The following is a 288358-nucleotide window of genomic DNA, read 5'->3' on the forward strand; positions in this document are numbered from 1 at the left end:
TGCAATTCCTCCACCTTTGGCTGCTACTCGGTTGTGATTGGTAACAAGATAACCCATCGGAACTGCTATCTGCCAGTCAGGATCACTATTCTCATTGGCCCATGTCTCAGTGAGAAAGACCAAATCGGGACTTTCCACTTGAATCATGCATTCGAGCTGGGATTTGTGCTTTACTATAGATCTAGTGTTAAGTAAGATGCACATTAAAGGCGTTCTACTAACCTGTGCATCATCAGCAGGAATGGAGTTTAATGGGGATGTGGTCCATTCACATCGGCTGCATTTAGTAATCGAAACGCCCTGTGAATTACCTATTAGATTGTGCGGAGCACATGCTGAAGGGTTAAGACTGAGTAGTTGTTCTCTTGTACATATGTGCCTAGTGATTTGCACAGAAATTCTGGCCCTAGGCATGGCCCGGCCCGGCTCCTGCACTGGGCTGGTCTAATTGAGTGGCGGCCTGCCCTGTGCACTACACAAAACATAGCTGCATGTGACATTGTAGATCCCGTTGGGTCTGCTGAAGTTGGAGGGGCCTTCAGTATCTGGTGCTGACAAGTGAGCTTCCTCATGACTTTGGTGTAGTGCTGATCATAATCTGAGGATGAGAACTTACCCACAGCCATAAGGAAATTGTTAACCCCCTACCTACAGAGTTATTCTGCTGCAGCATAACTGTCCCTATTGGCCTGGCAGAGGTGAAGAGGAGTGAGAACTGAAGCTGTGGGTGCACTGCGACGTGGCCGCCATTTTTAACTTTTTTCCCCCCAGCTGAAATGTTCCTAATAATCCTACCAGGACTGTGCCTGACCTCAAGATGGCGTCTGGAATTCATTCGTTCCATGGTCTCCCCCCCCAATCTGATAATCTCTAAGTACTCCTGATCTCCATCCTGACAGCGGAGTCCAAACACTATGTCCGACGCCCCGCGGAACTGCCCTGTTCCGCTATTGAGCAGATCTGCCTTGGTTCATCCCCTGACCGTCACCTACCCAGCCGGACTTTGGGCACAGTTTTTCTCTCCATCTCCCTGTCTCGCCCACCCCCCCATCGTATTTAGGTAACTCTGCTTTTTTCCTTGTCTCCTATCTATCTATCTGTTCCCATTTAGCACTCTTTCTTTGTCCTACTTCCTTTACTCCTAACACCTCTCACCTGAATCTTTCTCCTTGCCTGCTACACTGCCTAGCCCCCTGTTCTTTTGTGCCCTTTTACTAACTACTCCTTCTCCCCTTGTTGGGGAAAGATCCAATATTTATACTCTTGAGGATCAGTGAACCCTCTGAGAGACTTCACAGCGCCTAGGGAGCCACTCACAGTGGAGGTATGGTATGGCACCCCATGCCAAAGCACTCCCTCTCCCCTTTTTGGAGAAGGATCCAGTATGTAGGCCTTGGAGTCTCAGAGACCCCTCTGAGAGAGTCCACTGTGTATAGGGAGCCTCTCGCAACAGAGATGGGGAAATGATAACACTTTCCCTGGGATCACAGCTTACTGGACTTTGAACGCAGCTCTGACTCGTCTACCGGTTTGTGTCCCCATCACCCCCCCACTCCTCTTTCCATGCTGTGTCTCTCACCCTCCCCTCCTCTTCCCTCCTCCATTATCTGTCTACCTCCTGCTCTTACCCCCTCCTCCCCTGAATCTCTCCCCTGGCCTGCTTTTACCCTTACGTATATGTCCTTTTTGTTTGTCTCGACCTTACTTGTCACTATGTTGCCAGGCTCTAATACCTGTGTAACCTTTGTAACAATGTAACCTGCAATTATGGTCTGATAATCATGTAAAGCACTCTGATACCTCCAGGTCTAGCCAGCGCTATATAAAACATTTAAAATAAATAAAATAAAAATAAATGATGACCTCCATTATAGAAATGTTGAGCAGGAAACAGTTTGTGTCATCCATGTCAAAATGGCATTTAGTACCCATTCAAATTCTCTATCAGGGTTATTTTGGCTTAGACAATGCAGAACTCGGGTCGTGTTGGGCAAACCTGATATACACACAGAGGGGAAACTGACCATCACGCTGTAAAGCGCCTAGGGTTAGCTAGACAAAATTAAGAAAAAGACCAGCCGGCCCCCTATATGTTTCACACATGTAATAAAATCTGTTTAAATATAGAGGGGAAACTGAGCACCACTCTGTAAAGTGTCCAGGGCTTGTTAAATAAAATCGAGAAATAGGCCAGCCGGCTTATAATATGTTCTTACCGGTTGGGTAAAATTCTTGAAAATATAAGGGGAAAACTGGTTACCATAGCGAGTTTTCGAAAATGATATTCGTAGCCCTACCATCTACACACTACAAGAAACAGTTATGATAACCAGATAGTGGTAGTTGATCACTATAACTATACAACACAAAAAAACTTACAAAGGAATAAGGTACTGTTGACTATGTATAGCAAGTACCCTAATATACCCTTCTCAGGTGCACTGTTAGACCATCATGCCAAGGTAGAACCTTGGAGTTAGATAAAATATACAAGAAATGTTATAATAGGCAATCACTACCATGAGTGTCTAAGGCATAACATGTAATTACTACCATGAGTATCTAAGATTTCACCTTTTGCATGTTATTTTAGATGCCGAACACCTAATGGAGAGAAAATTTTTTATGGTTCTATAAATTACACTTATTGAACTTGGAGGATAGAAAACGAGAGACTCTACATTCAATACATCATACTACCTCTGATACTGTAAGTAACAACTAATTGGGTGCTTAATATTCCCCTGTATATGTGCAGATCTGGGACTAAAGTGAATTATATACTTTTAGATCCCGGTGACTCAGATGGGAATACTATTAAAATCTACACGCCAGAGAAAAGACTGATATATCAAGTCAACAATATAAGGAATTGAATGAAGGAACATATTCCCTGATTTTGTAAGTGCTAGATAACTTTATAAACTCTGAGTATATCACCTGTATACAGACATGGGAAACTAATGTACATATCTGCTACCCTATAGGTGTTCAGATTGACAAATTTTGGTGAAAATAGACGCAAGGTGCATGGTTGACAGCTCAATCACCTGTAGAGGTATGCGAAAATGCTTTATTTTAAGAAGAAAATAGTCTAGAAATGGGACATGAGATGTATGAGTCAATGACCTTAAGAGTATACAATTATGAGACACGAAGGAGCATTGGGTGGTTATTTTCCCACTGTGCAATATTGAATCCCTATTGGGTGCTGTAGGACATCTCTGGTTAAAAAGGAGTCACAACTATTAGCATTTTCCCTATAAGCATTTGGAGTTGAGTTTTTGAAGCTAATCTCCTCCCTGTTTTAGCCTCATACTCGAGTACTATGAAAAGTTAATGTTCACAAACATTGCACTGGTGACGTTGTTTAATGCTTTCCAAGTGTATGAAGTGAGATGTAACAAAACTGAATTATGTCCGATATAATTATGAACAGGGGTCACCTGACATAGCGTTGACTCCAGATATAGAATAACCAATGTGTATTTGTATTAGGCTTAATGCAAATTACCATTTTTTATGCTTAAATGTAACCTTTTTATGATGTACATAAGGTTTGTGTGTCATTTTATGTTGTATGTAAAAATATTTTTCTATTTTGTAACTTTGTGTTTTATGTATAATTGCTTCTAGCCCTGAAGAAGTCACAGTGGTGACGAAACGCGTTGGCTGCTAGCAATATCTTGAACACCATGATTATCTTTGAATAAAAAGCTTTACTACATACCTGTCAAGATCTGGACTTCACTTCATTTTGGAAAGCGTTCTAGTTTTATTTATGTTAACATTATTGCATTACTGAGCAAAAAGTACAATGTATATATAATCTGCCTGGTGCGGGTTCTCTTGCTATTATTATTTTGGCTTAGAGCCTAATATAAAACTAGCTGCCACTTACACATGATTACACTGAGACATCGAACACTTAAAAAAAAATCACAAAAGAAGAGTGAAGATACATATTAAAAAGAGGAGGCAGCAGAATGTATATCTAAATGACCCACATATATAGCCTGCTAATCTTAGATGTAAAAGAACCAAGTTTGACATAAAACTATTTTACAAAAATTGCAAGAACTATCATGTCATAATGCCTTCAGCACCTAAGGCTTGGACATGCACTCCAAAGAAGAGCAACGATTCCCTGTGTCAGCAGGGACAGACACTACCAGACGCACAGGCCTGGATACTTGCCCAACATCACTAAAACAGCAAGTTCCGTTCAAAAATCCTAAGGAGTAATCTCTATTCCATTATGTGATCAAAAGAAAAAATGAGCCTGTGACCAAATATGGAAGCAATCCAGAAAACTAGCAAAGTCACTTACCTAATACAATGAGATGCGTCAAATTGGGTTGACCCATGTACTTGGCCAACAACATTAAATGATGTGGCCTACAAACATGCCCTCTCTGAGAATCGATAATGGTTGATTAGTAGCAGAAAATATCTTAACTCTGGTTGATTGATGACGGAAGTTGTGCTTGTGAACTGGAAAATACACGGATACAAACACAGTGGCAGAGGCTTTTATCCCTTGAGGGCTTTGCTTTTAGTTGAGGTCTGCCATGCTGTGGAGCAGTAACTAGTTCATGGCTGTGAAGACCAAATGTCACATTTCTATATCTTGAACAGCTGCCACTTGAAGCAATGCAGTAAAGAAATATGGAAAACACTGAAGGCAACATTTAGTTCCTCATTACGATGGCGGTTGGTTGGTCGGACCAACATATTTTCGGGAGGAGGCAATCTGATAATGAGTCGCCAGTCCCATCCGGCCTATTACGATCAGACCACCACCAGGCGGTTGGAAAGTACCTTTTTCTCCAACTTGTGCTGTGGCCCAGGAAAAGGGTCGCAGCACAAGCCAGAGTGGAAAAGTCACTTTGTGCACATTCATGCACCGTGTTCCAGGCACCATGTGGATGCATGTATGCATGAGGCCCCCAAAGTCAGTTTCCATCTGCCTTTTCATGGTGGTGGGGCTGCAATAAAAAGGCAGTCAGAAAGGGGCATTCTAATTCCTAGGATGGTGCCTGCACAGGCACTGCCTCCATAGTAGGGGTAGGATTCCGACCACTACCCAAATGGATCTTGGATCCTGGCGGAGGCAGCAATCTTTCCATCGACCATTGCACTCCAACTGCGGGTATTGTATTCTGGCGGTCAGATCGATGGCCTAGATCTTGGGTGCACTGCCACCGATGGCCTGCGGTGGCAGTCCGCCATCCAGCATGATGAGATCCTTAGATATGACAGGATGACTTTACTATTTAGCAAATGTGTTTAATACATCCCCTGGCACATATATATATATATATATATATATATATATATATATATATATATATATATATATATACATATACATATATATATATATATATATATATATATATATATATATATATATATATATATTCATTGCTGGCTATTCATTAATGGTACATCTACTATTAAAGAAGCCTAACCTAGACCCACAAGAACTGGGTAATTACAGACCCATTTCAAGAATTCCGTTTGCCTCTAAAGTTCTAGAGAAACTAATGAATAGACAGTTGTCTCAATTCCTCAGGGAGGCGAATGCCTGAGATCACTCACAATTTGGCTTCCGAGAAGGGCATGGAACCGAATCAGCCCTGTTGATGGCTACTGAGGAACTTAGGAGTGTACTGGATGCGGGAGGAAAGGCCGCCTTGATTTTATTGGATCTCTTGGCGGCCTTTGATACGGTAAATCTTGACAGTCTCCTCACCCGTCCTACAGAAGCTGGAGTGCACAAGTCGGCTTGAACTTTGTTGGCCTCTTACTTGTGCAACAGGACGTTCACGGTACAGCTGGGAGAGGTGAAATCTAAATCTTTCACCTCTCCATGTGGTGTACCCCAGGGGTCCTCACTAACTCCCACTTAGTTTAACCTGTACGTGGCACCCCTGGCGGAAATAATAAGGGACTGCAGCTTCCTGACAGTCTCCTACACAGATGACACCCAAATTGTGGTGTCAATTGCTAACAATGTCAAAGAAATGGTTGACAGGTTTAAAAACTGCATGGAACAGATCAACAAATGGATGCAGGTCAATTGCCTAAAACTAAATGGGGATAAAAGTGTAGTCATGCTGTTGGGGACAGACAAGCAAATCTGGTCCCAGGACTGGTGGCCTGATAGCCTTGGCAGTCGCCCTTCCCCAGTTAATAAGGTAAAAGCCTGGGAATTCTCCTGGACAATAAATTGTCATAGGGGGCACAGACAAACAAATTAGCTTCATCCATTTGGTACATTCTGAAAATGATCAGGAAACTCCTGCCGTTCATTCCCCATGAGACCTGTAAAACAGTGGTAACAACGCTGGCCTTATCGAGGCTGGACTATGGAAACGCTCTATATGCTGGGCTCCAGGTCTAGCATCTGGCAAAACTACAGCACCTGCAAAACGCAGCAGCCAGGCTGGTGCTGAACATTCCCAGGTATGAGCCAATAGCACACAGACTGAGATCCCTCCACTGGCTCCCAATAGGAAAAAGAATGAAATGTAAATCCTTGTGTCTGGAATACAAAGTCCTCCATGGGATGGGTTCGCAGGTTTTGAAAACTCACCTGAAATGGTATAAGCCGCCCAGGACCTTGAGATCCAGTCATATAAAACTGATTCAGGGGGGGGAGGAGCTTTTTGCTGCATGCATCTAAGGCATGGAATCTGCTCCCATCGACAAATAAAAACAGCCCCTCGCTGCTTTCATTTAGAAAAGAGATAAAAACCTGGCTGTTCACCGCCGGCTAGAAATGTAAAACTTGGCAGCTACTTGGTCTCTTGCTTCTACCCAGCCCCAAGACGCCCATGGGCAATCACACGCTTTATAAATCTACAAATCAAATCAAATCAAATCAAATTAAAGGACTGTTTTTCATAGGTCCTGGCTTGCCCTCCCCGACTGTTGATGATATATACAGGCCTCTTTCAGTGGTGGCTGCTATTATTGCGGAGTTTTGGGGTGTGGAGTAAAGGGGGAATACAACCAAAAACTAAACACACTATCAAAAATAAATAAAATAACACTTACCTGCCACTCCGAAGGCCGCAACCTCCCTTCGCTCCTCCGATGCAGGACTCCGTCTGCACAGGCTCCTACATTAAAAATCCCAGCGCTCACTCTTGGAATACTATTGGACTGAGCAGTTTCGTTTGCCACTCAGACAGTGCATTGGAGACTAGGGTGTTTTGCCAACCTGGCTTTGCAAGATAAGCAGGTTGTAGAAATTTAAGTGTGCATGTGTGCTTGGCTGGCCTAGGACTGCCGACCAAACACACGTGCACTTCAAAGTGCTCACCACTCCTCCCCCTGCCATGCCTGTCCAACAGGATTGCCTGGCCCCACCCCTGCTGACGACTTGTGTCCTCAGATGTTTAGGGAAACATAAAATGCTTTTATTATCATGTTATTTTTCCTCTTTTATCAAGGAGGCCGCGCTCCTGGCCATTATGAAGGAGCCCCCCTGCTTCAGACCTCTTTGTGAATAAGTTGTGACAGTGACAGGTGCTGCTGTTATATTTTCCTTGAGAAGTTTTTTTCGTCAGTGAAGGGGGGGATGTGTGCTGTTTTTAGTGTTGAGCTGATTGGAAAAGTGTGACTGTAACAAAATTGCACATCTTGTAGGAACTAATTAGAAATACTTTCACAGCGGGCCTCTGTCGCTCGTTGTTACTGTAGGAGTGCATCACTTGATTTGCAGTTAATTCTGAGTGTTGACAAGCGCGAATTCCATTCTTGCCAGGAAACATTTGAATTCCCAGGTTTTTCGGTGAGATTATTATTCCACACGACGCAAAGTCGCCATTTGGAACTACGAATCGATGGTTAACTTGATCCGACACCCCAGTTTTCATCCTTGAAGCGCCAATCACTAGTGAAAGTAAATTAAAACCTCACCCCAGGCATTTTGCCTTCTTGTCCAGAAAGAGCCAACAGAAGTTTGATGATGCCCAGAGGAACACAAACTGTGAGTAGTATTTCTTCATGGTCCTAGTATTTCACTGATTTTTTCAACTCGTATTTTTCCAGTGTATGGGTGGGTGTTGCATAATTTCCACGTGCAGGACTCATGCTAGTTACACCCAAGACATTTATGGGGTTAATCTTTTCCTGGTAATTTTGTATGTGTTTTTTCTCTAATGGATTCATTTTGGCACCAATGTGACATTTTATTTTCCAGCACCGAGGCATTGGTGCGTGATGATTACAGAGCAGGTGAAAATTCCTCATTTGCCTTCTTAACTTAAATTATGCCATAAGAATAATGATAATAACTGCAAATTGTGTGTCTTATACAGTGTTTTGGAGCACATGAAGACCCCCGCTTTGAAGTTGTATAGTCCTATAAATTAGGGCCACCTACCAGTATTCAGTTCAATGGGTTGAGTTTGACCTGCAGCAGGCGTATTACCCACTGGCCAGTCGTGCAGCTGCCCAAATCATGTGCGATTGGTTGCGGTTGATAAAATCGGTTGTGGTCAGCACAATTTCACTCAGCCCTCTGTTTGGACTAAGTGCTAGCTGAATCAGCAACATTGCTCCTATCTGAGCTGTAGAATTGAGGGCACTGAAATATTCATATAGATTAATCCAACAGATGGAGACTTCTTAATGGATGTGTTAAATGCACATTTCCGTTTTAATATTATATGCGACTAGAAATGGATATTTCTTGAAATATACAAGCACTGCTTCTTTGGCCCTACAGCACATTCCAAGGCGTCAAAAAATATAAACTCCATGGCATGGTATCAGTTTTCATATAATCTGGAATTATGCCTTGGGCATCTGTTGCAAAAATATCAGGTGCAAAACCCAATAATTTCTTTTGAACCCGAGGGTGCTCTATTTTAGTTGATGTATGAGCACAGAAAGTAGAGAAATCTATCTTTAAGTTCCTTATAAATACTTACCAGCCGCAGTACAAATATTGTAGCAAAAGGTCAGTTTTACAGACAGATCTGAGAAAGTGAGGTCATGCAATAAAATAAAAGTAGGTAAATAGGCTGCCAACACAAGTAGAAGTCAAAATAGATGTATGTTTGTTGGTTTGTACAATACATAGCAAGAGAGAAGAAATATTCACATGAAGCTGAAATTGTTTAAGGATTAAACAACTAGCAAACATACACACTAAGATTTTGACAGCTGGCATTGGAGACAGCTTCATGAATATTACCTAAAAGATTGCATGTAGTAGTAGGGTCATGTGAGGCAAATCTGACAAGGCACTGTGAAACTTCCAATACCAGCAAAAGGCAACATCCTTATTTTCAGGCTTGTGTAGGCTGCAAGAACAATCCTTGAAAGCTACCATGTCCATCCTGCTGGTTTGTAGGTGCAGTTGCCTATGAACTAAACTTGCTTCACAAAAAAAGTTCAGTCAGTAGTATATGGGTTTTCTAATTTCCGTGTATTCCCATATTAGGGAGATCAAAGTCAAAAAGTGTACATCGGCAATCAAATATATTGCTGAATTTAAGGGGTCATTGACTCATTTCTGCATTTACTTTGGGCTAGTGAGAGGCACACGAGCCTACCCTCTGAGCTTTGTGGCTGCTCATTGTTTGGTGCCAGATCACTATACTACACTACACAATTACCATATCATGTTCTGAGATGCTTGTTGTGGAGATTCCTGCAACAAGGCTAAGTTACACTACAATACGTCAATGAATGGATACAGTGGCATGGTGCCCTCTTTTCAACCAATCGTAATTGAACTGCTTGATGGAAAGTTAAAAAAGTCTCTCCACAAGGAGATATGAATGCAGGACATAGGCAGAGTGGGTACTAGCATGGGAGCAGAAGAACATGGTATCACGTTGGAGACTACTGTAATGGAGTTGTGGAAAGTGGTGTCAGCATGAGATTGATGGGATAAAAAAGTTGGGGAGTGGGTATCAGCATGAAGGTAGACTGAGCATGATGAGCACATTAACAAACCTTCGATTGTTCCCCCTACTTTTTTCCTTTAAATAAAACTCTGCTTAACTCCCATCCCCTCTCTCCAAGTATAACCTACTATTGGTCCTGGCCCTCTCAGAAGGCTCACCCAAACATTTTGCCTTTAGTCCCTCCCTTTGCTGAACATGTTTTTGTTGGCCTTTAGGACTTTCTGCCTTTTACTGCTGCCAACCAGTGCTAAAGTGCATGTGCTTTCTTGATGAAATTGGAATAAAATTAATTGTCACTTATAAGTCCCAGTAAAAAGTATGATCCATACCCAGGGCCTCTAATTTAAAAACAACTAGTGGGCATTCAGCGCTCATTGTGCCACACATTAAAGTAGCCTTTTAAAAAATGTCTCAGGCCTGATACTGCAACCTATAGTGGAGTTTTAAACTGGTATTTCGACCTGACAAAATAAACCTTTTACGAGGGCTAACCCTTTCTCTTTTGATACATATAAGTCACCCGTAAGGTAGGCCCTTAAGGATCATAGGAAAGGATGCATTGTATTTAAATATAGGACATTTTTGCTTACATTTTAAATGTTGTTGCAGTGAAAAACTATGTTGTTGCAGTCAAAAACTATCTTTCCACTGACTAACATTGGATTACCATATTACAATTAATAAGTAATACCTTTATATTGGGAGAAGGTAGAAATATAGGGCCAGATGTACAACAGTTTTTAGGATGCGCAAATGGGTCTTAGAACCATTTGTGCAGGCTAAAAACCTTGGGCCCATGAACAAAACCTATTTTTCTAGTGGCTAAGCAATTGGCCACTCGCAAAATAGCTTTTGCGACTCGCTATTAGGCCTTCCATTCCTAATAGCGACTCATGAGGCATGTCTCCCAACACACACTATTTCAACCAATCGTAATTGAACTGCTTGATGGAAAGTTAAAAAAGTCTCTCCACAAGGAGATATGAATGCAGGACATAGGCAGAGTGGGTACTAGCATGGGAGCAGAAGAACATGGTATCACGTTGGAGACTACTGTAATGGAGTTGTGGAAAGTGGTGTCAGCATGAGATTGATGGGATAAAAAATTTGGGGAGTGGGTATCAGCATGAAGGTAGACTGAGCATGATGAGCACATTAACAAACCTTCGATTGTTCCCCCTACTTTTTTCCTTTAAATAAAACTCTGCTTAACTCCCATCCCCTCTCTCCAAGTATAACCTACTATTGGTCCTGGCCCTCTCAGAAGGCTCACCCAAACATTTTGCCTTTAGTCCCTCCCTTTGCTGAACATGTTTTTGTTGGCCTTTAGGACTTTCTGCCTTTTACTGCTGCCAACCAGTGCTAAAGTGCATGTGCTTTCTTGATGAAATTGGAATAAAATTAATTGTCACTTATAAGTCCCAGTAAAAAGTATGATCCATACCCAGGGCCTCTAATTTAAAAACAACTAGTGGGCATTCAGCGCTCATTGTGCCACACATTAAAGTAGCCTTTTAAAAAATGTCTCAGGCCTGATACTGCAACCTATAGTGGAGTTTTAAACTGGTATTTCGACCTGACAAAATAAACCTTTTACGAGGGCTAACCCTTTCTCTTTTGATACATATAAGTCACCCGTAAGGTAGGCCCTTAAGGATCATAGGAAAGGATGCATTGTATTTAAATATAGGACATTTTTGCTTACATTTTAAATGTTGTTGCAGTGAAAAACTATGTTGTTGCAGTCAAAAACTATCTTTCCACTGACTAACATTGGATTACCATATTACAATTAATAAGTAATACCTTTATATTGGGAGAAGGTAGAAATATAGGGCCAGATGTACAACAGTTTTTAGGATGCGCAAATGGGTCTTAGAACCATTTGTGCAAGCTAAAAACCTTGGGCCCATGAACAAAACCTATTTTTCTAGTGGCTAAGCAATTAGCCACTCGCAAAATAGCTTTTGCGACTCGCTATTAGGCCTTCCATTCCTAATAGCGACTCATGAGGCATGTCTCCCAACACACACTATTTGCCAGACTACATGACACAGGCATACAAGGAACAGCCCTGGACTGGATCAGATCAGTTCTCACTGGAAGAAGTCAAATGATCAGACTCCCACCCTTCCTCTCCTACCCCATGAAAATCACCTGCGGAGTCCCACAGGGTTAATCCCTGAGCCCCACTCTCTTCAACATCTACATGGCCCCCGTCACAGCCATCGTCCAACAACACGGTCTCAACATTGTATCCTACGCCGACGACACCCAGCTCATCCTCTACCTCACTAAAGAACCCACCACTGCCAAACTCAACTTCCAGAAAGGAAAGCAAGACGTCGCTGTCTGGATGACCAACAGCTGCCTGAAGCTCAACGCCGAGAAGACATAGGTCCTCATCCTTGGTGCAACCCCTTCTGCATGGGACAGCCCACCTACTGCCCTCAGAAGCCCACCTACCCCCTCAGACAATGCCAAGAAGCTCAGAATCGTACTCGACTCATCACTCATCATTCCGAGGACCGGTTTCTTGCATTTCAGCCATCTTCAGCCAGAAGCTTGTTACCGGTACAGGGAAGGCATGGCTTGGCAGTTCGGGCTTGACTGTTCCCATGAGGCACAGGGTCAGACTGATTTGCATATGGCCATGTCTGAACTGGGGTGGCAGAGTGGGCTAAAGAACGGTGATGGAATAAACCCAGATCTGTTGACTGGGTGTGAGTGTTTGATTGGTTCAGATGCTCCGCCCATCACCACCCCCTTTTGTATCACTGGGACAAAGTCACAAGTACAGTCTGACCTTGATGGAGTCTGGGCAAGGTGCAGGCACAAGGTTAGACCCACTGAGAATTATATCTTGTCGTCCATGATGCAAGGCTTTGTGTCACTTGGTGTCGGTTAAGATCAGTAGCTGCGCAGTGCTGGGATGTCAAGTCCTAACTGCTGCATCGAGTTGCATTATGCTGCATCAGTTCCAATCAGGAACTGCGAGGGCTACAATGGAAGAGCCTGCATTGAGTTGCATCACGCTGTTGGTTCCAATCAGGGGCTGTGAGGGCTGCGATTCAAGGTCCTGCATTGAGTTGTGTTGCAATGCGTCGGTTCCAATGAAGCTGTCAATCCTGAGCTAGCAGGTGCTGCAATGCAAATCCTACGTTGCGTTGTGTTGCACTACGTCATTTTGGATGGAACCCACAATTTGGCAGGGGGGAGTACACACTGATGCCAAGCAAGGGTCCAAAACCTCTTGAGGCACCTCGTAGGCACCAGGACTGATGCCAGACAAAAGTAACAAAGATGTATACTTATATGTGAGGTAATGTAAGAGTGTTACCACCTGAGTCTGGATTGCTTTTTTCTAATGTAAACTTTAAAAAAAATGTCTGCTCTAGGTACAGTCTGATCAAGTTTTACTTAATGAATATGTTTTGAGAGCCCTTTTTTTCCTCTTAGACTGGATAATTTCAGAAATTTTGATTTATATTATGCACAACACAATTTTAAAATAATATCTTAGGTATCCAAAGTGCTTTCTGTTGCAGCCTGAGACCTCATAGCACCAAAAATAAACGTGATTGTTCAGCACTGTGCCCACACGGATTCTATTCTATGACCCTGTGGTTACACACACTGACATATACAATGTTTGTCTTTAAAACATAAAGAGTGCCTATCCTACCAAACTCACTTGCATTTATTTTTCATCTAAAGTGAAAGGGCAACAGAATATTTTGATCTTTTTAGCCTTGCCTATAAGACCACCCACAGTCATTGATCTCTTCTGTTGTACCCAGAGTCACACTTCCCACACTATTTTTTAATGAACTTGAACTACTTTGAACGAGGTAGGACGAGAGCTCTCCCTCTTCGTCCTTCGAATAGCACCAACTGGAGAGCTCTGTATCTGAATGGAAGCATAAAACTTTACACAAAGTCTCTGTATATAGTTGTTCTGTGTAATCCTGGACGCCCTACAGAACTAGAGAGATAAAGTAAAAGTATAAAGGCTTAATCATCGGACTTGTTTCCCTATGAATCAAATGTTTTCAGCCATTCCTCACGTGGACCCCAATAATCTATGTTGTTATCTCTAGTGTTATAATATCTCTGTAATTTAACTCTATCCAGCTTCATCGTATATTTAATGGAGATCACCCAATATAAAAAAGTTATATTTTATCCACTTTTTGCAAATCTCACTTCTTCCAAGTAAAACCAAATATAAACATAACTTATTTTCCCATCTGGAAAAAGATTTATAATCAGAACATAAGTCAAAAAAGACTAAAACTGTGCTTACCTGGATACTCAAAACCAAAAATATTTTCCATACCTCTTTTTATCTCCTCCCAAAAGTGCCAAAACTTAGGACAAGTTAAAAACATATGAACATCATCCGCTTCAACTAGAGGGCACTTAGGGCATTTAGGCGCTGGACCCTTGGAGAATTTTGAGAGCTTTACAGGAGACCAATACACCCTGTGGACACAAAAAAATATGATTTCTCCTTAAATTTGTGGGTTGTACCGTAGCATAAGGAAAATCACAAGATACTTGCCATATATCTTCAAGATGACATCCAGGCAAGCTCTCTCCCCACAGCTCTGTAGGCAGTTTACATTTTCCTTCCTCTAGGTCCAGCATTAACCAGTAGTCAATTTTTCTCCATAACATTTTATCTAGTTCATTGTAGAATCCCACTTCGGTCCCAATATTTTGATGCCAACTTTTTATTTGCCAATACTTGAATTTATAAAGTCTGTTATTTGTAATTAAATCCAACTCACCCCAAGATAACAGAGACCCTTCCGATATTATCTGCTCGCAACGGAGAATACCTGCATCGATCAGAGGACTTGACAAGGAGTCTCTTGTCCACCCTGGAGATCCTGGAGTGTTTCAAATAGGGGTAGGAGCACTAAAGTACTTAATCTTCAAAGTTTTCGTAACCTTGGCTCAAATTCCAGCACAACCCCTCAATATTTTCAAGCGAACTTTAAAATAAAATCTTGGTCTCCATATTTATATAAAAAGCCTTGACTCCCATTCTCAACATCTAGGAGCATCTCTTTAAACATTCCGCCCACTTCCGAACCATCTGGAATATCTGTAACCATTTTCCCTGCCCTCAGACCACAAGCTTTTTGCATACAAAACTAAATTACGTAGACGTAGCCCCCCTTGTTTCTTTTCCTGCGTAACTTCTTCCATGAAATTCTAGTCGCTTTTGAGGCCCATACAAAGGTGTTCAATTTCGACTGGAGAGCTCTCAGGCTAATTTCATTAAATACTAAGGGAATGTTCTGTAATATAAAAATTAATTTTGGCAGCAGCATAATTTTTATTAGATTCACTCTGCCAATCAGGGTCAAAGGTAGGTAAGAGCAACTCATTAAAGAATTGTTTTTTTCTTTCGTAATCTTTTGAAGATTCAGCTCTGCAGTCTTATCTATATTTTGAGTAATCAGGATTCCTAAGTACCTTATCACTTTTTTTACTGGACAAACACAGATATCATGGTTCCATGCCATACACTCAGTTTTTGTGGCATGTATTTCATACCCTAAAATACTTCCAAACTTCTTTGCCTCTTCATATATCAGTGGTATTGCAGCACTCAAATCAGAAGTATAGACCATTAAATACTCTGCATATAACACTACCATATTTTGCCAATCTTTAAACTTAAAAAGGCTGTATCCCTGGATTTTGTTGTTTCTTATCCGCAGAGGCTCAATATATACATCAAAAAGTATCGGGGATAAGGGGCATCCCTGCCTAGTGCCCCTATGAATTCTCACAGGGCCAGAGAGGTTACCATTCACTAGAATTTTTGCTATAGGAGCTCGATATATAAGAGAGACTGACCTTTGAAAATTATTACCTAGATTACATTCTTTCAATATGAATTCTAAATAGGCCCAGTTTACTCTATTGAATGCTTTTGTAGAATCTATTGTGATTATAGCTAACAGAGTTTTATATACCGTGGCTATATCAATTGCCCCTATCAAATTATATGTGAGCTCTCTTATTCCTCTTCCTATAATATAACCTGTCTGAGCCTTATCAGAAAGTAATCTGACACCCCATTCAACCTCTCTGCCAATATTTTTGCGAAGATCTTATAATCAATATTGAGCAGAGAGATGGGCCGATATGAATCACAGGATCTTGGTGATTTCTAAGATTTTTGAATCAATGAGACTGTTGCTTCATTCCACGACAGTGGAATGTCTCTTCCTTCTTCAAATATATGGGCAAATAGTAACTTCAAAACCGGAGTCAATACGCTCCTCAGCACTTTATACAATTCCATAGGTAACCCATCTGGGCCTGTGGATTTCCCAGATTTACTTTTACTAATGGCTCCCTCAATCTCATTTATGGAGATCAAGATATCCATATTATGTGATTTATCATCAGTTATCTTTGTAATCTGGGTCTGCCCCTGACACCTCCTTTCTTTCTTCTTCTTGGACATTTAAGTCTTCATGATACATTTCCTTAAAATGCGACTGAAAGGCCTTTTCAATTTCATCTATGGACTTAAGTGTTTCCCCCGGAAGCTCAGAATGCAGTTTATTAATAGTACCTTTAGCCAAATCTTGCTTGGTCTTCCAATCCAGGAGCTTCCCGCAACTCTCTCCATACTCAAAGTGGGCTATTTTACTAGCTTGCCATTTATTTTAACCTTTAGTCAAGAACAGCTTCTAGATCTGATTTTAGGGATTCTAATCTCGCTAGGGTGTTTGCATCTGGGGAATTGCTATGACGTGAGATGAGGTGATTTTCTATTTCTTGTATTTCTTTTTCTATTCCCTCAACTTCTTCTTGATATTTTTTATATCTAACAAGTTGCAAAGAGGTTGTTAGGCCCCTGAGAAAGGCTTTGTACGCATCCCAAACAATATGTATTGAGGTTGTTCCTAAATTAGTTTGGAAAAAGGCTTCTGCTTCAGATACTAATTTCTTAATTATATCTTCGTCTAGAAGAATGGCACGCTCCATAGTCCATCTTCTAAAAATCGGTCTAGTTGGTATTCTGATAGTTAGATGGTACTGCAGAATGATCAGAGAGATGCTCCCCTACATGCTTAACTTCTTGGACCCACTTCTTTAAAGTTGTACTTAGAAGAAAATAGTCTATTCTAGACTTATGTTTATAATTTTTATTATGGAAAGTATAACCCCTTTTTTTGCCCATCCTTGTCCTCCATACATCATACCAGGCAAGCTGTTCATAGTATTCTTAATCAAGGCAGACATCTTATGGTTCAAGACCGCTCTGCTACTCTGGGAATTATCCAGAACCTGATCCAAAACCACATTAAAATCTCCAGCCAATATTAAAGGGTCTGTATAATTCAATAATTCAGATAATGGATTTTTAAAACGTTCTATATCAACAATAGTTGGGCCATAATATCCTGCCACTGTAAACTTCAATAAATGACATTTTACCCTTGCTATGACCCATCTTCCCATTGTGTCTACTGTGCTGGCCTCAAGAGCGATAGCTGATTTTTTAATGATTATGGCGATCCCTTTTGTTTAGATTTTGTTGTGTGGTGCAGATAACATCTTGTATCCATTTTCTAGATTTACATACAGATTTTAATTCATCCTCTGACAAATGAGTCTCTTGTAAAACATAAAGAGTACCTGTCCTACCAAGTTCCCTTGCATTTATTTTTCATCTAAAGTAAAAGGGCAACAGAATATTTCGATCTTTTTAGCCTTGCCAATAGCCCACCCACAGTCATTGATCTCTCCTTGGTTGTACTCGGGTTCACACTTTCAACACTTTTTTAATGGACTTGAACCGCTTTGAATGAGGTAGAAAGAGAGCTCTCAAGTGAGAGAGCTGGCTGGGCCCTCTGGGCATGAGCAGTACTGAGTTAATTTACTGATAATGTTTGTTGCTGAGAAGAGTTGTGTTGTCGGGGCGAGAAGGGAAATTACAGAAAAATGCTGTTTGTTACAGAATTGTTTAAACAACAGACATTCTCCCCAAATAACAGATAGTCTGTGTAAATAACACACAGGTGGTCACCCTACTCTACTCCAGTTTCCTTCTCACCTCCATAGCTTCTGTTTTCTAATGCATTCCTTCCCTATCTTTGTCTCATTCTACCTCTTCCTGTCTTACTCATATCTACCTCATAACCACACTTTTGCAGTCCTGCTACATCCAACATTTTCTCTGTTATCTTCACGTCCTTTTTAAATGTTCACTCCCACTGTTGTCTCTTATTCTCTAACTACCATCATTAATGTATTTCCCAGCACACCAACCTCTCATTTTCTAATCTCTGTATCGCTCTATTTTTCCTTGACTTATTTGCACTGCCACAACTTTAATTCGGGTCTCTCAGAGGTTTCCTCTTACTGCCAACTGCATCACTCACAGCCTCTCACATTATTTTGGAACTTTACCATGCTCAACTACAATACTCTCAGTTCCCCTCTCAACTCTACTCTCATTCTCATCACTGTGTCCACTCCACTGCCCTTTCATTTGCTGGTCCTAAAATCTTTCCGCTTAACCCCATGCAATCTTCATCCAAACCTTTGACCACTGATTCCTGCTATCTCTTCAGTTTCCCTCTTTCTACATTTCTAATTTTCTCATCTCTTTATCTGTCCCTCTAGCCTATCAACATCAACTGCACCATGCCATCTCTAACTCTGCCTACCCCATCTCGATTTGTCCTCTCATCTCCTCATCTATTTGGCACTGGATAGCTGATTCCCTTTCCTGACCTCACTCTCATGATCTTCAATCTCCATCTCATGGTCTCCTTAATTTTTTCAACTTTACTCTTACTCAGTCTATACTTTCTGCTCCTCTGTTTCCATTTCCTGTCCAGTGGCTCAGGCAAGCTACATAAATATGCAAAGTGAAAAGGTTACAGGCCATAGAAGGCACTGTGTTCTCGGGGAAGAAATCATCCATGGCCACTGACTATCTCTGGGACACAGTGCTCTAGAACATAGCTTTGTCACACTCTATATAAACTCCCTTCCAGTTAAGCCACACACTTAATGCCTTATTGTGAGTATCAAGGTATCAGGCCCAGTATATCCCCTCGAATTTCCAATGCGCGGCCATAGGTAACTCCTCGGGTGGAAAATTGCTAAGCCTGGGTGGGGGTCACGTAGCTGCGCTACAATGAACACTGTGAAGTTGCAAAAAAGCTCCACTGCGCTACGTGGAGCTCTGTGAGCAGACGGAGTTGCTTGTCCCACCCGTTCGCATGACATTTCTGCTGTACGTCAACGTGGATTGCATGTTCAGTGGAAATATTGCACAAACTGCACCACGCTGTCCAAATAGGCCACAGACAACTTGTTTTTTACTCTGTTTAGGATAATGGAGACTACTTTTCCATCCTATTCAATCTTTGCACTCCCCTGTATCTTCTCCCCTCTTCATCGTTCCAAAGAAGAATGTTGAGTTGCGTGTATGTGTTGACTATCGAGCAATAAACAAGGTGACAGTTAAAAACTGATACCCTCTTCCATTGATCCCTGTCTTATTGGACCAAGTTTGTAGTTCCACGATCTATATAAAACTTGACCTGCGAGGTGCTTATCATCTTATCCGCGTAATGGAGGAAGACGAATGGAATGCGGTGTTCTGGGCCAAATACAGGCTCTTTGAATACCCAGTGATGCCTTTTGGTCTGTGTAACACCCCTGCAGCCTTCCAATTTTTTTTATAAACAAAGTGCTGCAGGAATTCCTTGACATCTGTGTCATCATATACATAGATGACATTTGAATGTATTCCTCTTCCCCAGAAGAACACATTGGTCATGTTCGACTTCTTGGCATATGTCATCTACCCTAATGGTATAGCAATGGATAATTTTAATGTACATCGTAGCACCAAGTTCAGTGAAAGAAGTACAACAGTTTCTCGGATTCGCCAATTTTTGTCTGCGTTTTATTCCTTAATTTTCAAACATTGTGTCTCCCATCACATGTTTGTTGAACAAGGGGATACCTTTTCTTTGGGATTCGCAGGAGGAAAGGGCATTTCAGCAACTGAAAAAGACCTTCACAGAAGCCCACCTCCTTCGCTCCCAGATCCTTCACTACCATTTTTTGTTGAGGCTGATGCCTCTCAAATTGCAGAAGGAGATGTCCTCTCCCAGCGAGACCTGGAGTCTGGGTGCTTCCATCCTGTTGCATATATTTTTCAAAATGTTTACTACCGGCAGAACAACGGTGGCCGAGAGGGATCTCCTTGCTATTAAGGTAGCCCTTCAAGAATGGCACCACCACCTGCTGGGAGCACGACATACTATAACAATACATACTGACCATCTCAATCCACAATTTTTTCAAAACATTAAGGCCTTAACACCTCGCCAACTCCGCTGATTTAACAAATTCGATTTTGTTATTACTTACCAGCCAGGGATTACACAACAGAAAGCAGACACGTTGTCACGTTTAGGTTTCTCCTTGTCTGACCAACATCAGGAAGAGGCAAAGCCTAATATACTTACAGAACGGATAATATCAATATGTTTAACACTCGAATTTCATAAAAAACTCACACAAATGAAGGCTATTACTCCATATCCCCCTGATGAGGTGGAACGTAAGGATTTACTCTATCACAATGAACAATTATACATCCCTACCCAAGAATTGCAAGAAATGGTACATTGGAACCATGATTCAGTTCTTGTAGGACGCATGGGAGAAAAGCAAACCCTAGAGCTATGGAAACGCTGGTTTTGGTGGCCTACGCTGTCACAGGATGTTAAAAACTATATCCAGAACTCTCCCACATATATCTAAGCTAAAACATAGCATAGAGCACCATCTGATCTTTTTCACCCGTTACCTATTCCACCACCCCTCTGGCATACCATCAGCATGGCTTTTATAACAAATCTTCCCCTTGCTCATGGTCACAAGTCATTTGGGTGGAAGTGAATTATATGACCAAGATGGCACATTTTGTACCATTAACCCCTTCGCTGCTAGGCTTTTTCCCCCTCCTGTGCTAAGGCCTTTTTTGGTGTTTTGGGGTAGTGCGCGCTTAGGCCCTTGTAACTTTTTGACCACATAAGGGATCCGCGCCAAATTTGCGTCCTTTTCTTCCAACATCATGGGGATTCTAAAGGCGCCCAGGGTTTGTGGATTCCCTTGGAGGGGTCCCAGAAATTAACCAAAATATAGTGTTTTTTTTGTTTTTTTCAGAAAAATGGGAAAAACGGGCTGCAAATGAAAGCCTCTGGCTTTTTCCCTGAATATGGTATCAAAAAAGGGTTTGTGGGGCTGAATTCTCCATTTTCTCAGCTTTTAGGGAATGACAGTGTTTTGTCAGAGAACCGAAATTTTTCACTCAGTTTTGGCATTTTTCTGGGACATAGCCTATTTTTGCTATTTTTAGAGCTTTCCACCTCCTTCCAGTTAATGGTAGAAATGAGTTTGAAAGCAATAATGGATCCTGGAAAGCTTTACATTTCCGAAAAATAGACAAAATTCTGAATTCAGAAAGGGGTCATTTGTCTAAATCCATGAAGGGTTCGTTATAGAAACTAACAGTTAGATATTGGAATATTTGAAAATTTGTTGAAAACAACGGCCTTTTGTCTCAACGTTTTCACCTATAACTTTCTCTAATTTTGACAGCTCTTGGAAAGCAATATACCGTTACATCCGTTAGACCTTCCTGGTTGTGGGGATATATGGGACTTGTAGTTTCACCAAGAACCCGACGAACCCAGATCCAAAAACTGAGCAGCAACTTGCAATGTTTTTTTTTCATTTACTGGGTATAGTGCACTTTGTCTTGGAAAATGTACACATGGAATAATCTGCATGAAAGACACCTATGTATGTATGAATTGGGTACAAATTATAGAGTTCAGAAACAGTATATAATTGCACATTTTCAAAGTTGGGAATACTCATACTAGCATGAGAATTATTGGTCATTTTTCATAAAGTTTTTTTTTCTACACAATATCTTTCATTCAAAGGGAGAAATGCAAGAAAGCTCAATTGGTAATAACAGTTGATTTACAAATCTGAATTACCCCAAGTGTCCCGATAAAAACGGTACCTCACTTGTGTGGGTCGGCCTTGTGCCTGCGACAGGAAACGGCGCAAAATGCAACGTGGTCACACCTAAATTTTGCAGTTACAAATTGACCCTTTTTTGGCAAAGTGCCTACCTGTAGTTTTTGCACCCTAGTTCTTCCGGCACCTAGGGAAACCTAGCAAACCTATACATTTTTGAAAAGTAGACACCCAGGGGAATTCAGGATGGGATGACTCGACTGCCTACCACCAGGTTTTGTTACCCAGAATCCCTTGCAAAGCTCAGATTTTGAAAAAAAAAACACATTTTCCTCACATTTCTGTGGTGGAAAGTTCTGGAATCTGCGTGGATCAACAAATTTCCACCCACCCAGCGTGCCCCCAGGTCTCCTGAAAAAAATGGTACCTCACTTGTGTGGGTCGGCCTTGTGCCTACCACGGGAAACGGCACAAAATGCAACGTGGTCGCTCCTCAATTTCCCAGTGAAATCTTAAGCTCTTTGGACAAAGAGACTACCTTTTGTTTTTGAGCCGTAGCTCAACCAGCACCTAGGGAAACCTAGCAAACCTATACATTTTTGAAAACTAGACACCCAGGGCAATTCAGGATGGGGTGACTCGTCTGCCTACCCCCAGGTTTTGTTACCCAGAATCCCTTGCAAACATAAATATTTGACCAAAAAAACACATTTTCCTCACATTTCTGTGGTGGAAAGTTCTGGAATCTGCGTGGATCAACAAATTTGCACCCACCCAGCGTGCCCCTAGGTCTCCCGAAAAAAATGGTACCTCACTTGCGTGGGTAGGCATAGTGGCTGCGACATGAAACCGCGCAAAACGCAGCATGGTCGCATCTCAATTTCCCAGTGAAATTTAGCACGATTCGGACAAAAAGACTACCTTTTGTTTTTGCGCCGTAGCTCTGCCAGCACCTAGGGAAACCTAGCAACCCTATACATTTTTGAAAACTAGACAACCAGGGCAATTCAGGATGGGGTGACTCGTCTGCCTACCCCCAGGTTTTGTTACCCAGAATCCCTTTCAAACAAAAGAATTTGACCAAAAAAACACATTTTCCTCACATTTCTGTGGGGGAAAGTTCTGGAATCTGCGTGGATCAACAAATTTCTACCCACCCAGCGTGCCCCCAGGTCTCCCGAAAAAAATGGTACCCCACTTGCGTGGGTAGGCATAGTGGCTGCGACATGAAACAGCGCAAAACGCAGCATGGTCGCACCTCAATTTCCCAGTGAAATTTAGCACGATTCAGACAAAAAGACTACCTTTTGTTTTTGCGCCGTAGCTCTGCCAGCACCTAGGGAAACCTAGCAAACCTATACATTTCTGAAAACTAGACACCCAGGGCAATTCAGGATGGGGTGACTCGTCTGCCTACCCCCAGGTTTTGTCACCCAGAATCCCTTTCAAACAAAACAATTTAACCAAAAAAACACATTTTCCTCACATTTCTGTGGTGGAAAGTTCTGGAATCTGCGTGGATCAACAAATTTCCATCCACCCAGTGTGCCCCCAGGTCTCCCGAAAAAAATGGTACCTCACTTGCGTGGGTAGGCATAGTGGCTGCGACATGAAACAGCGCAAAACGCAGCATGGTCGCACCTCAATTTCCCAGTGAAATTTTGCACGATTCGGACAAAAAGACTACCTTTTGTTTTTGCGCCGTAGCTCTGCCAGCACCTAGGGAAACCTAGCAAACCTATACATTTCTGAAAACTAGACACCCAGGGCAATTCAGGATGGGGTGACTCGTCTGCCTACCCCCAGGTTTTGTTACCCAGAATCCCTTTCAAACAAAAAAATTTGACCAAAAAACCACATTTTCCTCACATTTCTGTGGGGGAAAGTTCTGGAATCTGCGTGGATCAACAAATTTCCATCCACCCAGTGTGCCCCCAGGTCTCCCGAAAAAAATGGTACCTCACTTGCGTGGGTAGGCATAGTGGCTGCAACATGAAACAGCGCAAAACGCAGCATGGTCGCACCTCAATTTCCCAGTGAAATTTTGCACGATTCGGACAAAAAGACTACCTTTTGTTTTTGCGCCGTAGCTCTGCCAGCACCTAGGGAAACCTAGCAAACCTATACATTTCTGAAAACTAGACACCCAGGGCAATTCAGGATGGGGTGACTCGTCTGCCTACCCCCAGGTTTTGTTACCCAGAATCCCTTTCAAACAAAAGAATTTGACCAAAAAACCACATTTTCCTCACATTTCTGTGGGGGAAAGTTCTGGAATCTGCGTGGATCAACAAATTTCCATCCACCCAGTGTGCCCCCAGGTCTCCCGAAAAAAATGGTACCTCACTTGCGTGGGTAGGCATAGTGGCTGCAACATGAAACAGCGCAAAACGCAGCATGGTCGCACCTCAATTTCCCAGTGAAATTTTGCACGATTCGGACAAAAAGACTACCTTTTGTTTTTGCGCCGTAGCTCTGCCAGCACCTAGGGAAACCTAGCAAACCTATACATTTCTGAAAACTAGACACCCAGGGCAATTCAGGATGGGGTGACTCGTCTGCCTACCCCCAGGTTTTGTTACCCAGAATCCCTTTCAAACAAAAAAATTTGACCAAAAAACCACATTTTCCTCACATTTCTGTGGGGGAAAGTTCTGGAATCTGCGTGGATCAACAAATTTCCATCCACCCAGTGTGCCCCCAGGTCTCCCGAAAAAAATGGTACCTCACTTGCGTGGGTAGGCATAGTGGCTGCAACATGAAACAGCGCAAAACGCAGCATGGTCGCACGTCAATTTCCCAGTGAAATTTTGCACGATTCGGACAAAAAGACTACCTTTTGTTTTTGCGCCGTAGCTCTGCCAGCACCTAGGGAAACCTAGCAAACCTATACATTTCTGAAAACTAGACACCCAGGGCAATTCAGGATGGGGTGACTCGTCTGCCTACCCCCAGGTTTTGTTACCCAGAATCCCTTTCAAACAAAAAAATTTGACCAAAAAAACACATTTTCCTCACATTTCTGTGGTGGAAAGTTCTGGAATCTGCGTGGATCAACAAATTTCCACCCACCCAGCGTGCCCCCAGGTCTCCCGAAAAAAATGGTACCTCACTTGCGTGGGTAGGCATAGTGGCTGCGACATGAAACCGCGCAAAACGCAGCATGGTCGCACCTCAATTTCCCAGTGAAATTTAGCACGATTCGGACAAAAAGACTACCTTTTGTTTTTACGCCATAGCTCTGCCAGCACCTAGGGAAAACTAGCAAACCTATACATTTCTGAAAACTAGACACCCAGGGCAATTCAGGATAGGGTGACTCGTCTGCCTACCCCCAGGTTTTGTTACCCAGAATCCCTTACAAACATAAAAATTTGACCAAAAAAACACATTTTCCTCACATTTCTGTGGTGGAAAGTTCTGGAATCTGCGTGGATCAACAAATTTCCACCCACCCAGCGTGCCCCCAGGTCTCCCGAAAAAAATGATACCTCACTTGCGTGGGTAGGCATAGTGGCTGCGACATGAAACAGCGCAAAACGCAGCATGGTCGCACCTCAATTTCCCAGTGAAATTTTGCACAATTCTGACAAAAAGACTACCTTTTGTTTTTGCGCCGTAGCTCTGCCAGCACCTAGGGAAAACTAGCAAACCTATACATTTCTGAAAACTAGACACCCAGGGCAATTCAGGATGGGGTGACTCGTCTGCCTACCCCCAGGTTTTGTTACCCAGAATCCCTTACAAACATAAAAATGTGACCAAAAAAACACATTTTCCTCACATTTCTGTGGTGGAAAGTTCTGGAATCTGCGTGGATCAACAAATTTCCACCCACCCAGCGTGCCCCCAGGTCTCCCGAAAAAAATGGTACCTCACTTGCGTGGGTAGGCATAGTGGCTGCGACATGAAACAGCGCAAAACGCAGCATGGTCGCACCTCAATTTCCCAGTGAAATTTTGCACTATTCGGACAAAAAGACTACCTTTTGTTTTTGCGCCGTAGCTCTGCCAGCACCTAAGGAAACCTAGCAAACCTATACATTTTTGAAAACTAGACACCCAGGGCAATTCAGGATGGGGTGACTCGTCTGCCTACCCCCAGGTTTTGTTACCCAGAATCCCTTGAAAACATAAATATTTGTCCAAAAAAACACATTTTCCTCACATTTCTGTGGTGGAAAGTTCTGGAATCTGCGTGGATCAACAAATTTCCACTCACCCAGCGTGCCCCCAGGTCTCCCGAAAAAAATGGTACCTCACTTGCGTGGGTAGGCATAGTGGCTGCGACATAAAACAGCGCAAAACGCAGCATGGTCGCACCTCAATTTCCCAGTGAAATTTAGCACGATTCGGACAAAAAGACTATCTTTTGTTTTTGCGCCGTAGCTCTGCCAGCACCTAGGGAAAACTAGCAAACCTATACATTTCTGAAAACTAGACACCCAGGGCAATTCAGGATGGGGTGACTCGTCTGCCTACCCCCAGGTTTTGTTACCCAGAATCCCTTACAAACATAAAAATGTGACCAAAAAAACACATTTTCCTCACATTTCTGTGGTGGAAAGTTCTGGAATCTGCGTGGATCAACAAATTTCCACCCACCCAGCGTGCCCCCAGGTCTCCCGAAAAAAACGGTACCTCACTTGCGTGGGTAGACATAGTGGCTGAAACAGGAAACGGTTCAAATCGTACCGTGGTGAATTTACATTACCTTATTGCAAAACTACCTTGATTTTGGGGGGGGGGATCTGAATTTGTGGCCCGGGGCTCGGTGGTATTCTTTGCAAAGTAGCAAACCTAAACAGTTCTGAAAACTAGACACCCGGGGGAGTCCAGGGAGGTATGGCATGCATGGGTCCCCCAATGTTTTCCTACCCAGAACTCTCTGCAAACCTTAAAATTAGGTAAAAATTGCACTTTTCCAAACTTTTTGGCGTGGGATCGCCGTGCCGGCAAAAAAGTCGTACCACCCTGCGTTCCCCTTGTTCTCCCGAGTAAAAGGATACCTCACTTGTGTGGGTGCCCCAAAGCAGAACACCCCAAAAATGAATTTTGAAAAAAGTAGTTTTTACTCATATTTACGTTTTACAAATTAAGCACCCCAGCCTAAGTCACTTGCCTTTGGCCCACCCACACAAGTGAGGTATCATTTTACTCGGGAGAACAAGGGAAACGCTGGGTGGTAGGACATTTGTTCCGGCAGCGAGATCCCACCCAAAAAAGTATGGAAAAGTTGGTTTTTGGACCAAAATTTCAGGTTTGCAGGGGTTTCTGGGTAGGAAAACATTGGGGGACCCACGCATGCCATACCACCCTGGACTCCCCCGGGTGTCTAGTTCTCAGAACTGTTTGGGTTTGGTAGTTTCCAAAGATGCCTGCCAAGCCCCGGGCCAAAAGCTCAGGTGACCCCCTCAAAAAATAAGATTATTTGGCTAAAGGTAATGTTTTCGTCTCCACAGTATGAATTGGGCCTTTTCCTAAAGCAGCCGCTATGCCTACCCACGCAAGTGAGGTACCATTTTTATCGGGAGACCTTGGGGAACGCTGGGTGGGAGGTAATTTGTGTGAGCCCAGTGATGCCACGCTTTCCCACACTAAAACGTGTGAAAAAAAAAGATTTTTTCCAAGCAAAAAATGAGGTTTGCAAGGGATTCTGGGTAAAGGAACGTTGGAGGATCCACGCAAGCCATACCTCCTTGGAAGCCCCCGGGTGTCTACTTTTCAGAAATGTGTGGGTTTGGTAGGTTTCCCTAGATGGCTGTCTCGCACGGGGCCAAAAACCCGGGTAACCCCTCTTGCAAAAGCTGGTGGACATGAATTCTCCAGCTTTTGCAAGAGGGGTTACCTGGGTTTCTGGCCCCGTGCGAGACAGCCATCTAGGGAAACCTACCAAACCCACACATTTCTGAAAAGTAGACACCCGGGGGAGTCCAGGGAGGTATGGCATGCGTGGGTCCCCCAATGTTTTCCTACCCAAAACTCCTTGAAAGCATAAAAATGTGACCAAAAAAACACATTTTCCTCACATTTCTGTGGTGGAAAGTTCTGGAATCTGCGTGGATCAACAAATTTCCACCCACCCAGCGTGCCCCCAGGTCTCCCGAAAAAAACGGTACCTCACTTGCGTGGGTAGACATAGTGGCTGCAACAGGAAACGGTTCAAATCGTACGGTGGTGAATTTACATTACCTTATTGCAAAACTACCTTGATTTTGGGGGGGGGGGATCTGAATTTGTGGCCCGGGGCTCGGTGGTATTCTTTGCAAAGTAGCAAACCCAAACAGTTCTGAAAACTAGACACCCGGGGGAGTCCAGGGAGGTATGGCATGCATGGGTCCCCCAATGTTTTCGTACCCAGAACTCTCTGCAAACCTTAAAATTAGGTAAAAATTGCACTTTTCCAAACTTTTTGGCGTGGGATCGCCGTGCCGGCAAAAAAGTCGTACCACCCTGCGTTCCCCTTGTTCTCCCGAGTAAAAGGATACCTCACTTGTGTGGGTGCCCCAAAGTAGAACACCCCAAAAATGAATTTTGAAAAAGGTAGTTTTTACTCATATTTACGTTTTACAAATTAAGCACCCCAGCCTAAGTCACTTGCCTTTGGCCCACCCACACAAGTGAGGTATCATTTTACTCGGGAGAACAAGGGAAACGCTGGGTGGTAGGACATTTGTTCCGGCAGCGAGATCCCACCCAAAAAAGTATGGAAAAGTTGGTTTTTGGACCAAAATTTCAGGTTTGCAGGGGTTTCTGGGTAGGAAAACATTGGGGGACCCACGCATGCCATACCACCCTGGACTCCCCCGGGTGTCTAGTTCTCAGAACTGTTTGGGTTTGGTAGTTTCCAAAGATGCCTGCCAAGCCCCGGGCCAAAAGCTCAGGTGACCCCCTCAAAAAATAAGATTATTTGGCTAAAGGTAATGTTTTTGTCTCCACAGTATGAATTGGGCCTTTTCCTAAAGCAGCCGCTATGCCTACCCACGCAAGTGAGGTACCATTTTTATCGGGAGACCTTGGGGAACGCTGGGTGGGAGGTAATTTGTGTGAGCCCAGTGATGCCACGCTTTCCCACACTAAAACGTGTGAAAAAAAATGATTATTTCCAAGCAAAAAATGAGGTTTGCAAGGGATTCTGGGTAAAGGAACGTTGGAGGATCCACGCAAGCCATACCTCCTTGGAAGCCCCCGGGTGTCTACTTTTCAGAAATGTGTGGGTTTGGTAGGTTTCCCTAGATGGCTGTCTCGCACGGGGCCAAAAACCCGGGTAACCCCTCTTGCAAAAGCTGGTGGACATGAATTCTCCAGCTTTTGCAAGAGGGGTTACCTGGGTTTCTGGCCCCGTGCGAGACAGCCATCTAGGGAAACCTACCAAACCCACACATTTCTGAAAAGTAGACACCCGGGGGAGTCCAGGGAGGTATGGCATGCGTGGGTCCCCCAATGTTTTCCTACCCAGAACTCCTTGCAAACCTTAATTAGGTAAAAATAGCACTTTTACAAAAATTTTGCCGTGGGATCGCCGTGCCGGCAAAAATGTCCTACCACCCAGCGTTCCCCTTGTTCTCCCGAGTAAAAGGGTACCTCACCTTAACAGAGTTACTCAAAAGACAAACAATCAAGCACGGCTATCTATTCCTCAAAGACACACACATACAGGTTGGATTTGGCACGAGGGCGAGTGATGGTTCAGTATATAAAATTTTATTAACAAGATATTTCAAAAAAATGAAATGCTCTGTCAATAAATAAATGCATAAAAACCGAACTAGTGACTCGCAACTCGTGAGCTGTAAAGCCACGACAAGGCACCAACCGTTTTACAGGCCATTCACGCACCTTTCATACCTGATACAAACAAGACCACTGACACCATCTGGAATAAAAGCAACACATTACAACAATCACAATAAGGGACAAGGTACACCCTAATGCAGAAAGAGAAAAAAAACAATTATTACTGCACACCCATCTAATCCGCAAGCACACACACATACTGGTTGGATTTGGCACGAGGGTGAGTGATGATTCAGTACATACAATTGTATACGCAAGTAATTTCACAAAAATGAAATACACTGTGTATAATTGCAAGTATGATAAACTGAACCACTGACTCACAGCTCGTGAGCTGTAAAGCCACGTCAAGGCACCAACCTCTTTACAGGCCATTCATACACCTTTCGTACGTGTGACACATTCAAAACATTCACACCGCCAGCCGCGGACCCATCACATTTCAACACTCACACCAGCAAACAGCGCCATTCAAGGGCCCATCACTTTCACACGCCCACATTTCTGACACTGGAACTACACAAATTGATGGACTGCGTGGAGTGTCACTCAACAAGCAGTGTGTGCAGTGACCAACAGAAAGTAACTACTCACACACCGCCAGCCGAGCGCCAGTCCACCCACACCACCAGCCAAGCACCAGACCATGCACACCGCCAGCCAAACACTCAGCGCACACCACCAGCCAAGCGCCTCTCCACGCACACCGCCAGCCAAGCACCACTCCGTGCACAGACAGCTAAACACCGCTCCACGCACACCCTCCAGCCAAGTACCACTCCGCAAACACCACCAGCCAAGCGCCACTCCACACACACTGCCAGCCAAGCACCATTCCACACACACTGCCAGCAAAGCACCATTCCACACACACTGCCAGCCAAGCACCACTCCACACACACCGCCAGCCAAGCAGCACTCCACACACACCGCCAGCCAAGCACCACTCCACACACACCGCCAGCCAAGCACCACTCCACACACACCGCCAGCCAAGCACCACTCCACACACACCGCCAGCCAAGCACCAGTCCACACACACCGCCAGCCAAGCACCACTCCACGAACACCACCAGCCAAGCGCCACTCCACACACACCGCCAGCAAAGCACCACTCCGTGCACAGACAGCCAAGCACCACTCCACACACACCGCCAGCCAAGCACCACTCCACACACACCGCCAGCCAAGCACCACTCCACACACACCGCCAGCCAAGCGCAACTCCACACACACCGCCAGCCAAGCACCAGCCGGCACACACCACAAACACATTTAGAATTCTTTTTTTGAAAATGACACTAAACAAATGGAAATACCTACAAATCAGGTAACACAAATTCTTAAAATAAAAACTTTGCACTAATGCCAATCCTTGAAACAAACTAAAAATGTTTTACAGAATGCAGACCAAGCAATTCACTTTACAGCTCAATCAAACTCCCAATAGTTCTTTTGCGTGTGGTACGATTTAAAACAAGCTGTCATACACAATGCAGGCTTAGAAGGACAGTCAGGACAGTATATACGAGACTCCTTCCGCACGCCTCTTCGCCAACAGACTCTGCATCTTCTAGTCGGAAAGTCTCTAGCAGTAGTGGAAGGAATAGATTCAGGAAAGTGGCGATCTTGCAATCTAGCCACTTCCTCCACCACTCCAAATCTAGGAACACTTGCCTGCTGCACAAGTACAAGGCTGCCTATTATAGACTCCTGAAACTTAAGAAAAGTCATCTTCGTCCCAGAACAAGACTTCTGGTACACAACGAAAGCATTAAATGATGCCAAGTGGAACAGATGGATAGCCAACTTCTTGTACCAAACGTAAGCCTTTCGAAGAGCAGCATAAGGTTCCAACCTCTGATCTACTCTGTCAACACCACCCATGAACTTATTGTAAGCTAGAATGCACACAGGTTTGCGCACTTCAGCACCCTGACCCCAAACAGGCACAGGTACAGTACTTTCATCGTGGATAGTAGTCAGCATGTACACATCTCTCTTGTCTGAATACTTCACAGCTAAAAGCTCCCCACATCGCAATGCCGTAGACTGTCCCCGCACAAGCCTTTTGCAAACAAGTTCCTTTGGGAAACCTTTACGGTTACTGCGCATTGTGCCACAAGCAACAGTGCCCACTTTGGCCAACTCCTTGAACAACTGCACACCAGTGTAGAAGTTATCTACATATAAATGATGGCCTTTGTTAAATAATCCTCTACCTAGTTCCCACACAATTTTCTCAGTTACTCCAAAAGTAGAAGGACAACCGGGAGGGTTAATGCGGGACTCCTTACCAGTGTACACCCTGAAATTGTAGACATATCCAGTCTCACTGTCACACAGCATATACAGTTTGATTCCATAGCGTGACCTCTTACTAGGAATGTATTGCCTAAAAACCAAGCGGCCCTTGAACAACACCAAAGACTCATCCACTGCAATTTCTTTACCAGGGACAAAAATCTCAGAAAAACGATCAACAAAGTGATCAAGGACAGGCCGAATTTTAAACAAACGGTCACAATCAGGGTGATCGCGTGACAACGCTAAACTATTATCAGCAAAATGCATCATCCGAAGAAGAAGCGTATACCGATCACGACTTATGACTGCTGGAAATACAGCTGTTACCATCAAGGGACTAGTGGACCAATATGAAGTAATTGATGACTTCCTTATCAAGCCCATCAAAAAAGTTAATCCCAGAAACTTCTTCATCTCTTCAACATTGGTGGGAGTCCACCGGATTGCTCTACAATAGGGCTTAAGGCTGGCACTGTTGGCCCTCAAATATTGTTCTGCATATAAATTGGTTTGCTCAACAATCTTTTGCAAAAACACATCGTCAAAAAACAACTGAAAAAAATTAATTGGCAGAAAATTCTCTGTATTCACTCTACACCCAGGAACACCAGTGAACTCTGGCAATGCCGGCTGCACCAAGCCAGGGGGAACCCAGAGGCCATCCCTATCAACGGGGGGAGCAGCCACCCCAGCCTGCAGCACCGAAACATCTTGCTGCTGTTCTCCAACGGGAAGCCTAACAGCCACAGATACTTCTGGCTGCACAACACCAACAGAAGACGTAGCATCCCCAGAGGGCTCTTCCTGCACTACACCAACGGGAAGCCCAGCAGCCTGAGATGCTTCTTGCTGCACTACACCACCGGGAAACCCAGCAGGCCCAGATGCCTCTTGCCGCTCTACACCAATGGGAAGCCTAACAGCCCCAGATGCCTCTTGCTGCACTACACGAGCAGGAAGACGAAAAGCACCAGATGCCCCTTTGCGCACCACAGCAATGTGAAGCCTTTTGGGTGCAGGCTCCAGCCCACATGCCTCTTGCCGACGTAAAAAGAAAGGAAACCTTGCGGCCCTAGGCAGCAGCACAGGTGCCTCTTGGCCCACTACCGGCAACACAATGTCCTCCTGTACCATAGGCCCTTCATCAGCACTAGAAGAAGAGTCATCATCCGATGATGATGATTCCATGCAAAGAGAAAACTCACTGCCTGAATCTTCTGCCACTTCCTGGGAGTCCGAATCGGACTCAGACTCTGAACCATGGTCCGAGGAAGACTCAAAAAGCAAACCAAGAACCTGCTGAGCAGTAATCCTGCGACTAGCCATTATCCTTACAAAGCAAGAAGACTGCACACACAAGTGAACAACAACCTACACTGTGCAAAGTAAGAAGTAAACAAGGTAAGGCTTTCACTAAAAGATAAATACAATCCAAAACAATTTCACTCTTACAAAATATAGCTACACTCACCAGCACCTACTCTGTTGAGACACAGCGAAAAGAAATGAAATCCCACTAGAAAGAAAAAAAGAAATGACATTAGAAAACAAAGTGCACATCAAACACTAATCCTGAAAAAAAAAACACAGAGCCACACAAACTGCTAGAGGTACAACCTTTTTCAAAAAGACAAACATCAAGGAGAAGTAGTACAAAATACATTCACTTACCAAGCACAAGCAACTACACAAGCTGCAAACAGACACGCAACCTACAACAATCCAAACAGCAAAAGCCTGGAACAAGACAAAAATAGAGAAGAAAAAAAAATTACTACCACATTTCACAAACAATATAACAATTAAAAAAACAACACACAAATTTGCCCCCCAAATTAAAATTCGGCCAGATGGGCCATCAATTAGGGCTTAGACCAAATGAGATTAGATGAGTTTTAACATCAAGACACTGGATAATTTTTTGAATTTTTGTAAAGTGCCTGACCACTTTGGTGCCAGTCAGTCTTTTGCTACTACCAGTACCCATATCACACAGGGGCAGTAAGGACATTCATACACCTTTTGTACGTGTGACACATACAAAACATTCACACCGCCAGCCGCCCATCACTTTCACACGCCCACATATCTGACATAGCAACTACAGAAAATGATGGACTGCGTAGAGTGTCACTCAACTAGCAGTGTGTGTAGTGACCAACAGAAAGTAACTACTCACACACCGCCAGCAGAGTTCCAGTCCACCCACACCACCATCCAAGCACCAGACCATGCACACCGCCAGCCAAACCCCACTCAGCGCACACCGACAGCCAAGTACCACTCCACGCACACCATCCAGCCAAGTACCACTCCCCACACACCGCCAGCCAAACACCACTCCCCACACACCGCCAGCCAAACACCACTCCACACACACCGCCAGCCAAGCAGCACTCCGTGCACAGACAGCAAAGTAGCACTCCAGCACACCACCAGCCAAGCGCCACTCCACACACACTGCCAGCCAAGCAGCACTCCGTGCACAGACAGCAAAGTAGCACTCCACGCACACCACCAGCCAAGCGCCACTCCACACACACCGCCAGCCAAGCAGCACTCCGTGCACAGACAGCAAAGTAGCACTCCACGCACGCCACCAGCCAAGCGCCACTCAACACACACCTCCAGCCAAGCAGCACTCCACGCACACCACCAGCCAAGCGCCACTCAACACACACCTCCAGCCAAGCAGCACTCCGTGCACAGACAGCAAAGTAGCACTCCACGCACACCACCAGCCAAGCGCCACTCCACACACACCGCCAGCCAAGCAGCACTCCGTGCACAGACAGCAAAGTAGCACTCCACGCACACCACCAGCCAAGCGCCACTCCACACACACCGCCAGCCAAGCAGCACTCCACACACACCGCCAGCCAAGCAGCACTCTGTGCAGACAGCAAAGTAGCACTCCACGCACACCACCAGCCAAGCGCCACTCCACACACACCGCCAGCCAAGCAGCACTCCGTGCACAGACAGCAAAGTAGCACTCCACGCACACCACCAGCCAAGCGCCACTCCACACACACCGCCAGCCAAGCAGCACTCCGTGCACAGACAGCAAAGTAGCACTCCACGCACACTAACAGCCAAGCGCCACTCCACACACACCGCCAGCAAAGCACCACTCCGTGCACAGACAGCAAAGTAGCACTCCACGCACACCACCTGCCAAGCGCCACTCCACAAGCACCACCAGCCAAGCAGCACTCCGTGCACAGACAGCAAAGTAGCACTCCACGCACACCACCAGCCAAGCGCCACTCCACACACACCACCAGCCAAGCAGCACTCCGTGCACAGACAGCAAAGTAGCACTCCACGCACACCACCAGCCAAGCGCCACTCCACACACACCGCCAGCCAAGCACCACTCCGTGCACAGACAGCCAAGTACCACTCTACACACACCACCAGCCAAGCGCCACTCCACAAACACCGCCAGCCAAGCACCACTCTGTGCATAGATAGCCAAGTACCCCTCCACGCACACCGCCAGCCAAACACCACTCAGCGCACACCGACAGCCAAGTACCACTCCACACACACCGCCAGCCAAGCACCGCTCCACGCACGCCATCCAGCCAAGTACCACTCCCCACACACACCACCAGCAAACATGCCCAAGGGGTCGCTTCCTAAAAACTTTGTGTTAGTGGGCATTTTCCGCCCCCCCTGGGGGCAAAACGGCAAAAAAAACAGGCCGATTTGCCCCCAGGGTGGACAGAAAAACAAAAACACAATCATGTCCACCTGGAAGCGACCCTTACCCAAGGGGTCGCTTCCCAAAACAAACACATTGCCCCAACAAAAATCCCTGGTTCTAGTGGGTAATTTCTGCCCCCCCTGGGGGCAAAACGGCCGAAAAACGGGCCGATTTCCCCCCAGGGGGGGCAGAAAAACGAAAACATACTCAGACCCCACCTGGAAGCGACCCTTGCCCAAGGGGTCGCTTCCTAAAAACTAAAATTACATCCCTGGTGTCTAGTGGGCATTTTCTGTCCCCCCTGGGGGCAAAACGGCAAAAAAAAACGGGCCGATTTGCCCCCAGGGGGGACAGAAAAACGTAAACAAAATAAATGGCCGCCATCTTTGTACAAATCTATATCCCTGGTGCTAGTGGGGAATTTCTGCCCCCCCTGGGGGCAAAACGGCCGAAAAAACGGGCCGATTTCCCCCCAGGGGGGGCAGAAAAACGAAAACATATTGCCAGCCAGCCTGGAAGTGACCCTTGCCCAAGGGGTCACTTCCTAAAAACTAAAAGTATATCCCTGGTGTCTAGTGGGGGCATTTCCGCCGCACAATCGCGACGCTGTGCGCGATCGTGAGGCAGAAATGCCCTGCAAAGAGACATCAGGGGAAAGGAAAATCTCTTTCCTCTCCCCTGATGCCTCTTCGCTGCCCCAAACCCCCGCCGGAGTCCCAAAACCTACCTTCTTCTGAAGCGCGCAGGAAGCAAATGGCTTCCCGAGCGCTGGGAATCCCTGATGATGTCAGCGCGCGCTGTGCGCGCTGACGTCATCAGGGATTACCATGGGGGGGGGCGGGGGCGGCAGCGGAAGCTCTTCCACTGCCGCCCCCAGCAAAACAATGACGATCGGAGAGCCTCGGGGGGAGCGCCAGCGCTTCCCCCGAGGGTGGGGCTGATGACGAGCTGGCCTTGTCATCCGCGCAGGACAGGTAAGCGCGATGACGAGCCCAGCTCGTCATTAGCCCCGAAGGGGTTAAAAGACATTCCCACTGCCAAAACATTAGTCACCCTATTCATACAACATATTGTACGACTCCATGGGCTACCTTCCGCAATTATCTCCGATCAGGGACCCAGTTTGTATCACACTTCTACAGGGGTTTGTGCTCTTCCTTGGGAGTGTACATTCGGTTATCCTTTGCATATTGACCCCAAACCGATGGACAAACAGAACACACAAACCAATTCTTAGAACAGATTCTGCTGTGCCTTCTTGCCACTTGGTCTTCTGACTGGGATAAGGCTTTGCCACTGTTTGAGTTTGTGTACAACGATAGTGCACATACAGAGAAGGGTGTTTTTACATTTTACTGTCTGTTCGGTAATCATTCCAGGATGCTTCCTGTCTTAAACCCCACCATAGCAGATTAACTCCCTTCAGTTCAGGTACACCACACAAGGTTGAACAGTATCCAACGCCTAGTTCAACAACACATAACACACTATCAGAAGCAAGTCAAGAAGCCTGCCCCCAATTATCAGGTGGGGGACCAGGTATGGTTAGCTACAACTAATCTCCATCTAGATGGCCAAAAGAAGTTAAACCCACGTTTTCGCTGCCACTTCACCATAAAAAAATATTGTTAAACCCTTAGTGATTAGTGCATTTGCCCATCAAAGGGGGTTCACTTGAGACTGAAAGATTGTGAATAAGATGTGGGAAGAAGCAAACATCATTTGAAGCAAGTTATTATTAGTAATCCCAAAAATGCAGTTTACTAAATTAGGAATAGGATAGGAGTGGACTGGGAATGTTGGTTTTGGAAATGTTGAATAGGATAGGACAGTCCGCGATATATATGTGTCGTGTATTTTTATTTTGCTATAAAAAATTTCATAGGGGGTAGTGTATCTGGCATCTAAGAAATGTGTAATCTGCTTTTTCTAGCCATACCAACTATCAGTGCTGGGGCCAGCAGTGACAGTGCCAGCCAGTCTGCAGATACGGCAGCAGAAGGGGTTTAGCTAACGGCAGTAGCGGGAGGTGGTAAGCCATATTTATATATTTATAATTATAAGCATACCATAAAGGTGTAATCTTGTTGACTTGTGAACACGGCAGTAGTTGAAGTTGAGCTTAGCAGAGAATGTTTCATGAATAGGACCTTTACTTATGGGTTGATGGAAAAGGGAAGGATGGAAGGGGAAATATGATTGATGAAATGTAATATATATGACTGAAAGAGAAGGATGAGTGGGTGAAATTGCCGGATGCATAAATAGTACTATTTGTGGCTGATAGCTAGGATGCATGGGTAGGTGAAGGATGGGTGAAAGGTATACAGGTAGGAAGCTTGCATGGGTGGATAAAAGTGTATGTGTGAATGGATGCCTGCCTGGGTGGGCGAATGGAATCCTGTGGTGGTTTAATTTGATTGAAATAAATTTAGAGTGGGTGGGTAAATGTCAAATGACAAATGTATGTAGTTGAAAGGTTTGTACTTGAGATTATGAGACTAGAGTGAGACAGAGAGCCATGTTTTGAACTTTGGATGGACGGCTATATAGATGGATCGGTAGGGTCAATGGTGAAGAATGGATTCAGAGAATGTAAAACTTAAATGATAGTGAGTAGCAAAGCCAGGGGTGAAGAATAAAAAACAAAATACTCGAAGAACAATGCAGTTATCAATAGAAAAATCCTTGAGAAGGTGAATAAGGGACTAGTGTGCTCCTCTGTAGTGGTGTTCCTGTCACCTTTACTTGCCTGGAATGGCTTTTTCAAGGTTTTTTTCCTCAAAGGGTTGAGTAGGTGGTATTTCAGGCTCCCCCCTGGACAATCACCTCCCTCCATACCCATGGCATAATTTTCTATGTGTTTTGCTGAGAGCATTGTTTACAATTTGTCTTTTTTATTTCTTGGTATTTAGATACTCCTGCTGCTCCAAAAACACCAAGCAGGCCGGAGATTGCAGCCTGGGCCCGGCAGCGTAAAATAGAAGTTTGAGCGCCGCGTCATGCGAAGGCTGGCAGATATTGAAGCCAGGCAGGAACAGATGGACAGGCATCTCCAGATGCTCCTAACCCACCATTAGTGTTCTCTTCAGCCCCTTATTTAATTTATTGTGGACATTTGTGGGACACTACTTGAAAATTGGGTGGGGTTAGTTAGAGGGGTGGGCCAGTTGTGGGTTTGGTTTAGATTTGTTCAGAGAATAAACTTTTCATACTTTAAATTTTATGATTATGAATGGTTTAAAAGAAAATTGGTGGGGATATTGATTGTTTTGCTTTGCACTGCTGCCTTTGCCGTAGCCAGTTTTAAAAATCTGCTGATAGTGTAAACAAAATAGTGATGCTGTATTCTCCCTTGTCCTACTACTCTCCCCCCCTTAGTCTCTGCAGTCTACTCTGCTGCTATACATTATTATTAACCTCTAAGGACTTGAAGGGGGTGGGGGTGAATTACCATAATTGTCATTCAGCAATGATCAATCAACTACAGTTTACTTCTCTTACCTTATCTAGATAAGCTAGGGCTCCAAGGTTTCCCAAGGTGCCATCATGGTTTTGGTAGGAATAGCTGTATGCATTGATAGCATTTCTTTTGATATTGAAGGCAAACTCATCAGAACTAAAGCAAGGTCCCACTCCTAGGCAAACTAGAACTGTTGGGTAAGGACTCGGAGAGTGGGACCTATTCATCAAAAGAGAAGTTAACTAATTGAAATTTAAAAAAACTAATTTATTGATGTTATTATATGCAACCTTGATGACAGTCACCAAAGACTAGCCTAATGGAACAGACTCCGTCTCAGACACAAGAAGAGAGTATGATAAGCAATGAAAAATTTAATAAATCACAACAATTTTGAGTTAATACGAACTGTACGAAGTGGACAAGCTTAACCTTAGACGCAAATGAATATGGTGCCTGAATGATGATGCTGGCAGTTAGATGTTCCTCTGAAAATAAATATCATACACTGTGCTGGGTGGATAATATATTGTATATGCCACTGTGGGCTATCTGAGCTTAAGAATAAGATCCTCCTCACCCTGAAATGAGTTGTGTTGCTTTCACCACATCCTCCCCATCAAGTGTGTGAATTAATGATGTAAATTGTTAAGTCACACCTCAATAAATCACACAGCCTGGGGGAAGAGGGTTAGGGCTTTGATGAATGGTTGGAAAGGGTGATTTGAGGGAAAGGTTTGACAAAGACATACACAACACATGGACAACACTCATCTTCACAGCCGCCCATCATAAATCTGTTAGGGGAGGAAAAGGAAATGCATGCATGATGATGTGTGGTACTAGACTAGTACAGGGCAGTATAATAATTATGCAATTGTCTGTCTACCCCTAAGGAGACCCAAGTTGCATACATTATATTTATGTTCTGTTGTACCGGGCTTAGAAAATAACAAATACAATTAAAATATCTGTAGGAGTAAAATAAGCAAACATAAACAACACACACAGTTGTAAGGATTGATGAGAAAAAAAGATACTGTATTAATTGGGAGTTACATCTAAGCATTCCTATTGAACTGTCCGCCCTTCAATCTTGGGTGACCGGCGGATGCGGTTTGATCTGGAAAGTATGATTTGTTTTCCAGTGTGGCACAGGGTAAAGGGCCTGTGGATGGAAAAACAAAAATGATTTTGAAAAATCAAGGAAAAAGCAAAAAGTTAAACTGCATATGGAGTGGAACAAGAAGACTTCTAGAGGCAGCATGGCTAAATCAGACTCTTTTTCTGGCAGTTACCTCCAACAACAGGCCACCCTACCCAAACTCCACTGAGCACCGGATTTGAGCCAGACAGTACTGAGCACACACACATAGTATACACACAACAACATAGCATTCTCCAAATTAAATAATAATTTAAAAATCAATGCACCAATGTCAGTCACACCACACTCACCACCCACCACCACTACACCGACATGAAGGTCTGGTCTGTTGTGTTGTTTACCGTTAGGCCACTTCAAAGTCATCATCATTTTCTAATCAGTTAGTTTCAATGAATTTGAAAACTTCCATCTTCTTCTGGTGACATTTCTCTAAGTAGTCACGCTCACGCCCTGAGTTATTTCATCAATCATCTCTGATCCTCCTGAGTCCTAGCCTGACTCTGACTGTGAGTATGATGTCCAACTTCGAGTCCGTACCAGCAGTGTCCGACTCCTGAGTGAGTCCTTCAGACTCGTCCACTCCCAACGCCAAATGCAATGGATCGGGCTGTAGTGGTACAATTTAGTTATTGAACAACAAGAAGGGAAAGATTGACTTGAGTCACTTAGGCCCGATTCCGATGTTGTTCGGAAGGCCTCTGAATCAGATTTGGCTGTACCATATCTGAAACGTTTACGAACGAATCGCACACAGGTCCAAATGACCAAGTATGGTGTGAAGTTCGCATATGTGCCAACTGAATTGTTTCCGGGATCCAAACCTGTCTGTACGACTCATACGCAGACAAAACGTGCCACGCAATGGCCGGATTCCGAACGAGTGAGTACGATGCGCGATTTGGACAGCCGTTTCGCCTCGGTCTCTGTGAGATGAAATGGATGTTGGAAGTGTACTTTGGGGGCCGTAGCATGCCCCCTTCACCCTGGGCCTTCCGAATCTGTCACAGGGGTGCCCATGGGTCCCCCGATCCAAGCATGCACAGTGTGGCGGTCACCATGGGGTGCCCCCTACAGGGTGTACGCTTTTCCCCACTCACCATTTTTTTTGCTATGGAAGCCTGTGTACACATCTGTATTAAAGCTCCCATAGAGTTCAATGGAAGTCCGACTGAATCGAGTCCATATGCTTATGGATGCATCACACTCGCTCGCTCGGACTCCCGGATCACGTTCATCCGGAAAGTCCTCCGGATCCGAGCCGTAAGGAGGGTTTTTCGGACAGGATCAGAATCGGGCCCTTTGTAGAATAGACCTTCACAACAAACAACAATCACTCAGCGTGCAATGCATGCCATCATTTACCTGTTTTTCTGGGGTACTCCCTCTAGGTTAGGAAAGGATAGATATATAGTCCAGTCCCAGGGTTGGAGGCAGGCACACATTTGTTTGAATTCCCCATCCAACGTCTGGCTTGAGGGAAATGGATTTTGGGCGAGTCAGGAGTAGACTTTACTTCTTTACTGACTGCACACAGTTGCAACTCCGATCCGGTAATAAAATGAGTATGATGGCGGGGATGGATTTGTGAACCAGAAAGACAGTGACACAAAAAAATAATAAAGTGAATAATGTTCCTTAGCTATATCTTTTTTTTGGGGGGGCGTCAAGGAAAGAAAGAAAGTAACTGGAAAATAAAAGAGCCGCGTTGTCAGGGAAGTAGAGCTCATCTTTAAACTCTGGTTGTTCACCCAGAAGTAGGTCACCTAACACACTACTTCCATGACCTGAGTTGTCGTCTCATCATCAAGTTCCTGCTGTGCTACTTCAGGTATGATGTAATCAGGTGGTATAAAGTGCTGATTCATTTTTATCATAGTTAACCTCTCCACATCGTTGGGTGAGAGACTGGTCCTTCTCACTGTCAGAACGGCACCAGCAGCACTAAAAACAAACTCAGCAGAGGCACTTGCTACGGGGCAAGTCAGATAGTTTATTGTCAACCAGCTGAGTACTAGCCATTGGCGCCTTTTCCCATAACAATACAGCAATGAGTTTTGATCAAAGTAGATCTCTGTTGGGTCATCCAGATAGCCTGGACCATCCACTCAATGGTCATGGGTACTCCGCTTTTCTCCGCCTCTTTTTCCTTTGCCTCAGCACTGGACTTAAGCTCTCTGTGTAGAAACCATTCCTTTGCCGATTTTGGGGCTTATGCTCCTGTTCTTGTTGTTGTTGTTCTTGGTATTGTTTGTGGTTTTGGCTACTGTGAACCAACCACACTGCCCTCAGGCTCTGAAGTTGAACTTGAAGCCGGCTGCCCTGCAGTACTTGTTGTTGCCTAGAGGAGTGGACCTCTAATTCCCGGCCATTCTTTTTCAAGCTTGCTGGCTTGCACAGCTATCTAAGTTTTATAGCTGGCAACATCCCCATCTGAAAAAGGAATGAAAGTGTGCAGTAATGGTTTCTACTGTGGATCACGAATTGTGGTACAAATGTAATGATTAGATGACCCAATGCCTCTTTGCACCCTTGTATTTCCAGATAAGCAAAGGGTTAAGCTTTCCACCAACTCATATGTTTCTGTTTCTTCCTCCACACCTGTGTGCATTGATGACACCGCCTTTAATTGTTCCTGCAGCATGTGCAACAATGGGATAGCTTGGCCCACGGTGCAGTCCTCCTTGGTGACTTCACGTGTGAAGACTTCGAAAGTAAGCAGCATCTCCAACAGGCATTTAACTAGGCCCCATTGGTCCATTTCAATGATCATACCTTTCACAGAAGCATCCACTCTTGCATGACATTTTCATTGATTGGTCTGTACTGCTCAAACAGACGTTCAAGCATGTAATAAGTTGAGTTCCAAGGTGTTGTCATCTCCTGGATGAGTGCTTAAACTGGCATCCTATTATCACGTGGAATGATCCACAGATGTTTCCAGGCTTTAAAAAAATGGCAGAAATGTGTGCAGAATCTTCTGCAGGTGGTCAGTAATTTGCTGACTTGGTTTTCATTTTTCAGACAGTCTCAAACAATGATGTTAAGGCAGTGTGCCAAACACAGGACCCTGAAATAGCCACCATCGGCCATGGCCTTAACTATATTACTGCCATTGCCCCTGGCAATAAAACCAATGTTAAGCTCTCTTGGTCACAGCCATTCAAAGACCTTGTTGTCAAAGTCTTCCAAAATGTTTGCAGCAGTATGAGATTTCTACATGGCAAATATGGCTACAGTTGCATGTTTCTGAGCGGCATTACAAATCTCACCAGTTTCAACACCTGCAGAGATCTTTTCTCTAACCCCCACAAAAGAGATCCAGTGTGCAATGATGCACGTGTAATCAGTGGCTTGGCAATTGGTCCATATGTCTGTTGTTAGGTAGATAGTGTGAACAGCACTCTGCTGCAAAGTTTGTCCAAGCGATTCCAGCATGTCGTGATGTTGTTAAGGAACAGCAACTCTGGTGAAATAGGACTGGTAAGGAACATTTCATTTCAGGTAGATGGCTGCCACAAATTCAAAAAATCCACCCCTTCCACAAAAGAAAAAGGGAGGAGGTCCAGCGCTAACTTTTTAGCCAGCTTCGCATTGTTGGGTGGTTGCATTTGAACTACCTCTCTGACCTAAACAAGCAGAGAATGGTAGCCTGGATCTTTTTCTTTTCTGGTGCCATTCGACACCAAATGTTAGGCTCAATGCGTGTTTTTTCATTGCGGTACTCTCCTGCCTTGGTCCCGAATATACATGGTTACAACGCAAGCCGTTTCAATGCATGCTCTTACAACGCAGTTTTTACAATGCAAGTACCATTACATTGCATGTTTTTACAACGCATGCCATTACAACGCAAAATTATGTTAATGCATTAAATAAACCATTACAATGTATACTAGTAAAGCGCACATTCCTTTTTTTTTTAATTGTGTAATAAACCCCTGGGACAGGATGCAGGGGAAATATCGGTTTTGGGTGGGGTAGTGTACTAAAACACGGACAGTTAAAACTTGTACTAAGGGGCTCATTAGGATAGTAGGCTACGGCACAACCGCGGTGCTGGCTGTGGTGGAAAATGACAGAGGTAGCCAATAGAGACTCACTGCTGTGTGGAATGATGTCCGGTCCGCTGTACAATTCACGATGCCCCAAACAGCCCAACACACCTCAGCGGAGAATCCACCCACCCAGATGCGGCGGACGTACGACAGCGGAGCGCAAAACCAGACTCCCAGACCCCGCCACCCCGTTCGGACTGCAATGGTTCCAGCTCTTCAAGCCTTTCTGCTGCAGTACCTCATCCACAACCAGCAAATAATGCACCGTTGCGGACAACGCGCAGGTACCCAAATACACAACTCCGCACACAGCCACAACACACAACTCCTGTGCAGACATACGGTTCCCGTCCACATCAGACACTCTGGTGGGGACAGGAACATATCCCCCAGTCTACCCACACATGTCCTACCTGTCAGAAACTCTCTGCATCCAGGTCACCCATCAACCACAAAATCACTGCACTTTCCTGGTCAAAACCTGCGCACAATGTAGTAGGTAGGGCCTGCGCCAGGCATGGGCAGTCCACAAAGAATTACAGGGCTCCACCTCCACCTTTCAAACACTATGCTTCCCACACTCATTTGGGAACATGCTGTGTGCTCCTCCTGTGCCCCCCATGCACAATTAATCTGCCAGGTGTAGCCATACCTTGAACATCACACACCAATGGACAAGGGAGCTTGTCTTGGAAGTTGGGGGTGAAGAGGAACACCCTGCACAAAAGCTGACGGGCTGGACAACCCTCTTCCTCACATCTACCTTCCACTCATGTGAAGCAAACTGAGTATAATTTCAAAATGAAGACTCACACTCCATATGAACAGCCACTGAACTGTTCACACTGCCTGTCAAGTCACTCACTAACACCTTCACTGACACACAGCCACATACTCATACCATAGGTCAGCAGCAATGGAGGACAATAAATGGGCAAGCCAAAAGTGAAGTGGACAGTGCTGGAAAGCCATGGAGCAAGCCACAAAGCATGTGTACATCAAATGCAAGAGAAGGAACATATCACACCACTCTTAGGCCATCAAATCAGACATGGGTGGCCCTGTGAGCGGAATTGAACTAAAGTGACCTCCGTGCAACAACTCATGGAGACATCAAGGCAAGCCATGCATAGGCACCAGAATAATAAGAAGTGTCTGAAGTCAAACAGTGATAAGCCACACATCTGTGTCAACTTACTTGACACCCAGAGACAGTGTGTGTGCCATCTGTTGGAGACACCCAGAGCCTGCAACTTGTGTGCAATGACCCTCCATATGGCCTTAAGCTGGTGGACTTTAAACTTACTTGACATGTGCATGCCATCTGCACGACACTCATGGCTCATTGTCACACTCCCTGTCTGTCAAATACAATTAGGACCTTCACACATGCCTGTCACCTACACACCACACACCTGCAACACTCAACACCTGTGTGAAAGACACAGAATGGTGGAAATTATGTCCTGTGAGTTCACTGACAACCAATGACACTCCCTGTGGTGTATCCACAAACATCAAACTCACACTCACGGATCCCTGAACCAATGCAGACACAAAACCAATAGCCAAACACAAATCTCACAAATAACATACACAGCAGTCCAACAAGCCCACACATGGGCAGCCAAACAGTGGAAAAGCAATGTGACCCTAGACAGAACAGGAGTACACAACATTGTCACTTAGGGCCAATGTACAGGCACCATACCTCAACACAAACAAGAAGTGCATCCTCAAAAATTAATCATGAACACTAACGTGAATCAATGGGACAATCAGCTAACACAGACAGAGACACCACACCATTCATCAAGTGAACAAGGTGCCATATTGTACCTCAAGCATGCATATGCACAATCCTGACAAGTGACAGGTCAAAAATAGGAGGGCAAACCACCAATTTGCACTCAAAACAAGCCCAATAATAAGAATCCACCTTGCTGCATGTGACAGACACACATGTAAGGCACACCACACCTGCAACACACATCTGAATGTATCACACAGCAACAATTACTCACGCACAATGTCATGCAAATAGAACATCACACACACACATGGCAGCTGCCAGTAATAAAAAGCCAAAACAGGCCAATCACTGCATACATCCACAACAAAAACACAACAGATGCACATACCAATCCATCACATAGCAAACTCAGCTAGACATCAGGGGGATGCACAACAAGCAAGTACAAGGCAACATACACTGACAACACTGCATGCACAACAAGCAGTGTGTGCACACCAACCACATAATTAGCCCACATATCTGAGTGCCATACCATGTACTCCCACAACACAAATCACCACAGCACACAGAGAACATCACAATCAGGAAGGGTAGCAGTACCTCAGCAAACACACATACAGCTTACCTATCGCCCACAGGTGCACAACTCAGGGACACCCAGGTGCAAACAACATGGCCAGAGGACTGTGCTGCCTAAACATATGCACTGCACACGAGTAACCATGACTGCAAACCAGTATATGAAAATAACACAAAACTAATTGGGAAACTGTCCTGAGTAGCACGTTGGTCCTGTAAACATATCAGCATCACAAAGCATAGTGTAACAAATGAAGTGGTGGGGAGGCTCACACACTGGCAAGCCAAGTTAGAAGACATGAGATTGAAGTAGTGTGTACATCAGTAGTGGACAGTTGAGGAGTGCACTGTACACAAACACAAAGAGGAATCACCCAGAATGTGTAGGCATTAGTAGCACCTATAGGAATGGCATGACTCCACATACTACATACCATACTGGAGCCAAAAATGGGTCTGGTGACAGCAATGCATGAGCAAACCCACAAATAATGTCAGTGTGGCAGAGCAGGTCTGCACAGTGAGCATAAACAGTAACAAGACACATGGCTGATCAACAAAACACAACACAGACTTGGCAGTTACACACTCTGCATACTTACAACTGGCAGCAACAACAAGTAGGTGTCACGCAGGAGTGCAAGGACAATACCACACACTGCACAGTGCACAACCTGCAACTCCTACATTTGCCCACAATCTCAAGCACATGCAAGACAATTGAAACAAACAGGCACATATTACCTAGATTATACATGTGTTCAGTTGGCATTGCAGGAGCACACTCATATCAACACAACTGACAATGTCAGCCCAATCACACGGTATGACCACTCAAGTGCACACATTCAAATGTACTCATGTGACTAGGAAGACAGGCCATCACAAGATGAACACGCATAAACACTGCTGTACACACATCAAGAAAGAATACACAGATATGATGGACCCTGGCCCGCAAGTAATCCTGTGGATAGAAGTCACCTCTGTGTGGTATTGCATCATTACATGACATGTGTACAATTTAGCAAACTTGACCATATGATGAGTATGATAACAGTAGATCATCACAAACACCCATCATTGCACCGTCAAGCCTCAGAGTCAAGAAGAACAAAAGTGCCTTTCACCACTGGCAAACTCTGAAAAAGTAAAACAAGCAATTGGTAATGTTAAAGTGGCATACAGAGCATTTGTCCCAAGCAACGATCCCCATACAGAAAACACTTTTATTTAGCAAGGACACTGACAAAGCAGACAACAGGAGTAACTGTCTTTATCACATATCACTGATATAGGCATCACAAGTAGACAACAGTAACGCCAGTGGCCAGTCCATAGTTTAAAGGAGGTATATGTGTGCCTGTGAATCTGCACAGGAAATTGGAATCCAAAGTGACAAACAACAAGGCCAGTGGGCAGTCCATGGTTCAAAGGAGGAACATGTGTGCATGAGAACCTGCACAGGGATTGGGTGACACCATACACTGCCATGGGAAGCAACACATCTAGGGGGATAACAACGGGCAGTCTAGGCACCGCTGTGGGAGAGATAGGTTTTGGAGGTGGACTTTTTCTCTGACTTGGCTGTCAGTTGAACTTGGAGGTAGCTGATTGTCGAGCCAGTTGGAGGACTGGACCTGGTAGAGATAGGATCAGCTGAGGTGGAGGCATCAGTGGCTTTGGAAGTCGGAGGGCTTCTTTGACCGGGTCATGTGGTGGCACATTGAGGCGGAGACATGCTGCCATGTGACACCATGTGTGAGGGTGAATGTGGAGGGCTGCCTCTCCACTTCTTGGGGATTCTATAGCCAAGAACTTTCTTGATAGGAGTGTGAAGTGGGGCAGGCACAACAGGCACACTCTCCACCAAAGGTGCATCAGGTGCAGGTGGTGGCCCTCCCTCTGGGGATCTGCTGGATCTGGCGGTACGCTTGGCCTGGCCTTGCCTTTTCCCCTCCATCCTCTGTTGACCAGGTGAACCCCCCACAGTGCCCACCTGTCCCAGCTTCACAGGGGTATGGGTGGGAGTTGAGGTTTGGGGGATTGTGGCTGCGCTCCTGGCTGCTTGCAGTGCTGCTATTGTGTGCTGCTTGTGGAATACTTGGAGTCTTAGGGCTGAGGTGTGTGGTCACTCCCATCAGATGTTGCCACTGGCAGGGGGGTTGCCGAAGGGACTGGAGCCAGACTCTGAGCCTGTGACAGCTGAATGGCTGCCGTCACTGTGGAGGACAAGGACAGGACAGTTCTGTGTAGACCACCCACGTCAGAATGAATCCCCTCCAGGAAAGCAACTACCTATGCCAGCTTCTTGTCATGATCCAGGAATGCATTTAGGAGACTAGTCTGACCCACACACAGATGGCGCAAAGTGTCCACAGCCTCAACACTGAGGGCAGAAGGGGAGACAGGGGCAGGGGCAGCGGTGCCTGGGGGAAGGACACTCTTCCCTTCTTACTGCTGCGGGCACGTGCAACACTAATGGAAGTAGCCGGGAGGGTGTGCACTGGACGATGTGTGGTAGAAGAAGAGGCAGATTTCCCACTCCCTGTGCCCACCAACATTGAGGAGTCACTGCTGGCATCAGATGACGTTGAGGTTGGTGTTTCTGGGCATGATTCTTCAAGGGCACTCCTGTCCCTCTACGGCGGCCTGGTCACATCAGTGTCAGTGAGCTCATGTGTAGCAGTCATACCAGAATCTTCACCACTGGTGTCCGTCCCCTGTGCTTCTGTGCCTGCAGTTGATGCTGCAAGAAACAGAGACGTAGGTTCAGTTTAGTGCCATATTAACAAACATCATATGCAAGCAAAGCACAAAACAAAATAATGCTACCCCCATGTTGCACACCCCCTTTCCAGTCTGCATGTGCAACATTAATGCAACAATCTAAAGATGCATGGTAACATTCATACTTGGCTATAATGACCCATGTCATGTTCACACAGCCAAATAGCTTGCCCTTGCCTCCAGGTAACCTGACATACAGATTCCTGGAAGCATACCTACGTGCCTGTAGGTGAAAAAGATCACAGTCACATATGGAGTAACTTTAAGGGGACAACACAGATACAGACTAACAAATGTCCTTTTGTAATGGCCATAAGCTCCTTCTATCCACCTTGTTGTGCTTTGAACCACAACTACAGTTGCACATTGGTGTCAGATTTGTAGTTATCACAATTTCGAGGTCAGGGATAGCACACATCGACGAAAGCACACTAAGATGAGGCACCCTGCCGTTTACTGCCGAGTGATGTCTGTGATTTCCCTAATGCAGCCGATGCCATAAGGCCACATCTCAGAATGCAATGTCAAGGGCCATTACATTAAAGACATGAGAAAGTACAAGTTGCGTAAATGCATGACAGCTGCACTCAACACAGAGGCCACTTACAAGCCATTGCATCACACTAGAAACATCACAGAGCTCCGCACTGGCTCAGGGTTGGGATTCATGCAGTCACACACACCCAAAGTCACACTTCGCAGAATACTCATCCCCAACGGGCTGCTGATGGGCCCTCAAACATCCATCCAGCTCTGGCTGTGTCACTGTCAAGATGCGGGTCATTAGTTGTGTTATACTCCTGCGCACAAACCTGCCAGTCTGAGGAAGCAGCCCCAGCGTCATCTCTGCCACGTTTTTGCTCAGCCGGCAGATGTCATCCCATCTCTTGTGACAGTGTGTGTGCTGTCATTTGGAGACACCCAAAGCCCGCAACTTGCGTGCAATGGCCCTCCATACAGCCTTACGCTGGTGGACTTTAAGCTGCAGGCATGGGAGACAAGAGGAGGACATTTCAGAAACACTAATTTATGTACCACTGTGAATCAGTACAGGAGCATGCACAAGCTTAGCACAGCTATTCAGATATGTTTAGCAGAGGCCATACAGCATGTTATGTAGTACATAAGCATACGACAATTGTACCTAAATGCATGCAGGTATGAGGATGTACCTGGCCATCTCATGCACATGCAGAATGCCAGCACAGAAAGCAATGTGAACAAGGCCCACATCTGCAATGCAGTTTGTGAATGTAAATGATGTGTTCGGGGCAGACTAACCCTGGGCGTAGTGGGGCTATGCAAAGCTTCGCATTTGGTTGGAAGAGGTTGGTGCAAAGAAGAAGATGGAGCCCCGGGATGCCGCATAATAGGTAAGTGCTTTTCTTTACTTTTGAACCTATTTAAAATCTAAATTAGGGGTGTAGAAGAGGGCGGGAGGGAGGCGGGCAACTTCGCTCCGTCCACGGGTGTGCGTAGTGTTGCCTACTATGCCTACTTTGCGAATCGCGTAGTAGGCAACACTACGTGCACTCCGTGGGCGGAGCGAAGCACTACGCCCAGGGTTAGGGCAGACTCACTGTGTCCAACACTGCTCACCCCTCAATGTCCTTGGCCTGTTAATGGCTACCTGTGTCATGGAGATCACATTTAGGGACATGATCTTACATTCTCACACCCTTCTCACAAGGTCTGTTTTGTGCAATCCACAGGCCTAAGATGTCTCATTGAGGAATAGGGTAGCAGACAACACATATGTCTCACTCTGTCCATTCAGTGATAGGTCCCTGTCAAATTGGGCATTAACTGTGCAGGCTAAGAGGGTTCACACTGAGGTTAAACGTGGGCCATCAGAACAGTCACATGCTGTACAATATGAGAGGGCAAACAGTGCCTACACATGCGAGTCAGTACACATAATGAAACAAATGGAAGGGGGATGTATCAGAAGTGCAACAATCTGCTGTGTCATATGGGAATTTCCACTAATACTGTCACCTTCAGGCATTTCACTCTTCTGCATAATGGTCACAGATCCATGGTGGCAATGCAAAGTAAAACACACTTCCATCAGTACCCTCTGGACCAAAAGTCTTTGTAATGTCACAAATGAGCATGTGAAAACCGCATGGACTCAAACATCCATTAGCACAGGCAATGTCTGTTCTGACTTCCACTTTCTAAACCAGCCATTTCACTGAATGGCTGCAAAAACACTGCATGTCCCTCCCATCCTGGAATGCAGCCCGGGATATGTATAAATTAGGCTATAAACCCCATTTACCTGAAGTCAGCATGCTAGGCAGTGTATTACACAAAGCCACAGTCTCAGGCACATACTGCAGCAGATCAACTTCATGTGTGCAATCCCTGCACTCTAACTTCCACTCAGAAAAACTTACCATGACATCAGGAGCACCATATAGCCTCCCATACTGTGACGCACCTCGTCCACCAGGACCTCCAGCTCCTCTGTGGTGAAGGGACGGGTCCTGATGTTCTAAATTCTCACCATCACTGGGTCCAGGAGACAGCAGCAGTTGGTGGCGAAGATTGTCAGTCAGCAGTGTCTGGAAGCAGTGGAAATGTGTGGCTCTCTCCCACACATATATAGCCCCCCGGGGTTGTTTCAGTGGTACCAACGACCGGCCCGCGGTAACAGAGCACGCCTACTGTGATTTTCAAAAGTGCATTTGTCTACCGCGATTGCGGTTCCCATTGGCTGTATGGGCATGGGCATTGGCGATGTCACAGCGTGATGCCCGGCGGTCACTACCGTGAATTGGCATATTTCAATTGGTGCCAATGACCATGATTGCGGTGGCGGTGCACGCCTGCGGCACCTATGCACACATCATGCTGTAGCAATGGCAATGGCCAGTTCTCAATGTTGAACAGTATGCACTTACTATGAATCATGCCACCAGATAGTTACATTTAAAGCTAGTGTGATATTTAACTCGCTGATGACTACACATGCCATATCAGTGCACAGGATTACATGCATTGGCATGCACTGCCTCACATGTCACTTATGATATTGTTGTGCATGTACACAGATCTGTAGTGTGATGGGCTCTCAAATATGTACATGTGTAAATGTGTGAGATGGCTAAGCAATACACATTAATGAAGGTCTGACTTCATAATGTGCCTATTTCACTGTGTAGATTTCTGAACTCCCCTCTCTGTGGCCGCAGAAATCAGACATATCTTCCTGAACCTAGCCCATTTGTCCCTGGGTTTGTTCATATGCCCCAAGGACTATGGCGAGGTTGGCCAGGGCTTCGGCCCCAGTGTCCTGTTGAATTTGTTGCTCAGTTGCCCCCCACCTGCCCAGCTGTCCCAGACCGGTGGCATTACTACTCGATGCACCCACTGACTCTCCCTGCCCTCCTCAGATTGTGGGGTGGTGTGGGTATCCTCTGAGGCAGGGAGTGTTGTGGGCAGCACTGGTGGTGGTGGTGGAAGCCGCACAGGTCATTGCAGCAGGGGTCAGCGCAGTTGTTGTTGCTGAGGTGGTGGTGTTGGGGACAGTGGGGGTCTAAGACATGGTGCGCCCCGGCAGTCCTGATGGGCAAGGTTGAGGGTCCGCATCCAAGGAATTTAGGGAGTCTGCATCAGAGAGTCCATGTTCCGTGAGGGTAGAATGGCTCTGCAAGTTGGAGTTGTCATCTGAAGCAGGCAATTCTTGGTCACCTGTTGGATAGAGATAAAAATGGTCATTAAAGTTCACCCCACAAGCTTGGTGTTGGATGTTTAGATGTTACACGTTATACACCACACAGTTTAAATTGAGATCACTTTGTATGGCGTACTGAGCATCAAGACATGATGTGGAGGCACATATATTACTTGTCCATGGTGTGACATGTCAATAGAGATCATGTTCCACATACAGATTGTGTGATTACAAGGACATGTCGTCATCTAACGACTAGCAGCACAACTTTATGTGAGGCGTCTTTGTTGGTTACTCTGCATGGAAGACGTTTATTCTGAGCACGTACTAGTCATTGTTATCTCATGCATCCCTCTGTCATGTCATGTGCTTTGCTTTCTTTTTACAACTGACCATGCTTGATTTGTTTTCATATGGGCCTTGATGCTCTGCCTCCATGCCTCTTACAGATAGCATTCACTGCTGTGCATGATTGTGCCCTGAATTTCTTCAACATGTGATTTTTTTAGTCAAACTTTAATTTCTGTGATGGTTACATATGCTTAGCAGTCTGCACACTGGAAATGGCTATTGGATCTATGCCACATTGGGATGTGATGGCTGGTGTGGTCATATGGCTCCATGCTTTTTGAGAGGAATGGCAGGGTGCATGCACTGTCTACCTATCGGTTCTGCGGTACAATTGAGGGGAATTGCTGACATATGTTTCTGGGGATGGGGGAGTGCTCCTTCCTGCTGAGCTGTGGGACAAGGGGGCCTGCTGGGAGTAATAGTGCTGGCTTCCCACCCACAAACACCCTTCCCTGTTAAGATGGCTACCTACCAGTTAGGTGAAGGTGAGCAATGCAATGGCTGCAACATGCTTCTGGGTGGGGGGAATGCTCCATCCTGCTGAGCTGTGGGACAAGGGGACCTGGTGGGATTTGTAGTGCTGGCTGCCTATCCACCCCCCTCCCTGTTGAGATGGCTGCTTCCCTGTAAAGTGGAGCAGAGGAAGGGAATTGGCTACACATGGCTCTTGGATGGGGGAGTGTTCCATCCTGCTCAGGGGTGGGACAGGACAGCATAAGATGGCTACTTACCTGTAAGATTGAAGAGTGACATACAATGGTTGCCACATGGTTGTGGGTGAGGGGTGGAGTGTACCATCCGGCTCAGCTTTGGGACAGGGAGGCCTGGTTGGAGTTGTAGTGCTGGCTGCCTATCCACATACCCCCTCCCTGATGAGATGGCTGCCTCCCTGTGAAGTAGAGCAGAGGAATGGAATAGGCTACACATGGCTCTTGGATGGGGGAGTGGTCCATCCTACTCAGGGGTGAGACAGGAGAGCATAAGATGGCTACCTACCTGTAAGTTTACAGAGAGAAATACAATGGCTACCACATGGTTGTGGGCGGGGGTGGAGTGGACCAACCAGCTCAGCTTGGGAACAGGGGAGCCTGGAGGAAGTTGTAGTGCTGGCTGCCTACTCACACCCCCCTCCCTATTGAGATGGGTGCCTCCCTGTGAAGTAGAGCAGAGGAATGGAATAGGCTACACATGGCTCTTGGATGGGGGAGTGGTCCATCCTACTCAGGGGTGAGACAGGAGAGCATAAGATGGCTACCTACCTGTAAGTTTACAGAGAGAAATACAATGGCTACCACATGGTTGTGGGCGGGGGTGGAGTGGACCAACCAGCTCAGCTTGGGAACAGGGGAGCCTGGAGGAAGTTGTAGTGCTGGCTGCCTACTCACACCCCCCTCCCTATTGAGATGGGTGCCTCCCTGTGAAGTGGAGCAGAGGATGGGAATAGGCTACACATGGGTCTTGGATGGGGGAGTGGTCCATCCTGCTCAGGGGTGGGACATGAGAGCATACGATGGCTACCTACCTGTAAGTTTGAAGAGTGAAATACAATGGCTGCCACATGGTTGTGGGTGGGGGTAGAGTGTACCATCCAGCTCAGCTTTGGAACAGGGGGGCCTGGTGGAAGTTGTAGTACTGACTGCCTATCCACAGACACCACTCCCTTTTAAGATGACTACGTACCTGTTAGGTGAAGGTGAGCAATGCAATGTCTGTCACATGCTTCTGGGTGGGGGGGAGTGCTCCACCCTGCTGAGCTGTGGTGGGACAAGGGGGGCTGGTGGGAGTAGTAGTGCTGGCTTCTCACCCACAAACACCCTTCCCTGTTAGGATGGCCACCTACCTGTTAGGTGAAGTTCAGCAGTGCAATGGCTGCCATATGCTTCTGGGTGGGGGGAGTGTACCTTCCCTGTTAGGATGGCTACCTACCTGTGAGTCTGAAGAGTGAAATACAATGTCTGCCACATGGTTTTGGGTATGTGGAGTGTTTCCTCCTGCTCAGCTGTGGGACAAGGGTCCCTGGTGGGAGTTGTAGTGCTGGCTGCCTAACCACAGACACCCCTGGCTGGCTCCTTGTGGAGCAGAGGTAGGGAATGGTTACACATGGCTCTTGGGTGGGGTACTGTTCCATCCGGATCAGCTTTGGGACAGGGGGGCCTGGTGGGAGCTGTAGTGCTGGCTGCCTGTACACATGCCCCCATGGTATGTTGCTAGCTACCTTTGGGGTAAATCAGAGGGAGTGAATGTTTTATACAATGAAAATATATTTTTCAAATTTTTATAAAAAAAGAAAAGAAAAGAATTAACAATATAATTTTTGAGCAAATATTTCAAATAAATACACACCATTTCAATTTTTGCAACATATTTTCAAAAGGATGACGACCCCAAAACATGCACATTAACACATTTTATTTTAGGAAAATATCTACCTTTAATTATTTAAAATATGAAACATAATAAAATGCCAATAACACAAAACTAATCAAAATCCAAACACATAATCCACCATTTTAAACTTCATGAAAACGAAAGACCTACAACACTTTTAATGAAATCACCTTGACCCGCAGGTCGCCAAAATGGCAGGCATAATATATATATAAAAAATAACGAACATTTTGTAAATCTGAAAAATTTATGACAGCTTTACACAGCATTAAACAGACGACAACCAAATGTACACAAACCATATTTTGTTTTCAATTGAAGTACACCACAAAAAAAATATTTTTAAGCAGCCGTCCACCATTTTAAACACAGTGGTTAACTGACTGAGAGACACACCACACGCTTTTTGACTGCCAGACAATTATAGACATCAAACAGTGCCATCTACCATTCCAAGTAAGTGAAACCTATATTAAATGTAAAATTTTAGCAAAATAATCCAAGCAAAAATTTTATTACATATACCATTTTAAAAATCTTACAGCTTTTGTCAAAAAATTGTCAGCATTGCATAAAGCACAATAGAAAACACAGTCACAGAAAAAATATATAATGTAAGTAAACATAACTTTATATATTTAAATATTTATTGTTTTTAAGTAAAACAAACATTTATTAACATTAAAAAAGAGTACAATATTGTAAAATTTTCAACTAATATTACTACTCCAACAAGTGCTTGCCTCAGAGAAATTAACATATAGTTTTGAGTGCAAAACTATTATTCCAACTCTGACAAATGCTTACCTCTGGAAAAACAATGGATAGTGGTGGGAGCAATATTACTATTCATACTCCAATGGGGGTTTGCATCAAGGAAACTGCTAGATAGTGGTAATATTAAAATTACTATTCCTATTCCAAAGGGTGCACGCCTCAGGGAAAGTGCTGGATAGTGGTGGAGATAAAAATACTATTCCTACTCCAATGAGTGCTTAACTCAGGAAAAATGCTGGATAGTGGTGGGTGCATAATTACTATTGCTAGTCTGAAGGGTGCTTGCCTCAGGGAAAGTGCTGGATATTGGTGGGATTAAAATTATTATTCCTACTCCAAAGGGTGCTTACCTCAGGGAAAGTGCTGGATAGAGGTGGGGTTAACATTACTATTCCTACTCCAAAGGGTGCTTAACTCAGGGAAAGTGCTGGATAGTAATGGGGATAAAATTAACATTCCTACTCTGACGTATGCTTGCCTCAGGGAAAATGCTGGATAGTTGTTGGGGAAAAATTACTATTCCTACTCCAACCTGTCTTTACCTCAGCGAAAGTGTTGGATAGTGGTTGTGTTAAAATTACTATTCCAACTCTTAAGAGTGCCTGCCTCAGGGAAAGTAATGGATGGTGGTGGGGTTACATTTACTATTCCTACTCCAAGGGGTGCTTGCCTCAGGGAAAATAATGGATGGTGGTGGGGTTAAAATTACTATTCCTACTCCAAAGGGTGCTTGCCTCCGAAAAAGTACAGGATAGAGGTGGGGATACAATTACAATTCCTACTCCAAAGCGTGCATACCTCATGGAAAGTGATAGATAGTGATGGAGGCACAATTACTATTCCTACTCCAAAGGGTGCTTACCTCAGGGAGAGTGCTGGATAGTGGTGGGGTTCAAATTACTATTCCTACTTAGAAGGGTGCTTGCCTGAGGGAAAGTGCTGCATAGTGGTGGGGTTAAAATTACTATTCTAGGAATATATATATATAATATAAGGAGTGGCGCTTGCAGAGTGGTGGAAGAAGGGGGCATAGCCTCTGACCACCTCTCAACAATTCAACTTAATAGGTCTTACCAGGTCTTAGGTCCTGGTAGGACCTACCATAGGAGGGCTACCATAGGAGTGCTTGTTGGCCCCTAAGGCCCCTCATCAGCCAAGGGTTCGTCATCCCCCAACCAGGACTGCATCAGGAGGAGTGTTTGCAGGGCTGTGGAGCTAGGGGGTGGGGCCTCCTGTAAGTTGCCGACTTTTTCTTTTTTTTTCTTTTTTAGGAAGGGGGGCTTCATGGGCCTGGGCCTAGTCATTTCTTTTTTTTAATCAGAAGGGGGGCAAGCGGCCTAGTTGAAGTGTTGGCAGCCAATCAGAGCAGTGAATTTCCCTGCATGAGCTCTCTGTGTTTGCAAAGGCTCTGCAGCCAGAGATATCTCTTTAGTTTTAAATTTACATTTCTCAAAAACGACATCAAATAGGCAAAATGCACTCCCTTGAATCAACATCTACTTCCCTCCCAAATGTGGTGTAAGTCCGTTCAGCGGTTCATGCTTAATCTGTTATAGCCAAGTCCCAAATTTTTTTATCTATGGAAACTAGGTCCTAACTAGTAAGTAGGTAGTTATAGTTAGGACCTTGTTGCTATTCAAAAAGCGTGTTTTTCTTTTCCCAATAACTTTGGCGCCGGTTGACGAACCTTCGCAAAATTGTCAAAACTAGTGGGGCGCTCCGGTCCGCTCCTATCCTAAAAGTTTCAGGGTGATTCGGCAAGCGGGGGCCGAGAAAAAAGGGGGTCCCAAAACGTGTTTTCTCCATGTTAATTCCCATAGGAATCTTTAGACACAGCTACAGCCCGAACTGCTGAACGGAATTACACCAAATTTGGCAAAAAGGTAGCCCTTGGTTCAGAAACAAATCTTTTTGTTAAATGGTGTAAATCCATTCAATAGTTCCTGAGAAATAAAAAAAAAGAGGTAAAAAATGCATTTTCCATAGGAAACTTTAGATACGGCTACAGCTCAAACTGCTGAACAGAATTATACCAAATGAAGGCATAAAGGTAGCCCTTGCCCCAGAAAGAACTCTTTTTCTTAAGTGGTGTAAATGCGTTCAGTAGTTGCTGGGAAAATTTAAAAAAAAGTTTCGATATATATAGGGGCGCGGTGGATCCGCACACCCTGCCGATCATGAGCTGCATTCTAATTGGCTGTCAACACTCCACACCAGGAAGTGTTGGCAGCCATCTTGTGCCTTGGTAACCGAGGCACAAGAAAACAGAAAAAAAGGTGTAAAACAAGAAAAGGGGGCAGGTAGAAACACCCTGACTCCCTAGGCCTGCTCAGGGGGTCCCACAAGGATCCCAGGGCCCAAAAAAGCATTTGTTTTAAAAATACAAATCGGCATCCACCCAAGAAACAACAAAAAAAGAAGCGCGGGCTTCCGCGCCTCGTTAATATTTAGCCCCCGGGTGGGCCAGGTCCCGGGGCAGTAAAACAAAAAGTGTGGGTGTGTCCCAATCCCCCCACACTGCCCCGGGGACCGCCACCTCCCCGATTGAATTGCAGGAAGATAATTGAGTGAGGCACGCAGGCCCCCGCAGCCCCGGGGACCGCCACCCTCTGGGGCTTCTTTTTTAATCTATGGGGGCCTCCAAAAGTCCCGGGGACCGCCACCCCGGGGCCTCTAATAAAATAAAATGGTATGGGGGCTTGAGCCCCCCCATATGCCCCCATACGACCCCAGAGCCCTGAAAACCACCACCCCCGGGGCTATTTAGATGTTGGGAGGAGTGCTTCGCGGCCCCCTCCTGGAGCCAGTGATGGGCCTGGGGTCTGCCACACCCCAGGGCCGGCTCCTGCAGTGTACCGTGGTGCCCAATCCAGGACACTGCAGTTTGATATGGCCACCCTGCCATAGCAAACTTGGTTTGGGTTTTGGAAGAGAGAGCAGGAAACCTGCTCTCTCTTCCAAAATCCAAACTAGATTGCTTTTCCTCACGGGAGCTGCATGTTAGCAGCTCCCCATGTGGAAAAGCAATGCCGGCTCCCGCGGGACCCAGGTAGCCGGCAGGTACCATGGCGGAATTGGGGCTCCCCCATGCTCCCCAATGAGGTGGCCATGCTCGGGGGGATGGGGTCCCCAGGGCCGAAATTGGCCACGGGAGGGGGCCCATGCCTCCTCCTTCCCGTTAATATATATACATTATTTTTATGGGGGTCAGGCCCTGGGGAAAAGGGTCCCCAGGGCCCAAAATAAGTAAAAAGAAGGGGGGCCACACAGCCCCCTTCCAAAAAAAGATTTTTTAAAAATCTCTGAATTGTGCCCCCTCCCAGCAGCACTCTGCAAACGGGCCCCCTGTCACACTGTAAGATGGGGAAGTAATTCCCCTTGAATACTGGGGGTCCCTGGGGGCCAACTAGCTCACCAGGTACCTCCAGTATGTGCCAGGGAGCTGTGTTGCAGAGAGGTGTTCAGAGGTCATGTCCCTTTTTACACCTCTCTGCACCACAGCTCTGTGGCGCTACTGGAGATACCTGCTGGGCTAGTTGGACCCCGGGGACCCTCAGGATTCAAGGGGACTTAATCTCCCAACTTAAAACGCACCACAGAGCGCGTTTGCATAGTGGTGAAGGGAGGGGGCAGGGCCTGATGTAACATGTGTTTGGAAAATTGATTCCCCTTCAATTCTGAAGGCCCCTGGGGGCCAACTAGTCCATCAGGTACCTCCAAAAAGCCCCAGAGGCCTACGTTCCAGAGAGGTGTTCCAGGCCATGCCCCTTTTTACACCTCTCTGCAAAGCAGCTCTGTGGCCCTTACAGGAGGTACCTGGTGGGCTAGTTGGACCCTAGGGACCCTCAGGATTCAAGGGGACTTAATCTCCCAACTTAAAACGCACCATGGGCGTGTTTGCACAGTGGTAAAGGGAGGGGGCTGGGCCTAAGGTGACATGTGTGCAAACAAGCTCTGTGGTGTATTTTAAGTTGGGGAATCAATGCCCCTTCAATCCTGAGGGCCCCTGGGGGCCACCTAGCCCACCAGGTTCCTCCAGTAACTGCCAGAGGCCTGCCGACGCACATTTTTGCACCTCTCTGCAATGCTGCTCTGTGGCTCTTACTGGAGGTACCTGGTGGGCTAGTTGGACCCCAGGGACCCTCAGGATTCAAGGGGACTTAATCCCCTGTAACGGGGTGACACCGCATGCCAAACAGGACTTGGGTGACAGGGTCCTAACGGGCGACTAATATTACCCCCTCCCTTTCTTCTCGTCATTTCAGACCGAATTACTCTCTGCAAAATCGCCTATCGGAGTTTCGGAGGAGGAAGGGATGTCCTGGCCCTTTAACTGGGAGACACATGAGGAGTGGGCGGGGCCGTCCGTCGGAAGTAAGCGAAGAGACGGGGTGCTTGTTCACCGGGAGAGTTGGAAGTTGGAGAGGCGAGTCGGAAGAGGAGCGAAGTGAGAACGGGAGAGGAAGATCAGAGGAAGAGAGGAGAAGAAGGGTAGCCGTACCACCGACGGAGATAAAGCCAGGAGGCCACCGTCCCCACGAGCTGCCCAGCCACACACCCGGGGGAGGTGTGTGGCTTGCGCAGGTATGGAGCAGGATTGCGGGCTGGGTTGGGAAAAAGGGAGGGTCGACCGAGTGAGCTAGTTTCCCCCGTCCCGGTGTACCCTTCTCCTGAGCATTTATACCCTTCACTGAATGGACACCCCAAGTGTTGCACACCGGTGACTTCCTTACTCCTTTTCCCTTCACTATGCTCATACCCGGACACCTCCTGACAGTTTCCTTCTATGTTTTTCCTTGTTACCCGAGAGGCACCACGTACGTAGACAACCCCTGACCCCGGGGGAACCCCGAGGGATTCCGAAGGACCGAGACTGCCAAACCGAAGATCCGCCGGACTAGTCGGAGCAGATCCCCGCGCCGGGTGGCGCACTCAAGGAAAACTTGCACTGACTATCTGTACGCTGCAATAAAGCCTTCTCTAACGCGAACACGTCTCCTTTCCATTCCTTCTTCCCCCATCACATCCATCAACTTAAAACGCACCACGGAGCACGTTTGAACAGTGGTGAAGGGAGGGGGCAGGGCCTGAGGTAACATGTGTGCAAACAAGCCCTGTGGCGCATTTTAAGTTGGAAAACTAATTCCCCTTCAATTCTGAGGGCCCCTGGAGGCCAACTAGCCCATCAGGTACCTCCAAGAAGCGCCAGAGGCCTGCAATGCAGAGAGGTGGTCCAGGCCACGCCCCTTTTTACACCTCTCTGCAATGCAGCTCTGTGGCGCTTACTGGAGGTACCTGGTGGGCTAGTTGGACCCCAGATACCCTCAGGATTGAAGGAGAATTAGTTTCCCAACTTAAAACGCGCCACAGGGCTTGTTTGCACACATGTTACCTCAGGCCCCGCCCCTTCCCTTCACCACTGTGCAAACGTGCTCGTGATTCATGGCGCATTGTAAGTTGGGGGATTAATCCCCCAACTTACAATGCGCCATGGGGCGCGTTTGCACAGTGGTAAAGGGAGGGGGCGGGGCCTAAGGTGACATATATGCAAACACGCCCTGTGACGCATTTTAATTTGGGCAGTTAATTCCCCTTCAATCCTGAGGGCTCCTAGGGGCCAACCAGCTCACCAGGTACCTCCAGTATGTGCCAGGCAGCTGTGCTGCAGAGTGGTGTTCAGAGGCCACGCCCCTTTTTACACCTCTCTGCAACACAGCTCTGTGGCACTTACTGGAGATACCTGGTTGGCTAGTTGGACCCCAGGGACACTCAGGATTCAAGGGGACTTAATCCCCCAACTTAAAACACACCACGGAGCGCGTTTGCATAGTGGTGAAGGGAGGGGCGGGCCTGAGGTAACATGTGTGCAAACAAGCCGTGTGGAGCGTTTTAAGTTGGGGAATTGATTCCCCTTCAATTCTGTCGGCCCCAGGGGGCCAACTAGCCCATCAGGTACCTCCAAAAAGCGCCAAAGTCCTGCGTTGCAGAGAGGTGGTCCAGGCCATGCTCCTTTCTACGTCAGGAACATCAAAGCTCATCAGCAATACTGACATGAACATCTAAGATGGACACCAGTTACAGGAAATTGATGACCCCACTTAAATCTGTCCTGAGGAAGGTGTAACCATATCTACGGGATAAACACCGAAACGCGTCGGCGCACTGTGCATTAGAGAATCCAAGTAAAGCCTAGAGGGTACCAGCTATATGTCATATCAGGAACTTTGGTGCTCATTCATTAATCATTTAAAGGCTTGTGGATCCAATCAATTTGTAGAAATATCATTCGAACTATCTGTTTACAGGGGGTTTTTGTTCGTAGTAATGAATTTTGTTATTAAATGTATCTATTAGATTAGGGTGCTTTTTTATGTGTTGCATTCATTAAGTTTGTATGTATTTTATTTAAATGTATGAGATGTCCTTACATTGTATGTTTTCAGAATACTTGTCTTTTCTGAAATTTTAATAAAGAATGATCAGAGTGTATTTTAATAAAAGAGTGTAAACGTTACATTTTAGTTTTTGGCCTGATTCCAAAGAGGACATGCATGGATGAAATGGGAGTTAAGTGATAATACCATATAGATTGTTATTTATGAGCTAGTCCAGGGATATACCTCAGACTTACATGCTCCTTTTTACACCTCTCTGCAATGCAGCTCTATGGCGCTTACTGGAGGTACCTGGTGGGCTAGTTGGACCCCAGGGACCCTCAGGATTCAAGGGGACTTAATCCCCCAACTTAAAATGCACCACGGAGCGCGTTTGCACAGTGGTGAAGGGAGGGGGCGGGGCCTGAGGTAACATGTGTGCAAACAACCCCTGTGGCACGTTTTAAGTTGGGGAAATAATTCCTCTTCAATTCTGAGGGCCCTTGGGGGCCAACTAGCCCATCAGGTACCTCCAAAAAGTGCCAGAAGCCTGCGTTGCAGTGAGGTGGTCCAGGGCACGCCCCTTCTTATACCTCTCTGCAATGCAGCTCTGTGGTGCTTAATGGAGGTACCTGGTGGGCTAGTTGGATCCCGGGGACGCTCAGGATTCAAGTGGATGTAATCCCCCAACTTAAAACGCGCTACGGGGCACGTTTGCACAGTGGTGAAGGGAGGGGGCGGGGCCTTTCTGCGCCTCTGACTTAGAGGTTGTTTTATATCACCTGCCCTATTATGTACTAGGGCCTTACAGAGGAGGTCATGCTAATCACAGGGGTACCCCAACACATAGTGTTCCCTAGTTTTTTTTAATTTTATTTTATTTTTAGTGTTTTATAGAGCGCGAACTTGACCCGTGAGGGTATCAGATCGCTTTACACGATATACAGTGGAGTACAAACAACTTTCAGGTGCAGAAATGTACATACAAAAACTGTACAAGGGGTGTAGGGAACATAGGGATACTGGTGATACACAATACGATTGCAATCATATTTAAAGTCGGCAAAAAATAGGAATAAAATAATAAAACAATAAAAGTAAAAATAAGGGACCCGAAAGTTCTCTGCGGGGAGAGTTGGTGGTCTGAGGGAGAGCACTAGTCTTCGAAACATCAGATTTGTGGTCAGGCTTGGCAGGCATTAGATGAGGAATGTACCCATGAGGAAGGCTTTGGCCTCCTTCTTGAAGAGTGCAAGAGAGGGGATTCTTCTGATGGTGGGTGGGAAGGAGTTCCATATTCTAGGAACTGTCCCGGTGAATGCCCTATTATAGGTTCTTTTTTTCTGGAAGAAGGCGGGTGGGAGTAAGAGGTTTCTGGCGGACCGGGAGTTCCTGCTTCCTCCAGATACCACTAGTTTTTGTGCCAGATAAGCAGGGGAGTTTGAGTAAAGAGCCTTGTGTGTGATGCATGCCAGTTTCAGCTGAATTCTGGCCTCTAAGGGGAGCCAGTTCAGTGCTGTATTATAAGGGTCTTTTAGCATAGCACTGGCTCTAGGCCTGGTTAGTCAGAGTCAGTTACCACCAGTACAGATCTGAAAAAGTTGAGGGCACAGGATGATTTTGCAACAAGGCCTCTCTTTCTACTTCTCTGTTCGTTCTTTCTGCACGTCTTGCTTCTTCCTGCACTTTTCTTCGTCTTTGAGGACTTCTGTTGCTTCTTTCTGCATTTCTTTTGCTTCTTTCTGTGCGTTTTTTCTTCTTTCTTCACATGTCCTACCTCTGCAGGCATAGTTAGAAACTAGCATTTAAAAGACCTTTGAAATGCACTTAAAAACCATAGGTTTCAGGCACATTATAGTTAGAAATTAGCATTTTAAAAACCTTGAAATTCACTGAAAAAACCATAGGGTTCAGGCACGTTATAGTTAGAAATTAGCATTTAAAAAACCATAGAAATTTTCTGAAAAAATCATAGGTTTCAGGGGTGTTATAGTTAGTTGGACATTTCACTCATACCAAACCATATAAATGCCCCCGTTATTGTTAGTTCAGCTAACAATAACTCACGCGCCCGCAATGCACTGCTGATGACGTCACATATTACATCACTCATGACATGGTCAGTGACATCACTGATGACATCTCAAATTACCCATTTTGTGGTCTCTGAGGTATGCCAACACAGCTTTGTTGACTTTCTTCTGTGATTTTTTAATCTGAGGACAATATTGTTTGGACCATTTCCACATTTGTCTTTGGGATACAATGGAAAATACAAAAACAGTTTTAAGCAAAAGTAACATCAATTCTCCAAAGGTGAATTAGCATTTGCAAACCTACCCCAGTCAATATGCCTAGGTCATTTCCACCACAGTGCACAATGACGAGGTCAGAGTATTGTAGATGTAAATAGGTTTTAACCAAAGGCAACAATTGGTGCCACTTCAATCCTCTATGTCCAAACCATTTAATGTCCACATTTTGTGAACCGAGGTCTAAGTCAATACGTCTCTGTTCTGCATACCTCTTGCACCAGAAAATATAGCTCTGTTCTACGATCCACACTAGCACTTTGAAGGTATGGGTGGAAGGTATGGAAAGATGTCTGTAGCTCATGCAGTTCCTTCGTAGAATAAGAGATATGTTTAAAGATGGGGAACTAGTTTTTTTTCACATACAAGACGGTACTTGATTGGGAGATGAAAAGGATTGTTTTTTAAAAGTAGGGTGCACATTCGTTTTGTGGAAAAGCATCTTTGTGTTTGGTTGAGAAAAAGCAGTTTGAACGTGGAATATATATTATAGTATAAAATTTGCTCAACTCAACTACAACTTCTACTTCCATTTGGAATGCAGTGTTCGAACTTAAAACAATCGTGAACTTTTAACCTGCAGGTGCCGTTAAATGTTCGAGAAAATGTTGCAAAAAAATATCGTTAGGTTTAAAAAAATTGCTGAACTGTTAACCACCACGTGTTGTAGAATGTTCTAGAAAGTGTGTTGATAGAATACGTTGCATTTTGACTTCTATGTGTACTTGAACATTAAAAAAACTGTTTATATAGAAAATTAGGAAAACAGTAATAGAGAGATGTTTTGCAACCTAAAAGAATCAAGGTACTATTCTTATTTGTTCTTTATATGTATTTATGTGTGGAGGAGCAAAATTATAGAAAGAAGAGCAGCAGTAAGAGGAAGAAGCAGGGAGTGGGGGACGGGGAGATGGGTACAATGACATACGTGTACAGTGAAGTACAGCACAAGAATAGATAAACAATGGCCAAAATGAATCACACCAACAAGGAGCATAAGTTACACAACCCGGCAACATCAAAGCGCTGAACGAGTATACAAGTGAAAACCATGTTGCATTCATATAGGATGTCTACAAAGGCCGGTCGTGGTTGTTGTGGGTGGGTGCGACTGTGGTCATCATGGACGAGATGACCAGCACGTGGCACATGGGCGGGTTCATTGTGTGTTACATTGCCAAACAGCTGCTCCTCCTTGCCTTTAGCCTCCATACAATTTTACGGTGCCCTGTTGTTTCCCGTGCACTCATACGGCACAGCATTGTAATGCGTATTTTGGCATGTCATGCGGCATTTGAACTACACCGTGAGAGTGCCGTTTGGTGGTGGTGGATGCCTCTTTACAACATTGTCTGCTGCGGCTCTTGTGGCAGGCTACATCAGAACACAGAGACACAATTACCGCACTTCGTGCACATGGACATGTGGGAAACACCCCGTTTCCTTTGTCGGATAGGCACACCCCTGCGCTGACTTGTGTAGGCCGGACCAGCACACGTGTGTTGTGCTTGCAGGAGGATGCATGCGTAGCTACATGTCCAGGATCACTGCTAACGCTGAGGTGACATGGTAATGTCTGCTGAAGACAGCACATTGTGATGTTGCAGGGCATTTGCTTATTATGCTAACACAATGACCACACAGACACACTTGCTCAGATGCGGGTTTGGGGGGGCGTTGGTAGTCCTGGGGTTGTTGCGGTGAGTCTTATGGCCCTCATGGGTATCCCTGTATCGTGGTCAATGACTCTATGGCACCTGTGGGTGTTCTGGTGTGTCTCTTTGCTGTGTTTTCTTCCATGCTGCAAGTAGTCGTCCTGCTTAACACTAATAGAAAGCACGGGCAAAATTCTTGGTTGTAACGTGGGTTATCGCCGGAATTAATTTTGCATTGTAGTTGTGAAAGTTGCGATGTCATTTGTTCGTGTGTAGAACTATATACGGACTGGGTAGTGTATCCCGTCAAGATCTAGCATCTGACGCACTATTCCTAATCAATATAAATACAATGAGATTTCTTCATTGAATTTGTGTGTACACTATAAGTGCAGGGACTACCTCAGTGCAATTCAATACAGGATTTTAGTATTTAGAATATATCGCAAAGGTGCACCTTGTGTCTTTTTGCACGGGAATGGCTACTCTGCATTTCATTATTAGCACTTTAATGCAACAAAAGTTGAGATAAATCTAATACAGTATTTAGAAGTTGGTGCAAATTGGAGAGATTAATCGAATTCCCCCAATAAGTGCTGTAAAATTTAACACCATGGTGGATACCAGCAAATAACAGTAAAAAGAACAAGAAAGAGTCACACAGCAGTTAAGAAAAAAATCAAAAAGGTTTATAATTTCTTTTGTCAAACTTTATTTTTTTATAAAGTTATATGAACCATAAACTATTCTCAAATTTTATTTTTTATTAATATATATATAAAAAATAAAGCAATTAATAACATTCAACAAATATAATAGATAACAACAATGTGGAAGATTCCTTTGTAGACCATGGATGGTAACGACAGAGCTTGGAAAATAAAGCAAAAAATAAGGACGTGTGTAATGTGCATATGAAAGGACTGAGAGAGAAAAAAAGAGAAGGAAAAACAACCCAGAGAGAAAAAGGGAAGGAAGGAAAGAAAGTGATTGAGAAAGGGATAAGGCAGAGAGAAATAGAAGGAAAGGAATGAAGAGAGTGAGAGAGCGAGAGAGAGAGAGAGGGAAGTGAGAGAGTGAGAGAGAGAGAGAGAGAGACTGTCGCCTATGTGCATCGATTAGTAAATAATTACATGGTGATATCGGACTGCACGTGCATGTCAAAACCCTGTCAATCTCAGATGTGTTGCAGAGTCCTGAGTCCTGAATGGCGGACACCACATCACATTGTGCGCACATCTTACAGATGTCCTTGAATCCTGAATGGCGGAGACCACATCAGCTTCTTCGCGGATCTGATAGATGTTGCTGAGTCGTGTATGATGGAGACCACTTGAACTTCTGTGCGGCCTGTCATATATCACACATGTCACTGAGTCGTGAGTTGTCAATGGCGGAGAGCACCATAGGGTTTGGTGCAGCTGAGTTTGTGGAACTCAAGTTAGTGGCACTTGGTGGTAGGCTCCTGATGGCCACATGAGTTTGGGGTGGCAGTAACTCTATGCATATGAAGATGGTAGGCTGCTGACGGACATATAGTTGAGGGTGTGACTAACCTTATGTGAAAGTTTTTGTGGAGTCTTTATGGTTGAGACCTGTGGACCGTTCGCCAGCTAGTCAGCACCGGCAATAAAGAACGCTCCCTCTCCCCACATTAGGAGGTAACGTACCCTTTTTCCACATTACCAACAAACCCCCAACAACCTTCTTGGGCCCAGAAGTATCCCTGCGCGGTTGAACAAAGAAGAATCTTAGTCATGTATAGATTCACATATAAAAAACATTATTTAAAGAAAAGAACAACAAATAAGTCTGAAGGGAGTCTGGTGCTGTGGTCGCTGCCACGAAGTTGGGGTCACTGCTGTTCAGGACTCAGGACACAGTTAGATAAGTGGGATTTGTTTGTGATAAATAGGGTTAGTGGTACCAGAAGCATTGAGAATATAGGAGCTTCTGATGATGTTTCATGTGGACGGGTCTTACTGGGAGCAATGTGTCTTGTGTACTGGACTGTGTCATGTGGAATCAGGACTGTATCTGAATTGTGAGGACTGCTGACCGTAGTGTAGGTCAGAGGTAGTGATGAGGAAGGGTCTACAGCCTTGTGCATACGTTGGTGGTCCCACCGGCCTGGATAGTGCAGGTTCAGTGGCACCACTTGTGGGCAAACTTCAATCTGTAAATACTCCTCACCAGTCGTAGGGAGTGAGGTGGTGTGGTTGCTGACACGAAAATGGGGTCACTGCTGTTCAGGAATCAGGACACAGCTAGACATGTGGGATTTGTTTGTGTTAAATAGGGTTAGTGGTACCAGAAGCATTGAGAGTGTAGGAGCCTATGATGATGTTTGATGTGGAAGGGTCGCACTAAGAGCAATGTGTTTTGCATACTGGACTGTGTCATGTGCAATCAGGACTGCATCTGAATTGTGAGGACTGCTGACCATTGTGTAGGTCAGAGGTAGCGATGAGGAAGGGCCTACAGCCTTGTGCATACGTTAGTGGGGTCACCGGCCTGCGAAGTGCAGGTTCAGTGGCACCACTTGTCGGCAGACTTCAAACTGTAAATACTACTTACTTATTGAAGGGAGTGAGGTGCTGTGGTTGCTGCCACGAATTTGGGGTCGCTGCCATTTAGGACTCAGTTACACATGTGGGATCGGCTAGTGTTCCAGAGAGGAAACATCCTTTACAACGAAACTTTTACAACGCAGTGCTTTTACAACGCAGGTTTTACAACGAAAACCATAACAACGCATTGTGCAGGGGGGCACTCTAGGATAGGGAATAGATTTAATTTACTATCCAACACCTTCCCTACTATCCACGGGGACTGGAGTTGGAATAGTATATTAAACTATTCACTATCCAGCACCCCAAAGAGCTATGCGTTATAAAGGTTTGCGTTGTAAAAATTGCGTTGTAACAGCATGCGTGGTAAAAGCATGCGTTGTAACGTCATACATCCGTTACACAGGGATAGTGGGACTACATATCGCCGGCCTTGCATATGGAAATATGCCTCACTGATCGAAGGGAGTCTGGTGCTGTGGCCGCTACCACGGACTTGGGGTCACTGCCATTCAGGACTCAGGACAAAGATACACATGTGGGATCGGCTTGTGTTGAACAGAGTTAGTGGCAGCACGTGTCGCCAGCCTTCCATATGGCAATATGCCTCACTGATTGAAGGGAGTCTGTAGTTGTCTCAAGGAGTTGGGGGTCACTGTTATTCAGGACTCAGGACACAGTTACACATGTGGGATCGGCTTGTGTTAAAGACGGTTAGCGGCACCATGTGTTGACGGTCTTTCAATGTACAGGTCAGAGGTAGCGGCGAGCAAGGGCCCATAGCCATGTGCATACATTGGTGGCCCCACCGGCCTGCGTAGTACAGGTTCAGTGGCAGCACGTGTTGCTGGCCTGCCATATGCAAATATCCTTCGCTGATTAAAGGGAGTCTGGTGCTGTGGTTGCTGCCACGAAGTTGGGGTCGCTGCCATTCAGGACTCAGGAACCAGTTACACATGTGGGATCAGCGTGCATTGAACAGGGTTAGTTGGCACCACGTGTCGCCGGTCTTCCACAGTGCAGGCCAGAGGCAGCGGTAAGCAAAGGTCCACAGGCAGGTGACGCTGACTTGAGCTGCACAGATTGGGAGCATTTGGTCTTCTTAACCCATTATAGCCTCCTACAAAATTTGCATCTCTACTAATCTTGGATTGTGAACCATGTAACCCCAGTTTAGGGTGCAGGCAGTGGTCAGGATGGGCGCACAGCCACGTGGCGTTGACTTGGGTTGCACAGTTCGTGGCACCTGGAGTACTGGGCATGTACGCACACTGCAATGATACGTGGTCTCGGAGGTCTGGAGTGGGAGCAATGTCTTGACTTGATAAGGCCAAAAGGAGATGACTTATGGTACAGTGAGTTAGTAGCACCTGAAGCACACAGCGTGTGAGCATCCTACGATGAGTGGTGGTCTTGGTGGGCCACAGTGGGAGCAACGTGTGTTGCAAACTGGACTGCGTCATCTGCAATCGCCACTGCATCTGAATTGTGAGCCCTGCTATCCGCAGTGTAGCTAACAGGCAGTAGTTAGCATAAACATCGAGGAAAGCTTTTTGTCACTTATTCTTGATAAAATCCGGGGACATAGAGTACAGTTCTCTGTGCAATTAATAAATCAAGGCTGAATTCAAGTTGTGAACCCTGCTGTTCACAGTGCAGATCGAAGGCAGTAGTTAGCATAGACATCAAAGAATGCATTTTGTCACTTCTTCTTGACAAAATTCAAGGACATAGAGTAAAATTCTCTCTGCATTTAATAAATCAAAGCTGAATTCAATGCTGTCGGCAGTGTAGATCCAAAGCTGAATTCAAGTTGTGAACCCTGCTGTCTGCAGTGCAGATCGAAGGCAGTAGTTATTATAGACTTCGAGGAATGCTTTTTGTCACTTCTTCTTCACAAAAACCGAGGACATAGAGTACAATTCTCTTTGCAATTAATAAATTAAGGCATGAATACAATGCTGTCTGCAGTGTAGATCGAATGCAGTAGTTAGCATAGACATTGAGGAATGTTTTTTGTTACTTCTTCTTGACAAAATCTGAGGACATAGAGTACAGTTCTCTGTGCAATTAATAAATCAAGGCTGAATTCAAGTTGTGAACCCTGCTGTCTGCAGTGGAGATCGAAGACAGTAGTTAGCATAGACATTGAGGAATGCTTTTTTGTGACTTCTTGACAAAATCTGTGGATATAGAGTACAGTTCTCTGTGTAATTAATAATTCAAGGCTGAATTCAAGTTGTGAACCCTGCTGTCCGCAGTGTAGATCGAATGCAGTAGTAGGTACAGACATAAGTCTGCAGTGTTGTGGCCCTGGGTTCGCAGGGGGCTTCTGTGGAGGAGGCCCGCGGTCATGGCGGCAGCCACATACCAGGGTAAGGGCCGCTGCTCTGACAGACTCGTTTGTCTTTGCACAAGTGAACCGAGCCAGGGCGTGGCCTATTTATTTATACTCTTACGCTGGAGTTGCGTACGTTGGACCAGCCCACTCCGCTTCAGCTTCAAGGGGGGGACAACACAGCTACATGACCAAGATCTTACCCACTGTCTGAGGTAATATGGTTGCATCCACTCTGCAGTACACTACACGTATCAATACTATATCTCCACATGGAGAGGTTTGTGCTTTGCATAGTGAGGTCTGTGCAGCACGTCACCGGTACACTTGGGATTGTGTGAATTATTATTGTTGATGGGTGACTTGCCTCCTTCACACATAGGGGTCCATGTCGGGCGGTACTGGCGGGGTGGAAAACTGCCTTTTTCCACCCGCGAGCAGCGGGAAAAACGTCCACCATATTAGTATAGCAAAACAAAGGTCAATTCCCGCCGCCGCGGAGCGACACGCACTGCCATCAAAGTGAGCCCGCTACCGCGGCATTGGGAGTCAATAGAGACTCACCGCCATGCGGAATGACGTCCGCCCCGCTCCACAAATTAGGATGACCCAAACAAGCAGACGCACCGCAGCGGAGACACCGCACAACCAGAGACAGCAGAAACTCGACAGCGGAGCTCGATAGCAGAGACCCGGTCCACACCACCCGGTCACGACCACCATGGACCCAGCTCTATATGTGTTTCCGGTGCTGTACCTGCTACACCACTATCATCAAATGGGCCGCCGCGGATGCCGCCGCAGGTACGCAACTACACAAAAACAACACACAACACACAGGCTGACACAGGGCCCAATTCCACTACAGACATCCTGCTGTGGGTCACAACACATCCACAAGGGCATCCACACATGACCCACCTGCCACCAAATCACCCCACTGCAGCCGGAACACACATCGACCATGAACTTGCAGCAACATCCCGGTCCCGGTCACGTCACCCCAGCGGTCAACACATGCGCACAATGCAGAAGGCAGGTCCACTCAAAGGCATGGGCAGGGCACAAAGACCAGACCACCCCCAACCTCACATCAACACACCCCATCAAGTCACAGGCCAGGTGCCCATCCTGGGCACCCCCATGCACAGCAACAAGCAACAAGCACACCAACAAGCAAGCACAATCCACCCCCAAACAAAGAACCAGGGAGACAGCCACTGCAGGAGTGGCTGACAAGGAACACACAACACCAGTGCCACACACACTGAAGGCTGCCAATACTTGCCAGCACATACACACACAAACAAACACACACCCTGGGTGTAGCCACAAACAGAACACGCACATAGGGATGCCTGAACAGATGCCTGCACATAAACAACACACAAACACCACAGGAACACACACAGAACCCCATCAGAAACATAAATACCCTGTCAGCCAAACTGGGGAAAGGCAATGGGAGCACACACACAACAGGAGTGCACAACCTCATCACTCAGGAACCAAACACACACAACATACCACAAATCACACAAGAAGTACACCAGCACAGAACTTCACTGCCACTTCAAACCAACCACAGATGCACATGAAATAAAAAATTAACAAACACCACAGGACATCAGGGGATGCACATCAGGCAGTGCCAAGGCCACATACATACAGTACTGTATGCACAACAAGCAATGTGTGCACAACAAGCACAACAGTCACACACAGACATGACTGACACAACATCAACACACACAACACAAATCAATACAGCACAAACACAAAGGCACACCCAGGAAGTGAAGCTATACCACAGCCAAAACACATACATCCAACACAACAACAACAGATGCACCCCTAAGGAAAACAAGAGCACAACCATCCTGACCAGAGCACTGGGCAGCACACACAGCTGAAGTGCACATGAGCAATCCTCACTGACTAATAGCACAAGAACATCACACATAAACCATTGGGGCAATGTCCAGAGTATAACATCACTCTTGGCCCAAGAACTGCACCACAAAGCACAGTCTCACAAATGAAGTGATGAGGAGGCACACACACATTTAAACCAAGGGGACAGCGGACATCAAAATAAACTGACCTGTATGTCAGTAGTAAACATGTAAGGGGTGTACCATACACAAATTGAGTGAGTGCAGAACCACAATGCGTAAGTATAAGTGGCACACATAGGGGATGGCATTACACCACACACCCCATGCCATACAGAAGGATTAAAGGCACCATGTGCCTGCAATGCATGAGAAACACAAACACAATGGCAGTGTGGAGCAGCAGGGCTACACAGTCTACACAAACACTCCCAAGACACATTGATGATCAAACAAACACAACATTGATGTGCAAGTCACACACTTTGCACACTCATAAGTGAGTGAAACAACAAGAAGGAGTCAGACAGAACAGCATGGACACACCCACACACTGAACAGTGCACAACAGACAACTCACACATGTGCATACAACCATATCCACAGGGCAGGACAATCCAAACAACAGGCACACGACTCCTGGGTGACACCTGTGTGTCTAGCACAATCCAGGGGCAGACACACATCCACACCCACTACAAAGTCACACCCTTCACACTGCACACCTCTCGACTACCCAAGAGCACACATCTCATGTAGGCCATGGGACCAGGACTAAGAGCCAACAAAAGATGACCATACACATATACAGCTGGGTAAACAAAAAGGAATAACACACATACATCATGACATTGCCCAGCCTGCATGTAAACCTGTGCACACGATCACACCCTGTGCTGGCAGTGCCCCCCAACCTGACATGGCAACAATGTAGCCAACAATAGCAAACCACTAAAAAGAGAACTGCATAACAGGCAAAAGAGCCATCACAGATAACACTAGTATCACTGTCTGAATGGACTGAAGACACTGTCAACCCTGTTTAAAAATGCAATGCGGGCAAAGAACTTGTCAATGTTGAAGTGACACATGGAGCATGGTGCACAGGCAACCAAATTCACACACCAAAAGAACTTTAATCAGCAAGGACACTGACAAAACACACCACAGGAGTAACTGTCTTTATTCACATGTTGCACAGATATGACAGTAGGACAACAGAAGACAAGAGAAAGGCACAAAATGCTGATCATATGCAAGATAATCTGCACAGGCTAACTACAAACAGGAAGTCCGGTGGCCATGGGAGAGTCCAACACAGCAGAGCAACAGGGCCAGTGCCCATGGCACAGGGAAGAGTCCAACACAGCAGAGCAACAGGGCCAGTGTCCAGTTCAGGGTGCACATCAAGTACATGAGAGGCTGCACAGGGAAGAGCCCAACACAGCAGAGAAACAGAGCCAGTGTCCATGGCACAGGGGAGAGCCCAACACAGCAGAGCAACAGGGCCAGCATCCATGGCACAGGGGGGAGCCTAACAAAGCAGAGCAACAGTGCCAGTGTCCATGACACAGGGGAGGGTCCAACACAGCAGAGCAACAGGGCCAGTGTCCATGGCACAGGGGAGAGCCCAACACAGCAGAGCAACAGGGCCAGTATCCATGGCACAGGGGAGAGTCCAACACAGCAGAGCAACAGGGCCAGTGTCCATGGCACAGGGGAGAGCCCAAAACAGCAGAGCAACAGGGCCAGTTTCCATGGCACAGGGGAGAGCCCAACACAGCAGAGCAACATGGCCAGTGTCCATGGCACAGGGGAGAGTCCAACACAGCAGAGCAACAGGGCCAGTGTCCAGTTCAGGGTGCACATGAAGTACATGAGTGGTTGCACAGGCAAGGGGAGAGCAGCAGTGAACGACAAGGCCAGTGACCAGGGAGAAGTGCAGAGTCAGGACATGAGGAGCTGCACAGTGAGTGTGTATGACTGCACCCTTCCATTGCCAGCAACACACCCAGGTGGCAAACAATGGTCAGGACTAGCCCACCTGTGTGAGAGACCGGTGTAAAAGGAGGACTGCCCCTCACATTTGGCTATCAGGTGGACTGGGAGCTGGCTGTGTGTGGGAGACAGCAGGCCCACTTGACTGGGGAGACAGAGGGTCAGGTGATGTGGGGCTATCAGTGGCTTGGCAAGCTGGAGGGCTGTTTGTACCAGGTGGTGTAGTGGCACGTGGAGGTGGAGCCATGCAGACCTGTGACACAGTATGTGTGGGAGAGGTTTGAGGGGTGCCCTTCCACTTTTTGGGAATTTGAAATGGCTTCCCTGTACAGGGGTTAATGGGAACTGGTGATGACACAACAGGTAAACACACCAACTGTCCCGCATCTGATGCAGACACTGGCACTCCCTCTGGTGACGTGCTGGATCCTGCGGAACGCTTTGTCTGGCTATGCCTCTGGACCACCTTCCCCTGTTTGCCAGGTGTCCCCCCTACAGTGCCGTCCTTTGCCAGCCTTGCCATACAACACTTCCTCAGTGGGCATAGACACTGCACGCCTAGCTCTGCGTGAAGTTTTAGGGACAGTAGAGTCCTTTGCTGGTGATGCCTCTGAGGCATGGGAGCCAGATGTCTGCCTCATTGCTTTTTCGGCCTTGCTCTTCCTTGATGGGCTCTTGTCTTTGCATTCTGGTGTGGCTCTGCTCTTCTGTGGGGATGGTGTCTGTGGGTGGGCATGCTTGGGTTGTGTCTGCTGGGTGCTTCTTGTGCTATATTGTGACTGTGACGCATGGGAACCGTGGTCACAATCATCCAATTATGGCCACTGACTGGGGGGCGGACAAAGACACCTGATCAGGAATGGGAGTATGTGCTTGTTGAAGGGCAGACGTCACTGCGGATGACAAAGCCTGGACTGTACGGTATAGCTCACCCACGTCAGAGTGTATGCCCTCCATGTAGGAAACCACCTGGTCTAATTCTTTGTCATGGTCATTGAAGGCATTGAGCAGGGCTGTCTGGCCCACACAAAGCTGGCTCAGGAGCTCTACAGACTCAGCACTGAGGGCAGCAGGAGGGACAGGTGCAGGCTCAGCTGTGCCAGGTGTGAATGTAACACGTCCCCTCTTACTGACACTGACACGGGCAGCACCAGAGGAAGTGGATGGGAGGCTGGGCACTGGCCGCTGTGTGGTACACGATGATGCAGAGTCCCCATTCCCTGTGTCTGCACAAAACATGGATGCATCACCGCTGGCATCAGATGATGTTGTACTCTATGTCTCAGGCATAGATTCCTCCTGCATACTCCGGTCCCCCTCAGATGCGCTGGTGAGCTGTGTCACTGGCATCCGGTGCAGCTATAGTGCTACTCTCGCCACCACTGGATTCTGGCTCCTGTTCCTCCGTGTCCACTGGCGATTCTGCATGAGAGAGATGCAGGGTTGTGTTAGTGTCATCAGCAGGACTAAGCAATCCAATCAATGCAGTACAGGAGATGCCCAAATCTACATGGTGACCACCACACCCTGCAATGACATTGCAGCAACACACTATATAGACCACAACAGTGCCTGTAACCCAGAATCGCTGCCATTACTGAGCCATGTTGAGGCCACACAGCACAATACCCTGCCCGTGCATGAAGTGCAACAGACACACAACTTGCTGTGCCCAAACTTAGGGACATGATGTGGGGGCTACAATTATGACCACTGACAGACCTTGAGGGAACAGAAGGGGACAGCACATACACCCATGAGGACATGACATTCTACAATGGCAAGTAGGCCATACCAAGCACCATGTGGTACTCTGGGGCATCTTGTTGTCAGATGTGAGGGTCTGAATGATCATGGTGCATGCAAAGTAGGCAAACATGAAGTCATTCTCAGATAGTGGACACTGCTGGTCACCCCTAAAAGATTCCCTACACTATCCCAATGCTGAATGACCATGTAGATCCTAAAACATCTGGCTATGGGAAAGCACAGCAGGGAGGATCACCTTTGTGAGGCCACTTTGGACCAATGCATGACACTGGCACCCATCCCAGCAGCCACTCACATGACACAGCACAGCACCACCCCACGAACATCACATGGCCCACCGCTTCCACAGGCTATGTAAACATGCATCCGCTCCCAGTCAAAGTCACCCTCCCCAAATACTCACCCCTGCCTTGCTATGATGCTCCTTCAGACGTGCATCCAGCTCAAAACGAGTCACTGCCAATATGCAGCCCATCAGTGGTGTCATGTTGCGTCATACCAAATGCCCAGTGCTTGGTAGCAGCCCCAATGTCATCTCTGCCACGTTCTTTGCCAGCCGGCTTATGTGTCCCACCTCTTGTGGCAGTGGGTGCGTCATGGGTTGGATACTCCCAGGGCTCGCACCTTTGCTGCAATGGCTCTCCACATGGCCTTACGCTTGTGTACCATGAGCTGCAGGTATGGGAGAAAAGAAGGGGAAATGATCAGTGACACAGTGTCATGTACCAACATCTATCAGTACAGAAGCAAGACACAGACTCATTACCAATTGTAATCTCCATCCATCCCACACTGGGGAACACCTCACAAGGGCACCCTGCATGGGCCAAACAGATGTGATTGTATGCATTCATGAGGGCGTACAGGGTCCCTCATGAACTCACACACATGCAGGATGACTGCAATGAATCCCCTCAGTGGCTCAACACATCTCTTGTCCCATGCATGTCTGGCCACTACATACATCACATATCTACCTGTGTCTGTGTGTAGAGTCACTGTGTGCATGGCTGGACAGCATTCAATGAGCATGTCCTGTGAACATATGTGTTTGTAATGTGTATGGCCTCAGGGCACATGGACTCACCAACAACATATCCATCTACACATGTGTGATCGTGTGCAATTATACAGGCCTGAGATGGTGCACATCTTCATTTTGGTGTGAGTGAATAAGAGGAAGGCCCCAGTAAGTGCAGTGATGTGATCTCGTCTTGGTCTGCAGGCACTGGGCACAGTCTCTAGGTTCACACTGAGTCGGACAACAGGCGCACACAGAAACAATCACCCAAGCAAGTACTGTCCTGGCACCTGCATGTCCAACATCCTGTGGCTCTGTATGGCTGACAATGTAACACACTCCACTCAGACATACAACTGCAGGCAGGTTAAACCATGACATTGGGACACACGCACTCCCTTGTCCTGGAGACAGCATGTTTGTTAGTGTATGACACAACCCCACACCCTCAGGCATTTACTGCAGCAGCACAACTACATGTCTGTCCCCCCTGCCCTACATTTCCCTCTATGATGACTTATCACTACATTGGGGCCACCATACAGCCTTGGGTACTGTGCCAGCACCTTGTCCACAAGGACCTGTAGCTCCTTGCTTGTGAAAGGACTGGCACGGATCTTTTCTGTCCTTGCCATCCCTGTTGACATGGAACACCTGTGGTGGAAGTGAGTGGTGAGGGGTCGCAGGCAGCAGTCTCTTGAGGCAGCAGCAGGAGAGGGTCCCAGGCAGCAGTCTCTTGAGGCAGCAGCAGGAGAGGGTCCCAGGCAGCAGTCTCTTGAGGCAGCAGCAGGAAAGTGTCCCAGGCAGCATTCTCTGCGAGCAGTGGAAATGTGAGACTCACTCCCACTGATTTATAGCCCCCTGGGGTCATTTCTTAGGTGCCAGGCTGCAACAATTGGTTGTCCAGGTCTGCTTCTTTCAAAAGCATCCAATGACCGCCTCTGTGGTGGCGGAGCACGCCTTCCGCGATGTTCAAAACTGCATCATGGCATCGCAATCATCGCTCCCATTGGCTCGAGGGCATGCTCCATGGTGGTGATGCACCGCAGGGGCCCGGGGTGTGCTACCGCGATGATGCATCTTTCAAAAGCATCCAATGACCGCCTCCGCGGTGGTGGAGCACGCCTTCCGCGATTTTCAAAACTGCATCATGCCACCGCAATCATTGCTCCCATTGGCTTTAGGCAATGCCCGTTGCCAGGCGGTAACTGCCGGGATTTGGGTGGCGGAGCATGCCCACCGCCATCTACCGATGTCTACATGCCAATGGCTACCGCACTTGTGAAGGGGGTGGTGCTGGTGTCACACCGCCATGGCCAGGCGGTAGCTTCTGTGATTTGGGTGGCGGAGCATGCCCAGCGCCATCTACCCATGTCTCTATGCCAATGGCTACCGCACTTGTGAAGGGGGTGGTGCTGGTGTCACACCGCCGTGGGCAGGCGGTAGCTACCGCGATTTGGGTGGCAGAGCATGCCCACCGCCATCTACCCATGTCTTCATGCCAATGGCTACCGCACTTGTGAAGGGGGTGGTGCTGGTGTCACACCGCTGTGGACAGGCGGTAGCTACTGGGATTTGGTTGGCGGAGCATGCCTACTGCCATCTACCCATGTCTCCATGCCAATGGCTATTGCACTTGTGAAGGGGGTGGTGCTGGTGTCACACCGCCATGGACAGGGGGTAGCTACCGCGATTTGGGTGGTGGAGCATGCCCACCGCCATCTACCCATGTCTCCATGCCAATGGCTACCACACTTGTAAAAGGGGGTGGTGCTGGTGTCACACTGCCTTGGCCAGGCGGTAGCTACCGCGATTTGGGTGGGTGTGACAGGTACAGCAGATGAGCATGAGACAGTCATGTTCTATTTACACACATTGTTGGATGTTACGCTACAAGGTGTGCACTTGTGAAATATGGGGCTCATTATGTGTGCATTCACATTGAACTATGTGTTGTTTGCGGCACTTGTGTATGGTAAATGGAGAGGTGTGCCCTCTGTGTGTCTCAAATGTCCACCCATGGAACCGGGTGTGCCACGCATTTCTCATGGCAGTCTTTGTTTTTCCATGACATCCTTAACGGGATGTGCTGTGGCCATCTCATGATGGTTGTCCTTGACATTTACATCTCATACGTCACCTGACACTGCTGGAGGACATGGAGGATGTTGCGATCATTCGCAAATTCCGCCTCGACAGACCGACCCTGAAGACCCTTTGTGATCTGTTGGAGCCCCACCTGCAGCCTCGTAGCCACTACCCAACAGCATTCACACCAACGTACAAAGTAATGGCAGCCCTCCATTTTTTTGCAACTGGTTCCTTCCAGGAGACTGTGGCCAGCACTGCCGGTATGTCGCAACCCATGTTCAATCTAGTGCTGAGGGATGTTCCTGCAGCCATGATGATATATAAGGATAGATACATACATTTCCCCAGGGGCACAGAATTGGACGGTGTAAAGGTTGACTTCTATCCCCTTTGGCACATCCTGAAGTACTGGGTTTTTCAGAACCGGTACTGAACCGGTAACCCAGCGGTGCCAGGGACAACACCCTAAGACTTCGGGTCCTTCCTGTTTTAGACTACAGAAACACAGAGTCTTCTAGGTGAAGTCAAGGATCGAATTCATTGGCTGCAACCAAGTAACAGGTATCCTAGAAGTACAACACGGTGTATATTCTCAGGAGACTGCTCAATCTTACAAAGCCAGCCTTCTCTTTTTATACAAAATATTATGCTTCAGGCAAACATTCTTTACATTACAGTTGACCATTCACATATTTTCACCACAAAGAAAAAGCAGAGTCATGATGACAAGCCCATATTTCAGTTTGTCCAGCCCACAATAAATTACCCGGCAAGGCCCAGTATTTCCATCAGATATCGACAGATCACCAATAAAAACGGGCACCTCCTCTTTGTAAAGCAAGTCATTAATTAGGAAACAGGGACAGGTGTGTGCAAGATTAGGCGTGGCTTGTGTGCGATGAAAGGCTTATGGCATGTTGTGCCTTGATACTATCTCGTTCGGCCACTGGGAGAGGAACTGACCGAACAGGTTTGGCCTGGGGCAGTGAAGTCAGCTTGCCCAGGTCGCAGAGAAGTCAGGAAAGGTGTACGTGTCCTTCAAGACCGTGTTTGGCTTTAATCATTGGCCTATGTGAGGGCAACTCACAAAATGGCTGCCGTACACAAAATGGAACCCGAGGGTTCAGGACGAAAACTACGATTTCAGGGTGAAATCTTCACTCGAATATGACGAAAATGCTTGTGCATAGTGTACTAACCATTCTCGGTCTTCTGATATCAAAAATCGTCATGGTACGATGATGTTTATAACACGGGTCCAGAATTTTCAGTACTACAGACCCTCCTTGCCCTTACATAGGCAATAACCTATACTCATGCTAATCTGAGTCCAGGTCTATATTCCTAAAGTCATTGATATGTTGCTGTAGCATCATCCTATTACTTAGCTCGTCCCTCGATACAGGCTTCCTTATACACGATGTAGCACAGAGGCCACATATAGCAGGAGCACACTGTACGCACAGACAGAACAGGAAAAGGATGGCTAAGACCATCCCAATGATCATCAGAATTTTCCATCCCCAGCCGGATACCAATTCCCAGAACCATCCCATTAACGACCAATCTCCTTTACCTACATGAATAGATTCGGAAATCGTATGCAGTTTGGAGATGGCCTGGTACACTGTTAGAGCGTTATCTGGAATGAAAACACAGCAACTCGATTGGATCACCCTACATACCCCACCTCGGTCTGCAAGTATGACGTCTAACGCGACCCTGTTCTGAAGGGTCATAAGACGATCCGACTGGAGCTCAGCAGTCAAGTTACTAAGGGCACCGGCAATTTCAACCACGGTGGACTCAACCACACTTGTCAATTGCCTTATGTTCCTGTTGTTAACCATGGGTCCCCAGAACGGCAGAAAACCCCTCACGAAGTATCCAAATTCTTGTTCTGCAGTGTCCTCTTCACTGAAGACACCTCTAACTATCCTTGTCTTATGGTAATCTGCCGCTGCTGTATAGGTGGGAGGCAACAGGAACGAAACAAAGCACGTGCCCGAAAAGTCAGGGGGCAACCATGTATAGGCTCTATCATGGCAGATGAAATAGGTACCCTTAGCTGCTAAGAACGAAGGGGAAGTCTGAGAAGCAAAAACATATGTCTCAGTGCAGGTGCTTTTCCCTAACTGAGCTCTGGGATTCTTGCCAGTACCTTGCAGACATTGGTGACCCTGATGGGGTACAATCCAAATCGGGGAAGATCTCTCAGCTGCTGTTTCTCACTCAGAGTAACTCCATATCCGGTCACGTTCCATCCTATATATACTAGTGTCTCTTCTCTCGGTATAGTCTCATAGGAAATATCTTCCTTAATCAAGTCTACTATACCCTTAACTAGAGCACTATTCTTAGGAGTGTCTGTCACAGAACATAGGGGGTAGGTCTCATGTGCGTAAATGAACATTGTTCTCTATGCCCACACAGAACCATTGTGGCTGAAAGGCAGGACCAGATAAGGGATACCTTTATCCGTTGTGTGAGGCATAAGACCACACACCCAACAGTTAGTTGTGTTCATTACTAGTTGGTGTTGGTGCAAAAGCTGAACGAAGGAGTTATTAATAAACTCTAATCTCCTAGCGGATTCATGTTTAGGAAAAGGGTGGAAAGAATGCGAGGAAACAGTAGGAGGAGGTATGGGCGATGTAGTGGGTGCAAATGTCACTCGAAAAGAGAATAAAACATATCCTATAAAAAGTTGAGGGGGAGGTTGCCATTTGTTTGGACAATAATAACTCTGGTACCACCATGATAGAGGCTTTCAATGTTATCTGCCGTCAGGTCAATCTAGACCTGACGGTAAAGATAAAGCCTAACAGGCTCAGGGGCCCCAAATGGTTTGACTCAAATTGTTCCAAGGCTCACTCAATCCTCCTAAAGGCCCTAAAAAATAAACCTAGAGATAAAGAGCAGATAGCATCACTGAGGAAACAATACAGTTATGCTATCAGGGTGAGGAAATCTGAGATTAAAAAGGAGGCCTGGAATGATTTATTATTGCCTGATATACAGAGAGACAGCGCCAAATTCTGGGCAATAATAAACCACCCATACTTCGTGGGACTAGAGAATCAGAGAGCAGATTGCATTATACCAGACGAACAGTGGGTGACACATTTCAGTAACATCTATAGCTGTCCTGATACCACTCCAGACTGTGAGATGCCATTCACACAAGCAGTAACTACCATCTCTCCTTTTAATTTAGAGGAGGTGAAAAAAGCAATTAATGACACACTCTATAAAAAGGCACTGGGGCCCGATGAGGTTCCCGCAGATTTTTTTAAGAGTGCCCCTGAACTAAGTGCCAAGATTATCACAAACATTTTTAATACTACAATGGATCTCATCTTTCCTACTAGTTGGGCCAAGTCCACGATAGTACCGATCTTTAAAAAAGGACAGAGGACAAACCCGGCCTGTTATAGGCCAATCTCTCTCATTGATTCCAGTGTTAAAATCTTGGGAAGAGTCCTTTTAGGAAGACTGACTCAGCTTTTAGAAGGGAAGGGTGTCCTATCAAACGCACAATACGGTTTTAGAGCCAAAAGAGGAACCTTAGACCAGTGCCTAAACCTAGAATTGATCATAAATAAATACGCAATCGCCAAGGGGGGTTCTCTGTACATGGCCTTTATGGACCTCTCCTCAGCCTTTGACCTGGTCAACAGGGCTAAGCTGTGGAGGGTCCTTTTGACCATGGGCATTGACCCCCCTTTGGTTGGATACCTGGCTGAGTTACATAGGTACCTCATGACCTCGGTCAGAGTGACTAGGGAAGGGAGATGCACTTGCCACTTTAAGTCAGAGAGGGGGGTTAGGCAAGGGTGTATCCTTGCCCCCCTCCTTTTTACTCTTTACATAAACGATCTCGAGGTAGTCTTGGCAGCATCCCACACCGATATCCCGCGTGCAGGTGAGACAAAGATACCTGTCCTCCTGTACGCGGACGATGCAGTCCTTTTGGCACGCTCCGGAGTGGCACTTAATAAACTCCTTTCATCTTTTGGGGACTTCATGTCCTTGTTGGACATGAAAACCAACACAGAGAAATCTCACGTAATGATTGCAGGAGCTGCAGGCAGGAAAAGAAAGTCGAAAACATTTTTTTGTGCTGGGAAAGAGGTCAGGAGAGTTCCATCTTTTCCATATTTAGGGGTGACCTTCGATGAAAAGGGCACTTGGGGCCCCCAGCATTCCGTCAAAAGCAACGCTGTTGCAAGAGCGGCAGCAGGGTTGCTTGGCTTTGCTAAAAAACTGGGAGCCCGCCCCATGGAAAACATTATAAAGGTCTATAAAGCAAAATGTTTGTCTGTTGCCCAGTACGGTTCTGTTATTTGGGGGTACACTAATCATGACAAAATCCAGAAAGTAGAAAACAAATTTTTGAGAACCCTGCTTTCTGTCCCCCAATCGACTTCCACCTATGCAATACATACAGAGCTAGGATTGGGCTATATAACTGACATTCTAAAACTAGCCCCAGTTATTGGATGGATGAAAACTTGGCTTAACCAGGAGCTTACATTAAATCACATCATCTTAAAAGATTGTTTAGCCCTGGACAGAGCCCAAAACATCCCGTGGGTAAAATATGTACAAACGCAGCTAATTTTAGCCGGCCGACCGGAGCTTTTCTCATCTCCAGATTTGATAAAGCAGGAAGATCTTAAAATAGTAAAAAATACCCTGACAAATTTATATGTTATGGAGAGGGAAGCCATAGAGCTAAAAAAAACCATGGTTAGGAAACACTGTTTGTTGACATCTGTCCCAGGAATGGAACCATACCTTTTCCTGGTAACTAAACCATATCATCGTTTCCTTCTAACGAGATTCCGTTTTGATTTGATCCACTTCATTCTGGGCAATTTTAAAATATGGAATAGACCCGATAATGCTGAACCGTGTGATTGTGATCACCTTTCCACCCAGGACACGATTCACTTTACCATGTTCTGCGGCCATTATACTGAGATTAGAAAAAGATATTTGCTTCCAATTTTGCGCAATCTAGCTTTTACTCAGGTAAAACCAGCCTTGATGTTCCTGCAACTCCTTCCCAATGTAAGAGTAGCTTTTCATGTTGCTAGTTTTTTAGTTGCAGGAGCACGCATAAATAAGCACCGCACAAGAACTAGGCACCTTATTCCTGAATATTGATTTCCCTTTTTTATTTTACTGATTTTAAATGCTTATATTCTTAACATTTTCGTATAACTCATTTTGTACATTGTGATTTTAGAGTTTCTAAATATTGATTGTCTGTTAAAATTATGTATTAACTCGTGTTCTGATGAAATGTTGCTATGTAATAATGCTCGTTCTTTTATGATTTTTAATAATCGAATAAAGATAATTGACTGACTGATATCCTATAAAAAACATCATTAAGCTGAACAACATGAAAATACATAATATCAGAATTTCACAATAAAAGTATACAAGTTATACAATACCATTTAAAATTGGAGATACATTAAGTAAATACCATGGTTCAATAAAATGTCATCATAAAAGTGTGCATTATATACAGTACACATAAAAAGGCTAAGGCCAAACAACCGTATATGCATGTAACCTCACATGACTGCACTATTATATATGATAGAATACAATTTAAAACCAATACCAAAGCCCATCAGAACATCCTACCCGAGAACCGACTGGCTGTTAGGCGGGGTGGGGCGGGGCTTCATCCTCCTCATACGTGTCAGCCATGCACTACCCAAATATTTACCTACCCCGCATACCATAGCAGTGGAGGACGTGTCAGTACAAAGAACTCGTAGGGCCATTTTGTGGCATCTGAGACCCAGCCCCATACATAATGGTTTTAACCAAACCTTCCTGGCAACTTTATATGCGGGGCAAGCAAAGAGGAAGTGCGCCACAGACTCATTCGGGGCAGCACAGCCGGGGCAGGGGTTCGGTGGACCACCAGCGTTGGTCCACCCCGAGGTGAAATCATGCACCGGGAGGGTCCCAAACCTGAGTTTTAAATAAAGTGCTCTATCCAGAGGCTTTGATATAAGGTTAAGGAAAGGTTCCAATATTCTTGACCATTTAAACTCTAGGAACCGCTCCGTGAAGAAGCCCCCTGCGCCACTACGTATTGCCTCTGCCTGAACCCAATCCCAGTACAGTTTCTTAATCACTAGTTTAGGGGGTGGCATTTGGCTCGCCCATGCATCACTCAGGCCCAGTTGCACAACCAACTGCCTCAAGTTGCTCAACCACCTGATGTTATTACTGGTATTGAGCAAAATAAGTTCGTCTAAAACAGCAGCATAGTTAGTGAGCTCACTAGTCCTACTCAGCCGGACCCAAAATAGTAATGGGCGCAGCCGCACTAAGTCTTTAAAGGAGCGTATGCCCAAATCTAGCCGTAAGGGGATTAGCGGGGTAGAGACTGGGAGAGCCACCTGATCCCTCAAAAACGTATTTTCGGCTAAGACTAACTCCGAGACATTCTCGAACCCCCACAGCTCGGAGCCATATTGGGCGGCCGGTAGAATCTGTCCCTCATAGATTGCCAGAGCCGGTGCCACAGGTTTACTCACCGACTCCCGATGTTCTCTCAAGGTCACCCCTGACACTCTTTTGTGGCTGAGTAACATTTTGGCCAGGTGATCCTTCCAATTCATCCGACTATTTGCCCGAACCCCCAAATAGTCGAAGGAATCTACCAGCTCCAGAGGTGCCCCGTTGAGCTTGAAATTATTCCTGAATCTTTTGGAGGGTGAGAGGGCCATAAGCTTAGTTTTGGAGGTGTTAATGGTAAGTCCTCTATCAGTACAAAAGGTGCTAAAACGGTGCAAGAGCTTTTGGAGGCCCACGGGGGTTTTAAAGATCAGTATGGTATCATCTGCGAAGAGTAGAGTGGGCATTTTTTCCCCCGCCAGGGTTGGCGCGTCTACCTCCTCCTCTCTCAGATGGTCCACCACACCGTTCACAAAGAGAGAGAAGAGGGTCGGCGCCATTACGCAACCCTGGCGGACTCCACTCCTCACGGGCACCCTGTCTGTCAGTTGCCCCTGGGTGCCCCATCTAATCCTCGCGTAATTCCCCTCGTGGAGCCTTACAATAAAACCCAAAAGAGGTCCGGGAAGGCCCATCTTCTCTAGCGTGTCCCACAGCCTTGCTCGGGGGACCCGGTCAAATGCCGTCTTGAGATCTATGAAAGCCAGGTACAGACTACCCTTATTGATGGTCACAGACTTCCAATAGATGGCAAAAAAGCGAAAGACCTGGTCCATCGTGCCTACCTTTTGACGGAATCCTGCTTGGAAATGGGAGAGGACATGTTCCTCTTCCATCCAGATTCCTACCCTCGAGATGATGACCCTGCCAACCACCTTCTGAATCACGTCTATCAGACTGATGGGTCTGTAATTGGCAGGGTCATCTCTGGCCCCCTTTTTGAACACCGTGACCACCTCTGCCCCCTTCCATGAGTCTGGCACGCGTTGTCCCTTGGCAATCAGATTCATTATAAGGGCAATAAGTTTGGCCCAAGCTGTAGGGTCTTCTAACAGAAGATCCCCTGGGATCCCATCCGGGCCAGCGCCTTCCTCGGGGTCAGATGTCTAATTGCCAATACTAGCTCAGAGGATGAAAATGGATCCTCAAACACTAGTGGGAGTTGATCCCTTCTAACTGGGACTGGCGGGGGACCAGAGCGATCTTCAGCTCCACCGTACAGTGCAGAAAAGTGGGAGAACCATTGTTGACTTGTTATGTGAGTAGCTAGTGGTTGTGCGCTCTGCTGCCTAGCTTTATTAATGAGCTCCCAAAACAACATTGCATTCCTCTTACTCACTGCAGAATTAAGGTCCTGCCAATATTGTTCTTCCCATTCTCGTTCGGCCAGTGCCATTACCCTTGCATAGTCCTTCCTAGCCGCTCTAACTAGTGAGGGATCTTTTTTAAGTAGGGCAGCTGTTAGCTCTTTCCTTTTGACCCTGCACTGGACCGTATACCAGGGGTTGCTGGCTTTGGGAGGTGTGTTATTTACTCTTCCACTTTTACCCTTGGATAGGAAATATTGGCCCACTTCCTCTATTGTGTTTTTATATGGTATAGCAAAAGCGAAAGGTGACTCCTGGGCACTTCTCCTTCCCAGTTCCAGAGCCGCCAATTCCGCGGTCAGATCTGCCACATGTGTCTTGATAATCACAAGTTGATCTTCCTGCAATTGGGCCTTGTCCCATTTCAACCTTCGATTACCATTATAAGGGACTACCTCGTTGGTTATCCTCAAGGGAGCGCTCTCCACACATCCCTTTGGGTTGCCCCACCTTAGCTTAGTACAAAGGGGGTTGTGGTCACTGTCCTGTGTAGATACCACCTCCATATCTACCAGGTCCCTCCACAATTTAACGTCCAATAAGATATAATCGATTCTTGACGGACCAGTAAGCCTATTAAAAGTCATCGCTCCAGCACGGTCAGACATAGTCCTACCGTTTAGTGCTCTTAGGTTGTGTTCCCTAGTGAGGGCATTGATTTGTATTGCCCTTGCTGACCATTTTCTGATTGGGGCTAATGACAAGGCTGGGATAGACCAGCTAGAATCTTCCTCCTCGATACCCAAGGGATCATCCCCACTAAGGGGTTCGAATGTACAATTGAAATCCCCACCCACTATGATTTTAGAGGATGGGGGGCAGTTGGCTAGTGCCAGGTCTAGACTCGTTAGTGTGGATGAGGCTGTGTCCCCCGGCGCCCCTCTGGAGTAGACATTAAATAAATCGAACCTACTCCCCTCCGTTTGTCCCCTAAATGACAGATGTAGGATATCCCTACATGGTGAATCATGGCTAACAACATCCCAATTCAAATCAATTTTAATCCAGGCCAGTAAGCCTCCCGCTGGTCTACCCTTCCCACAGCTTACAGCGGGTGAGAAGAAGGTTGTATAGCCAGATTTATGTAATGGGAGCAGACTCCAAGTCTCTTGGAACAGACATACATCGAACTTCCAAATAAATGTGTGCCATTCTGGTAAAGCCATCTTCCTTTTTAACCCCGCCACATTCCAAGATAACAGGTGGACGACCCTATAACCTATGGAGGTCGCATCAGGGGCCCCCTTGTTCCCACTCCTCCCCCGAGCAATGGGCTTTGAACTGGTCTCCACATAGTTAATTAGATTTAGGGATAGAATGGAACCCGGGCTCAATACCTCTGTAGTAGCTGTAATTACACTACTATCCGTGGAGTTGGCTAGTATGTGGCCCACTAACCCATTGTCATAACAACTGGCCTCTGTTGAAACCACTTGAACTATGCCCTCTAGGCTGGCGTCACATGATCGACCACCCTTGCGCAGCCTCAACTGTGATCTTCAATCGCAGTCTTCCATACCTGATAACACAGAAAACCTGTTCCCTGACTCCAGAGGTGTAAAAGGTCTCAAGTGGTCCATTCTCCTAATGGCGTTTCTATTATATCTCGGGGGTACCGTGTTCCACCCAAATGGATCGACCACATGTGCAGGGTTTTGTCCATGAGGTGCGTGCCTAGTACTATATAGTAGTTCTAGCAGAAGAAGGAGATAGGCCCAAGGGACCAAGGGTAAGCCGGCCGATTATAGTTCAAACAAAAAAGATTTGCCTACCCTTAATATATTTAGTTTTTGCAGTTACTGAAAGCAGAAATGATAAACACGTTTCTTCTGTTTACCATGAAAATGTAATTGTCAATCCATTCATTATTTTCATTTGAAAATAATGAATGGATTGACAATTAAATTTTCATTTCTGCTTTCAGTAACTGCAAAAACTAAATATTTTAAGGGTAGGCAAATGTTTTTTGTTAGTACTATATAGTGGCAGAGGGTTTGTGTGGGTAGGGATCAACCCACTTGTGAAGGTTGGGGGAAACACCAGGGATCTAGTGTAAAAGTATGTCAGGGCCCGAGGGATAATGCAGTTGTCGCCACTTCCCATGGGCCAATTTAATATGTAGTCCACTGCACGCGGGTCTCTGAAATTAACTACCACCAGATCGCCCTCAATGTCTTTGCATCTACTACCCAGCCAAGTGAGTCGCCTAACGTGCACTATCTCACCCTCAATGTTATATGTGATGGGTCTATATGTACCCAGCCAGTGCATGATTTTATTCTTCAGCTGGGCAAACCCTTCCCTCTTGTTGTCTGGTAACGGTGGAACCCCCGTCAGAACAACCACAAAAGGCACAGCTTGTGGGGGTAGTTCCACTTGTGGCCCTTTGTTCACTAGGGCTCTACTGTATCTAGTACTTCCCCGTTCCTCCCGCGTGTTCCCTGTGAGGCCCATTACCGAACCCCTTGGCAGTTCACTAACCGGAGCTCCAACCGGCATGTTTACATGCTTTTGTAGCTGTGGCCTTTGTTGAATAGAGACGGCCCTACTAGAGGGCTATGGAATGGCTTTAGTAAGATGGGATGGAGCTTTAGGGACATTAGTAGAAGGTAACATAACCGAGGTTGCGGGCGGAGCAGCCGCACACACCTGGGCCTTAGATGAAATAACCTTAATACTTATGGCGGTCTCTAAGATCGTAAGTCTAATCTCCACCCTTTTTAAACTCTCAATGATGGGCAAAAGGAGAGATCTAATTAGGTGTTCCAAGTTCCCCTGTGGAATTGTGGGGATTAATACATTCAGTAAGGGCTCCACAAGGGCAGAGTCAGACTCAATGATGTTGGTATCCATGACAGGTGGTGCAGCTACTGGGGCAGTGGCGGGGTTGGGAGACTTTCTGGCACCTCCACTAGTGCCAAGACAGGTTTAGTAACGGGCTTTATAGATTTACCAAAATCAGAATGGCTAGTTTTAGTTTTGAGCAGCCCTCCCCCCATCTTCCGTCTTCTTTTACTAGGGGGTGGGCCATAGGTCTTTACCAGTAGTGGTTGCTTGGGATTCTTCTTTATCGGCTTAGCACGGGTGGGGGTCTGGGTAATTAGGTCAACAGCCATACAACTAGAACTGGGGAGGGGGGAGGCACTTACAACCTGATCAGTAGGAACACAGGGAATGGGGGTACAGTCCCGCAACAGGAATGGGACACTATCCGGTAATGATAAATCTTCATTATTACTTGTGCATCCTCCCTCCTGGGCAACGAAATGGGGTGTGGGGTCGGCAAGAGACCTATTTTTCAAACTTTCAACAGAGCGTCGACGCTCTGCCCTGCGCTCTGCCAAAGAGTTTTCCCTTTCACCATCAGCCGGTACCCTAGTGAGATATTTGTCAAGTGTCCCGTTTCTAGACCCCCCCGGCTTTCCAGTGGTGCCATCCTCAGGAATCAGAGCCATGTCTATCAGTTGTATCAGGGACCACAGTTGGAACGGTACGCTACGGGGGTAAGAGGGTAGGCCCAGCCCAGCCTCCTCTGGCCTACGAGGGCCTCAGAGGGGCCCGCCCTTTGCCCGGGCTTCGCCCCGGGCGCTCCTGCGCGCTACCGCGCAGCGGTCTTGCTAATTGTTTAAGTAGAGCTAGGGCGGGGGCGTGGCCGGCAGGGAGAGCGGCCCAGGTGTTGCGGGCTAATCGAGCAGGGACTCCTGGGAAATTGAGTCCCTGCTACACTGCTCGCAGCCCTGCCGGTGCGATGATGCTTCCCCCGGCGATTCACTATCCAGCAGCCCCTTCCAAAGTACCACAATGCCGTCCCTCCCGCAGACACAGGAGACGAAGCGGGACCCGCGCAGCGGATCCGGCGAGGCGTTGGTATGCACCCAGGCACACGAGAAGCAGTCCAGCAGCAAGACACAGCCCGCCCAGCGCCCACAAGGCGTGTCACCAGCGAAAGGTATCCCACTAGCAAGGGGAATTGCGGCCAATTTAAATTCAGGGCGGGGGTGTGGCCAGCAGGGAGAGCGGCCCAGGTGTTGCCGGCTAATCGAGCAGGGACTCCTGGGAAATTGAGTCCCTGCTACACTGCTCGCAGCCCTGCCGGTGCGATGATGCTTCCCCCGGCGATACACTATCCAGCAGCCCCTTCCAAAGTACCACGATGCCGTCCCTCCCGCAGACACAGGAGACGAAGCGGGACCCGCGCAGTGGGTCCGGCGAGGCGTTGGTATGCACCCAGGCACACGAGAAGCAGTCCAGCAGCAAGACACAGCCCGCCCAGCGTCCACAAGGCGTGTCACCAGCGAAAGGTATCATAATATCAAAAAACGTTTCTTGGTCATCATTCTGCAAATTGTAGTCTTAAAGTTCATTTGTTTGGCAGGTCTCTCCATCTCGAAAAACTCCATCCTCTCTAAAATGCTGCTCGCGATGGTAGGGTGTTCTATGCTAAGGAATGCTTCTGTCAGCCCAGGGCAACTCCCTTAGACCAACCAGAACTGTCGACCTAACGTCTTCAGCTGCACCCCAAAGACTTGGGCAACCGCGACCCTACAGCGGAACCCGGATGGTGGTTCGAAAAACAAAAATAAAAAGTTTCTCAGATGAGAGAGCTGCACTTTCAAAAATAGCAAAGAAAAGGAAAATGTATTTGTCCATAGTTCTCGGCCTCAGATTGTAGCGTTGCTTCCCAGATACTGTCTGATCTTGAAACAGGAGTTCAGGCTCTGTAGTGTCCAATCGATTTGATGGTGGCACAGCTTCTTGCAAGAGATTGTCACTTTCTTGTTCGGAAATTGTTCCTTTTATGCGTGCATCACTGAAAGGCAGAAAACGAGGCACAGTCTCAGTCTCAGAGTCAACAACACCCTCCTGGACCCACCGGTCGTACGGTAGAGGCAAAGGCACCCTCTCGCAGTGTACGCCGTGGATCCAGTGCTTCTTCCCTTCCACTCAAACGGCTGATCTCGTTGAGAGAAGAACTAGGTGAGGGCCGGTCCACCGGGGCTGGTCATTCTTTGTTTGCTGGAAATTCTTGACCAGCACCCAGGATCCAGGATCGATCAGATGTCCTGGAGCTTCAGAGACCTGAGGCAGAGTATCGTGAACCTGTTGGTGTAAAACACGCAATTTAGCCGTCAATTCGTACAAATAGTCAAGCAGTACAGGGTGTTTGACCTCACTGAATTTTTTCGGCCTTGGCACTCCCCATATGTGGGCCGGACGGCCAAACACGATTTCATACAGACTAAGTCCCACTCGCGAATGCACAGTCATTCTTGTTGATAGGAGTGCCAAAGGCAGAGCGTCATGCCATTTAAGACCAGAGCTTGCTTGAATCTTGGCCAATTTCAGTTTTAATGTGCCATTGTAGCACTCTACTAGTCCAGCTGATTGGGGGTGATTTGCAGCGTGGAATTTCTGCTGGATACCTAGCCCTTCACATACTTTCTTCATCACTTGTCCTACAAATTCACTCCCATTGTCACTCCAGACCATTCTCGGCATTCCGAACCTAGGGAAAAATTCTTTGACAAGGGCTTTAGCTGTGGATAAGGCAGTGTTGTCCTTTAAGGGATACGCTTCTACCCATCTTGAAAAGGCACAAACAACAACGACTACGTATTTCAGATTGTTGCACCTTTCCATGTGGATGAAATCTAGCTGCAAAACCTCGAACGGATACGTTGGAGGCGCAAAATGACCAGCTGGAGTTGGGGTTCCCCTACCAGGATTGTATTTCAGACACACCATACAATTTTTGACCACTTTCTCTGCACACTTGGGAATTCCAGCGTTTTGCCATACTGGAGCCAACAACTTACAAATCCCTTTCACACTAATGTGAGCCATTCCATGAGCCATTGTAACAACTGCAGGCACATACGCATCGGGTAACAACCATCTCTGATGCTCTGACAATTCAACCCAACAACCATTCACATCCAATTTCCCCTTATTCTCTCTCCATGTACTCAACTATTTCTCTGTAGCTTCAGCTTGAATAGACTTTACACTCTCTATCGTGTCTTCACACATTCCAACGTCACCAATCCAACTTGCAGGGCCTGCAACATACATTCGACTCATCACATCCCTCGCTGTTTCTTTTGCGACCTCGTCAGCAAATTCATTTCCACGACCAACATCATCAGTCACCTTCTTGTGTGCACTGCATTTCACAATCGCGACTTGCAACGGCAAAGTAAGTGACTCGAGGAGCTCATTCACCAATTGACCATGCTGAATCTTAGTTCCATGCGAAGTCAGGAACCCACGTTCTTTCCACAATCGTCCAAAACTGTGAGCCACACCAAATGCATACTGGCTGTCGGTATATATGGTCACTTTCATTCCTTTCGACAACACACACGCTCGTGTAAGTGCAATCAATTCTGCTGCTTGAGCTGAATTATGTGGGATACGTGCAGCTTCAACAATCGTATGCAAAGTCGTAACAGCATATGCCGCAGTCGTATCTCCATTCGGAAGCATGAACCATCCACCCATAAGGTACCATCACACTTTGAAAGAGGAGTGTCACTAAGATCTATTCTCCCTTTCGTTTCTTCTTCTGTTCTGAGAAAACAATCATGCTGTTCAGAAGTATCTAACTCTGTTTCAATCGGCAACAACGTAGCTGGGTTAAGCGTGTTGCATCTTTTTATGTGCACATGACTCGCTAACAGTGTCAACTCATAACCTGACAACCGAGCACTAGTTAAGTGCTGTGTCTTGGTTCTGTTTAACAACGTGTCCACTGCATGTGGAACCATCACAATCAATGTATTATTCATCACTAAACCAGCAGACTGCCGAATAGAAACAGCTGCTGCCGTTGTCGCTCTCAAGCAACTTGGCAACGCTTTAGCTACCGGGTCTAAAGTCGACGAAAAATACGCACAAGACGCTGCCTGTTTCCGAACAACTGTGTCAACACTGATAATGCACAACCTTCTTTCTCATGAACATACAATGTAAAGGGCTTACTGTAGTCGGGGGTACCCAACAGAGGAGCCGAACATAATGCATTGCGCAATTCGGAAAAACTTTTCTGACACTCTTCAGACCATGGAAGGGGATTCGGTGTATCTTTGCAAGTTAATGCCACCAAAGGTTTGGCCAACAAAGAAAAATTCGGTATCCATTGTCTGCAGTATGATGTAATACCCAAGAAAGCACGCACTTCTCTCTGTGTCTTTGGCACACTCAATTTTGCAATTGCCTGAATTCTTTCTGGGGTCAGTTTCCTCCCCACCTTCGATAAGAGATGACCTAAGTAAGTCACTTCTTGTCGACAATATTGCAATTTGGAAAGCGACACTTTGTGATGTAAATCAGACAAATGACGCAACAATGACAACGTGGCTCCTTTACAGATTTCTTCAGCATCTGCAGCAACAAGCAAATCATCAACGTACTGAACAAAGGTAGCGCCCTCAGGAAAAACAATTGTGTCAAGCTGTGCTTTTAAAGCCTGACTATATATCGATGGACTTTCACAGTAGCCCTGGGGAGCGCGTTTGAAGCGGAAGCTTCGACCTCCTAAACTGAAGCTGAAAATATCCCTACTCTCTTCGGCAATCGGGATGCTGAAGAAAGCATTCTTCAAGTCAATCACCGAGAACCAAGTCGCAGAAGCTGGAATCATAGTTAATAGGGCAGTGATATCAGGAACAACTGGAAATTGTGGCACAACGATTTTATTCACCTCTCTAAGATCAATCACAAATCTGTAAACAGGTGGCTGAGAAGGATCGGTACGCTTCAAAACAGGCAAAACAGGACTATTGCAAACATTGCCTCTTGTCTCTTCAATTACATCCTTTTCAATCAAGTCATAAATGATCGCTAGCAACGCTTTCTCACCTTCACTAGAAATCTTATATTGGGGAATTCGTGGCATTTTAACATTGGCTTTCTATGTCACAACATATGGTGGTATTTCCAAAAGACCCACATCATTAGGACCAGTAGCCCAAAGAGTATCAGGAAGAAATGACAATTCTGTTGGAAGTTTGTCCTTTGACAAATACATTGGAGAAACCACTTTCTTACCCAGTGTAAGTTGTACTCCCGAAGGAGAACAATACAAAGTCGCATACAATCTTTTCAACAGATCTAATCCTAACAAATTTTCACCACAACCTGTTGTCAGAATAAGGGGTGCTTCGAATTCGCAAGGTCCAACAGAAAGGGACATAGGACTAGAAATCGGGTTTCTAACCGGGGCGCCAGAAAAACCTACTGAAACATTTATTTCGCCAGACAAAGTGCGCCAGGGAGTTTAGAGTGCATAATAGAACTCTTTGTAGCACCAGTATCCAACAGAAAAGGTTCTGACACACCTGATGTAATCACCTCAACATAAGGTCCACTCTGATCTACTGGAACTGAAACAACTCCCTCTCTTTGTCTATGGCTGTCCTAGCAATCATTTCCTTCCATATGCTCATCTTCTGCATAGTAGTCATCAGCATAGTACTGAGCTGTCCTACTAGACGCATTATTCTGCTGATCAAACCTATTCATTGAATTTTGAGGCGGAAAGGAACGTGCGTTCTGGGGGAAATTTCCACGTCCTCTACCTCTAGGTGCTTGTGAAATACCTCGACCTCTTGCACCAGAAGCACCATTCACACGCTGTAATAAGGCAGGACAGCTACTTTTAAAATGGCCCTCCTCTTTGCAATATTTTAACAGGACAAGGGAAACCCAAAAGGATTAGAGCTAGGGTCCTTGGGCAGTAAGCTATTGTACAGAACAGAGGACCCTAGTGATTAAGGATCAAGCGAATAATAGACATATACTGAATAGTATATATGACCTCTGTCCAGCCGGACAGGTATTTATTTTTCAATTTTTCTGTTATATTTATGAATATAGCACTTATACAAAAGTGGGCACAGCCTGTGACCCACAGAGGACAAGACAAAACAGGTGACAAAACAATTATGTAAAAACGCACAAAAGCGGTCTGTACTATTATTCACTTTTACAGACTAGGATTCATTCATAGCAACCCATTGTTTTACACAATTCGTAAGTTCAAACAAACATATGGTGCAGTAGAGTCGACGACGTTTCGATGCAGTTAGAGAATACATGCATCATCATCAGGACAAAAAGTAATATGTCGTGTTTGTCTTTAGAGTTATTTTTCAAGTTACATTACCCCTATGGCAATTTACATAACGTTGAAACCACATTTAGAAAGGGAGAAAAGATGGGGGAAAAAACATAAACAAAAGAATATTCATTAAAACTTGACTAGGCATGTATACATTTTCAATTCAAAGAACCTACAGTGGAATTCTTAGTGCTGTGGTGAGGTAGTGCGGAGTAATGACTGGTTGTGGCACATGCTTGTGACCATACAACAAAGAGACCGTGACAGTGTCCAGTGTATTCCGGGATTTGAAAAAGCGGCGCAGTGAAAATAAAAGTGTAAGTTTCAACTTCGGCGCGTTAAGTTCTGGTGCATGCAAATAGCAGCGTATTTAAATGTTTCCTGACGGACTGCGCAGTGAGGATGGCAAGTGTTTTTAACATGCAGCGCAGTGTATTGAACTAAATTCAGGGTTAACGATAGGCGGTGAAGGTGACCATTTGAATCCCCATTGGAGTCAGAGTATCTATAGAAAGGGGGGGCGGTCTATAGTTTCTTAATTTACCTCATGGAAGCATAATTTCGTTATTGCAATCCAGGGGGAATCAATACAGAAATGCATCTGTGGAGAATCGTAAAATACCCGTTAGGTTAAGTCCGCGTTAAAGGCGCGAGTAGTGCGCAAGGAAAGCAAACCTGCATACTCACAACAGCATCGCCCATAAGAGGAATAATGCGGGAAACTACGGGTGAGAAATACTGAAATTAGTCGAAGATATTACGGGCAGAGAGGGGCGGCTGATTACCAATCCGGAACTTACTTAGAATGGTGGATTGATGCTCGTTCTAGCGGCGGTCCAATAATCCATAATAAAAATCCTAGGGAGGAAAGGGGTGTACATGAGCTAGACGGTCGGGGCCAGCCTTGGCTGGAATGTGGAGATTGCTGGAGCGATACTCACAATTCAGTTGTGCATGATAGCCGGGCGGTGGGGTTCTGGCGGTGATCGCTGCCGGGAAAAGGGAGGAAACTGGTAGTTATAGTCAAGGAAGGACTTGACGCGGAAGTGCAGTGGCTAAGGCGGCCATCTTACAGTGGTGAATGTGAAACAACCCAAGTGTGGTGGAGTGCTCAGTGAACTATTCAGGGGATATCATAATCTACAATCTGTGAACTGGGGTAATCCATCAATAAGGCGTTTATTGCGAGATGTTTCGTAGCAGTGGGGTTCTGTTGATGGTCACAGCTGGGCAGGGGGAGGCGACCTACATAGTTAGAGAGGCATTAAAACGCGGAAGTACAATGGCAGCGGCGGCCATCTTAGAGCGATCAATTGTGAAACAACCTAAGTGAAGTGAAGTGCTCAGTGACCAATTCAGGGCATTTCATAATATACATTCTAGAAGTAGAACATATTTAAACAAATAACTGTTCATTAGGGAAACTGCACAGAATTGCTTCATAGCATACGGAGGAATTGCTACTACAAACAGGACTATTTTGCAGAAGCCAAAACACTGAGCCAAAAATTGAGACAGCGAGGCTACCCACGCAAACTGGTACGCCGCTCATTAAAAAGAGCATGGTACTGTCCCAGGGAGATACTACTAGAACCCCGCATTAAAAAAAACCAGGAAAGAATTACCTGTGTGACCACATTCTCGCCCTCATCTAATGCTATCAAAAAAAGTGTTCTAAAACATTGGCCAGTTCTAAATGCCGGTATTCTTAACCTGGAACGACCATTGTTTGCTTTCAAGAGGGCTAAAAACATAAAAGATCACCTGGTTTGTGCTTCACTCCCTCAATCTGATACAAGAAATACTATAAATGATATGTGGAATTTACCTACCTTGAAGGGGCATGCCAAATGTGGTCAATGTGTCTCTTGTGACTCAACTATAGAAGGCAAAACTTTCTCCTATGGTACAATCAAATATGAGAGACATCACTTTACAAACTGCAATTCACATAATGTAGTGTATGCAATTCTATGTCCATGTATGATGATATATATAGGACAGACCAGCCAGAAGATCAAGCTGCGGATGGGACAACATAGAAGCCGAATCCGATGTCAAACTGCAAATGCACCATTGGTAGAACACTTTATGGACAAAGGGCACTCAGAGAATGACTTTACGTGGACTGTAATCACACAGGTCAAGGCCCCTCCAAGAGGAGCAGACATTTCGCAAATTTTAAACAAAGAAGAGTTGCATTGGATTCTGAGAACAGACAGTATACGAAAGGGACTCAACAGAGTTGAGGATTGGACCTCCCTGCTATGAAGCAATTCTGTGCAGTTTCCCTAATGAACAGTTATTTGTTTAAATATGTTCTACTTCTAGAATGTATATTATGAAATGCCCTGAATTGGTCACTGAGCACTTCACTTCACTTAGGTTGTTTCACAATTGATCGCTCTAAGATGGCCGCCGCTGCCATTGTACTTCCGCGTTTTAATGCCTCTCTAACTATGTAGGTCGCCTCCCCCTGCCCAGCTGTGACCATCAACAGAACCCCACTGCTACGAAACATCTCGCAATAAACGCCTTATTGATGGATTACCCCAGTTCACAGATTGTAGATTATGATATCCCCTGAATAGTTCACTGAGCACTCCACCACACTTGGGTTGTTTCACATTCACCACTGTAAGATGGCCGCCTTAGCCACTGCACTTCCGCGTCAAGTCCTTCCTTGACTATAACTACCAGTTTCCTCCCTTTTCCCGGCAGCGATCACCGCCAGAACCCCACCGCCCGGCTATCATGCACAACTGAATTGTGAGTATCGCTCCAGCAATCTCCACATTCCAGCCAAGGCTGGCCCCGACCGTCTAGCTCATGTACACCCCTTTCCTCCCTAGGATTTTTATTATGGATTATTGGACCGCCGCTAGAACGAGCATCAATCCACCATTCTAAGTAAGTTCCGGATTGGTAATCAGCCGCCCCTCTCTGCCCGTAATATCTTCGACTAATTTCAGTATTTCTCACCCGTAGTTTCCCGCATTATTCCTCTTATGGGCGATGCTGTTGTGAGTATGCAGGTTTGCTTTCCTTGCGCACTACTCGCGCCTTTAACGCGGACTTAACCTAACGGGTATTTTACGATTCTCCACAGATGCATTTCTGTATTGATTCCCCCTGGATTGCAATAACGAAATTATGCTTCCATGAGGTAAATTAAGAAACTATAGACCGCCCCCCCTTTCTATAGATACTCTGACTCCAATGGGGATTCAAATGGTCACCTTCACCGCCTATCGTTAACCCTGAATTTAGTTCAATTCACTGCGCTGCATGTTAAAAACACTTGCCATCCTCACTGCGCAGTCCGTCAGGAAACATTTAAATACGCTGCTATTTGCATGCACCAGAACTTAACGCGCCGAAGTTGAAACTTACACTTTTATTTTCACTGCGCCGCTTTTTCAAATCCCGGAATACACTGGACACTGTCACGGTCTCTTTGTTGTATGGTCACAAGCATGTGCCACAACCAGTCATTACTCCGCACTACCTCACCACAGCACTAAGAATTCCACTGTAGGTTCTTTGAATTGAAAATGTATACATGCCTAGTCAAGTTTTAATGAATATTCTTTTGTTTATGTTTTTTCCCCCATCTTTTCTCCCTTTCTAAATGTGGTTTCAACGTTATGTAAATTGCCATAGGGGTAATGTAACTTGAAAAATAACTCTAAAGACAAACACGACATATTACTTTTTGTCCTGATGATGATGCATGTATTCTCTAACTGCATCGAAACGTCGTCGACTCTACTGCACCATATGTTTGTTTGAACTTACGAATTGTGTAAAACAATGGGTTGCTATGAATGAATCCTAGTCTGTAAAAGTGAATAATAGTACAGACCGCTTTTGTGCGTTTTTACATAATTGTTTTGTCACCTGTTTTGTCTTGTCCTCTGTGGGTCACAGGCTGTGCCCACTTTTGTATAAGTGCTATATTCATAAATATAACAGAAAAATTGAAAAATAAATACCTGTCCGGCTGGACAGAGGTCATATATACTATTCAGTATATGTCTATTATTCGCTTGATCCTTACTCCTCTTTGCAATATGCACACTGATTAGGGCCTACAGGAAAACGTTGTTGAGGATACTCGGTCCTTTGCGTGTCTCTCTGAAACTGCTGAGGCTGTTGATAGTTACTCTGACCACAAAGAGGTGGGTACGCCTGCTGTAAAAGAACTTTTGTTTTTAACTCTTTCGTTTTCTTGTCTGCTCTATCTTTCTCATCTTTATCTCGATTTTCATAATACTGTGAAGTAGCCAATATCTGTGCTGAAGAGGAAACGGCCCACGAACGTTCTGAATCTTTTCATTTCTTACACAACTCGGGAATCAAATTGTGCACGAACTTGTCAACGAACAACCGTTGACCACCTTCCGTACTCATATCTTGACCACTGTGGTCGATAAACGTTTCTTCAAACCTGGTGAAGAAATCAGACACTGTTTCATCTTTCTTCTGCTTACACGCAGACAACTTGTCCCAATTCACTCGTATCGCAGGCATTAAAGTCTTCATGTAAGTAATTATCCTACCAGGGAGTTCTGCTACTAAAGGCTCAGGTTTAGCGCCACCAACTTGTCGGTCATTTGCAGCACTAATATTAGCCCATGAGTCACCTAACTCTTGATCATGATCCGCATGACGAATCTTTCCCCATAAAGGCTGTGGAACAACATTTCCAAACAACATGTCTATGTCGGCTAAATTCATAATGCAAGAGCCTGCAGTCTGTGACAATTCCTCGTAATATCCTGCAGGATTTTTACGGAGATCAGGTAAAGTCTGCTTAAGGGCCAATACTTCAGCTCGCTTCCATGGAACATGTACCCAAACACCCTGAAAATGTGCTGGCACAGTTGGGGGGTTATTATTTGCACCAGCAGGTATTTCTTCCTTCCATACCGGGGGAACCTCTCTCATGGGATATTGTTGCGCCTTCCTTCTAACAGAGGAATCATGCTCAAACAATGACCGAGAAACACCCTCACTCCTAAACGACAATAATGTCGCAACTGCTTTTTCAACATCAGAACCCACAATTGTGCCTTTACCAAACTCAAACCGTATATGACATAACTCAGGTGGATTGGGCTCCAAATCATTCTCCTCTAAATCCTTACAAAGGAAAGTACACATTTTATCAAAAACGTACCTCTGCTTTGGTGCTTCCCACTGATGGAAGACATCCATAACAGACTCTAGCTCATATCTTGTTGGGTCAGTAACCCATTTATGTGCCAAATAATCCAATGTTTCCCGTTCTCTAGAGTCGGGCAGTTGACTGCGCAACTGTTTGCGTGTTGAGACAGGGGTCATGCTTATTGCCCCAAATAGAGGATACAGAAGGTTAGCGACAGTGTCAGTCATTCTCTGTCGAACGGAAGAGAAGTCGACGAGAGGACAGGAGGAAAAACAGGGTGAGGTAGGGTAGATGCAGATGCAGACGCAGAGGCGGTATCAGGAAGAATACCAGAAAGGGTAGTCGATACAGTAGGCAAGATCGTAGGAAGTACAGATAGAGCAGGTAGCAAAGTCGGCGGCCCTTGAGGAGGCTGCGCCATAGGAGTAGGAGCCAACTGAAGGGGAGCTGGCGGCTATGGAAGAACTGGAGGCACAACAACCGGAGGTTGCACAACTAAAGGCTGTGGAGGTGCGGTAGCACTCTGCGCATAGGGGGGTGGCGAACTCAATAAGTGTGACATTAGGGGGTCTTTTTCAAGGTCTTTTGCTGCATCTTGCTGAAGAGGCGGCAAAACAGGGTAACATTTATCGATAATCATTTTACGTTGCCTGTGCAACTGCTCATTCATCTGTTCTTCTTCGTTATCTTTAAACTGCATGGCAGCTTGCATTATCGAGATACCCTTTTCTCTTTTATTCTTTTTAGCTAATTTATTTTCTTTCTGTTTGGCTTCCTTTCGCCATAGGCGGAAAGAGTCAAACATCGCCGGCCGGGCTTTCTTCTTAAAAAGTTTAACTTCTAGATTATCTAGGATTTCCGTGTCAAAGCTACCATATTGGGGCCATTTTAAAACACCATCCTTTCTGGTGTATTTAATCCATACTTCATTATATGTGATGGGGCCTAATCCATGTTTCACCTAAAGTTTATAAGTTGGAGTTCCAATCGGAGGAACCGGACACGAGTCCTCCAATTGGGAATCCCTATCACAACCAAGACAAAACAAATTTCCAAGTCTGCGAAGACCAGGCATCTTCGCTCTCTAGTCTAGCTTCAAACTTCAAGGGATTATCGATTACGATAGTCTCGTGAATACACGAGTCCCTCGGCTTTGGCACTTGCAAGTTCCAAATCAAAGATCCCTAGGGGATACCCAAAACTAAGAACCAACTAAGGACTGGGAGACGCTCCACTTATACTTAACTGAGGTATCGATGACTTCACCAGAAGACTCGTCTATCGTTTCGCTCTACCAAATCATCAAGGGTCCAAAACAGGGCGATAGTCAGGGCAGCAGTCCTTCGTAGCCGTCGGGAAGCGGGGAACCTCGCAGCAAAGACTTTCGGACCACGTCGACATGCAGGGGTCGATGAAGTGGCGGCCTTCCTCCAGAATTTTCACACGAAGCTCCTCACGAACCTCTGGCTTGGACTGGTACCGCTGAAATCGCCCTACGTTGGGTGCCAACTGAAGTACTGGGTTTTTCAGAACCGGTACTGAACCGGTAACCCAGCGGTGCCAGGGACAACACCCTAAGACTTCGGGTCCTTCCTGTTTCAGACTACAGAAACACAGAGTCTTCTAGGTGAAGTCAAGGATCGAATTTATTGGCTGCAACCAAGTAACAGGTATCCTAGAAGTACAACACGGTGTATATTCTCAGGAGACTGCTCAATCTTACAAAGCCAGCCTTCTCTTTTTATACAAAATATTATGCTTCAGGCAAACATTCTTTACATTACAGTTGACCATTCACATATTTTCACCACAAAGAAAAAGCAGAGTCATGATGACAAGCCCATATTTCAGTTTGTCCAGCCCACAATAAATTACCCGGCAAGGCCCAGTATTTCCATCAGATATCGACAGACCCCCAATAAAAACGGGCACCTCCTCTTTGTAAAGCAAGTCATAAAGTAGGAACCAGGGACAGGTGTGTGCAAGATTAGGCGTGGTTTGTGTGCGATGAAAGGCTTATGGCATGTTGTGCCTTGATACTATCTCGTTCGGGCACTGGGAGAGGAACTGACCGAACAGGTTTGGCCTGGGGCAGTGGAGTCAGCTTGCCCAGGTCGCAGAGAAGTCAGGAAAGGTGTACGTGTCCTTCAAGACCGTGTTTGACTTTATTCATTGGCCTATGTGTGGGCAACTCACAAAATGGCTGCCGTACACCAAAATGGAACACGAGGGTTCAGGACGAAAACTACGATTTCAGGGTGAAATCGTCACTCGAATATGACGAAAATGCTTGTGCATAGTGTACTAACCATTCTCGGTCTTCTGATATCAAAAATCGTCATGGTACGATGATGTTTATAACACGGGTCCAGAATTTTCAGTACTACATACCCATGTTGTGGGTGCCATCAATTGCACCCATGTTGGTCTGGTGCCACCACAGGCGAGTGAGCACATTTTTAGGAATCGAAAACATTATCACTCTATCAATGTGCAGGTGGTGTGCCTTGTGGACATGACCATATCGCATGTGTGTGCAAGATTTCCCCGGCTCAGCCCATGACTCGTACATCCTGAGGAACAGCATTGTGCCCCGGATGATGGTAAATCTGCTTCCAGAGCGTGCTTCGATTATGGGTGAGTATGCCTAGTGACATGGTGTGCTGTGTGTGTGACCTGCTGCCCTCTGCCTGTGCAAAATTGCAATGTGTGTTTGTCATTCCTGGTGACTCTGTATATCCCAGCTGGCTATGGCTGCTAAGCCCACTACGGAATTCCAGGACCCCGGCTGACATTAGGTACAATGAGGCCCATGGCCGGACCCGTCGTGTCATTGAACGGACTTTTAACATTTATTTGTACTTACTTGTATTATTTGTACTTACCAGCCTCCACTCCCCCTGATACTCCTGTGAGACTCTCAGGATGCAGTATGGCAAGCACCTTCCCCTCCCATGGTGTGAATATTTTCTGTGGGATGGGAGGGCCACTGCCAGTCCGGTTTGCCAGCTCCCAGTTCTTGCTCTTCCTCTCTTTGACAACCCTCTTCAGATCATGCCACCGCTTCATGATCTCCTTCTTGGATCGTGGGGTAGTCCGTACTGCATTGACCCTTTGTACTATCCTTTCCCACATTTGGGTCCTTGTGGCTAATGGTGTTTGTTGGACCAGGCTACCAAAGAGTTGTGGTTCCACTCTCACTATCTCATTTACCATGACTGTCAACTCACTCTCTGTGAATTTGGGCATGTTATGTGATGCCATGGTGTTTGGTGTTTGAAGTGTTTGTAAAAGTAAATGTAAATTTGTGGGTGCAGGGTTGTAGGTGGTGGGTGTGGTGATTTTGTGCGAGATGTGTTATGTGATTGTTGGTGCTAGTGTGATGGTGGTGGTAGAGGTGGGGGTGGTGGGTGTTCTGTGTTGTCTTGCCTCTCCTGTCAGGTCTGGTGTGTGCCCTTCGCTCCTGGAGTGTTGCAAAGGTTTGTGGTCAGTGAAGGGGCTGGTTTTATACTCAGCTCTGTGGGTGTGTCATAATGTGGTATTGCTGTCAGGTGTGTTGTGGGAGTTGTCCCGGGATTTGTATGTTTTTGTTTGGCATTTAGAGATTTATTTCATTTGGAAGTGTTTTGTGTATTTGGGGGGCATGGCTAAATTTTTTGTGTGTACTGTTTGCCTTTGTTGTGATGTTTTTGCATAGTCCGCCATGTTTTATGAGGATTGTCCGCAGCGGTGGCCATGCTGCAGCTCTCCTATTGGCTCTCCCATTCACTGTTGTGGTCGGAAACAGCGGTTTGTACTGCGGGACCATCGGGTCTATACTAATTTCCCGTGTGGTGTCTCCGCTTTGCTTGCGGCAGGTTGTAGCTTTTCCTCTGCGTTTCCGACCGCCGCGGTCGGTTTTTGGAAGTCACCGCCCACGTAGGGCGGTTTTTGTTGGCCCGCTACCTCCACGGTCGGTCTTTTTGGGCAGTTGTTCCTAATATGGCCGCCGGTTTCTCCGCGGTCTCGATGGGCGGTTGTTTCCTGCCTCCATGGCGGTCGGGGTGGTTTTCCGCCCGCCATCCTAATGTGGCCCTTAGTTGGTTGCCACATCTCCCAACATTCAGCTATTGTGTGGTTGAGGGGATATGGTATTTTGGGAAGGCCCGTTGTCCTGTTTTGCGCTACCTCGGTGGTAGTAGCGTGGGAGTGGTCCGGGAGGGAGGTTCTGGTGGTGGTGGCACTGGGTGTTGTGGCCTTGTTGAGTGTCGGAGCTGCATGATTAGTTCCTCTTTCATGTGTTGGTCTTTAGATGTGGGTGTGAGTTGGGTGTAATTCACGCAGTAGATTGTTGAAGTCCTTACATCAGTTAAAGGTTGATGTTAATTTGTTACTGGTAAGTGTGGCTATCGTCTGTTTTTAGGTAGCATTGCAGATTTGGCTGGTTGTTGAAAATATGGGGAAGTGGTGTTTTCGTGTTTTTTTGCATATGAATGCCAAATTTGTATATCATTAGCGTTAGTTGTGGCTCTGATTTGTGGTGATGTTGCTGGTGGAACGTATCGATGGAAAAGTGGTGAGATTTGCAGTTTTTACCAGGTTGAGAATAGGATGATAATTAAAAAAGACAGAAAAAAAGATATGCTTAATGAACATTATAATAAGAAATTAGCATTTAAAAAACTTTTGAAATTCACTCAAAAACCATAGGTTTTACAGATGTTATAGTTAGGAATTAGCATTTAAAAAACCTTAGAAATTCACTAAAAAAAACATAGATTTCAGGGACATTATAGTTATTTGAACATTTGACTCATATAAAACCAGAGAAATTCACCTGTTATAGTTAGTTGAGCTAACTATAACTCGCGTGCTCGCAATGCACTGGTGATGACGTCACATATTACATTACTCATGACATGGTCAGTGACCTAACTGATGACATCACTGATGACATCTCAAATGACGTCACTGATGACATCAGCCACGTGAAAATCTGATGCATATAATGATGCCCTAATATAAACTTTGGTACACGCACTCTGAAATACAGACTACTATTTTTGAAACCATACACACAACAATGCCAGATACTACATACCACCCACTATTTCCTAGGTCTATACATACATCCAGTCACTTATGCATGCAGTTACTCATCAATACAGTACTATAATATGCACTCATATACCTATACATACAGTAACACTCTGCCACTCATCCATAGAGTTAGTCACACACCTAGTCAGTCATGCAAAGAATCAATTACATATCAATTTACTCATGTATACAGTTATACACACCAACACCGTTATTTATACACACACCACATCACCTATTTATGCAGATACTAACAGATACTTACTGTCTTATATAATCACTGATACAAGCAGACACTCATTTATACACACACTCTTCAAATAACTTAAATGCCACGTATAGTCATTTAAATATTCCAACACTCACATATACTGCCTTAAAACATATGTAGATACTCAGACATATACCACTGAGACATTCATTCACTCACCAACACACCCATACACATACTGACTCACCCATACAGCCCATCCCAGATGCACTTTTGAATCCATACAACCATTGAATCACCCACTCAGACATCTATGCACAGTCACATATATGTATATATATATATATTGCACCAAACTCCTTCCTCACGGACCGAGTAGAGGCCACACAGGAGAATGACAGAGAAACACTTTATTTTCGGCAAATGCATTTCGGCCTAGCGGCCTTCCTCAGTGCCAAGCAATGTTTCAGGAGGTTTACACAGTCACAGTCATTTAAAAGTCCTACTGCGTTGTAATAGGACAGCGGCAGGTCCGCCCCCACCAGGTGTGTTTGTTCACTACTCTGAGTTTTCAAATTGGAAGTGAACTACTGGTCCCAGAATGCTGTAGACTTTCAGGTGACAGATGCTGGGGGCTGTAATAACACCAAAGTGACCTTGCTGCGTGCTGAATAAATAAAGGTGCTGTTAAAACCAATATCCTGCTGCGATGTGAGTCGTGTGTTTCCCCGGTTCCCCAGACCACGCCAACCTCCTTGCACCGAAACCCATCCAATGGGGGCAGGTATGGCCGTGCATCCCGCCCAGTATGAAGTGGAATCACTTTGCAACCGTCTTCTCTTCATCCGGTAAGTAGAGGTGGGCCCCAACTTTTTCAATACCTTGAAAGACGCCACACAGCTGCCGAGGCAGCAGCCAGAACAGTGGGGGCCAACTTGCAGCGTGGGGGCCTCTGAAACGCGTCACTGGCCGACGCGTAAAACATTGCACCACGGAATGACTGTGTCTGTGTAAACCTCCTGAAACATTGTTTGGCACTGAGGAAGGCCGTCAGGCCAAAATGCATTTGCTGAAAATAATGTGTTTCTCCGTCATTCCTCTGTGTGGCCTAGGGTACAATTCAACAATATGTGCAAAACTAGCAATATGTAAACATGCATTGTAAATCCTGCGGATCCAAACAAGTCCCCATTAAGATAACGGGATGGAGATCTAATAAAACAGTGCAAGGGTTAAATGTATATAATCAATCAGCTATCAATAATCAGTACAGAAATGTTCTCAGAGTGCTGAAATCATATCTGTTCCAGATCCTCTCACAATCTGAAACAAAAATGAAAAATGCTAATGCTAGTATACCTACACAACAAATCTATCCTATGACCAAAGAAGTAGTGATAAATTTAAAGAAATATAATTGCCAAAAACGAAAGCGTACAAATATAAATGAATGTGATGTTAAAATCATATCATACATTAAATGTATTAAAACTTTTTTTCTTTTTTATGGTTCTTAATATTAGCAGTTGCACAAAAATCTTACGAAAGACTATATACATGTAACAGGTAACTGATTCTTCCTGGCTCAATAATACATTCCATAAGAAATCAATATACTTTGTCTAATCTTCACTGGTACAAAATGTGCATTAAATAGGACTCACCCTGGGAGTTGACCAAAGTCCCCTGTTGTTATGGTAGACAGGTGTACATATCTTCAGTTACATTGAGACCCCCGGTACCTTAGTGTCTAATAGTAAGATGTACCGGGTCTCCAGTCTCCGCAATTTAGTCTCCTTGTCACCTCCACGTCTACTGGCTTTGATGGAATCAATGACATAATATTTTAAGCTGGTGTTATCGCTATGATGTTGCTCACGGAAATGCCATGCCACCGGGTATGTATTGTCCTGGTTGGTGATTGCTCTTAGATGTTGGAGTATGCGTTTATGCACCGCTAACTTAGTACTCCCAACATATCTCAGGGAACAGGGGCATTGTAAAACATATATGGCAAATTCCGTTTTGCATGTCAAGACCTGGGTGACAGGGTGCTCACGTCCACTGAAGCCATCCCTAAATGACTTCCTGTTGATCCCGTGTGTGCAGGATTTGCAGGTTTTGCACCTGAAGAAGCTGCTATTGCTATGCAGCCAAGTAGTTCTCTCCAAGGTTTCGGGGCAGGCATCAACCAACTTGTCTCTAAGCGAGGGTGCCCTGCTGAATGTTAAAGAAGCTCTCTTGGGTAGGGTAGGTCCTATTATAGGATCATTCATCAAGATAGGCCAATTTTTGTTGATTATATTAAAAATTGCCTTGTGTTGTTTGCTATAACCTGTAATGATTCTAAAGATCTTACTATCACCGGTTTTAGATTTACTTTCCTTGTTCAACACAATGTCCAAGGACTCGATGTCCTGGCCATAGTTGGCTAGAAGATCCTGTCTGTTAAGTCCCATAGATCTAACTCGGGCTGTCTCAATTCATTTTTCAGAGTAACCTTGTTGTAAAAATATAGTTTTACTGGCTAGTTGGGCTGCCTCTAAATCAAAAGAATTGCTGCAAATCCTTCTCAGGCGCAGCATTTCCCCACACGGGGTACTGGCAATCAGGTGGGACGGATGGGCACTGCTGGCATGGAGGATACTGTTGCCAGCAGTGCTCTTATGATAGAGTTTGGTCTCAAGTTTGCTAACCCTGACATATACCTCAGTGTCAAGAAAGGTGATAGATTCTTGAATAAGAGTGGCTGTGAATGTTAGGTTAAGATCGTTGATGTTGATCTCCCTGATGACATTTTTTGCTTCTAATTCACTGCCTCTCCAGATAACAAACAAGTCATTGATAAATCGAAACCAACCAATCACATTGGCTTCAAAGACCTCACTATGGGGCTCATTACGATCGCGGACGGACTTGCGTCCGTCCGCGACCCCTGAATAGGAGGGAACCTCCGCATGGCCTGCGGAGTTCCCTCTTGTGAAATTAGGAAGTGACCGCCACCCTGGCGGGCACATCCTCTATTTTTACCATTGCGGCGGGTGCAGCTTCAAGCTGCACCCGCCGCAATGGTAAAAATGCATACATTGCATTTGTATGCAGAAAGTGGCTGGCACCGTGCGGTGCCTGCCGATTTCTGCATACAAATACAGGGGGGTACCATAGGTACCCCCATGTGTACCCCCCACCCCCCCTTCACCCAGGGGTCCCGCAACGGGCCCCCGCAGTGAAGTCCCACATGCTTTTCCACGGCGGAAAACCCGCCGCGGAAAAGCATTTTTTTGGACACATCCTAATATGGCTGGCGGTGTCTGGGAGACACCGCCACCATATTAGAGCTTTTCTGCCGCGGTTGGAAGCCGACCGCGGTGGAAAAGCGGCGGACTTAAACCAGGACCCACCAGCCATCCTAATGTGGCGGGGGGGTCTTTGGTGGGTCCGCAGAGGTTTTCCCGCATCCTCCGGGCCGCTGTGTCCTGTGGTTCTCTGCACCGTGAAAAAAGGAGAAGCTGAATTTTATATTTCACCGCGTTGCCCTTGACGCGCACACAGGACCCTTTCAGAAAAGAAGGTCAAGGCGACATGGGAACTTTCTTTGAAATTAGCCGAGGCATCGGATTTTTTCCTTGACCCACCATCGAAACCCCAAGGTAAAAGGACGCTGTGATTTTATCTACGCCCTGAACATTTATATCTAATGCATTGAGGTCGATTGGCGAAAGAAAGGGACTGAAAGAAAATACCTTTCAACTGCGGCATAATTTCCTTTTCGCCAGCGCCAAGTACAGTAGCTTGCTGCACCATGGGACTGGTAGACCCTCGATAAATTTTGCGAGCCTAACAAACTTTTTGCAGGTGGGCCAACCACCACTTGGGAAGGAGGAGCCAGCCATAAAAGAACAGTAAAAGGACAACATGCTGTGTGAGAAAAGCATTTGAAAAAGGCAACACACCGAAACCGGTCATGCTAGCCTCAAGAATAAAACTACTTTTGAAAAACCCTGCTGTGTCCTGTGGTTCTCTGCACCGTGAAAGGAGGAGAAGCTGAAATTTATATCAGTGATGTCATGAGTGATGTCACTGACCATGTCATGAGTGATGTAATATGTGACGTCATCAGCAGTGCATTGCACGCGCAAGTTATAGTGAGTCCAACTAACTATAACGTGGGAATTTCAATGGTTTTATGCCAGTAACATTTCCAGCTAACTATAACTGGTGTAAAACCTATAGTTTTTTCAGTGAATTTAATAGGTTTTTAAATGCTAATTCCTAACTATAACTGGTGTGAAACCTATGGTTTTTTCAGTGAATTTCAATGGTTTTTTAATAGCAAATCTCTATAGGTATCAGGCCCCACATGCATCAATCTAGGATTTTGCATTTCTTAAATAGCGAAAATTAAGGAATCGCTATTTAGGAAATGCAAAATCCTATGCATCAAGAAATCCAAAAAGTTTTTAGGATTTCTTAATTTTCGGAAATTGCAATTCCTTAATTGCGAATCGCAATTAAGGAATGGCATTACATTGATTCCTATAGGCCCATAGGAATCAATGCCGTTTTGCATTTTTTTTTGCACTCGCAATTTGTTGATGCATTGCAAGGGTGCAGAGGGGGGTCCAAAGGACCCCCCCCCTGCACCCCTGAAATGTATTTTCAAGTGCATGTTTCACACACACATGTCCTAAGGACATGTGTGTCTGTAACAGGCAAGTTTAAAAAATGCATTTTTTTGCTTTTTTAAAAATTTTCTCAAACTAACACGAGGGTCAACCTCGTGTTAATTTGCACTTCCAATTTCAAAATTCGCAATTTAAAAAAAAATGATGCATTGCATTTAAGGAATCGCACAAATGCGATTCCTTAATTGCATTTGCATTTTTAAGAAATGCAAAAAATAGCGAATGTTTGATGCATCCCAAAAACGTATTTAGGAAGTGCAAACGGCCGAATTTACTGATTCGCATCGTTTGCACTTCCTAAATAGGTTGATGCATGTGGGGGCAGAAGTAATATTTTTTATAACGAATTTTATATTGTATAATTATGTAATTTTTTTTTTTTTTTGCCCTGGGGCGCTCCCGGGGCGCGTACCGGTGAACGCACGGGTAAGCGCAATGTTACGGCGCGCCCCGGGGCGCGTACCGGGGAGCGTCCCGTTAGCGCTATTGCCGCGAATGAAAACAACATCGTGACGTTTGGCGTAAGCGTGACGTATCGCGTAGCCACGTGATACGTCTTATGGCGCGTCGCGTAAGCGCGACGTATCGCGTTGCCGCGCAATGTGTCTTATGACGCGCTTCGTAAACGCACCCGGAAGCGCTCCGCGGCGCGGCCCGGTGCGCATAGCGTAAGCGCGCTGGAGCGCGTAACGTAAGCGCACCGGTTCATGTGTCGGGTCATGTGACCTGAAAATAACACTTTTCATTGGTTCTCATCATTTTTTTTCTCCAAATGATGAAAGCCCCCTCCTTTTTTCCTCATTCTAACTTTCTTCATTGAGAGAGCAAGAGCTATTTTTGATCACTGCAATGGCATCACTTGTAGCTGCAGCTGGTGCACCCCCACCACCACCACCACCACCAAGAAAAGAAGGTCCACCACCACAGTTCCTTGGAGGAGAAGAAGAAGAAGAGGAAGAAGAGGAGGAGGAGCAACAATCAAGGCACTTCCTGCGTGAAGAACCAAGGCAAAGGCACGTTAAAGTGCTCTATATTTGGCAATTCTTTTCCATCCCTGAAGGCCAAAAAAAGGTGAACGCCCCCAAAGTCACCTGTCTAATTTGTGGCTCAGTCCTCTCCAGGGGCAATCCCCTAAAGAAATATTCATTTGGTAATTTTACCATGATCCGCCACATGGAGAGGTTTCATCCCAATAACTTAGTCCACTCTGAAGTACAGGAACTTCAGAACAATCCACCCCCTGTGGCCAGCACCTCCTCTACTGAAAACTCACTTTCTGGTCCTGAAGCACGCCAAATGGTGCCAAATATACAACCAAAATTTGGCACCATAAAACATGTTTGCATTTTCTGTGGCAAAACATTATGTTATGGTGAACTTAGTGTCACCTTAATAAATAATGCTGTGGACAACCACCAATGCAACAAGAAAAGGAAGCACTAATTCTTTTCTTTTTTTTGCTCCTGTTGAGCCATTTCCACTTCCCTGTTTTTTGTTTGTTCCCTTGAAAAACACAAAAAAAATATAAAATTGTTCAAAAAAAAAATATTCAGTAAAATAATAAAAAAATATAAAACAACAAAAACAATAAAAAAAGTTATTTTCAGAACTACCTTACATTTATAAAGTTAAACCTATATTTTTAAAGGATCTCTGTCAATTTTTTGTCCTTAGGGTACGCGTACCGGGGGCGCCCCCCCCCCCAAAAAGAAAAAAAAAATTAATGAAGCAGTTAGCATGAGGGAAGGACACAAACAGAGTTATGTTAAGAGAAAAAGAGCTACAAGATGACCACAGAGGGATTGTTTATTACATAGTAAAAAATAGAGAAGGTGTAATTAAATGAAAGTGAGAAAAGTAAAATGACTAAAAGAGTGAAAGAAAGGAAGCAAGAGGAAGAACACTAAAGTAGAGATAGTGTGAGACTGTGATTGGCTGTTAAAAGAAAAAGAAAGGACAGTAAAAAATGGAGAATGAAGGGTAGTGGCTGAACCACGATAAATGAAGAACGATGAGGGAAACTGAGAAAAGACCAGGTAGTATAAGTAAAGAGGGGTGAAAGAGGGAGAAAAAATGAATTAGGATAACACATGGGGAGTGACAAAAAGAGAGGACAAAGAGAGTAAAGGAAACAGTACCTGAATGGGCTTGAGTAAAACAGCAAAAAAAGATAAGTAATGCAGTGTGTGTGACTTATAGGGAGTCAGTGGGTGTAGGTCGCGGTGTGGGTGTGTAAGGTGTGTCTGTGGGTGTGGCTGTGTGGGGTGTTTCGGTGTGGGTGGAGGTGAGGGTGTGTGAAATATGTGTGAGGAGTGTATGAGTGTGGGGTGTATATGTGTGCGATGTATGTGTGTGTATGGAATGTGTGTGTGTTTGAGGAGTGTGTGTGGGAGGATTTTTTATGTGTATGAGGTGTGTGTGTGGTGTGTGTGGGGTGTATGTTACAGGTGTGTGTATGTGTTGGAAGGGGGATGAGGTGTATGTGTAGGAGTAAGGTAAATAATTAAGAAAAAGAGAATGAGTGAAGAAGCAAAGGAAGGGAACAGAGTGTAAGTGAAGTAAAGAAAAGGGATTGAAAGAAGTTGAATATGAGATGGGAAATCAGAAAAGGGGAGTAAACATGTAGAATAAGAATAAGTGAGGGAAGCAGAGTAAAGACACAGGAGTGTGGTAGATTGAGAAAATGTTAGTGAGCTTAAAGCAAAGGGTGATGACAAACTACATTTTTTTAGTCATGCTTACCATATAATAAATATAACTTTAATTAATTTTTTTAACTACACTTTGTATCTGTGAAAGAGAGAAGAAAAAATAAGTTATAATTAGTAAAATATGTATTTTAAATTAAAAGATACAAAAGAAGAGGTTAAAAATCATAACGCTCTATTTAGAAATAAAGTTAGAGTGAAGAACACAGAAAGGGAAATAAACTAAGGGAGAAGGAGAAAAAGAGAGAAAAAGAAATAGAAAAAGAGGAAATTATAAAGAGTAAGACATAGAGATTCCCTGACAATAAGAGAGAGAAGAACAGAGAAATGAACTGAAGGTAAGAAAGAAACTAAAACAATGTGAGTTAGCAAAACTAAATCAGGAAACAGAAGTAAGTAAAAAGATAATGACTGAGACAGAAAACAGTCTAATTAAGGATGCATTTAGAAGAATGAGGAATAGAAGATAACTGAGAGTAAGTGAAGAACAGTCATAGAGTGAAAGGATGAAGGGAGACAGGATAATATACAACGATTGAGGGAAATGGACTGAGGAAGTTTTAAGGTAGACACACTAAGACAAAAACTGAGTGAGGTGGAGTACAATGAGTGAGAAAAGAAAATGAGTAAGTGAGCAAAAAGAAGGAAAGAGAGGAGAAAACGACTAAAACAGTGGTACTGAGAGAAAATAATTTGGTGATGAAAGTAAAGAGAAGGACATTGAAAGAAAGGAAATGAGGGATAGTAATGGAACCAGAGTAAAAGAAATGGGATGAAGAACGATGAGAGAGGAGCAGTGAAGTTGTTGTAAAAGAAGTGATAGAAGGTAGATAAACACAAGTGAAAATAACACAAGTAGAGTGAGGCACTGAGGACATAGAAGTAGTGAACGAAAAATAGAGAGAAGAGGTCAAAAGTAAGGAGCAAACAAAGATAAGCTAGGGAGAGTGGGTGATTTATAGTGATAGAGTGCAATAATACTGCTGAGTGAGTAAACAGGAATTACTAAAAGAGCAAAGGAGGAAAATACGGAAAAGAGAAGTAAAGCAGAGAGACTGAAAGCTGAAAAGTTATGTAAGGGAGAGACGGGATACACACAGTTGAAATGAGAATGAGGGGTTGTCAAAGAAGTGGAGTAAGGGAACGGGTGTTACAGAGAGTGAGAGAAAGACATTATAAATGAGTAAAAAGAGCTGAAAGAGGATGGAAAAAGGAAAGTAAGTGTCACAGAATGGGAATACAATTTAATTTACACAATCCAAAGTATAAAATAACTTGTACAACATGTTACATAGTTTATTTTTGCTGTTCTCAGAATATATTGAATTTCACTTAAAACAGTGAGTTCAAATTACTCATCATATGACAGCGGGGAAAAAAAACACAATCTAAAAGATTGTGTTTTAAAAAAAAACTTAAATACTGACAAATGACAAATGTACGCTAAAGTTAGATTGACTTACTTTTCCTTGAGGCCAAATACTGTATCATGGTGGTCCTTTTCTCGTTGGAAAGTTCTTTGCTGTTCACTTAAAAATCAATTTTATCGACTTTCTTTAAGAAAAGCTCCAAGAACATCTGAAATATTTTCAATATTTTCATATACTCCTTTTTTTCAGTCATGACTCTTTACTCATTCCTGCACCTTTCCATTTGGCCAAATAGTGTCAGATGTATGAGTATATGTTCAAATTAATTCTAAGGCACTCTGAAATGACCTTTTTCCCGATGTTCTGAAAGAAAGGCTCTACAACATTTTCACAATATTTAAGTATTTGTAAAACCATCTCTGACTCACTCATGTTCATCATTTTGTATAATACTAACATCACTTACTATGACATCCACTTACAGTACCTATATGACAAGTCAATTTTTTATATTGCCTGGATCACTTTTACTCAGAATATATTTTTAAACAGGAAAATAACCTTTATTACCTGCTCCCGTCTTCATTAGCCAATTACTTTTACCTAAATTTTGGCTGTAAAAACACTAGGTATGAATTTATAATGCCAAAAGGCAAATGTTGTTTGAAAGTCAAATGAGTGTCGTTACATTGGGTCCAACCTTTAGAAGTTTTTAAATAGCATGTGTAATGCCCTGATGTTGTAGAAGGACCATCATGAAAAATAATAGCTGCAGTTGCAAAGGTTCTTCCTGATAGCGATAACTGAGAAGCCACAACATTTTTAATAGAACTTGTCAATTTAATTCCATCAGGTCTACATCGTTGGAACATTAAAATGATATACCGCTATATGTATCAACAAACCATTTTGCATTTCCTAAATAGCGAATTTTAAGGAATCGCTATTTAGGAAATGCAAAACGGTATGTATGTACAAAATCGCTTTCCAATAGCGATTCCTTAGCATTCCTAATTTGAGATTAGCAAATTGTCATTCGCAAATTACCCCTTCATTTCCATGGGCCAGGAGGCCCATAGGAATGAAAGTGCAATTTGCAATTAGCAATTTGCTGATCGCAAATTAGGGATTTTTCCAAGGGTGCAGGGGTGTCTCAAGAACACCCTGCTGCACCCCTGAAAAAGACATTTGGGGGCATATGGCGCACATACATGCCCTAAGGGCATGTATGGGCGTCATATGGCACCTTTGGTTTTTTCCAAAAAAGCTTTTTGATAAGAATTCGCAAATTACCACCAACTAGAAGTTGGTGGTAATTTGCTAATCCTTAATGGCATTTTTTCCATAATATTTGTTTGATACATTGCATTTAAGGAATCGCAAAATTTGCAATTCCTTAAGTGCAATCGCAAAATAAGGATTAGCAAATTTTGCTAATCCTTATTTTGCATCAAACTTGTTTGATACATTCCATTTGTCTATTTAGCATTCGCAAAGGCCGAAATTCGCAGAATTTCGGCCTTTCCGAATGCTAAATAGCTTGATACATATAGCGGTTAGTGACCATAATTTTGTAGAAATAATGTGGACAGCATTGTAGACTTACATTGGGTACCCACCACAATGTGATCCGCTGCTTTAACTAGATTATTAAAAGACACTGATTTGCAGTCTGGTAAAGTCAAATATATAAATCTTTCAGAGTCTATTCTAGTACTACTTGATGACGCACAGTTATCACAGTCATGTTGCCATTGATAAGAAAGGTTAAAAAGATTTTTTATATCTACTCCTTCATCTTCCAATACATCAAACATATACATTAAAAATTCCTGACAATCCTGCTGAATTATCTGTGAAAATTGATTTTGACCTGAACATATGTCTACAAGATTCCTAATTTCTGAAACACTTTCTATTTTTCCTCTATCACTACTACATTTCTCTAACACAGAATTCAATAAACAGCACAATGTTTGTTCCCGATTTTCGACAATCTGTTTTTGTAAATTTTGAAGAAAAAAAACAACATTAACTACTACATTAGCATAGCAGTTGACACCAGAACTGTTTTCAAACTGAAATCCAACAACATCCTCAACAGAATCCTTTTTCCTTCTGCTTACAATTACAGTTTCATCTACTTTTTGTCTTTTTGCTACTACCTCACTGCAATTACTCTCATTTCTTCTTTTTCGGCCTACCACACGTTTTTCAATCAGAGGATATTGAGGCAAATGTGGAGCATACTCTCTTCTTAACCTATTGTATTCTTTAACACAATCTAGATCAGCACAAATCTTTGTTTCATCACACTCAATCAAGTACAATCCTGATAAAGTTCTGACTCGTGATAAAGCCACATATGCCATACCCTCTTTAAACACAGAACTTCCAATGTTCACCAAAGCACTATCTACACCTAAACCTTGAGATTTATGAATTGTCACTGCATATGCCAAACAAAAAATGTTTTCGGCGAACATATAAGTCTTTCACGAGCAAAAATCTAGCTGAACAACGACAAATTTGTTCTATTTCATCAATGCCATCAAATTTAATTTTTATAATTTCAATTCCATCTCTATTTTTGTAATTCACAAAACCAACAACATGACCCATTGCTCCATTTACCAGACCTCTTTCAACATTTAAATTCGTTCGCAAAATGACACGACAATTCAAACACACATTCAGAGTCTTTTCAAAACCAGCAGTTTTAGATATACTCTTCTCTAATGAATCCAATTTTTATTTCAAATTTTCAGACAAAACAATTGTTGCTCCCATATGCTCTATTTTATCTCTAGCTTCCAGTTTCACTATCTCTTCATTTTCTAAATTTAACATTTTGTTGTTGAACATGAAACATTCTTTCAGAGCTTGCATCAAACATATGGCAGATTTCCTCTCATTAATTTTCTTAAAAATATTCTCTGGAAGAATGTTTTCATTTGGGTACAAATTTGAAATTAACAGTCCATGTAAAGCTTCTTTCCCTTGCTGACTTATTTTTCCTACTCTTATGTCTTATAAAATATTTTTATAATCTTCATCCTTTGCCTGCCGCATATCTTGAAGCAGTTCTGCATATTTGAAGTTTAACCATATATTAACGTTTCCAATGCTTCCTAGGCACTTCCTGGTATCTTCATGCATGAGCATTTTGAACACAGGTTGTCCTTTCACTGGAGTCAACTGCAGAAGATCTCCAAAACATCATAGTCTGTTCTAAGAATTTCTTGCATTCTCAAATGCACAAAAGCAAGCATTATATTTGACACCATGCTTACTTCATCAATGATAAGAAGTTTCATTTTCTTCAGGACTCTCGAAACTCCGGAACACGCATCTCCAGATAGCTTGTGATATTGCAATTTGTTATCATGCTCCACTGGCAACATCAATAAACGATGTAAAGTAATCCCTTTAATATTATGTGCTGCCAGCCCAGTTGGAGCGGTAACAACACAAGACAGCGGTGATTCAGTCCTTTTCTGCAGATAAGATGCAATTGCTTTAATCAGAAAACTTTTTCCAGTTCCCGCTTCTTCACTCACGTACAGTCGGACAGGCTTAAATGATGTACAAGAGCACTCTTTCTTCTCATGACTCAATCTATGTTCAACCTGTTCTGTGACTTCGTCATATATCAGTTTCTGCTCAACGTTTAATTGTTTCACCAAATCTTCTAAATTAATTACATCCTCGTGAGCTTGCTCCATAGCTCTTTCCACCTCATCCATGGCAGTGGCAGCTTCATTTTGGATAATTGGTCCTCCTAGTGGATCCTGACTCAATGAAGCATAACTCTGACTGCCTTGAGAACTGTATCTCGCAATCTCTGCAGCAATTTTTGCTTCTTGCTCTATTTCTTCATTCAACATTTGCAGATAATTTGGAAAAACAGGACATTCTATGGTATCCTTCGTAGCATTAAAAGAGTCTTCATAACAGAGAAAATCTCCAAGTAGTTCCTCTTCTTCTCGCCATGGTTTAAAGAGTTGCAAAAGAGCCAAAAAGTAAAATTCTCTTTTGTCTGGATTTTCACAACTCAATTTTCGATGATTAATCACTAGACATCCTTCACATCCAATGACAGCATATATTCCATTGATATCTTCTCTGATGTTCCTCTTATAAATATAGCTTTGATGAACTTCATAGAGACAAACGTTATCAAGATGAGGACTTCTATTTGGATAGTATGTATCCAAAATTTTTGTCTTCAAAATATCTGTACTTTCTGGTTCTTTCTCCGCCAATTACTCTATCTCTTGTACAGATTTCAAAACTCGATTTCGTGTTGTAGCAAGACCTAGACTCACCGAAATGATGGTTCTAGATTTGGCATAGAGACTTGCTGACGACAATCGATCAGAACATTCATATGCTCCAATTTCTCGATGCGAAAACATCTTCAGACTGTAACTGTATAATTTCTTGCTTAGACTCTTTTCATGTGAAATGTCCTCCCACATTTCCTTCAGCTCTGTCTTTTCTTTTTTTGTGATGTAAGAGGTCACATATCGAGCCACAGCAATAGAGTTGTCAGCAACGGACTGAATATCCATGTTAGCATTCCACATGGACAAAATCACTGGGTTGTAGTCGTTGATGTACTTGGACTCTTCGTTTCTTTTTAAATTGTATGTATTTTTTGGTGATTTCCTCGTCACAGTATGTCGCAGAGAAGACATCAAATTATTTACTCTTCCTTTAGAAATCACTTGTCGTGGAAAGCCGAAACGACATTTTGTGTAGAACTTGTCCTTGTTTCTGAATTTTCGACGACAATACTTCCCACAACGATGCGATTGAAAGCGTAAAACTTGTTGCCTTAAACTGTTTTCCTCTGTAGTTTTCGGAATGTTGAATACTCTTCAATGAAGCTCATCACTGTCTCATCCGAATCTGTTCCAAATTTGGGTGCATCTTTGATCCATAACAACATATGTATGTGAGGAGCACCTCTCGCTTGATACTCCTTTCTCCAAAAGAAATCCAAAACCTCTCCAAGGGGAGGATTTTTTTTTGTTGGTAATAAAAGACATCATAGCTTCAAATCTATGATTGAAATATCTGCATACATTCACTGGATCCAAAGAACACAGTTCTCCAGGTGTTTTGAATTCTATATTTTGTATATTTGCATTTGCCTCTCGTAGAAATTGAAGTAAGTCGTCCCATGCATACTCGGCACAGCTAAGAGTGAGGAACCATGTAGGAGTTCCTAAGTTTCTTAGCATACATTTCAATTCCCCATGACGATGGTACCAATACTCGTTTGTACCATGCTGACATGCCATGAGATTGATTAGATGAGATTCTAAAATATTATCTTGCAGATTCACTTTCTCCATAAAGTCCCTCGCTGAAACATTTTGCAGATGTGCTCCACTTTTCAGTATATGGTTTACTGCATAAGAAAGCCCAGACAAGTCACTTTCATACAGTAGATGAAACAAATAGGGAATGCATTGACGAAACCTTGGATCTTCAGCATATAATCTTACAGTTCGATATTCAGATGCAGGAATTTGAAGTGGTCGATCGTCATATCGTCCACCTCGACCTGTTGGAAATAGCTGTGGAAAACAACGAGCTTCCAAACTTTGTTCCCATACACTAATGGGACTTCCTTTTGGTGCTTTCATTTGAAACAATTCAATTGCATTCCCCATTACTTCTTTGGAATGCAAAGGATGAACAGTATAATGTTCATATATTTCTTCACTTCTAGACACATCAACTTTTTCAATTTGGCCGCCTGAACAATCACTGTCTTCATCTGCAGCTGTTTCCTCTGCTGCAACACATACATCTTTGTAATACTCATTGTTTTTGACTAAATACAAAGTTGCCTTTTTGACTTTCCTATCATCCACTAAATCTTGCCAGATTTTTTTACTCTTTGTCGGAACCCCATTAACTAGAATAACTAAAGGTTCCTCTTCTACTTTTTCTATACCAATTGTATCAATATTTTTTTTTAAATCTAGGGGCAAATAAACAACTCTTCCCTTTAATCCTCTCTGCAAATCTGTAGGAGGCAATTTCCCTATCTTAGGCTCCATGCGAACAATTAACTGAAAAGGATGGACACATTGAATCAAAATAGACTCATATGTATTTAAATCCATCAATTCACGGGGAATGTCTATCAACTCCAGATTATTATGAACAGCTCTAGCAGGCATTCTGTTTTGATTTAATTTATCATAACAATATTTACAAATACGCTGATCAGAACTCAAATCAAAACAATTCTCCACCCACAAAAAGGTTGCAAAATCTTTCCACTCATAATTATTAATCTTTTCACTTTTTACATATAAATCAACTAATCTAGTTTGATGCTTATAATGACTTCGTCGACAACACACACAAGTAAAATTCGGCCTTTCACTTGATTTCACCTTAAACCTGGTAATTTCCTGCTCAAACTTTTCTGTATTTGAAATCTGTACATTGTCTTCCACATTACCTTGAATTGCTGTGTCAATTTCTACACTGTCCTCTTTTTCACGAAAATAACAAATCTCAATTTCTTCACAAATCTTCTTCACATCTAATTCAGTTCCATGCAAAAGAGCACTGTTTAATTGTTTAAGCTTAAGTGTGGGACTTTTTGCATAATACAACATTCTCACTAATTTCCTCATTTTGGTATGATGCACTGCTAACATCATAAAATGATGAAAAACACTCTGACAGACTTTTCTAGAAAGACAAGCCAGTGAATGCCCTTGCAAACCTGTGTTTTCTCTCACTCTGCAAGGATCTAAGTCTTGCAACAACTTCACTTTCTGCTTTAGACTTTTCTTACTATATGTACGTAAGAAATTACAAAACAAATCAATTGATTCCTGTCGCACACTACAAAAACTACTACACTTCCAAGTGTACACTGGACCCTTAGTACGTCTCCCTAAAACTTCATAAGTTAACACCTCTTCTGGTTCTCTAGGCACAAGTTTCTCTTTTTCAATCGGACAACCGTCTTTCACTTCATACGCTCGACCACAGGTGTCAACTGCATGCACTAAACCATTATCCTGGAAGTAACTCTCCTCATTAAAAAATGGCTCACAACTTGAACTGTGCATCCATTCTCCCGAAAAAACTGCACTGCACTCTTAGACACAAGCCTCACCACCTACGCTCCCCAGGAAAGCCCAAACATGTACCTTTTTGCGCCATATTTAAAAAGTGACGCATGTAGGTAGATGCGTCTCTTTTTAAACCTCTGTGCCACATTATAGTCAAAAATGTAAAAGCCATTCATTTTCCCCAAAATCGTTTTTGACATCACATTTAGGAAACACAGCACAGGTCCTATCTACAAGCATTCCATGTCATTACTGAAACCTCACTATTTTACAAAATACAATACCTCTATGCAAACAAACTCAATATGCTTCCTACACTGAGTTAACAGAGGTAACATCATTGTAGAGAGTCAAATTTATTTCTTTAAACATGCACACATTCTTTATTCCTTTTAACAAATGTAAAAGCCATTCAATTGTCCCAAAATCGTTTTTGACATCACATTTAAGAAACACAGCACAGGTCTTATGTACAAGCATTCCATGTCACTACTCAAACTTCACAATTTTACAAAATACAATTCCTCTATGCAGTAAAAACTTTTTACCAAGCATTATCAAAAAGCATGACACAAAGCAACATTAAAAAAACACAATTTGCTTCCAAATCTTCTTCATAGAGTATACAAGTCTCTATGTATATTAAATGAATCATAACTCACTTTTACAAATGCTCTAGGAGATTCACAACAGTGTCAGATACACACACCAATATTTCTTTAGCATAGCAAAAGGTATGTTCTCCAGCCACTGGAACCATTAATGGCACAGAAAACCTCTAATTGTACACACATATTCCTCATGGTAACCAATCAAAACTCTTCCCTCTCTATTTTCAAATCAACACCCTTCCCCCCCTCAGCCCTTTCTACCTGTTACCATAGCAACTCCCTCCTCACAGAGCTCCCAGGGTTAAACGTTTATTCTACAATGTTGCAAATCAAATGAGCAAGGGTGTTTGACCACTCAATACACCAGCTTATCTGGTGCAATGTTTCTTTAAATAACTTTTTTTTAACCATTCAAATTACTTCTTACACCGAACACAACCATGCACCCTATCTTTCAGTTTTCAACTATCTCAATCTACCAATCATTGCTTGTGATTCAAAAGCACTGAAACTCCACAGGTTTTTTTTTGCAAACTCCTACTGTTCCAACTGCCATTTCATTTCTACACTTCATCTGACTGCACCAGAACCTCCTCTCACCATGTATTCTGTCTGGATTATTGGACATAGCTATATCCACTGGGCTCAAAGGTATGCAGCTACCAGAAATTTTCACAACCTTGACTTACCAAATGTGAACATTAAATGGATTGGCCAGTGAGGATTGAGATGTCACCAATTGATACCATTGGTGAAAACCTTTTTGCATTTGCCACACCCTGACCTTTTAATTGTGCACTGTGGAGGAAATGACTTGGGCACTTTGACTGGGGTAGGTCTGGAAATGCTTTTAAAGGACACCTTTGATCAATTGATGGCACTTTTTCCTCAAACTGCCTTGGTATATTCCAATATATGCCAAACACAGAAATGGAAGTGGTCCAATCAATTTTGTCCACAATTTGAGAAAGCAAGGAAACATGTGAATAAATCTGTTTCTGCTTACATGAGAGACTATGGAATGGGTTTAATATACAATAATAACTTGCGTTACAACATGCAAGATATCTACAGAGGAGATGGTGTGCACTTTTCAGATGAGGGGAATAGAACATTCCTCCTGAATTTAAGACTGTGCATTGGTACCTACTTGTAGGTACCTAAATCAGCCACAGAACCCAAAAGCCCTTTTCAGGGCTACCCTATCTCTGATCACTCCAAATGATTATCTTTTTCTAACTTTTTTCACTATTTTTCACCATAGTACGCTCCCCGGTACGCTTCCCGGTGCGCGTACCGGGCGCTCCCCCCGCGAAAAAAAAAAAAAATTTTTTTTGCCTATTTGGGCCTCCTAAGACCCCCTCAGAAAACCTAGAGGGTCAAGGAGTGCCTACGATGCCCCCTTATACCCATTCCCAACGTTGTTTGTCCTCCATTTTCTGTCTTAAATCTACCGAAAACAAAATGGAGGACTGCCGTAGCACTGCCGGTACGCCTACCGTGAAGCGCTCAAAAAAAATGTTACAAGTTAATTTACATAAAAACCACTGGAGACACTTTCACCAAATATAGAATAGCTCATACTACATACCAATCCCTACCATTTTCCCAAATTCGATGGAATTCCATTGAGCCATTTAGCCTTTAGACCTCTCTAAATACCCTGAGGTAAATTACTTCACAAAAACACATCTGAAGTGTTAGAATTGACAACCAATTAAAATGTTACTTTCATTTTCTACTTTTTTTACCTGACATTTGATTGGTTATGTACATGAATATATATATAAAGAAAGAGGGGGAAACACAGCCATTTTGACTACTACTTCCTGGTGTACATTTCAAATGGATTTTCACTAATAACTTCAACTTCTTTTTAAAGGTAAGTTGTTATTTTGAAAACTGAAGTATATTGTGCACTTTAAGTTAATATGGAAAACATTTTCTGATAGTTATATACTATCCCTCTGTAATAGTTATAGATTTAGATAGACTTCTCTGTTATAGTTATAAATGGATTTAGGCGTGTCTTGTATAATTATGAATTTACTTAGGTTTCATCACATACACTTTTTTATATTTCTACTTCCAGTCTGATACCATACACTGCCCAAAGATAAATTCCCTGTTAAAAACTACCTATCTAAACTTAAACCCAACAGTGCCCTATCTCTACTGATATATATTTTTTTATGCAAATTTCAGCCAAAATGGAAGGAGAACAAAAAGTTTCATTTGAAATTGTCCTTGAAAAGAACAATGAAGAAAACATTGAACCAAATGACATTGAATTCATGGACGAATCACGAGACCATGAACTTCTACAATGTGTAGAATCTGTGGATTTCCTCCTTCAAAATGAGGACATTTCGGACAGTCAAATGTTAGACGTTATATTTAATTTGGAAAATGAATCTCAAAAATAAATTTATATTTAATAATTCGAAAATTGTTTGAGACATTATTCATTTTTATATGTAATTCTTAAACTAGTACCAAATTGATTATAATGTAAAGTCAGACTTATAGTAAACTGTGCAACTTTTTTCTGTTACATAGTAATTTTGCTCATAGATACTTCCTTTCTCCCACTATATTATCTCCAATGTGTATTTGACATCTCTTTTTCATCTCCTGCCTCCATGTTCTTTCTGCTTTCCTGACAGACTATGGTATGGATTCCATATACCACAATAACTTCTATAACAACATGCAAATTATCTACAGAGGAGACAGTGTACATTAAATTTAAGACTCAACATTGGTACCTACATTTTGGTACTTAAAACACCCAAACAACACAACAACTCTATGCAGAGCTACCCTACCTCTAATCACTTTGAATTATTATTTTCCTGTTTCACTCTGTTTTCCCCGTAGTATGCTCCCCATGTGTGGGGGGGGAGGTGTGTGTGGGGGCTGTGCGGGGTGTGTCTGTGAGGTGTGTATGTGTGTGTGTGTGTGTCTGGGGGGATGAGGTGTATAGGTGTGTGGGGTATGTGGGTGTGGCTGGGGATGTAGGTGTGTAAGGTGTGTGTGTGGGTGTGGGGTGTGTGGGGTGTTTTAGGTGTAGGTGGGAGTGTGGGTGTGTGAGGTGTGTGTGGGGTGTGTGTGGGTGTGGGGGGTATGTGTGTAGAATGTGTCTGTGTGTGTGGTGGGAGGTGTGTGTGTGGGATGTGTGAGGTGTGTCTGTGAGGTATCTGTGTGTGCGTGTGTGTGTTGGGGGGGTGAGGTGTGTGTGTGAGTGTGGGTGTGTGGGATGTGGGTGTGGGTGTGGATGTGTAAGGTGTCGGTGTGGGGGTGTGGGGTGTTTCGGTGTGGGTGTGGCTGGGGATGTGGGTGTGTAAAGTGTGGGTGTGGGTGTGTGGGGTGTTTGGGTGTAGGTGGGAGTGTGGGTGTGTGAGGTGTGTGCGGGGTGTGTGTGGGTGTGGGGGGTATGTGTGTAGAATGTGTATGTATGTGTGGGGTGTGTGGATGTGTCTGTGAGGTGTGTGTGTGTGTGTGGGGGGAGGTGTGTGTGTGGGATGTGTGGGGTGTGTCTGTGAGGTATCTGTGTGTGCGTGTGTGTGTGTGTGTATTGGGGGGGTGAGGTGTGTGTGAGTGTGGGTGTGTGGGATGTGGGTGTGGGTGTGGATGTGTAAGGTGTCGGTGTGGGGGTGTGGGGTGTTTCGGTGTGGGTGTGGCTGAGGATGTGGGTGTGTAAGGTGTGTGTGTGGGTGTGGGTGTGTGGGGTGTTTGGGTGTAGGTGGGAGTGTGGGTGTGTGAGGTGTGTGTGGGGTGTGTGTGGGTGTGGGGGGTATGTGTGTAGAATGTGTATGTATGTGTAGGATGTGTGGATGTGTCTGTGAGGTGTGTGTGTGTGTGGGGGGGAGGTGTGTGTGTGGGATGTGTGGGGTGTGTCTGTGAGGTATCTGTGTGTGCGTGTGTGTGTAGGGGGGGTGAGGTGTGTGTGTGAGTGTGAGTGTGTGGGATGTGGGTGTGGGTGTGGATGTGTAAGGTGTCGGTGTGGGGGTGTGGGGTGTTTCGGTGTGGGTGGAGGTGTGCATGTGTGAGGTGTGTGTGGGGAGTGTGTGGGTGTGGGGTTGTGGGGTTGTGTGCATGTGGGTGTGTGTGGGACGTACTTGTAGGTACCTAAAACAGCCACAGAACCCAAAAGCTCTTTTCAGAGCTACCCTACCTGTAATCACTCAAAATGATTATTTTACACTATTATTTTCACTATTTTTCACCAAAGTACGCTCCCCGGTACGCTCCCCGGTGCCCGTACCGGGCGCTCTCCCCGTGAAAATCGAAAAAAAATTAAATATTTTTTTTGTCCCGCGGGACCCTTTTATGGCCCCCACATCAAACCTAGGGGGTTCAGGGGGGGGTGTACTCTGCCCCCTTTTGGTCATTTCCCCCTTTTGTTTTTAGCCACCTCTTGTGTCTCGGTCCTACCGAGACACAAGATGGCGGCCGCTCCAGACTGTTTTGAATGTTTACAGACACCTGAGAGCCAATCTGCTTCCCGTGCGCAAGTCGCGTGGCGTGCCCGGAGCGCTCCCCGGTGCGCGTACCGGGGCGCTGCCATAGATATATACTTTTTTTGGACCTAAATTACTCAAAATCCTCTGGAGCACATATCTTGAGACATAGCAAAGGCACATCGGGCTACCAGTCCCTACAATTTTGCCAAGTTTGGTGAAAATCCATTCAACCGTTCGAGCTAAAAGTGCGACCGACCGCCCTATGGAAATTAACATGGGGAAAACACGTTTTGGGAACCCCCTTTTATCTCGGCCCCCACTTGACGAATCCCCCCCAAACTTTCAGAGAAGGAGCGGAGCGCCGCGAGGCAAAGTTGCTGAAAAATTCAGGCCGATTCCTCAACCGACGCCAAAGTTATTCCAAATAGAATGTTGCGATTTCCCTATGGAAATCAATCATAACTATAACTACCTACTGGCGACCGCCAGTAGGTAATATATATATATATATATATATATATTCACGCTCCAAGGTTGTCCACCTTATGAGTAGCACACGAGCAGCAGCTTTATTTATGTGTAGGTGAGGACGGGGATCCGCTCGTAGAAGGTGGACAACCTTGGAGCGTGAATATATTACCTACTGGCGGTCGCCAGTAGGTATATATAGTTAGGATTTTTTCTCTATGGGTTTTTTGAAAATTCTATGTCTAATAACTTTGGCGTTTGTGGACGGAATTGGCTGAAATTTTCAGGAAAATGGCACATTTTGTTTCTGAGCAGCCCTTGAAAATTTGGGGGGGGTTCGTCAAGGGGGGGCCGAGAAAAAAGGGGGGTCCCAAAACGTGTTTTTAACATTGAGTTTTCCATAGGGCGGTTGGCCTCACTTTTAGCCCGAACGGCTGAATGGATTTGCACGAAACTTGGCAAAATTGTAGGGACTGGTAGCCCGATGTGCCTTTTGTAGGTCTCAATATATGTGCTCCAGTGGATTTTGAGAAATTAACGTTTAAAAAAAGATATATATCTGTAACAGCGGACCGGGCAGCGTCCCAGGACGCGTACTTTTCGCGCAACGGAGCTTTGTGAAGCGAAGCTGATTGGTTCTCTGGCGTCTGTCAACATTCCAAAAAGTCCGTAGCGGCCGCCATCTTGTCTCTCGGTAGGATCGAGAGACAAGAGGAGGCCAAAACAAAGGGGGAAATAACCATAAGGGGGCATAGTAGATCCGCGCTGACCCCCTAGGTTTGATGTGGAGGTTTTAAAAGGGCCCCGCGGGGCAAAAAAATAATAATAATAATAATCGAACGGCTGAATGGATTTGCACGAATCTTGGCAAAATATTAGGGACTGGTAGCCCGATGTGCCTTTGCTAGGTCTCAATATATGTGCTCCAGTGGATTTTGAGAAATTAACGTTCAAAAAAAGATATATATCTGTAACAGCGCTCCGCTTCGCGTAACGGAGGTTTGCGAAGCTGATTGGTTATTCTGTCACTGGGCTATAGTTGGGCTACATCTGGCTGATATTTGGGCTACATTTGTTTTTTTGTGTGTCTGGCGGCCATTTTTGGGCTACATTGGGCTACATTGGGCTTCATTGGGCTACATTGGGCTACATTTGGGCTCCAACATATATATAGGCCAATGTAGCCCAATATATATTTTTCAAAGTTAATTTTCGTAAAAACCACTGGAGCATATATCTTGAGACATAGCAAAGGCACATCGGGCTACCAGTCACTACAATTTTGCCAAGTTTCGTGGAAATCCATTCAGCCGTTCGAGCTAAAAGTGAGTCCAACCGCCCTATGGAAATGAAGGAAATGAATGGGTAATTTGTAATTAGCAAATAGCTAATCGCAAACTAGGAATGGTAAAGAATCGCTATTTATTCCTTAAAGTTCGCTATTTAGGAAATGCAAAAAACTTTAATGATACATATGGCGGTTCATCTCTAACAAGATAAGAAGCATAGGGATACATTTATGATGACTGGCGCATCACCAGGGATGTGTTAGTCATTCTGTGCCGCTGTTCCGTCACCTATGGTGTGCTGCATTTACAATGCGGCGCATCATGGGGCAAAAACAGCACAGATGCGTGATGTATCTGTGCCGTAAAGGTGGCGCATTGCTGGAGTTGTATCGCAAGTGTGATGAAGCTCCAGCAAGGGTCGGGGGTGCCCCTGTCGCAGGGTTTCTGTTCTCACACAGAACTGTGGACAGAGGATTGGAACCTCGGCGAATTAGGGTGTCCCAAAACTCACGTTAGTAATCAAAAACCCCTTAGCAAGCTAGGTACAGTGTCACATTGGATATAACAAACTCTCAATGTTTAGACAATCCAGAATATGAACTTATAGTACCTCAGGATACGTGGAACTCATGAACAGTCGGTCGTTATATATTTCTTAGAAACCAGAACATGGAGTTAAGAAGAACACATGTGTATTTGAAATGTTTATGTACTAATGCCGTCTTCTCAGGCGTAGTATCTTAGATAATACAAGTACACATATTATCAGTAGCAAAATTACCAGCATAGTTACTAGTACATAAAAAGCGAATGGTGATAGTATGTTAACATGCTGTAAATGAATAAGAGTTAGCAACACTTATAAGCAGCCGCGGGCCGTGGAGGGAGTTACGGTGAGGCAGGGAGGCGGGGAGGGGGAGAAGCAGGGTGGAGAATACAAGTACACATATTATCAGTAGCAAAATTACCAGCATAGTTACTAGTACATAAAAAGCGAATGGTGACAGTATGTTAACATGCTGTAAATGAATAAGAGTTAGCAACACTTATAAGCAGCCGCGGGCCGTGGAGGGAGTTACGGTGGGGCAGGGAGGCGGGGAGGGGGAGGGGCAGGGTAGAGAGGGCTCCACCCTGCTTCTCCCCCTCCCCGCCTCCCTGCCTCACCGTAACTCCCTCCATGGCCCGCAGCTGCTTATATCTCACCCTCCCTAATACACATATTATATTATTTGCTAAGAAGGTCTCTTTGTGTTGGTTTAGGGCGTGCCCATACTTTAGTGTCTTAGATTTGAAGGAATCACATCAGCATACACCAGCTCTCTCTTCATGTGAACCGCATCAACTGTTGTGTATGTGTGTTCGGCAAAGCAATATAAAACCCGCCTCATGCCCAGAATTGGCAGAAGTTGCACTTATGTTATGAGTATGAAGTCGTGGAGATCAGACCTCATAACAATTCTGTATCGTGTTGTTCTTGAAACTTTAGCACTCGCTGTACAGATATAGTTTAACAAGCAAAGCAGATAGTAGAGCAATAACATATTATTCTCATGTAAACCACGATGAACTACTAGGTGGAAAGCTAAAGCAACAACTAAGTGTCGTGTGCAGAAGTTGCAAAAAAGGAAAAATGGTGTTTAAACCGGTAATGAGCCCATGCTAACTTAACACGGTGTAAAGATATCCAGGACCTAGATGACACCTCCCCATGATCCGGAAACGAACTGAATAAGATAATAGAAGTGCCATCTCATGAGAGCAGATTGCAAGTTTATATGTGGACGGTCCGCAAGGTAAAGCATTAAAAACTAGGAAAATTTAATGCTAAAGAAAAATAAAACAGGCAAGTACTTTATCGAGTCATAAGCCAATAGACAAGGTAAATAATAAAAACTTGACAAATAAGTCAATGAATTGTCAATGAAATGCTAGTACTCAGCATATCAAACATGAAAAAGGTCTATGACATAACTGTGTATGCAAAATAAGCTGCAACAGCCTCCAATAGGAAGTCACCGTCTTCATCCGAAAACAGTTCAGCCATCCAATTTAAAAGCGGAAAAGAACATACGTGCTCTCCCAGCACCGGATCCTCTATCACCATCAGAGGACAGCTCGGTGGGTTTTCAAGAAAGCTCTGTTCCAAGAAAGACTGTGCTGCCGCCAGTAAATTCCAGGGACCAAGTAGTCCATGCATCAACGCCACAGCCATAATCCTTTCGCCAGGACAAACCAACTCGTGAGTAATGATAGGAGTCATCAGCTGATTAAAGTCGACGTCAGGAGAAACCGGTCCGCAGAGACACAAATCAATGGCCCAATCGAAATCACAGGTCAGGCAGTGAAATACAGGCTGGACACAGGTGAAGTAGGAGAATCGAAAAGATAATCCATATGCCGTGCTTAATATCGCCAACGGCATTGTGCCATAATATTCTAGCATGCGATTGCGGAACAGTGTCAGCAGCTGCAGGGTGGGAGGTTGCATAGGAGGGACATCCATATTTAAAAATGTAAAAAAGCACAAGAGCGTCCGCTGGTAATGCAAGTAAAAATGCCAATCCACGAAGCAGAGTGGAGAAAATAGAATGAAAGAAAGGAGGGATGACTCCAAAGATTTTCTCAAATGAAGTCACGAGACCACTGGTAACAACTTTAAAAAAGTGCGCCAGGGCCTTTGTGGAGAATGCGTTAAAGATAGTCCGAACCATCTTGCTGAAATTGAAAGGCAAATCTGAATTGAAAAGGGTCTGCACCTCTGTACGGGTGTTCGCTATGTGAAGCACGAAAGTTTCACGGGCCGAACTCAAGGCCACCTCTCTCTGAGACAAAAGAGCTCTTATTCTTGCCATGCCGTTGAAATGTGCTCCCAAGGTTGGTATTTGTGGCCAGATTGAAAACTCCCTATGTTCATGTGTGGGAGGAAATAGAACATTTCTGCAGCAAATAACCCGTTCACTTACTGTTACGATAAAAGGAATACTTTTAATTAACTCAGAACAATCTTCATTATTGAGCATCAAATAACTACCATTTTCCAACAACTTGAACGTGGGGATGATAGCAGGAACTGGCGTGCCTTGCAACACGCAAGCCATATTTGGTCGGTGTTTGTTGCATGAACCGTGTAACTGTATGTGCCTACACATTAGTGAATGATCTGGCGTCTCAGTGCATTCCTCTCCATTCAGATAAACTTCTTGATCATCTTTGAAACATCTGTATGTGTATGGAAGCGACCAGACCTCATGAAGAAAAGCACTACCTAAAGGTTCATAACGACCTATTGGTATATATTTCATACAATTTGAAAACTTATATAAAGCAAAAGGCAGCGTTATTAAACCGTGGATAAGGCACGTTGCCAAAAAACCCGCAATCCTCTGCTGATGATGTCACTGAGCATGTCATGAATGATGTAATATGTGACATCATCAGCAGTGGATTACGGGTAATAGTATCTCTAGTTTACTCCCCTATAGCTGTCTTTCTTTTAACATAAGTGTCTGTTTCCTTCCCTTATACTTACTGTTTTTGGTTCGCTTCCGGTTCGCGTACCGGCGAGCGAACTAGGAAGCAAACTAAGAGAAATAGAGGTTGGCACAGTTCCAAATATTGTACCAATTTTTTAATAACGGGGAGGTAGTTCTGAAAAGAACTTTTTTTTATTGTTTTTGTTGTTTTATATTTTTTTTATTATTTTTCAGAACATTTTTTTACTTTTTTTGAATTTTTCTGAACAGTTTTATATTTTTTGGGGTTTTTCTTGGAGGGGGCAATGAAAACGATTCATTGTAAAGGGCTCAATAGGAGCAACAAAACAAAAAAAAAGTATTTATTATTTTGGGCGTTTCGTACAAACTTGCATATGATAGTCAATAGCTCTGTTGATCAGAGTGATGCTTCTTTCTCCGTAGCCAATGAATCCATCGCAAAATACGCAGATGTGTTTTACTTCACCAAATCTCATTTGTATATTTGGCACCATCTCCCTGCCCTCTGGTCCCGTTACTTCTGGTACAACAGATCTTCTGGCCATAATAGGGAGATTATCTAGGTCGTTCCGAAACTGTGCAGCACTGTAGTTGTTAGGATGCCACCTAGTCATATGGCGATGCATTGTGTAGTTTCCGAAACTGTATTTTTTCTCGGTTCCTCTGGACAGTCTATCTTGACATATAAGGCAAGTTACGTATCTTGCATTTACTTTTTTCTGACCTTTGGGAATTTAAAAAAATTGCCAAATGAAGTTTTCTTTCCGGTGAGACGTCCTGGGTTCCTCAGGCAAAAACTGCCTCTCTTCTTGCTCTTCCTCGTCTTCCTCTTCTTCCTCTTCTTGCTGAATTATAACTTGAGCAGGTGGTCCACTCTTCCTTGGATGTGGTGGAGGTGGTGGGGAAGCACCAGCTGAAGCTACTAAAGAAGCCATTGCTCAGTGATCACAAAGGGTCTTTCTCTCACAATGATGAAAGTCAGAGTGAGGAAAGAAGGAGGGATTTTCATCATTTGGGAAAAACAAGAGTTCTCAACCAATGAAAAGTGTTCATTTTAGATTATATGACCTATTCTTACATCATTAGGAAACCAAAAGTGAAATGAACCAATGAAAAGTGTTATTACCAAGTCACATGACTTGCTGTGTTTACGTTAAGCGCTTTGCAGGGCCTCCCGGTTTGCTTCCAGAAACCTGCGCTTTGCGACTCGCTTCGCGTACCAGTTCGCTAACGTAGCACGTCATATGACGTATCACGCGACAACGTGAAACGTCATGCGGACGGGAGGCGTCACGATGTTGTTTTCTAACGCGGCACTTGCGGTAAAGAAACGTTTACCGGCTCGCGGTCTATTTCGCGGCATCAAGGTCAGCTAACGGGAAGCTTCCCGATTCGCGAAGCGGGAACGAAGAAAAAAAATATTTTAAAAAAAAATTATTCATAAACATATAAAATATATTTTTGGATTTAAAGAAGAATACATTTTACAGCTACAGATATTAGCTGTTAAAAAACCAATGAAATTCACTGAAAAAACCATAGGTTATAGACCATATATAGTTAGGAATTAGCATTTACAAAACCTTGAAAATTCACTGAAAAAACCATAGGTTATAGACCATATATAGTTAGGAATTAGCATTTAGAAAACCTTATTTTACTCACACAAAACCATTGAAATTCCATATATAGTTAGTTGCACTAACTATATATCGCGCACCCGCAATCCACTGCTGATGATGTCACATATTACATCATTCATGACATGGTCAGTGACATCACTGATGACATCACTGATGACATCTCAAATGACATCACTGATGACATCACTGATGACATCTCAAATGACATCACTGATGACATCATGACACACCAATACCAGTTACTACATACGCACTCACTGATTCCTACGTCTACACACACATTCACTCATTCACCCATACAATGACTCATACATACAGTCACTTATTATTACAACACTATCATATGCACTCATACACCTATGCAGACAGTCACACACTGCCACTCATCCATGGAGTTACTCACACACCAAGTCAGTCCTGTAAAGAATCAATCACACTTCCATTTCTTCATCTACACAGTTAAACACAGAACACCATACTTCAGTGACATCACTGATGACATCACTAATGACATCTGAAATGACATCACTGATGACATCTCAAATGACATCACTGATGACATCATGACACACCAATACCAGTTACTACATACGCACTCACTGATTCGTACTTCTACACACACATTCACTCATTCACCCATACAATTACTCATACATACAGTCAGTTATTATTAGAACACTATCATATGCACTCATACACCTAGTCAGTCCTGTGAAGAATCAATCACACTTCGATTTCCTCATCTATAGTTAAACACAGAACACCATACTTTTCACACATATAATAACACATACTTACTCTCTTATACAATCACTGATACAAGTACACATTGATATGCACAGAGTCACACACCTCCCAGCCAGCCACACACACACTCAGTATTCCATACATCCAGTCATTCTTCAATATGTAAAACGTATTTAAACTTTACAAAAACACACAGACACTAGATGATGTCATCAGTGATGTCATTTGAGATGTCATCAGTGATGTCATCAGTGATGTCACTGACCATGTCATGAATGATGTAATATGTGACATCATCAGCAGTGGATTGCGGGTGCGCGATATATAGTTAGTGCAACTAACTATATATGGAATTTCAATGGTTTTGTGTGAGTAAAATAAGGTTTTCTAAATGCTAATTCCTAACTATATATGGTCTATAACCTATGGTTTTTTCAGTGAATTTTCAAGGTTTTGTAAATGCTAATTCCTAACTATATATGGTCTATAACCTATGGTTTTTTCAGTGAATATATATATATATATATATATATATATATATATATATATATATATATATATATATATATATTCACTAAAAAAACATAGGTTTCAGGCCTTATATGGTTAGGAATTAGCTTTTAAAAAACCTTTGAAATTCACTCAAAAAACTATATGTTTTAGGGGTGTTATAGTTAGCTGGACATTTCACTCATACAAAACCATTGAAATTGGTCCTATATAGTTAGTTGTACTAACTATATTTCGTGCACCCGCAATCCACTGCTGATGATGTCACATATTAGATCATTCATGACATGGTCAGTGACATCACTGATGACATCTCAAATGACATCACTGATGACATCACTGATGACATCATCCATTGAATGTGGTTTGCTTCGTTATTTAAATATGCATTATATATATAGCAATTTGCATTGAAGAATAAGTGGATATATATATATAAATAAATATTTGGATGGAGGATTTATTAGCAGTGTAATTGACTGTTTACTTGACCAATTTATAATGTCTCACTAAATATAGTGGATAGTGACTAAACTGTGTGAATATCTGTATCACTTTGTCAGTTGTTGTGTAAACTGATTCTACAGTTGGTTACTAGCTATGTGAAAGTCTATATTAGTTATTGATTAGTTAACTGAGTATTTGTATGGGAGTGTGAAAGTGTGTGTGGTTCGGTGGGAGGTGTGTGACTGTCCAAAGATGTGTGAATAGTTGATTCAGTAGATATATGAAGTTAAAACTACATGTTCTAACAGTTTGGGTGAGTGAATCTCTTTATGGGTGTGGTGATGAGCAAATATATTTCTAATATGTGACATCATCAGCAGTGGATTGCGGGTGCGCGAAATATAGTTAGTACAACTAACTATATAGGAGCAATTTCAATGGTTTTGTATGAGTGACATGTCCGGCTAACTATAACACCCCTAAAACTTATAGTTTTTTGAGTGAATTTCAAAGGTTTTTTAAAAGCTAATTCCTAACTATATAAGGCCAGAAACCTATGGTTTTTTCAGTGAATTTCAAGGGTTTTTTAAATGCTAATTCTTAACTATATAAGGCCTGAAACCTATGTTTTTTTCAGTGAATTTGCAAGGTTTTTTAATGCTAATTCCTAACTATATAAGGCCTGAAACCTATGGCTTTTTCAGTGAATTTGCAAGGTTTTTTGAAATGCTAATTCCTAACTATATAAGGCCTAAAACCTATGGTTTTTTCAGTGAATTTGCAAGGTTTTTTAAATGCTAATTCCTAACTATGGGGCCGATTAGGATGGCGGACGGACCTGCGCCCGTCCGCCACCCCAGAGGTGGAGGGACCGTCTGCAGGGGCAGCGGCGGTCCCTCCGTGCAAATTTGACCGCCACCCTGGCGGTCACATCCTGTATGTTTAACATTGCGGCGGGTGCTGCTTGAAGCAGCACCCGCCGCAATGTTAAAACTGCATGTTTTACATTTACATGTACAAAGCGGCAGGTACCGCGTGGTGCCTGCCGCTTTGTGCATGTAAATGTTGGGGGGTACCATAGGTACCCCCCATGTGCAACCCCCACCCCCTGACACCCTGGGGGCCCGCAACGGGCCCCCAAACACCAATGTCCACATGCTTTTCCATGGCGGAAAAGCCGCAGCGGAAAAGCATGTGTCCGTGCACATCCTAATTTGGCTGACGGTGTCTTGCAGACACCGTCACCAAATAGTCCTACACACCCCGCGGATCAGCGGCGGACGGACCAGCCGTCCGCCGCTGGTCCCACCATAATCCCACCGCCATCCTAATCTGGCGGTGGGTGTTGTCTGTGGCCGCGGCGGTTAATCCGCATCCTCCAGGCCGGCGGTGGCTTCCGCCGGCCCGGGGTACGCGGATTAACCGCCACCCTAATCGGCCCCAAAATAAGGCCTGAAACCTATGGTTTTTAAAGTGAATTTGCAAGGTTTTTTAAATGCTAATTCCTAACTATATAAGGCCTGAAACCTATGGTTTTTTCATTGAATTTAGAAGGTTTTTTAAATGACAATTTTTAAATGTATTAATTGTTATTTTTTATACTGATTTACTACATTTTTGCAGGCAGGTGTTCAGAGGGCACGCCCCCTTTTTACAACGTTCTGCAGGGCAACCCCAGGCGCGTTTACAGAGGAGGAACCAATTCCCCTTGCATACTGGTGGTCCCTGGGGGGCAACTAGCCCACCAGGAGCCTCCAGTATAAGCCAGGGAGCTGTATTACAGAGAGGTGTAATGAGGCCACACCCTTTTTTACATCTCTCTGCAACGCAGCCCCCGGGCGTTTTTGCAGAGGGGGAACTAATTCCCCTTGCATACTGCGGGTCCCTGGGGCCAACTAGCCCACCTGGAACCTGCAGTATGCGCCAGGGGGCTGCATTGCAGAGAGGTGTAATGATGCCGCACCCTTTTTTACACCTCTCTGCAGCGCAACCCCTGGCGTGTTTGCAGAATAGGAACTAATTCCCCTTGCATACTGGGGGTCCCTGGGGGCCAAGTAGCCCACCAGGAGCCTCCAGTATGCGCCAAGGGGCTGCGTTGCTTTGCCCCGGGGGCGGCGGTCCCCGGGGCAGTGTGGGGGGATTGTGGACACACCAGGTTTAAAAAAAAAATGTGGGCCTTTTTTGTCCTTGTGGGACTACCTGGGCAGGCCTAGGGGGTCAGGGTGTATCTACCCTGCCCCCTTTTTGTGTTCTTCACGTTAGTTTTTCTGCTTTCTTGTGCCTCGGTCTATCTACACGCACACATATACACATATATATATGCATATATATGCATTTATATATATGCATGTGTATATATATATATATATATATATATATATCCACAACCAAGAATCGCTCCTACTGGAGTGCTGGGCCCCGAGAAAGGTGGCGCAAATACCGGCGAAGCAATCCGGTTGATTGAATCAGTTTCCAAAAAAGACACACAGTTCGTGTTTGCGCTCTCAGGAAAAAGGCGAAGGAACCCAATGGTAGAATCTGCAGTTTTAATCACACAACGCGTTTCAGCTAAAGAGCCTTGTTCACGTGTTCACGTGTAACCCAGCATGGTCACAATCGGCAGTTAAGTAAAGTTACAAGGTTTGAAACAACATACATCAAAATAAAAGTAGGTCTCTCTTTTTGTCCCACTGCCAAGTTTAATTTCACTGATACTAGAATAGATGTCTTTAAGTTTGTGCGAAAATTAAAACTAAAAAAGTGGCACTAATTAAGAGATTAGGTCAAAATAACAGCACTGTGACCAATACTAGATCCAATACCTCAAATCTAATCATAGGAGACATTGATACACTCATAGCAATATCTGACCTGAGTGACAATACCAACAGCACAGACGATCGCATGGTTACCACCACGCAATGCTTGGACGGCATGAATTTAACTCAAGATGCTCCTGCCAAAACACACTTCAGGGCTAAATCGACATTCATGCCCATACTCCCACATGATAGCATTGACACATTTCATGATTGCATTATCAAGGGGCTGGTTGATCTAAGAAAGAAGAACACCCGAGGATACAATAGGCACAATAACAATCTTTCCTTTACTCAAAGAAAAGCATTAAAAACTTTACATGATGATAACAATATAGTCATACGCCCTGCTGATAAGGGCGGTAATATTGTTATACTTGATCGAGAGGCCTATATCAGTGAGGGTTTAAAACAACTCCAAGACACTGATTTCTATATACCTATCAACATTGAGGTTTATAATCAGAGTATCACAGACATTTGGGACAAACTACAGATGTGGAAAGATAAGGGGCTCCTTGTGTGGGAGGAGTATTGTTATTTGAAGAGAGACTTTCCAAGGCTCCCTATCCTATACTTATTACCGAAACTCCACAAACATGCCACCAACCCTCCGGGACGTCCCATAATCTCATCCATTGGCAGTATCAGTGAAACCATTTCTAAGTATGTGGATCACTTTCTTCGAGATTATGTCATAACACTTCCCAGCTACATCAGAGACACTAAGGATTTTTTGTGTCATATTGAAACAACCAATTGGGACCCTGATTTCATTTTCATTGTCTTAGATGTACACTCACTGTATACCATAATTAATCATCAACATGGGTTACAGGCATGTGATCATTTCTTGAGTTTCAGACCTTTGTGTTATCGAGAACATTCCAAAATGATAATGGAGATGATGCAGTTTTGTCTGACTAACAATATTTTTTCCTTCAATGGCGCCCTCTACAGGCAAACGAATGGTACTGCTATGGGTTCTTGCTTTGCTCCGAGCTTTGCTAATCTGTTCATGGGATATTGGGAGCATGAAATCCGTAGCAGTAGCACCTTGGCGCAGGATTTTGAGAAGGTCATCATGTGGCTTCGCTACATTGATGACCTCTTCATTATATGGAAAGGCACCACAAGTGAGGCGGAGAACTTTATTGCCAAACTCAATTGTAATAAGTATAACATCAATTTGTCTGGCAATATCAGTGGTACACATACTGAGTTTTTGGGTGTGAGATTGGACATCAAAGATCTCAAGATTTGTACCTCTCTGCACCGCAAAGCCACGGCAGGCAATAGTATTCTCCATGCCCTCAGCGGCCATCCAGACGCTCTGAAATGGAGCATTCCTTATGGTGAGCTGCTGAGGGCCAAGAGAAACTGCAATACCGCGGATTCCTACTTGAGAGAGCAAGACAACATAGTTACTAGATTCAAGAGCAGGGGATATCCTAGTTGGGTACTCAAAAAAGCCATCGAGAGAATACAGGGTATTGAGAGATCACAAACCTTAGAGAACCATCGGGGTATAGATACTGAAGCAAATGAAGAGGCTACCAGAATCATACTGACCTTTAATTCTGAGACAGACAAAGTCAAAAAGATCTTGACTAAAAATTGGGATATTTTAAAAACAGATTCTATCCTAGGCAGTGGCATGCCAGAGAGACCCTCCATTACCTACAAAAGGAATAGAAACATACGTGATCTAGTGGTCAAAAATGACATCAGCTTATATCCCACAATCTCACAACATGGTTTGGTGGGCTTCTACCCCTGTGGTCACTGTAAGGCCTGTAAATGCAGTAAATTCAGGGGGTCAGTTGAATATGGCGGTGTTTCCAAAAAACTTACACAATTTCTAACATGTAGTACAACATTTGTTGTCTACGCCATTGAATGCACCTGTAAACTCTGGTACATTGGCAGCACTAGCTGTGCAGCCAAAAAAAGAATCCTCGAACATATGAGGGCCATCACCAACAGGGACCCCAAGTACCCTGTCGCCCGACATTTCGAACAACAACATTTTTCCAATACTGCAGATTTGAATTTCTTCATATTGGATCATGTTCCCAGACATCCCAGGGGTGGTGACAGGGTACTCAATTTGAGACAAAGAGAATCTCGGCTCATTATTGAGTATCAAACTAGATTCCCGGGGGGTCTCAACATGGACGAGGAATTGGCCAGTCATCTGAGAGAGTAACTAGACCACCAGCTAGATTCACTGTAAGCTTATAACTAATTGCTTTGAACTTTCTGATGCTTCTTCTGTACATGTATTGTATGTTGCACATTCATTGATTTTAAACCACTTTTTTTTTATGTCTCATTTTATTCCACAGGAGGAAAGGAAGGGGCCCATCACTGAATTTTCACTCACACGGGCGTACCTACCCTTTGTACTCTGGAATTCACCGCTCTCCACCTAGTCACTATTTTTCATCGGCTTGTAAGGTTTGAGATTTTAAAACAATCATACTACAGTACGGGACAGACTCCTTGCCTTAGCATTTTGCATATACACTTTGCTGTGTAAATCTACAGTAGACATTGATATTAGGATATTACTCATTTCATTATGGAATAGTTTAGACTGTGGTGATTACGAGTGACAGCAGTGCAATACCTTGTCAGCTATGTTAAGGGCGCCACAATAATGTGATTTCGCTCACAAATTGATTCACGTTTAGATCTAGGGTGATATGTGTATTTAACATATATTTATAATTTCCGTATATGGAGCGATAATCCAACCTCCACAAATAGGACCCGCTGTATTCAACAATGTGGGAGTGTAAAACAGTACTTTGCCTGGACTGGCAACAGCAGACTAAAGGGTTGCATTTCATGTATATAGTGCTTACAATTTCCTCTTTATTTTTACATCATTGCTTAAATGTATTTTACATCAATTTATGTTTGCTTCAAGATTTTGAATCATGTTGGAGGCTTTATTCACTAGTACACGATGTCTGCATATATTTCGCGCACTAGTCCTACTTTAGTTTTGATAAAACTTGCAAAATTCATCTACTTGCCAACGGTGGACTGTAGTTCTAAGAGGTACATTTATTACAATATGTACATTGCTGACAACTTTTTCCAATGCACAAATGTATTTTACATGAATTTAATGTATTTCACAATTTGGAATCATGTTTTAGGCAGCATTTACCTCTCTAAGATGGCAGCCAAACTCTGTGCACTAGTCCTACTTTTATTTTATTTTGATGTATGTTGTTTCAAACCTTGTAACTTTACTTAAATGCCGATTGTGACCATGCTGGGTTACACGTGAACAAGGCTCTTTAGCTGAAACGCGTTGTGTGATTAAAACTGCAGATTCTACCATTGGGTTCCTTCGCCTTTTTCCTGAGAGCGCAAACACGAACTGTGTGTCTTTTTTGGAAACTGATTCAATCAACCGGATTGCTTCGCCGGTATTTGCGCCACCTTTCTCGGGGCCCAGCACTCCAGTAGGAGCGATTCTTGGTTGTGGATATATATATATATATATATATATATATATATATTCACTGAAAAAACCATAGGTTATAGGCCATATATAGTTAGGAATTAGCATTTAAAAAACCTTATTTTACTCACACAAAACCATTGAAATTCCATATATAGTTAGTTGCACTAACTATATATCGCGCACCCGCAATCCACTGCTGATCATGTCACATATTACATCATTCATGACATGGTCAGTGACATCACTGATGACATCACTGATGACATCTCAAATGACATCACTGATGACATCTCACATGACATCACTGATGACATCATCTAGTGTCTGTGTGTTTTTGTAAAGTTTAAATATGTTTTACATATTGAAGAATGAGTGGATGTATAAGTGTCTGGATGAAGGATTTAGTAGGTGCGTGACTGACTGTATGAGTGAGTGATTAAATGTGTCTCACTGAATGCATGGGTTAGTGACTAAACTGTCTTAATTTGTGCATCATTATGTCTGTTGTTCTGTAAACTGCTGCATGTGTTGATCATTAGCTATACGAGAGGCTATATGTGTTATTAATTGGTTGCCCAAGTATTTCTATGGGAGATTGAGTTTGTGTAGGGGTGGCTGGAAGGTGTGTGACTCTATGCATAGATGTGTGAGCAGTTTATTCACTAGGTGTATGAGTTCAAGAGTGCATGTGGAAACAGCTACATGGGCAGTTGACTGTGTGCATGAGTGTATTGATGAGTGAATGGATATCTCAATGCTACATGTCATAGTAAGTACATATGTAAAACACAGTACATGTGAGAGTTGGCATATATAAATAACTGTGCATGAGAGCCACTGAATGAGTGAGTAGTTGTATCGATCATTGTGAACTTGTATCAGGGATTGTATAAGAGAGTAAATATGTGTTAGTATATGTTTCAATAAGTAAGGTGTGTTTAACTGTATAGTTGAAGAAATGGAGGTGAGATTGTTTCTTTGCATGACTGACTGGGTGTGTGAGTAACTCCATGGATGAGTGGCAGTGTGTGAGTGTCTGTATACACTGAGTGTATCTAAGGTTATATTAGAGTCTGAAGAGGTTTATCGTATTAGCACAAGAATGATGTCAAATGAGATGTCATCAGTGATGTCATCAGTGATGTCATTTGAGATGTCATCAGTGATGTCATCAGTGATGTCACTGACCATGTCATGAATGATGTAATATGTGACATGATCAGCAGTGGATTGCGGGTGCGCGATATATAGTTAGTGCAACTAACTATATATGGAATTTCAATGGTTTTGTGTGAGTAAAATAAGGTTTTTTAAATGCTAATTCCTAACTATATATGGTCTATAAGCTATGGTTTTTTCAGTGAATTTTCAAGGTTTTGTAAATGCTAATTCCTAACTATATATGGTCTATAACCTATGGTTTTTTCAGTGAATTTCAATGGTTTTTTAATAGCAAATATCATAAGCTGTCGAATGTCAAGTACGTGGTAAGTGAAAACATTTTCGTGTTTATGCACACTGATCTGCTTTGAATGGTGCCCCCCCCCCTCATTTCTATTAGGAGTACTCTCTCTTTGCAGATAGTGAAAGGTAGTTAACGCAGGCCTTTGCCCCCATTGTAATCCGTCGTGCCTGCTTCTCTCTCCATTTGATTGATTGTTATCCAAGTATTTACTGTTTTAGAATTAGTTCTCTTTGGTTCATTCTCTATTTACAAACAAACACAGAGTCGCAATACTCTGTTTAGTCTTTGCAGATAACGAAAAATCGTGTAAAAAAAAAAGAAAAGGAATCGAGCAAAATCAGTAGGCCACTAATGGGATCTCTTTTTGACCTCGCTAAAATAGAAACATTAGGAACAACCCCTCATGACAAATACAAAACTAGTGAGATGAACTGAACTCCACACAATGATGGCTGCAAAACAGCTCGGCTCCGCCACCCACCCCGCCCAAAATAACGATAAAGAACGGCTGCCATGATTGGTTGCGGAATGACCACGACGGAGCTACGAAATTGTGCTGCTCTCATGCTAACCCCAGCTTCAGTCTGAAACATCCAGAAACACTGTAGACTACCAATTCGATCAGTTCCGGTAGCGCCCCAATGTAACCCGGTAGAGAAGAACTAGCCCTCCCCTCTTTGACTGATGGTTCTTGTTGCCTGTCCCTTCTGTTGTCATTTAACAGAACTATTTAGCCTGCTGAAAGGGGTTGTGTTCCGACCGCTGGTTGGTGGAGACATTTTGACTATATTCTGTACCTGCGTTGTCGCGTAATGCGTCATATGACGCGCCGCGTTAGCGCATCCGGAAGTCATCCGGGGCGCGCAGCGCGTAACGTAAGCATAACAAGTCATGTGACTTGTTAATAAAACTTTTCATTGGTTCATTTTACTTTTCTTATTGTAATGATGAAAGGCTTGGTCATATGACCTAAAAATTACGCTTTTCATTACTTCCGAACATTATTTTTTCTTAAATATATGTTATAATGTTCCAGGCTAATGTACTTTCCCGGAAATTTTACAACTGTCCTGCAAGTAAAATATATTCTTTTTTCGAGAAAAAGAGCGTTTCTTCGTCCCATGACGGAGCCGTTGAGCAAAAGAGGGTCGACCTGCTGTCTTAGTCGCCGATACGCCTGAATATGAGATTCTTATCGATCACTTTATGTTGCAGGAATAGAAAACACAACAGCCCTTGACCATTTATCTTTACTGCGTTCCTTCGTATTATACCTTTTACCCTTCATGTAATTGGTCTGCTTTATTTCACTTGCCTTTTAATGATTCTAAAACAGTCACTATTATTAAAAACTTTACCAATGTATATACTACTACCATGTTTTCTTTTAAAAACCTTTATTGTGAAAATTTCATTATACAAATACGAGCCTATAACCACGTGGGCCTGCCACAGAGCAAACTGTAATCGTATATGATGAATAGACATTTACACTGTAGAGGAACGTAACGGGCGGGCCATTAGGTTGCAAGAACTAAGGTGTCTAACAGTTACGGAATCGGTGGACGTACATTTTATAATTAAAATACGACAGGGCCAGTTACAATAAAATTATCTAGATATACATTTGCGGGCAAGTACCATGGGTGACGTTAATTCGAACTTTCAACAGTACAGTAATCAATAACACATCAGAACTTAATATCAATAGGGATGTCGAAATATTCAATCAATTCTCGTCCCCGCCCGCCATGTGCTTCAAAACTGCATACGTATCTCGTGATTTCAAGGTTCTACAACCAGTACACAACAAGGAGTTACGAGTCCCATTTATTCCGGCGCCATTTTGGGCGAGGACGGGCAGGTCCAGGATATAGTCAAAATGTCTCTACCAACCATCGACTATGATGATGTTCATATGCTGTATTTATTAGAGTAACACTCATTTGTCCACATGAAATTAATTTGCCACAATCTAAACATGTCATTTTAATCTTTCCAAAGTTCTTCTAAATATTTGGGACCGTTTCCCTTGCCTCTGAAGCTCTCAGTGCCACTTCTTTGATGAATGTACTAGCAGGTCAGGGGTTCTCCTCCAAATCTCTCTTTTATGCAGCACTATAATTAATTGGTGCCACCTCTCCATATGACGATGCATGGTATAGTTACCACAACTATATTTGTTGTTCGGTTCCTCTGGAGAGTTCATCGTGGCAGATGAAGCGTGTAACGTACCGGGCATTTACCTTTTTTTGCATGTACAGGAAAGGAAAAAAAAATCGAGCGTCCGAGTTCTAAGGTGTCCCAGGGCCATTTTAGTGGACCAGGCCCAAATCCAAAGAACAGGCCGCCATTTTGAGAGTCCTCTTGCAGCCGCCTGTCGCTGTAGCATCAAGAGCAGCCGAAACTCAGCTGAATGGCAACTGAAACGGTAAAGGGGCGCCCCACTACAGCAGACGAGCCTCCACCTAGGAAGGCCCATTCACGCCGGCTCCCCCCCCTTCGGGCACCCCACGCCGTTATTCGGAGCAGTATTGTAGGATGGCCACACCAGTGCGGCAACTTGCTAGACATCACCTCGGTGGTAACCGAATCTCAACGCCTTGTGGTGTCTCCTATTCAGAAAACATTGTTATGCTGCCTTCGACCTATTCGCCGCAAGTGCGCACACAACTCAACTGCATAGCTTGCTAGACACCACCTCGGTGCCATCCGGATCTTGGAATGTCAGCACCTTTTGGTGTCTTCTCTTCAGAAAATATTGTTGCGCTGCCTTTGGCCCCATTCGCACATCGGTCCGCTACTGACGCCATCTCACAGGCTAATGGGGCGCCCCACGCCGAGTTTCAGCATTGTAGAATAACCACACCAGTACAGCAACTTGCTAGACATCACCTCGGTGCCATCCGGATCTCGGCGCCCCACTGCAGATGAAGTGCCTCTCAACTATGAAACCACCACGGTGACATCCGGATCTTGGCGCGTTGTGCTGCCTTCGGCCTATTCGCACATCGGTCCGCTACTGACGCCATCTCACAGGCTAATGGGGCGACCCACGCCGAGTTTCAGCATTGTAGGATGACCACACCAGTACAGCAACTTGCTAGACATCACCTCGGTGCCATCCGGATCTCGGCGCCCCACTGCAGATGAAGTGCCTCTCAACTATGAAACCACCACGGTGACATCCGGATCTTGGCGCGTTGTGCTGCCTTCGGCCTATTCGCACATCGGTCCGCTACTGACGCCATCTCACAGGCTAATGGGGCGACCCACGCCGAGTTTCAGCATTGTAGGATGACCACACCAACTTGCTAGACATCACCTCAGTGCCATCCGAATCTTGGCATCTCAACGCCTAGTGGTATCTTCCATACAAAAAATATTGTTACGCTGCCTTTGGCCCCATTCGCACATCAGTCCGCAACTTAGACATCACCTCGGTGCCATCCGGATCTTGGCATCTCAGCGCCTTGTGGTGTCAGTCAGAAAATATTGTTGCGCTGCCTTTGGCCCCATTCGCACATCGGTCCGCTACTGACGCCATCTCACAGGCCAACGGGGCGCCCCACGCCGACTTTCAACATTGTAGGATGGCCACAGAAGTGCGACAACTTACTAGACACCACCTCGGTGCCATCCGGATCTTGGCGCGTTGTGCTGCCTTCGGCCTATTCGCACATCGGTCCGCTACTGACGCAAACTCACAGGCCAACGGGGCGCCCCACGCCGACTTTCAGCATTGTAGGATGGCCACACCAGTGCTGCAACTTGCTGGACACCACCTCGGTGCCATCCGGATCTTGGCGCGTTGTATTGCCTTCGGCCTATTCGCACATCGGTCCGCTACTGACGCCGCCTCACGTGCCAACGTATTTTCTCCGCATTTTATACCCTATGCCGCATAACAGGTCATGTGACTTGTTTATAAAACTTTTCATTGGTTCATTTTACTTTTGGTTTCCTAATGATGGAAGGCTTGATCATATGACCTAAAAACAACACTTTTCATTGGATGAAAACTTTTTTTTCCCCCCAAACGATGAAAGCCCCACCTTGTTTCTGGATGTTTCAGACTAAACTGGCGTCAGCATGAGAGCACCACCATCTCGTAGCTCCGTCGTGGTCATTCCGCGAGCAATCATGGCAGCCGCTCCCCACCAGAAGCCTGCAGGAGTCGGGGCCCCCAAAACTTTTGATGAATTCTCAAGGCGGAGGGGACGCTTTCGAGAATGGGGTCCAAGACCTAGCAGACAAGCGTCCGATTTCCAAGGTGTCCCAGGGCCATTTCAGTGGACCACGCCCAAAAAGGAAAGAGCCTGCCACCATTTTGAGAGTCCTGTGGCAGCCGCCTATCGCTGCACCGCAAGAGTGGGCGCAACTCAGCTGAATGGCGGATTTTGACACAGTGGACCAAAAGCGGACGGAATGGCAACTGAAACGGTAAAGGGGCGCCCCACTAAAACAGATGAGACTCCACCTGGAGAGGCCCGTTCACGCCGACTCCCCCGGGGCGCCCCACGCCGTTATTCGGAGCAGCATTGTAGGATACCAAAACCAGTGCGGCAACTTACTGGACATCACCTTGGTGCCATCGTTCTGCTGCCTTGGAACTATTCGCACAACAGTTTGCTACTGATGACCCACCCCCCGCGACGCCCCACGCCGTTATTTGCTGGGTGGCAACTTACTAGACATCACTTTCGTGTCATCTAGATTTCGGCGCGTTCTGCTGCCTTGGAACTATTCGCACAACAGTTTGCTACTGATGACCCACCCCCCGCGACGCCCCACGCCGGAAATCTGGACGTTGTGCTGCGTTGGGACTATTCGCACAGCCGACCGCTACTTCGTTGTTTTTCCCTAAAAATGTTTATATGTTATTACTATTTTTGTTTTCTTGTATATATTTATAAATTATTAAAGTTTTATAATCTTACTACTTTGTCGGAGTGCTATATATTTTTAATGTGACACATAATTGTAAAAACTTTGATGTACAAAGAGTCATCCCTGGAATCTTCCGCTTCACGCTCGGTCCCCTCCCCAATCACAATACAGGATGGTTTTCAGATAATAGCAACGCTTCTGCTGTGACGGATCTCATCGAGTGTGGGCCTTGATCTACTATAACTCCTTTGAAGAGGGGTGATTCTTTACAGCTGTGGCCATAAACTACATCTGCAGGGCTAGCTGATAGCCTAGGACCGGCCTGGACAATCGGACACAGAGGAAAAGGAGTGTCAGAGGGTGCGGTAGTGAATAGGGCGAAAGGGAGGTGTCGGGCGGGCACAGGGTGTGATTCTCAGGGAAGAGCAGCGCAGATGGGGGGAGTTTTATTACCCATGCATAAGACAGAGAGCGGGGGTGACCACTGCCTGGGTGAGATGCTTGCGAGGGTGGGGAGCCATGCTAAGGATCGACAGCGTGCACAGAGTGGGTCTGGTCAAGGCATCTAAAATGGCTGCCGTGCACGACAAAAGTGTGGCATTTGAAAAAAGACAAGATGGCGCACACAATGTTTTTCAACAATTCCTGATTTCCTTCGAATCGAACGTTAACAGACGTTGGGGCATATTACCAAAGTTAAGCGATATTTATCCCTAACGATGCATTGCAAAGATTTTTTTACCGTCAGAAATTATCGCAGATAAACCTTGCTATTATCAAGGTTTATCGCAAATACGATAAAAAACGACCGCAATGCATTAATATCGCTGAAAACTCAGCGATATTCATGCATTACCGAGCTAATGCTCTTAGCCATGTTATCTACCTCCCATTGGATAACATGGCTAAGAACTGCTCAGGGCAGCTGTTACTTTTTGGAGATATTCGCGCTTATCTCGAATATTTCCAAAAGTTGATAATAGGAGATAGCGATGTTAGCGACTGTTTCCAGTCGCTAACATCTTGGCATGCCCACTTTGCATGTCATTAGTGATAAATATCACTCACATGCAAAGTGGGACCCAAGATGGTCGCTATCTCCTACTAGCCGTCGCTAACTGGTGTTAGCAACAGCTAGGTAATACAGATATAATTTTATCTCCGCGAAGCGGAGCGCTGTTACAGATATATATCTTGTTTTTGAACGTTAATTTCTCAAAATGCACTGAAGCACATATATTGAGACATAGCAAAGGCACATCGGGCTACCAGTCCCTAGGAGATAGCGATGTTAGCGACTGTTTCCAGTCGCTAACATCTTGGCATGCCCACTTTGCATGTCATTAGTGATAAATATCACTCACATGCAAAGTGGGACCCAAGATGGTCGCTATCTCCTACTAGCCGTCGCTAACTGGTGTTAGCAACAGCTAGGTAATACAGATATAATTTTATCTCCGCGAAGCGGAGCGCTGTTACAGATATATATCTTGTTTTTGAACGTTAATTTCTCAAAATGCACTGAAGCACATATATTGAGACATAGCAAAGGCACATCGGGCTACCAGTCCCTAATATTTTACCAAGTTTCGTGCAAATCCATTCAGCCGTTCGATTATTATTATTATTTATTTTTTTGGCCCCGCGGGGCCCTTTTAAAACCTCCACATCAAACCTAGGGGGTCAGCGAGGATCTACTATGCCCCCTTATGGTCATTTGCCCCTTCGCTTTGGCCTCCTCTTGTCTCTCGATCCTACCGAGAGACAAGATGGCGGCCGCTACGTACTGTTTGGAATGTTTACAGACACCGGGGAGCCAATCAGCTTCGCTTCGCAAAGCTCCGTAACGCGAAAAGTACGCGAAGCGGTGCGCTGTTACAGATATATATCTTTTTTTGAACGTTAATTTCTCAAAATCCACTGAAGCACATATATTGAGACCTAGCAAAGGCACATCGGGCTACCAGTCCCTACAATTTTGCCAAGTTTCGTGCAAATCCATTCAGCCGTTCGATTATTATTATTATTTTTTTTTTTGCCCCGCGGGGCCCTTTTAAAACCTCCACATCAAACCTAGGGGGTCAGCGAGGATCTACTATGCCCCCTTATAGTTATTTCCCCCTTTGTTTTGACCTCCTCTTGTCTCTCGATCCTACCGAGAGACAAGATGGCGGCCGCTACGGACTGTTTAGAATGTTGACAGACGCCGGAGAACCAATCAGCTTCGCTTCACAAAGCTCCGTTGCGCGAAAAGTCCGCGTCCTGGGCCGCTGCCCAGTCCGCTGTTACAGATATATATCTTTTTTTAAACGTTAATTTCTCAAAATCCACTGGAGCACATATATTGAGACCTACAAAAGGCACATCGGGCCACCAGTCCCTACAATTTTGCCAAGTTTCGTGCAAATCCATTCAGCCGTTCGGGCTAAAAGTGAGGCCAACCGCCCTATGGAAATTAACATGGGAAAAACGCGTTTTGGGACCCCCCTTTTTTCTCGGCCCCCACTGGACGAACCCCCCCCAAATTTTCAAGGGCTGCTCAGAAACAAAATGTGCCATTTTCCTGAAAATTTCAGCCAATTCCGTCCACAAACGCCAAAGTTATTAGACATAGAATTTTCAAAAAACCCATAGAGAAAAAATCCTAACTATATATACCTACTGGCGACCGCCAGTAGGTAATACATACATATTTAAAAATATATAACCTGCATATCTATATAAATACAAATATAAATGCATGCATACATATACATGTATGCATACATATGCATGTTATTTACATGAACGTTTGAAAAACACTATTAAAAGCAAAGCTAAAAAGCCACCTCATTACAAACAGAATTGCTTTAACTTAAACGAGGGAGAGATCTATTGCATTTTCAATGCTTGTTTACTTTGGTTCCATCAAGAAGGCATTCATATGTGTCACACATTTGCCATTAATTCTGAATGTTAGCACTCTAGTTGCTCATTATATCACTGTAGTAAAGCTACTGCTCACCAGGGAAGTCTGCTGCTGGTATTCAAAGTGCATGTTTCAGTCTGCATGTCAGAATTTTTTTTATGAAATTGAAGAGGATTTGAGAAGTCACTCAAAATGTGCCCTAATTTTTCTTTCTGAAGCACTAATCATACTTTCTATGGCAAAATGAACCCCCTCAATTTGTTCCTTTTTAAATTAAATGTTTTCAGACTTACCACTTTATTCCAATCAAGATGGCTTCTGGTGTGCCATACTTTTGTCATAAGTAAGACTGTTAGCACTCTAGTTGTTCTTTAGAACACTCTGGGACATTCTGTCATTGGGCTATACTTGGGCAACATCTGGGTGCTATTTGGGCTACATTTGTTTATTTATTTATTTATTTTTAAAATTTCTAGAGCGCGCAAATACCTTGCGGTGTCTCGGCGCTAGTGTGTACAGATTACATGGTTGTGAGAAGATGTTACTGGTTAAAAAGCCATGTCTTGAGATGTTTTCGAAAGGAAAACAGCGAGGTGTGTTCCTTGATCTGAGAAGGAATCTGATTCCACAGTTTGGATGCAGCCACTACAAATCGTCTGTCTCCCCAAGTAACCTTTTTTGTTGGGGGAATTTGGAGCTGTTGGGCTGTGGATGAGCGCAGAGTTCGACTGGGTTTGTAAATTTTGAAGGCGTTTTTGAAGAAGTCGGGGCCATTATTGTTCAAGGCCTTGTAGGTGATACACATGGCCTTGAACTTTATCCTGCTTCTTATGGGTAGCCAGTGAAGCTCTCTGATTATAGGAGAGATAGAGGCGTATTTTGGTATCCCCAGGAGGACCCTTGCAGCAGCATTTTGAACAAGCTGTAGCTTATTCACCACTTGTTCCTGTGCATTGAGTAGTAAGCCATTGCAGTAATCCACCTTGGATAAAACCAGGGAGGACATCAGAGTTTTGCCAGCAGTGGGAGGAAGAAACGGGAGCAGTTTCTTCACCATTCTCAAGGTGAAAAAAGAGGCCGAGACCACGGCGTTAGCATGGCCAAGGAACGTCAGCTTACTATCGAATAGCACGCCCAGGTTTTTCACCTTGGTAACTGGCAGTGGAGGCGTACCCAATTCAGAAGGCCACCAGACCGGAGACCAAGACGGAGTTAGTTCGCCAAAAACCAATACCTCCGTCTTGTCGGAATTTAGCTTTAAACAGTTCCGATTCATCCATGTACTGATTGCCTTCATGCCTGCCTGAAAATTGGCTGCCACAGCTTCTCCGTTTTTATGTATCTCCAGGATCAGCTGTGTGTCATCGGCGTACGATGTAAGCCCTATGCCGAATGACTTTATTACCCTCGCCAAGTCCGACACATAAATGTTGAAAAGTGTCGGACTTAGCGAGGAGCCCTGGGGGACACCGCATGGAAGAGAGAAGTCGGGGGAGCTAAAGTTTCCCATCTTCACGGATTGTATCCTGTTGGCCAAGAAGGAGGCAAGCGTTGCTCTGGCCCTGCCCTGGATGCCAAGGGCGGCGACACGGTCGATCAAAATAGTGTGATCGACCGTGTCGAAGGCGGCGGATAGATCCAGTAGTATTAGAATAGCGGTGCCACCCCTGTCCATGATAGTCCTGACCTCCTCAGCTGCTTTAATCAGGGCCGTCTCCGTCCCATGACCCTTCCGGAACCCGAACTGCGTGTTGTCCAGCAGGTCATTCTGGTCAATAAAGGTCGACAGCTGTTGATTCATCGCCTTTTCAATAATTTTGGAAGGGTAAGGGAGGGAGGCAATTGGACGATAGTTTTTGGGCTCTAAGGGGTTTAGTGAGGGTTTTTTCAAGAGGGGTGTTACAGTAGACTTTTTCCAAATTTCGGGAAATATGCCTGTCTGAAATACGGCTCTGCAGATGTTAGTAAGTACTGGGGCTATTACGTCAGGTACTGATTTAATGATGCGTGGGGGGCAGGGGTCCAAAGGGGATCCTGACTTTACCATATGTATAAGGTCTGTCATGGATGCCGGTGGTGTGAAGGCCTCTAGAGTTGGTTTAAGTGGGCAGCGGGGAGTCTCCCGATAGACTGTATTAGTCATTGATGTTGTGGTAAATTCATTGAAGATGTCATTGACCTTGGCCTGAAAGAAGTCTGCCACCTTGTTGCAAAATGATTGAGATGGTGCAACAGAGGGTGGGGCAGGGGGATTGGCTAGGTCTTTTACCACCTGGTACAGCTGTTTGTTTGAATTAAGAGCGTTTGTTATTTGTGTGCTGTGGAAGGCACATTTCGCCGCAGTAATCATCTTTCTATAGCTAATCAATGCGTTCTTGTATGTCTCTTTGTCAAGATCCGCGTATTTCCTACGCCATCGCCGCTCCAAGTTTCTGCAGCGTTGCCTCTCGAGCCGTAATGACTCCGAGAACCAGGCCGCCGAAGGTTTGGTGCGGTTAGGCTTTGTTTCTCTTTGAGGGGCTAGGTGGTCTAATGCCTTGAATAGCCAGCATTGATAGTTTAGGGAGGCTTCCTGGGGGTCGGGCCTATCCTCGGGTATCGAGGATTCCAAGATGTTATGCAAAGTAGTAACGTCAATGTTTTTCCAGTCCCGACACGGGATTGACGGACAGGTGCTAGTGTGGTTGTTTCTATGAGGTTTAGCTAAGATTGTGAATTTGACAGCTAAATGATCTGTCCAGGTAAGAGGGAGCACTGTGGAAACAGTAATGTAGGGGTTATTAGTAAATAAGGCATCCAGAGTGTGTCCTGCTTGATGAGTGGCTGAACTGACCTGCTGTTCTAGACCAGCAGCCAAAAAGTCTGAAATCAGCGTGTGCGATTCCTTGTCTTTCTCATTCTCCAAATGGAAGTTAAAATCTCCCAAAATAGTGTAGTCTTGATTGGCAGCTACTGGTTCTAGGAGCGGGTTGAGGGATTTTAGGAAGAGTGTGCGTGATGTTGGTGGTCGGTAAAGGAGGATTCCCTTAAAAGTTTGTATGGGAGAAAGAGAAATAGAAAAGGCGAGGGCTTCTGCACAATTATAATCAAGTGGTTCGGTTTTTGTTGGGAGCTTAATCCGATGTATGATCGCGAGCCCTCCCCCTCTCTTCCCTGACGATCTATCTAACCTTGTTACTTGATAACCGGCTGGGGTGGCGATGTTAAAATCTGGGCCAGAGGCGGGGTCTGCCCAGGTCTCGGTGATAAACATGATGTCAGCATTTTGACTGGTTATTAGATCAGCAACGTCGTTCCTATGTTTAATAAGAGATCGTGCATTTATCAAAATGCAGTTTATATCAGAAGCGCTATGATCCCCTGGGCAAGCAACCGCGGGGAGCTGGGAAATGGATGGTGTGATAGTAAAGTCGCAATTTGGGCAGACGGCGTGTGGAAAATTGTACAGTGAGCAAAAGTCGAAATGGGGGCAGTCCCTATCCTGCGTGCTGTTTCCTATAGTCAGAAGCTGAGACCTGGAGTAAATGAATACCTTAGATGTCTGTTGGGCAGAGGGAGTGGCACACTGCACGGACCCAGCGCGGACTGGCGCAGACTGGCACCCCTTTGGCACGGCTTCGGCGCGGAGACGGCGCTCCCGCTGCGCTCTACCGCTGCGCTTCCGGCCGGCCATTTTAAATCCTGAGCCCCGCCCCCAGCTGAGACACTAGCTCCCTTGTGATTGGCGAGCCAGCGCTGAGGCGCGATGGAGCTGACCCTGCCCTCCACACAAACGGCACAGAGCCGCGATGGAACGGGGCTAAGGGTGGGCACAATAATGCAATACAAGGTGAGTTCAGCGAGTGGTTTAAAAAATACAATTATCAAATCAATTGCATGGGTGACATAACGTTTTCTTAAAAGCTAGTGCATTCACGCGTTTTACAATGGCCGATCACAAACAGAGGAGGATCCCCTCGCAATCTGTAGTAGCACAACAGACCAGACAGAGCGCTGCCACTGGGCTCTTTTGTCTCTGGTGGCCATCTTGGGAGACTGCATGTCAGATTTTTTTTATGAAATAGAAGAGGATTTGAGAAGTCACTCAAAATGTGCCCTCATTTTTCTTTCTGCAGCACTAATCATACTTTTTATGGCAAATATACCCCCTCTTTTTGTTCCTTTTTAAATTAAATGTTTTAAGAGTTACCACTTCATTCCAATCAAGATGGCTTCTGGTGTGCCATACATTTGTCATAAGTAAGACTGTTAGCGCTCTAGTTGTTCTTTAGAACACTCTGGGACATTCTGTCATTGGGCTATACTTGGGCTACATCTGGGTGCTATTTGGGCTACATTTGGGCTCTTTTGTCTCTGGTGGCCATCTTGGGAGACTGCATGTCAGAATGTTTTAATGAAATAGAAGAGGATTTGAGAAGTCACTCAAAATGTGCCCTCATTTTTCTTTCTGCAGCACTAATCATACTTTTTATGGCAAATATACCCCCTCTTTTTGTTCCTTTTTAAATTAAATGTTTTAAGAGTTACCACTTCATTCCAATCAAGATGGCTTCTGGTGTGCCATACATTTGTCATAAGTAAGACTGTTAGCGCTCTAGTTGTTCTTTAGAACACTCTGGGACATTCTGTCATTGGGCTATACTTGGGCTACATCTGGGTGATATTTGGGCTACATTTGGGCTCTTTTGTCTCTGGTGGCCATCTTGGGAGACTGCATGTCAGAATTTTTTAATGAAATACAAGAGGATTTGAGAAGTCACTCAAAATTTTTAAATTAAATGTTTTAAAAGTTAACACTTTATTCCAATCAAGATGGCGTCAGGTGTGCCATACCTTTGTAATAAGTAGGGCTGTTAGCACTCTAGTTGTTCTTTAGAATACTCCAGGAGGCTGCAGTAGAACACAAAGGAATCAACTGACAGTCTCTGTCCTTGTTGGATGTACATGTTTTACTGAGAATGTCAGACTTCATTCTCACATGACTGAGAAAGATAATGTGAATTTACAGAAAATATGCTTTCAGTTTTGCCTTCCAAACCACTGTGGGAAAAGCATGAGATAATAGTTTTCTTTCAAACATGATTCATGATATTCCAGCAGAAGGCTTTTTCACATGGTAAAATCACCTTAGAACACACCACAATTCCTAAAATGAGTATGGTACCATCAACAAATGATTTATAATGTAACTAAAGTCCTAAAACCTTCTATTAACTGCAATGCTTTTTAATGAGGTGCTATCATGTATATTGGTCCCAAGATGGCTGCCAACACTTCTTGGATGAAGTGCTGACAGCCAATCAGATCTCACAATGAGATGTGTGGTTAGGCTCCGCCCAGATATATATATTTTTTTCAAGTTAATTTTCGTAAAAACCACTGGAGCAATTTTCACCAAATGTAGCAAGGGCACTTCTGCGTACCAGTCCCTACAATTTTGCAAAGTTTGGTGTAACTCCATTCAGCGGTTCGGGCTGTAGCCTTGTCAGACCGTCCTATGGAAATTAACATGGGGAAAACACGTTTTGGGACCCCCCATTTTTCTCGGCCCCCACTTCACGAATCCCCCCGAAACTTGCAGGGAAGGAGCGGAGCAGAGCTGGCCAAAATTGTTGATAATTACACACAAATTCCTCCACTGGCGCAAAAGTTATTCGCAATAGAATGTTGCGGATTTCCTATGGTAGCTAGGTCCTAACTATATATACCTACTGGCTATCGCCAGTAGGTAATATATATATATATATATGTGTGTGTGTGTGTATGTGTGTATTTATATATGTGTATATATATTTATATGTGTGGGGTATGTGTATATATAAGATAGTCTTACCTTTGTCTCACTTCTCCCTCAGGCTTCGACTAGAGCATTCTATACATTCTAGTATGGCCCAAAACAGTACCCTTGAGTGCTACCACTAGTTCATTGGGAGTATTGCCAAGCTTATATCACATTACTACATTTATACTTAGGGCCTGATTGCAAGTTTGGCGGTGACACGTGTGGTCCGTCCTGCCACCGCACCGCCAAACCCGTGGTCAGGCTGCCTGCTAGATTAAAAGTATTTACCGTGTCTGGCAGACTTTTATTTCCTTTTTTTATTCAGCCGGGGCATAAGGTGTTCAAAATATAGAAACCCAATTACCAGTGCACATTTCGGCAAAATTATATATCATAAATTGGAATATTGGGATTAAATGTTGTTACAGATGGACATTATTAAACTGCGTTGTTCTAAACATGGATAAAGTGCATCATGCATGCAATAGCATCTACTCGCCCAGCTTACAATTCACTAAAAAAACTGAAATCTTTGTTTCTCAAAATAAAATATATTGGAAGTTTCTACAAAGTGCAGCCGTGCCTAAAATACGCATACTACTCATTTCGAGACAAGCTTGCAAAATTAATTACTAGTAGACATTAATTACATAATGTTATTTCAGAAAGAAACAGATATTTGTGCAAGCACTATTATTCTGTACATTGATAAAGTGCATCATGGCAGACTCCACTCTCTGGCTTACAATAAAAACTTTCAACAAATTGCAAACCTGCCTGAAATATACAAACTACTAGTTCCAAGACTGACGATATTAAAAGATGGTATAGCAGCATCTATGAAATAAAAGAAATATTTTATACAGTACCTAGCACCAGATAAACCGATACCCCCTGACCGCAAGCCGCGCAGAACCAAAATATGCCTTAGAATAATATTTCGGAATAATCAGCTTAGGTGAATTATTTTTACGGTGAGTCTCCTAGAGGAAAAAAAATTGTGGAGAAAAAGAACTTAACCACCTGATCAAAACCACATACTTTCGCTTATTGGATATTCCATTAACATCACATGATATTATTTGAGCTAGACTGCTCTTATTTGGGCCCTCTTTAAAAAAAAAACATGTCTCAAAGTTACATTTGCCCCTATGCTTCTGCTCATTTTTACTAGATGTGCCCCTCCGCCCAAAATGCCCCCACCACACAAGACACCTTGCGACCCAAAAAAGTTGATTTCAAGTGAGGGAAGACTAGCCCACAATAACTTTCTCACCGTGTTACACGCCCTCACTAGGTGCCATGGTGGTACACCTTGGGTGAACACACAACCCCTCATCCATACTGTTAATATGTTCATTATGACAAGCTATTTACACTTCCATCTTAACATTTCATAGCTACATGCTTAGCTGGAGATCTTTTGCAGCAACTCCTGGGCTTCATCTAAGTTGGCAAAAAATTAAAACTGTTCTTTAGCCACTGCCAGTACCCTTAATTTAGACTGTTGAGCAATTGCTGCCTGAGTGCCCCGTTCTTTAACCAAGTATAGGAACTTAACAAATGCCTTCCTATGCACGCTGAGGCCATGTCATTATATATAAGTTATATATCATAAATTGGAATATTGGGATTAAATGTTGTTACAGATGGACATTATTAAACTGCGTTGTTCCAAACATGGATAAAGTGCATCATGCATGCAAGTGCATCTACTCGCCCGGCTTACAATTCACTAAAAAAACAGAAATATTTGTTTCTCAAAATAAAATATATTGAACGTTTCTACAAAGCGCAGGCGTGCCTAAAATACGCATACTACTCATTTCGAGACAAGCTTGCAAAATTAATTACCAGTAGACATTAATTTAGGAATATACATAATAAATTACAAAAAGTTATTTCAGAAAGAACCAGATATTTGTACAAGCACTATTATTCTGTAAATTGATAAAGTGCATCATGGCAGACTCCACTCTCTGGCTTACAATAAAAACCTTCAACTAAGTGCAAACCTGCCTGAAATATACAAACTACTAGTTCCAAGACTGACCGTGCTAAAAGATGGTATAGCAGCATCTATGAAATAAAAGAAATATTGTATACAGTACATAGCACAAAGTGATCCCCAGTGAAAGTGAAACCATGACACAATAATTTACCTAATAACTCTTCATTCCAGATGCTACACAATACACAACAGTACAATTTACAGAATCTTACGCTGTAGCGTTTTCTATCCCCTACATTAACTGCCATGAAGCAACACATGTTTTAATACCCATATTTGCAAACGCCTCCTCAAACTTCTTTGTTAGAATCATTTTATTATGCCACTCTTGACATGTTGGTACTCTAGATGTCTTCCAATTCTGCAAAATCATGGATAGAGCTACTAAAGAGGCGATCACAATAAATATTTCACCCCGTTTAGCCAATTGCATATTCTGTCTTAAAAAGCCGAAGAGCCCCACACCTGCCTGCGGTTCAATCTTACTCTGCAATCCTTAGGGCGATCCTAAGCGTAGGGCGACAAATACCTTTTCCCAAAACTGTACAACTATTGGGCAGGTAAAAAATATTGTCAAGTCACCCATCCCCTGATGCTGGCAATGAAAACAACAATCCTCCCTTTCTGGAAACATTCTATGGAGATCTTTAGGATCTTTTGTATGCAAACCAGTGCGACAAAAAAAGACATCCTATTAAAATGTGGTGTTCTTAAGGCCTTATTACTCAATTGCGAAATTGACTGCCACCTGACCTGAGAAAAAGTGCATTGTGTTAACGAAGTATTCTTATCTAAGAAACCTTGTACAGGTTGGCACTCTCCTTGTTCTTCAGTAATCTGTATCAATTACCAACTCTGCATAGCTTTTCCCTAAACAAAGTAGACACTACTGAAGACAAGACTATATTTGATTGAAGACAACATTTTTTCAATAGGTGCGAAATGTGCTGGAACTCAAAGGAAAAAAGCTTGCATCGATCATGGCACCTAGCTTGAAGGTCTTGCTAAGTATAACATTTCCCCCTGACCAAGAAATGTCCCAATTTTTCAAACCCATTTACTTTACTGAATCTTAAATAACTGTTTGGTAATTAGGCCCAGAACTTTACATTCATTAAGCTGCAAATATTCGTTCCCTGCAGACAAAGTACTAGAAGAATAGAATGCTTAAAGCCTCACACAATTTTCCAGCTCTGTTTTATATCTGTTTTTCTGGAAGTTTGGCCGTCTTAATAATTTTAAGAAGCTGGGATCCGGCATCCTGCACCACTTTTTGCTAAACAAAAACAAACCAGAGACCCCTTTGCATCTATTGATCAAACTAATGTATCTATAAGAGAGGCTTCATATTATGTGCGTAACGGGGGCAATGCCAATCCACCCTGACTTATATCAAGTTGAAGCACTGAGAGTTTAATGCAAAATAACAGTTGATGGACGTAATGCAGAACAATGTCATACATTCACCCCAGTAAAGCTTGTTTCCGGTCCAGGGAAGGCATGGCTTGGCAGTTCGGGCTGGTCTGTTCCCATGAGGCACAGGGTCAGACTGATTTGCATATGGCCATGTCTGAACTGGGGTCGCAGAGTGGGCTAAAGAACGGTGATGGATTAAACCCAGATCTGTTGACTGGGTGTGAGTGTTTGATTGGTTCAGATGCTCCGTCCATCACCACGCCCTTTTGTACCACTTTGTTCGCCATAAGTTGGCAGGGTATGCTCAGACATGAGTCCCTTGCTCACTTTGCCACTGGATTTAAGCAAGCCGGGCTGAAGACAGCTGAAATGCCAGAAACCGGTCCTCGGAAGCTTGTTTCCGGTCCAGGGAAGGCATGGCTTGGCAGTTCTGGCTGGACTGTTCCCATGAGGCACAGGGTCAGACTGATTTGCATATAGCCATGTCTGAACTGGGGTGGCAGAGTGGGCTAAAGAACGGTGATGGATTAAACCCAGATCTGTTGACTGGGTGTGAGTGTTTGATTGGTTCAGATGCTCCGTCCATCACCACCCCCTTTTGTAGCACTAAGAGATTAACCCTCGAGACCTTCTTGTTTCAAATAAAACATCAAAAGATTACCTCTAATTCTTTAAAATAGGTCATACTGTTTTTTATTGAATAGTAGTGAAAAGAAATATCAACAAGGGTAAAATGGACAATTTCATAAGATATATTTGCCCTGTTTGTATAAGAGGAAGAAGTGTCCATCTGTCCAATAAGTCATCAATCTTCTTTATCATCACCACATCATTTAGATAGTAAAGCTTTCCATAGCGATTAGTAACATATATTCCCAAATAACAAATCGGTTTGGAAGAAGAAGGCTGCTGCTGAAGATTAAGAGGAATAATGCTAAGAGGGGTATTAAGTAAAAGCAATTCTGTTTTATTTTGGTTAATTTTATATCCCCCAATGAATTGGAATTGCTCTAACTCACCCAATATTTTTCTAATATTTTGTTGTTGTGATTTTAGGCATGGAATTATGCCATCTGCGAATAATTTTAATTTAGACATTGCTACTACAGGTGCCCCAATATTAAGATTTGCCATAATCCTCAGGGGTTCAATAAAAAAGGTAAATTAAACGGGAGACAAGGGACAACCCTGCCAAGTTACCCTATTTATATTGACCGTCCCTGCTAATTTAAAATTAGAGTCACCTTTGCCTGAGCCCCTTGATATAGATTACGAAGCATAATTTGAGAAGGAAAGTCAAACCTCGCAAGGCCATAAAAATGGGCATCCAAATTTACCATATCAAATGCTTTCTCTGTATACACCATCATTATAAGTGTGGGAGTCTAATTCAATAAAAACATCTAATGCATGAAGTAGTAAACCAGTTTTAGATTACATCAGTCTCCAGCACAAACCCGATCTGATCCTTGTGAATTACCACATGGTCTGCCAGAGTAATAAGATTTGTCCAAATTTTCATTTAAAATTTGTAATCGGTGGAGGAGCTACGCTACGATCCAAGATGGCTGCTTAAGCTCCCGGCTCCGTTGACCTCCACCGGCAGCTCGCATATCCTGTCATTTATCCTTTACCTACGCCGGACTCCCGTGTGTATGAAGCTCGCCTGATACCGGTGGTGCAATCCCGGACTCCCTAACATACTGGGTGGCGGAGTTATGTCGTGTTCCATTTTCGGCCTACTCCAGGGCTGAAGCCGGGACCTCGATTTCTAGCCCATCCGGGCTGGAATTGATCAACAGCGGCTGTGGAACCAGTGTTTCGTCCGGTCTTCCGTGCTCGGATCTTTTTCTACATCTCCGATCTGCAATCCAGTTACCAGCTGGCACTGAGGACTCGGTCTTGTGACACAGGGTGTGCATCGTGCGCCGCGGTCGGGGGCCGCTCGCCCGGAGACCCTGCTGGAGACGGCGGTGTTGAAGGGTGGGCCCCCGCGGTCGGCGAAGGTGTCGTGATCACCAGCTGAGGGAGCGCCTGCTGTTGCCATCGGCTTCGTGTGTGCCTGGAGCCTCGGAAGTGAGTCTGGGGCTCGAGTCCTGCTTCGTCTCTTTGGGGGGGGAGATGGAGAGGACAGATGGCGCACCATCGTTGAAGTCCGTGATGGCCGCCATTAGGGCGCTCCACTCCCAATTCACAGTCACGTATGACCGAATGTCAGAAACGCTGGGAAATATCTGCTTGCGACCGGACGATGATGCTGCGACACACGATCAGCATTCCGTGGTTCCAGTGGAAGATTTGGCCTACTGTTCTGAGGTTCCCGCGCGGCAGCCTGACTCAGCTCACGTCGATGATTCTGGCCTCGTGAATGTTGCACCTAAGACCGTAGTTAGCTTTCCCGGTATGACTCCTGCTCGGTGAAACATCGTTGCCGAAGGTTTTGATCGCCAAGAACAGCTCTTTGGTGACCGTCGGAGAGGTCTGCTTATCTCCTTCATCTTTCCCCGTTGGTCCTGTGGATGCCGCCATCTTGTATCCTGTCCTCGGTCCGATTCAGCTGCTTCGAACTGCTATGAACGTTTCGATTACCACATGAATACTGTGGCTTGGGTGGCATGGGTTTTCATAAAGAATCGAACTGGTCAGGGCTGACTTCATCTTGTATCCTGCCCTAGATCCGATGCCACTGCTTTGTACTATCTGGGACGCTTCGCTTTCTGCGAGATTGCTGGCTTTGGCGACGTAGATTATCGTGAAGAACCGAACTGTCATGGTTGTCTTTGACTTTTGGGGTTAGCTACGCTTTGTGATCTATGCCGGGATTGTACTGTGTATCTCACTGGGAGTCGGGTGGTTTTGGTGGAGGTCCTCCCTATATTGGTGCTTAATACTTGCTTTTCATAATGGACACTATGTTTTGGGGAGGTCGCTAATGGCGGGGGGTATAGGTGGCCGGGAGTATGTTTGTTCTTCTCCTCCTCCGCTTTCTTTATTTCCCTTCTTTGGGGTGTTCAGGGGCGACAGGCACGCTGTTAGTGGGGTAGGCCGTAGCCATTACAGGGGTGCAGGGTGGCGGGTGTTGGGGGGGTTTGTTATTTTAGTTTGTTTTGTTCTATGGTCCCCTTTCTTTCTTTCCTCTTTCTTTGGGTAGGGTTTTTCCTTCCTTACAGTAGGGTTGGCTGTCTCTCCTTATCTTTTTTTCTTTCTCTGTTTGGCGTCTATACTTGGCTATACCTTAGTGTCTCCGGAGGGTGGGTTTTCGGGAGGGTGTGCTCGCTAATCGCTTGCTATTACATTGTCTTTTATTCCTCGTCAGCCTCGGCGGGCATAGTGTGCCCAAGGTTCATATTGCTCATCACCTGGACTTGTTTGCACTGCGGGGTACCTCCCCCCCATCTCTTCTTAACTTCATGTTATGGTGTGACACCACCGATAGTACAGCCACTTCTGCTTCTTTATAACTTTAAAATTAAACCTTTGATATCCTGCTGCGTTGAGGCATATACAATCACATGCTGTATCTGTATTGTCGATATTATCTAGTCGTATATACGTGCATGACTCCTGATCTGATTCCTGTGTTTGCGGCCGGCCTCTGTGGTTGTAGGCCTGCGCTTGTCATACTTTGATTAACTCAATAAAGGTTTTAAAAAAAATAAATAAAAAAATAATAATAATTGTAATCGGTATTCAATAAGCTAGTTGGCCTGTATGAGTATACATCCCTGGGGTTCATTCCCTTCTTTACAAAACTAGCAATTGTTGATTCCTTAAAAATTGATGGGACCTCTCACCCTTCCGTTATAAAGTTGAAAAGCTCCTTTAAAAAAGGCATCAGCTCAGTAGAAAATGCTTTAAAAACTCTGATTGAAGTCCATTGTTGACGCAGGCCTTCACACAAGGCATTGAGGCCGGGGCCTGCTGGATTTCTAATGTTATTAAATCTGCTGCTAATCCCTCTACCAGCATGCTGGTCAATTGTGGTATATTAATAGACTGAATTTAATGTATACTTTCATTTGAGGCCACATATTTGGTAGCATACAAATTATTATAATGTAATAGGAAGACTTTAGATACCTTGTTCTTTTCAGAGACCCAAACCCCTGTCCCTGTTGTCTGCAGCTCGGTGAGCAATAAGGCCTCCAGTTTAACCCTAGTTGACTAGGGAATATCCGTGAATTATTGATTTCCTCTAAAATGAAAAAATCCCATAGCTCAGGCTTAGCTTCAGCCAGCTGTATATCGGCTAATACTTGTGACCCCGAGGAACAAGTCTTTTTCTGCAAAGCAGTATCAGCTGCAGATTGGCGCTCAGCTAAGCATTTCACGCATTTTCTAGATTGTGTAGACGTAAATGGCACCATCCAACCCTGCATTGTTGTCATAAAAGCGCCCCAACCTGGTACACTTGTTAACCACTCCTGATTGGAAAGAAGGAGGAGATCCATCTAACACCTAGACTTCTCCCTTTTCCTTGCCTCAATTCAATTTCAGTACCAACCTGTGAGTGATCTGAAAATTAATTAGCCCAAATTTCTGACCCAACACATTTAAGAGAAAGGGAAATAAGAAAATAATCTATACGAGAAGCTGGCTGAAAACGACAAGTATACTGTGAGAGTCCCAGATGATCAGTTTGCCATTACAATCAATTGATATCCTGCTTCATCACATCTAACACCCTGTTAGTACCCAGCTTCAACTGTTTTTTTTTAATAAATATCCCATATTAAGTCCTGGATAAAATCCCCTCCATGATAATAGATCCCACTGCTCCCATTGTCATATCATTAATCTGAATAATTACATATTCCGCAATCGGGGCATATTAGTTCACAAAGTTGAGAGGGTTGCCATTAACTCTAACTGTAACCCAGCACATTTTGCCATTGGGATCGCTACATACTTGGAAAAACTCCCAATCCACACTTTGCCCCAGATAAATTGCTACCCCCTTACCGCAAAGAGCACAGAAGCAAAAATACACCATAGAATAATATTTAGGAATAAACAGCTTAGGTGAATTATTTTTAAGGTGAGTCTCTTGGAGGAAAAACAGTTGTAGGGAAAAATAAATTAACCACCTGATCAAAACCACATACTTTCGCTTATTGGACATTAGATTAACATCACATGATATTATTTGAGCTAGACTGCTCTTATTTGGGCCCTCTTTTTTAAAAAAAACATGTCTCAAAGTTACATTCGTGTCTATGCTTCTGCTCATTTTTACTAGATGTGCCCCTCCATCCAAAATGCCCCCACCACACAAGACACCTTGGGACCCAAAAAAGTTGATTCCAAGTGAGAGGAGACTAGCCCACAATACCTCTCTCACCGTGTTAGACGCCCTCCCTAGGTGCCATGGTGGTGTACCTTGGTGAACACGCAACCCCTCATCCCCACTGTTAATATGTTCATTATGACAAGCTATTTACACTTCCATCTTAACATTTCATAGCTATATGCTTAGCTGGAGATCTTTTGCAGCAACTCCTGGGCTTCATCTAAGTTGGCAAACATTTGAAACTGTCCTTTAGCCAGTACCCTTAATTTAGACTGTTGAGCAATTGCTGCCTGAGTGCCCTGTTCTTGAACCAAGTATAACAACTTAACAAAGTCCTTCCTATGGCATGCTGCCTCCATGTCAGATAAACTATGACAGCAAGGCACTTCATCTGTTGATAATTGTTTCTACTGATTTGGCTCTGGTCAAAATTTGTTCTTTCATAAGAAAGTCAGAAAAATTCACCATGATCATACATGGCAGTTTTGAGTTTGGAAATGGCTGAACAGGGACCCTATGGGCCCCTGTGATTCTCAGAACTCCTGAATATTCTTTTAAAACATTCTTCTTGATAAATGTATTGAACCATTGAAGGACCTGCAACATTTCACATTCTCCATGATATCCAACCAGGCGTAGGCTGGAGCAGAGTGAATGATTTTCCAACTCGTCTATTTTATTTTCTAGTGAAGAATTTTCCTTCATTACTATGTTGACTTGTTCCTGCATGACATTGACCTGATCCTCTAGCTGCCAGATTCCTGATTCTTCCTCCTGCATTCTTACAGGAAAACTGCTGACTGCTACTTCAATTTTAGATAGTTGTTGGTTCAAAGATGCTATTTCAAGTGCTTGTGCTGCTTTTAATTTTCAAATTGTATCCAGAATAAGGATCAGTGTTGTCTTTATATCCCCCTGTACGATAGCCTTCTTTCCTTGCTGCTGATTTAGGAGATGTACCTCCTGGGATCTGTCTGATTCCAGGACCTGAGGCAGGGACTGGTTTTGCTGCCTCTTGTCTAAAAAAGCTGCAAATGACAGCAACTGTGCTGGTAAGAAGATCAAAGTTGAACATATGTGGAATGCTGCCTATCACTGTCCTGCAACTGTGCTGTTTGCTTTGAACTCTGGACAGGAGCCTGTGTATTTGTAGGAAGCCCCTGAAGCGGCGTTCCTTTTCCATTTGTAAAAAGCATGTACTTTTTTGTCTTGCCTTGGCTCGGGCTAGTACTTGCATTATTACTATCCACCTGAGGAAGTTTGCTTTTGGTGTAATTCACCTTTTTAATTTCCTCCTTTTCTTTGTCTCTGCTGCTCAGCTGTTCTCTATGCACATACTTGGTGTTTCCTCGTGTGTGTGGGGGAAGCCACCACCAGGACCCCTTCTACTGCTTACAACTCTTGTGGGGCACTATCCAGGGCAGCCGCAGCGAACCCAGCTTCTTTTCCTATTGCCAGAAGTCCTCCTCTGAACTCAGAGGGCTTGACGCCAGCAATGACCCTTGGTGTGGCTTCAAACTGAGCTCTGATCCTGATGCTTTAGATGCTGTTTTCATGTGGGCTTTCCGTGTTTTTAGTTTTTAGGACCGGTGCAGCATGCAGATTGCCCATCAAATTGGCCATTTTTAAATGCTTCCCTAATGTCAATGTCAATAAAACTTTATTTGGCTTGTTAAAACCATAAAAGTGTGCACTTTACATTTTATAAAACTTTTTAAAAGCACATGACATAATACAATATTAAAAACAATAGCAGCTCATGGACATTACACACAGATAACCCAACTCCTTTAGGTACCAAACAGATTTCTTCCTAAAAATTGTTAAGATCAAAACAGATTCAACATATATACAATCCTTCTAAAATACATACATTGCTTAGTATTCACCCTTAAAAGTACACTCTCATTTTATACTAAGTGAACTGCTGCACCTGTTACAATATCGACTGGAGAAACACCCTCATTTTGCTCATAAATTTCCCCAAAGCACAGGCTATATCTAACGTTGTCATTTCCACTAGCAAACTAGCAGCTTGCATCCTATTCCTAATTCTATATTTTTTGAATATCGGAAATAAAATCTCTTTTCGTATATCTAAAACCGACCTACAGTCTAATAAAATATGTACGATATCAAAGGGGGTACCTAACATACAAGTATATTTACCATCACTATTTATCATGGAATTTTTAACCATATTATTTACGTAGCAGGGGTTTATTCCCATTCTCACTTTTAATACCTCACAACTTAGATGATAGTTCGGTAACCTACTGCGTCATATGGGCCACCAACGTTTTCCTCAAGAGATACTCACGGTCACCTATACGGGACCTATCGGCTCCCAGGGACCTTAGTTCTTTTTTACCTATTATTGCATGGCCTAGCTGCGGGCATAACTTTAGACCCAGCATTCCATACACTTCTCTTAAAGAGGCTCTTGATTCTTTTGCCCAGGACAGCTCACTAATGGCAATTTCACCTCTACACCACTGGGAGATTTTTTGAATCTCCTCTGACACTAGGTGCTGCCAAAAACGTATTAGGGTCATACTGGCGGTTACTGCCCAAGAGGTGAATTCCAACTCTATTCTAGCTGCTTGTACCATTGATGATTTTGGCAACGAGAACAGGCTTTTCAGGATAATTCCCTCCTCTGTTTTCCAACATTTTTTCCCACTTAGAGTAAGTACCTCTGCCCCATAAAGAAATTGTGCAGGGACTATTGCTAAGTAGGCCTTTATTAACGGCCCATCTAACATTTCGCCACAGACGCTGTTGAATTTTTTGAGACCCTTCTGAGTAGCCGTTGCCCTCATTTTTAAAGCTTCCAGATGGGTAGACCATTTCAGATTGCTCGTAAACCGTATTCCCAGGTATCTATACTCTATTACTCTCTCTAATAGGACTGTACCTAGACACCAAGGGTACCTAGTCTTGCTTCTATCAAAACCTAATATTTTGGACTACTTCATGTTCACTACTAGTTTTTAATTTAAGCAGTATTCATTAAATACATGTATTTCCTCTGGAGACCTATCTCTGTTTGGTCCATGATCACCAGGTCATCCGCATATAGCAGGCAAGATATGTGGTTACCTCCTAATTTTGGGCTAGCCCCTCTGACCTCTCCTAGTTTCAGTGGTAGATCGGCTATAAACAGAGAGAAAAGCAAGGGGGCTAGTACGCACCCATGCCTCAAGCCATTTCCCATCTGGATCCTCCCAGACAATCCTCCCTCCTCATCCAGGATTACCTGGGCCCAATTTTCTGAATGTAGGGCCTGTATCAGGGCTAGCAGATCATCATATATTTTGTAACCTACCAAGGTTGACCACAGCTGCTCCCTGCCCACAAGGTCAAATACCGCGTGGAAGTCCACAAAGCACCAAAATAGGTTACCCCTCTGCTCTATCGACTTTCGCGTGACCGCCCAGAGAGCGTAGCAGTGGTCAACCATTGAGTGCCCTTCTTTAAATCCCCCCTGTTCAGGGGGTACTATCAAATTATCTTCTGCCCATTTTTTCAGTAGCCCTAGGATTACTTTGGGGAATACTTTTTCTCCAATATCCAGGAGATTTATTAGGTGATAATCTTTAGGGAAGTTTACATCACCTTTTTTATGTATCGGTCTTATAATAGCCCCTTTCCAACTATCTGGCATAATTCCTGTATCTAAGATTGTCAGAAACAACTTTGGGAGGAATTTTGCCCACCACTCTGGGTTAGTTTTTATAATGACTGCAGGTAGATTATCTAGGCCAGCCGCACGCGTTAAATTTAATCCTGCTATTATGGTCTTAATATGGTCTGTGGAGAAGTGCCCTTTTACTTATTCCATGACTCTTAGCCAGCTGGTTGATGGTTTTCCCCCCCTCCTTGGCCATTGGCCATAAATTTCCTCCAGATAGGTTACCCACTTATCCTCTGAAACTGAGCATTGCATAGTCCCTGCCCCTTTCTCCGTACATTCCTGTATCATTTTCCAGAAGCCTTTCACATTTATTTATTCTATTGCTTTAAAGGATTTTTTTTTCTCTAATAGTTGCCTTATAATTTATTCCCAAGTGTCTTAAGTTCTATTGAAACCACATCATTGTAACTATGCCTAAGACATCTTTCGAGTTGCCTAATAGCGGCCTTTACTTTCCGCCACTCTTCATCAAACCATGGTTTATTATTCAAATTTAATTTAGTTTTACTTACTAAACCCTGGTTTCCCCGTTTGATTTTTATCCACAGGCATTCTACAAGTTGCTTTATTATATCCTCATCCCAGGATATATCCTCCCCTGATGGTACATTTTCTAAATCAACTATTATCTGGAATGCACTCAATTGCTTTATATATTCTTCGCTAATCCGGGTTGTAAGACGCTTAGGATATTCAATATCTACTTGTAGCACTTTCTGTCTCGGCGGGACCCTGTTTACCTGCAATTCCATCCATAGTTGGAAGTGATCACTGCCATCTACCATAAGTATTTCAAAGTGTTGTATTAAGTGGAAACACCATGCCTGCGCAAAAATATAGTCTATAGGGCACATTTGCTGTCCTATTTTAAAGGTGTGCCTTGCGGGCCAATCCGTTTCTTTCCTACCATTTTCACAGACCAACCCCATTGCTCCCAGCAGCTGGCCGAGCTCCACGTCTTGTTTTGAAATGTCACTACTGGTAAACATTGCAAACTCTTTATTGTACGCTTTTATCAAATCGCTAAGCCAGGCATACGTTTTTGGGGGATTTAGTCTATGATTAAAATCACCCAATATTAGGACCACATCTCTTGAGTAGGTTTCATATATATCCTTTAAATCTTTTTTTAGGTGTTCCAACCCCGCCTTATACTCTTTTTCCCCCTTTCTGTATATAAACATTAATAATGCATAGGCCTCCCTCGCCTACACTGTTATTTAGTGTCAGCACTCTGCTACCTAATGCCCAGTTACACTTTAAATCAAGAAGACGTATATCACTCACTATCCTTGTGGAGACCAACGTCATCTGTCCATCTGATGCCCTACCTACTTGTTTTTTTCTTGCAGGTTTTACATGGTGAGTAAAACCATCAGTGACTGGGGTTTCGTCGCACAGCCAGGTCTCATGTAAGCATAGAATATCGGTTTTCCCCAGGATATTTTTAAGGCATTCTTGAAACCGTATTCTTTTGTACCCATTGACATCACAGGACAGGAAGGATAGGCTGCACGAAGACCTACGTTCCTAGTCAATGTTACTCAGGTTCCCCTCTTCCTCACAGTCTATATAAGCTAGTTCTCTCTACCTATTTCCAACCAGGATATCTTCCTCCCCCACCTTAGCTTTTTAGGGATTATGGTGATTTCCAGGGCTTCATTATTACCCCGTCCCACGGTGATCATTTTTATTTGATATTCTCCCAGCCCCGCATGATTTCTGAGGAACGGTTTCCCTTGAATATCCATTATCACATCCTCTCTCTTTAGTAATCTAATTCCTTCCCTTAGCATTTCAGCTTCAGCTTTTTCCATTGTGACTTTTATTAGTGCTGAGTGGAGAAGGACCTTTGTTATTTCTTCCCCTTTGGTATTACTCAAAAATACCACTTCTTTTAAATCATCTGTACTAACATATTTTAGGCTGGGACATTTTGCAAATGACAAGAGGAGCTGTGAGCGATTTTGGAGGCTTCAATTTCTTAGCTCCTTTCCCCCCTTTCCCTGTCCGATAGGTTCCACAAATAGCCAGGTATCCACAGTTCTGTTTGTCTGTAGACTATTTAGACTATCATCCATCCTTTCATCCCTTCAGTCCATATTAACTTCTACTCTACCCCTATTTCTACTCCTACAGTCTTTCCACAGGGTTGGGGTACTGGGCCCTGCCCCCATAGATGTCTCTGTCCCCCATTCAGATGCATCCTCCTCCTTTCCCCAGGGTACTTCCTCAAGGGGATTTTCACACTCTTTACCAGGTTTTCCCTGATTCCCTCCTACTTTGATCTTCAATTCTATGGGAACTTGCTCCTATGTCTGCAAAGGTTAGCTTTCTTGTTTCTAGCAACCCTACCTTGTCTTTGGGCCTTGGCTCAGGGTTTACCTCCTTCCCCTTCTCCTGTTGTTTTGCTATCTGACTTGTGCATGAGGCCTTTTTCCCCTTCCTCCTCTTCGGGAAACACCTCCTTTCGCCATACCTTTTTATAATCATAGGGCATCGGCGAAATATATACTGTTGGATCATCCTCTTTGGGTCTGCTCACCCTTGTCTCTTCTTCCACCTCATCTGCATTATTCACTACTGGTCTTGCTAAGGCAGGCATTTGACCTTTAATCTGCGTCACCTCCCCAGTTATGCTCTTAAACTGGTTACTTTGTGTCTTTAAGATTTCATTATTTAAAACTGACACCTGTAGTATGCCCTGCAAAGTTTTCTGGAGCATCAACATAACCTCGAGCATTGATAAACTCGAAGAGCCCGTCACCTCCAGACTATGCAGGCCTGATATATCCGTATGGACGGCGTTGACATTTACCCGCCTTTCTTTCACATTGGGGCTAAGATCTACCAAGTTTTCCTCCCACATGGGTTTACTCTGGTTTTCACTCTGAATTTCACTTTCTTCTTCCTCCACCTCTACTTCAATGCCCTGAATAGTTAAAGACTGAAATAACTGAGGGGAGGAGGACAAGTGTGGTTCTGTTTGAATCTCGGCGATGTCAAAGTTCGTCTGATTCAGGATTTCCACGTTTATTACTTAGTCCTCTGTTATTTGTGGAGGCTCCACCACAATTATCTCCCTTTCAGGTGTCTCTTTCACTTTAAAGTGCTTGCCCAAAAAGTCTTTAATAGATTTTGAGAATGCCGCTCTGCCTTTTGCGCTTGCTGTCTTAGAGGTCAACAGCACCTTCTGTTGGATTGTCCCTGAGGGCGGTGTAGACCCCATCACAGTAGTTTTATTTCCAGTAGGTGTTGCCGTCACATTTATTACATTACTCAAGTCTTTAGGTAATTCCATTAGATCTTCCGCCCCTTGGCTTCTATTTCCTGATTTCTTGGAATTCTTCGGGGCTTTACGTGGTATATTTTTCTCCAGGGCCATTTTTTTTTAATCCCCCATAGTAGCCAAAATTACAGGCGGGTTTCTCCTTGGCTTTCTTTTGGATTCCCACAGATCCTAGGAGCGTTACAATCCCCTATATCAAATATACTTCATACAATTTATTAGGGAGGGAGAAATTTACCTCTTCACTTACCTCTGTTCTGTGGGCCCGCACTTTTCTCCCCCACTTCACCTTTAGGAACTCATTTCTCCAGGCACCAAACTGTCTCTGGGCTTGGTCCGCAGCTTGTTTGAAATCACCACCTTTGTCTTACTGTGGGTTTTATATTTCCTCGCTATCTTCAAGGGTATTCTTAATCCCTCACCACTAACAGCCTCCTTGATGGGAATGCCCGGTGCTTGCTTGCGCCGATTTTCTGCCGCTTTCGGCTAGGGGGACTCTAAACCTGCGCTGTCACTGCAGTCCACTATGGGCTGACTAAAAGAAAATTGAGCCCGCACCACCTGCGTTGCCCACTAGACTCGCGGTCCACTGCAGCGCGTTCGCTGATTTAATCGCGGTTTAATCCTCGGGTCTCGGGTCTCAAGCCGCAAATCCCCAATTTTATCTACCGCCCGCTCAAAGCAGTAGGATAAGGATGGATGCAGCCGTTACCTCAATGCCGCAATGCCAGCGGCACCGAAACTACCGCCGGAAGCCGGAAGACAAGAGGCGAAGTAAGAGGTACTCGGAGCGCGTCCGCAGCCACACAGAATGCTTCCCCATAGTAATATTGATATCAAGTTAGGGGAGAAACCAACCAGCGACAATTACCAGGTAAACCTATATTAATGTCAGTATTCAGCTAAGTGCTTACCACTGGTGTGAAACCTGGAAGCTATCCCCTAACGATGCCTTAAAGTAGCTTTATGACACCGTACTTGAGTTGAGGGCATGTTGAACTTCAGCAACTCCCTTGCTCCTCTGAAACAAGGGCCGTTCAGCACTGCAGCAGTGGAAATGCCCTTCCTCAGCCCTTCACAAGCGTTTACCACTCCAAGATGGTGGCTCCTTTGGACTGTGAAATCAACAGTGCGAGGTTACCTCATCTATGTCTATGAGCCTCTGGCAGTGTGTATATTATGTTTTGACCCACAGGGGTATTCACGTGTGATCAAGACAAGATTCATTGTCGAAACGCGTAGCGTGTCAACTGGGCAATAAACTTATGCTGAGTATTCCTGAGTGCGTCTTTTTGCTTTGTAGCAAAACTGTGGACTATAATTAATTTCGGTCGGCGTGGTCCGCCGAACTTTGAGACGCCACCTGACTGGGGAGAGAGGATCCCGGAAGGACCGCGCTGTTGTTTGAAACTTAATCGAGGGATCCAGTGCCTGCCACCGAGCTGTAACTATCACGTACTGATTGGACCTGCCGAGGAGAAGAACGCCTCGACTCTCACGGTGAGCCTTCTCGCTGCTTGTCGCCACGGTGCAACGGAGGAGTGGGGTGCAGAAGTGTGCCCTATCCTCCCGAACACCGATGGTTTATGGGGTGGAAGTGTTCCCGTGAGGGCGGGCGGGCGGTCGCAAGAAGAGAGTGGGAGACTCCCGTTGTAAAGCACCCAGTGGGTGCCAGTTTAATGAATCTTCTGTGCGGTTCCGTTTTTCACTTGGGCTTTTTCGAGCGGCATCAGGAACCACTTAAATAAGTGGGGGAATATTCGGCAAACAAATAACTTACTTACTACAGGAGACGGTACACGTACCGCTTAACTGTCCAGTTTAAAACTACGAGTGCAAGTTACAAATTGTCACACAGAGACTTCGTTACAGAACTAGTGACATAATCAGCACCCAGAGGATGGATGAGGAAGGAGAGAGAAAACGGGAGGCGGCAACGTTGTTTGCCAGAGCACCAGGAAAAGGTGCCACTCAACACAGCACAAATGAGAAACTAGACAATAAGCCCCTAACCGTGCAACTTAGAAAATATGAGAAATTGAGGAAGCAGGAAAGTTCCCGGTGGTGGGAGGCTACATCGCTACAAGACTATGTGGAGAAAGAGATGGTGCCACGAGGGCTCCGTATCTACATAACGCCATCCCATGAATCACCTAAACCACAGATGCTAGATGCTTGGGCACGTAATTCAGCAGCAAGCAGTAAAAACATGCTCCTCATTCTCATCCAATACGCATGGGAAGAACGCGATGACATTCTGTAACGAACAAAAAGAATTGGATGATGATTTCTCAAAAAATCCAGACCAAGAGACTATCGCCAAATTCAAAGAGGAATTGAAAACCCGCCTAAAAAAACATGAAGACGACATTAAATTTCGCAAACAGCGAAAACTTCACAGGGACTGTGGCGATTACGAGAGTGGACAGATCTTAACGTATAGCCCAAAGTACGACTATATGTACAATCAAACTGGACTACAAAATCCTAGTGCATCTAAAAACATCCCAGTAGCTGAAAAGGGAGCGCCCAATATTCAGACAGAATCAAGTCCGGACACATCTAGCCTAAGCACAAGCACTGCATCAGACCTGGAAGTCGTTACCAAGCAGGCTAATTTTTTAGACGAGTTCAGGGTACTAGGAACAAGACAGAAAAAAGAACAGATACCACCCATCCCTTTCCAAAAGAAACCCAATCGGGGGTGCCCGAGGGGAAGAGGAAGAGGAAGGGGAGAGCGTTCCGAAGAAGACTCACGCTCCAGCAAAGGAGAAGAAAAGAAACAAAAACCAGTGGGAAACAAAAAAGTTGGTTACAAAAACAGAAAATAACCAAGGATGTAGAAACGGTAAACAAAACCATTATCAATCTCTCCTCTAGAACTCTAACCCACACTGAAAAACAAACCTTATGCTTGGGTCTCACGTTCTGTTCCACTGAACTGTTCAATTACTCAGATACAAGGGTAGATCTTTTTAAATTTACCAGGAAACTTAAGTTAAAAAAATGGCACTTCCTGAAACAAAACAAAAATACAAGAGGTACAATTGATGGGGAGGTGTCGGATGGAAATGGGCAAAACGATGACATGTTAGACTTGACCATATGGGATAGTCAAGAAGATAGTAACAATTTGACCATGGAAGAAAATAGAACTGACAAACCAGCTTGTTCTTCATTCAAGCCCAAATCTATTTTTTGTCCTATTATGCCCCATGACGCAATCAACACCTTTCATGAGGTGGTAACCAAGGAACTCACAAAAATTAAACACACCCCAGGAGGGTGGGGAAAAGGCGAGTTCAACCTTAACAAAACCCAGAGGGAATTCATTCTCTCCTTGGCAAAAGACACGAACATCGTATTAAGACCAGCTGATAAAGGGGGGAACATTGTTCTGTGGGGAAAGGAAATGTATGTCACCGAAGCACTTCGTCAATTGACTAGTAGTAATTTTTATGCTAAATGTACCATGACAACGTATAATGATAGCATTCTGGAAACATGGGAAATGCTCAATGAATGGCGTAATAATGGTCTACTTACATGGCAGGAATTTTGCTTTTTAAAGAAGGATTACCCCAAACTTCCTATATTCTATCTCCTTCCCAAGGTGCATAAGAATGCCACAGTTCCACCAGGTAGACCGATCATCTCATCTATAGGCAGCGTAAATGAGAACCTCTCACAGTACATCGATCATTACCTGAGAGAGTACGTAAGCAAGTTACCAGCCTATATCAGGGATACTACTGACTTCCTTAAGAAAATAGACACTATACAATGGGTAGAGGGCTCTCTTCTCATTACGCTAGACGTAAGTGCCTTATATACAATCATAGAACATGTACAGGGCATGGAAGCCAGCTAACATTTCCTTAAACAAAGGGACACCTGCTATTCTGAACACACCCAGATGCTCATAGGCATGATGAAAATATGCTTGAGAAACAATATCTTTATGTTTAATGGGGATGTGTTCAAGCAGATACGTGGCGTTGCCATGGGCTCGGCATTTGCGCCGAGCTTTGCTAATCTGTTCTTAGGGAAATGGGAAAAGGAAATTAGAGAGGACAAGAATCTCACAGAAGATTTTAAAAAGGTATCTACCTGGGTCAGATACATTGACGACCTGTTCGTCATATGGCAAGGCACACGGGAGGAAGCCGTGTCGTTTATTGACAAGCTCAATATCAACACTTCTAACATACTCCTTACGTACAACATTGATGACAAATACGTGGAATTTCTAGACACGGCTATAGAGGTGATTGACAACCATCTCACCTCTAAGCTTCATAGGAAAGACACAGCAGGCAATACCCTCCTCCAAGCCCTCAGTGCTCATCCGGATTCACTCAAATGGAGTATTCCGTTCGGTGAGTTACTGAGGGCGAAAAGGAACTGCAGTGGTGAAGAGAGCTTTATGGCCGAACAAGAAGTCATGTTACAGAGATTCAGGACAAGAGGGTACCCGGAGGGAGTGCTCAGTAAGGCAGTCCACAAAGTGTCTCTTATACATCGCAATGACACATTGAATCCTTCAGGTACTAAAGATATTGATAATGAGACTGGCACCCGTGTCATAACGACCTTTAATCAACAATCTAAAAAAATTAGCAAAATCCTCGCCAATAACTGGAAAATCCTTAAAGCAGACAATATAGTGGGCCCAAGCCTCAAAGAAAGACCTCAAATAACATACAGACGAGGTAGAAACCTTAGGGACATGCTGATCAAAGGTGACATAACGGAAAACAAACTGCACACACAAGGCCTGAAGGGGTTTTACCCCTGTGGGCATTGTAGAGCCTGTACCAACAGCACTATGGTGAAACAGATAGACGTACCAGGCAGGCAAGAGCCAAAAATGATAAAACAGTTCTTGACATGCACTACGTCATTTGTCATCTATGTTTTAGTATGTCCATGTAAAAAGAAATATGTGGGTAGCACCACATGCATGGCCAAGAAGAGGATACAAGAACACCTCAGGGCTATCACACATGTGGATAGCCATTATCCCATTGCAAGGCACTTTCAAGAAAAGCATAACTCAGATAATTCCCTCCTCAGGTATTACGCTGTTGAACAGGTTAATATCGGGAGAAGAGGGGGAAACCGTGAACTAGCGTTGAGAAAGAAGGAATCACGCTGGATCATGCAGCTCGAGACCAAGTTTCCTGGGGGGCATAATTGGGATGAAGAGCTTGCAACCCATTTACATGAGGAATAATTAGATGAGGCAGAGAGATTTGAGCTCTTGGTGTGGCCCACACCGTGAACATGTCCTGATTATGTACATAAGATATAAAATGTAACGATAGATCTGTGTGTTTAGAACAAGTTAAAATGTTAATAATGTCTAACTGATTTTATGCATTTTTTAACTGTATGTTTTTTATGTGTTTTGTAGGAGAATGGAATTCTTTATTCACTCCTGTCACGTCCAAATCACGGTCCTTGGACCACCTTGAAATTTGGATGAAAGACACTATGCATCTGTATGAAAGTATAATTTTCACTTTATTGATTTTCTTTGCACCGTACCCTGTGGTATAATAGCAATATATTCTAATCTGGGGGTTCTATGCATAAGAGGCTACCCCATAAATAGGGGTTAGTTTCCACCTAAGCGGATCTGTCAGGCACTAGACCTAACCAGATCCGAAAAGAACTGATGTAACACGCGGTTCTGTTTTCCTGTGACTTGAGGTTTACGAAAGTTATCCTTGCCTAGCTTGTGGGTCAACTGGGGCACTAGTCCAACAGAAACCCAAACCTAGTGGTATAGCTATTAGATAATAGTACATATGAATATGTATACGATGTTGACAGACACAGGTGGTTAAGAATCATTGTAAAAAGTATAATTATTGTTACATACATCCACAATGGTTAGCCATTCCAAGATGGCGGCTCCTCAGGACTGTGGAGTAAACAGTACTAGGTTACCCCTTCCTCTAGGTATACGAACCTCAAGTTTGTGATAATGATCGGGGCCTCTAGGTTCATTGGGGCACTAGTCCGTTAGAAATCCTAGCCCATGTGACATAGCATTTATACAATAGCGCACATGCAAATGTATAGTTTGTTGAGAAATACAGATGGTAAAATCATTGATATTGTTGTGTATTTTCACAAGCGTTTACCACTCCAAGATGGTGGCTCCTTTGGACTGTGAAATCAACAGTGCGAGGTTACCTCATCTATGTCTATGAGCCTCTGGCAGTGTGTATATTATGTTTTGACCCACAGGGGTATTCACGTGTGATCAAGACAAGATTCATTGTCGAAACGCGTAGCGTGTCAACTGGGCAATAAACTTATGCTGAGTATTCCTGAGTGCGTCTTTTTGCTTTGTAGCAAAACTGTGGACTATAATTAATTTCGGTCGGCGTGGTCCGCCGAACTTTGAGACGCCACGTGACTGGGGAGAGAGGATCCCGGAAGGACTGCGCTGTTGTTTGAAAACAAAAAAAAAAAAAAAAATATATATATATATATATATATATATTTATTTATTTTTTTCACTGAAAAAAACATAGGTTTCAGGGACGTTATAGTTAGTTGGACATTTGACTCATATAAAACCAGAAAAATGCGCCAGTTATAGTTAATTGAGCTAACTATAACTCACATGCCAGCAATGCACTGCTGATGACGTCACATATTACATCACTCATGACATGGTCAGTGACATCACTGATGACATCACTGATAACATTTCAAATGACAACACTGATGACATCATCCAGTGAATGTGTGTTTAAGTAAAGCTTAAATATTTTTCATATATATCTATGCAAAGGTGTAATTGAAGAATGAGAGGATTTACAAGTGCCTGAATGGATTCTTTAGTAGGTGCGTGACTGACTGTATAAGTGAGTGATTAAATGTGTCTTACTGAATGCATGGGTTAGTGACTAAACTGTGTGAAAGTCTGTATTAGTCTCTCAGTTGGTGTGTAAGCGGCTGCATGTGTTGGTGAGTAGCTACATGAGTGTCTATATAGGTTATTGATTGGTTGTATGAGCATCTGTATGGGTGCCTGAGTGTCTGTGTGGGTGGGTGGGGGTGGGTGTGACTCTGTGCATAAATGTATGAGTTGGTGATTCACTAGTTGTATGGATTCAAAGGTGCATCTGTAAAGGGTTGCATGGGTGACTTAGTGTGCATATGAGTTGTTGGTGAATGAATGAATGTCTCAGTGGAATATGTGCAAATGACTACATATGTTTTAAGGCAGCATATGTCGGTGTTGGAGTATATAAATGTATATACATGAGAGTAAGCTATTTGAAGAGTGGGTGTATAAATCACTGTCTACTCGGATCAGTGATTTTATAAGACACTATATTAGGATGAAGGGCGGACTTTGTCCGCCCGCCATCCCATCGTATATAGAGACCGCTGCCATAAGGGCGGGGGTCCCGTGCCTGCAATTAGGATGCGCCCGCCACAGTTGCGGGCGCATCCAGCGTTCCTGACATTGTGGCGGGTGGTGCACTCAGCACCACCCGCCACAATGCCAGAAAGGCATGCTGTGCACTTCCATGCACAACATGGCAGGCACGGCGCGGTGCATGCCATGTTTTGCATGGAACTGCTGGGGGGTACCATTGGTACCCCCCATGTGCACCTCCCAACCCCCAGAGTCCCTGGGGGCCTGCAACAGGCCCCAAAAGTAGACTCCGCATGGCTTTCCATGGCGGCAATGCCGCCACGGAAAGGCATTGGAAAATGCCCATTCTAATATGGCTGGTGGGTTCTGAAAGACACCGCCACCATATAGAACCCTTATCCGCCCGGTCGTAAGGCAACCGGGGTGGAAAAGCAGCAGATGGTGTTTCCGTCCACCACAAACCCCACAGCCTTAATAATATGGTAGGGGCGATCCGCCGGCCTGGCGGGGGCGATCCGCCCACCATCCTAATGGTACCCTAAGTGTGTCTTTGTATCTGCATACATAAGTGATGTGGTGTGTGTATAACTAACTTAGTTGGTGTATATAACTGTATACATGAGTAAATGAGTATGTAATTCATTCTTTGCATGACTGACTAGGTGTGTGACTAACTCTATGGATGAGTGGTAGAGTGTGACTGTATGTATAGGTGTATCAGTACATATTATAGTACTGTATTGATGAGTAACTGTATGTATGAGACACTGGATGTGTGTATAGACCTATGAAATAGTCGGTGGTATGTAGTATATGGCATTCTTGTGTGTATGGTTTCAAAAATAGTAGTCTGTATTTTAGATTGCGTGTATCATAGTTTATATTAGGGCATCAGTATGTGCATCAGATTATCACGTGGATGATTTAATCAGTGATGTCATCAGTGATGTAATTTGAGATGTCATCAGTGATGTCACTGACCATGTCATCAGTGATGTAATATGTGACGTCATCAGCAGTGCAGTGCAGGTGCGCAAGTTATAGTTAGCTCAATTAACTATAACTGGCGAATTTCTCTGGTTTCATATGAGTCAAATGTCCAACTAATTGTAACGTCCATGAAACCTATGATTTTTTCAGTGAATTTCTAGGGTTTTTTTAAATGTTAATTCCCAACTATAACCTATGCTTTTTTCTGTGAATTTCAAAGGTTTTTAAATGTTAATTTCATATTTTTATATTTATAAAACCTATATATTTTTTTTAACTTTAGAAATTGTGTAATGTTTTATATCTTTCCCCAAAAATATGCATATCACATTTTTTGGGGGGAGAAAACTACAGTCCCGTACCGGTAGTCTACCAACCTCAATCAGCACATGAATCCTATCTACCACATTTAAATTAAGGGTGGGCGGCCAGCTACGCTCCGTGCACGGAGTGCACGGAGTGCCGTCTCCTACGCATTTTGCGTAGCGGGCGTAGCCAGGCGGCACTACGCGCGCTCCGCAGACGGTGCGTAGCCGGCCGCCACCCGCCTCCCTCCCGCCCTCCCTAAATACATAAATAAAAGTATAAAAAGCTTTTAAAAACACTTACCTTGTCTGCCGCGTCCCCGGGGCTCCCTCTCGCCGTCCCGCGATTCGCGCCGCCATTTCGGATCCTAATGCGCATGCGCGGACGGCCGCGCATGCGCATTTCTCATGAGGAATGCGCATGCGCGGCCGCCCGCACATGCGCATTAAGAACCGAATCGGTGGTGGCGCGAATCGCGGGACGGCGAGAGGGAGCCCCGGGGACGCGGCAGACAAGGTAAGTATTTTTAAAAGCTTTTTATACTTTTATATATGTATTTAGGGAGGGCGGGAGGGAGGCGGGTGGCGCAGAGTGGGGCTACGCGGAGTGTGCGGGTGGGCGTAGTTGTGTGCCCACTTCGCGTACCTCCGCGGAGCACCACTCCGCACACTACGCCCAGGGTTAATTTAAATGATGCACATTTCGTATCCGACGGGTTTGTGACACCGCATCCCGGGTCACAACATGTACTTATGAGGTCGCGTCAGCGGCTACTGTGGTATGCGACCGGTACGCATTACAAAAAGCGGCGCGCTACGTCATGTACGTATGGTGTGGCACCCACTGCGTGTTCCAAATGCAATAAATGCACGCTGCCACGCCCTGTGTTACATCATAGACGTACAATATCGCGCCGCCTACGCCATTCCCTCATTTTTTTGGGGTCTCAAATCTACATCGAAAGAACTTTAAAGTGTATATGAGAGCAAGCTATTGTTATTAATATTTTAAACAGTTATATATTTCTAACTCTAATAAACTTATGTTATAGTAAATATGTTTTCTCAAAATCACATCGGGTGCGATCTCATTGCACACTGTCTGCGCGATTGCCAAGTGACCATAGAAAAAACATTTCATTAGTGCATAACTATTTCCCATTGTAATAGTCAAAAACGCCACCCATTTTAGTCAATATCTGTACTGTATTTCCTGAGACAAACCTCTTCTGCTTAGAGAGCTTTGTTCTAAACTTTTTGCAATATACACATATCTTACACTACACACAACATGCAACATCATTTTCATCAATATTCATGCTCTGTAAAGTAGCCTTCCACCTGTGAGGGCCATACACCTAAAAGTTACATTACCGAAATGTTCTTCAATACCAGAGGTAACATGGTTGCATACGCTGTCCACAGCACAACGTAAAATAGTACGGCCCAGAGACAGTAGCATGCATAGACAATTAACACAGGGACTCACATAGATAGTGGAAGTGGGTATAACTTGCGCACAACTGTTTTTTATTACCAGGGTGACATATCCAGTGACGTCTGTGCTGGATGCGAGTAGGTTGAGTGTAAACCAGCTTTCAGGGAATGGTTGCTGCTAGCATCAACTACAATAGTAATCATTGGATCACACACAGAGATTCAATATTAAAATAATCGATAATTTGTGCTGCAATAAGGTAGGGACAGTAGATGTGAAATAATACAGAAATAATTCTATCGTAAAAGAACCACAACTTGTGGTATACTGACACACAATCAATAGATCTGAAATAATACACAAAAAGATGATATCATAAACGCTCCATCATTTCTAGTACACTCACATAGCCACATCAAAAGCATTCACCATGTGCACAGCCAGCGATAATGTGTGCTGTAGACAGGCCGGACTAGGAGCAATATATGTTGCCATCAACACTGCATCATCTGCAATAGCAACTCAATCTGAATTGTGAACACTGCTGTCTGCAGTGTTGCCAAAGCTACATAAGGTGACTTGAGCTGCCCAGTTTGTCATAAGCGAAGCAACAAAAAAGCGTGTGCGGAGCCTGCAATGATACGTATGCATGGTGCAGACAGTACGCACTAGAGCAATGTCTTTTCCTACAGGACTACCTCATCTACAATAGCAACTCAATCTCAATTATGAACACTGCTATCTGCAGTGTAGGCCAGAGAGAGCAGTCAGCAAGGGCCCACAGCCACATGGCATTGACTTGAGTGCTACAGTTTGCAATACACGAAGCAAAAGAAAATATTTGCGCCGAGCCTGCAATGATGCATATGAGTGGTGCAGACAGTACCCACTGGAGCAATGTCATTTCCTACAGGACTACCTCATCTACAATAACGACTCGATCTCAATTGTGAAAACTGCTGTCTGCAGTGTAGGCCAGAGAGCTGTCAGCAAGGGCCCACAGCCACATGGCATTGACTTGAGCTCTACAGTTTGCTATACACGAAGCAAAAGAAATGTGTGCAGAGCCTGCAATGATGCATATGAGTGGTGCAGACAGTACGCACTGGAGCAATGTATTTTCCGACAGGACAGCATCATCTACAATACCGACTCAATGACAAATGTGAACACTGAAGTCTGCAGTATAGGCCAGAGAGAGCATCCAGCAAGGGTCCACAGCCACGTGGCATTGACTTGAGCTTTACAGTTTGCAATACACAAAGCAAAAAAAATATGTGCAAGCCTGCAATGATGCAAATGAGTGGTGTAGACAGTATGCACTGAAGCAATGTATTTTCCTACAGGACAGCATCGTCTACAATAGCAACTCGATCTCAATTATGAACACTGCTATCTGCAGTGTAGGCCAGAAAGAGCAGTCAGCAAGGGTCAACAGCCACATGGCATTGACTTGAGCTCTACAGTTTGCTATACACGAAGCAAAAGAAATGTGTGCAGAGCCTGCAATGATGCATATGAGTGGTGCAGACAGTACGCACTGGAGCAATGTATTTTCCGACAGGACAGCATCATCTACAATACCGACTCAATGACAAATGTGAACACTGAAGTCTGCAGTATAGGCCAGAGAGAGCGTCCAGCAAGGGTCCACAGCCACGTGGCATTGACTTGAGCTTTACAGTTTGCAATACGTGAAGCAAAAAAAGTGTGCAGAGCCTGCAATGATGCATATGAGTGATGCAGACAGTACGCACCTGAGCAATGTCTTTTTCTACAGAACTACCTCATCTACAATAGCAACTCGATCTCAATTATGAACACTGCTATCTGCAGTGTAGGCCAGAGAGAGCAGTCAGCAAGGGCCCACAGCCACATGGCATTGACTTGAGCTCTACAGTTTGCAATACACGAAGCAAAAGAAATGTGTACAGAGCCTGCAATGATGCATATGAGTGGTGCAGACAGTACGCACTGGAGCAATGTCTTTTCCTACAGGACTGCATCATCTACAATAGTGACTCAATATGAATTGTGAACACTACTGTCTGCATTGTTAATAGAAGGCAGTACTCACACACACAACCATCAATACTTTTTCTCACTCCCTCTTGAAAAAAATACAACAACACAAATTACATAAAACTGTACAATAAATAAATCAAAACACTTCGAATTGGGATTTCATCTGTCCACAGTCTACACTATTTACTGTTCCTTTTGACTTGCAAGATGAATTTGGTCATTTTACTAAACCTATAACTCATCTAAAAAAAGTCTTCAAGCAAGTATACTATAGCCTTATAGACCGCAGTAGCAGGCTATACCGGCTATTAATGGCCCTCTCCAGCATTAAAGGTCCAAGCCAAAGGCGAGGGCCTTTAACAAGGGAGAGGGACTTTAATAGCCACTATAGCCCAGTTCAAAGGGCTATAAGGCTATTTGAACATTCTGCCACTAGAGGGTAGACTGTTCTAACAAATAAAGCAAAGCCTTAAGAGAGCGCAAGGGGATTGGAATCCCTTCAGTCTCCCTGAAGCATTTGTTCACAGCCAGAGCTGTGGACAAAAAACTTTGCAATGTTGGAGCTCCAGGCTTATACAAGCCATTATAGGAACGGAGCTTTTCCATTGTTTTCAATGGCGCTCCCAACATTCCAATATTCTAATAAAACAATATTTTGTATGTTTCAATAGATGTTCTAATTACTTAACTACTGGATTCTGTAATTAAACAATCACCACTCAAACTAAATTGTGAACCCTGCGAACCGCAGTCCAGACCAGATGCAGTGGTCATTAACACCTCACAGCCACATACCGTTGTATTCGAAAGCACTGAGTTTGTGGCACCTGATCAGAGAGAGTACACCGAAATCATCACAGACTTTAACTTATCACATCCTCAATCATACAATCAAGACCCAATTTCACTGTTCGCACCTGCTGTACCACAGTATACTCCACCGACTAGTGTCAACCAAGCCCAATAATCATGTGCAGCAGTTAGCTATGGAAGCACAGAGTGTGATGCACCTCACCACATGAATTTCTGAGAAAAGCAAGCAGCAGGTAATATCGGTCATCGTCTATTGTGAGATCAAGACACCGTTCCACTGTTGGGACCTAGAGTTGGTTGCACCTGATCGAAGAAAGTACCTTCATCTCCACTCTCAAATGCAATTCTAACATTGTCCATTGTGGAATCATCACACCGTTCCACTGTTGGAACCTAGAGTTGGTTGCAGCTGGTTGAAGGGAGTACCTCCATCTCCACTCTCAAATATGGTTCTAACATCGTCCATTGTGGGATCAATACATCATTTCACTGTTGGGACCTAGAGTTGCTTGTACCTCATCGGAGGGGGTACACAGAAATCATCACAAAATTTAACTTCTGACATTCTTAAGCATAGAATTAAGACCCCGTTACACTGTTTGGACCTGCTGTACTGCAGTGTATTCCAGCGATAACAGTCAACTAAGCCCAATAACCATGTGCAGCAGTTAACTACAGAAGCACAGAGTCTGATGCACCTCAACAAAGGGAGTTCTGTGAAAAACCAACAACAGGTAATATCAGACATCGTCCATTGTGTGATCAACACACCGTTCCACTGTTGGGACCTAGAGTTTCTTACATCTAGTCGAAGGGAGCACCTTCATCTCCACTCTCAGATACAGTTCTAGCATAGCCTACTATGGTATCAAAAACACTGTTCCACTGTTGGTGCCTGTCGGACTACTGTGTTACAGAGCACTCCACGGTGCTGGGCCTCAGGCTGGGTGCTGTGTGCCTGTGTTGGGGTACCCAGCGTTAATCTTAGGAGCCTTCTGAGCTCACAGACCTCGGCCCAGGAGCTTACGCCGGCATGTGATGGGCCCTCTTTCACATACAGCGGTGTCAAAAGGTGAACTTGTGAGCATATATGCATCGCAGCAGCCATTACGCTTTCTAGATACCAGCACGCTGAAAGCATCATTCACGCAGCCACCTTCGCTCATGGCGTCAGCCTTGTGGCAGTGTAAGCTGCGCAGACCTGGCAGACACATTCACCAATCCGAAAGAGAACCACACCCAGAGAAACGTGCCTCTTCTTCAAACCCCTATGCTAGCCTTGCGTACGCTGAGCCAGCCCACTACCCTAAACATTTAGGAGGGGAAGGAGGCACATATGTGCTACCATTCCGTAAGCTTCCCTACTGACTTTACTATCATGTTTGCGTCCACTGTCCACTTCACTCAATAGACCATCATTGTGTGTTGACGTGTCAATGTCTGTGCTCTGCATACTCCACTCTGTCCTGCACATCCCCTAAAGACTTTGCATTATATATTTTTATAATCAATAATTACTTACCACCTTTGCACATACTTTGCTCCCATCTCTCCCGCATTCTGCATTGTGAGGCAGAGGTGCCATGACATGTTTAGTTTGTGTACATGGCTAGCCAGGTTTCCCACAGTATGCAGTGTTGTTGTGTCTGCTAGGTGCACATGTTGTTTGTCATGTTGTATGTTATTATATAAGGTAGCGCGTTTATTCACGAGCAGTGGTTTCTCCCATTTACATATCGTTGACTTAAAGAGCATACAGAGGTTTTTCTCACAGGTGAAAAGTGGGACCACAATGACAGTCATTCATTACTATCCAAGAATGTCCAACTACACGGCGCTTCTAAGCTTACAGCCCCCAATATTGCGTCCTTTCTTATATGCACACCAACTCCCACAACCAGACCAACATTCACACAGCTTTCTAACGGCAGTTATCTGCTTCTCAATAACATGCACTCCTACGGAATATGAGCTGGCACACTGCATGTCCTTACTGTTTCAAACACAGTAACTTCCTGTGGCAATGTCTATTCCCACCCACACAAACTAACTCCCAAACTTCAACTTGGCCTTCAATTCGTAGTTTGAAAACAGATTTCAAGAAACAAACCAAACTAAAAGCGCTTTTGTTCAGAAAAGAAGTCTCCCTCACTTCTGCAAAAGAAATTTATCGACTGCAGATACCACGAACTTCGAATAAAATACACTCCCTTTTAAATACGAACCTCCAATTACACTTTGTGAATTGTTACACAATTTTCAACACATGTCACACTCAAGGTCTAGCACACTTTTTTTAACACTGTCTCCTACAGCCTTCTAACACGCTTTCAAACTGTTCTTCTTTTAATACCAGACTACATTTATTCGATCATCTCTGGAATAACAGGAACAGTGCCCATAATTCTCGCTCGCTTTGCGGCCATCCTACTACTAAATCTACTTCTAGTAATGGCTAAGCCCTCTGTGGTAACAACTATGTCGGAAGCTACATCAATACTGTAAAAAAACAGAAAAAAATGTGGCTACCTGCCTCTATCTATTATCGGAGCTAGCTACAACATTACATTTATCTACACTTATGCAAATGCGTACAACCATCGTTTGATTGCAAAACGTGCCCATTTGACTGGCAAATGGATGTATGCCTTGCCAACATCCTAACAATCGCTCCCGATATCCAGCAGGTAATGCATTATCTTGAAAACCATGAACGTGATTGTTCTGGCAGTGGAGAAATTGCAAATGCAATGCAAAAAGGAATCGCAGCAGAATGGGATTCCTGCGCAGCCGCAAAAGATCTCCAGCAACGTGCAACTTTTCACATCGAAGATTGCCTGCCAATTCAAATTGCCGCTCCAACATTTGAGGAACATTACTGTCCCTTCGAGGATATGAATTGGATAGCTTAGCTTTTCTTAGACGATGGCAACAATAGCCTCTTGGAACATTACGCATCTCAAGCAGCTGAAGAACTTCTGGATTGGAATCTCCAAGACTTGTAAGAAACTCACGTTATTCTTGAATGGATTTTTTTCCATCTTTTTTTACTTTTTCCTTTACATTTTTTATAATACACTTCAATCCTACTACTTTCATATAACAATTTTCTAAGTATACTCAGACATTTGAACTCTATCGTCATTATTGGCACTTACGTCTCCACTTTAACCAGGGATCGGTGATGTATGGCCTATGTAAATACGCTATTTACTTAATAAATTAGCCTAAACCCAACACCCATTTAGAAACCATGTCTATTCTTTGTGCACACGCCTCCCTGCCTCCCTGTTATTCACAAAGCCCTTTCACACAAATGTACTCAAAGTCAACCTCTGCTCAGAACCTCACAATAATAATTACGACTTTGTTTAGAAACTGGTGTGTACAGTGTGGTAATCATAAATTATCTTTATTTTCATTACACAATGTATTCATTCATGTCTAATAGCTATTGTGTAGGTCACATAGAACTGTAGCATATAATGTGCAATTCCCTGATTCAGGAGCTTTGATTTGACTACAGGAGAAGCGGTTGGAGTTTGCCTCAGCTTGATGCCTTAGCTCTCTACACAAGAATGTTTTTTTGAAACAGCTGAAGACAATAATGTATGGTTTGACTACAAAAGTACTGAATGTGCTTCTCAGAAGCACAATGCTTATATTCATCCTCAAAGTTCCAATGTGAGTAGAACTAGTACCAATTCTGACACGCACCACATTGAATCTACTGTACAACAAATTGTTAACTAGTCTACTATTGATAATTTTCTGTTACAAAAAAGCACTGCCAAGGTACCTAAAAAGTTTGATGACTACATTTTACAATTTCTTTTTTATTTCTTTCTTTTCTTGAAGGATACATGTGGTAATCGTATCCTACCGTTATTTTCCTTATAGAATGTAGAGTCATTCAAGTGTAATATCTTTTGCTTATGTCACATGCAACTGTAACATGTAATATGCAATTCACTGATGCAGGAGCTTACGTTTGAACACAGCAGAAGTGGTTCAACTTTGCATCAGCTGAATGCCCTAGCTCTTGTACCAGTGGGTTCAATTATGGCAGTTAAATAAAGACACTTTCTATATAATTTTTAAACTCCATCTCTTTATTACACACAGCCACTTTCTTAGACACACCTCATTTCACAATTTTTCTTCTGTGGCATTGCAACGTACTGCATTATATTCTTCATTAATATTTATTTATTCCTGCTTCCTAAAACACTTCAGTTGAGTCTGCAGACCGGTAGGGGTGAGAAGTTCGCTTCCCACTCCCTGTACAGTATAAACGCACACTAACACTACTTACACAGGTATGCTACAGCGGACAGTATCCTACAGCACCCACAGCACATCCCTTTACAGCAATAAACTCACGACTTACACTCACAGTTTCATCCCGAGTCTTCAGACCGGTACCGGTGAGTAGTTTGCTTCCCACTCCCGCTCTACTCTAAACACATACTAACACCACCTGCACACATATGCTACAACAGCCAGTATGCTATACCGCCCAGAGCACATCAGTTTACAGCAATCAGCTCACAGTTTAGGGCACGGTTTCATCCCTGAGTTTAGCGGTACCTCACCTCTGCACCATCTCACTCTAGACAAAACCGCACTTTCACACCGGTACGGGTAAATACTTTGGTTCTGACAGTATGCTACAGACCACTCAGCAACCAGTTTAGACATACGCTTTCATCCCCAGGTGTACCAGTACCTCACCACTGTCTCACAGTGGTCAAAACAGCACTTTCACACCGGTCGGAGTGAATACTTCACTTTGGCCAGTATGCTACTGACCACTCAGCTCAGTTTAGGCATACGCTTTCATCCCAAGGTGTACCAGCACCTCACCTCACCACCATCTCACAGTGGGCAAAACAGCACTTTCACACCGGTAGGAGTAAATACTTCTCTTCGGCCAGTATGCTACAGCGCCCACAGCACATAAGTTTACAGCATTCAGCTCACAGTTTAAGCACACGCTTTCATCCCCAACTTTACCGATAACTCACCTCAACACCATCTCACTCTAGGCAAAATAGCACTTTCACACAGGTAAGGGTAAATACCTGCCAGGATGCTACAGAGCACTCAGCTCACAGTTTAGGCACACGCTTTCATCGCCGAGCTCACCGGCCCCTCACCTCCGCACCATTTCACAGTGGGCAAAACAGTACTTTCACAGCGGTAGGGGTAAATACTTTGCTTCGGCCAGTATGTTACAGCGCCCAGAGCACATCAGTTTACAGCACTCAGCTCACGGGTTACAATCACGCTTTCATCCCGGAGCATACCGGCAACTCACTTCAGCACCATCTCACAGTGGACAAAACAGAACTTTCACACCAGTAGGGGTAAATACTTCGCTTCACACTCCCTCTACAGCAAACCCAACCACCATACAGACCTCACAGCACTCCTACTCTCTTCTTTCCCACTTTTTTCCGTCCCTTTTCCCCTTACTCGCTTTAACGGAATCACAAAATGGCAGCCAACACTTCCTAGTTGCAACCGCTCGCACAGCTCGCAGCCAATCAGCAGCAAGCTTGTGCTCATAATGCCTTAGCCAATCAGATGGCAGAAATCCCAAATATTGATATTGTATTTATTTATTTATTTTATAGTTTTATAGAGCGCGAACCAGACCCGTGAGGGTATCAGAGCACTTTACAGGATTAAGGGGTATTACACAAGCGTAGGGACAGGGGGATACATTGGGAAAGGTAGGGGGTGCATTATACAAGAAAAGCACACTGCACGTTTACAGTCCAGGCTACATATGATATAAAAATTAATACAAGTTGATACAATATACAAGAAGGCATGCAGTCTTAAGTCTAGGTGGGATGTCCAGGTGTACAGAAAGGTATCCTCCGTCTAGTCCCGGGATAATGCTGAGGTGGAGAGTTGGGTAAGTCGATGCGGTAATTGTAAAGTATTTCTAAGACGAGGTATTTTTCCATTAAGAAGGTTTTGGTTTCCTTCTTAAAGTGTGCAAGGACGGAAGTCTTCTGATGGTGGGTGGGAGAGAGTTCCAGATTCTTGGGGCGGCCCCAGAAAAGGCCCAATTGTAGGTTTTGTTCTTCCGGAAGCGTGCTGGTTGCAGTAGCAGTTCTTTGATAGATCGAGAGTTTCTGGCTCCTCCGCATAACACGAGTTTTTGTGCAAGAAATAAAGGGGAATTGGAGAAAAGGGCTTTGTGAGTAATGCAAGCCAGTTTAAATTGGATTCTGGCCTCTAGGGGAAGCCAGTGCAGGGCTTTGAGGTGGGGGAGATGTCGTTGAATTTCCTTGAGCCAGTAAGGAGTCTGGCGGCAGTGTTGAGGCAGGATTTCAAAGGAGTGAGGGAGTTCTTGGGTAGCCCTGCAAGAGTAGAGCATCCATATTCTAGTCTGGAAATGACTAGTGTCTGAGTTGCTGTACTAAGGTCGGCCACATCGAGGAAGGGTTTTAGGTTTTTTAGGTAACTCAGATGGAATCTGGCTGTTTTGGCTATCGAGTTGTTCTCTGTGAGCGATTCTGGAGGAAGGATCTAAACCATTCAAGGACCGTGCCATCCAACCCCATCCTAAGTTTGAGACGTTCTAAGAGAATTTTGTGGTTAACTGTATCAAAGGCAGAGGACAGGTCTAGGAGGATTAGGAGACAAGTTTTGCCTAGGTCGAGGGCTTGGAGGGCGTCATCCACTATGTGGAGGAGGGTGGTTTCCGTGCTGTGATCAGGTCTGAACCCTGATTGGAAGTCATTAGGCAGGTGAAAGTTGTTGATGTGTAGGTTTAGCTGCTGTTGCACACATTTTTCCAGAACTTTGGTAAGGAGAGGGATGTTGGATACGGGCCTATAGTTCTGGGCAGAGGTAGGGTCCAGCGTTGTTTTTTTTAGGATGGGGATAACTTGGCCAACTTTGAGCGAGTCGGGAATTGAGCCCTGTAGGAGAGAGGCATTTATTATTGAGGTCCAGGAAGGGATGATGGCCTGAGAGGCGGCAGCTAGGCAGTTAGAGGGGAGAGGATCATTGAAGTGATTGTTCGGTTTTAAGGAGGCAAGAGTTTTCGAGATAGATTGTTCATCATAGGTTTAAAATTTAGACCAGTGCTCTAGGTTTTTGGGTATGGTTTGGGAGGACAGCACGGAGAGAGAAGGTGGAGCAGGCGGATTTTGGTTTTGGTTGTGAGTAGCGGATTTAAGTTCATTTCCAAGGGCAGTGATTTTGTCGCAGAAGAAGGAAGATAATTCCTCGCTTGGTATTAGGCGATTGGGTGTTTCTTTGTTGGATTGGTGTTTGACCAAATTGAGCAGCTTGCGAGGTCGATTTTTGGTATTCTCTAGTTCAGATCTGAATAATTCTTTTTTAGTGTTGAGGATTTTCTTACTGTAGGCATTTCTGGCCTGGCGGAGAAGTTTTAGATGTGCTGCTGAAGGGTGTTTTTTCCAGTTTTGTTCAGTCTGTTGAAGGGATCTCCTCTCCTTGTTGAGGGATCCGCTGAACCAGGGGTTTCGGTCTTTGACCTGGGTTCTTTTTAGTTTTAGTGGTGCCAGGTCATCGAGAATGTCGGATGTGGTTGAGGAGTAATGAGTCGCTAGGTTGTCAACCAAGATGCACTGAGGGGGCGGGGGAGGTCAGACACACAACGCACTGCCAGTTTCTCATTATCAAGGTTCTTAGTGTCTCTAACCCATCTTTTGGGAATCACGGGTTGAGGTGTCCATGTTTTGTGCGCGCTGGGCAGGAGGAAGGTGACGGCATGGTGGTCAGACCAATCGCAGGGGTCAATAGAGAGAAGTGTGACCGGTGATTCCTTAGCAATGATCCGGTCTAGAGTGGCGCCTTTCGAATGAGTAAGGAAGGAGCAGGCTTGGGTAAGGGCTTGATCAGCCAAGAAGTCTCTGATGGCATTGACCTGAGGATCGTTCCAATGTGGGTTAAAGTCGCCAAGGAAAATGTCAAAAGAGTTTTGAGAAACTTTGGCTCTGATGATTTCCATGAGGAGGTCCGTAAAGGAGTCGTTCTTGCATGGGGGGGTGGTAAAAGATGTGAGGTTTGCACAGCTGATACTTGTTGTTGGAGATGGAGAGCATGAGGTATTAGCAAGAGTCTGTGGGGTCCACTGGCAGTTCCGTAACAATGAGGTTGGAGTGGCGGATACAGGCAATGCCACCCCCTTTTTTCTTTGGGTGCCTATCCAACCTTTCGATGTTATAGTTGGGTGGGACTAAGAGGTCTAGGTAGGGCGATGAGGAATCTTTGAGCCAGAATTCAGTCAAGATCACCAGGTCCGACTTATGACTCAGAATGAGATCGGCTACATCAGATGCATGCTTTACAGCTGATCGGCAGTTTATTAGGAGGTCGGCTAGGGAGGGGTAGGAGTGATTGTCAGGGGTAGCAGTGGCGGTGGGAATTTTAGCTAGGTTGCTGTTGACCACCCCTCTGGTGCGGATGGTAGCAGATCTGTTAGGGTTGGTTGCAACCATACAGATAGGGTGTTCTTCCCTCAGGTGTAAGGGGCGTGGGGTTGTCAAGGCACAGTCGTAACTAGTGAGGAGGTCAGCCACTTCTTCCTCCGTGAGTTCAGAGGGATTGGTCGTGCCAGGGGTGGGTTTGTAGGCGTGGAGGAGAGCAAGAATTTCCTTCTCCGAGAGGTGACAAGGTTGTTTGCGTGGGCGCACGTGTCTCAGGGATAGGGGTAGAGGGTGAAGGATGGCCTTCATAAAGGGAATGTGGGTCGTATTCTGTGGGAGCCTGAGATTCGAAAAGGAGAGTTCGGTGATGTGAAGGAGGTGCTGTAGGTCCAAAATCGATTTGTGGATGCTCCGTGTTCATTCGGAGGATCTGCAGATGCAGATTATCAATATCTCTTAGAGAGTTATGTTCTGAAAAGCAGGGGGACAGATGCAAGGGGGCGGTTCTGATATTATGTGCTGGTGGCCTAGAGGTGGGTTTACGTGGAAGTTCAGCATCCCCATGAGAGGGATGATCATGTGGACAGGGGTCCGAAGGGGTGAGGGCGATTACATCTGATTGGTTTTGCAGCCTGGGTTTGGGGCTTTTGTCGATCAGTGTACTGGGCCATGTTAGGCTTTTGTGTTGTAGGCCCTAGTGGGAGTGTCAGTAGCCCTGCGAGTGGAGTGATTACGTGGGCAGGAGGTTAAGGGTTTCAGGACGCCTCTGGTGGTATGTGCTGGATGTGTGATATCGGGATGTGTGATACCACAGCTGGGTTGACCTGAGAAGTAGGCCCTGGGGGGGTGTTCAGAGGCCGACGGAGCAGGGTTTGCTAGGAGGTCTAGGATCGGTGTTATGGGCACGCAGTGATTGGCATGGTGACGGGGCCAGGTGGCCCATTGACATGGTCACTGGCAAGATTGGTAGGTGAGAGGCAAGGAGCACTTGGCGGGATCGGCAAGAGGTGGAACGGCGGGAACGAGGACTGAGACAGGTTGTGAATTTGATTTTTAAGGCGGGTGAAGAGGTATGTAAATTTGATGAGGTTTTGGGGGCCCTTGAATCAGGATAATGCCGCTGTTGTGTAAAGTGATGGTAAGGTCAGCACGTAGGTTTGCCGATGGAGTGATTGTGAGCTTTTTTCCGTAGGGGATGTTCCTTGCTTCTTGTACTTTGAGGAGGTTCAAGAAGAATCTGTAAATTTCAATATTTCTCAACAACTACTGAACTGATTTACACCACATAAACAAAAGCAAGCATTCTAGACCAAGACCAAGACCCTTCTCCCTGCCAAAGTTGGGGTAAATCCGTTCACCCATTCGACCTGTAGCCTTGTCTAAAGTTTCCTATGGAAATGAACATGGAGAAAACAAGTTTTTTCCCCCTTGATGAATCACCCCCAAACTTTCAAAATAGGAGCTGATATGAACAAAGAATTAGTTTTGAAAATTTCGCGAAGATTCGTCAATCGGCGCCAAAGTTATTGGGAATAGAATATTGCGATTTTCCAATAGTAACTAGGTCCTAATTATACCTACCCACTGGCGACCGTCAGTAGGTGATATATATATATATATATATGTATACATATATATATATATTTTTAATTATCCATATGGCTCCCTTCTTTTTCAGTAGGCGCTGCTGGTTGTGGCCGCGTCGCTCCTGCGGTTGAGCCCAACCGCTATTAATCCAAACGAGGATTTCTTCCACAGAAAGAAATCTGGGAGTCGCAGTGAAACCACACAATTCTGTAGGAGGTTGATTAAGGTTCTTTATTTATCCATAAGGTGCCAAAACCAAACAAAAACCAACGCGTTTCGACAGCCTCCGCTGTCTTGGTCACGGTCAGCTTGAAAAGTGCAATAACACACACATTTAAACAAACACCATTTCCTGGAACACAAGATTACCTCCCACAAGGGGCGTGGTTTAGGTCAATCTCCCAACCCTGGGAATTGTGGTATCTGTAGTTAGAGTCCAGTATCCATGTTTTTAGGTTCACATTTCGCATTTATTTTGTCCCACCTTAGTCCATCTGGGTAGCCTTTTATTTTATTTACGGGTGGACTGGGTATTGTGTGTCAATAATTTTAACTTCAACTTTTTTTTAACTTATTTAACTTTATGTGACAAAACAACACCCGCCCTGGTCATTTGTCCTTTGTCTATATACTGAACCACAGGTTCCTGGATGTTGTAGTCATATGGTAATTTTTAGTTCTGGAGGGCCCCTTTGAAAAGCATTTGAAAATGGTGAAAACTGTCCAGTTCACATACAACTCGACAAACGAGACTCAGTGCATGAAATCAGAACTAAAAATTACCATATGACTACAACATCCAGGAACCTGTGGTTCAGTATATAGACAAAGGACAAATGACCAGGGCGGGTGTTGTTTTGTCACATAAAGTTAAATAAGTTAAAAAAAAGTTGAAGTTAAAATTATTGACACACAATACCCAGTCCACCCGTAAATAAAATAAAAGGCTACCCAGATGGACTAAGGTGGGACAAAATAAATGCGAAATGTGAACCTAAAAACATGGATACTGGACTCTAACTACAGATACCACAATTCCCAGGGTTGGGAGATTGACCTAAACCACGCCCCTTGTGGGAGGTAATCTTGTGTTCCAGGAAATGGTGTTTGTTTAAATGTGTGTGTTATTGCACTTTTCAAGCTGACCGTGACCAAGACAGCGGAGGCTGTCGAAACGCGTTGGTTTTTGTTTGGTTTTGGCACCTTATGGATAAATAAAGAACCTTAATCAACCTCCTACAGAATTGTGTGGTTTCACTGCGACTCCCAGATTTCTTTCTGTGGAAGAAATCCTCGTTTGGATATATATATATATATATATATATATATGTATGTATGTATATATATATATATATATATATATATATATATATATATATATATATATATATATATATATATATACAAAACATCCAGCTCCCACAAAGAAACCTCCATGGGAGAAGGCACAGGCACAAAAAGGTTCAGGATTCGGCACCAATTTAATGAATTATGTCACCCTCAATCCCAGGCACAAGAGATACGTTTTGGCCTGCACAGAGGCCTTTGTCAATCTCATATATATATATGAACTTGTGCATACAAAGCCATGCACTCATGGAGACACGTGCTGAAACAGAAAAGAATGGATCACTGACACAATATTGTGGTAAAAATATCGTTGACAAAACAATCGTGTAAAAAATATAATTTATCACAAAATCATGCTCATATACTTATAATGCTAAGTACAAAAATATTGGAGATTTTTTTAACACTAATATCATCCAACAAATGCAAAAATATTGTTTTTTTTAATAAATAGAGTTCAAAGTAGCAAATGTTAAATATGTATTTTAATATGTATATTTTAAATAATATAAATTCAATACATTATAGTAATTTTTAATACTACATATTAATATATATTAAGATATACTTATATAAACACACAGGCACATATAGGTATATATTTTATATATCTATATTCACTCATATAAATATAAGAAATATAAGTATATAGGTTTATATACGTATATAAATATGCTAAACACAGACAAATATGTGCTTGTGCTTATATGTATACATATATTTTCCATTGGGATTTTGAACACAACTACATCCCGAACTTCTGGATGGAATTACACCAAATAGCTCTTGGTCCAGACAGACCCTTTTTTTTATTTGGTGGAAATCCGTTCAGTAGTGGCAGAGTTATTAAAGGAAAAACACAATTGTATATCTAGGGATGCAAACCCTCCGCAGATCCCCCACAGTGGATCTGCAAAATCACGGGCCACCAGTAACGCCGTGATTGGTTGACCACAACCTGAATGGAAGGTTGCACTCACCATTTTAAAAATAGGGGAACGGTCCCAGGGATTGTAAAGGTTTTCTGGAAAATGATTAAAGGGGTCAGGGTAAAGGTACCCTGACCCAATGTGTGTGTTAGAAGAGTGTGTGGATTAAAATTTGAGTTATATCGGGCATATTTTTCACTTTGGGAATGCTGTGAGAATCAGCACACCCTTGTGTAAATCTGTGACAGAGCTGCACGTTGAAAACGAAAAAGAAAACCTTTATGAACCACTCAGACACCTGCGCATGTACTCACACACCCATTTACAGACCTGCAGAGGCAATCATGTACACACTCACAGACCTATGCAGGAATTACCATACCCACTCACGAAGCCATGTAGGCACTCTCTGACCCACTCACAGCCCTCCATATTCACTCATACACCCACTCACAAACCTACTCTGGTATTGACACTTGCACTCACAGACCCATGCAGGCACTAATAGACCCATTCCCATACCAATGTAGGCACTCAATCATCATAATGGGCCACTTAGGGTTTAACCTCCTGCCATAGAAGTTAGACATTGCCTGCATTCTCCAAGGTGCATTTTGGAAAGCATTTTTCTTCTGACCTCCCAGCTTCCAAAGAGTTTTTGGAGGCCAGTAAGCCGTGTACATGGTGAAAAAATGGTTTCTCCTTAGGGGTGCAGATCTCACTGTTAACAATAGTGTTGACGTAGATGCCTGCCATAGGTGTAGGATTTCTGATGACACCAGGTGCTCTTTCCATATCTCTCCTTGCAATGTGGGAGGGCTGTCTTCACCATGTACCATGACCCAGTACCACTTAGATTCTTCCTTTCTATATGTCCAAACAATCTATACTTCCTCGTCTCATTCTGTTCTACTCCTTATGTTGAGTTGTTCTCAAGATCAGCTGATTAGTTGGCAATTAGATCTGGAAAGCCTATTGTTAGTAATTATTGATAAGAAGTCTGATGAATTGAACAAGCCCTCTTCAAATCGGTTGCCCCATATTCCTATGACCTGCTGTAAGCAATGGGGTAGCTAGGATAGCTTGTCGACACGTAGGGGTCCAAGGAGATTTCCAAATCGGAGCCAAATTACTATATTACGAGATTTCCAGGATTTTTCTGACTTGGATCCACGCTTTTCATGCTGTACTTAGGCCTCTAATTCTGATCTACTTCAAATAGTTGGTTTGCCCACATTTAAAGAGAAAATAGTTACCTTCATGAGGAAGGTCTTTTGTTAGTGCTCGATATTGCAGAGATACATTCTGAGAACTATTTGTTCAAAAAAGTCATGTATTCGTCAGATTTATAACTGGAAATCTGGAAATGCTATGCCACCTTCTATCTAATTTTTGCGCAGTTTTTTCCAGGCAATCCTTACAATTTTATTCGCCCATGTGAAGCTACTTAATTTGCCATGAAGTTTTTTAAACGAGTCTGTTTTGATGTGTAGAGGGAGTGTGTTAAAGACAAAAGCACATTTTGGAATGATGATCATTTTAATTAAATTTGGTCTCCCTAGAATAGAAAGAGGAAGGTACACCCATAATCGCAAGAGCTGCTTGGTTTCCAACATGACCCTACTGACTAACTATAACGACCCTGAAACGTATATTTTTTCAGTGAATTTCAAAGGTTTTTTTAAATGCTAAATTCTAACTATAATATCCCTGAAACCTATTATTTTTTCAGTGAATTTGAAAGGTTTTTTAAAGGCTAATTTCTAACTATAACATCCCTGAAACCTATGGTTTTTGCAGTGAATTTCTAAGGTTTTTTAAATGCTATTTCCAAACTATAACATTCCTGAAACCTCAGGTTTTTTCAGTGAATTTCAAAGGTTTTTTAAATGCTAATTTCTAACTATGCCTACATAGGTAGGACATGTGCAGAAAGAAGAAGCAAGGCACAGAACGAAGCTAAATAAATGCAGAAAGAGGCAACAGAAGTCCAGAAAGATAAAGAACAGTGCCAAAAGAAGCAAGAGATGTGCAGATAGATCCAATTGAGGGACAGAAATAGGCCATGTTGCAAAGTCATCCTGTGCCTCCAGATTTTGCTGACTGGCACTGGTGAAAACTGACTCTGGCTAACCAGGCCTGTAGCCAGTGCTATACTGAAAGACACTTAGAATAGAGTGAAAACACCTTCATACCCTCTGGTACCCTATGGGTTGGGGTACCCTGTGATTGACTTCCCATGTGAGCCCCTAGTACATAATAGGGCAGGGGGGTTAAAACTATCTCTAAGTCAGAGGTGCAGAAAGAGTCACAACAAGTGCAAAAACAAGCAACAGAGATGCAGAAAGAGGCAAGAGATGTGCAGAAAGAAGAAACAGAAGTACAGAAAGACACAAGAGGGGTGTAGAAACATGCAAGAGAAGTACAGAAAGAGGCAAGAGATTTGCTGAAAGAAGCAACATAGGTGTAGGAAGAAGCAAAAACAGTGCAGAAAGAAGCAAGTGAGGTGCAGAAAGAAGCAATAGCAGTGCAGAATGAACCAACAGAGGAGCAAAAAGAGGAAAGAGGGGTGCAAAAAGAGACAGGAGAGGTGCACAAGGAGGCAAGAGGGATACAGAAGAGGCAGGAGGGGTGCAGAAAGAAAGGAAGAAAAGTGCACAAAGAAGCAACAGTGGTGCTAAAAGAGGCGCAAAGGGTTCAGAAAGATGCAAGAGAAGTGCAGAAGTAAAACACAGAGGTACAGAAAGAGGCAAGAGAGGTACAGAAACAGGAAGGAAAGGTTCAGAAAGAGTGAACAGGGATACAGAAAGAGACAAGAGAGATGCATAAAGAGGGGAGAGTGGTGCAGAAATAGGCAAGAGAGGTGCAGAAAGAAGCAAGTGAGGTGCAGAGAGAGTAAACAGAGGTGTAGAAAGATGCAAGAGAGGTGCAGAAACAAGCAAGAAAAGTGCAGAAAGAGGCAAGAGAATTGCTGAAAGAAGCAATGGAGGTGTATAAAGAAGAAAGAACAGTGCAGAAAGAGGCAAGTGGGGTGCAGAAAGAAGCAAGAACAGTGCAAAAAGAACCAACAGAGGTGCAAAAAAAAGCAAGATGGGTGCAGAAAGAGTTAGGAGAGGTGCACAAAGAGGCAAGAGAAGTACAGAAAGAGGAAGGAGGGGTGCAAAAAGAAGGAAGAGTAGAGCAGAAAGAGGCAAGAGAATTGCTGAAAGAAGCAACAGAGGTGTAGAACAAAGCAACAGAAGTACAAAAAGAGGCAAGTGAGGTGCAGAAAAAAGCAAGAGCAGTGCAGAAAGAACCAACAGATGTGCAAAAAGAGGCAAGAGGTGTGCAGAAAAAGGTAGGAGAGTTGCACAAAGAGGCGAGAAAGAGAGCAGGAGGGGTGCAGAAAGAAGGAAGAGAAGTGTAGAAAGAAGCAAGAGAGATGCTGAAAGAGGCACGAAGGGTACAGAAAGAGCAACAGAAGTACAGAAAAAAGCAACAGACTTATAGAAAGGGGTAAGAGATGTGCATAAACAGGCAGGAAAGGTGCAGAAAGAGGCAACAGCAATATAGAAAGAGGGGAGAGGGATGCAGAAAGAGGTAAGAGGGTTGCTGAAAGAAGCAAGTGAGGTGCAGAAAGAGGCAACAGAGGTAAAGAATGATGCCAGAGACGTGCAGAAACAAGCAAAAAAGTGCAGAAAGAGGCAAGAGAATTGCTGAAAGAAGTAACAGAGGTGTAGAAAGAAGCAAGAACAGTGTAGAAAGAGGCAAGTGAGGTGCAGAAAGAAGCAAGAACAGTGCAAAATGAACCAACAGATGTGCAAAAAGAAGCAAGAGGGGTACAGAAAGAGGTAGGAGAGGTGCACAAAGATGCAAGAGGGGTACAGAAAGAGGCAGGAGGGGTGCAGAAAGAAGGAAGAGAAGTACAGAAACAGGCAAGAGAATTACTGAAAGAAGCAACAGAGGTGTGGAAAGAAACATCAGAGAAGCATAAAGAGGCAAGAGGAGTACAGACAAAAGGTAGGAGAGTTGCATAAAGAGGCAAGAGAGGAACAGTAAAAGACAGGAGGGGTGCAGAAAGAAGGAAGAGAAGTGTAGCAAGAAGCAACAAAGGTGCTGAAAGAAGCGCAAAGGGTGCAGGAAGAGCAACAGACGTACAGAAAAAAGCAACAGAGGTTCAGAAAGAGGTAATAAAATGGCATAAACAAGCAGGAAAGGTACAGAAAGAGGAAACAGAGGTGCGGAAAGAGGCAAGATAGGTGCAAAAAGAGAAAAGAGGGGTGCAAAAAGAGGCAAGAGGGGTGCAGAAAGAAGCAAGTGAGGTACAGAAAGAGGCAATATAGGTGCAGAAAGATGCAAGAGAGGTACAGAAACAAGCAAGAGAATTGCTGAAAGAAGCAAGAGAGATGTGGAAAGAAGCAAGAAAAGTACAGAAAGAGGCAAATGAGGTGCCGAAAGAGGCAAGAGAGGTACATAAAATGGCAAGAGAACAGCAGAAAAAGGCAAGAAGGATGCAAAAAAAGATAAGAAGGGTATAGAGAGAAGCAAGAGAAGTGCAGAAAGAAGCAAGAGAAGTGCAAAAAAAAGCAAGAGAGGTGCAAATAGAGGGAATACGAGTGCAGAAAGAGACAACAGGGTTGCAGAAAGAGACAACATGGGTGCAGAAAGAAGCAAGAGAGGTGCAGAAAGAGGCAATAGAAGTGGGGGGAAAAGCAACAGAGGTGCAGAAAGAGGCAAGAGGGGTAGAGAAAAAAAAAAGAGAAGTGCAAAAATAAGCAAAAGAGGTGCAGAAAGAGTCAAGAGTACTGCAGAAAAAGGCAAGAGAGGTGCAGAAAGAGTCAGGAAAGGTGCACCAAGAGGCAAAAGGGGTACAGAAAGAGGCAAGAGGGGTATAGAAAGAGGCAAGAGGGGTACAGAAAATAGCAGGAAAAGTCTAGAAAGAAGCAACAGAGATACTCAAAAAGGCTAGAGGGGTGCAGAAAGAGGCAAGAGAAATAAAGAAACAAGTAGCAGAGGTGCCAAAAAGAGGCAAGAGGGGTACAGCAACAGGCAAGAAAGGTACAGAAAGAGGGAACAGGGATGCAGAAAGAGGTAAGAGGGGTACATAAATTTAAAAGAGAAGTGTCGAAAGAAGCAAGAGAGGCAGAAAACTAGGATGAGGGATGCTGAAATGTGCAAAAGAGGTGCAGAAAGAAGCAAGAGCAGTGCAGAAACAACCTATAGAGGTGCAAAAAGAGGCAAGAGGGGTGCATAAAGACATAGGAGCGGTGTACAAAGAAGCAGGAGGGGTACAGAGAGAGGCACAAGGGGTACAAAGGAAGGGAAGTGAAGAAAGAAGCAACAGAGGTGATGAGAGAGACACGAAGGGTACAGAAAGAGGCAAGAGAAGTGCAGAAAGAAGCAACATTGGTACAGAAAGAGGCAAGGGAGGTTGAGAAAGAGGCAAGAGAATTGCTGAAAGAGGTGTAGAAAGAAGCAAGAACAGTATAGAAATAGGCAAGAGGGGTGCAGTTAGAAGCAAGTGAGGAGCAGAAAGAACGATGGAGGTGCAGAAAGACACAAGAGAGGTACAGAAACATGAACGATAATTGCAGAAAGAGGAAAGAGCATTGCTGAAAGAAGCAAGAGAGGTGTGGAAAGAAGGAAGAGAAGTGCAGAAAGAGGAAGTTGGGTGCAGAAAGAGGTACAGAAAATGGCAAGAGATCAGCAGAAAGAGGCAAGAGGTATGCAAAAAAGGGAAGAAGGGTACGGAAAGAAGCAAGAGAGGTGCAGAAAGAAACAAGAGAAGTGCAGAAAGAAGCAAGAGAGGTACAGAAAGAGGCAATAGAAATGAATGAAGAAGCAACAGAGGTGCGGAAAGAGGCAAGAGGGGTGCAGAAAGAAGAGAGAGAAGTACAAAAAGAAGCAAAAGTGGTGCACAAAGAAGCACAGCAAAATCAAGGAGAAGTGCAGCAAGAGTCAGAAGAGGCAAAAGAGTACAGAAAGGGGCAAGAAAAGTCAAGAAAGAAGCAACAGAGGTGCTAAAAGAGGCAAGAGGGGTGCAGAAAGAGGCAAGGAAGTGCAGAAAGGAGCAACAAAGGTGGCAAAAGAGGCAAGAGAGGTGCGGAAACAGGCAGGAAAGGTACAGAGAGAGGGAGCAGGGGTGCAGAAAGAAGTAAGAGGGATACTGAAGTTTGTAAGAGAAATACAGAAAGAAGCAACCACAGTGCATAAAGAAGCAAGAGAAGTGCAGAAAGAAGCAAGAGAGATGGAGTAATAGGGAAGAGGGGTACATAAAGAAGCATGAAGGATGCAGTAATTTGCTAAAGAGGTACAGAAAGAAGCAAGAGAAGTGCAGAAAGCAAGTCAGAGGTGCAAAGAGAGACAAGAGGGGTGCAGAAATAGGTAGGAGAGGTGTACAAAGAGGCAAGAGGGGTACAGAAAGAAGCAGGAAGGGTGCAGAAAGAAGGAAGAGAAGTGCAGAAAGAGGCATGCAGGGAACAGAAAGAAGCAAGTGAGGTGCTGAAAGAGGCAACAGAGGTGCAGAAAGACACAAGAGAGGTGCACAACTAAGCAAGAATGTGCAGAAACAACCAATAAAGGTGCAGAAAGAGGCAAGGGGGTACAGGAAGAGGCAAGAGAATTGCAGAAAGGAGCCAAAGAGGTACTGAAAGAGGAAAGAGAACTGTATAAAAAGGCAACAGAGGTGCTGAATTAGGAAAGAGGGGTACAGAAAAAGGCTGGACAGGCACAGAAAGAGCAACAGAGGTGCTAAAAGAGGCAAGAGGGGTACAGAAGGAGGCAAGAGAGGTGGAGAAAGATACAAGAGAGATGCAGAAAGAGGCAAGAGAGGTGCAGAAAGAGGCAAGACATCTGCAGAAAAAAGCAACAGGGGGGTTGAAAGAGGCTATTGGGTTGCAGTAAGGGGCAAGAGAAGTACAGAAAGAGACAAGTGAAGTGCAGAAAGAAGACAGCGAGGTACAGAAAGAAGACAAAAGGTACAGAAAGAAGCAAGAGAAATGCAGAAAGAGGCAAGAGAGGCACAGAAAGAAGAGAGGTTTGTGCACCATTACTACCAATTTAACACCCAATTCTTGCAATAAGTAACATGTGACCATTCCAGCTTTGCAAAGGGCCTTCCACTATGCTGTAACACATGACTCTGCTTTTTTGGGAACATTTGAGCCGTTGGAGCTTGAAACAAGGCTTTTTCTGTTGGTGCACTGCTGCTCGGGGGATGAAGTCCCCTTGTGTCATTAGGTCCCCAAGACAAAAGAGGACCTCATCACCATACCAGCAGTGCACCAAGAGGCGCGTTTGCAGAGTGGTGTAAAAAGGGGCGTGGCCTCGGACCACCTCTCAGCAATCCTACTGTGAGGGGCTTACTGGAGGTATCTGGTGGGCTAGTTGCCCCCCAGGGACCCTCAGGAATGAAGGAGATTTAATCCCCCAACTCAGAATGCACTAGGCGGCCCGTTTGCAGAGAGGTGTAGGGAGAAGGCAGGGCCTTTTAAAAAAAATATTTTTAGTATTTTTTGGGTCCTTAAATACATGGAAAGGGAACCTGTGGACTCCCTTCCCTGGGCTGTTATTGGCCCCGGGGACCCCCTTTCCGGGACCTGGCCAGCATTTTAATTTTTTTTATTTTGGAGGGGGACCATGTGGCCCCCCTCCTGTGGCAAATATGGCTTCAGGGACACCCTACACTGGGGAATTGCCTCTTGTTTTAAAGAAAATCAATTAAAGAGTACAGGAGGGGGGCTGTGTAGCCCCCCTTCCCTTGGACACTTTTAGCCCCGGGGACCCCATTCCCCGGGGCCTGGCCAGCCTGATGCCAATTATGGCAATGGGAACCCAACCTTCAGGACCGGCCTACCATTTTTTAAAAGAAAATAAATTCATAAAATAAAGGGGAGGTGTCTGAGTGGCCCCCCTCCTGGGACACTTCCGGCCCGGGGACCCCATCCCCAAGGACCGGCACTCAAGTTGGGGACCGGGGGAGCCCCAATGCCCCTGGTGTCCCAGTCGGCTCCCCACATCATGCGGGAGCTGGCATTGCTTTTGGGCAAAGGGAGCTGCTAACATGCAGCTCCCCTTGCCAAAAAGCAATTCTGCGTTGCTGCTTGCAAGTGAGAGCAGGCTTCCAAGAAGCAAAGCAGTGTCTACTATGGCAGGGCGAGAGTCATGCTCCTGCCATAGCAAACAGCAATGTCCTCGGGTGGGCACCCCGGAACATTGCAGGAGCCAGCCCTTGGGGGGTGGCGGTCCTCAGGCCCCTCTAGGGCTATAGGCCGGCGCTACGTGGTCCCCCTTCCTACATTTGCACAGCCCCAGGGAGGTGGTGGGCCTGGGGCGGGAGGTCCACAACAGCCGCCCGTATTTTAATAATAAGTGCCCCAGGGGGGTGGTGGTCTCCGAGGCAGTGTGGGGAGCTCGAGCAGGGGGACACGTGGCCCCCACATTCAAAGCATATAGCCCTGGGAACGTGGTGTTCCCTTAGGGTTTGGGGGCCTACAAGGCCCCCTACCTAAAATATTAAATGGCCCGCGGAGGTGGTGGTCCCCGGGGCTTGGGAGGGCCTGCGAGGCCCCTGCACAAAATGTATATGCCCCAGGGAGGTGTTGGTCCCCAAGGTTTGGGGGGCCTGTGAGGCCCCCGCACAAAATGTAAATGCCCCAGGGAGGTGGCGGTCCCTGAGGCAGCAAGGGGGACAGCATGACCCCCCACCTGTTATAAATAAAAATCCTTTCGGGGTGGCCGCATGCCCCGCATATAATGCCCCTGGAAGGTGACAGTCCTCGGAGCTGCAGGGGCCCCCTCGAATTAATTGGGCTTTGTTCTCTAAAAAAATTGGCAAGATCCACTCACCCAGCGCAAATTTCTGCGATTTTTTTTTACATGCTTTTTTAGCCCTGGGGGTCCTTGCAGGAACCCCTGAGCAAGCATAGGTGGTCAGGGTGTTTTTACTCTGTCCTCTTTTCTTGTTTTTTAATTTTTTTCCTATTGTTTTCTTGTGACTGGATAACTGAGTCACAAGATTCTGGTTTGGACTGTGGGCAGCCAAACAGAATTAAGCTCGCGCTCGGGAGGGTTCGCAAACACTCCTCGGTGCTCAGATACATACATTTTTACTTTTTGAATTTCTCAGCAACTACTGAATGGATTTACACCACTTAAAAAAAGATTGCTTTCTGAACCAAGAGGTACCTTTTTGAAAAATTTGGAGTAATTGCGTTCTGCATTTAGGGCTGTAGCCGTGTGAAAGGAAATTAACATGGGAAAATGCATTTTGGCATCCCCGTTTTTCTCGACCCCCACTTGACGAATCACCAAAACTTTCAAAACAGGAGCTGACTAAGCATGGGCGGATTTTGCGGATCCACGATTCACGAATTTGCGGATTCACGGATCGTGGATCCGCAAAATCCGCGGATTTTGCGGATCTGCGGATTTGGGGGCGGGGCTTCCTCGAGTGTGTGGGCGGGGCCAAACGGACGGGGCTTCCATGCGAGCGCACATGCCTCTTGTGTGTATAAAAGGTCAGAGACCGATCAGAGCAGCAGATTAAGAGACAGAAGCCCCTGGTCACAGGAACAGCACGGGGATTGTGCTCTTAAAAGGCAAAGATGCAAATGCCACGATTTTTTTTGGGCTGATGAATGAGTCACCGCATTTGCGCTTCAACTAGTTCCAGCGACCAAGTGTGTGTTAATGCAATCGCGCCGAAGTGCGCAGGGGTCCCTTGAGTGAAATGTCCATCATAGTGGGTAAATGGCGGGAAGACGGTGCACACCTCGAGTGTGTGGGCGGGGCCAAACGGACGGGGCTTCAATGCGAGCGCACATGCCTCTTGTGTGTATAAAAGGTCAGAGACCAGCATCACAGCGGATTTCCGATGGGTATATTTGGGAACAAGGCACACCTGCAAGTGTTTCCTGTTGAGGTTTATTTTTTGTGCCAGGACCGTCGTGCCAGAATGAACCCTGCCCTTCAAATTTATGCAAGAAGACACTGTAAATAATTTACGATGGCGCCGGCAAGCTGCCAGCGCCATCCTGCAAAAGTTACTTAATTAGCTTCAACAGGAAGCTCCAACTGATAAAATAAAGCAGGCGCTCGAGCCCCTGCTTTATCTTATCTGTTAGAGCTTCCTGTCGAAGCTAATTAAGTAACCATTTGAGGATGGCGCTGGCAGCTTGCCGGCGCCATCGTAAATGCATTAGGCTTGAACTTTTGACCGCAAAATCCGCTCCGATCGCGGATTGCGGATTCTCGGTAAATTCGCGAGAGTTCGCGGATCGCGGATTTACCGAAAATCCGCAAAATCCGCGATCGGAGCGGATTTTGCGCTCATGCTTAGAGCTGACCTGAGTGAACCATTAGTTTTGAAAATTTCGCGAAGAGATTAGTTAAACAGCGCCAAAGATATTGGCAATAGAAAAAACGCTTTTTGAATAGAAACAAGGTCCTAACTATATCTACCTAGGTAATATATATATATATTACATATAGCACATGCTACCTGATTCCGTGTCCGTTCTTCTCTAAGAGGGTGCTGCGGCTCGTGGCACTCTTTGGAGCATTGTTGCATATATATATATATATATATATACTTTTCACATTCTCCTCGATTTACAGGACAGACAACTCGGACACCTTTCAAGTGCAAGTAAAAATCTCCATTTAATGGCACAAACAACGCGTTTCGGCGACTAAGCCTTGATCAGCGTGATCATGGCTTAATCGCCGAAATGCGTTGTTTGTGCCATTAAATGGAGATTTTCACTTGCACTTGAAAGGTGTCCGAGTTGTCTGTCCTGTAAATCGAGGAGACTGTGAAAGTATTGTGGGGACTTCCGGTGTCCCGGCTCGGACCGCCCGCCGACAGCTATTCCGATGGTACCGGAGAATGGTGAGAGAAGAATATATATATATATATATATATATATATATATATATATATATATATATATATATATATATATATATTACCTACTGGCGGTCGCCAGTAGGTATATATAGTTAGGATTTTTTCTCTATGGGATTTTTGAAAATTCTATGTCTAATAACTTTGGCGTTTGTGGACGGAATTGGCAGAAATTTTCAGGAAAATTGAACATTTTGTTTCTGAGCAGCCCCTGGAAATTTGGGGGGGGTTTGTCAAGGGGGGCCGAGAAAAAAGGGGGGTCCCAAAACGCGTTTTTCCAATGTTAATTTCCATAGGGCGGTTGGCCTCACTTTTAGCCCGAACGGCTGAATGGATTTGCACGAAACTTGGCAAAATTGTAGGGACTGGTAGCCCGATGTGCCTTTGCTAGGTCTCAATATATGTGCTCCAGTGGTTTTTGAGAAATTAACGTTCAAAAAAAGATATATATCTGTGACAGCGGACCGGGCAGCGCTCCGCTTCGCGTACTTTTCGCGTTACGGAGCTTTGTGAAGCGAAGCTGATTGGTTCTCCGGCGTCTGTAAACATTCCAAACAGTCAGTAGCGGCCGCCATCTTGTCTCTCGGTAGGATCGAGAGACAAGAGGAGGCCAAAGCGAAGGGGCAAATGACCATAAGGGGGCATAGTAGATCCTCCCTGACCCCCTAGGTTTGATGTACCATTTTGCCAAGTTTGGTGTAATTCCGTTCAGCCATTCAGGCTGTAGACGTATCTAAATGTCCTATGGAAAATTGCATGGGGAAAACACATTTGAAAGTGTTGAAATTTAGAACCAATTAAAATGTTACTTTGGTTTTGTATTTGTGTGTGATGAAAGTTAATTGGTTATGTATATATGGGGAAAACACATTTGAAAGTGTTGAAATTTAGAACCAATTAAAATGTTACTTTGGTTTTGTATTTGTGTGTGATGAAAGTTAATTGGTTATGTATATATCTAAAATGAGAGGAAACCACAGCCATTTTGTGATACTACTGTCTGAGGTACATTTGTGAGGAATTTTTGGTGCTCAATTTCTGGTGTTTGATTTACACAGTACTAACGCTTCTCCTACTTTCAAAAAGGTGAGTTGTTAATTTGTAAGGGGAACTATGTTGTACACTTTAGGATAATTTGAAAAATGTTTTCTGTTATTTATTTACAGTCCTTCTGTTATACTAAATACTTGATAAAGTTAGTTTTATATTATGTATTACTAAAAACGATAAATGAAAGTGATTATTTTTTTCTGCAATTTACAGCAAGAAATTTCAAAATAAAATGGATCACAATGAAGAGACCGTGGCAATTTCTTTTGAATTATCCACTACATTTATTGAAATTGACAGCACCAATAATGAAATATTCTCACAAGGAAGAGATGACTTGAATGATTTTTTTGATCAATCTCTTGACGGCGAATTTATCGAATGTTTGGAGACTATAGAGTTACAAGAATCATCATTGCAGACTTTTCATGAGGAGATTCCTGATGAGATGATTGAAGAGGAAATTCCTGATGAGGACATGTTACTAGTTCTTTCAAATTATGTAAATTCAGAAGAATAAATTTATATTTAGAAATCAAAAATTGTTTGAGACATTATTCATTTTTATTTTTAATTTATGAGGTTGTAGCGAAGTGATTGTAAGGATTTTTGAAAATTCTATGTCTAATAACTTTGGCGTTTGTGGACGGAATTGGCAGAAATTTTCAGGAAAATGGAACATTTTGTTTCTGAGCAGCCCCTGGAAATTTGGGGGGGGGGGTTCGTCAAGGGGGGGCCGAGAAAAAAGGGGGGTCCCAAAACGCGTTTTCCAATGTTAATTTCCATAGGGCGGTTGGCCTCACTTTTAGCCCGAACGGCTGAATGGATTTGCACGAAACTTGGCAAAATTGTAGGGACTGGTAGCCCGATGTGCCTTTGCTAGGTCTCAATATATGTGCTCCAGTGGATTTTGAGAAATTAACGTTCAAAAAAAGATATATATCTGTAACAGCGGACCGGATGGTTCTCCGGCGTCTGTAAACATTCCAAACCGTCCGTAGCGGCCGCCATCTTGTCTCTCGGTAGGATCGAGAGACAAGAGGAGGCCAAAGCGAAGGGGCAAATGACCATAAGGGGGCATAGTAGATCCTCCCTGACCCCCTAGGTTTGATGTGGAGGTTTTAAAAGGGCCCCGCGGGGTAAAAAAAAAAATAATAATAATCGAACGGCTGAATGGATTTGCACGAAACTTGGCAAACTTGTAGGTACTGGTAGCCCGATGTGCCTTTGCTATGTCTCAATATATGTGCTCAAGTGGATTTTGAGAAATTAACGTTCAAAAAAAGATATATATCTGTGACAGCGGACCGGGCAGCGCTCCGCTTCACGTACTTTTCGCGTTACGGAGCTTTGTGAAGCGAAGCTGATTGGTTCTCCGGCATCTGTAAACATTCCAAACAGTCCGTAGCGGCCGCCATCTTGTCTCTCGGTAGGATCGAGAGACAAGAGGAGGCCAAAGCGAAGGGGCAAATGACCATAAGGGGGCATAGTAGATCCTCCCTGACCCCCTAGGTTTGATGTGGAGGTTTTAAAAGGGCCCCGCGGGCCTGGGGAGCGTACTACAAGGAAACAAGAATGATTGACTTTTAACTTATTGTATGTTTATAGACTTTTTTTTCTATTTTTTCTGCTGAGTGACGTCTCGGCCTATCTCCACGGGATACAGTCCCTACCATCTCGGCGTTTAAGCCCAGGGGGACCGGTAGTGTGGTAGAGATAACGTCTGTTAACGTTCGATTCGAAGGAAATCAGGAAGTGTTGATAAACATTGTCTGCGCCATCTTGCCTTTTTTCAAATGCCACACTTTTGTCGTGCACGGCAGCCATTTTAGATGCCTTGACCAGACCCACTCTCTGCACGCTGTCGATCCTTAGCATGGCTCCCCACCCTCGCAAGCATCTCCCCTAGGCACTGGTCACCCCCGCTCTCTGTCTTACGCATGGGCAATAAACCTCCCCCCATCTGCGCTGCTCTTCCCTGAGAATCACAATCTGTGCCTGTCCGACACCTCCCTTTCGCCCTATTCACTACCGCACCCTCTGACACTCCTCTTCCTCTGTGTCCGATTGTCCAGGCCGGTCCCAGGCTATCAGCTAGCCCTGCAGATGTAGTTTATGGCCCCAGCTGTAAAGAATCACCCCTCTTCAAAGGAGTTATAGTAGATCAAGGCCCACACCCGATGAGATCCGTCACACCACACGCGTTCCTACTATCTGAAAACCATTCTGTATTGTGATTGGGGAGGGGACCGAGCTTGAAGCGGAAGATTCCAGGGATGCCTCTTTGTACATCAAAGTTTTTACAATTATGTGGCACGTTAAAAATATATAGCACTCCATTAAAGTAGTAGGATTATAAAACTTTAATAACTTATAAATATATACAACAAAACAAAAACAGTAAAAACATTTAAACATTTTTAGGGAAATAGAAGGAAGTAGCGGTCGGTTGTGCGAATAGTCCCAACGCAGCACAACATCCAGATTTCTGGACGGCACCCAGGTGATGTTGCCTGGGTGCCGCACTGATTTTGGTATCCGGCGTGGGGCGTCGCGGGGGGTGGGTCATCAGTAGCGGTCTGTTGTGCGAATAGTTCCAAGGCAGCAGAACGATGGCACCAAGGTGATGTCCAGTAAGTTGCCGCCCTCTGAATAACGGCGTGGGGCGCCCCGGGGGGGGGGGTGAGGCTGCGTGAACGGGCCTCCCCAGGTGGAGGCTCGTCTGCTGTATTGGGGCGCCCCTTTACTGTTTCAGTTGCCATTCCGTCCGCTTTTGGTCCACTGTGTCAAAATCCGCCATTCAGCTGAGTTGCGCCCACTCTTGCGGTGCAGCGATAGGCGGCTGCCACAGGACTCTCAAAATGGCGGCAGGCTCTTTCCTTTTTGGGCCTGGTCCACTGAAATGGCCCTGGGACACCTTGGAAATCGGACGCTAGTCTGCTAGGTCTTGGACCCCATTCTCGAAAGCGTTCCCTCAGCCTTGAGGATTGTACAAAAGTCTTGGGGGCCCCCGACTCCTGCAGGCTTCCGGTGGGGAGCGGCTGCCATGATTGCTCGCGGAATGACCACGACGGAGCCACGAGATGGTGGTGCTTTCATGCTGACGCCAGCTTCAGTCTGAAACATCCAGAAACAAGGTGGGGCTTTCATCGTTTGGGAAAAAAGAAGTTTTCATCCAATGAAAAGTGTTATTTTTAGGTCATATGATCAAGCCTTCCATCATTAGGAAACCAAAAGTAAAATGAACCAATGAAAAGTTTTATAAACAAGTCACATGACCTGTTATGCGGCATAGGGTATAAAAAGCATAGAAAATCCGTTGGCACGTGAGGCAGCGTCAGTAGCGGACCGATGTGCGAATAGGCCGAAGGCAGCACAACGCGCCAAGATCCGGATGGCACCGAAGTTGTGTTTAGCAAGTTGCCGCACTGGTGTGGCCATCGTACAATGCTGAAAGTGGGCGTGGGGCGCCCCGTTGGCCTGTGAGGTGGCGTCAGTAGCGGACCGATGTGCGAATGGGGCCAAAGGCAGCGCAACGCGCCAAGATCCGGATGGCACCGAGGTGGTGTCATAGTTGAGAGTTCTGAGCAGCGGTTGTAACACTGTCTGAAGCTTATTTGCAGCTGCTGCAGCTTCACTACGCGCCAAGATTCGGATGGCACCGAGGTGGTGTCTAGCAAGTTGCCGCACTGGTGTGGCCATCCTATAATGCTGAAAGTCGGCGTGGGGCGCCTCGTTGGCCTGTGAGTTCGCGTCAGTAGCGGACTGATGTGCGAATAGGCCGAAGGCAGCACAACGCGCCATGATCCGGATGGCACCGAGGTGGTGTCTAGCAAGTTGCCGCACTGGTGTGGCATCCTACAATGCTGAAAGTCGGCGTGGGGCGCCCCGTTGGCCTGTGAGGTGGCGTCAGTAGCGGACCAATGTGCGAATGGGGCCAAAGGCAGCGCAACGCGCCAAGATCCGGATGGCACCGAGGTGGTGTCTAGCAAGCTATGCAGCTGAGTTGCGTGCGCACTTGCGGCGAATAGGTCGAAGGCAGCACAACAATGTTTTCTGAATAGAAGACACCACAAGGCGCTGAGATTCGGTTGGCACCGAGGTGGTGTCTAGTAAGTTGCCGCATTGGTGTGGCCATCCTACAATCCTGCTCCGAATAACGGCGTGGGGTGCCCGAAGGGGGGGGGGAGGCGGCGTGAACGGGCCTTGCCAGGTGGAGGCTCGTCTGCTGTAGTGGGGCGCCCTTTACCGTTTCAGTTGCCATTCAGCTGAGTTTCGGCCGCTCTTGATGCTACAGCGACAGGCGGCTGCAACAGGACTCTCAAAATGGCGGCCTGTCCTTTGGATTTGGGCCTGGTCCACTAAAATGGCCCTGGGACACCTTAGAACTCGGACGCTCAAATTTTTTTTCCTTTCCTCTACATGCAAAAAAGGTAAATTCCCGGTACGTTACACGCTTCATCTGCCACGATGTACTCTCCAGAGGAACCGAAAAAAATATAGTTATGGTAACTATACCATGCATCGTCATATGGAGAGGTGGCACCGATTAATTATAGTGCTGCATAAAAGAGAGATTTGGAGGAGAACCCCCGACCTGCCAGTACATTCATCAAAGAACTGGCACTGACAGCATCAGAGGCAAGGGAAACGGTCCCAAATATTTAGAAGAACTTTGGAAAGATTAAAATGACATGTTTAGATTGTGGCAAATTAATTTCATGTGGACAGATGAGTGTTACTCTAATAAATACAGCATATGAACATCATCATAGTCGATGGTTGGTAGAGACATTTTGACTATATCCTGGACCTGCCCGTACTCGCCCAAAATGGCGCTGGAATAAATGGGACTCGTAACTCGTTGTTGTGTACTGGTTGCAGAACCTTGAAATCACGAGATACGTATGCAGTTTTGAAGCACATGGCGGGCGGGGACGAGAATTGATTGAATATTTCGACATCCCTATTGATATTAAGTTCTGATGTGTTATTGATTACTGTACTATTGAAAGTTCGAATTAACGTCACCCATGGTACTTGCCTGCAAATGTATATCTAGATAATTTTATTGTAACTGGCCCTGTCGTATTTTAATTATAAAATGTACGTCCACCGATTCCGCAACTGTTAGACACCTTAGTTCTTGCAACCTAATGGCCCGCCCGTTACGTTCCTCTACAGTGTAAATGTCTACTCATCATATACGATTACAGTTTGCTCCGTGGCCGGCCCACGTGGTTATAGGCCCGTATTTGTATACTGACATTTTCACAATAAAGGTTTTTAAAAGAAAACATGGTAGTAGTATTTACATTGGTAAAGTTTATAATAATAGTCACTGTTTTAGAATCAGTAAAAGGCAAGTGAAATAAAGCATTCGAATTACATGAAGGGTAAAAGGTATAATACCCAGGAACGCAGTAAAGATAAATGGTCAAGGGTTGTTGTGTTTTCTACTCCTGCAACATAAAGTGATCGATAAGAATCTGATATTCTGGCGTATCGGCGACTAAGACAGGAGGCCGACCCTCTTTTGCTCAACGGCTCCATCATGGGACGAAGAAACGCCCTTTTTCTCGAAAAAGGAATATATTTTACTTGCAGGACAGTTGTAAATTTTCCGGGAAAGTACATTAGCCTGGAACATTATAACATATGTTTAAGAAAAAATAATGTTCGAAAGTAATAAAAAGCGTAATTTTTAGGTCATATGACCAAGCCTTTCATCATTAGAATAAGAAAAGTAAAATGAACCAATGAAAAGTTTTATTAACAAGGTACATGATCTGTTATGCTTACGTTACGTGCTGCGCGCCGGATCACTTCCGGATGCGCTAACGCGGCGCGTCATATGACGCATTACGCGACAACGCAGGTCCAGAATATAGTCAAAATGTCTCCACCAACCAGCGGTCGGAACACAACCCCTTTCAGCAGGCTAAATAGTTCTGTTAAATGACAACAGAAGGGACAGGCAACAAGAACCATTAGTCAAAGAGGGGAGGGCAAGTTCTTCTCTACCGGGTCACGTTGGGGCGCTACCGGAACTGATCGAATTGGTAGTCTACAGAGTTTTTGGATGTTTCAGACTGAAGCTGGCGTTAGCATGAGAGCACCACCATTTCGTAGCTCCGTCGTGGCCATTCCACGAGCAATCATGCTAGCCGCTCCCCACCAGAAGCCTGCGGGAGTCGGGGGCCCCCAAGACTTTTGTAGAATCTTCAAGGCTGAGGGGACGCTTTCGAGAATGGAGCCCAAGCTCTAGCAGACAAGCGTCCGAGTTCCAAGGTGTCGCAGGGCCATTTTAGTGGACCACGCCCAAATCTGAAGAGCCCGCCGCCATTTTGAGAGTCCTGTGGCAGCCGCCTAAGGCTGCACCGCAAGAGCGGGAGCAACTCAACTACATGGTGAGCGAGACGTTGTAGTCGAAAGAGCGGGCGGTAAACAGCTGAATAGCGGAAGAGGCACAGTGTAGCAAAAGCGGGCGGAATGGCAACTGAAATGGTAAAGGGGCGCCCCACTACAGCGTGTCTTTAGGTGAAACGGATTGTGGGACAAGGTCAAGAATGGAAGAGTTACCAAAAGGCAAAAAGTTCCGCTTGATCCCGGGAGCCGGCCACCTATGTCGGGGGCGATCTCAGGCCACACCAGGAGAACACGACTTGGGGAGGGGGCCGGAGCCAAGCGCCCCCTCCGAGTCCGCGCCATCACACCGTCCCTCGGGGGCCTCCGTTAAGCGGTTCAGGGTGGCACCGCATCACATTGTTTACAAATGCAGTAACGTACTCAAACAGCCCCCACTTACTTTTAGAATAGGGAAGATGAAGCAAGTGCAAATAGGCTTCAGACAGTGTTACAAGCACTCTTCAAAACTTTGAATCATCAGAGTGCATGAGTTTCATGCTCGATCGATTGAGCTAGCCGGATCGGGCAACAAAAAGTTTAAAATAGTTATGTAAATAGTTGTTTAATAAAATGTTTTACCCTGTTACTTTGCTGGTGTGTTGTATATATTTGCATAGAGTTTATCGTTATTTTGGGCGGGGTGGGTGACGGAGCCGAGCTGTCTTGCAGCCATCATGGTGTGCAGTTCAGTTCATCTCACTAGTTTCGTATTTGTCATGAGGGGTTGTTCCTAATGTTTCTATTTTAGCAAGGTCAAAAAGAGATCCCATTAGTGGCCTACTGATTTTGCTCGATTCCTTTTGTTTTTTTACACGATTTTTCGCTATCTGCAAAGACTAAACAGAGTATTGCGACTCTGTGCTTGTTTGTAAATAGAGAATGAACCAAAGAGAACCAATTCTAAAACAGTAAATGCTTGGATAACAATCAATCAAATGGAGAGAGAAGCAGGCACGACGGATTACAACGGGGGCAAAGGCCTGCGTTAACTACCCTTCACTATCTGCAAAGAGAGAGTACTCCTAATAGAAATGAGGGGGGGGCAGCATTCAAAGCAGATCAGTGTGCATAAACACGAAAATGTTTTTTCTTACCACGTACTTGACATTCGACAGCTTATGATATTTGCTATTAAAAAACCATTGAAATTCACTGAAAAAACCATAGGTTATAGACCATATATAGTTAGGAATTAACATTTACAAAACCTTGAAAATTCACTGAAAAAACCATAGGTTATAGACCATATATAGTTAGGAATTAGCATTTACAAAACCTTGAAAATTCACTGAAAAAACCATAGGTTATAGACCATATATAGTTAGGAATTAGCATTTACAAAACCTTGAAAATTCACTGAAAAAACCATAGGTTATAGACCATATATAGTTAGGAATTAGCATTTAAAACACCTTTTTTTACTCACACAAAACCATTGAAATTCCATATATAGTTAGTAGTACTAACTATATATCGCGCACCCGCAATCCACTGCTGATCATGTCACATATTACATCATTCATGACATGGTCAGTGACATCACTGATGACATCACTGATGACATCTCAAATGACATCACTGATGACATCACTGATGACATCTCATTTGACATTACTGATCACATCACTGATGACATCATTCATGTGATAATACGATGAACCTCTTCAGACTCTAATATAACCTTAGATACACTCAGTGTAAACAGACACTCACAGACTGTCACTCATCCATGGAGTTACTTACACACCTAGTCAGTCATGCAAAGAATCAATCACACCTCCATTTCCTCAACTATACAGTTATACACACCTTACTTATTCAAACATATACTAACACATATTTACTCTCTTTTACAATCCCTGATACAAGTTCACAATCATCCATACAGCCACTCACACATTCACTGGCTCTTATGCACAGTTATTTATATATGCCAACTCTCACATGTACTGTGTTTTACATATGTACTTACTTTGACATGTAGCACTGAGATATCCATTCACTCACCAATGCACAGAGTCATACACCTCCCAGCCACCCACACACACACTCAGTCTCCCATACAAATACTTGAGCAACCAATCAATAACCCATATACTTACTCATATAGCTACTGATGAACACATGCAGCAGTTTACAGAACAACAAACATAATGATGCACAAATTAACACAGTTCAGTCACTAACCGATGCACTCAGTGAGACACATTTAACCACTCACTCATACAGTCAGTCATGCACCTACTAAATCCTTCATCCAGACACTTCTACATCCACTCATTCTTCAATATGTAAGACATATTTTAACCTAACAGAAATACACAGTCACTGGATGTTGTCATCAGTGATGTCATCAGTGATGTCATTTGAGATGTCATCAGTGATGTCATCAGTGATGTCATTTGAAATGTCATCAGTGATGTCATCAGTGATGTCATTTGAGATGTCATCAGTGATGTCATCAGTGATGTCACTGACCATGTCATGAATGATGTAATATGTGACATGATCAGCAGTGGATTGCGGGTGCGCGATGTATAGTTAGTACTACTAACTATATATGGAATTTCAATGGTTTTGTGTGAGTAAAAAAAGTTTTTTTAAATGCTAATTCCTAACTATATATGGTCTATAACCTATGGTTTTTTCAGTGAATATATATATATATATATATATATATATATATATATATATATATATATATATATATATTACCTACTGGCGGTCGCCAGTAGGTATATATAGTTAGGATTTTTTCTCTATGGGATTTTTGAAAATTCTATGTCTAATAACTTTGGCGTTTGTGGACGGAATTGGCTGAAATTTTCAGGAAAATGGCACATTTTGTTTCTGAGCAGCCCTTGAAAATTTGGGGGGGGTTCGTCAAGGGGGGGCCGAGAAAAAAGGGGGGTCCCAAAACGTGTTTTTAACATTGAGTTTTCCATAGGGCGGTTGGCCTCACTTTTAGCCTGAACGGCTGAATGGATTTGCACGAAACTTGGCAAAATTGTAGGGACTGGTAGCCCGATGTGCCTTTTGTAGGTCTCAATATATGTGCTCCAGTGGATTTTGAGAAATTAACGTTTAAAAAAAGATATATATCTGTAACAGCGGACCTGGCAGCGTCCCAGGACGCGTACTTTACGCGCAACGGAGCTTTGTGAAGCGAAGCTGATTGGTTCTCCGGCGTCTGTCAACATTCCAAACAGTCCGTAGTGGCCGCCATCTTGTCTCTCGGTAGGATCGAGAGACAAGAGGAGGCCAAAGCGAAGGGGCAAATGACCATAAGGGGGAATAGTAGATCCTCGCTGACCCCCTAGGTTTGATGTGGAGGTTTTAAAAGGGCCCCGCGGGGCAAAAAAAAATAAAAATAATAATAATCGAACAGCTGAATGGATTTGCATGAAACTTGGCAAAATTGTAGGGACTGGTAGCCCGATGTGCCTTTGCTAGATCTCAATATATGTGCTCCAGTGGATTTTGAGAAATTAACGTTCAAAAAAAGATATATATCTGTAACAGCGCACCGCTTCGCGTACTTTTCGCGTTACGGAGCTTTGCGAAGTGAAGCTGATTGGCTCTCCGGTGTCTGTAAACATTCCAAACAGTCCGTAGCGGCCGCCATCTTGTCTCTCGGTAGGATCGAACAGCTGAATGGATTTGCACGAAACTTGGCAAAATTGTAGGGACTGGTAGCCCGATGTGCCTTTGCTAGGTCTCAATATATGTGCTTCAGTGCATTTTGAGAAATTAACGTTCAGAAACAAGATATATATCTGTAACAGCGCTCCGCTTCGCGGAGATAAAATTATATGTGTATTACCTAGCTGTTGCTAACACCAGTTAGCGACGGCTAGTAGAATATAGCGACCATCTTGGGCCCCACTTTGCATGTGAGTGATATTTATCACTAATGACATGCAAAGTGGGCATGCCAAGATGTTAGCGACTGGAAACAGTCGCTAACATCGCTATCTCCTATTATCAACTTTTGGAAATATTCGAGATAAGCGCGAATATCTCCAAAAGCTACCACCTGCCCTGAGCAGTTCTTAGCCATGTTATCCAATGGGAGGTGGATAACATAGCTAAGAGCATTAGCTCGGTAATGCATGAATATCGCTGAGTTTTCAGCGATATTAATGCATTGCGGTCGTTTTTTATCGTATTTCCGATAAACCTTGATAATAGCAAGGTTTATCTGCGATAATTTCTGACGGTAAAAAAATCGTTGCTAAGCATCGTTAGGGATAAATATCGCTTAACTTTGGTAATATGCCCCAACGTCTGTTAACGTTCGATTCGAAGGAAATCAGGAAGTGTTGAAAAACATTGTCTGCGCCATCTTGTCTTTTTTCAAATGCCACACTTTTGTCGTGCACGGCAGCCATTTTAGATGCCTTGACCAGACCCACTCTGTGCACGCTGTCGATCCTTAGCATGGCTCCCCACCCTCGCAAGCATCTCCCCCAGGCAGTGGTCACCCCCGCTCTCTGTCTTATGCATGGGTAATAAACCTCCCCCCATCTGCGCTGCTCTTCCCTGAGAATCACACCCTGTGCCCGCCCGACACCTCCCTTTCGCCCTATTCACTACCGCACCCTCTGACACTCCTTTTCCTCTGTGTCCGATTGTCCAGGCTGGTCCTAGGGTATCAGCTAGCCCTGCAGATGTAGTTTATGGCCACAGCTGTAAAGAATCACCCCTCTTCAAAGGAGTTATAGTAGATCAAGGCCCACACTCGATGAGATCCGTCACAGCAGAAGCGTTGCTATTATCTGAAAACCATCCTGTATTGTGATTGGGGAGGGGACCGAGCCTGAAGCGGAAGATTCCAGGGATGACTCTTTGTACATCAAAGTTTTTACAATTATGTGTCACATTAAAAATATATAGCACTCCGACAAAGTAGTAAGATTATAAAACTTTAATAATTTATAAATATATACAAGAAAACAAAAATAGTAATAACATATAAACATTTTTAGGGAAAAACAACGAAGTAGCGGTCGGCTGTGCGAATAGTCCCAACGCAGCACAACGTCCAGATTTCCGGCGTGGGGCGTCGCGGGGGGTGGGTCATCAGTAGCAAACTGTTGTGCGAATAGTTCCAAGGCAGCAGAACGCGCCGAAATCTAGATGACACGAAAGTGATGTCTAGTAAGTTGCCACCCAGCAAATAACGGCGTGGGGCGTCGCGGGGGGTGGGTCATCAGTAGCAAACTGTTGTGCGAATAGTTCCAAGGCAGCAGAACGATGGCACCAAGGTGATGTCCAGTAAGTTGCCGCACTGGTTTTGGTATCCTACAATGCTGCTCCGAATAACGGCGTGGGGCGCCCCGGGGGAGGCGGCGTGAACGGGCCTCTCCAGGTGGAGTGTCATCTGTTGTAGTGGGGCGCCCCTTTACCGTTTCAGTTGCCATTCCGTCCGTTTTTGGTCCACTGTGTCAAAAGCCGCAATTCAGCTGAGTTGCGCCCACTCTTGCGGTGCAGCGATAGGCGGCTGTCACAGGACTCTCAAAATGGCGGCAGGCTGTTTCCTTTTTGGGCCTGGTCCACTGAAATGGCCCTGGGACACCTTGGAAATCGGACGCTTGTCTGCTAGGTCTTGGACCCCATTCTCGAAAGCGTCCCCTCCGCCTTGAGAATTCATCAAAAGTTTTGGGGGCTCCGACTCCTGCAGGCTTCTGGTGGGGAGCGGCTGCCATGATTGCTCGCGGAATGACCACGACTGAGCTACGAGATGGTGGTGCTCTCATGCTGACGCCAGCTTCAGTCTGAAACATCCAGAAACAAGGTGGGGCTTTCATCGTTTGGGAAAAAAAAAAAAGTTTTCATCCAATGAAAAGTGTTGTTTTTAGGTCACATGATCAAGCCTTCCATCATTAGGAAACCAAAAGTAAAATGAACCAATGAAAAGTTTTATAAACAAGTCACATGACCTGTTATGCGGCATAGGGTGTAAAATGCGGAGAAAATACGTTGGCACGTGAGGCGGCGTCAGTAGCGGACCGATGTGCGAATAGGCCGAAGGCAACACAACGCGCCAAGATCCGGATGGCACCGAGGTGGTGTCCAGCAAGTTGCAGCACTGGTGTGGCCATCCTACAATGCTGAAAGTCGGCGTGGGGCGCCCCGTTGGCCTGTGAGTTTGCGTCAGTAGCGGACCGATGTGCGAATAGGCCGAAGGCAGCACAACGCGCCAAGATCCGGATGGCACCGAGGTGGTGTCTAGTAAGTTGCCGCACTGGTGTGGCCATCCAACAATGCTGAAAGTCGGCGTGGGGCGCCCCGTTGGCCTGTGAGTTTGCGTCAGTAGCGGACCGATGTGCGAATAGGCCGAAGGCAGCACAACGCGCCAAGATCCGGATGGCACCGAGGTGGTGTCTAGTAAGTTGCCGCACTGGTGTGGCCATCCTACAATGCTGAAAGTCGGCGTGGGGCGCCCCGTTGGACTGTGAGATGGCGTCAGTAGCGGACCGATGTGTGAATGGGGCCGAAGGCAGCGCAACAATATTTTCGGAATAGAAGACACCACTAGGCGCTGAGATTCCAAGATCCGGATGGCACCGAGGTGGTGTGTAGCAAGTTGCCGCACTGGTGTGGCCATCCTACAATGCTGAAAGTCGGCGTGGGGCGCCCCGTTGGCCTGTGAGTTTGCGTCAGTAGCGGACCGATGTGCGAATAGGCCGAAGGCAGCACAACGCGCCAAGATCCGGATGGCACCGAGGTGGTGTCTAGTAAGTTGTCGCACTTCTGTGGCCATCCTACAATGTTGAAAGTCGGCGTGGGGCGCCCCGTTGGCCTGTGAGATGGCGTCAGTAGCGGACCGATGTGCGAATGGGGCCAAAGGCAGCGCAACAATATTTTCTGATTTGAAGACACCACAAGGCGCTGAGATGCCAAGATCCGGATGGCACCGAGGTGGTGTCTAGCAAGTTGTGGCACTGGTGTGGCCATCGTACAATGGTAAAAGTCGGCGTGGGGCGCCCTGTTGGCCTGTGAGATGGTGTCAGTAGCGGACTGATGTGTGAATGGGGCCAAAGGCAGCGCAACAATATTTTCTACAATATTTTCGGAGTAGAAGACACCACAAGGCGCTGAGATGCCAAGATCCGGATGGCACCGAGGTGATGTCTAAGTTGCGGACCGATGTGCGAATGGGGCCAAAGGCAGCTCAACAATATTTTCTGAAGAGAATACACCACAAGGCGCTAAGATGCCAAGATCCGGATGGCACCGAGGTGATGTCTAAGTTGCGGACCGATGTGCGAATGGGGCCAAAGGTAGCGTAACAAGATTTTCTGTATGGAAGATACCACTAGGCGTTGAGATGCCAAGATTCGGATGGCACCGAGGTGATGTCTAGCAAGTTGTGCCACTGGTGTGGCCATCGTACAATGGTAAAAGTCGGCGTGGGGCGCCCTATTGGCCTGTGAGATGGTGTCAGTAGCGGACTGATGTGCGAATGGGGCCAAAGGCAGCGCAACAATATTTTCTGACTGACACCACAAGGCGCTGAGATGCCAAGATCCGGATGGCACCGAGGTGATGTCTAAGTTGCGGACTGATGTGCGAATGGGGCCAAAGGCAGCGTAACAATATTTTCTGTATGGAAGATACCACTAGGCGTTGAGATGCCAAGATTCGGATGGCACCGAGGTGATGTCTAGCAAGTTGGTGTGGTCATCCTACAATGCTGAAACTCGGCGTGGGTCACCCCATTAGCCTGTGAGATGGCGTCAGTAGCGGACCGATGTGCGAATAGGCCGAAGGCAGCACAACGCGCCAAGATCCGGATGTCACCGTGGTGGTTTCATAGTTGAGAGGCACTTCATCTGCAGTGGGGCGCCGAGATCCGGATGGCACCGAGGTGATGTCTAGCAAGTTGCTGTAGTGGTGTGGTCATCCTACAATGCTGAAATGTAGTGGGGCGCCCATTTACCGTTTCAGTTGCCATTCAGCTGAGTTTCGGCTGCTCTTGATGCTACAGCGACAGGCGGCTGCAAGAGGACTCTCAAAATGGCGGCCTGTTCTTTGGATTTGGGCCTGGTCCACTAAAATGGCCCTGGGACACCTTAGAACTTGGACGCTCGATTTTTTTTCCTTTCCTGTACATGCAAAAAAAGGTAAATGCCCGGTACGTTACACGCTTCATCTGCCACGATGAACTCTCCAGAGGAACCGAAAAAATATATAGTTGTGGTAACTATACCATGCATCGTCATATGGAGAGGTGGCACCAATTAATTATAGTGCTGCATAAAAGAGAGATTTGGAGGAGAACCCCTGACCTGCTAGTACATTCATCAAAGAAGTGGCACTGAGAGCTTCAGAGGCAAGGGAAACGGTCCCAAATATTTAGAAGAACTTTGGAAAGATTAAAATGACATGTTTAGATTGTGGTAAATTAATTTCATGTGGACAGATGAGTGTTACTCTAATAAATACAGCATATGAACATCATCATAGTCGATGGTTGGTAGAGACATTTTGACTATATCCTGGACCTGCCCGTCCTCGCCCAAAATGGCGCCGGAATAAATGGGACTCGTAACTCCTTGTTGTGTACTGGTTGCAGAACCTTGAAATCATGAGATACGTATGCAGTTTTGAAGCACATGGCGGGCGGGGACGAGAATTGATTGAATATTTCGACATCCCTATTGATATTAAGTTCTGATGTGTTATTGATTACTGTACTGTTGAAAGTTCGAATTAACGTCACCCATGGTACTTGCCCGCAAATGTATATCTAGATAATTTTATTGTAACTGGCCCTGTCGTATTTTAATTATAAAATGTACGTCCACCGATTCCGTAACTGTTAGACACCTTAGTTATTGCAACCTAATGGCCCGCCCGTTACGTTCCTCTACAGTGTAAATGTCTATTCATCATATACGATTACAGTTTGCTCCGTGGCAGGCCCACGTGGTTATAGGCTCGTATTTGTATAATGAAATTTTCACAATAAAGGTTTTTAAAAGAAAACATGGTAGTAGTATATACATTGGTAAAGTTTTTAATAATAGTCACTGTTTTAGAATCATTAAAAGGCAAATGAAATAAAGCAGACCAATTACATGAAGGGTAAAAGGTATAATACGAAGGAACGCAGTAAAGATAAATGGTCAAGGGCTGTTGTGTTTTCTATTCCTGCAACATAAAGTGATCGATAAGAATCTCATATTCAGGCGTATCGGCGACTAAGACAGCAGGTCGACCCTCTTTTGCTCAACGGCTCCGTCATGGGACGAAGAAACGCTCTTTTTCTCGAAAAAAGAATATATTTTACTTGCAGGACAGTTGTAAAATTTCCGGGAAAGTACATTAGCCTGGAATATTATAACATATATTTAAGAAAAAATAATGTTCGGAAGTAATTAAAAGCGTAATTTTTAGGTGATATGACCAAGGCTTTCATCATTAGAATAAGAAAAGTAAAATGAACCAATGAAAAGTTTTATTAACAAGTCACATGACTTGTTATGCTTACGTTATGCGCTGCGCGCCCCGGATGACTTCCGGATGCGCTAACGCGGCGCGTCATATGACGCATTACGCGACAACGCAGGTCCAGAATATAGTCAAAATGTCTCCACCAACCAGCGGTCGAAACACAACCCCTTTCAGCAGGCTAAATAGTTCTGTTAAATGACAACAGAAGGGACAGGCAACAAGAACCATCAGTCAAAGAGGGGAGGGCTAGTTCTTCTCTACCGGGTTACATTGGGGCGCTACCGGAACTGATCGAATTGGTAGTCTACAGTGTTTCTGGATGTTTCAGACTGAAGCTGGGGTTAGCATGAGAGCACCACCATTTCGTAGCTCCGTTGTGGCCATTCCGCAACCAATCAGGGCAGCCGCTCTTTATCGTTATTTTGGGCGGGGTGGGTGGCGGAGCCGAGCTGTTTTGCAGCCATCATTGTGTGGAGTTCAGTTCATCTCACTAGTTTTGTATTTGTCATGAGGGGTTGTTCCTAATGTTTCTATTTTAGCGAGGTCAAAAAGAGATCCCATTAGTGGCCTACTGATTTTGCTCGATTCCTTTTCTTTTTTTTTACACGGTTTTTCGTTATCTGCAAAGACTAAACAGAGTATTGCGACTCTGTGTTTGTTTGTAAATAGAGAATGAACCAAAGAGAACTAATTCTAAAACAGTAAATACTTGGATAACAATCAATCAAATGGAGAGAGAAGCAGGCACGACGGATTACAACGGGGGCAAAGGCCTGCGTTAACTACCTTTCACTATCTGCAAAGAGAGAGTACTCCTAATAGAAATGAGGGGGAGGGGGCACCATTCAAAGCAGATCAGTGTGCATAAACACGAAAATGTTTTCACTTACCACGTACTTGACATTCGACAGCTTATGATATTTGCTATTAAAAAACCATTGAAATTCACTGAAAAAACCATAGGTTATAGACCATATATAGTTAGGAATTAGCATTTACAAAACCTTGAAAATTCACTGAAAAAACCATAGGTTATAGACCATATATAGTTAGGAATTAGCATTTAAAAAACCTTATTTTACTCACACAAAACCATTGAAATTCCATATATAGTTAGTTGCACTAACTATATATCGCGCACCCGCAATCCACTGCTGATCATGTCACATATTACATCATTCATGACATGGTCAGTGACATCACTGATGACATCACTGATGACATCTCAAATGACATCACTGATGACATCACTGATGACATCTCATTTGACATCATTCTTGTGCTAATACGATAAACCTCTTCAGACTCTAATATAACCTTAGATACACTCAGTGTATACAGACACTCACACACTGCCACTCATCCATGGAGTTACTCACACACCCAGTCAGTCATGCAAAGAAACAATCTCACCTCCATTTCTTCAACTATACAGTTAAACACACCTTACTTATTGAAACATATACTAACACATATTTACTCTCTTATACAATCCCTGATACAAGTTCACAATGATCGATACAACCACTCATTCATTCAGTGGCTCTCATGCACAGTTATTTATATATGCCAACTCTCACATGTACTGTGTTTTACATATGTACTTACTATGACATGTAGCATTGAGATATCCATTCACTCATCAATACACTCATGCACACAGTCAACTGCCCATGTAGCTGTTTCCACATGCACTCTTGAACTCATACACCTAGTGAATAAACTGCTCACACATCTATGCATAGAGTCACACACCTTCCAGCCACCCCCACACAAACTCAATCTGCCATAGAAATACTTGGGCAACCAATTAATAACACATATAGCCTCTCGTATAGCTAATGATCAACACATGCAGCAGTTTACAGAACAACAGACATAATGATGCACAAATTAAGACAGTTTAGTCACTAACCCATGCACTCAGTGAGACACATTTAATCACTCACTCATACATTCAGTCATGCACCTACTAAATCCTTCGTCCAGACACTTATACATCTACTCATTCTTCAATATGTAAAACATATTTAAACTTTACAGAAACACACAGTCCCTGGATGACGTCATCAGTGATCTCATCAGTGATGTCATTTGAGATGTCATCAGTGATGTCATCAGTGATGTCACTGACCATGTCATGAATGATGTAATATGTGACATGATCAGCAGTGGATTGCGGGTGCGCGATATATAGTTAGTGCAACTAACTATATATGGAATTTCAATGGTTTTGTGTGAGTAAAATAAGGTTTTTTAAATGCTAATTCCTAACTATATATGGTCTATAACCTATGTTTTTTTCAGTGAATATATATATACATATATATATATATATCTATATATATATATATAAATATATACACACACACACATATCAATATATATATTGTTTCAACAAATTGGAATTAGCACCCATCCAAAAATATACAATTTCAGAATTTTAATCGTTACGAACACTGTCGTCTTGCTTTGCTCTCGGCCACCGTGCCTTTTCTTGTAACCGCAAACACAACAATGATGGACAGAATGTGGATCAATGTCACACATTCACCCCAGTCCAAAGATCTGGGCCCAAATCCATCGTTTTTCCACTCCACACCACCCTGGGTTAGACAATGGCGATATGCAAATCAGCGCTGACCCTGTGCCCCATGGGAACAGTCCAGTCCGAACTACAAAAGCCATGTCCTTCCCAGAACGGAAACAAGCATCCGAGGACCGGCCCGGTTTCGAGGTAACACCTCTCATCAGCCCGGCTAGCTTGATTCCAGTGGTGTGGAGTGCCTGGGACTCACGTCTGAGCATCCCCAGTACACTTAGAGCGGTACCTGCAAACACAACAATGATGGACTCGGTAGTTCGGACTGGACTGTTCCCATGAGGCACAGGGTCAGAGCTGATTTGCATATAGCCAGTGTCTAACCCAGGGTGGTGTGGAGTGCAAATAAACGATGGATTTAGGCCCAGATCCTTGTACTGGGGTGAATGTATGACATTGTTCTACATTCTGTCCATCAACTGTGTTTTTTGCAATTTCACCCCGAGTGGGCTGGGGATGCTCAGACGTGAGTCCCAAGCTCTCCACACCACTGGAGTCAAGCTATCCAGGCTGATGAAGGCTGATAGCCAGAAACCGGTCCTTGGATGCTTGATTCCGGTCTGGGAAAGACATGGCTTGGTAGTTCGGACTGGACTGTTCCCATGAGGCACAGGGTCAGAGCTGATTTGCATATAGCCAGTGTCTAACCCAGGGTGGTGTGGAGTGCAAAAAAACGATGGATTTAGGCCCAGATCCTTGTACTGGGGTGAATGTATGACATTGTTCTACATTCTGTCCATCAACTGTGTTTTTTGCAATTTCACCCCGAGTGGGCTGGGGATGCTCAGACGTGAGTCCCAAGCTCTCCACACCACTGGAGTCAAGCTATCCAGGCTGATGAAGGCTGATAGCCAGAAACCGGTCCTTGGATGCTTGATTCCGGTCTGGGAAAGACATGGCTTGGTAGTTCGGACTGGACTGTTCCCATGAGGCACAGGGTCAGAGCTGATTTGCATATAGCCAGTGTCTAACCCAGGGTGCTGTGGAGTGCAAAAAAACGATGGATTTAGGCCCAGATCCTTGTACTGGGGTGAATGTATGACATTGTTCTACATTCTGTCCATCAACTGTGTTTTTTGCAATTTCACCCCGAGTGGGCTGGGGATGCTCAGACGTGAGTCCCAAGCTCTCCACACCACTGGAGTCAAGCTATCCAGGCTGATGAAGGCTGATAGCCAGAAACCGGTCCTTGGATGCTTGATTCCGGTCTGGGAAAGACATGGCTTGATAGTTCGGACTGGACTGTTCCCATGAGGCACAGGGTCAGAGCTGATTTGCATATAGCCAGTGTCTAACCCAGGGTGGTGTGGAGTGCAAAAAAACGATGGATTTAGGCCCAGATCCTTGTACTGGGGTGAATGTATGACATTGTTCTACATTCTGTCCATCAACTGTGTTTTTTGCAATTTCACCCCGAGTGGGCTGGGGATGCTCAGACGTGAGTCCCAAGCTCTCCACACCACTGGAGTCAATCTATCCAGGCTGATGAAGGCTGATAGCCAGAAACCGGTCCTTGGATGCTTGATTCCGGTCTGGGAAAGACATGGCTTGGTAGTTCGGACTGGACTGTTCCCATGAGGCACAGGGTCAGAGCTGATTTGCATATAGCCAGTGTCTAACCCAGGGTGGTGTGGAGTGCAAAAAAACGATGGATTTAGGCCCAGATCCTTGTACTGGGGTGAATGTATGACATTGTTCTACATTCTGTCCATCAACTGTGTTTTTTGCAATTTCACCCCGAGTGGGCTGGGGATGCTCAGACGTGAGTCCCAAGCTCTCCACACCACTGGAGTCAAGCTATCCAGGCTGATGAAGGCTGATAGCCAGAAACCGGTCCTTGGATGCTTGATTCCGGTCTGGGAAAGACATGGCTTGGTAGTTCGGACTGGACTGTTCCCATGAGGCACAGGGTCAGAGCTGATTTGCATATAGCCAGTGTCTAACCCAGGGTGGTGTGGAGTGCAAAAAAACGATGGATTTAGGCCCAGATCCTTGTACTGGGGTGAATGTATGACATTGTTCTACATTCTGTCCATCAACTGTGTTTTTTGCAATTTCACCCCGAGTGGGCTGGGGATGCTCAGACGTGAGTCCCAAGCTCTCCACACCACTGGAGTCAAGCTATCCAGGCTGATGAAGGCTGATAGCCAGAAACCGGTCCTTGGATGCTTGATTCCGGTCTGGGAAAGACATGGCTTGGTAGTTCGGACTGGACTGTTCCCATGAGGCACAGGGTCAGAGCTGATTTGCATATAGCCAGTGTCTAACCCAGGGTGGTGTGGAGTGCAAAAAAACGATGGATTTAGGCCCAGATCCTTGTACTGGGGTGAATGTATGACATTGTTCTACATTCTGTCCATCAACTGTGTTTTTTGCAATTTCACCCCGAGTGGGCTGGGGATGCTCAGACGTGAGTCCCAAGCTCTCCACACCACTGGAGTCAAGCTATCCAGGCTGATGAAGGCTGATAGCCAGAAACCGGTCCTTGGATGCTTGATTCCGGTCTGGGAAAGACATGGCTTGGTAGTTCGGACTGGACTGTTCCCATGAGGCACAGGGTCAGAGCTGATTTGCATATAGCCAGTGTCTAACCCAGGGTGGTGTGGAGTGCAAAAAAACGATGGATTTAGGCCCAGATCCTTGTACTGGGGTGAATGTATGACATTGTTCTACATTCTGTCCATCAACTGTGTTTTTTGCAATTTCACCCCGAGTGGGCTGGGGATGCTCAGACGTGAGTCCCAAGCTCTCCACACCACTGGAGTCAAGCTATCCAGGCTGATGAAGGCTGATAGCCAGAAACCGGTCCTTGGATGCTTGATTCCGGTCTGGGAAAGACATGGCTTGGTAGTTCGGACTGGACTGTTCCCATGAGGCACAGGGTCAGAGCTGATTTGCATATAGCCAGTGTCTAACCCAGGGTGGTGTGGAGTGCAAAAAAACGATGGATTTAGGCCCAGATCCTTGTACTGGGGTGAATGTATGACATTGTTCTACATTCTGTCTATCAACTGTGTTTTTTGCAATTTCACCCCGAGTGGGCTGGGGATGCTCAGACGTGAGTCCCAAGCTCTCCACACCACTGGAGTCAAGCTATCCAGGCTGATGAAGGCTGATAGCCAGAAACCGGTCCTTGGATGCTTGATTCCGGTCTGGGAAAGACATGGCTTGGTAGTTCGGACTGGACTGTTCCCATGAGGCACAGGGTCAGAGCTGATTTGCATATAGCCAGTGTCTAACCCAGGGTGGTGTGGAGTGCAAAAAAACGATGGATTTAGGCCCAGATCCTTGTACTGGGGTGAATGTATGACATTGTTCTACATTCTGTCCATCAACTGTGTTTTTTGCAATTTCACCCCGAGTGGGCTGGGGATGCTCAGACGTGAGTCCCAAGCTCTCCACACCACTGGAGTCAAGCTATCCAGGCTGATGAAGGCTGATAGCCAGAAACCGGTCCTTGGATGCTTGATTCCGGTCTGGGAAAGACATGGCTTGGTAGTTCGGACTGGACTGTTCCCATGAGGCACAGGGTCAGAGCTGATTTGCATATAGCCAGTGTCTAACCCAGGGTGGTGTGGAGTGCAAAAAAACGATGGATTTAGGCCCAGATCCTTGTACTGGGGTGAATGTATGACATTGTTCTACATTCTGTCCATCAACTGTGTTTTTTGCAATTTCACCCCGAGTGGGCTGGGGATGCTCAGACGTGAGTCCCAAGCTCTCCACACCACTGGAGTCAAGCTATCCAGGCTGATAGCCAGAAACCGGTCCTTGGATGCTTGATTCCGGTCTGGGAAAGACATGGCTTGGTAGTTCGGACTGGACTGTTCCCATGAGGCACAGGGTCAGAGCTGATTTGCATATAGCCAGTGTCTAACCCAGGGTGGTGTGGAGTGCAAAAAAACGATGGATTTAGGCCCAGATCCTTGTACTGGGGTGAATGTATGACATTGTTCTACATTCTGTCCATCAACTGTGTTTTTTGCAATTTCACCCCGAATGGGCTGGGGATGCTCAGACGTGAGTCCCAAGCTCTCCACACCACTGGAGTCAAGCTATCCAGGCTGATGAAGGCTGATAGCCAGAAACCGGTCCTTGGATGCTTGATTCCGGTCTGGGAAAGACATGGCTTGGTAGTTCGGACTGGACTGTTCCCATGAGGCACAGGGTCAGAGCTGATTTTCATATAGCCAGTGTCTAACCCAGGGTGGTGTGGAGTGCAAAAAACGATGGATTTAGGCCCAGATCCTTGTACTGGGGTGAATGTATGACATTGTTCTACATTCTGTCCATCAACTGTGTTTTTTGCAATTTCACCCCGAGTGGGCTGGGGATGCTCAGACGTGAGTCCCAAGCTCTCCACACCACTGGAGTCAAGCTATCCAGGCTGATGAAGGCTGATAGCCAGAAACCGGTCCTTGGATGCTTGATTCCGGTCTGGGAAAGACATGGCTTGGTAGTTCGGACTGGACTGTTCCCATGAGGCACAGGGTCAGAGCTGATTTGCATATAGCCAGTGTCTAACCCAGGGTGGTGTGGAGTGCAAAAAAACGATGGATTTAGGCCCAGATCCTTGTACTGGGGTGAATGTATGACATTGTTCTACATTCTGTCCATCAACTGTGTTTTTTGCAATTTCACCCCGAGTGGGCTGGGGATGCTCAGACGTGAGTCCCAAGCTCTCCACACCACTGGAGTCAAGCTATCCAGGCTGATGAAGGCTGATAGCCAGAAACCGGTCCTTGGACGCTTGATTCCGGTCTGGGAAAGACATGGCTTGGTAGTTCGGACTGGACTGTTCCCATGAGGCACAGGGTCAGAGCTGATTTGCATATAGCCAGTGTCTAACCCAGGGTGGTGTGGAGTGCAAAAAAACGATGGATTTAGGCCCAGATCCTTGTACTGGGGTGAATGTATGACATTGTTCTACATTCTGTCCATCAACTGTGTTTTTTGCAATTTCACCCCGAGTGGGCTGGGGATGCTCAGACGTGAGTCCCAAGCTCTCCACACCACTGGAGTCAAGCTATCCAGGCTGATGAAGGCTGATAGCCAGAAACCGGTCCTTGGATGCTTGATTCCGGTCTGGGAAAGACATGGCTTGGTAGTTCGGACTGGACTGTTCCCATGAGGCACAGGGTCAGAGCTGATTTGCATATAGCCAGTGTCTAACCCAGGGTGGTGTGGAGTGCAAAAAAACGATGGATTTAGGCCCAGATCCTTGTACTGGGGTGAATGTATGACATTGTTCTACATTCTGTCCATCAACTGTGTTTTTTGCAATTTCACCCCGAGTGGGCTGGGGATGCTCAGACGTGAGTCCCAAGCTCTCCACACCACTGGAGTCAAGCTATCCAGGCTGATGAAGGCTGATAGCCAGAAACCGGTCCTTGGATGCTTGATTCCGGTCTGGGAAAGACATGGCTTGGTAGTTCGGACTGGACTGTTCCCATGAGGCACAGGGTCAGAGCTGATTTGCATATAGCCAGTGTCTAACCCAGGGTGGTGTGGAGTGCAAAAAAACGATGGATTTAGGCCCAGATCCTTGTACTGGGGTGAATGTATGACATTGTTCTACATTCTGTCCATCAACTGTGTTTTTTGCAATTTCACCCCGAGTGGGCTGGGGATGCTCAGACGTGAGTCCCAAGCTCTCCACACCACTGGAGTCAAGCTATCCAGGCTGATAGCCAGAAACCGGTCCTTGGATGCTTGATTCCGGTCTGGGAAAGACATGGCTTGGTAGTTCGGACTGGACTGTTCCCATGAGGCACAGGGTCAGAGCTGATTTGCATATAGCCAGTGTCTAACCCAGGGTGGTGTGGAGTGCAAAAAAACGATGGATTTAGGCCCAGATCCTTGTACTGGGGTGAATGTATGACATTGTTCTACATTCTGTCCATCAACTGTGTTTTTTGCAATTTCACCCCGAATGGGCTGGGGATGCTCAGACGTGAGTCCCAAGCTCTCCACACCACTGGAGTCAAGCTATCCAGGCTGATGAAGGCTGATAGCCAGAAACCGGTCCTTGGATGCTTGATTCCGGTCTGGGAAAGACATGGCTTGGTAGTTCGGACTGGACTGTTCCCATGAGGCACAGGGTCAGAGCTGATTTGCATATAGCCAGTGTCTAACCCAGGGTGGTGTGGAGTGCAAAAAACTATGGATTTAGGCCCAGATCCTTGTACTGGGGTGAATGTATGACATTGTTCTACATTCTGTCCATCAACTGTGTTTTTTGCAATTTCACCCCGAGTGGGCTGGGGATGCTCAGACGTGAGTCCCAAGCTCTCCACACCACTGGAGTCAAGCTATCCAGGCTGATGAAGGCTGATAGCCAGAAACCGGTCCTTGGATGCTTGATTCCGGTCTGGGAAAGACATGGCTTGGTAGTTCGGACTGGACTGTTCCCATGAGGCACAGGGTCAGAGCTGATTTGCATATAGCCAGTGTCTAACCCAGGGTGGTGTGGAGTGCAAAAAAACGATGGATTTAGGCCCAGATCCTTGTACTGGGGTGAATGTATGACATTGTTCTACATTCTGTCCATCAACTGTGTTTTTTGCAATTTCACCCCGAGTGGGCTGGGGATGCTCAGACGTGAGTCCCAAGCTCTCCACACCACTGGAGTCAAGCTATCCAGGCTGATGAAGGCTGATAGCCAGAAACCGGTCCTTGGACGCTTGATTCCGGTCTGGGAAAGACATGGCTTGGTAGTTCGGACTGGACTGTTCCCATGAGGCACAGGGTCAGAGCTGATTTGCATATAGCCAGTGTCTAACCCAGGGTGGTGTGGAGTGCAAAAAAACGATGGATTTAGGCCCAGATCCTTGTACTGGGGTGAATGTATGACATTGTTCTACATTCTGTCCATCAACTGTGTTTTTTGCAATTTCACCCCGAGTGGGCTGGGGATGCTCAGACGTGAGTCCCAAGCTCTCCACACCACTGGAGTCAAGCTATCCAGGCTGATGAAGGCTGATAGCCAGAAACCGGTCCTTGGATGCTTGATTCCGGTCTGGGAAAGACATGGCTTGGTAGTTCGGACTGGACTGTTCCCATGAGGCACAGGGTCAGAGCTGATTTGCATATAGCCAGTGTCTAACCCAGGGTGGTGTGGAGTGCAAAAAAACGATGGATTTAGGCCCAGATCCTTGTACTGGGGTGAATGTATGACATTGTTCTACATTCTGTCCATCAACTGTGTTTTTTGCATTTTCTTGTAACCGCGGCGCTTAACTATTAAAGCCAGATATTTGGCACATTGAGGACTGACTACTATTGCACAGATTAATTCGTCTTGCATTTCCAGTGAAATTTTGGGAAATGATACAGCATCAATTTGAGATCCCCTTGTGACCATCCACATGATCACCATCATCTGATTAGGTCTGTTTACACCATTTGTACTGGTGAATTACAACATAATCACCAATACTTCAATTGGAGCCCTGAAGAAGTCTCGACAGAGACAAAAAGTGTTGGCTAAGTTTCTGATGATTTGGATTTTATAAAGAAATTTTTGAAGTACATCAATAAAGAACAATTTTTCTATTACAAGTGGATTTGAGACCTGCTCTCTTGAATTTATGTCTGGACATGTTATCCGATATATGAAGAAATTCTGAAATGTTATATTTTTGGATGGGTGATAATTCCAATTTGTTGAAAGTTTTGTATTTGGTTTCCCAAAATAGGGAGTGAAGAGGGGTGTACCTCCTGGTTTTGAGCACCATCACTTTACTGAATTAGCCAATTGTAATAGCTAGGTGCAAGCTTGTTTGCCTCAACCCCTATTTTTGTGCTTTCTCATATATATATATATATATTGTATTCATTGATAAGCAAGGATATTTGTCTTTCTTAGGCTTAAATATTAACGTTATTGTCTTGTTTCACGATGTTAGGGGGAGAAGATGTTCTATGTATATTGTGTTTATTAAGCTGGTCAAAACAGGAGGGAGTTTCTCTTTTAAGGTCTTATTCTGCTACAGCCAACTCTCAATTTCTTCTTTTAGTGCTGTTGAGTCATTGGTATATAAATCTTGGGAAAAACCCACGAAAGCCCTTCCAATATCGGAGTCCTGTAAGCCATGTTCTCTAGTACTATTAATTTCTGTTTCCTTGATCACATTTTGTACACTATCATGCCTTATTTTCCAAGCCAGACGTTTTCCACAACCTTCCCCGTATTCATAGTATAATATTTTACCAAAATTCTACCTATTCTGCACCACTCATCCAAATATTCTACCAGAGATCCCTTGGCCTCTCTAAAGTAAGTTGTCTTGAAGCTTTTATTTTTTTACAGGAATCCTTAAAAACTTGCCATCTGTTTATGAATTTCTTCTATTCTCAGCTCATGTTCTCTAAGCTTATTGTTACTTTCTCTCCTTCTGTGTGCTGCATAACTAATCAATCTCCCTCGAATTAAGGCTTTTTTCACATTCCATATAATATGCAAGAAGGCAGAATCATTATTTAGATCAAAAAACTCTATTGTGTCTCTGTTCATTGCATTTATAATTTCCCGCTACCCTAATACACCTCTATCTAAGGCCCATCTAGATGGGGGTAGGGAGCTCTCTAGAGAGAGAGCTCCAATCTTACTGCAGCATTATCTAAGAGGTGCTCTGGTTTATCGACTATCTTTCCTATCTTATTTCCTAGCTACATATCTATTAAGAAAAAGTCTATTCTGGAGGCGTGGCCATATTTCCTATTCTGAAAGGTACATTGTTTCTTTGGGCCACCCTCTGTCTCCAAACATCTGCTAAACCCAGGTTTTTTATCAAATGATGTGTGCGCCCCCTCATCTTTGGTGAGTTTGCTGTAGGTCTGGTAGAGAATTTGTCTAGAACTGGGTCTAGAAGTATATTAAAGTCCACGCCCATGATGATATAATTTCTTGTATCAGTTCGGTGTTTTTATAGTTACCTAAGCAGGGTCGGGTCATCTACATTGGGACCATAATACCCAACAAATGAATAGCCTATGCTGTGAATCTTAGCATTAACAATTAGCTGTCTTCCCCTATGAAGCTCTCCAACCTGGCTTGAGGAGATCTTTTAAAACGGATCGCCACCCCTTTCACATTACAATTTATTAGTACAGGCAGATTAAGATTTCCCTTCATTCTTCTTGACGTAAATGTGTTTCCTGTCATTATCCGAATGCATCAGAAATTCCAAAATCTTCCTTCTCCTGCTTATTACCTGCATACCATTTATGTTCCAGGCAATCTCCTTATATTGAGGACCTTCTTTACTTTTTTTGTCATCTTCTTAATTATTTAGGTCTAGCCATCTTAGAGTACTTGTCATGAAGAACCCCCCCGCCCCCACTTTCCCCTGTCCTGCCCTCACTGGTGAACCCTCTGTATCCAAAAGAGGGATGGTCTGGATAACTTGGTAGCCAACTAATACGCCAGTCGGGAGCTCCTACCTCTCGAGCGCATAAACCTTGACATGCTGCGGATCCTCAGGTAATATAAGTGGTGCTCATGCAAAGCACTTCAGTCCCTTCCATGCGAATTGGCGCTATGTTAAAGCGTGATAAACAGTGCTGTGCTTCTGTAAAGAGCTCCAACACCTTTGGGTCGAGTTAGAGCTATATACCAGCAATCCTATGTCAACAGAGGGGTGCACGAACTCCAAGACGGCCTCAACCACGCATGGTGCAACTCAGAAAGCAACAGTGTGATCCTGGGCAAATATATCTCGATGTGCCTCAGTTCCCTTACTACCAAATGGACTTATTCTAAGTTTTGGATTTGCTTTCTAGAAATGTCACCTCAGTCAATGTGTACAAGGTATTTCACGACCACGTCCTTCGACCCCCACTTAAAACAGCAATTAATGAGCCAAGGAAGGGATGCGCTCGCTTCAGAGATTTAGTGGTTGAAGTGGTGCTTATGCAAGCACTTCAGTCCTTTCCTGGGGAGTTGGAACTTTGTTAAAACGTGATGAACGGGGAAAAAAAATAACGGGCAGCTTGGTGCTGGATCCTTGTGTAATATAAGTGGTGCTCATGCAAAGCCCTTCAGTCCCTTCCATGCGAGTTGGCACTATGTTAAAGCACGATAAACTGTGCTGTGCACGTGTAAAGAGCTCCAATACCTTCGGGTCGAGTTAGAGCTATATAAAACTGCCCCCCAAAAAAGTGTCACTGGACAATTCTAGGCTATAACGATCCTCATACAGAAGATGCAAAACTTTTGTATCGGCTGAATATGTCTTTATAAATACATACTGTATTCAATTAATATTAAATCAGTAAAGCATTTTTTCAACTGAGAACATGTTTGCAACAGTTAAAGCCCAAACATCTGCAGTCCTAATGATAAAATGCAAACCATGCGACTGCGATAGAGTGTAATTCAAAAAAATGTATCTCCTTCAAATTTCAACAGATGCTGTCTAGAAAATGTAATCGGCTAGTTGCATAATACTGCACCACTCACTCTTGCCCCGCCCCCTCCCCGCATAAACGAACATTGAGCAATCCTATGTCAACAGAGGGGTGCACGAACTCCAAGACGGCCTCAACCACCCATGGTGCAACTCAGAAAGCAACAGTGTGATCCTGGGCAAATATATCTCGATGTGCCTCAGTTCCCTTACTGCCAAATGGACTTATTCTAACTTTTGGATTTGCTTTCTAGAAATGTCACCTCGGTCAATGTGTACAAGGTATTTAACGACCAAGCTCTTTGAATCTCACTTGAAACAGCAATTAATGAGCCAAGGAAGGGATGCACTCGGTTCACAGATTTAGTGGTTGAAGTGGTACTTATGCAACCACTTCAGTCGTTTCCTGGTGAGTTGGCTCTATGTTAAAGCGTGATAAATGGAAATCAATAAATAATGGGCAGCAGGGTGATAGATCCTTGTGTAATATAGGTGGTGCTCATGCAAAGCCCTTCAGTCCCTTCCAAGCGAGTTGGCGCTATGTTAATGCGCGATAAACTGTGCTGTGCTCGTGTAAAGAGCTCCAATACCTTCGGGTCGAGTCAGAGGTACATAAAACCGCCCCCCAAAAAAGAGAGCCACTATACACTTCTAGGCCATAACGATCCCCATACAGAAAATGCAAAACCCTTGTATCGGCTGAATATGTCTTTATAAATACATACTGTATTCAATTAATATTAAATCAGTAAAGCATTTTTTCAACCTAGAAAATGTTTGCAACAGTTAAAGCCCAAACATCAGCAGCCCTAATTATAAAATGCAAACCATGCGACTGCGATAGAGTGTTCTACAAAAAAATGATCTCCTTCAAATTTCAACAGATGCTGTCTAGAAACGTAATCGACTAGTTGCATAATACTGCACCACTCATTCTTGCCCCGCCCCCCGCATAAACCAACATTGAGCAATCCTATGTCAAAACAGGGGTGCACAAACTCCAAGATGGCCTCAACCACCCATGGTGCAACTCAGAAATCAACAGTGTGATCCTGGGCAAATATATCTCGATGTGTCTCAGTTCCCTAACTGCCAAATGGACTTATTCTAAGTTTTGAATTTGCTTTCTAGAAATGTCACCTCGGTCAATGTGTACAAGGTATTTCACAACCACGCCCTTCGACCCCCACTTGAAACAGCAATTAATGAGCCAAGGAAGGGATGCGCTCGCTTTAGAGATTTAGTGGTTGGTGTACAGGCGACGTAACCCTGACGCCAGGAATCTCAGCTACTTGACAATACAAGTGGGGGAAAGTGGGAGGCACACAAAGTGTTTCCTTTGTGGGAGCGAGCCAGAGTCACCATGTGTTTGTAAGTTAATTACAAACATATGGTGTCAAGCTCGCTCTCGCAAGAGAATTGCCAAACGTGAACGCGTTGCCATTGCAGGCCATGGAACGCGTGCACGTTTTAAGGCCAAAAAGTTAAACAATTGCAAAAGGTCTTTTTGCCTATGCAGCGCTTGTGCGCTGCATAGGCGAAACCTAAAAAGCAAGATGCATTGAAGCCCTCAATTGCTGCAGGAAAGATTGCAACTAAGAAGACAGAGAGGCACGTTGTCACAAAATTTACTGAGTCGTATGGCATAGGATCTGCAGGTAAAAGTAGATATACACTAAGAAACACTCAACTAGGGTAAACATCTTTGTAATTTAATGACCAGCAGAAAATTAGGGTGATTATTACCACCTCTATTGTCACATCTACGACATCGCTCTCTGCAATCTCTCTGGTCCAGGCACTGACTCAGGTAGGCAAATAGAGAGTTACCAGAGCTGTAAGAGATATAGCAAGCACTTTAGAAGGGAAAGTTTGAATTACACTGCCATTAAGATCTTATTTTAAAGTGAGGGACATTTAAACTCAGGCTAAATCACTTAAATGGATCTGCTCTGAATCCACCCAAAATATGGATTTAAGTAACTCATCCCAATCTACTCAGCTACGAAGGTAGATGGTTCAGTTCATCCTGTCTCGAATCGGTCCCAGGTTCTCTCCCAGAACCTCACGGGGGATAACACCTCAGAGGAAACACAATTGACCCCTCAGGATGATGGAAAAACAGTGGCAGAGACGTTAATCCCTCGAAGGCTGAACTTTTATTTGAGGTCAACCATGCTGTGAAGCCTACACTTGTTCATGGTTGTGAGGATAAAAAAAATCCCTTTTTTTTACCTAGACACCTGTCACTCAAAGCAATGCAGTAGGAAAATATGGAAAACATTAAAGACAATACTTAGGGTCTGCCATGCCGCTGCACTGCCAAATCCTGCCTAGTGGGCTTCTTTTTTGAATTTCCTATTGCGGTGCCCTGAAAATGAGCACCGCAATGGAATGCCAAAAACTATACCTGCACGACATGGACTGAAAAGTCCACACCATGCAGGAACTGGTGTGCATGTACACAGGGGGGCACATTTTGCGACCCCCTGTGTCCATCTATATACGGAGGATGCAGCGGGGGCCCTGCAGGGCCCCCTTTGTTTCCTCTCCGCCACAGTGTTCATGGAAGAGAACCTCCATGACACCGCGGGCTGAGAAAAAACTTGTAATATGCTCGGTGGCACCGTGGCAGGCCCGCCAAACATATTGCGACCTCCTGACTGGTGCAACACCGCCAGGGAACAGGCAGTTCCCTGGAAGCTGCGGCAGGGCTATGTCAATCTAACTGCCTGCATCGTAATATGGTGGTCGGGAGACTGTCACCACCATGCCTCTACGACACTAGTGGTCCAGGGACCACCATACTCATAATCCGGTCCTCAGAGATGACAAGATGACTTCATCATTTAACATTAATCATTAATCATTAAAACAAAATTGTGTAACGTGAAATCAAATTTTGGATATGTCCCCTGGCAAAAAAATACATAGCTGGCCACTCTTTGTTAATGGTACGTCGTCTAAGGTCCCTGCTTGCCCTACCCTGCTGTTGATAATATATACAGGACTCATTGCAGGGGCCTAACACAGGCCCCTGCATCCCAGCTGCAGGGGGACCCTCAGCACAGTACTCAGGAGGGCTGAGTGCTCCGGAGCACCCAAATGAAAAGACGCTGACCTTTTCAGGCCCCCAGTATGAACTTCATACAGGTACCTCACTGGCGCATGCGTATTCGTGCCTGGGTTCTGTGGTGTCACGTGTTAGGTTCTTGCGTCTCGCTCCGCAGATGGGCCCCGCTCCGTCTCTGCACTAAAGGTCAGACGCCAGCACATCTCTCTCCAAGAACCGATCGGTTATTACTGCTGATGGTAAATTAGCAGCTTGTAGAAATGTTATTTCTGGTAATTACGGCCTTTATTTAATATCAAAAATAGGCATCCTGCGGGAGAGACAGCTGACAAGGCACAGAGAGCACTGGTTAGTGCCAGAGAGCGCGAGGGAGTGACAGGGGCTGGGTGAGAGAGGGATAGTACAACGAGAGTGGGCGAGAGAGAGTAATGGCGAGGAAGGGTGAGGGGGAGTAGGAGGGAGTGACAGACTGTGAGAGAGAGTGAATACGAATGAGAGAGATGGGAGAGATACAGCGAGTAGGTGAGAGACTGTGTGAGGAGACGCGTGAGAGAGAACGTGTTTGAGTCAGTGCTTTAAACGGGCTGTTCACTTTTACATTTGAAAGTTTCAAAGAGATAGAGAGAGAGAGCACGTGTCTGAGCGACAGTGAATGCGTGCAAGGGTGAAAGAGAGCAAGAGAGGAGACAACAGAGAGGAAAGAGGCAGAGTGAATGAGAAAACACGAGAGGCAATGAGTGTTTGATGGTGAAAGTGTTACAAGGGAGAGAGGGTGGTGACAAGTCTCACCTGTTCATAGATGCCTGAAGGTTTAATGGTCACCTAGTAGTTTCAAGAGCATCGACGGTGGGTCTCACCATTGAATAGAAGGGCAGGTCAGCGTTGGACTGGGACAGAATATAGGACAGGTACCAAAATAAAAGTGGATCCAATTTGTGAATTAGATAGCTTTAAGTGGCGGATATTTGCAAAATGAGGTAGTTTTGTACTTGTAAAGACACGCTGCAAAAGGTATGAAAGATTGCATGGATTTTTGCTTGCTGAAGACAATGTTTGTGAATCAAAAAAAATCAACAACTAAAATCGACCCAGCAGACCATACAACATGGCTACAGGCTACAAGCAGTCAGAAAACCGGCCCTTCGGCTAGTCCGATCCAGTGGAGCTCTAGTTCGAGCCACACCCTAAGGGAGGAGGCATGTGTGTGGGTGTTTGTGCCTGTGTGTTGATTCACATGGTACTTTGTGTGATTGTGCGGGATTAGGGGAGGCAGAAGGCCATGAAGAGGTGCATGGGAAGAAGCATGTGTGCACCCACTTTAAAAATAATCCACTGCCATTATGCAGGGGCCTACTTTCAAGAGGATGTAGAAATGAGGCAGACTCGTAATATATATATTAATAAGTTTATTTCTAACAGCCCCACACCAAGAGCGGTGTGTAGGTCAGGGAGGAATCTCATATGGCAGTTGGGAATTTCAGAGGGACAGATAGAACTGTGGAATGTTGAGGGGCCAGTAGGAGGGGAGAAGGAACAATGGGTACTCTCGCGCAGGAGAGCTCGAGGGCATGTATTATAACTGTCACGCGCTGGTGGCAGCTCTTGAGGGTAGCAGTAATACAATACAACAGAGGAACACGGTGGACAGGTTAATGTAGGAAACAAATCAGTTTGATTAGAAAATTATTAGATTAGGTATTCCCCCAACTATATTTAAAATTTCTGTTGGCATTCTCAGCAGAGAGACACATGCCTGAAAGAGCAACCAAGAACCTCCACTCCAACCACCCCTCTTAAACAAAAAGGCGATTATGTTTCAGGAAAATGTCTATTTCGAACAAATCTCCTCAGCACTCCCTCTTGTAAAATGTGCTGATAGAGCTGCCATTTTGAGTCTGGCTGACCCTGGTGTCTAATGCCTATCCGACATCTCAAGTGCCCTCCAGTAAATATTGTTTTGTCCATTAAACCAGCATCTTCAGGACAGCGCTTGAAATGGAATATAAAAGTGCTGGTACTCCACTTTCGAGAGCACCTGTTTGCAACAGAGAAGTACAAGTACTCTCATTATAAGAATTTCATCTCTGCAGAGAAGTGCAGGTACTCAACCTGCCCATATAAGGCACTGATTCACTGTAATTTTAAATGCAGATACCTCTGACTCCGTCAGAAATGTTTTTTTTGTAGATACTTTTTCTTCCTTGTAATTTTGTTTAAACTTTAACCAGAAGTACGCACAAGTAAAACGTTTTGACACCCTTTGAAGTTAAGCAGCGCTATATGAAAAACGATAACTAAATGATGATTACTGGAGGGCAGCGTGGCCAAGATAACTGCTACAGATAATACAAATCCTTTTCTTGAAGTCTACCCTACCTTACGACCACGAATTAAACCTAAAAATCAGAGAAGCAGCTAGAAACCGGCTGAGAGAGATTGTTCAAAACTACTGCCAAGGCGCATTTCCACTTGGAAACAACACCTTTCTGTTGCCTTTTACTCTGGGAGTGCAGTTCACATAGTTATATGTGTTAAACTGGGTTAGTGCTGCAACAGATCTTTCACATTGCAGTCTGAGCACTGCTGCATGCCAGCACGCCAAGCTCTGTACTAAGGCCTGAGAGCGCCAGATTAAGTCCAGAGTGGGGGCCCCTCCATGTACCTGGCAGGGGTGCCCCATCAACTTTCCTTACGCCACTGACTCTTTGTGAGGTGCTGCTGTTATATTTTCCTTCAGAAGTTTGTTTTCAGAGATAGTCAGTGAGGGGTATATGTGTTATTTCTTGTGTTGAGCTGATTGGAAAAGGGTGCTGTAACTAACCTGCACATCTTGTAGAAACTAATTAGAAATAATATCACAGCGAGCCTCTGCCGCTCGCTCGTTGTTACTGTAGAAAGCGGCTGACTGATTTGCCGTTAATTTTGAGTGTTGACAAGCGCAAACTTCCATGCTTGCCACGAAACGCATGAATTCCCCGTTTTTTCGGGGAGATATTTATGAAACACGCTGGAAAATTGATATTTTGAACTACGAATGGATGGTGAGCTTGATCCGATGCCCCAGTTAAATTCCCGGGCTGTACTCTTTTCAACCTTGAAGCATCAATCACTAGTAAAAGAAAATTAAACCTCACCCAGGACTCGTTTCTTTTGTCCAGAAACCGCCAACACGCATTTGATGATGAGCAGAGGAACAACACTGTGGGTAGTATTTGTTCATGGTTCTAGTATTTCACCGATTTTTTCAACTCGTAGTTTTCAAATATACGGGTGGTTGTTGCATAATTTCCACGTGAAGGACTCATGCTAGTTGCAACTAAGACATTTATAGTGGTATTTTTTACCGGGTCATATTTTATGTATTTTTTCTCCGGTGGATTCATCATGACACCATTGTGACGTTTTATTTTCTACCACCGAGGCATTCGTCCCTCGAAAATTGCAGATGGGATGAAAAAATCCTCATTAGTCTTCTTAAATTGAATTGTGACCTAAGAATAATGATAGCAACTGCAACTTTTCTGTCTTGTAGCTTGTTTTTGGAGCACGTACAGTCCCTGCTGTGCGGTTGTTTGGCGCTAAATTACGGCCACATACCATTATTCAGTTCAATGGGCTGAGTTTGGCCTGCAGCAGGTGTATTAACCCACGACCCACTCCTGCAGCCGAAAGCGTGTGATTGGTTGCAGTTGATAAGGTCATTTCTGGTCAGCGGAATTTCACTCAGCCCTCTGTTTGGAACCAAGTGCTAGCTGAATCGGCAACATTGTTCCCATCTGCGCTCTAGAATTCAGGACACTGAAATATTCATATGCATTAATCCAACAGATGCAGACTTCTTAGTGGATCTGTCAAACGCACATTTCCGTCTTAATACTATATGCGACTAGAAATGTATATTTCTTCAAATGTATAAGCGGCTGCTTCCATGGCCCTACAACACATTCTAAGGCTTCAAAAATAGCCAGTTTTCATATCATCTTGTATCATGACATGAGCATATGCAGCACAACTGTCAAGTGCAACAGCCAATAATTCAAGAGCTCTCTTTTATTTGATCTATGAGCACAGAAAGTAGAGAAATCTACTTTTCCGTTCCTTATAATTACTTACCTACCATCTGATTCTGGAACTTTGAGCGCTCACTTCCCCACCTTCTGCAATAATGGTGTCTGTATTGGTGTAGCAAGGCCTGAAGCTCGTGCACATAATTTCACCACAAAGAAGACGAAGTGATCCCCCACAACTCTACCATTGTTTTACCCTTTTCACAGCTCTGACCACCCAGCATGAAGCCAACCTGAAGTGGGTCTATAAAAACAAATTCAAGACAAAGGGTCAAAATCCAGTACAAAAATTCAGGGCAAAAGGTCAGGTTTACAGTCATATCTGAGGAAGAGAGGGCATAAAATAATATAAAAGTAGACAAATAGACTGTCCACACATGTAGAAAACAAAATAGATATATGTTTGTTTGTTTGTTTAGCTAACACATAGCAAGAGTAAAGACATATTAACATGACGCTGGCCTTGTTTATGGATTAAACAACTAGCAAACATACACAATAGGTATTTGACAGCTGGTTTGAGTCAGCTTCAAGAACATTACCTGAAAGGGTGCGTGTCACAATAGGGGAAAGTAAGGCTAATCTGTCCAGGCCCTCTGGAGATTCTAATGTGAGCAACAGGCACAGAATAATTTTCAGGGTTGTGTCCATCCTGCTGGTACGTAGGTGCAGGTGCCTATGAATCCAACTTGTTTTACAAATAAAGTTAAGTGCGTAGCATGTGCGTTTCCATATATTTTTTAATTTCTTTATTGAGGAGATTAGGGAGTTCAAAATCCAATCATGTAAAGCGACATGATTAGGCAGGGTTAAGTGGACCAAATATATTGCGGAATTTAAGCGGTCCTTGTCTTATCTCTGCATTTATTATAGGCTAGTGAGAAGCACAGAGGCCTACCCTCTGAGTTTTATGGCTGCTCGTTGTCTGGTGCCAGAACACTACACCATACTTTACTAGTGAGGACACAATTGCTGTAGCATGTCCTAAGATGCTTGTTGTGAAGAATCCTGCAAGTAGGTTAAGTCACGCTAAAATCTGCCAATGAATGCATCTAGCTGGCATGGTAAATTTTTTTCACCCTTTCATACGTGCACTGCTTGATGGAAACTGAAAAAATTCTCCCACTAAATATATGTATTGGCATGATGAGTAGGTATCAGCATGGCAGCAGAAGAACACGATATCACAGCAGATTTTTTGCTAAACTTGATTTTGTTGGCTTAGGACTTTGTGACCTTTACCACTGCAAACCAGTGCCAACATGTGCATGTGATCTTTCCCTAAAACATGGTAAAATTGGACTATAACTAATTGTCCCATTTAATTTACTTGTAAGTCCCTAGTAAATGGTACTATCCACACCCAGGGTCCGTAAGTAAAATACTTCTAGTGGGAGTGCAGCACTCATTGTGCTACACATTAAAGTAGCCTTTTAAAACATGTCTCAGGCCAGCCACGTCAGCCTGCAGTGTCATTTTAAACAGCCATTTCGATGTGGCAAAAGACATCTTTTGCCAGGCCTAAGCCTTACTTTTTTAATATGTATAAGTCACCCACTATGTAGGCCCTACAGGCTCATACAGCAGGGTGCATTGTATATTAGAAGTAGGACATGTATGCTTAAGTTTTATATGCCCTGGCAGTAAAAAAACTCAAAAATGTACTTGAAAGGCACATCTTTCCATTGACTAATTTTGGTTATCTTAATACAATTAATAAGTAATGACTTAGGTCTGAGAGAAGGTAGACATATACTGTTTACACTCAAATGAATTATAATTCAAACTCTTCTTTATGGTAAAGTCAGATTGTATTTCACTGTAAGAAATTGGGTTATTGGCTGAGGGGAGTGGATGCTACACTCAGTCAATAACAACAATCCTTGTCAAGGTGAATCACAAAAGTCTTCCCCTCTGGCAGCTTGGCACAAAAGCAGTCAGGATTAACTTGGAGGCACTGTATAATGTATCAATGTAGCACACAAACAGTAATAAAGTGAAACACAACACAAGCAAATTCTCAAACGAATTTCGAACAATAGAGTATATTTAAATAAGTTAAATTATACCAAAATGAAAAAATTCCAATCAGTAGAACCTGAGATAATATTTTTACATTGATAGTGAAAACAGCGCCTAAAAACACAAAAAGTGCCATGGGCATCTAGTAATGCTGGACTGGGACACAGTCAAAGTTCAGTCTGACCATAATGGAACGTGATCAAGATGCAGTGACATTATTAGTCCCACTGAGAATTGCATTTTATTTCCATGATGCAAGGCTTCACGTTACTTGGCGTCTGTTCTGATCATTAGTTTTGCAGTGCTGTCTGTGAAGTCCTGCATTGAGTTGCATCACTCTGCATCGGTTCCGTTCAGGAGCTGAGAGGATTCTGATGTGAACTCCTTGGTTAGGTTGGTCACACTGTGTGGGGTCTCATCAGGAGCTGCAAGGGTTGCATTGTGAGGTCCTGTTTTGAGTTGCATCGCGCTTTGTTGGTTCCAATGAAGCTATCGATCAGGAGCTGGGAGGTGCTGTGATGTAAGGTTCTGCATTGGGTTCCCTTACATTGCACTGTATCGTTTTGGATGGAACCCACAGTGAGGCTACGAGGACTACACTCTGATGCCAAACAAGGGCCCAAGAACTGGGGAGGCACCTTGTGTTGACCAGGACTGACGCCAGACAAATGTGACAAAGATAAATACTTTTTTGGCAAGGTAAGGTAAGAGTATAACCACTTGAGTCTGGATTGCTTCTTTCTTGTTGTGAAAGCTTTTTTTTTTCTTAAACGCACAGTAATTTTGGATATTTTGCTTTATATTATGTGTAATACAATTTTTAAATAATGACTTGGGTATCCACAGTATTTTCTGTTGGAGCTTGGGACCTAATAGCACCAAAAATAGATGTCACTGTTCCCCACTGCGCCCTCAAGGATTCAATTCTTTGACCCTGTGGTTACACACACACACACACAGACATTTGCAGTGTGTGGTTAAACAAAGTAGCCTTTATAGCAGAAAGATTGTCTTTTCTTTCAAATTCACTTGTAATTATTTTTCATTTAAAGTTAAAGGCCAACAGCATATTTTGATCTTTTTAGGCTTGCCTCTAAGCCCACCCACATTCATTGATGTTGCATCTTTGCATTCGGGTTCACAGTTTCTAGGCTTTTTTCAAGGAACGTGAACCGATTGGAAAGAGGTAGAATGAAAAATGAGAAAGAGAGCTCTCAAGGGAGATGGCTACCTGGGGTCTCCAGGCATAGTCTGGTCTAATTTACTGCTTATCTGTGCTGCTGAGAAGTGCTGTGGTGTTGAGTGCGGGCAGGGACATTACAGAGTAATTCAGTCCATTAATGGATTGTGTAGACAACAGACATTTTCAACAAGTAACAGACAGTTTGTGTAAACAATGTACAGGTGGTCACCCTACACTGCCAGAACATCCCTCTCACCTCCATAACTTCTACCTTTCTAATACATTATTTCCCCATTTTGTCTCATTCCACCTCTTCCTGTCATACACATATCTATTGAAAATAAATTCTACCTCAACCTGTCCTGCCCTCTCCTGTCTCCTAGTTTACCTCGTAACCAAACGATGTACTCCTGCTGCATCCAATATGTTATCTGTTATTTTTACAGCCCTTTTACATGTTCCCTCCCACTGCTGTCTCTTATCCTCTCACTCCCATCCCTGATATATTTCCCGGCACATCGACCTCTTATTTTATAATCTCTGTATCTCTATATTTTTACTGGATTTCTTTGCACTAACCACAACTCTCATCCGAGTCCCTCAGATTTTTTCTCTTACCCTCAGCTGCATCACATTCAGTCTTCTACATTATTTTGTAACTTTTCCATGCTCAACTACATCACTCTCAGTTCCCATCCCAATTCTGTCTCTATTCTCATCACTGTGCCGCTTGCCCTTTAGCCTGCTGGTCTTGAAATCATTCCTCCTAACCCCATAACATTTACACCAAACTCTTTGATAAATATTGCTGCTATCTCTTCAGTTTCCCTCACTTTTCATTTCTAATCTTCTCACCGCTATATCCCTGACACTATCCTACCAACTTCAACTGCACCATGCCATCCCTAACTCTGCATACCACATATCAATTCATCCTCTTATCTTCTCATCCATCTTGCACGGTGTTAGAAATGGGATTTCTGGTTGGCTATGGCATGCACCTAATTCAGGCAGAAACCACCACTTTAGTCAGGGCAAGGGAGTTACACACCGAAAATAATTCCTGCTCACCCCCTTGGTAGCTTGGCAGAGCAGTCAGGCTTATCCCAGAGGCAATGTGTAAAGCCTTTGCACAACACACACGCACAGCAGCGACACATTAGGCACACCACAAAAGAAACTCCACGCAAGGTTATGTAAAATTAACCTTTGTATTACTCATAAAACACATTAGACTGCCTTCACATAGATACACTGTGCCACCTGGCACTTAGTATTAATGTACATGGATTATGTGCACTACAGGGCCAATCGGGCCACTGTCATAACCAACATATCACCATTAGTGAGAACAACCAGTAATTGTTGGCAATAGGGCACTGTACGTAGAATAAACGCATTAAACATAAATCATGAGCATGAACATCATTATTACAGCAGGCCCCTTTTCGGCATAACCACAACAATTAGTCAGAACAACCAGTAACTACTGGTAAAGGTACACTTAGCATAAGCATATTCTGCAAACATCCTAATTAGCAATGCACCATAGTAAACACAGGCCACGTGTACACGTTATCAACACATCCCTTTATGGCACACATACCATATACAGGGCAAGGGGGTAACTACCCCTAGATTGCACACATTACATCAGTCACGAATAGCTGTGCATCAAATTAGGCTATCTGCACATAAATCACCCCAAACAACGCAGAAGATGACTTTAGGCAGTAAGATGATAGGTCACTGTGCCTAAATCACGCCACTGCGTAGGCAGACCCAGCTTCACTCCCAGTGAAGCAACTCCTGCATCTCTCGTGAATGTGGGTCCACCGGAATCAGTGAATGGGGAGTGCAGGACTCTCTCCTGCACTCCCGATAGGGGCAATTCCAGTGATTTGCAGCACAAAAATGCCCCTGTTGGTGGAGAGACCTCCCGGAGTCCCCCACACCGCATATGGCACCAACTAAAGCTGCTGGCAATCGGGATATAGGAATCCCCAAATCAATACCGGAATGGCCGGACTCACCCTCATGCTGGTGAGTCAGGCTCATAAAGGCTATCTGGAAACCTCCCTATGGCCAAGGCAACGGCCCTGCAGCCTTGCTTCCCTTCTTCTTGGCCGGCCCCGCCTTCCTCCTTTCTCAGCAGCTGCAGGCTCTCTCTTGCTGGAGAGGAAGGGGCTGCCCGGTGTGTAGGAATGGAGCCCGCAAGGCTCCGGTCTCTCTCCGTCTGCATCTGGGAACCCCACCAACCCGCTCAGGAAACCTGCGGGGCTCTCAATGGCATGAGAGCCCTGCCCACCTCCAGACAGGAGGCTTGCCTGACTTCCGGGTCACTATGACAGGTTCATCTCAGCATCAGGTTTAGTTGGCCTGCAGGGCTCTCCCCTTCTTTCTGGGAGCCCTGCCCGCATCAAGGTGTTCTCTGCCTGTCTGCTGCTTTCTGGTGCGGCTAATCTCGCCGCCAGCACCCTCTCCTTCTCGCACATGTGGTGTAGCAGCCTGGTGCCACTTAGCAGAGACACCGCTGCGTACACCGCAGGGAAACAGTGATAGGCTGCCAGGGAGAGGGGGAGCACTTCTCCTGGCTCAGCTCCCCTCTCCTGTCCCTCAATAACCACTGCCAAGGGCTGCGCAGTAATGGAAAACGAAGCGCTTCACACAGGATGTATGACGGTACAACGCGTGCTTTTACAACGCGCACCATTACGACGCGCGTTTTACACCGCAACTCGTTACAACGACTTGCATTGGGGGGCGCTGGATAGTGAATAGTTTAATTTACTATTCCAACTCCAGTCCCCGTGGATAGTAGGGAAGGTGTTGGATAGTAAATTAAACTATTACCTATCCTAGAGCGCCCTCCAGCGAAAATCGTTGTAATGACTTTCGTTGTTAAACCTGTGTCGTAACGGTACTTCGTTGTAAAACTTCGTTGTAAAGGACGTTCCCCTTCACACACGCCTCCAACCTTAGGTCATAGAACGGATGAGGGATCACCTTTGAGTGCTCCACACACTTCCATTCAAAATAACAGGAAGGATAACAGTCCGGTCCTTCTTGAGCTCCAGGCAGGAGTCGTGCCTGCAGGGCAACTCACCCCTCACAGCAGGTCAGCATATCGGGGAGTATAGATGGGCCCAGGCAGGCCAGCTCACAGGGGCCTCCAGCAGAGGGGAGTCCTTTGTGGCAGTTCCTCCTGGTGCCCAGCAGTCCTTCTGCTCCAAGTCACCACAAAGCACATTACATAGGGGCACAGCCCCAATATTTATAATGCAAAATGTCTTTGTTCTCCCCCTGCACAGGGCTCTATGCCCAGTCCAAACCTGTTCTGGGGGCACCTACACATGTGCACAATACCCTCCTTTGTCAGTGTGGGTCCTGGCCCCAGACACACCACACGGGGCGGAGCCATCATTGCGTGAGGTATGCTCTGTCCTATTCAAGCCCAGGTGCAACTCCTCCCACCACTCCAAATGTAGATGGGCCTATTCAGCCTAGTGCTGACTCACCCAGTCCCTCTGGAGCCACTGCACCTCCCCAGCCCTTCACTCAAGACCCAGACATGCAATACACAACAGGCAGGCACAAAGACACATAGCACACAGAAATATCCACTTCTAAAAGTGGCCTTTCTAAAATAGTGATAATAAATCTGCGAACACCATTACGCATCATTTATTATCACTATTCCAAACATACCAAACTTGACCACTCTACGCTTCTCAGGGCAGGAATTACCACTGAAGCACATATCAGGGAATCCCCAATGCATTCCTCTGAGAGGGCAGCCTCGCAGTGACGAGAAACCAAAATGGCTGTTTGTCACTACCAGGACATTCCACACAGTTAAGGCATGTGTCCTACCTTTTACCTACAGCGCAACCTGCTCATAGGGCTAGCTAGGACCTACCTTAGGGGTGATTGATGTGTAGTAAAAGGGGAGTCACGGACGTGGCAACCACTTTATGTGCCATGTCACAGCTGCAGTAAACTGCACGCGCAGACCCTGCAATAGCAGAGGCCTGAGATAGATTTTAAAGGTTACTTTGGTGAGTGGAGCAAGCAGTGCTGCAAGCCCACCAAGTGCAAAAACAACAATTGATGGACAGAATGCAGAACAATGTCAAGGCTGATGAAGGCTGATAGCCAGAAACCGGTCCTTGGATGCTTGATTCCGGTCTGGGAAAGACATGGCTTGGTAGTTCGGACTGGACTGTTCCCATGAGGCACAGGTTCAGAGCTGATTTGCATATAGCCAGTGTCTAACCCAGGGTGGTGTGGAGTGCAAAAAAACGATGGATTTAGACCCAGATCCTTGTACTGGGATGAATGTATGACATTGTTCTACATTCTGTCCATCAACTGTGTTTTTTGCAATTTTCACCCCGAGTGGGCTGGGTATGCTCAGACGTGAGTCCCAGGCTCTCCACACCACTGGAGTCAAGCTATCCAGGCTGATGAAGGCTGATAGCCAGAACCCGGTCCTTGGGTGCTTGATTCCGGTCTGGGAAAGACATGGCTTGGTAGTTCGGACTGGACTGTTCCCATGAGGCACATGGTCAGAGCTGATTTGCATATAGCCAGTGTCTAACCAAGGGTGGTGTGGAGTGCAAAAAACGATGGATTTAGGCCCAGATCCTTGTACTGGGATGAATGTATGACATTGTTCTACATTCTGTCCATCAACTGTGTTTTTTGCAATTTTCACCCCGAGTGGGCTGGGTATGCTCAGACGTGAGTCCCAGGCTCTCCACACCACTGGAGTCAAGCTATCCAGGCTGATGAAGGCTGATAGCCAGAAACCGGTCCTTGGATGCTTGATTCCGGTCTGGGAAAGACATGGCTTGGTAGTTCGGACTGGACTGTTCCCATGAGGCACAGGGTCAGGGCTGATTTGCTTATAGCCAGTGTCTAACCCAGGGTGGTGTGGAGTGCAAAAAAACGATGGATTTAGGCCCAGATCCTTGTACTGGGATGAATGTATGACAGTGTTCTACATTCTGTCCATCAACTGTGTTTTTTGCAATTTTCACCCCGAGTGGGCTGGGTATGCTCAGACGTGAGTCCCAGGCTCTCCACACCACTGGAGTCAAGCTATCCAGGTTGATGAAGGCTGATAGCCAGAAACCGGTCCTTGGATACTTGATTCCGGTCTGGGAAAGACATGGCTTGGTAGTTCGGACTGTACTGTTCCCATGAGGCACAGGGTCAGAGCTGATTTGCATATAGCCAGTGTCTAACCCAGGGTGGTGTGGAGTGCAAAAAAACGATGGATTTAGGCCCAGATCCTTGTACTGGGATAAATGTATGACATTGTTCTACATTCTGTCCATCAACTGTGTTTTTTGCAATTTTCACGCCGAGTGGGCTGGGTATGCTCAGACATGAGTCCCAGGCTCTCCACACCACTGGAGTCAAGCTATCCAGGCTGATGAAGGCTGATAGCCAGAAACCAGTCCTTGGATGCTTTATTCCGGTCTGGGAAAGACATGGCTTGGTAGTTCGGACTGGACTGTTCCCATGAGGCACAGGGTCAGAGCTGATTTGCATATAGCCAGTGTCTAACCCAGGGTGGTGTGGAGTACAAAAAAACGATGGATTTATGCCCAGATCCTTGTACTTGGATGAATGTATGACATTGTTCTACATTCTGTCCATCAACTATGTTTTTTGCAAGCCCACCAAGAGCATTTAATTTACTGTCCCCGGGTTTCTGGGATACTGCTTTACTAGGGACTGATAGGTAAATTAAATTAGCCAAACAGGTGTGGACCAATCCTACCACATTTTGCCATAGAGAGCAAATGCACTTTACATTGGACAGCAGTGATAAAGTGCCCAGTGTCCTAAAACCACCAACACCATGTCGTAAAAAAGACTAGGAGTAAGGCAAAAAGATCAGGGATGACCCGGCAAAAAGGGCCAAGTCCAACACATGGGATAGCTCCCTCCATCTCTCTCTTTCTGTCGCCTGTTCTTTCTTGGATTAACTTTCTTTTTTTTAATTAACTCTTTATTGATGACGAACAAAACAAACAATGATATGTCTGTTGTTTCTCAATAAAGGCGCAGAGTGCTTTCACAATATTAGCCAGCATCACAGTTGTCGCAACATTTTAGTCACTCACATTTATCACTTCTCAGCTGCATTAGTCTAGTGTTCCCTTTCACGGGGACGGGTACCACCCAGGGGGAGTACACATGTCCATCCCCTATATAAATTCCACTTACCCCACACCTGTTCCCATTTTAGATTCCCTTTATTTACCTCATTCTCTTGGTCTGCATCTCACAGTCTTTCTAAAATGTTTCCACTTTTCTCATCGTGATGGAGTAACCTGTCTGCTGAGATCAAAATCAGGCCCTTAGTCTATCCTTTCTGCTTCTTTCTCTTTCCATTCCCTGTCCAGTGGCTATTACTTTGGCAAGTTATTTAAATATACAAAATCAAAAGTTTACCGGCGACAGAAGGCACTATGGTCTGGGGTAAGAGATCTTCTATGGGGACTGACACTCTCTGGGACACTGTGCAGCAGAACCTGGGATTGGCACACTCTATAAACTCCATCCTAGTTAAGCCACACACTCACAGCCTTATTGCAAGTGTCAAGGTGTCAGGCTGAGTATCTCCCAATGCTTGACTCATAAGTAACTCCTGGCGTGGAGAATTACTGGTCATTATGAGGTTTACTCCAAAAATATCCTCATAAATGTGGAATTGCCAGGGAAATCAATCAAACTACATTAATTTCCCTTGGTACTTTTCCATTTCGCCCTGGAGATTCACGTGGGTGTTTAGGGTCTTTTCAACAGCTTAAATGCTTGGGTGAATTGCACTAGATTTGCAGAGTTACCATGGCTATTCTAATCCCAATGAAGCTGATCATATTCTTTTTATTGACCTCACTGAATTACCTTAGGGTTTGAAATGAGGCCTTCAGAGATTTAGTTTGAAGGAATTGCTGTTTTTTTCAGCCAGAGAGAGGTTCTGCGTGGTCCCAGCACAAGAGAAAGTTTAAGTCAAATGAAAAATTATGTGGATGAGTTAATACCTTCTACAGAGAGTCACTCTATCATGTTAGAAAAAGTCATACCCAGCAGTATGCATACGTGCTACAGATCCAATTCAGGCAGGAGACTACTGATTTTTTAACAAAATAAATATGACTTTATTTTTATTTTGTCTCTGTCCTTAAATTGCCTCTGCTTCAATGTAAGTCAATAGGGAATATGTGTTTCCCAGATTTTTTCAAAATCTCTGCTTTTCCGTTTTACAATGTTGGCATGTTTCAGCACGCAAGCATACCCAGCCCTTTCTAGAGGCTCAGATATAGCAACTGAATCCTGCTTCATTACAGTTTCCTTTCCTTTTGCCATAGCAGGGCCATCAATGTATAGTATCCTTCCACTTGAGGGCAGTTACAGTGATGTTTGTTACACCCATGGAGAATAGCAACATTTTAGTTCACTAGAATGTCCATAGCTGCTTACCCTGGTAATCCTTAATTGACAGCCAAGCCAAAACCGGTCATATTTAAGACTCTTGTTGAATTTGACAAGGAGTGTTGCCTTTGTGGGGTCTAAGGAATCCCTGTTCCATTGGGAACTGCGTCCTACTGGGGCCAGTCGGCCAGCAAAACAGCAGACACAGACAGGCACTGATCTGTACATTGCCAGTCTGTTTTTCCCTTGAGTCTAGAAATGGAAACGTAATAGGAACAGTAGCAACAGCGTACACAGCTTGTTATGCATAGAAGTCTGGTACCCATATCCCAGAAGGGACATCACTGAAGACATCATCTACTTAATGTCTGATGCACCTCATCACACCCTAACATAACCTTTCATACACCCATTCTAAAATACAGACTACCATTCTCAAAACCACAGATACACCAATTCCAGTTAGTACATACCCACTCACTGATTCATTGGTCTAAACACACATCCACTCACTCACCCATACGGTTACTCATACACTTATTCACTCATCAAAACAGCCACTGATATATGCACTCATACACCCAAACAGATACTCACACACCGTTGATCACCCATAGTTACTCATACCCCTAGTCTGTCACCCAAAGAATCAATCACACTGCCATTTACTCATCTACACAGTTATACACACACCACCTGACTTATTCATACTGATAGTAACACATACTTACTCTCTTCTACAATCACTGACACAAGCACACACTCACCCATATAGCTCTCTCACACTTGCTTACTCAAACATAGTTACTTATATACTCCAACACTCACATATACTGCCTTTCACTCATGCAGTTACTCACATATATACCACTGAGACATCCATACACTCACCAACACAGCCATACGCACACTCACTCAACCATATTGTCCCTCATGTATGCACACCGAGGGATTTACCCCCTCATACATCCATGCAGGGAGTCACACAGCCCCTCATCTACCCACACAGACACTCAGTCACCCATACAGGTACTCAGACAACTAATCAATAACCCATGTAGACAGTCATGTACCTACTCACCAACCCATGCAGCCACTTACAGACCAACTCACAGACTGATACATACATTCACACAGAATAGGCACTCACCCACACCTTCACTAAGACACGTTTAATCACTCACTAATACAGTCAGTCCCGCACCTAACAAATCATCCATACAGACACTCATACACCCACTCATTCTTCAAATACACCATGGCATATATATATATATATATATATATATATATATATATAACATTGTTAAACTTTTTGGAAACATTCACACTCACAAATGGTGTCATCAATGATGTCATCAGTGATGTCATCTGTGATGTCATCAGTGATGTCACTGACCATGTCATGAATGATATGATATGTGACGTCATCAGCAGTGCATTGTGGGAACGTGAGTTGTAGTTAGCTCAGATACCTAAAACGGCTGAATTTCTCTGGTCTTTTATGAGTGAAATATCAGCCTAACTATAACGTACCTGAAACTGTGGTTTTTTCAGTGAATTTCTAAGGTTTTAATGCAAATTTCTAACTATAACGTCCCTGAAACCTGTGTTTTTTTCAGTGAAGTTCTAAGGTTTTTTAAATGTGAATCCCGAAGTATAATGTCCCTGAAACCTATGGTTTTGTAGAGAATTTCTAAGTTTTTTTTAGAAAGTTCATTTTATTTAAAAATGTTTGTAATTGTTTTTTTGAAGTTTTCTTACAAAAATTTTGCTTAGATTTTTAAAATCCTCTTTAATAATTATATTCACTTAAAAAAAATATAGATCTCATAGATTATTAAAGATTTCTAGTGTTATTGATTTGATAGATTACAATTTTTTGTAACTTGAAATAGTGCTCCATTATTTATAGTTTTGTACAATATATTATTGTAAGACAGAATTATAAATAGAAATAAAAATATTTTTAATATTTTGGAGAAATTTCATTAGCATTTTTTACTAAGTTAAGTTTTGTATGAATACTTTTAATAGTAAATAATATGTACAGTTGTATGAGTATAATAAATATGTCCTTTTTTCTTTTAAATAAAAGGTCGCGCACCGTATGAGAACCTATGCACTTGGTGTGTGAATTCTTGAATGTAAGTGCAAAATACATGTTTACAATGAAATAATATATATTATAGAGGAAGAAGTTTGATGCTGAGTGTAAAATAAATAGTATTTGTGTAGTTGTAAAATCTTTTACACATTCAGAGCAAATTTTTATCAATGCGACACGTTCGCGTAGGGGTCGCGAACCCTGTTGGCTCGTATTTTCAGAATCACGCAGGGGTCGCGACTTCGGCGTCATTTTTAAAAGTATGAAATATCACAGTGAAAACTTTGAATATAAGTTTTGCTTACAGATTTTCAAGAACAAACTTTAAAAAAATGACAAACTGAAATGTATACTTTATAATTAAGTGGGGCAGATTTTACAGGTGCACGACATATACGCTATGGGTGCGCATCCCGTATGCAAATCCATGTGACATGGAAAGAAAGATTTTGATTGGTTCAAAAGCTTTTCATTCTGTTAGAGGGAGGATCCAACACCTGTTTTATTCCTCTTATTTTGGGCGTATTTTCCTGTCAGGGCATCTTTTTTCTAGGCTCTTCCAATTTCCTATTTTTTTTGGTATTGTGACATGCTTTCATTGCAATGGCATCCAGTCGCCCAGAAAAAGAACTTCTGGGCAATTGAGAGCAAGTTAAGGAGCCTTTAAAAAAAGGGAGAGTATAGTGTGTTTTTGTTTACAGTGCCTGAGGGGGAGAAAAAAGTTAATGCCCTAAATGTTACGTGCACTCTGTGCCAAAGAGTGCTTTCATGAAGATTGGACAAAAAATATTCTTGCTGGACGTCATCAGTGGAAAAGCAAACAATGCATCCTAATGGATTGGCCAGAGAAGTGATGGTGCGTGAAAAGAGAGCACGCTGCCCAGGCTGATCCTAATCAGCCATCTACATCGAGTGCAGCAGTTCTCATTACACCTAAACAGTATAAATATACTGATCTTGCAGATGCTAGCATACACTGCAGGATATGTCAAACAAACCTGTCTATTTGAGAGCAATACATTCATGCCATAATTAACTTGTTAAGAACACACAAGTGTTAATTTTGGGGGAGTTTGACAATCTTGTCTTTTTTTGTTTTTTGAACACCAAAAAAATAAAAAAAAGTTGTTTGAAAATACAAAAATATCTCAACTGTTTAAAAAAAAAAACTTTCTTACGTAACCAGCTAGACTGGTTAACAATAGAAAAATTGTATGCAGTGAAACTGATTGCTTGGATAAATTCGACCCTTGACCCCACCAGGTAGGTCGCTTCCCCTCCGCACAGCACCGCCTTGTCTCCCTGCCCCAGCTGCTGCTGCTGAAGTAGTTCGAGGCCCTCCACCACCCGCAGGCTACCACCTGCGCCTAATCCCTGGTGGCCAGTGGTAGGCCGTAGGTAGGTTTGTTCATCCTCCGCTTTATTGCCTTTATTGTATTACCTGTATTTTCATTGTTGTGTCTGTGACTGCTGCTGTCTGTCTTCCCCCGCTGCCTGTACGTGGTCTGTGACCCTTTTTCTTCCCTCTGTTCCTCTCGCTGTCCCCGTGCTCTCTCTGCCCTGTCTTTCCTTCTGTACCCCTCGCTGCCCCGTGTCTCTGCCCGGTTTTCCCTTCTGTTCTGCTCGCTGCCCCTGTGTCTCTGCCCGGTATTCCCTTCTGTTCCCCTCGCTGTCCCCATGCTCTCTCTGCGTGGTCTTTCCTTCTGTACCCCTCGCTGTCCCCCGTACTCTCTCTGCCCGGTCTTTCCTTCTGTATCCCTTGCTGCCCCCGTGTCCCTGCTGGGTTTTCCCTTCTGTTCCCCTCGCTACCCCCATGCCTCTCTGCCCGTCCTGCCTTCTGTTCTTAGCTGCCCCTGTATTTCTGTATTCTGTATTTTGCCTCTGTGCCACTCGTTTTTCCAGTATTTCTGTGCCCTTTTTGCCTTCGGTGCCACTCGTTTTTCCCTCGTTTTTGTGCCTCTTTTGCCTTCTGTTCCACTCGTTTTTTTGTTCCCTTCTGCCCTCTGTTCTACTCATTTTCTTGAGCCTTTCTGACCTCTGTGCCACTTGTTTTTCCCTCGTTTTTTGTGCCCTTATGCCTTCTGTTCCACTCATTTCTTGTGCCCTTCTGCCTTCTGTTCCACTCCTTTTTTGTGCCCTCTGTTCCACTTGTTTTTTGTGCCCTTCTGCCCTCTGTGCCACTCGTATTTCCCTCCTTCTTTGTGCCCTTCTGCCTTTTGTTCCACTCATTTTTTGTGCCCTTCTGCCCTCTGTGCCACTCGTTTTTTCCTCGTTTCTGTGCCCCTTTTTCCTTCTGTTACCTTTGTTGTCCCTCACTGCCCTCGCCACTGCGTCCTCTGTGACCCCGTCCCCGCTGACTGTCCACTGCCCATTCTCTGCCCCCACCTCCCAGCTGCTCCTTCCTCCCACCTCCCATATATGGCGGCTGCTGTGCGGCCGCATGCAGTGGGCACCCCGATGGTGCACCAAAGGCACGCCCAAGGCAAGCCCATTTGTGCCCGTCCACGCCTGGACCACGCTTAGCGCCAGAACCCCTGGCCCCCGCACCCGCCACGATGACCGCTGCCACTACAATGCCAGCACTCTGCACGCTCTCAACTCCAGACGGAGCCACACCTGCTTCAAGGTCACCCCGAAATGCACACACGGCTCTTTCACCTGCCAGAACTGCAGCTACACCAGCCTCAGAGCCGACGAATCACCCGCCAAGAAAGACCCCAACCACCTCTGATGCATACTACTGAACACCCGCTCCGCATGCAAGCATGCCGTTGAGCTCTGGGACCTGCTCGACACAACATCCCCGGACGTCGCCTTCCTGACAGAGACCTGGTTTAACGACTCCTCCGCACCCGACATCGCCATAGCCATCCCAGATGGCTACAAGATCACCCACAGAGACCGCACCAATGGAGTCGGAGGAGGAATCGCCATTGTCCACAAGAACAGCATCAGGGTCTCGACTAGCACCAACGACGCACTCAGCACTGCTGAACACATGCATTTCCAGATCCACACAGACCCTAACTCCACGCTCAGAGGCACCCTCGTCACACGCCCTGACCTCCACCGACTACATCCTCCTCAGAGACCTGAACTTTCACCTTGAGAACAATAACAACAACAACTCCACAACACTGATCGATAACCTCACCAACCTCGGACTGAAGCAACTCGTCACAACGCCCACCCACTCCGTCGGCCAAATGCTCGACTCCGTCTTCTCCTCAAGCCTACATGTCTCTGTCAGCCACGCCACTGAACTCCTCTGGACCGACCACCGCTGCATCCACTACGCTTTCCAGAAACCCACCACCCACCACCAGACCCAACAGATCCCCTGCTGCTGTTGGAGCAAAATCACCAAAGATCAACTACACGCAAACCTCACTCTCAGCCCACCCCCTGAACCCTCCAACACCGACGACGCTGCCCACAGCCTCAGACGCTGGATCGAGGACTGCGCCAACACCCTCACCCCGCTGAAACCCCTCCCCAGGAGACACCAGCAAGAGGGCCAGCTGGTTCACCTAAGAACTCCTAGCTTCCAAGCAAGCCTGCCGGAAACTAGAGAAGAAATGGCACAGTAACAAACTCCGGACAGCCACACAGCACAAGAATGCCATACGCAACCACTACCACCTCATCAGGGTGGCCAAGAGGACCTCCTACAAAGACCGCCTTGGCAACAATGCACACAATAGCAAGGAGCTCTTCAACATCATGAAGGAACTCTCCAACCCCAGCTCCAACACCAACTCCAAGCCCTGTGCGACTCCCTCGCCACCTTCTTCCACGGCAAGATAACAGACATCCACAACAGCTTCAACACCCAGACAGTCCCAACAGACAGCAACACACCAGACCCTCCGCACACCATTGACCACGACCACCTGATAGCCTGGGCCAGTGTGAGCATCAATGACACCATCAAGACCATGCGCACAATCCACTAAGGCTCTCCATCAGACCCATTCCCGCACCACGTCTTCAACAGAGCAAGCAGCTCCATCGCATCCCACCTGCGCAACATCATCAATCTCTCCCTCAAGATAGCGACCTTCCCAGAGATCTGGAAACACGCTGAGATCAACGCCCTACTCAAAAAATCTAAGGCAGACCTAAGAGACCTCAAGAACTTCCAGCCCATCTCTCTGCTCCCCTTTCCGGCCAAGGTCATTGAGAAAACCATCAACAGAAAGCTAACTCAATACCTAGAAGAAAACAGAGTACTAGACGCTTCCCAGTCAGGGTTCCGCAGCAACCACAGCACCGAGACTGCCCTTATGGCCGCCACCGACGACACCAGGACCATGCTGGACAACGGCGAGACTGCAGCACTCATCCTCCTAGACCTCGCTGCCTCCTTCGACATCGTCTGCCACTGCACACTACGTGCACGCCTCCACGCCGCAGGGATCCAAGACAAGGCTCTGGATTGGACCACCTCCTTCCTCTCAGGCGGAACCCAGAGTGTCCGCCTCCCCCATTCCGTTCCAAAACCTCTAAGATCATCTGCGCCGTACCCCAGGGATCCTCCCTCAGCCAGATGCTGTTCAACATTTACATGGCCCCGCTCGCACAGCCCGAAAGCACAACCTCAACTTAGTTTCCCACGCCGACGACACTCAGCTGATCCTCTCCCTCACCAAGGACCCCATCACCGCCAAAGCCAACCTCCATGAAAGAATGAAGGCCGTTGCCGACTGGATGAAGACCAGCCATCTGAAGATGAACTTGGCAAGACAGAGGTCCTCATCCTCGGCTCCAACCCTTCAGCCTGGGACGACTCCTGGTGGCTGATGGCACTGGGGGCAGCCCCGACACCCACCGACCACACACGCAACCTGGGAATCATCCTCGACTCAACGCTCTCAATGACCAAGCAAGTCAACGCCATTTCCTCCTCCTGCTTCAACAACCTCCGCATGCTTCGCAAGATCTACAGATGGATAATGACAGGTACAAGAAAGACAGTCACCCAGGCCCTCGTCATCAGCAGACTCGACTACGGAAACGCCCTCTACGTGGGAGCCCCGTCCAAGTTCATCAAACGACTACAGCGCATCCAAAACGCTTCGGCACGACTGATCCTCGGCGTACCACGCCATGGCCACATCACACCCCACCTGAGAAACCTGTACTGGCTCCCCCTCAACAAGAGCATATTGTTATATGGCATTTTAGGATCTGAGTGAATTTTCCCGATTCATGCCCTTATATAGATACAATTCACATTGCCCTAATATAGGCATAGAAATCATACCCATATTTAGACATAGCCCATGCAGTCCAAATACAGGCATGGCTACTTTCATCCAAAAAGCCACAACAATTTCTTGGAAAAATCGGCTTAAGCAGTCAGGGACATCCCCTTGCTTGAATATTGATTTGTCCAAGAACTCATGGAGTTTTCAAAGACCTACCATTCCCTTGGGGTTCTTTGATGACGTTATTATGCCCAACTTTACATCAAACTAGGCACCTTCAAGGTATAAATATGCCTTCACTTGCTCTAGCAAAGACACGGTGGTTCGGAGCAGCTCGACCATCTACTTGCCCAATGCAGCTCGCTACAGCAAGTGCCGAAGGAAGTCGACCCTCCAGCTGACGCACTGATCGAGAAGCTATCCTTTTTTCTCGCTGAGAATCCAGCTCTAGTGTTTCCAAGCTCCCTTCGCGGGGTGTTGGGAAATCGAGTCCTGAGACAGAGATACCAGACCTCCTACATTCTAAATCCAAGGTACAGAGCTGATTAGACCCTAAAGAGAAATCTTGGATAGATTCTTGGCAAAGAAACTAAACCAATGCTACACCACACTTACTTCTTCCCTCGTACTAGACTTAGGTTAGGCGTATTTTAGAAGCACCAGTTGAGTACTTTTAGCTTTTGTTATTTATGTATGTATTTATCTATGGTTTAGAAACCATACAATGCTTTTACAGTATTGTTTTATAATACTCTTCACGCTGTACGCATTATACTTTACAGCCTGTATTACGATTGTAGAAGTTTACTTTACTTGCATGAGAAAGAAGACTGTTTAATAAATCCTTTTATTGAAGACGCTCGTCTCTCTATTTCTCTGCACCTCCGATGAAACGAAGCATGCACGACTGACTGGGGTAAAATATCTATCCATTGTTTCCACGACTCTGAAGATACGTTTATTCTTGGGGAAACAAAGTTGTCATGTCTATGCAGTTGTAAGAAACGAATCCCTTCTTGTGAATTTGAGAAAGTTTCTAGTGACCTCTGAGCTAGCTGGCACTCACAATTAAGTTTAATATATTCGATAGAGACATAGTAGACATAAGTCCTACGTCAAAACTATAGGATGTATTATTCCAATGTGCAGAGCCTATTGGGAATATAGGAACTACACTACAATATCCTTCAAGCTCCTCACCTACGCACACAAGGCACTCCACAAGACCGGCCCAGCCTACCTCAACAGACGGCTCTCCTTCTACAACCCTCAACTATTAGCTACGCTCCGCCGACCTCTCACTCGCCACCGTCCCGCGCATCCGAAGAACAACCACTGGTGGGAGATCCTTCTCCCACCTCGCCACCTCGCCACCAAGACATGGAACACCCTCCCACTAAACCTAAGACAGACCCAAGACCTGCTGACGTTCAAGAGGATACTCAAGACCTGGCTGTTCGATCAGTAGCACCCCCCCCAGCGACTTGAGACCCTCGCGGGTATGTAGTGCGCTTTACAAATGATTGATTGACTGTGTGTGGATGAATGTATGGATAGTGTATGGATTAGTGGATGAGTGCATGGGTAGTGCCTGAGTAAATGGTTAAGTGCAAGAGTACTGCCTGAGTGATTGCATGAAAGTACGGGGAGTCCTTTGGTGATTGCATGAGTCCAAGTGTAATGTCTGGGTGCTCATATCAGTGCATGGGTAGTACCTAAGTGAAAGAATGAGTGCAAGGGTAAAGCCTGGGACACTGGATGAGTTCATGGGTAGTGCCTGGATGATTAAATGAATGCATGGGTAGTGCCTGAATGATTGGATGAGCATATGGGAAGCGCCTGACTCGAAAGATGGATGCAAGGGTAATATTTGGGTCATTGGATGAGTGCATACGTAGTTCCTGAGTAAATGGATGAGTGCACAAGTAGTGCCTGAGTGATTGTATGAGTGCATGAGTAGTGCGTGAGTGATTGGATGAGTTCACGGGTAGTGCCTGAGTGAATGGAAGAGTGCAAAAGTAGTGCCTGAGTAAATGGTTGACTGCAAGAGTAGTACCTGAGTGATTGCATGAGTAAATGGCTAGTGCCTGGGTGATTGAATGAGTGCAGGGGTAGTGCCTGGGTGATCGAATGACTGTATATGAAGTACCTCAGTGATTGTATAAGTGCAAGGGTAATGCCTGGGTTATTAGATGAGTACATTGGTAGTGTCTGGGTGATTGAATGAGTGCAGGGGTAGTGCCTGTGTGATTGGATGACTTTATAGGAAGTCCCTCAGTAATTGTAAAAGTGGAAGGGTAATGCCTAGGTTATTAGATGAGTGCATGGGTAGTGCCGGAGTGAATGGATTAGTGCAAGGGTAATGCCTGAGAGACTTCATGAGTGCAAGAGTAATGTGTGGGTGCTCAGATCAGTGCATCGTTAGTGTCTCAGTAAAAGAATGACTGCAAGAGTAATGCCTGGGTCATAGGATGAGTGTATGAGTAGTGTCTGGGTGAATGGATGAGTGCATGTGTAGTGCCTGAGTGATTGCATGAGTGCATGAGCAGTGCCTCGGTGAATGCATAAGGGCAGGGGTACTGCTTGAGTGAATGGATAAGTGCATGGATAGTGCCTGAGTTACTTTGTGAGTGCAAGAGTAATGTCTGGGTGATTCGTTAAGTGCATGGGTAGTGCCTGCGACAATAGATGAGTGCATGCGTAGTGCCTGAGTGAATGTTTGAGTGCATGAGTAGTGGCTGCTTGATTACATGAGTACATTGGTAGTGCGTGAGTGGTTGCATAAGTGCAGGGATAGTGCCTAAATGATTGGATAAGTGTATGGTAAGTACCTGAGTGAAAGTATGAGTGCAAGAGGAAAGCCTGGGTCATTGGATGAGTGCATGGGTAGTGCCTGAGTGAATGGAAGAGTGCATGCATAGTGCCTGAGTGAATGATTGACTGCAAGAGTAGTACCTGAGAGACTGCATGAGTCACTCAGGTACTACTCATGTAATTACCGAGGTAGTGCCTGGGTGATTACATGAGCGCAGGGATAGTGTCTGGGAGATTGAATGACTGTATATGAAGTACCTGAGTAAAAGATTGACTCTAAGAGCACTGCCTGGCTCATTGCATGAGTAGTGTCTGAGTGAATGGATGAGTGCATATGTAGTGCTTGAGTGAATGTTTAAGTGGAAGAGTAGTGCCTGGGCAATTGCATGAGTGCACAGGCAGAGCCTGGGTGTTTGCGTATGGGTAGTGCCTGAGTGACTTCATGAGTGCAAGAGTAATGTTTAGGTGCTTAGATCAGTGCATGGGTAGTGCCTGACTAAAATAATGACAGCAAGAGAAATGCCTGGGTCATCGGATAAGTGCATGGGCACTGCCTTAGAGAAAAGATGAGTGCATATGTAGTCCCTGAGTGAAAGTTCTATTCTGTTCGTTCTGTTTGTATTTCAGTGGTAGAAGTAAATGAACACTCTTCACATTCATGATCCCATCTGTAACTTAGTTGAAATACGTTTTTAATCTGTATTCCTTCATGTTCTAATACTCCAAGCATAAGGATTAGAAATGATTGTGCATCTTGTTGTATATTAGGAGTAAATGTCAAAGAACCAGTTCATATGCCTAAAAGATGCCGAATGGCAGAAGCAGTATAGATTTTAATTACCAACTGTTGAAATACATGATGTTCTAAAGAACAAACTCTCTTTTCACGATTTGCCATGATTTCATGATGAATATCGTGTAGATAAAACACAACATTCAGAATCACGTTAGCATAACAGTTGATATCTGAGCTATTTTCCAACTGGTATCCTACAATCTCATCAGCAGTTTCCTTTTTCTTTTTCTTTACGGCTTCAAGTTTCTCTTCAATTGTTTTCTTTATTTGATCTTCCGTTGAATTTTTGACATATTTCCAATTTGGACACACTACACATTTCTCATATATGGAATATTCACCTAAATCAGGTGTATAAAGTCTTCTTAAACAATTGTACTCTCTTAAACAATTTTCTTCAGCACTAAACCTTTTCTCATCAAAATCTATCAAAATCAAACCAGACAATGTTCTTATTTGAGACAATGCAACGTATGCTATTCCCTCTTTGAAAACTGTACTTCCAATATTTACAAAAGCACTGTCTATGCTTAAACCTTGAGATGTACGAATAGTTACTGCATATGCAAAAGACAGAGGAAACTGTTTTCTGTGAACATACAAATCTTTTACAAGCAGAAAATGTAGAACACGATGCCCAATCTGTCTTGCCTCTTTAATCTGATCAAATTTTATAATCGAAAATTCTATTCCATCGCTGTTCTGAAATTTTACAAAGGTAATAACTTTTCCCATTTTCTCTATTTACTAAACCTTCTTCTACATTCAAATTACGCCGTAAAATTACCCAACAGTTTATACATACATGTAAAGTCTTTTTTAAGCCTGCAGTTTTAGATGCAGACTTTTTCAAATAATGCATTTTAGCCCGTAGTTTCTCTGTAAGAAGAATAGTCACTCCACGGTATTCAACTTTATCAATTGCTTCAAATTCCACTATTTGTTGTTTATCTAGTTTCAACATTTCTCGATTAAATGTAGAACAGTTTTGCAGTCTAGGCATTAGGTAAACTATATACTTCATTCGTCCATGCTTTTGTACACTACTTTAGCCACAGTGTTTCCATTTGTAAACAAGTTCCTTAGTAGCCACCTTTCTAATGCTTGTTTACCATTTTTTGTCCAGACACCAATCTTATGTCGTGAAGAATATTTTCATAATCTTCATCACTTGCTTGTCGCATATTCTTAATACGTTCTTTTTATTGAAAATGTAACCAAATGTTCACATTTCGAATACTTCCTAAAGATTTCCTTGTGTCATCATGGACAAGTGTTTTAAAACTGGCTGTCATTTTACAGGAGTTGGTTGTAGTAGATTTCCAAATACAATTGAATGTTTTGTCCAAACAAAACATCCTAATCTGGTTTTAAAATCTGTTGCATTCTCAAGTGTACAAAGGTGAGCATTAAGTTTGAGACAATGCTCACCTCATCAATGATTAAAGTTTCATTTTCTTCAGTACTCTTGACTTCTCCAGATAGCTTCTGATATTCCACTGTACTATCATGTTCAACTGGTAGCATAAGTAATCTATGTATATTAAGTCCTTTAATGTTGTGTGCTGCTAATGCAGTAGAAGCTGTCACAACACAATAAATGTGATTCTGTAGTTTTGTGTAGATAACTGGTTAACACTTTAATTAAGAAACATTTTCCTATTTCAGCTTGACCACTGTTGAACATTAGAATAGGTTTAAATGATGAGCATTGGCATTCTTTTTTTTCGTGCCGCAAACCATGTTGTATCTGTTGTTTGACTTGTAGATATATTTCTTTTTGACCCATATTTAGTTGTTCCTCTAACTTTTCTAACTGAATAATATCATGTTGTGCTTGTTGCATTGCAATTTCTACCTCATTCATGGCTATTGCTGCTTCATTTGCGATAATTGGTTGCCTCAGTGGATATTGACTCAGTGGACCGAAACTTTGACCATCTTGAGAACTGTCCCTAGCTATTTCAGCTGCAATAGTACTTTCTTGTTCAATCTCATCATTTAACATTTGTAGATATATAGGGAAAATTGTGCATTGAATGCTGTCTTTACTTGCATTAAAAGAATCTTAATAGCAGTCGAAATCGCCAATTTTTTCTGTTTCTCTATGCCAAGGTTTGAACAGGTGCAGAAGTGCTAAAAAGAAAACTTCCCTCATATCTGGACTTTCGCAACTGAGTTTTCTGTGGCAGTAAGATTTTCTTAGGCATGTTTTACTATCGGTCACATCCAATTACTTCATATTTTTCTTCTTTTATATTTTCTGTAACTTTTCTTTTAAAGCTGTAATGTTGAAGTTGTTCATACAGACTAGGTGTTTTACACTAAATGTAAATTTACATTTACATTTACATATACATTTAGGTGTTCCCGATGTGGACTCCTTTTGGGATAGTATGTATCCAACATATTAGTTATAACAATATCTGTACTTTCTGGTCCATTTTTTGCTAAGTATTCGACTTCTTGTAAAGATTTCAATACTCTATTTTGTGCGTAGGCAAGACCTAAACTTACCCAAATGATTCGTCTTGACTTTGAATGTAAACTGGCAGAGCTCAAGTGATCCGAATATTCATAGGATCCAATCTCTCGATGGAAAAGCATTTTCAAGCTAAAGCTGTTCAGTTTCTTGCTAACACTCCTCTTTTGAAATTGCTTCCAGCATTATTTCATCTCTGTCTTTTCATATTTGGTTAAATATGATGTAACATAGCAAGCAACAGCAATTGAATGATATGCAAAATATTTAATAGCCATGTCTACATTCCACATTTTCAAAATAACTGGATTGTAGTCATTAATATACTTTGAATCTTCGTTTTTTTTTAAAGTTGTATGTATTCTCTGGTGATTTCTGAGTTATTGTATGCCTTACTGCTAACAATGATTTACTCTACATTTAAAAATTATTGGATATGGGCATCCAAAATTACATTTTGTATAAAATTTCCCTTTACACTTGTATTTTTGTCAACAGTATTTTCCACATTGATGACTTCAGAACTGTAAAACATGTTGTCTCAAGCTCTTTTTTCTTCCTTCCCTTGTGATGACACATGTAACATACTGTTTAATGAAAGACAAAACCGTTTCATCAGTATCAGTTCTACATTTTGGAGCATTCTTTATTCAGAATAGCATGTGTATATGAGGAACATTTCAGGCTTGGTACTCTTTTTGCGAAAATAAATCAGTAACTTCTTCAAGAGGAGTAATATTTTTATTCCAAATAAATGCCATCATACTTTGAAACCTATGGTTAAAATACCTGCAGATATTTACAGGATCCAAGGAACAGAATTCTCCAGATGTCTTCAATTCAATATTTTTTACATTTGAATTTGCTTCTCGTAGAAATTCAAGTGTATCTTCCCACATGTATTCAGCACAGCTAAGTGTTACAAACCATGTAGGTGTACCTAAGATTCTTAAATACATTTACCTTCACAGTAACAACAAAATCAATATTCATTGGTACCACGTTGAAATGCCATCAAATAAATTAACTGTAATTCCAATTTTCATATCTTTGTTGAACTTTGTCTTTGATTTATTTTTCAGAAACATGTGGAGGATGAACTCCTGTTTTTAATATGTGGTTCACTGCATATGAAAGTGTAGACAAATCACTTTCAAACAGAAGATAAAATATATATGGCATTAACTCTCGAAGTCTAGGATCTTCAGAGTACAATCTTGTTGAGCGGTATTCTACAGCTGGAATCTATATAGCTCACTCATCAAATCGTGCACCTTCTCCAGTGGGGACCAGCTGTGAAAAACAACAAGCTTCTAAACCTTTTCCCATACACTCATGGGAGTTCCCTTTCCTTCCTTCATTTGAAATAATTCTATTACTTCTTTTGAATGTAGAAGATGTACAGTATAATGTTCATTAATCTCTTCACTCCTGAACTTGTCCATTTATTTTATTTGGCCACTTGAAATTTCAGTTTCATCTTCTAAGCATATTACTTGTTCATCAACATTTACATACTTATAATACATGTTATTCGGTACCAGATATAATGTAGCCTTTTGAAGTTTATTAACCTCTACAAACTATAGCCATATTTTTTGACTCTTTGTTGGTACACCATTTACTAAAATAACTACTGGCTCATTTTCCTCCCTGTCTACACCAACAGTTTCAATATTTAAAAAAAAATCTAAAGGTAAGTGCATAAGTCTTCCTTTCAGTCCTCTTTGTAAATCTGTTGGAGGCAGCTTACTTATTTTAGGCTCTATACGAACTATAGCAAATAATGGGTGCAGAGCTAGAAAAAGAATGGACTCATATGCATTCAAATCTGCCAGTTCCCGAGGAATAGCCACCAACTCTAAATTGTTATGTACTTCTCTAGGTTGCATTTTGTTCTTTTTTAATTTGTTGTAACAATATTGACAAATAAGTTGATCAGTAGCCAACTCAAACCGACCTTCTACCAACAGATAAGCACCAAATTGCTGCCACTTATCATTGTTTTCCTTTTCAATTTTTAAATCTAAATCAACATTCCTAGTTTTACTCCTATAGTGAGTACGTCGATAACAAATAAAACCATAGTTTTGTTTTTCAGATGAAACTGTCTTAAACTTTGTCAATTCTTCTGCAAACTCATCAATACTAATCTCTTTCACTGTTCTTCAAGACCTACACTTATCAAGCTCTCACTTTCTCTACACTGCTATTGTGAACCAAAAAAACAAAACTGTACATCATCACAAACTTTTTGTACATCTGATAGTGAACCGTGCAGAAGAGCTGTGTTCATTTCACGTAAACATAATGCACGACTTTTTACATAGTTGAGTCTCCTTACTAACATCTGCATTTCTGAATAGTGTACAGCTAACATTCTTAAATGATGAAAAGTACTTAGACACACTTTTCTCGAAAGACAAGCCAGAGAAGGACAGTACAAGTCAGTATATTTTCTTACTTTACATGGATCCAGTCTTTGTAATCTTCTGTTTAAGACTTTGGCATATCCTCATAAAACAATTCACAATATGTCAATAGATTCCTGTTGATTACTGCAAATATTGCTGCAATCCTACTTATACAGGAACTTGTGTACACTTCCCTTGAACTTCTTCAGCTATTACTTCTTCCACACTCCTAACACCCATTTTTTCTTTTGGAATGGGACCACCATCTTTCATCTCAAAGCATTGACCACTTGTTTCAATTGCATGTACTAATGTGCTTGTTGAAAATAGCTTTCTTCATTAAAGAAAGGCTCAGTGGGCTAGAAGTGTGCTTCCATTCACCATTAAACGTTTTGCAAAAGTTACTTCTATTAACCAGTCTTTTTCTTTTTCTTTTCTCCTTCATAAACAACTTTGTTTTATTCAATGTTTTCATTATCTTCAATACTAATATAAATATTTTTCATTTCATTCAATAGCAGTATATACTACACTTTCAATGTGTTGCTTCTTCTTATACTCTGCTGATCTTCTTTTATACTTTTGACAATCTTTTAATACATTTTGAATCACTCCACTTTGAAACAATCGTAAACGTATCTCTTTAAATTGTTTCTGTCTTTTTGTGACATGTGTTGTTGTTACAAAGTGAATGTTTTTTTACCTTTAAATTTCTTCTTTTACTTGTGCTGTTTTGTAGAAAATGTATTTTTCCTTTCATTGTTATTGTCTTTCTTTCATCTCTCTGTAACTGTTTTAAAAAATTGTGTAGTACTCTTCCCAAAACAGACTTGATCCTGAGTAATATTTTTTACTTTTTCTAGTGCACTCTTTTTAGTTTTGTTTAAGTACTTCTGTTTTCTTTGTTGTCTTCTCTTTTCATGTTTTCTTGCCATCTTCAATTTATAATCCCCAAAAATAATTTTATAAAAATCAAAGAATATTTTGAATAGTTTGTTACATCAATTAAACATTTAAAAATAATTACATCCCAATATTGATAATAACTAGTAAGCAATTAATTACATTTACATTGTATTGTATTTATAACAAATGAAAAAAGAAAAGTGTAGAAACAAGCGAGACAACTGCAGAAAGAGACAAAAAGGTGACAGAGAAAGAAAGGGGCAGAAAAAAAGAAAGGTTTAGAAATAGTGAAATGAAATACACAAACAACAACATAGCTACTGAAAAATATGAGACATGCACCAAGAGGCCACAGAGGTGCAGAAAGAGTCAATAGCAGTCCACAAAGAAACAAAAGAAGTGCACAAACATGAGCAAGTAGAAACATACCTCATTCACAAGACCATGAAATCCCTTAAACTTGACAGAATGAGCTTCCCATTTCAAGCAAACACCTAATTTTATGTAGCGTACTTCAAGTGTATTTTCCCACAGACTCATACAAAGTAGTGTAATCACTATTCCATCTGCCAGCATGTCTTAAACCTCACTTTTGTGCTGCAGCTTCACGATTCAGCAACTACTTTGACTGTTAGGCCTAGCCAAATATAAAGCAGTAACCGTTTGCATGTGTCAGTTATAACTCTCACCATATTCCTAAAAGCATGCATGCATGAATCCGTACCTTTTGCTAGAGGCATCATATATAAAAGAAACATACAGATAGATGTATACCTGTGTTTTATACATCTAATATCTTCAGATGCATAACACATGTGAGAATGCATGTGCAATTAGAAACGTACCTCAGTCACAAGACCATGAAATCCCTTAAACTTGACAGACTGCACTTCTCATTTCAAGGAGACACCTAAATGTATCTGGCGCACTTCAATTGTACCTTTACACAATCTCCTATAAAGTAGTGTAATCATTAATCGTTCTGCAAACATGTCTATACCTCACTTTTGTGCTGCAGATTCGCTGTTCTGCAACTACTCAGAGTTGTTGGACCTACCCAATTATATAGCAGCAACCATTTCAATGTGTCTGTTGTAAGTCTCACCATATTCCTAAAAGCATCCATGCATGTGTCTGTACCTTTTGCTAGTGGCATCATATATAAAAGAAACATACAAATAGATGTATACCTGTGTTTTATACATCTAACATCTTCAGATGCATAACACGTTTGAGAATACATTTTCAAGTAGGGACATACCTCAGTCACAACAACATGAAGTCCTATAAACTTGTCAGACTGCACTTCCCATTTCAAGGACACTTCTACATTTATGGGACGTGCTTGAAGTGTACTTTTCCAAAGACCGATACAAGATAACCTAATCACTAATCGTTCTGCCAACATGTCTTAAACCTCACTTCTGTGCTGCAGCGTCACTATTCAACAACTACTGAGAGTGTTGGGCCTAGCCGACTACAAAGCAGCAACCCTTTCAATGTATCTGTTGTAAGTCTCACCATATTCCTAAAAGCATGGATGCATGTGTCTGTTCTTTTTCTAGTGGCTTCATACATAAAAGAAACATACAAATAGATGTATACTTGTGCTTTACATGTCTACCATCTTCATAGGCATAACACATGTGCAAGTAGAGACATACCTTGGTTACAAGACCATCAACTCCCTTAAACTTGATAGACGCACTTCCCATTTCAAGGAGACAGCTAAGTTTATGCGGTGTACTTCAAGTGTACCTTTCCACAGACTGATATGAGATAGCCTAATCACAAATCCCTCTGCCAACATCTTTTAAACCTCATGTTTGCAATGCAAATGACATCATATATAAAAGAAACATACAAATAGATGTAAACCTGCATTTTATATATCTAACATCTTCAGATGCATAACATGTGTGAGAATACACGTGCAAGTAGAGACATAGCTCAGTCACAAGACCATGAAGTACTTTAAACTTGTCAGATTACACTTCCCATTTCAAAGAGACACCTACATTTATGCACCATACTCTAAGTGTGACTTTTCACAGACTCATACGAAGTAGCTTATTCACTGTTCCATGTGCCAACATGTCTTAAACCTCACTTTTTTGCTGCAGCTTCACTATTCAGTGACTACTGAGGGTGTTGGACCTAGCCAAATATAAACCAGCAACCCTTTACATGTGTCTGTTGAAACACTCATTATATTCCTCATAGAAAGCATGCATGTTTCTGTACTTCTTGGTAGTTGCATCATATATAAAAGAAACATACTAATAGATGTATACCTGTGTTTCATATATCTAACATCTTCAGATGCATAACACGTGTGAGAATACATGTGCAAGTAGAGACATATCTTAGTCACAAGACCACGAAGTCCTTTAAACTTGTCAGACTGCACTTCCCATTTCAAAGAGACACCTACATTTTTGCGGCATACTTCAAGTGTACCTTTTCACACACTCATTCAAAGTACCTTACTCACTATTCCATCTGCCAACATATCTTGAACCTAACTTTTGTGCTGTAGCTATTCAGTGACTACTAAGAGTGTTTTGGACAGATACCTAGAGCTGCAGTGGTTGCTCAAGCACTGGGGGCAAAGCAGTGTGCAAGGTGACCGGGATGTGGCACGGGGAATTAACGCCCACATAGAAGCTTGGAAAAGCCTGAGCAGCGCAGATAATAAATTGTGCATGCTCATCTACAAATAGGGAGCCCAAGGAGAACCTTTAATCAGGTGCATATTAATCACCATTTTTTTTCATGGGCACCTCAGCTGATTAATTCTACAAATTACACAATCCAACAGTGTGTCAGGTAAGGTAAGTGGGCTACAGCATCATTGACGTGCAGATGCAGTCAGCCCGCTGTGGTATATAAATAAATAATACCGGATCTATTTTTGAATGAATGAATGAATAACAGACAGCTCAATAAAATAAGAGTCAAGATTCGAGGTAGTAGGAGTTTCTGCAGGTTTATTACAGCATAAGGACAGGATCAGGACAACCTGCATAGAACAGAGGTGACAGGGCCCAGCAGGACAACTGGGGCCCAGCAGCTGCCGGGGCTTGATCTGGGATGAGCGCGCTAACTTTTAATAACAATACATCGACTTATATACATAGCGCAAACACATAGCATTACATTGCAGTAGGCGTAGCAGTGGGTGGAGCAGAAGGCGTGACGCGTAGCAGTCGCGAGAGATAACAGTAAAAGTAGGTGTAACTGGGAGTATACATGGACATGTGATGCAAACGTAACAGAATATGTCATGAATGGGCGGAAACATTGGAAGGGGCTACCTAAGGAGCCGGGACCTCTAACCTAATGGTGCGCGAAAACTGGCAATGACGTGTTACTAGGAGAAGCTGGGGGCTACGAACTCTGTGCTAGGAGCAGAGACTAGAGTCTGGAGGGTCGGAGCGACATGTACCTAAACCCTATCTGGTATCTGATGTTTAGGGAACATGTTGATATAAACTAGAAGTCATGAGGGGAAAAGCTAACTTGATTCTGAGACTGGACCATGCATTATTCTACATGTAGTGCGTGATGAAGAATATTAAATGACCATTAATACAGTATTTCTCTAACGTGGAGCCGAATAGGCTAGACAATGACGGAAACTATTGATGCAGTTCAGTAGCTTAGGAATGCAGAGAAGAAGGACTGAACTGATAGCTGGAATCATAACATACTCTTGGCAGACTCAGAGGCAGAGCCAGGCTGCACCGGGCACTGCGAGGCAGGAAGTAAGTGAAGGGTCGAGGATACAGGTGGGGGCTGTATCGCTCCTTAGCGAGGCTTCAGGAGACAGGAGCTGAATCTGTGGTCCGGGCCCTTTTGAGGCCTAGAAACGGGGACTTTATAATGGAATAACGTGCACACTGAGAAACGTGGCAATATAACTTTACATAGGCCTGATATTCGTAGTATTCACGAGGACTGGAAACTGACATACCAGAGGTGGACACAACTGTAATTGCGTCATTAATCAGACATGGGGAATAACATATGCATATTGGTCATGCACACATAACATATGATGGATGAAGCGTAGGGACACAGAACATGGCAAAATTTACTTTTCCACATTCCCTCCTTGTCACTACGTTTCCATCAGGAAACATCAATATTCATGATACCATCTATCATTTCATACAGTACCATTTGCTCGTCTCGAATTGTCTTGGAACGGGATTTAGAACGGGGCTTAGGACTAGGAATACAAGAGGTAGCACACATGCTGCAAATCGCAGGGCCACATTGTATACAGAGGCAGCAGCTAAATATGATCGCTACTGCAATACCTAGAAAGGACAGGACTTTCCATCCCCATGCGGAAATTATATTCCAGAACCAACCGGACCATGTCCAGGTGCCTGGATCTTGGTGTAACAGATGGGCAATTTTATGGAGTCTGGTTATAGCTGAATAAACAGACGGCGCGTTATTTGGAATGAAAATGCAGCAACTAGATCCGATGACTCTACAGGCCCCGCCCCTATCGGCCAGTATGACGTCAAGGACGAGACGATTCTGCAAAACGACAAATCTCATAGCAGATTGTTCTTCGGTTAAGTTACCTAGAGCAGAGGCAGTCTCATTTACTACAGCTTCAAGGGTTCTTGTTAACCTACGGATCAGTTTACTATTCTGGACAGGTCCTACAAAGAAGAAGAAACCTTTATTGAAATCTGTATACTGTTCTAGAGTAGTTTCAGTATAATCGACAATTGGGGACTCCCTTCTATGTCTAATGTGTACTAGATGTGTGTTTCTGTGATAATCAGATGGGGCTAGGAAAACAGGTGGCAGTAGGAAGGCAATGTAACAGGTTCCCTCCCAATCGAGGGGCAGACGAACATATGCAGTTTGACCACAAATAAAATAAGAATGGCGTGAAGCTTTAAAAATAGATTTCCTACTGTCACTATACTTGACAACAGTAGTACATTCACTATGTCCTACATGTACAGAACCATGACTACGGACACATAATTCGCCTTTGACTGGTAGTACTGAAATAGCAGGTAAGTCTGGAGTAGTATCAGACTGAACATTCAGGACCATAAAACTCGACGAATAATTACCTAAATTATATACTTCATTTTCTAGATCTAAACCTGTTCTGTGGGGAAGACCTTGCTTGTCTGGAAAACATGTACTGTTAAGAAAAGACATATCTGTTGAGGATGACGTTAACGTGGACCATGCTCCACACGAACCATTATGTGAGAATGGATAAGGAAACAGTGGCAGGACTCCCTTCGGTGTCTGGAAAGGGGGGAGTCGACCACACACCCAACAATTAGTGGCATTGCTGGTCTGGTGTGAATAATGTAACATGCGGATAAATGTGTTGTTGCGCATAGCGAGGCGGTATGAATATTCGTGAGGAGGCAGATCACTAAACGTGTGTTCTACTGTAGCATTAGCAGACATATTTACATGAGGAACTGGAAAATACAGATAGAATGCATAGCTGGTGCAGGAAATCATTATGCTGATGAATAATACGAAACTCAGAAAAACGATACATTGAATTGAGTTATTACTGACTCTCTCACTATGGGGGTCTATTTTATACATGTCAGAAACAGTCTAACCGTTTCACCTAGGGGAGGACTTATACAATCAAACTGACTGACTTATTTTACTAGACCTGAGCTTTAACTTATACTCCTGCTGCGGAGTTTTCTCTAACAAGGGAGGGGTTGTAATAATGTCTTTTGCGGGACAGTCCTTAAGAGCAATATTCTGGCAGTACTTCAAATCCTGGGAAATGTTTTTAGAAACGGATTTCAGTCCTTTAAAAAGTTTAACATGAGACAGGTGGATCCATCCTTTTCTGCCTTCCAACTTCACGGCTGTACGGGTGGTGAGGAGGACCTGACGTGGCTCCTTCCAACGTGGTTCCAGCGGACTTGATCTGTCGAAATTCCGGACCATCACTAGGGAGCCTGGAACGATTTCATGTGGTGCCACCTCGGTATTGTCTGGAAAGGCGGCGGCAACCTGTGAACGACATGAGTTGAGGGCAGACATCAAGGAAGCTAGGTAATCTGTCAGCATATTACATGAAACATCGGTAATACTTTGGGGTCTAGGAGTACCCCACATGTTAGGGGGGCGGCCGAATACGACCTCATACGGGGACAGACCTGATCTGGAATGTGCGACCATGCGCATATAAAACAAAGCGACTGGCAGAGCTACTAGCCAGTCCACACCTTTTTCTTTACAAACTTTGGCAATACGGATTTTCAGGGTCTGATTATGTCTCTCGACCAGACCGGCTGCTTCAGGATGGCGTACACAATGAAACTTCCACTGGTACCCTAACAACAGGGAAACGTGCTTCATTAACTCTGAGGAGAATGGCTGGCCATTATCAGAATATACGACTCTAGGGAGTCCGTATCTAGGGAAGAATTCACGAACCAACTGCTTGGCAGTGGTCGCGGCTGTGTAATCTGGGACTGGATATGCTTCTGTCCACCTGGACAAAGCGCATACAACTACAAGGACATACTTGAAACCTCGACATCGCTCCATCTGAATATAATCCATCTGGAGGACCTCAAAAGGGTGGTCAGGGGGCTGGAAACCACCTTGTTCCACCGGGACACTTTTACCTGGATTAAACTGACAACATATCATACAGGTGCGGACTTTCTGCTTGGCTGCAGCTCGTAAATGCTTGTTGAACCAAATGTTCTGAATACTGTCTAACATAGCTTTTTCTCCTAAATGTGCTGGACTATGTGCGGTATTAATAATGACTTGAACCATAGAGTCGGGGAGAAACCATGTGGCTCTACCCTTCGTCAACCATCCTTGATCTGTCTGGACCCCTCCTTGTTCAGACCATTTCTTGATTTCGTCGGGGGTAGCATGTAACTGGATATCTATGACGTCTTGTGTAGGGTCCTTAACTGTCATGCATGTAGTCGGATCTGGAGTATGTGTCATGTTAACTGGAATGTCTGGAGTCTGTGCTGTAAGCTTGGCTGTGCGGTCTGCTAGATCATTACCTTGGGAAATAATGTCAGTAACTTTCGTATGTGCTTTGCATTTCATGATGGCAATAGATGTCGGTAAATGTATGGCATCTAACAGGGCTTGAATAAGGAGACCATGCTGAATCTTGGTTCCATGAGAAGTCATGAAACCTCTCTCCTGCCAGAGCACTCCGAAGTCGTGTACAACTCCGAATGCGTAACGTGAATCTGTATAAACATTAACTTTCAGGTTCTTGGCATGTATACAGGCTTGTGTCAGAGCGACTAGCTCTGCTGCTTGAGCGGACAGGGTATCAATACGGTGTGTTTCAATAACTTCGGTGTCAGTAGTCACTGCATATGCTGCGACTAGTTCTCCTGTACTAGTTCTCATACATGAACCATCCACATAAAGTGTCAGGTCGGGATCTGGTAACGGAATGTCTGTCAGGTCTTGTCTTGGCTTTGTCGTAATGTTAACTACTTCCACACAATCATGTGGGTCTGGATTTGAATTAACTGATGGTAACAGTGTAGCAGGATTCAGGACGTTGCAGCGTCTGATTTCTATGTGTGGCTGGAACAGTGTCAATTCATAACCTGTTAAACGTGCAATTGTCAAGTGCTGAGTTTGTGTTCGGTTTAAAAGAACTTCCACTGAATGTGGGACTTGTACTGTCAGGGAGTGTCCTAAAACTATGGAATCACTTTGTCTGATAGCTAGTGCTGTGGCTGCAACTGACTTGAGGCACGCAGGCAACGCCTGGGCGACTGGATCTAATGTGCTCGAAAAATAAGCACAGGGCTTGTATTGTCCTGCTTGATCTTGTGTGAGAACAGATAATGCTGTACCTTCGCGTTCAGTAACGAAAAGTGTAAAAGGCTTACTGTAGTTCGGTGTAGCTAGAACTGGAGCTTGACATAGGGCTCTCTTTAACTCGTTGAAACTAAGTGTATGGTCAGATGTCCAAGGGAGGACAGTCGATACGGCTGCCTCCTGTGTCGTTAACTGTATCAGTGGCTTGGCTAGAAATGCATACTGGGGAATCCATTGTCTACAATAAGAAGTAAGGCCGATAAAGGCACGTACCTCCTTCTGGGTTCTGGGCTGGGGAAGACTCGCTATCAACTGGATACGGTCTGGTGTCAACTGCCTACCCCTCTTGGACAGTAAGTGTCCTAAGTATACCACTTGCTGGACACAGAATTGAAGCTTCGAAGGTGACACCTTGTGCCCCATCTCGGCTAGAAAATACAGGACTGTAAGTGATGCTCGCTCGCAAGCACGTTCAGAACGGGCTGTGATCAGTAGATCATCGACATACTGGAGCAGGGCAGTGTCAGTTGGCATGTGAATATTGTCTAGTTGTCTCTTAAGTGCTTGACTGTAAATACTAGGACTTTCTGTGAAACCTTGAGGAGCGCGTGTAAACATATAGCTCCTTCCATTTAAACAAAATCCGAAAAGAAACTGGCTGTCTGGATGAATTGGAACACTGAAAAATGCATTCTTGAGGTCTATGACAGTGAAGAACATGGCTTCGGAATCAATGGCTGTTAACAGGGAAGAGATGTCTGGAACAACTGGGTACTGCGGAATAATACATTTATTAAGCTCTCGTAAATCAATCACTAATCGATATACTGGGGGTGCATTTGGATCAGTACGTTTCATGACTGGAATGATCGGAGAATTGCATACATTGGAGTCAGTTTCTACAACTACTCCTTGAGCCATGAGCTCGTCAATAATTTTGGATAAGGCTGCTACAGCCTCAGGTGGCAATCTGTACTGTCTGATTCGGGGTAACACTACACCTGGTTTGAGAGTCACACGATGGGGTGTGATTTGCATGTAACCTACATCAGTTGGACCTTGCGCCCATAAATGCTGTGGAACTTTAGACAATCTTGAATCAAAATCTCGTAATACATAGTGACCCTTAAAGTCACGTAGGAACAGACGTATTCCCTCTGGGGAACAGCAAATAACTGCACCTAATTCTTTCAGTGTCTTAATACCTAATAGGTTTTCTGGACATGACTTAGTAAGTAACAGATCAGTAGTACGGGACAATGGACCTACTTCTAGAGTGACTGGCTTAGATATCTCATTAACTATTGGCTTTCCTGAAAATCCAAGGGAAACATTTCTTGAGCCTGAGAGCGGAGCCCCTGGAACTTCGGCATGACTAATTGTGGTCCTACTTGCCCCTGTATCGATCAAAAACTTTCTGTCTTTCCCTAATACTTGACTGTGAACATAGGGACCTTCTTGATCTACAGGTATCTCGATGAGAGGCAAGCCTACCTCCCTCTCTAGGCTGTTTCATGAATACTGCTGGTACTCTGGATACTCGGACTGTGCATACTGGTACATCTGCGATGTAACGTGCTGTGTTGCAGCAATAGGCTGCGGTGCGGGAACTGTCTGTTGTGCATTCTGTGGCTGAGAAGTCTGTGAAACTTGTTCTTGTCTCGGCGGACGTGGTCTTTCTTTAGTCTTACCAGTAGCTATATTATGTTTCAGAACTGCACACTCGTTTATAAAATGACCTGGCTGTTTACAATAATTGCAGTTCCCTTTAGCGGGTGCTGCAGGATGACTGGCTTGATTGGCTTGATTTGGACCCCTCTTCTGACTGTCTTGGGGAACAGATTGTGCAACTAGCACCTTCATTTTCGTGTCTTTCATACGTTTTCTCTCGTGTTCTTGCTCTTCCCTGATTCTATTCTGGTGATACTGGAGCATCTGGAGCATCTGGGACGGGGTATTAGCTTGCCAGGTGCTTTCGACTTTCAAAACTCGGTTTTTAATTTGTGGACTTGAATTCTCGACTAGTTTAGTAACGAAAAGATGAGGGTATGACTCACTACTTGTCTTGAGACCACTGTTGATACTGAAACATTTTTCAAATCTAGAATAAAAATCACTAATATCTTCATCTTGTTTCTGTTTACAGGCTGAGATTGCATCCCAGTCTTCTTTTCTCGTTGTCAATAATCTAGGTAAAACTTGAATCAATAATTCTGGTAATTCTTTACATTTATCTCCAAGACCGGTACCTGGTACTCGTGCCTTGTCTTCAGCTTCTAGAGCTGCCCAATCGATCTTTTTCTCTCCCACCTCCCATTCTTTTTCTTTTAACTTTTCATATACCCCTGCGGGCAGCAGGACTTTTAACATTTTAATGATATCTGGGTAAGTGTATTCTCCCATACGGAGCATGTCTTTTAATTCTCTATGGAACCCTGCTGGATCTTTGTCATGACAGGGAATTAATTTCTTCATTTCAAGAAGTTCCATCTTTGAAATCGGAGTGTATACAAACACTCGTTGCATTACGCCACCCGCCCCTTGGACTGGGTGGACTTCTCGTAACGGATTCTGTCTGTCTATGTAAAATGATTTACTTTCTGGGGGTGAGACATGAACAAAATGCGGGTTCAGAAACGTTCTATACTTGTGACGCTGTTCTAGAATGATACTGATTAAATCGGTACCTAGACCTCTCCATCTATACTGGAGTAACTCGTTCAGGACATCGTGCAACGGACCTGGATCAGAATGTTGATCCTCATACAGAGTAATGAGGTGCTGGATCATATACATACCCACCAGTCGTTGCTCGGCTGGGGGCAGTTTCAGAAACATTTGTGCCACTATTTCGTCTGGAAAAGTGGTAGAATCAGTAATCCATCGGACTGCTGATCGGGCTAGTTCTTGTTCATGCATAGTACTTAATTCACTGTAACCGACTCGTGATTTCAGAATGTGATCGGTAGCTTGAAATACTTGTTCTAGAGAACCTTGTTCTGGTGCTGGATGATGAAAAATAGACTTGTGTTCTAGACGTAAATGGCGATCTGGAAATCTAGATTTTCCTACATACGCTATTCTGGCGGGATTCTCGTTCTCTTCCTCTTCAGGATCAGAGATACTTTCTTTCTCGCTTACTTGTGCTGCTTTACGTTGTTCGTGTAACCTTATTATTTCTTTACGAATTTTCTTGTACATACTCTCCATGGCACCGACGGTCTTGTGCTTACCCTCGGCTATATTATCACTCCACCTTGTCAGGATTCTCATTTCGGCGGGATCTTTAGACGGGTAATCTTGTTCTCTTATTAGACAATTGATCAGGAACTTTAATATCATGAGCTGGATCTCGGCTTTCCTTTGAGACATAATCTCGCCAATACTTTCTGGATCATTCCCTGTACGGATGAAACGATATATTCTGTCTAGATCTTCTTTCATATTCGGCAAGGTGACTAGATACTCGGTCACTCTCCTTACACGTAAGGAATATAAAACCATATTATATTCGCCTGGAACTGGATCATAGACACATTCGTTAAGGGTTTGTCTGATTTCTGTAACAGACTGATGTTTGGGCGTGCGCTGTAACGCTTGAGCATGTAATTCGAGTAATGTTAAACGCTTGTGTGGCGGCGGGGTTTGAGGAAGACCTCCTCCTACGGCCCCTAGACTAGAATCGTCGACTGACATTCTTCGTCCTGGCAGGGTCGGTAATTGTAACGTGGGCTGGACTTGTATGGCGGACTGGACCGGGGGTACCGTAACAGGTACTCCGGTGTCTGGAGGAGCGGGAAGTGCCTGATTTACAGGGACTGGCGGAGCGCGAACAGGATTTGCATATTCTGGGACTGTGTCGTCCAAGTAGGACGAAATAAAAATATCAGCTGCGGTCGGTTTATGACGTAGCTTGGTCGGAACTAATGGTGGCGGGAAGTTACTGGATGCCTCTGGGGTCGCTTTTGGCAAACCTTCGGCAAGGAGAGGATACATACCCTTAATAAGGGCATGCCTCTGTCTGTCTGACTGTTCGGTTTTGACTTGTTCACCTATCTCGATTAATTCTCTTTCTTGGGCTCGTTCCTGGGATTCTCTACTTAACTCTGACTTTCTGACTTCTTTCTCGGTTCTTCTATGAGCTTCCTTACGCCATAACTCGATGGCATCTTTCTGTGACTGTCTGGCTTTCTTTTTCCATAATGCTTCTTCCACTCGCATGATACATTCGGCATCCCATGTACCCGATACGGGCCATCTATACTTTTCTTCTAACTGTTTGGTATACTCTACCCATAAATCTAGATACATTATGGCGCTTATGCCATGTTTCTGATACATAAAGTGACCTGGACTGTCCCTGGGCGGGACAGGAACCGCTTCCTCTAACAGACCCTTTCTAGTTTTTAACTGACGTAACTTGGAAAATATAGGCATGACTGAACTGTAATCTGGACACAATACAATACACAATAAAAACACGAAATCACATCACACTCATACCACAACAGTAAAATACATGAAGAACATTATAAATAACAGTTCGAACAGAATATTACCTGGAATACTGAGAACAGAAACAGAACAGAATTTCTCGAGAACGGAACAGACTAGAATTACTGGATGCACTGCTGTAACAGTACGGAACATACCGGTCCCATAAAGGGACGCATCAAGACCCGTATCCACCTAGGTGAACACTTCGTTTGTGAGTCTGGGCACCACCAACCCACGGACCAGGAGTCAATTTAGATTGGTCCTGTCTAGATACTACCCCAGCAATGGTACTCACCGGGCAGCACGGAACGGAAGGCCTCGGACTGGACTGGACTGCGGACGACGAACTTCGGACTTCAGTTACAGGTGGGCCTCCGGATACCTCGGACCTTGGACTCTCGGCTTGGGCTCTGGTCGGGACTCGCCGCGTTCCTCCACCGTCTCGTTTGGATGCTGGACCGCCTCCTCCGTCTCCTCCGTGGGCCTGAGGGATACTTGGAGCAGAAATATCTGCCAGTGCACGGTATGGTTCCGTCACGACTGCAGAGG

This window comes from Lissotriton helveticus, chromosome 7 (genome assembly GCF_964261635.1).
Source record: "Lissotriton helveticus chromosome 7, aLisHel1.1, whole genome shotgun sequence".
Classification (NCBI taxonomy): Eukaryota; Metazoa; Chordata; class Amphibia; order Caudata; family Salamandridae; genus Lissotriton; species Lissotriton helveticus.